Genomic DNA, 282,579 nt, shown 5'->3' on the forward strand with positions numbered 1-282,579 from the left:
TTTTCCAGAGTACTTGGCAGGTCACCAAGTTCAGGCTATTCTGAACCAAATGGAATGATAGATTTTGTGAGGGAGAAGCCTGCCAAGCCCCACTCTTTTCCAGAGAGGGAATTTGGACAGATAACACATCCTGCTGATCCCAGCTGTGGCAGCATGGCAGGGGGAGCAAGAAAGACCCTCACATATGACTCATAACCAGCAAGTTAAATTTCATTCAAAGGCAGTGAGCTCTCCATGCAAATCCCCAGGTACTCATGTTATGCAGCCCCAGAAAATGCCCTTGCTTGCTGAGCTGCCTCTTCCTGCAAGTGCCATGTTGTCAAAAACCCAGTCTAGTATGGACCCAGTACTTTGCCACATGGAGCTCACCATACTTTAAATTTGTTAAAAAAAATCCAAGACCATTACAGGCTAAGGGACTGCTTACAATTACCATTACTTTGTAGTTGAGAGTACAGTTTGCAGGTTCCAGAGGTATTATTCAGTATAGATAAGGATTTTTATACACATATATGTGCAGATATATGTATTTATTTTATACATAGATATAAAAAAAAGTGAGGCAAAAAACTTCCAAAGCAGACACTGAGAGGCAAAATAGAAACTGTTATCTCCATTGTGAAAGAAACAAAACCACCCTATCCCTATCAGGGGGGTGTTATATGAATACCTAGCATTCCACTGCTGATTTATGTGCTCTCGTTTTATTTTGTATTTATTTTTTAAAAGAGTGAAGACTTCAAGCCAAAACTATCTGGAAGAATCAGGAACATAACTGGATTTATTTCCTAATATTGTTCTGAGGACCGTGAAGCTTTTACCTGTGTTTTACCTCCCAGAGTTTAGGCAGCAGGGGTAATTCTCCAGGCTTCTGCTGTGAGTTTACAGGCGGGAGGAGAAGTGCCTTGGCTTTACTGTACCACAGGGGTGGGTTTTTTTTTTGCTTTCTCAACTGCCACTAGAATTTTTGGAACCTGAAGTTCTTCCTGTGTTAAAGGGCCAGTAAATGACACGTGTCTCTTCTCTTTTCTTCCCTCTTAACCGAAAGTAGACTGCAATGTGCTCTGTCAAGTGTTGGGTTGTGGCTCAAAGAAAAAAAACACCCACCTCACTGCTCTCCAGAAAGTACTCTGACACAAGCTTAGCTTTACATAGGCTGCTTGGCCTTGAGGAATCAGTTAAACCTCCAAGTCAGGGCCTGGGTATGGCAGTAAGCTGAAAATCGCCTAAGATATAGTCACCCAGGCAAATATTATGGCGTTAAACGGCTCTACGTCAGCCTCACACATCACTGGCATTACTGTTTTTGTGAGGTTTTGGGGGTTTTGTTTGCAGTTTTTATCTGCCCTGTGCTTCCAACCGGGCTGGCCCGTGTACTTCAACCCGCCGACACCCAGCCCGGCTGCTGCCAGCTTGGGCGGCTTTGGAGCGACCGCCCCACGGGGAAGCAGCGCCCTGCCCGCCTGTGAGGTGGCCATGAACCTCACCGCCGGTGCCACCGTGATCGGTGCTATAGAGGGGAACGTCAGGCAGGGCCGAGCGCGGCCCTCATGAGACCCGCGCTGGGCCGGGCAGGCAAACTGCTCCTCAGAGAGCCCGCCCAGCTCTGGGGCCTTATCCGCTGCGGCGGCGGGGAGGTACGGCAGGCAGCTCGGAGCCTCCTCCCCGCCAACCGCTGCCACCCAGCCCGGGAAAGCGAAAGAAAAGAAGGCGGGAGAAAGGCCGGGGCGAAGGCGGTGCCCGTCTCTGTGCGGAGCCGCCCGCGCGATCACTGCTTTTTGGCTCTCGGGCCGCTCCGTAGCGTTCCCGGGAGAGAGCGGCATTGTGCAGCCTTTGGCCCCCACCGCGCATGCGCCGTTCTCACATTCTTCTTCTTCTCTCTCTCTCCCCCCACCTCCCTCTCCCCCCCCCCCCGCCCCAAGCCTGGCGGCCCCGGAGCTGCTGCTGCCGCGTTCCCCTCCCCTTCCGCGGCCGCACTCCTCCTTGCCGCGGAGGAGGCGGAGCTGCCGCCGCTGGCGGCCCCCCCTTCCCTCCCCCTGCCTTACGGTAAGTCACGGAGAGGCGCGGGGGGGCGGGCTGCTTCCCGTCCCGTCTCCTCCGCCGCCTCCGAACCGCCGAGCCTCCCGCGCCGCTGCCGTTTCCCGCGCGCGGCGCCGCCTCCCCTCAGGCGGCGCGCGGAGCCACCTTCCCCCGCTTCCCTCCCCTCGCGAGGGGCGCGCGCGGCTGTACCGGCCCTGCCTCGCGCCGCCGCCCTCCCGCCTTCACCTTCCACGCGGGCGGCTCGGCGGGGCGGCCGGGGGGGCTGCCGGCCCGCGCCCCTTGAGGGCGGGCTCCCCGCCCCCCCCCCCACGCCGCCGCTAACCGAGCGGGGAAGGGGCGTTTGTAGCCGCTGGCCGTGGCGCTGGGTGGGGGGCCGGTGGGTGTGTCGGTACCGCGTGCCCGGCGGCCGGGCCGGTGTCTGTACCGTACTGGTGCCAGGCTGGGGCTGCGGCCGCGCCGCGCCCGTGTTGTACCGGGCCGGTGCTAGGCCGGTGCCATGCCGGTACCATGGCCGGTGCCGTGCGTTTGCCGGGAACCCTCCGAGAGCCCCTCGAGCTGGCGCTTCGGCTTCATGCGGGAGGCTGCCGCGCTGCGGGCGGAGCTGAGCGCTGGCAGCAGCCTCCCTGCCTGCCCAAGTTCCCAGATTAGTTCCAGATGAAACGAATCCCATCTGCGTCTAAACCCCCCACCCCCCAAAACCCAGCAAAAAACCCCCCTCAAACTTCTAATTTCTCATCGCTGCGCCCGGCGGTTTGCCCACGCTGAGGAGAGGGCTTGGTAAAGCCGCCAGGCGACTGGGAGCGCTTTGCTCTGCCCCCCCCTTCCCTTTCCCTCCCTAGAAGGAGATGCTTAAAATGCCAGTAGTGGCTGGAAGAGCAAACGCTGTTGTTCCCAAATCTGCTGCCACCAGCAGAAAGGGAATGTAGCACTGGTGGGATATTGCGAGCGTACTTCTGAGGGCAAATCCTTAACTGAGCGAGCTGGAGGTGGTTCTGTTACTAAGGTGAAATGGAGCTGAGCTGCAGTGGGGATTTGCTCCCTCCGCAGCGTCGGCCCCGGTTACCGAATACCAGCACAGCGCTTTACCCGGGTTTTGTTCTGGAAAGCAAGTCTGGTGAGGCTAACATAGGGCTGGCTTTCAGGCAGGAGAAGGTCTGGGGTATAGAGAAGAGCCTGGTTTGATGTCCAGAGTGTTTAGGAGGGAAATACAAGACAAATCCTTGCATTCGAGGTGAAGGGGATGTAGCAGGGCCCTAAGCCTTGGAAACGCCTGGTGGGTTCTGTGTTTATTGCAATCTCGGATTCGGTACCTTAGTAAATCTGAAGGGGGGAAAAAATAAAGCCCTTGGACTGTACCTTGTATCTTTTTCCTGCAAGCTGTTGGATTTCTTGTGTGCTACACGCTGCTTGGGAGTGTTCTGGGGAAAATCTGATGGGAAAACCCTGCCGCACCTCAAAGCTGTTCTGCTTTATTTCTCTTTGGAATGGAGTGGAGTGGGAAAACGCTTTCCAAGAGGCGATCAAAGGCCATGGCTTGGGTTCTGAGTCTTGCACGTTAGCAGGTCTGAAGGCCTAAAATACTGCCGTGTTGCTAAACAGATAGAGAATATGGGTTTTCATACTGGTTTCTGGCAACCCGCAGTTAGACTAATCTCATTCTTCCAGCCACTGAGAATCTTTTTGACAGCTAATGAGAATATTTTGTTTTCCTTCCAGGTTTTCATTTCAGCGCGGTTCTCCTCTCTGTGGCAAGGGCTGCCTTTTGAAGCAGCGCATTCATTCTCCCCCTTCAAGCACCATAAGTCTCACTTGCCAGCTTCACAACCATGGCAACAGAAGAAAAGAAGCCAGATGCAGAATCCACCAAAACACAATCTACTCCTTCCTCCTCGACCAATCAGAGCAAGGTGTGTGTGGGGCTCCGAACAATATCCGTGTAAATACACATGGCCACTACCTGCATATTCAACAGGCAAACCAGAATTAAGAGGTTTAAAATCTTACATAAATCAAGAGCTTCTCCAGACCTCTCCTTCTGCTGTTATCTCGAGCTGAAAGCGTGCTGAGGATCTTATGGGAAAAGCGGATGGAGCACAGCCTCTTCTGTAGGGGGAGGGGGAGGTTGTTTGGTTTGTGGAAGTCCTTGCTAATGAATTACTTTTGTCTCTTTGAGCGTTAAAAAGAAAGGCTGTTTGTATCCCCGGGATGCCTTGAGGTGACTGGAGAATTGGCTGGCGAATCTGCAGTCCTAGCTGCAAAGTGGGGAAGCAGTAGTTATTCAGATCCTTTGACGCCTGCAGATGCTCAAAGATGTTCTAGTCTAACCATAAAGTCTTCATATAGGGTGAAAAGAGGAAAGAAAAGGGGTTTTAGGGGTATGGAGGAGTCTGCTCTTGATTTAGTTCACGATAAGGATGAAAACTGCAGACACTTAAAAGCACTGCACAGATCAATACCAATATTTTGATCTGGCAAACACTTTATGGATAGACTGTTGCATTTTTCCCACCTGTTTGTTGGTTTGGATGAAATTTATGTCAAGGATGAGTTGGTGTTGAGCCTGTAACAGTGAGGCGCTGATGGTCATGGGCAGCAACGGTGTTTGCTTTGGCTTTATGTATCTGGAGAGGGGGAAGAGAGGGAAATGCTGGAATCTCTCTATTAAGCTGAACATCCTTGCAGTCCATGACTCTGCACGGGCCCAGTCCGATACAGAGCTTGACACCAAGGTACTAAATTGGGAGTTTATGTAGCTCATTCATATGTATTTTTCTTACAGCCTGCACCAGTAAAACCAAACTACGCTCTAAAGTTCACGTTAGCAGGACACACGAAGGCAGTCTCGTCAGTAAAGTTTAGTCCTAATGGAGAGTGGCTAGCCAGCTCCTGTAAGTATTGTGTTCTTTTTCTCTCATCTAAAACATGCAGATGTGGGTCTAGAAGAACTGTCTTTAACGTTGCCTCCTTTGGATGGAGGAAGGATGTAGTGTCATGTTGTTTCTGAAAAGGAGCCGTACCAAAGCTGTCAGTCTTTGAGATAATCTGCTTTAAGCTTTTTAAGTTCTGTTACTTTGACCGCTGGATCTTCCTTGTGCAGCCAAGTTGGGGAGTCTCCTCTCTCACCTGTTCAGCTTTCTTTACTGAGCAAACAGGCAAAAAAGCATGCGCAGGATCCTTTTTCTTGTGCAGAGGAAACCCTGGTGCTTTTCTGTACAACCAAAGACATAGTTTAGGCTTTTAAATTAGGCTTTGGTTTAGTATCTGCAGGCAAAAGCTTTGCTGTGGGAAATAAGGAAGGTAGCTGTGCGCTACCAGAGTGGACTGTAGAGTGCAGTATGGAGGACTGGCCACGTGTCTCTGTAGGTGTACCTGTGGTGTTTAACACATCAGAGCCTTGGGCTGCCTATGTGGAATGGGTGGAAGGTCATTAGAAATAGCATTTCACTACTTGCTGCCTTCAGAGGCAGATGAAGGCCTGTCAGCCTTGGTGTTTCCTAAAAATGTTTGGTGGTCAACACTGTGTGACAGGTTTCCTTTGGAAGTGCATTTGTGTGACCCTCAGTGATGCAGAGAGGAGCTTTATGTAAGGGAAATTAAAAAGAATGTTGTTCAATATGATGGTGAGAGCCACTCAAGCATCTTCCAGACATGGGTATGGTGTAGGTCTCTTACTAACTGCAAACAGCCCTACGACCAGTGCAGTGCTCCTTATATAAATGCTTTTTTTCTTCAAGTGTCCTCATGAAAGTCTGTTGTCTACCCCCCACACAGGTTTTCCAACCTCTCCCCCTGGCAAATATCAACCTTTTTCTCTGGCATGTTTGACAAGTTAACACGGATAATATGCTTGGGGTTTTGCTTTCATTAAATTCAGCCTGGCTTATGCAATTTTTGTTCTTTTTGGGCAAAAACCTTTCATGGAACAGCATTACTTTTACCACTGGCAGTGCGAAACAAAAGCAGAAACCCAAGTTGTCATCAGAGAAACCAAAGCGGTCAGAGACTCTCTGCATTCCAGGCAGTTTATGTAATCTCAGCTGCTGCAGCTTGGCATGCATGAAGCTGTTCTTTACCAATTACATCTTACTTTATACATTTGGGTCTGCCTGTGGAGGGAGAACTAGCCAGTGTTCACAGAGATGTAGTTAACATATTTCTTTCCACCCAGAAGGGACAGCTGTATCTGTTGGTGCTGTTACTGTCCTAACTGGTACATTCTTTTCCAGCTGCTGACAAACTCATTAAAATTTGGGGAGCGTATGATGGCAAGTTTGAAAAAACAGTGTCTGGTCATAAACTGGTAAGTATGAGGAGATTACTGTGTGCTTGAACGTGAATTTACTTGTAAAGCCCTTTGCTTTCTTTTCCTCATGCAGAAATGTCTGTTCTTGGCTAGTTTGAGGTGATTTCTATAGAAGCCTTGTTCTTTGGTCTGGTTTTGTGCTTTGTTTATACAGTCCCACACAGCGGCGTGGGACTGGAATTGCTGAAGTAATACCAGGTCAGGCTGGAATCATGGCTGAGGGGCAGGCTGATAACGGAGTACCTGCGTGCACGCTGCTTGGCTGGTTTCTTGAGTCCCTCTGTTTCAGGAACACCAGCCTCGGCCACGTGGCAGGGTGTTCTTGGGTGAAAATCCCTGTAAACTGAAACACTCTGTGCTGTTCCATCTTTCCTTTGTATATGGAGCAGAATGGCTGGCCTTTTAAGGAGACTTAATTTTTCTCATGGGTTTGCCTCTGTAAACACACCACTTACTCATTCTGCAAGGTTCTAAAGGAATCACAAACCCCAAAATCCTTTGGTTTTATTTTCTGAAGTTTTTTACATGCTGAAGTTTTGTAAGCAGAGATGGAGATTCACATTAAGAAGAACCAGTAGGTTCTTGTTCTCCAGCCTTTAGGGACTCGGGCCATAAAGAACAAGCTTCTCATGAAGAGAAGCCACTTATTCAGATTAGTTTATGTAGTGTAGTGTTTATGAATTCCAAGAAAGGGTGTTGGTGGCCACAATAAGAGCTACATGAACAATTAGGAGTATATGGCTTAAAATGAAAAGTGTCAGAGGAGCTTTTAACCTAGTTAAATCAATGAATTCCTGACTCTCTGTGCTGATTTTTCTTTCAAGGTTCAGCTGTGACTATAATATGCAGTCTGTGTTTTCCATTTCCCTGTGTTTATGAACAAACAGAGCTGAGAATTGTTTTCCTTTGTTTTAGGGAATCTCTGATGTTGCTTGGTCATCAGACTCCAACCTTCTTGTCTCTGCCTCCGATGATAAAACTCTCAAAATATGGGATGTAAGCTCGGTAAGGGCAGACACTATTATTTACCTTCCTCCTCCCCAGTGCTGGCATCTTCACTCGTGTTCTTACAGATGGCCTTAATGTGCTGTGATGAGATAAGGTAGTTTGATGCACTGTCTCCTCTTTTGGGTCATGCTCACTCTTTCCAGCTTATAACAAGCTGATGTTTGAGTGGGCTGTGAGGTTGATTGAATTATGCAGCAAATGGAAAGAGGGGGGGATACCTGTGGGTACTGTGAGGAGTCTGGTGATCTTCTGAGAGTGCTTAAGCCTTATAACAACAGTGCAACTGCAGGCTTTATTTCCAAAAGCAGCATCTTGTATTAAACTTTTTTTATAACTTATCAGAGCTTTGCTTGGCTTGTCTCCTCTCCCCCTTCCTTTTCTGCAGTGACAATGAGAATTGGGTAATATAGTTGATTTTTGAGGTATGTTAAACTGCCTTGTTCCCCTGAGTTGCCCAAAGGGTTTACAGCTTGGCTGCAGTCATTAAAAATGTGTCTTTTTAAAAAATTCCTCTAGTTTTGCTGTAGCTGGTCCTCTGCCCATCTAAATCTAGGGCTAGAGATGGTTTCTGTGCTGTGCAGTGATTAACCTTAACACAGCTTACCTGAGTGCATTTATGGCTGAGAAGGATGCTGCATATTTAACTCTGCTGAATTTTATTTCAGGGTAAGTGCTTAAAGACGTTGAAAGGGCACAGTAACTATGTTTTCTGCTGCAACTTCAACCCTCAGTCAAACCTCATCGTTTCTGGATCAGTAAGTTATTAATTTTTTTTTTTTTAATTATTTGTGCAAAGCAAATGCTGTACACTGCTGTCACCTGATGTTGAGGGGACAGACAGGTTCTTTTTGGGATCCCTAACAGAATGATAATGGCACTAAATAGTAGTTACAATTAAAGCTTTATTTTCATACCAGGATATTGTGATTAATATAGCACAGAATTTAAGTTTCTGTGGGCAGAATCAGCGTAGTACAATTTATAGGGTAGTGTAATACAAAATTTAGCATACAACTTAGAATTCCTCATCACCTAGTTCCTAACTTAAAAGTATGATGTCTCATCACCTGGACCCTCCTCAGATTGGGTCAGATCTTCATGCGTGGTTTGCTGTATCAACATAGAAATCATAATCTAAACTCTAAAAATCACGGAAAAGAATAAGAGTTGCTCAATCCTTGGAGGAAGCAGGTGATGGTGGGGTCATCCCTGGCTACTGGGGTGTCACAGTTACTGTCCAGCAGCAGTTCTGGTCCAGGTTCCATGCTTAGGACTTGTAACGGCTTGGTTTTTTAGACGGTGCTGTGTGTGCAGTTACACTTCCCTGTTTGGGGACGGGGCGATCCCCACCATCACGCTGGCCAGGTGCCCACGACCTTCAAGGCTGTCGAGGAAGGGAGTCTGCCTGGCGCCCAGGAACCTTGAGCCTGGTAGGGAGGGGAAAAAGCAATCTGTTTGGTTTGTCTACTTGGTTCACAGGATCTTCAGGGTCTGGTAAAGAGGGAGAGGGAAGAAATACGTCACCCAGTCCCAGAGAATGGCTGCTTGCCTTATAAAATGGTGTTAGTTACAACAACCATGTTACCAGGGGTCGGGAGCAAGTCACAACCCCTTACCATTGAAATTCTCTTCCTCTGCAAGCACAGCTTGTAGTCAGGTGAACTATGCTGTGCCACTGCTGTCTGTGCTTGGGGACATAGTGAAGCCCTTAACCCACCCTCAACATGGAGGTGTCCTGCCTGGAGAGGAAGAGTTTGGGGAGCTGTAGTCCCAGTCTCTGTGCTCTGTAGTGCTGGTGTCCTAGGCTTTCTAGCTGGAGGAAGGCTACAACACCTTTCATGCCTGGATTAGGTGCATCATTAAACTACCTTGTGCATTTCTTCCATCTTCAGTTTGACGAAAGTGTGAGGATATGGGATGTGAAAACGGGGAAGTGCCTCAAGACGTTACCTGCTCATTCCGACCCAGTTTCAGCTGTAAGTCTCTCCATCCTTATTTTGCTTAGCAGAGCTCCTCTCCTACCTCTGCAGAGAGGTGGATTTGTGCTCTAACTCTTATTATCAAGTCCTTACGCAGTGTAGTGGTGGATTTGCTGGTGGTCATTGCTCAATGGGAATGAAATGAACTGTCTTCTCTGTGTGATTGGTGTGGATTTTGGTCTTGGGTGTTCCTGTGGGGAGCAGTGGTGTGCCAGCTATGCCTGAGTGTAGCAGTCTGTTGCTGGGGCACAGATTTGTGATCAATTGAGGATCAGAGAACAGCCTGTATGTCTGCTGCGTTTGTGTTGTCCCAAGCTGTTACTGCAGTTTGGAGCAGGATAGTTCCATAATATGCTGTGTTTCAAACCCCATTCATTTAATAAGTAAAAGGAGCTTGGAATACAGCAGTGGCCATTCAGTGCAGGGAAGGTGTTCGGCTCTTAATATTTTTGAAGTTAAGGAAACTGGAAAAAACTTGAGCATCAAACATGCTAAACTATTGCTGTCATAATACAGTTGTTTTGCCTTGTCTATGAGATATTTCATACTTGGGAATAAATGTTAGTAATAACAATTCTTTAAAATAGCAGTGTTTTGAGGTGTGGGGTTGTCGTGGTTTTGGCTAGGAGGGAGTTAATTTCTGTTCTAGCACTGGATGGAATGCTGTGTTTGGGAGTTAGGATGGGAGCAGTGCTGATAACACCCCGATGTTTCTAGTTGTTGCCAAGTAATCAAGGACTTTTTCAGTTCTTCATATTTCCCTACTAATGAGAAAGGAGGGGATGCAGCCAGGACAGGTGACCCGAACTGGCCAAAGGGGGGGGGGGTATTCCATGCCAATTATATCATGCTCAGTATAAAGGGGGGGCTGGTGGGAGGAGGAGCAGGTGGCTCCAGGACATACATTTTTTGGGGACAGTCTGGTTCTAGGATGGCTCTGGGTGGCACGGCCTGAGCTGTGTGTAGTTTGGTGAGAAGCTGCATTGTGTATCACCAGTTGCATATATTTTGTGCTCTAAAGTCCTGTTGTTAAATCTATCCTTCTGCTAGTCTAGTAAACTATCCTTATCCCAACCCATGGGGTTTTGGTTTCTTGGTTTTGGGGTTTTTTTCCTTTCCCTTCCCTCCCCCCTAATTCCTCCCCACTTCCTTTTAAAAAACAAGCGACTGTGTGGTGCTCAGCTCTCAGCTGGGGCAAAATCATGACAGGGGAGTAAATTGACCTTAAAACATATATATAACTACATATGAAGTTAAATCCCATGTCCTTAAAATGATACGGTACTGTGCCCTGGTTTGATACTGCTGTTACTGGAGCTGCCAGAACAGAGCTCCTGAAGAGTATTCTGGTCCCTGATGCTTAATTAAACAGCTGTAGTTAAAATCCTTCCCTCTTTATAATTATGCCAGACAGACTGGGAGAGCGGGGAGGGGAGGGAAGGAAGGGAAGAATCTTGGTTTTAATGGTGTTACCCATCTAAACCAGTACCTATTCTTTGTATGTCATGTTGACTTTCTGCTTCCATCCACGTGAATTGCAGTGTCAGGAATGGAAGATTAACACTTTCAGTGGGGCTTAAAAAGTCCATCTTTCTGAACATCAGTAGTTATTTTTCCCCTTCTATAATATTACAGGTGCATTTTAATCGTGATGGATCCCTTATAGTGTCAAGTAGCTATGATGGACTCTGGTAAGTGGTTATTTCTTGTCTGCAGCACTGTTCAAACCTTTTACTTTTTTTTAAAAAGCAATTTTAAAAAATGGACTTTTAAAAAAATATCTTGTATTTGTAGTGTTAAAATCAGAACAGAGACTTCAAGACCAATAGTAATGACTCTTGTTTGGTTTTAATAGTCGAATCTGGGATACAGCATCAGGGCAGTGCTTGAAAACGCTGATTGGTGAGTAGGAATGCTGCTTGTTGTGCTCCATTCTTCGCTGTTAAGTTGTGATGCAGATATTCTGTGGGTGGTGGCTGTCTTAATCTCTGTCTTGCTGTCTCCCTGCCATTCTGTTAGGACACTTTTACCCTCCCATCTGCAATAAGAGGAACTATCTTCTCACATGAAGGGATATTCACTTTATATTGCATAACACTCAAAGCTTGATGGACAAATGAGGGTTTTCCAGTTTTTGGCTCTGTAGCACTTGCTGTGCAGCAGCTGAGAGCTGTAAGGACAGAGTTGGTTGTGCTGCTGGATGTGATGAAAACGTGTTGTCTGACTACACAACCTGCCTGTTTTTATTGCAAGATGCATCTTGTGAACATGGCTAATAAAAGGAAGCCACTTGTGGGGCATAGGTTCCATGTCCTCTGTGTTGTAAAACATTATATGGCACTGCAAATACATAGATACAATGATTTTTAAAAGGTATAGATGTCATCTTGCTCTGATATGTATTGATTTAAGGAAGGAAGGAAAATTTGCTTACAATGGGTTATTTAAAATGTTTATAAGAAAAATGCTTAATATTCTTTTCTTAAGTGACTGAAAACAGTCACCTTTCCTATGCTTCTCTACACTGAGCTCGTGTTTTAGTGAAACAATTAACAATTTATTGTCAAAAGAAATTCCTTGTCAGTGAGGCAATACCTGTGCACTGTTTCACACTGCTCTTATCTTCACTGTAGATGATGATAACCCTCCTGTGTCTTTCGTGAAATTCTCCCCAAATGGCAAATACATACTAGCTGCAACTTTGGACAAGTAGGTATTATGAAAAAAAACCCCAAACCAAACTGTGAAATGTCTATGAGTATCAGATAAATGTTTCTTTTGCTGTTCTTTAGTATGTATGAACTTTACTATGAGAGCTATGCATCTTCAGAAGCATGGGAGGTGGTGTGCTTTGTGAAAGACAAAGGCAGGGCTTGGCTCTTTTTAGTGCTGTTTAGGGATTGCAACACCCACTCATTCCTTCTTGTACCTTTCAAAACCTCAGCATTCCCTTATATTAATTGTGTGATTCCTTTGTGACGTCAAGAGACAGGAAATCCAGCCTGTAAAAGGCTGCAGCATATAAATAATTCTGTGTGTAAGGCATAAAAGCTGTGCAGGTAGGCTGATGGTGTTGAGTATTATTTGCCTGCAGAACTTCCATGCAGCTATTGAGAAGGGAGTAGCTGGTTTGTCATCTCCATCCACAGACAGTAATGATGCTGTTGCTTTTTTGAGACCTTCCTCTCCTAGGTCATGAGGTTGATGCTCTCCCTGTCTGAGCATCTTCGTTCAAAAGATGCCACGAGCTGCTGCCAGCCTCTTTCAACTAGTTGCTGTTAAGCAGAGAAACCCCCGATTGTGGTTCCCCAGGAAGAGAAAGGGGGCTGTTCTGCAGGCTCTGGCAGCAGTGTGGGTGTCCATACAGGTGGTCTGCGCCTGGAGATGCACAGGGCTTGCTTAGTCTGTGTAAGAGCTTAGTGCTTACCTAAAGCAAGTGATTCCCTTCAAGTCTGCCAAAACACCTCTGCCTCTCACTGGAATTTGTCTCTTCTCCTGCTCCTTGTTTCCCTAGCTGTCAGGTCACTATTTATCAATAAGCTTGCAGGTGTGAGGAAATACCTAAAGCCACCCTTTCTATATAGGAGAATATGGATGGCATGGCAGTAAAATTGGTACAGCTTTAGTTAACCCCAAAGTACTTCAAAGCCAGGCTGAAGTGATTCATGTAGACTTGAAGAACTCTGCTATGGAGGAAATTTTTCCTTTTCCCACCGCTAGGAGATTGTCAGGTGAAACAAACCAAACACTGAGAACTAAAATATTTGTTTTTTCTGTTGTTTTATAGTACTCTGAAACTTTGGGACTACAGCAAAGGAAAGGTAAAACCAATCCTGTCTCACTGTGTAGGCTTAATGAAGTTTCTAAGAAAATCTGGGTTTCATGGGTGTCTTTTTAAGATGGCTTGACATAATACTCATAACATGAGTATTGTAGGAAAAAAAAAAGCAGTAGTATCCCTTTGTTGGAGGGCACTGAAGATGACTATGGGGAAAAAAAAAGAAGTGATTTGGCTCCTGCATAGCCCTGAGACATTAAGTAAAGCTATATTTCAGTATTTTTCTCTTTATGAACAGTAAGTTCCTCTTGCCTTTTTTTCTCTGTGGTAATGTGACAAATTTAGAGCTTCCCCCCACAAATTGTTTAGTGCTGTAGGGCAGAGATGCCCTCTGCATCCTCTAGATAAGTTGGCGGGGTGGGAGACACAGGCAGACATGTTTAGTCTATTCTGCCATGGGAGTTTGTCCTTGGCTGATAAAACTATCTCAGAGCTGTGCTTAACATCTTGTGGCTCTTCTCTTTCAGTGCCTGAAGACGTACACAGGACACAAAAATGAGAAGTACTGCATATTTGCAAATTTCTCTGTTACTGGTGGAAAGGTTAGTGCTTGCTGAGACCCTTTTTACCCCTGTGTGGTGTTTACTGCTTTTGCTCTGTAGAAGAAATGATAGTTTGGGGCTGGAAACCTCCCTTGGTGGGTGCTGCCTCCCAGGTGCCATAGTGCAGGGAGGGAAGGGAGTGTCTTAGGAAGGTCACCCTGAGCCTCTCTGGTGTCTGTGTCTCTAGGTGGGCATGCTGTCTCATGACAGGCTCTGCCACTGCAGCAGCAGCAAAGGGTTCTTCCCGCAGCAGGAGAGCGGTTGTTTGTGTATCAGTTGGCCATAGCACAGAGCCATCAGCCATTGGATGATAAGTTGGTGTGTTCTGGTTCAGATAACAGAACAAGTCAGCAGATACTAAGTCCTAACACACCTCAGAATCACTTTAGCACCTTTTGCTCTCTTAATTTTCTTCCTCTGGCATACGTGGAGTGGAACAAAGCTTCTTGCTGCTTATATGTGCTGAGAGAATGAGCCGCATCAAGCCGTTGTATAATACTGCAAGCTCCCTTTCAGCAGTGAAGTGTTCACTGAACACTTGCAGATAATACAGATGAAGAGAAAGGTTAAAATAACTGCTTTTTTTCTCTGCCCCTCCAGTGGATCGTGTCGGGTTCAGAAGACAACCTGGTTTATATTTGGAATCTTCAGACAAAAGAGATTGTACAGAAATTACAAGGACACACAGGTGTGGAGGAGGAGTTTGGGTTTATTGGTGGGAGTATTTTCTCTCTGATGTTTAGTTTTGACTGTCAGACCAATAAATACTTGGCTGGCTGAAGTTTAATTGAACTTCAGGAGTTCACTCCTTTTTATGAAGGTTCTTCTATAGGCATTTCAAGTGTTTAGTCTTTCACTGGGAGCTCTTTGACATCAGCTCATAAAAGAGGCTTCCTTGAGTTCAGAACTGGTTGTGATATTGAAGTGACTCATAACATTTGGTGACCCATTAATGCCTTCCAAAGCTGCAGCTCTTGGAAGGATGAGTGAGGCAGTCCTGCTGTCTGCAAATGTCCAGGAGCATGCCTGGTCCTGAAGGCAGAGCTGAGCGTGTGTCAAGATGTCACCTGGAGGGTACAGTCAGTCCCATCAGCGAGGGCTTTCCTGCCCTGGCTCTCAGGGAATTGTGCTGTGAAATCCAAGCGCGTTTACTCCTTTGCAGGACCATTTATTCCTTTGCAGGACCATTGGTTTGGACTGTAGGTTGGGGCAGTAGCAGCAGGTTTTCATTTTCAGGCAAGGCCCTGAAGGTGCAGCACTGCCTCAGCCTTGAACAGCATGTTGAAAATACTTTACGTGGAAGGAAAAAAACTGAGCTGGGTTTTTACTAGCTGTGTCTGACACCATATGCCAAGAGTTTTGCCTGTGAAGTAAGCAAGAACTAGAATCTAGACAGTTCATAAGTTCTGAAACCCACCACACACTTTCCAACTACTACTCTCAATTCTCTCCTGCGAGTATCTCCTTTCACAGAGAAGCATTAGTTGGAAAAAATGTGGATGAATAACGCGTTAGTAATTCTGCTACAAGGAAATAGTGACTTGGCTGTGCTGTTTTAAAATGCAGTAGCAATACACATTCATCTTCAGAAATGCTGCTATAAACCGGATTTCCTTGCTGTAAATAATATTTATATATCTTTTCTTCTTTGCTTTAGATGTCGTCATCTCCACGGCTTGTCACCCCACAGAAAACATCATCGCGTCAGCGGCACTAGAAAACGACAAAACAATTAAACTGTGGAAGAGTGACTGTTAAACGTTCCAGCATCACTTCAGAGACTGTCAGGAAACGATGTTTTTCAAGTATTAAAAAAAACCCACGTGAGAATAATAAATCCAGTTTGGCAGGAAACCTGAAGAATATTTGATAAAAGTGGTTTCTCTTAGTCTTGGCCCAAAGAAAACGTCTTAGCTCTTGGCTAGAACTGGGCAGTGTGGTGTTGGTGGTGGGGGGAAAAAAGGTCAAAAAGGTCGTCTTTTAATTGCCTAATCTTTTGGCTGGCAAATGGATTGTTGTGGCATGGCGTAACAAGTGTCAGCCTTGTACTGGACACCCCAAAGATACTGTACTTTACGGTGGCATTACTGCTGGGCACTGTTGCTGCTTAAGGAAGAGCCACCGGTCTACTTTGTAACAGTAAATTAAGTCACAAGCCTAGAAATGTGTGGAAATTTTTTTTTTTTAAATGTCTAATTTTGTATTTGTTTTTTTTTTTTCTTCACAAATGTAGATTTTAGTCTTTGGGAAGTTTCTGTATTGTTTTCAATAGGAGTACTGCATCTTTTAAGGGTGCTTCATTTTAAACACTCAGCTCAAACTTTGTGACCAAATAAACCCGTGCAGTTCCAGATTGCCCTCTTCCCACCCCTGACTTGACTCCTGTGGTGAAATCTCCTCTTACCTTCTGTATAGTTGCTTACCTCTTGTTATGTGTGTTTAATAGATGCTGTTCTAGAGCAAAGTTACAGTTCTTCTGTTAACCATTAAAATGAATCCTGCTTGTAGTTGTTCTCAGCATATTTTAATATTTTTTTTTTCCTTTTCTGGTTATAAAGGAAACTCACAGGACACTGTAAAGTTCTTGCAATGTAAAAAAGGAAGCGACAGACTTTTGTATCTTGAAAAATCGTATGAAGCTGTATTGATAATGGCATGACTCTGTATTTCAGCGTTGGTATTTCTTTCCCTTTTTGTCATACCCCTGTGGTATTTACACATCATCAAAAAAGAAAAAAAAAAAAAAGGAAAAAAAAATGCCATAATAAAAAGGTGGGATTTTATGTGTATGTTTGTGGTAAGAGTTTACTACTGTGACATGTCGGTGTCCAAAGAAGCCTCCCTTAAAAAAGCGCCTTTGGGAGGAAGTATTTCTGTTGCCAACTCCTTTAAGGAGGAAGAAAGGAGGAGGAGCAGCAGCAGCGTGGTGCTTTACATCTCTTGTGGAGAAAGAAGAGAGGAGCGTAACTCAAGTTGGAATCTGCTTAAAGAAAGGAAGAAGATTAAACTGAAGGTGGCTTCAGCAGAGGTGATGAGAACAAACCCACGTTGAAACCTCTGGCTAAGGGGAAAGGCATCCTGCTGCCCTTGGGCCTGCTGAACGATGAGTGAGTTGTGAGTTTTACTGCGCTCCAGAGGTTCTGCTCTCAGGAGACGTTTGGTCCTGGGGAAGGAAAAATCCATTCTTATTTTTTTTACCTACATGATGTGTTTGATAATAAAATCAATTGCAGTTGCAAACCTCTCCTCTAGTGCCTGCTCGCAAACTGCTCTGCTTCCCCCTTGGTGAAGATGATGGCTGCAGGGCGTGAGGTACAGCTTTGCTTTTGAAAATAGAAAAACAGCTGTGGTGAGCTGGTGCTGGATCAGCCATTGATGAGATTGCTGTCTTCTGAGGCTTTTTCTGAAGGATGATGTGTCTGGGCTTCGTGTCACTGCTGAAATAACCCATTTCTTAGCTTGATGGTTTTGTTTTGGTCTTTTTTTTTTCTCACAAGCAGAGGAAGCTTTCACTTATGAGATGAGGCTGTGCTGCTTTAATGCTGTTCATCCCTGCAGCAAAGTGTTTTCACCCAGATCCCCTAATGTTCTGTAGCATGGTGCTTCCTCTGTAACTGTGTGTGTGTGGCTCTGCTTGCCGGGCTGTGCTATGGCACTCCCTGCCCTCTGAGCTGCAGGGAGATGGCTTCCCAGCTCTCAGGAGGAAATCTCTTGGGCAGGGATCTGCTCTTCACACATTCACAGAGCTGTAGGGGTTGGAAGGGACCTTCAGGATTACATGGAGTCCAACCCCCCAGAGAATAAAACTCCAAAACTGAAGAGCTGTGACATACAGGATCTGCTCACCCAGCTGCCTGTAATGGTTAAGTTCCTAGGGTAGATAATAGCTCTGCTTAGCTGTGCAGCTACCCAGCCTGGCATGTTAGGGGTAGTTCTGTGGTCAGGACTAGCTAATCCTGGCAGCCTGGCTCGCCTGGCTGCTTGTGTTAGGTACAGGCTGGAGCATGTTGCAGTGTGTTGAGAGAGCTCTGCTCTTCCGGTTGGGGCAAAAGGAGACTCTGGGTGCAGACAAGAGCCGGCGGGACCTGGTTTTGTGGGGTTTGACCCTTCGAGGAGGGAGTTAAGGGGAAAAAAAAACATGGTTAGATGCCACGAAGTAGGTGGCAGTGCCTTAACCGTATGCGTGTTGTACAGGCCACAAGGGCCTCTTCCATCCTTATCAAGGGGAGTGCTAACCTTCTCTCCTTTCATACAACACACTAAACACGCTCGGTCTCCTGCTATTTAAACCTCCCCTGATATGCAGCTATTCTGGTTAGGGTGAGACAACGTCCGCCCTTTATTTCTTCTCAATTTGACAGGTACGTTTTATCCACATATTAAACGTTTAATCTAATTCCTCGTAGAGTCACGAGAGCCCTGAAAATCTCCTTAAAATAGCATCGATACGCACTTTCTGTCCCTATTTTAATATATTCATCACTCTCAGCCAATCAGAGCGCAGAAACCTCTTCGACCGCCCCCTGGCGTTGGCGCCGGGCTCTTTTCCGCCGCGCACCCCGCCCTGACGAGCGGGCGCGTTAACAGGGGGCGGCACCGCTGCTTCCGCCTGGCTAAATGGCGGCAGGGAGCCCTGAAGATCCCGGTTCGAGTCCCACTTCGGGCAGGTGCGGGCCTGGGGTTGGAACAGAACCCGGGGCTGCGGCGGCCGCCGCTGCCGGTGGGTGGCGGGGGTGGGACGGTGGGGGCCGTGCGCTGAGCCGGGCCTCCCGTGGGGATGAGCTCTAAAGCAGGATTTGCAGGCGAGCCCGTCTAATCCGCGCGGGGTTTAGCGTGTTTCTGGGTATCCCGCAGGTTTACGGGGGAACAGGAGCGTTCCGGGGGATTTGCTAATCAAATGTCTCTCAGTCAGGGGAGGAAGGCTGTGTCCTAGTGCCGTTTCCTAACGCGATTCCTGGGCTGATGAATCAGGGTTCAGAGGAACGTATGCTGGTCCCAGATCTGGAAGAGGTTGGCTGGTTTGGGGAGGGGGGTGTGTGTGTGTGTGTGTTCCCTTTCCTAAAGGTCTTTGCCCTCTGCATCCCAAGGGGATAAGGGCAAACATCTGGCTAAATCATCACCAACAGTGCCTTGAACAATCCTCAGGAGCTGGTTCGGATCTGGGGTGATGTTCCCCACTTGGTGGGTCCTGCCCCAGTATCCTCATGCTGGTCCCACTGATGCTCTATCTCATGCGCTGTGTTGTATCTCAGCCACCCCCACTCACCCAGGGTTTCCAGCTCCGTTCCCCGTGGGAAGGGGCAGCTGGTGCTGCAGAGCTGCTTTGCTGGCTGAAGCCACAGAGCCAGGTGCTGTGCCCAGAGGTGTGCATGACCCTGGACTCACCAGCTGCATCGCTGCAGCAGAGCTCTGGCTGCTCCTGGCCGCCCCTTCCAGACACTGATTAGTTTATTAAAGGATTAAAAGTTGGTTTCCCCTCCTTATTGAATGCTCTGATTTATGCGTGCGTTTAAATCAATCCCATTTCCTGCATTTTATCCCTTCTCCCTGAGGCTTTCAGGCTTTGCCGTGTTCGACATTTGTTATAATCACGTTGTTTTGAGGCAAGCGAGACACCGTGGGTGGTTTAAGTGATTTGAATGAATGAGCTGCACCACTTAGGCACTTGTCCCAGGTGCTAATTGCCCCTCCTGAGCTGTGGATACGTTTGCTCTGCCTCCCAGTGAAATATTAACAAGCTTGTTTGATAACGAAGCTGCTGTGTGCAGATGAGGTCCAAGCCCCTGCCTGGCCCGGGACTGTGTCTGGCAGAGGATGCAGGTGGCTGTGGTCTGCCCAGTGGGCTGGGATGCCCTGGGTGGGGGATATCAGGTGCTGCTAGCAGGCGGTTGCTGGATGGGCTACATAAGCAGCTTATTTTGTCATTTTAATTTTTTAATCCCATGCATTCGGTCGCGCTCTCTTATTAGTAAGCATTAGCTCTCTAAGTCCCATTAGATCCACTGAGAGCTTGGGCTTTGCTTGTGGGGACAGCAGTGGAGGAGCCAAAGTGGGTCTGGGGGCCTGATCCTGCAGCCGGTGATGTCTGTGTTGACCCCCGTTGCTGTGGGGCCAATCTTGGTCCTGTGGGACCAGATCCAAGGTTGATGGGTGCTTTTCTCCACTGTGCCCCTGGGCCCCTTCCCAATCCCTGAGCAGCCCCAGCCGGGCTCCCTCCACAACCAATCCAAGCCTGGATCAGGGGCTGGCCCCATTCAGCCCCTCGCTGCTTTATTAAGGCAACTATTTTCTTCTATGCAAATGAATACACTGCACCTCAAACCTGCTTCTGTCTCCTTCAGTTCTTCCCTTGAACCCCACGGCCGTCCCTGGGGCTGTACTTTGCTCGAGAATCTCGCGCCTTGGATTTAAAATTAGTTGACTGCTTCTCTTTAATAAAATTATTTCTGCCCTCTTTAAATAGCACAATATGTCACAGAAAGCCGGTGGGTCTGTTTGGGAAGATGAGGCAGCTCAGAGAGGGGAAAAAAAAAAAGGAGGGGAAAAAAAGAAAGAAAGGAAAATAATAATAAAAAAAAAAGTAAAACCACACATCTCCCCAAACCCCTTCTGCCTAATCCAACTGAATTAGAGGATTTCGAAGTGGATTTAAAACTAAATCTTGATTAGGGAGAATTTCTCTCCAAGAGCTGCTGCACGGTCGTATTAATGGGAAGTGATCGTGGTCAGAGGAAATAGGACAGAAATAACCGAGGGTAGCACATCGGCGCTCACGTCTGTGCAGGAGCTGAGAGGGTCAGAGAATTTCTCAAGAGGGAAAGGGAGAAATTAAGCATCGACATAACGAGACTGGGTGCCACGGGACCGGCTGGAGACACGGGGAGCAGCCAGGCTTCCACTGCACCAACGGCATCTCCCTTTATTTTGGTGGAGGCTTTCTTTCGCGAGGGGAAGAGCGAGCGGCGTGCAGGGCTGGAAGAGCTGGGAGGAGAGGTGGTCTCTGCCCGCACCCCTAGACACTGGTGTGCACCCCTGGAGGCACGGGCAGGCTCTGGGTGCTGACCCCCATGCTCTCGGGACACATGCCTGGAGGTGCCCATGGGATCCTCTCTCTGCTGACTGTGGTGTTCGTCCTGCCAGAGGGTAAGTGCTGCTGTCCCTGTGCCCTGCCCATGCTTTTAGAGCCACAGTCCTTCACATCCTCCCTGACCCCTGGTTGTTATTTATCCTCAGGATGTGATTTATCCTCAGGATGGATTTGGGGCATCCCCCCCCAAGCAACATAGCTGCGTGTTGTCTGTGTTGGGGTTTTGGAAGGAGCTTGTGTTACCATGTTTTATGTGGGCAAGGAGTGTGGGCCAGGAGCTGGGATCCCCTGGGCTTCCCTTCCCCTGGGGTTGGGGCAGGGACTCCCCTTGCCGTGCTCACCCAGCTCCCAAAAACCCTTCAGGAGATGAGGCTGGGCTCGGGGAGGGCTCTGGGTCCACCTTCAGAGACAGGGAAAGGTAATGGCAACAACAAGTGCAATGTGATTTGGGTTAATCATCCCAGAGATCAGGTGCCTTCAGCTCTGTGGATGATGGCAGTGAACACCCTTTGAAGGCTGATTTGGGTGGGTTTTTTTAAACAAACCTGAGAAATGCTGTAATTCCCATTCTGGTCTAGGGTAAGCAATTCCCAGACACAGTTGCTGCCACGGGCACATCTCTGGGGACTCCCCAACACTGCTGTCCCGGGGTCACAGGCTTGTTGGCTCACGGTTACTCTGAAGGAAGGTTTCCCTTCTGCTTCTGAGCTCTTCGCCTCCCTGATCAGCCCGGTGATAAAAGCAGCACCGCGTTCAGTAAGCCGAACCAATGAACCCACCCCTCCTGTGTGAATGCCTCCCACACCAGCACTGCTGAAACCAGAGGGATTTTGGGGAAACAGGCAGAAGGTGTTTCTAAGGAGCAGCTGAGCCCTGGCTCAGCGATGCCTGTGGTTGGAAGGTTTCACCTACTCTTTACGGACCCTGTTTCAAAGCTCCCTTGTTCCCAGTGTTTGATCCCAGCTCCAATCTCCGACTAATCTCTGATTTCGCACTGACCTCTAGCGGGAATTGCTTTTATATTTTTGGGGGGCCCAGTGGGTAAACAAGTGGCAGACAGCTCCGGGCTCTGGCTCGGTGCTTAATTTGACTTGGCAAGGCAGAGAGAGCTGCGAAGCCATCGTTAGGGAGCAGCTAGGAGGGAGTTGAAGTATTTCCCCCCTGGAAAAACAAAATATCTAGTTGTGTTTCATATGGTTCTTGTTTAGTGTCCGGACTCCAGTGTTATGGCTGCAACATTGTTGTTGGAACCAAAAACGTGGACATGGGGTGCTCGAACCCCGAGGTGATCACCTGCTCCCACTCGCACCAGGGCTTCAAACACCGGTTCTGCATTAAGACAGAGAGTGGTGAGTCTGCCCGAGGGGGGCTGGAGTTGCAGGGGGGCCCTGCTCAGCCCAGTGATGCTCAATCCCCAAAGCAAACCCTGCAGCCTTCAAACGGGGCCTGCCCAGCATGTAAGGTGGCAGGGTGTCACCCCCCCACCCAGGATGTCACCCCCCTGATGTCCCTCCTGTGCTTTCTTTGCAGTGGTCCTGGGCATCCTGCTGACCAGTGGCTGTGCCACCTCCCGTCACTGCCAGCAGCAGGAGCTGCCGGGGGTCCGCATCCACTGCTGTGACACAGACCTCTGCAACAGCTCCCCCCGAGCCCCCCAGCCACTCCCTGGCCTCCTGCTGCCCTGTGTCCTTGCTGCCCTGCTCCTCTCCTGAGACCCCGGGGCTGGGGCTGCTGTGGGACCCTCGTGAGGTGGTGGTGGTGGAGGGGAGCAGGAATGTCCCTATCCCTGCTCTCACAGGTGTGGAGGAAGCCCTCCTCTTCCTCCTCCTCAATAAAAAGTGCCGAATGCTTTGTCCTGTATATTTCCAGGGCAATACCTCGGTGATACCCCGGCGGCAGGGGCTGCATCCTGAAGAGGATGGTGGGGATGATGCTCGGGGGGCGTTGGTGGGGTCTCGCCCAGGGCCAGGGGCACCCTCAGCCACCCGTGGGGGCTTTGCGCTGCTCTTCCCACGAGAGGGCATCCTCGGCCCTCGCTCCGCCGCCGGCCCGGGTGGGATTCAGGATGCAGGGGTGGATGGAGCAGCCACGCAGGGCGGCACCTCCCGTGGGGTCCCGAGGGGTGGGGAACGGGGTGCCTGCGGGAAATGAACCCCGTTTGGTTTGTTGGGGTGTTTTTTTTTTTCCCAGACGTTATCCCAACCGCAGAGGCCAAACAGGAGCTTTGACAGAAAAATTCTCATCCCACACGGATCGGAGCCCAAGTGGCTCGTCAAGGTCATCGCGGGGGTTTGCGGTGGAGCTGTGAATTAAATGCATGTGTCTCAAGATGCAGCCTTGTGCTTTTATCACCAGGGAAACAGCATAAACCTCACTGATGAGAAATGAATGAATTTTTTTTTAATTCTATTTTTTTTCCTTAGATAAAAAAAAATAATCAAAAGACCTTTTCCATGCAAAACATCAGCTTTTTGATGACATTTATCTGCTGCGTGTCAGAAAACAAGTCAAAACTCTACTAAAAATATTAGCTGAGGAACCTTCCCAGCAGAAGCACCTTGGGGTTGATGGAAAACATTTTGGGATTGTGAAGATTCAAACCAAAAGGGGATCAGAAAAAAAAAAAAAACCCTGTGAAAAATTATAAGAACGGCAACACTAACCAATTCCCTGTCTTTCCCCCTTAAAATGTTCCTTATGATTTTCAGGGGAGCAAGGAACATTTCCTTGGCAGCTGGAGTTATTCTCACTACTGGTTATTTATCTGCCTGGCTGAGTGCTGTGCTGAGCGCTCCCACCAAAACCTCTGCAGCATCAGCCCCATCTGATCCCAGTTCCCATTAATCGGCTGAAGCTGGGATCAGGCTCCCAGCAGAGGGGATAGAGATGGTGGCTGGGGGTCCTGATGTGGTGTGGGCCACCTTGGTATCCATGGGAAGAAGCAAGGGGTGAGGAGATGCCAGCATCCCCTCCATCACCATCCCCTCTGCTGCGGTCCCCAGCCGCCCGCCCTCCAGCCGGTGATGCTCCTGGCCCCTCGCTGCCCCCCTTGCCCGGCTGAGTCATCCATCTTGCACTGTGTAAGAGGCCTGTTGCAATTAAGTAGGCTGAAGTGCTCCTGAACTCTTTAACCTTTGCCCTGGGATTGCTCTTTTTGCCCCGGGGCTGTGGATCAGCTCCATTGCACTCTCCAAACAGCGCCTGCTACTTAGCTGACATTTCTTTCTCCTGCTGGATCCTATTAGCACCCTGAGGTTGAAAATGCTACTTTGGAGTGTTGTAAGGAATGTGATTTATACTGGAAAGTAGCGGCAATCTATCTTTCCCTATACACACACTACACATGAGGCTGGAGAGCTAAATCCACATCGCCTGAACAAACAGCGACTGGGGTAATTGTCGAGGAGGCTGCAGGCCTTGTAATGGGGAGAGGAGGCTTGGCTGGATGGTACAAGTGGGGCAGGCACTGGGTTGGGGCTGTTGGGCTCGGGGCAGGCAGCCGGCAGTGGGGCTGCGCAGGAAACCTGCTCCCCATTGGGATCCCATCCCCATACCAGTGCAAACTGGTGGTGGGCTCTGCTGCTTTCCTGTCAGTGCTGAAGGTCTCACTAGGAGCTGTTTGTGAGGGGTCTGGTTGTGGGGTCCATCATGTGCTTCTTAATGCTCCTCCTTGCCTCTTGGTCTCATGTCAGATGGGAGCTGAGCAGGATCTGCATGTGAGTAGATATCATAGATAAGGCAATATGCATGGGAGGCAGATGAAAACAAGAATTGAATGGTGCCTGAAGGAGGGCTGATTAGCCTTTATCAGATATGACACACTAACCACTGAGGCTCCTTGCTGGAATACCAGGGTTAAAATCTTTGCAGCATCAAATTTCATCCTCCTAAGCAAAGAGACACTTTCCATAGTGTTTGTGTGAATCTTCTGGATAAGCCCTGGAGACTGAAACTGTCTCAGCTTCATCTGGGCATTAAAAGTCCCACCCACGTGTTTAAAAAAAAAAACCCAAAAAGCCCCAAACCCAGAAACACACAAGCTGACATTTACTCTGAAAGATCTTCCCCCTGCATCGCCACATGGCACCCCGTGTGAGCAGCACGTCCTCCCTCCTCACCGGAGCCCGGCTGCATTTGAGCAGAGCCGTGGGCATCCTCCGGGGCATCCACACAACCGGCCCAGCTGAGAGCCAAGAGCTTGTTTTGCAGAGGTGAAAGCATGTGCACGGACACACAGATGAGGTGTTGGCACAATACTTTCTGGGAGAAAAAAACAACTGCAAAAAAAAAACCCCTCCACCCCAACCCCAACCCTAAGCAGCCTCTGTGTCAAAAGCCCTTTCATAAAAGCCTCGGTAGCTGAAGAATTGCCATTGTTTCAGTCTCCAGTGAGTGCTAGTCTTAAAATATTTCCAACTCGGAGCAGGCTTTGACATTCTGCCCAGACCCAGGAGAGGGAACAAACATGAATTGAGAGATGTTTCTACAAGGCACAGATCCTTCTTCTTTCTGGAGAACCACGTTCAGCATCTTGCATCCCGCAGCAATGTTGTGTGTGTCCCCCACACAGAGCGGGAGAAACACCCCAAAGCACCCCTGAAAGCAGGGAGGTGGGGACTTCTTGGGGGCTCCCAGTGAGGCGAGGGGAGCTGGCCCAGCCTTCATGCTGTGGTGCTGGGCTTTGCTTTTCCTGGCTACTCAGCCTTTCCCTCACGGAGAGCAAAACCATTCCCTCCTCCCCAGCTGTGGCACTCTGGGCTGCTCTTGCTTGAGTGCTGATGGCTGCGCAGACCCAAACACCCCACCCCACTGGATGCCGTGGCTTTTATCCCCTGGAAATCGAAGCAGCAGTGGTATTAACCCCCCTCGGCCTTGTTCCAAGTGACTCTGGGTGCAGCGGGGTGCAGATTTGTGAGGAGGAAGTTCTCTCTTCACTCCATCACTGCCTGCAGGAAGGGCAGGTGGGGGATGGACCACGGCCTATGTGCCCACTGCATCACTTGCTCGGTGTGGTGATGGGAGCTGGGGCAGGAGAACCTCAGACCAAGGCTGGGACTTGACTTGTCGAGGAGTCACAGCACGCAGCTCTTTGGCCAGTGTGCACCTTTTCTCACACTCTCCTTCCCCCATAATGTAAAATAAGGAGGATGGGAGCTGGGATGTACATGGTCGGCTCAGCTCACGGCCGGCTCAGCTCAACCCCTCCAGGCTGAGGTCATCCCCACCTTCTCACAAATGACTTTTTTGGCAGAAAGATGCAGAAAACTGCCGGAGCTCCACAGGCAATCGGGAACGAGCTGGCTGCCCTGGGATGTGCAGGCTCTGAGCACAGTGCTGATGCTCAGGATCACTACTGAGAGTCCGTGTGTGCTCCGGAGACCACGAACGATCCTGGGCTTATCTTGGCTGTGGGCATTCATCACGTTGGATAAAAGGGAGTGTTTACCCAGGAACGATGTGGGGTTAGAATTTAGTAAGTCCTTGTGCAACTCTTTATGGAGAGGCAGTGAGGACAAATAAACATCTCTTAAAACACAGTCAGCACTCAGGCTCGCTGTTTAATTCATCCTCCGGAAATGCATGTTGTTTATAGCCATTCATCGCGGGAGCTCGGAACAGCAGGGGTTTGATCCTCTCCAAATTTCAGGCAAAATATGGGCCTCATTCTTCTTTGTTTGTTCCTAGGAGAGAACACAAGGTCAAATCTTCAGCGAGCGCAAAGTTTGCTCTAAACTACTGAATAGGTTTTATTTGGGAAAGTTTTTTTCCCTCCTTGCTCTCTGACTTGTACTGTGCCCCCTCCCTGCCGCCCCACCCCCCCACCTAGCAAACCCAGGAGGAAGCCAAGTTCCCAGAGGATTTGGGTTTCCTCCTTGACTGATAAAGGTTTCTGGGAGGAATCAAAGCTGGGTGGCCAAAACCAGAAGCTCCCAAGGTTGAAAGCGAGGATGTCTCTTATCTGCTCCCTTTCATGAAGAGGCAACCAGGGGAGGAACCACATGTGGGACATCTAGCTCCCTCCTCCCTTGGGGATGCTGCAGTGGACCCTGGTAGAGAAATCCCCTTTCTCTGGGCACTGATTCAGCCCCATCCATTTTGCACAGCCAAGAGGGAGCGATGCCCGCTGTATCGACAGAAAAACCATCAACTGGGTCATGTTGCCCATTCCCCTCCTGGTGCAGAGCTCTCTTCGCACACAGGCAAAGGGGGAACTCATTGCTCAGGGGGATGTACAGGGCACAATGTCCTTACTGGGCCGGGAACTGCAAACCTTCTGGCTTTACTCAAACGAGCTCAAAGCCTCAAAAAAATGCTCTTCTTCTCTAGGACAAGAGCCAAAGCTGCCCTCTGCCAAGGGCTGGGCTTTGGGGGTGGGGGGTGTTGAATAGAGGGAGAAGGGGGAGATCCTTGTTCATGTCAGTAACCTCATGGCTGTGCTGGAGCCAGCAATGTGCCTGACCTACATACAGCCCAGAGATCTCGGAGCATGATCGATCCATTGCCAAGCGAGCGAATGCAGCAGTGTGGGGAGGACCTGTCCCCCAGTACCCAACTGGCATCTCCCCCTGGTCAGCTGGGACTCCGTGGCCGTGTTGGAGTGTCTGATCACTGGGATGAAGCTACACGGCAGCAGTTTGTCCTCCATCCTGTGTGCATCCCACAGCCCCAGCATCTTGGCCTGTTACCCTCCAAACACATCAGCCCCAGCACAGAGCAACCTGGACCCATGGAGAGGTACTTTGAGGCTTTCCTTCTGCGTAGCTGGCTTCTGGGATGGAATGGCATAGGCTTGTACGTGCCCCTGGGACATCTCTAAGTAATGCACAGAGAGTTTTGGCTGCTAATAAGTCAAAAGGTGTGCTCTTTGGCTCAGAAGCTAGATTCACATCTCCTTCTGGAGGCTGCTAATGGATCATCAGCGGGTTTGAGCGTCCTCCCTCCCCAGCTGCCTGGTTTATCTGGCTTGGCAACACACCCGTAAACCTTTTCCTTTGACTCTGTTGCTGTAGCATCTTACACCCCTTGGCCACTCTCGCTGACCTCGCAGGTTCTGCTGCAAAGGACAGGTGCTTCTGTCTCAGTTTGGTCTTTCCTGTCCTTTGGCAGGGATGGGTGGGAGGGTGGCAGGAATATAATGTCTAACAAGGGGAGGAAAGGGAAGACACTAAGGTGCCAGTGATTTACCCCTGCTCCAAGTCCCCAAATTCTTCCTAATTAAGAGCTAAGGGGAATCAAAATGCCATCTGGAGACACAGTGGGCCTCATCCTGCACTCTGGCTCTCCCCAGGCATGTGGACACGAGCTCACTCACCTGACTGCTGCTGGCATTAGCCAGTGAGCATTGATCCCAAGGGGAGGGATGGACAAACACTCAGAGCAAGAGACCACCACGGTGTGGGTGGCAGCAGAGGAGAGGGGTGGGCAATGGACACGTGTCCTCTTTTGGGACAAAAGCCAGGTCTTCACCCCTTGGGTGAGACCTGCAGCAGGGCTCCTTCCACGGAGCAGCAGACTTTATTTCTGACAGCAATTACAGAGCTCGTTAAACACAGAAAACCAAACCCTGGTGTGTGGAGTAAGGGAAAATAAGGCAAGTTAAAAGGTGGGCAGAGCCTGGCATTGCCTCCTCCCGGCGGCATCGCTTTGCTCCCGGGGAAAGCACCGTGGTGCCAAGTTTCAGTTCCACACGGCAGGAATGAATCACAGCAAATCGCTGACGGAGCCGCCGCCGCCGTCAAACACCAACTGCTCGGGTATAAAGGGAAAGCACTGCTGGCCCCCGCTCCTGCCATCTGAGCTCAAGGCTGCTAATTAGTAAATAAGGGATAATCCGATCAATTAAGTGCTCAGCCCGGAGGCTGGAGAGGAGGGCACACCTCTGCCAGTGGAGAAGGAGGAAGGGAAGGGAAGGGATGGCTGTGTGGGGTCGGCGTGCGGCTGGCGGCATCTCTGGGGGGCTGGTGGAGGCTGCTGGGGGTCTCTGCCATGGGAGTCTCCTTGAAACTCGAGCAAGTGATACCCTTCTCACTGAACAGTTCTCCTACTCCATGATTAATTGGGTTGCCCTGGATTTGGCTGGTGGGATGGATGTGTGGTGTGTCTTATGCCCCCCCAAGGTGTACTGGGCTCCCCTCCCACAGGCAGATGTGATGCTGGTGGTGGTGACTGCAGGGCAGGGAGGTTTTTTTGCCCTGAGCCCATGGGCAGACTTCATGCCTTCTCCGGCCATCCCTCCAGGGATGCAGGGGCTGGAGCCTGTCCAGGTGTTGTCCTGTCCTCACTCCAGGCCACCCCCAAAATTATCCCAGCATCATCACAGCGGGTAAATACTGGTTTCCCGTGCCCAGGGGTCTGGCACCTCAAGGGCGAGCGAGGCAAAGGCAAGCTGCAGGGATGGCTGAAGAGTTCCAGACTTGCAAATTCAACCTCGGGAGAGCAGCAAAAGGAAATTAAATGCTCACTCGATGATGGTGAGTAGGGCTCTCTGGGGGCTTCACAGCAGCCATCCAGCTCACCTGCAGAGCCCAGGCCACAGGACATGGCCGTGGGTCCCACTCCCTTATGCCATCCCTGCCCCAACAGCCCCGTGCCCCCAGGGCTCAGCACATCCCCTGCCCGAGCATCCCTTGCTGCACCCCCTCAGCCAGCTTTGGCACTCCTCAAACGTTTTCCACCAGCACCGATTTCAATTACGTGTTTGAAAAAAGCCATTAAAGAGAATTCCCCAGGAAACTATTTTTATTTCCCGCCTCTCCTCCCTGCCTTCCCCACCCCTCTGTCTCCTTCCAAACTAACGAGACTAATTGAAAACTGCAAACATCTTCCAAGGGCCCAAGGCAAACACAATGTCAAGCAAATGGAACTCTTCCTAAACTGTGCAGGATCACATCGACCCTCCCTCCTGCTCGCCTGCTCCGAGCATCCCTCCTGACGAGGGGCTGCGTTTTGCAGTCTCAGAAGGTGCTTGGGTTTTGAAACCTTTGATATTTTTTTCCCTCCCTCCTTTGAGGAAGGAAAAAGAAAATGCCTGAGGAATGAGAGCTGTCAAATGCAATAATGTGAAATCTTACTTTTGCCTGGCAGGCGGAGAGGGGAGGGGGGGGAATCTCTCTGGTGTGCAGTGTTAAGGGGGGGAAGTTGAAATGGGGAAGCAGGGAGGGATATTAGAAAAGTTACCCTGCTTTCTGCCAGCCCTGCAGGTAGGAAAAGAAAAATAAACACCCCCCCTCCCAAACCCAATAACCTGCAAACCCAACCTGACAATAGCCCTATTCACCTCCCAGGCTTTTATCCACTCCTGGTGTTTGATTCCTCCCATCCGGGCACTGGGTTAATCAATAGAACAAATCTCCATCGTCGCGGCACCTCTCCCGGCCCCCACGGCTCCTCCAGGATTGATTAAAGCAAAAAGCCATTGCAGGGCCGTGCCTCTCAACAGCTTTTCCAGGCTGCCTCGCTACCCCCAGCTCAGGATAAATAGAAAGGGAACACTATGGGAGATCTGTTTCTGGGCCAAGCGACTGCTCAGCATCACCTCCCCTCCAGCATTGCTTCAAGCAGGGCGAAGGAAGGCCTCAAAGACAGGCCCAAGCCTCAAAGAAAGGCCCAAACCCAGCTGAATTTTGTGGGATCATACATTTATACACATATATACACGTGCAGCGGCGAGGAAGATGGCAACAATAGCTTTGGAATTGGAGAAAGCCAATTGATTTGCATGGACACCTCCCCAAAGTCCTGTGTGTGCAGATGTGTGGGCACTGGTGATGGGAGGGAGAACTGAGGCTGCAGAACGGACTCGCCCTGTTGCCACGATGACTTCAGCCTCTATTACACCTCCCACGTGCTGCCAGCCCCTCTCTTCTCAGGGCTGTGGATGGATCTCACAGCAGGGAAGATGCTGTGAGATGCCCATGAACGGTCTGGAGAGTCACCCCCTTCGAAGAGTGCGGGGTGCCTGGGACTGGGGCGTATGAGCATCGCACTGTCCCGGTGCAGCCACATGCAGGGGACCAGAGCTGCTCTGGGACAGCCATTGGACAGCCCACCCTGCTGAAGATGTGACAGCCAGGCCAAAACCAATCCAGTCCCCGGCGCCCTCTGACAAGTTTAAAACCTCCAGTTTATTAAAGATACATTCCAAGGCTAATAAAAGACGCGTTGTCTGGTGGTGGAGAGGCTGCAGGATGTTATGGTTGGAATGTTCCTCGGCCCTTGTGCAATTAAAAGCCCCACCAGCTGTGGATCTGCGAGAAGCTATTTTCTTCCCCCCCCCAGACAGACAGACTTGATGTTTTCTGTGATCTCTGTGATGTCACCAGCTCCCCTTTGATGTGTGCAACTGAGGAACCACCGAGGCTCACGACTCCGGGGGGATTATTTGTCTGCGTATTGCTCATTAGATGACCCAGTAGGATGGAGGCAAGATTAATTGCAGAAGGGAAGAGGCCGATCCCTGTGTCCATATTCATCAGCGTGTCGGGGTTCGGTGGCTTGTTATGGTGAGCCACATGCAAAAATAACGGGACAAAGTCACTTCCCTGAAGGTTTCGATAATGGGACAAAAGGATGGATTGTTTTTCCCCATTTCAAGTGGGGAGGATGAAGATGCAGAGCAAATAAAGGCCTCTCAACGTAACAACACTGACTGTCCCACCAAAGGTGTGCAGTGGGGCCAGACCTGGAGCAGATCCCTCCCGATCCCACCTTGTCCTTTCACATTTGTGTAACACAACGCAACCATGAATCTGCAGCAGTTCCCCCTTGTGAGTTCTCTTCTTGGGCTGGCTGGGGGCAAATGATGCTGAGGGGCAGCGGGCGAGCTGGGCTTCGAGTGCTGAATGCTGCCCGGGTAGAAGCGATGGACCAGCCCCAGGGTTTGTGGGGCAAGGATGAACTGAGCAAAAGGCCTCCAGAATTCAGCCCTCCCCAGGCTCTGGGTGTCGTGACAAACCATACAAAGTGGAAAGCACTTTGTTCCTATTCCCTTTCCGACCCCCCTCGCTCCCATCGCCACATCAGATGCTGGGGATGAAAGGCTCTCCCGTGGCACAGCTCGGATGCTCCCTGGGCACTCCTGGCCCTGCTCCAGCCACCAGGATTTTCCAGAGACAGAAAAAGCTGGAGGCAAAATCCCTCTGCCCATCCTAATAACAGAAAGGAACATATTTCATACAACCCCTCTTTGGGTTTTGGGGGTCCACAGAGGACAGCTGGAGCCCATCCTTCTGCCCAGGCTTCACACACCATTACCACTGGCGGCATCGGAGTTGTTGTCATGGGTTAGATGAACAAACCCAGCCCCATGACAGCAGGGAGGGCACAGCAGGGCTTGCAGGAACAGTCCGTCCCCTCCGCTCCCACCCTGGCTGCTTGCTGGGGCAAATACCGGTCCCGAGCTCTGGAGTGAACATTTCTGCAGGTATTTACCCTCCAAGCAGCCCAGAACTGGCTGGAGATAAGGTGAGCGCCGGGACAATGTGGAAATGCCTGTCAGGCCTATGAGCCCGCAGGGTGAATTAAGCAATCGTGTTCCCAGGACATACATAAAAATAAGTAAAAAAACACTATTAATCCATAGCAACAAAAGGAGAGAGCATGGCAACAGCAGCAACTGCTGCAAAACAAAACAGTGACAAGAAGAGGGGAGGGAGAAAATAAAGCCCTGCTCTGTCCTGCTGGGGTTTTTAAGGTGAAGTGGGGATGTGGTGTTCCAGGTCGGTGGGAATTGGTGCATGGGCTGGGTGCTAATGTGGGGGGCTGGATGCCTGGGCTGGCAGCAAGCTGTGCATGGGTCTGCTTGGCTGATGGGGTTCTGGAGGATCCTGGGATGCTTGGAGGGTCCTGGTCTGGTCTCTGGATCTGGGAAGGGGCTGCAGTGAGGCAGCGGCTGTGGCATGGGGGGAGTGGTGGTGTTATTTCCCAGGCTGTGCTTAGGGCAGGCCTGGCCCTGGGGGTCCTGAGCCTGTGCTCTGCTTAAGAAAGGTCCCAGCTCCTGATGATCATGGGTCTAGGACCTGAGGAGGATACCAAACCCATTGTGTTTCCTTCTTCCTATTGAAAAAATTAAAGCAAAAAATGGCCAGCGCAGGAGTAGAGTCCCCAGGAGCAGCTCACAATCACTTCACAGAGATGAGCTGCCCGAGGCCCCTGGCACTGCAGAGGAAAAAGAGCCATTTACCCCATAGGACACACATGCTGTGGACTTGCTGGGTTAAATAACTGAGCCCAGGAGCGGAGCTGCTCCTCAGAGGCAGCCCTGCCGTGCTCCCTCAACCCCCTCCAAAATGATGCTCTCAGCTCCGATGAGGGCAAACCCCCCCCACAAGAAACAAAACTGGGATAAACAAGGCTTAAACCCTGTGTTGAACCCAGGTAATTCTCTGCTGTGGGTGCGTGGGAGGAGCGTGATGGAAATAAGCCCTAATGGGTGTTAATTTGAAGTGGCAAGTTTGTGAGTCAGGCGGGGAAGGGGGGGTGGGAGCTGCAAGGGGAGGAGTGGGCAGGCAGCACGATGCAGCAATGAGAAGTGCTGCTGCTTCTGCTGCCTGCTAAAAGGGGTTACACACTCTGAGAGCACCACAGTGATGCTAGGTGGGCTTGGGATTTGGTAGGAGAAGGGGAGCTGCATGGGGAGGAGGGGGGAGTTGCAGAGAGCTGAGTTACGGGCAATTTGGCTTTATCAGAACCCACATTCAGTGTATGGTTGGTAAGAGGAGATTTTTTCCCTGCTGTGAGAGCCAAAGCAAACATGGCCAAACTTAATTAAATGCTTGCCTGCTAAAATAATAATTTTCTTGTGAATTGAGGAAGGTGAAGCACAGTGAGAGATGGACCTGATAAAGGAGCAGCGACTCTCCAGCCTGCCTGGCAGAACTGCACAGATAAAGAGCACAGTAAAACAGAGGTGGTGGGGTTTTTTTGTGGGGAGGGCTGTCTGCTTTTTGTTTTATCCATGTTGATGTGTAGGATGCTCTCCGTGGCTGCGCTGGCTGCTGAAGCCCTCGTGTGCTGCCTGTCTCCATCACAGGACATGAACACTCTGAGCAGTCAGTTCAAAGGATGGTATTGTCTGAATGATCAGCAGCAAGGGGAAATACCAACGCTTGTCTGGAGGAAAGAGTAGGAAGGGTGGAGGTGATTGTGCCCCTGTACTCGGCACCTTGAGTGCTGTGTCCAGTTCTGAGCTCCTCACCATCAGAAGGACATTGAGGTCCTGGGGCGAGTCCAGAGACGGGCAGCCAGGCTGGGGAAGGGGCTGGAGGGCAAATCCTATGAGGAGCAGCTGAGGGAGCTGGGGATGTTCAGCCTGGAGAAGAGGAGGCTGAGGGGAGACCTTATCATCACCTACAACTACCTGAAGGGAAATTGTAGAGAGGTGGGCAATGGCCTCTTCAGCCAAGTAACAGGAGATGGGACAAGGGGAAATGGCCTCAAGCTGTGCCAGGGCAGAGTCAGATCAGATGTTAGGAAAAAATTCTTCACTGAAAGGGTTGTCAAGGCCTGGAACAGGCTGCCTAGGGAGGGCGTTGAGTCACCTTTCCTGGATGTGTTATAAAAAAGGGTAGATCAGGTGCTCAGGGATACGGGTTAGCACAGGACAGGAACGGTTGGACTTGATGATCTTAAAGGGCTTCTCCAACCTTGTGATTCTGTAGAAAAGAAAAAAAAAGAAGTCTGTGAACAACTGCATTTTTAATTCTGCTCTTGTTCACTGGGGTTGGGGAGAGGGGATGCACCTCATCTGCTGGGCATGGGGCCACTTCTGCTCTCTGAGAATTCATTCTCTGGGGCTCTGGACAGAAAAAAACCCCATGTCATCTGGAAGAAAGTCCTTCCGAGTAAGATGCGAATGGTAATGTCATCATCATACCAAGAACCTGGGAGAATCGTTTCAAGAGGCAAAGCTAGGGGAAAAAAAAAGAAGAAAGAAGGGAAATAAAGAGGTCTTGAACCCTGCACCTGCAGGACCTGCTGCCCACGAGCGTGCGGAGCATCCTTGCACACGCATGTGCTCCTGCGGCACAGCCGGAGCGCTTGCTCCCAGGTCAGCAGAAATGGCAGGCTTGGAGCCCAGGCAGAGATTTCTTTTGAAAGCCTCTCTCTAAATGTTATTTCTATCTAAATAAAATCAGGACGGATAGATGGGTTTCACCTTTAAAGGGCTCCTCCTCAGCAGCACCCCGCTGGCAGGACTGCTCCCCCCGGCTACCCGAAGCGCATGGGCATCAGCATCTCTTAGCACCTCCTTGGAAAGGAAGGACTTTCCAGGGCTGTGGTAGGAATCAGGGAATCAATGTCCTGTAGCAAAATGGAGAGGATAAGAAGCGATTTGGAGCTTTTCTCCCTCTTTTTTCCCAGCAGTTGGCTTCATCTTGCCACTGCCAGCTCCAGCCAGTGCATTTGACTTGTTGGACTTGACACAGGGCTCATGGGTTCAGTGCTTTGATCTCCAGGTAGAAGGGTTAAGTTAAAACCTTGTTTTTATCACTATTTTAATAAATATAATGATTTTTAAAAGTCTGCTTTCCTAGTCTCCCCAAATGCAGATATTCTTTCTCCTCTTCTCTCGAACCCAACCCCCTCCTCCCAACCCAACCCAAGTTAGACCCTATATTATCTGGCACTGACTCTTTTTGATACATTGAACATTACTTCATGGCTGAAACTGCAGAAATAAACCCCCTAATAAAAGAGAAACCAATAACTTTTCCCCTCTTTGTCTTTGGGAGTCAGGAGAGGCTTAGTCTGTACAATAATTACACTGTATGCACAGCAAAAAACAGTCCTTGACTCCTGCCATTCCCAGCCCGTCCCCACCAAAAGGGGGGAAAAAAAGTTGGCAATAAATTTAAAACAGTTTTATTTACCTTGAACTACTCAGCCAAGAATGCACATTATTTAGGGACTGGAATAAAAAGCCATTCACTCTAGTTCAATTGGCCATTTAGTTCAATTTGTGTGTGTTACTGCAGGTAATTACTATGGTAATAATGTACTGTAATCTGCGCTGATTTGGAACTTGTCCTGTTTCTGTATTAATAATAAGTGCCATATATGTACTAATTACCAGTTTGTTACCATGGTTATTTGCGTCGATGCTATGTTAATGATACCCTGGAAACATAAAGCAATCACATTTCTGAATTAAATCTTTGTGGTCTCTTTAGTGCTAAAAGCCCAATTCACATAAAATAATGATGAAGAAAATGAGATCATCGGCGCTGACTCGCCAGCGAGCTGATTAGCCGCGCTGCATAAATATACCATTTTTACCATACTGAAAAATTAGAGCCTCCAAAACATTTTCCATGGTTGCTAAGTAACTTCCCAAAGATTACATCACTTACAGGAATACGCAGTGCCAAATCTGTCATGCACACGTATTTATAGAGCGTACAGTGAGGGGAATGTGTGCTTGATGGGGACTGGCTCCGGTGCTGCCATAGGTGTAAGATGCTGGCTCCCTGCCAGTGGAGAGGGGTAAATAAACAGGCATCCCTCCCCTTTCCCCACAAATGCACCCCTCACTCCTTGGAAGGAGCCAGGAGGCAATCCAGAGACATATTTTTATTTAAGGATTGTTTAAAACCAGAAGGGACCTCTGCTATCCCTCCCCGACAATAATTTCACTCTGTAAGCCCTGTGCTGGCTTGCATCTCTTTTTGTTTTCCCCCCTTTAAATTGAACTGAGCAGCACACTTTTGGGGATGATTTGTTGGGAATGTGGACGGGAAGGGACAGGCCTGGCTACTGCTGCCTCCCGGCCCGAGCGAGCGCTGCTGAGCATCACTGCACGCTGCGTCCCAGGCAGACATCCCGAGGTTTTGTCCCTGCAAAGCTTCTCCCTGCAGTCTGCTGTCCAACTTTTTCTGTGAACAACCTGTTATTCCCATGCAGCAGCTGCCTTTCTGGCCATACTGGATCTACATTACAATTAAAAATAGTTTATTGGCCACAGAACCATTCCCTTTTCCCTGATCGCGCAGTAAACAATGGGTCCTTCCTACCCTACGGTCAATGGCAATTCTTTCACCAGATGTAGGGGCTGGGGACAAGCAATGCTGGATTGGTGACACTGTGTGTCCCTGCAGATGGCAGTGATGAAGGCACAGAAGCCTATAGGCACTGACCCCATAGGAAAGTTTGATCCCTACAGCTGTGGGTGAGGCCCCATGGATCTGGAGCCCTTAAAGCTCTGTTGGGAGTGGCAGACCAGAGGATGGAGCTGGGGCTCTCCCTGTCTTGCAGGCAGAGTTTGTCCAGGAGATGAGCAAGGAGATGGAAAAGAGCATCTTGGTGAGTCTGCACAAGGGAAAACAGTGTCCTGACGTGCATGTACCTGGGATGACCAAGAACCACTGCAACACCAGCCAAAAGCCCCAGGAAAATCACGTCAGTTTGACAAGTAAAATTGCCTGATGCTCAGCGTGCCACAGAAGTGGACCGGTGCCCCAGGCTTTCATCTGGTGAGATGCTGCTGGACCACGGCCACAGCGGGAGCAGTTTCTCTCCGTTATCCTCCCTCTGCTTTGGCCCAAGGCCATCACAGCGTCTCCCCCCCCCCCACCAGCCCAGCTCCTGCAAAACCCAGTCCCATGCAGCGGATGCCATGTAATTTGAAAAGCTACTTAGTGCTCTTTATTATCTGGTCATTATTTTTCCACTGAAGCCTGAGATAAGCAAAGCATAAATCAAACCAGAACAGGAGCCACTTGGAGCAGGTAAAGGATGGAAAAGATTTTAATCAGTGAATCTGGGCAAGAAAAGCTGAAAGGGGAAGGGGGGGGGGCAGAAAGGGGGGTGAGAAACAAAGAAAGGGAGAGAAACACCACTTGTTGTTTGTGGGATGAAGACAAATGTTTCCAAAGCCACATTTTCCACATGACTCCCAGTAAAAGCTCTTGGTTTGATTATTAATCACAGGGCGGCCTCCATCCATCACTCCATCCCTCCATGCCTCCCGTGTTGTTTGATGTGCTACCATCCTCCCTCCTGTTCCGCATTCCCCACCATCGGGCCGCTCTGACAGGGGAAAGCCCAGGAAGTTATTCCAATAAAGAAAATGCAATCAAATAAATAGAGGAGGAAATAAATAAGACTATCAGGAAAGCTGCTGCACTGGTTGGATCCCTGCCTCTCGAGGCTTCTGGAGAGCTGCTGACACTGGGAGCGTCTTCTGAAATGGATGGACTTTGCCTCTTGCCTCATACATCTGTTTAATGACCTCTCCTTGCAGGCACTTGACATGTGATTTATGGGATATAAATTTTACCTCTTCGTTTCGGTGTTGCAATGGCTACATTCTGCAAGGTGAGAGCACCTTACCTCGCCGGGATGCTGTGCTGGCTCCCTCGCCCTCCCGCTCACTGAACTTTCTTCCTTTGGCTCTTCCTTTAAAAAAAAAAACCAAAACATAAAAATACCCCAACAAGAACAACAACAAAAACCCCAACCCAACAGACCTTTAAAAATGTGTTTTTTCCTCTTTAAAAGAGATCTGCTGCTGACGCAGCCTTCGCAGCGTTCAAGGCTGACGGCGCTTTTCAGAAAAAGAAAACAGCAGCATCCCAGCTGATTTCCTGCAAATAACAATAATATATAGATATATATAAATAAATAGGTCCTTAATTCTCTTACTGGCATCTGTAGCCTCTAATTCATAAATTCATCAGGACTTTCCCAGGATGTCAGTTTTGGCAAATGAGCCCTGAGTTGCTTCATGCTAATGGAGCGGTGGGCTGCCTGACCTCAGGAAATAGAGAGGCCAAACATGAAAAAACAGAGCCGGGTTCAAGGCTGGGGCTGTGAACCCCAGATTTGAGGGTGAGGTCGGGAAAGGGTCAGGGAAGCATTGTGTGCATGCGAGGGAGAAACGCTGGTTTCTATTTAAAACCTTTCATGCCGCTGCCAGAGACCTCTCGCCATTGTGTGCGGGAGCAGCCCCGGCTCTTGAGAAATGTGCCTTGAAGATCCTGACTGCAGGAATGGGGAAAGATTGGAAACAGTCACACTTACGTGTTACAAGCCAAACCCTCCCCTTACCTTGGGAAGAAAGGGAGGGCGAGATCTGCCTGGCTGCTTTCAGCGGCTAAGGCGGATGGATTTGCTTTGGCATTTAGGGGTGATGGATGTGCCTGGTGCTATTCATTAGGAAGGATTTGTTGGGGCCAGCGTAGCTCCCCTGCCCATTAGGACGCATTTACTTCGCAGGTTAGTAATGATGGGTGCGCTTAATAGTTTCTAAGTATCAGACGGCATTAAAAAGCCCTGGAAGAGAAGGATATCAATATTTACAGCTTCAATTTGTTGGGGGAGGAAACCAATGCATGTGCCTGGAAGGGATGTCCGCCCTGAGTCCCTGTGTTGGCACAGGGGAGGAGGGAGTGGAGCAAGGGGGGATGGCTGGGAAGCTGGTTTGTGCATCCAAGGCATGTGGCAGCAGTGGCTTGTTTGGCTCTGGTGGGGAGAAACTGAAACCCATCACCAAACCTGGGTGTATGCCGAAAGCAGAGCCAGCAGCAGAGCCCAGCAGTCCCATGTCCAGCCCCGGGTGGTGGCAGTCCTGTTAGGGCTGGATCTCCACCAGCATCATGGACCATGATCAGAGGAGGCAGAAGGTCATTCACTGAGGGATGATTATGGCTATTACATCCCAATTCCCTTCTCCAGCCCACCCCCCCTCCCTGGCCTGGGCTTTGCTCGGAGCGAGATCCTGTTAACAGCCCTCTGCCGATGGGTGGCCATTTACTTAAGTCCCAATTTTTCATTAAAATAGCACATATGGCTATCAAGCATTGCAAGGTCACAGGGCTGCATTGTCTCAGCTTAATATGATGCTATTAAGGCTGGACTATAATGTCCCAGATACAGCAAGTTCAGCAGCATAAGATCAAGCATTGGGCAAGACTGCAATTTCCTCCTGTCCTCCTGCTATGATCTTATCAAAGCCTGACTGATCTCTATATACGAAATCGCACTAGGGAGCATTAAGTATCATGAAAGGCTCTGCTCCCACTGGCCCATGGGAGGTGGGGTTCACAGCCCATCTCCCTTTGTGTCGCTGCCTCCCTTCTCCGTCAGGGACCGGGGCAGCATCGGCTGGGTGCATCAGTCAGCTGGGCTCAAAAATGGGTGCGAGTTCATCCTTTATCTTTGCCACTGTTCTTTCCTTTCTGCTGACCTCCATCCAAGCCCACATGGGTTTGAGTCTAATTCGTTGCCCAGCTTGGCCTGGGACCCTCGGCGCGGTGTCCATCACTGCTCCCTGCAACCTTCAGCATCCCTTTTATTTCTCCCTCAACTGAACTAGACAAAAAGAATTCCTTTCTTTCAGCCTTAATCTTCCTATCTGAGCTACAAGTGCTTGCATGCAGTCCCTTTATCTTACCACGCACTCGTACGGCTCCCAGCGCAGCAGGGCCCTGCTCTCTGTACTTGATGAAGTGCAGGAAGGCTGGCTAACAATTATGGAGCAGAGGCAGAGCTAGGAAAAGTACAGGCTGGAAACTGCCTGGTGGCTTTATTAAATCACGTCGCGATACGCCACTTATTGACTCATTGGCACTGATATAACATGGCATGTGTGCTCCTGGCCAGGAGGTTTTATAGTGAGAAGGCAGCACGTAAATAAAGGTAAGCTTGTGTGTGCACCAATCCTGCGAAGCAGGAAGCATCTCTTGCAATATCTCCGTGAGAAGGGCTTGCAGAGCAAACAGAAGTGTTGTTTCATCTCAGTAGCACAGAGATGTGGTGACCCCCCCTCCCATTGCAGCCTGCCCTGGGGTGTGTGGGGAGCCCCTGAGCAGGGAGCAGGGGGGACCAGGATGGTGGTAGCTGCTCGCAGCAGATGCTTGCATGGGATTTGCTTGCAAAACAGACAGACCAACTCGCCGAAGAGGAAAATAGATGCAAAAAGCCAAGCTCCTCCACCATTATTTCCCATTTGAGTCAGAACAGCTTAAAAGATAATTAGTTAATTGAGCAATGGAAGCCATCTCCCTATAGCTATGTGTCAGCTCCTATTAGCTGCTCCGTAACGTTGGCTGAGAATACACAGATACTCTCTGGAGATATCGATCATTTATTTACCCAGCCCCTGTGCTTCCCCTTCCCCTCGGGTGGGCAGGGATCGCTGCGGTGGGCAGCCGCTCCATCACGCCACGCCAGGCTCCGCAGACAGCCGTCAGCTGCAATTGTTTTCTAGTGAAAATAGATGTTCAGTATTGATCTCCTTCCTCCAGTGGAGTCCGGGGGCCTTCTCTTTAGTTACTCTAATAAAACACAACTAATTAAATTTGTGCCTTGCTTTTTCAATATTGCATTATCCTAATTACTAATTAAGGGGACCACATGTAAGGGATAGGCATTATTCCCTGCAAAAGATCCCCTAATGGCCTAAATGACATCTCATGGAAGGAGGAAATCTTTCAGCAGAGGCCAAGACTGAAGCTTGGGAAGGGATCCTTGGGGGCAACTTAACGAGAGGCTCTTTAACTCCTCAGCCACTGCCCTGGTGTTTGCTGAATCGGGGGGCTGGGGTGGGGGAAAGCACCCGTGGAAAGGTGCCCAGCAGCTCACAGGCAGGTTCTGTGCAAGGAGAAGCTGAGGAGGAGTTAAAAGGAATGGGGACATCTGCACATGCCACCATCTGTCTGCCTGGGAAACCACAGTCAGTGGACAGTGGAGGAATTGACTCTTGGAGGTGAGTGGGTCACCCACTTGTGTCCTCCCATCACTTGGTGTCCAGCCTGTACAGTGACATACCAGAGCTGGGACTTGCCAGGGAGGGACGAGCCCTTTCAAGCCTGTACACAACGTCCTGCTCTCGTCAGGTCTGTGCTAAAACAGTCTCCTTGTGTTCCATGTGGCAATTAACACAGAAAATGATAGAGAAGGCTCTTTGGGGAGCTGCTGTTAGCAGGGGGAAAGCTTGCCACTCTGCACTTCAGGAGCACCCAGTTGTTACCAGTGACTCTGGGTAATGAAGCACTGGGTGATGCGCTGAGCAAGGGATACCAAATAAGAGCCAGGCTTAAATCAGACCTCCAGGGTCTCAGCTCCCCTAATCTGGCTCTCGGTATGAGTTAAACTGACTTCTACATGAGGACCTTTGAATAAATCCCAAACTTCCTTTAACATGTCTCAGGGACCAAAGACCAGTGGTGCAGGAGCCTGTGCTGGGCTGTGCTGACCCTCTCCTCGCTGGAGCACCCTGTGCTGGACTCCACTAACATTGTCACTTCATTTTCCATGTCAGTCGCTGCTCAGGCTCTGGCTGTTCCAGCTCCATAAGTCGCCGGTTCATTTCTCATATGGCTCTTTTAGAAACATATTTTTTCCCCTTAAATATGTGGCCTGGAAGTGTGAACTGAGATTTATGCTGAAAAGAACTTGGAAAGAATAGCAAAGAGGTACTTGCTGGGGGATAAAAGAAATTACTTTGGGCATTATAGAGAATATCCCAGAGCTGGGACTCCTGAAGAATATGTTCTGCTGAAGGTCTATGGATTTACCAGGGCCAGCTTTATCACCCAGGGCAGGAGTGATGGAGTGATGTTTAACCCTCAGGATGAGCCTTTCAGCTGCAGGTCTCTGCTTGGGAGGAGAAGAATCACCAGCATTTGACTGCTGGGGAAACAGAGGCACAGCAGCACCTTGTACCAAGATGGGGACTGTTAGAGGCCAAACACCCTCCAAATCCTCCCCATTTGCCTTGTTCAGGGCAATTTGTATGTTGTGTTACATAGTACTCTTACAGACAAAATTTGGCCAAGGAGCCACATCATTAATTGAAACTTAAAAAGACTCCAGACAATATTGATGCCCATGATTTAGCGTCCCTTTGGTTTCTATTCTGCTCACAGGTTAAATTGATCATGGGCCCATTTTGGATTATTTCCTCTCTCCTTCCTCCAAGTGATTGAAGCCTTAATAATCAAGGATAATATCGACGCCAAAGTTTTAAGCAATAAACATATAAACAGAACGAAGAGCAGCAGAATGCTCCCATCTCTCAACAGTGAGAATCGCTCCGGTTTATTTTGCAGCAGCAGATGTTAAGTTTCCAATAATAAAATAAAATAAAAAATCTAAGGGAGACATTTAGCAAAGTATAGCTTTACACTCCAGAGTTATCACTCCAATTTCAACTGGGACCATAAAGTTTTATGAGCTATTAAATTGTCCTAAACCTCCTTTAACACACTAGCTCTAATGGTGGAGATTAACCATTTAGAAAAAAAGGAGGTTACCTTAGCAGAGATCGGGCCATTTTCCTGCACTCTCTGTTCAGTCAATAAGGCTTTTCTGTGGCAGAGCCATTTGCTGGAGTGTGTGGCTGGTAATTAGCCTGCATGCCCTGCAGGTAATGCTCTCGCAGGAGATGCAATCCCTCCCACGGTGAGCAGCAGCAGCAGCACGGGGATGGATGCTCAGGAGAGCAGAGCTCTGGGCTGAGACTCTGCAGAGCAGAGGTAAAAATCTCAGCTTCTTGTCTGGCTGCAGTTTCAGTTCCCCCATGCCCTCATCTCGTTTAATAGGGATGCTCATGATTTCTTCTTTCCCCATTTCCTTTTGGTTTTGGGGGAGAAATCCATCTGAACATGGTCTTTGACTGTGTTTTATTGCCTTGCAGAAGAGATCCTTGGTCTTACCTTGAATCCTCCGGATGCTGGAGTGAAACTGGTCTGTACAAGACCCAGGAAAAGGTTAACAGCGATTTCAATTTGCACTTGCAGAGCTCTTTCCAGAGGAGGAAGTTAAAAACGCTCCAGACACATCCATGGAGTGTCACAACACCCTCCAGAAGCCCAGTATTATTTTATTGATTTTTAAACAGGCGTAAACTCAGGAGCAGAGATGGCCTGGATCCACAAAAAGCTCTTCAGCCTGTTAGAGGGGACTCGTGGGACTTTGCCACTTGTAAGCTGCCAAATCACTGCCCTTCATCTCCCTGCTGAAGGGATGTGTAACCCTCTGGGCACCAAACCTCTGAAAGTGTCATTGTTTTGTAGCCCAGCTGCCTGATGGTCTTGCTGGCCACACCTGGAAACATCTGTCTTGAGCGAGCTGAGCAGCACAGGGTTGTCTTGTGCTGACAACTTGCAGGGATCTGGCATTTCTCCTAAAATTTCTGCTGTAGCTCCTCTTCCACCAAAAGCTCTGGATGGTTTCTTGGCTGGATTACAGCCCTGTTGGGCTGGACCACAGTGGAGCATCCTGTTCCCAAGCTAGATGGTCACATCCTCACATTTCCCTGCTGTTACCTGGAACTTTTGGGGGCCATAACAGAGGCCACTAGCAGGAGAAGTGTGACCTGCCCTCCAGAAGTGCCTGGTGAATGCTTCCAGAGCACCTGATGCCCTGGGAAGAGCCAGGCTGGACCCTCCAGCAGAACGAGCCCGGGGTTAACATGCACAGAGCAACTTGACGAGGAGGCGCCGGGGGAGAGGGCGGTTCTTCCCGGGAGGAGTTTTGAAAGAAAGGGTAACCCCTGCTCTATTTGTGAAAGAAATGTTGCAGAGGCCTTCTCCTGCAGCCCTGCAGATCACCACTGCCAGGGCTCTGCTGCACCACGGGGTGGTTTGGCAGCCCTTGGGGTGGGAAATGTCTCCTCCCAAAAACCTGATTCCAACTTCCCTTCTGAAAAGATTGGCAAAGACCAGTTTTTCCATCGAGTTTTTTTTTAAGGCAATGCCTATTTTTTTTGAGTCTTTATGGGTTGTTTCCCCCCAGCCAAGGGCTTTGGGTGAACACCTCCCAAAGCCAGGGTGGGATGTCTTCCCCACGCACACACTCTCATAAAGATGCATTGAGAAGTGTTTCAGAAATGCTCTGACTAAGCTGGTACTTCACTGGTACTGACCTGTCCTGTGTCCTGTGCCACCTGAAAACAAGGTTTAATTGATGCAAACTTGAAGACCAATAGGATGGCCCATCTACAGCTGGCTGAGAGTTTTAACTTTTGGAGCTGTTTTAACTTCTGCAGCTCAGGTAGAGCTCAGAGGGAGAGACCCCTCAGATGCAGTACGCTACGTGCACTGGACGTTTTGATTGAGCGAGTTTTAAGACTGAGTCAGAGAGATTCCCTAACACCTCTTTCCTCCTCGCTCTCCCTGGATTACAAACATCAGCTCTGAAAGACAGAAAAACCCTGTTCTGTTTCTTGCTCACACTGACTGGAGACAGCTGCCCTGGCATCAGGTGGGGATTCAGTGGCTTCCTGCCCAAAAGCTTTGAGTTTTTCCTCTGCAATCTCTATTTGCCCTCAGCTAAAACTGAGATTAGAGGCACCCTAAAAATGCTAATAGAGCTTCAGCTAGGAGTTTTCTTCTTCCAGATGCCCCTCTCATGAATTAAAGTAGCCCTGACAGAGCAATCCCATTCTCTGATGGTCCCTACAAGACACCCCCCAACCCCCCCCAGCATCTTCCCAGGAAACAAGCCCCAGTGGGAGCAGGGCATGGTCATATCAGCAGCCTCAATGTCCCAGCTCACGCTGCTGGGCTCCTGGCCCCACAGAGGTGTGTTGTCCTCAACCCCAAGGGGCTCTTGGTCAGAGGGAGTAAAAGACCCATCACCCCAGGAGGTTCTTTGTGGCTCAGCTTTAATAGTTAAAGGGATGAAGATAAAGGCAAGGCCCTATTCAGCCCAGAAACCTGTCAGTGCTTCCGAGCCATCCATCTGCCGCTTTCAGTTCTTTTGCTTTCCTTCTGATGTATGTAGATGGAGAATGCAAATACCATCGTGAGAAAACTGACCTTTTGGCTGAATGTCACCAAGTTCTGCAGCTGTGGGAGTGTTTGCATTCAGCCGTTAGCTTTAGCCTGTACAATTATTTATATATATATATCCCTGTAACACTCGATGGGGGGACTCAAAAATGGTTTTGACCTTGGTTGTTCTGGTGCTTTGATGGGCTGCAGTCCTTAAAGGTTGTGTTGCTAGCACCAGGGCCAGCCTTTCAAATTAGCAGCCTGTAATGTGTACCTGGGTCTACTCCCTGTCCTAGAAAAGCCATCGTTCGATAGCTGGGAAAACCAGCAGTCTGAGATTACACCTCTGGGAATGGGGTCACCTAACCTCCATTACTAACATGATGCTTAACGTTGGAAACCTAAGATATAAGGCATTGAGCTTGAAATTCCTAAGAGACTTCGTTTCTGGAGCTTCTAATAGATGGTGTCAACTTCAAAGGCACCCCAGAGCATCCTGCTTTGGCCATGATGGGCTGTGTATGACCACATGGCCTGCTGCTGGTGCTGCTCTGCAGTGATGGACATCTTTTCATAGAAATTAAGCCTAAAATGCAGCTTTTGTGCCACTTCCAAACACCTTGGCCCATGCCTGCAGGAATCTTACAGTGCTTCCTCAGCCCTCACCTCCTTAGGAGGGGGTCCAAAGGCTGAGCTGGCGTGGTCTCAAACTTTTCTCCCATACAGATTTCACACTGGCTGAAGGGAAAAAGCCTTCTCAGTACCACATTACCACGAGCAGCCTGCCTGGTGCTGGGCTCCCTGGCTCTGAATACTAACGTTGGGCTTTTGTGCTCACTCGCCTCCCATTGAAGCTCTGCTGAATTTCAGACAGTCTTAGATCCAACACTCCCTTTATAGGATGTTAAAATTCGTCTCTGCTGTTCCTGAGGTGGTCAGCTGAGCGTGCTGGGCTGAGCCATGTGCTGGGAGGGCAGCTCACAGCAGTAAAACCCAGGAGAGGGTTTGGGGTGAGCTGCGGAGGACCGGAGATGGAGCTGGGAGTCATTTGAGTAGAGATCCAGCAGCTTGGCCCTGGGGCTCGCCCTCCATCCTGCCTGACTCCAGCCTGCTTGCTGTCATCCAGCACCTCCAAACCCTTTCCTCGTCCTTTTCAAGCCCCTATTTTACATGCCACAGCCATCCTGTCGCCTGTGTCTCTATGATGTCGCTCGGAGAAATTAGGGCAACTGCTGCACGGGGTTCTTATTAGTATTGCCAAACTCTTTCAGCATTTTTAGAAAGGGCTTGAAAAGAAGCCAAGCCATTTCTCCTTCTCCTGTTCCTTTTCCTCCACCTCCTCCCTCCCTCCCTCCCCACCCCCTCTCCCTCCCCTTTGCTGTCTGCGGATACTTTGGGATGAATTAATTTAGACGTGTGGTTTTGAATGTTTTTGGCTCCTGGTTATCGAGCCATTCAGCAGTTCTGGGAGCCTCCCCCATCGGCTGCTATTGAACCAGACAGGGAGAGGCGGAGGAGATGGCAGCGCCCTGATTTGTTGGCTTGTTAGTTCTGCTCCTGCGAACCGTCCATCGTCTCATGTTTCTGCGGGCTGACAAGGAGAGACGGCGGCCAAAACGCTCCTCGGGCTGGCTGCGGAGCTGTGTCCCTGCACGGGATCACTGCTGGCATCTGGGTGGAGGTGAAAATGGGTCGTTTCTCTCTCTTTTCCCTTTGTCTCCCCCTCCCCAAGCTCCCCCCCATCCCCGGGTAGGCTGTCACCCCAGCTCTGCTCTGGGATCCCCAGTGGTGTCTTGGCGAGGTATGTTTAGCCCCAAAGGGAGGCAGAGCCAACTGAGTTACAGCAATATGCACGAGGAGAAGACCTTCTCTCTGGTCCTTGATTGCATCATGGCCTGACTGATTTCTCCTTCTTGGAGGTGCTCAGGCTCTGTTCTGAAGCCCTGTGGCTCTGTCTAGCTGCAGGAGCCCAGGGACAAGGGCAGCCCTGCCCACTCCCCTAGCCCCACAGGGACCTCAGTGCCAGGACAGGGCTCAGTGGGCACCAGTGCAACCAGCAGAGCCAGGCTCACAGCTGGTGAATGAAGGACTGGCGAGCTCCAGGCACCACATGTGCTCCTGGAGCCTCCTGTAACATCAGCAGAAGCAAAGATAACCACTAAACCCTTCTGAAAAGCACTTCCTACCGGTGCTGCTCTGGGGGGGGGAGCACTGAGACCCTTTAATCATAGGGAGGATTGTTAGAATTCATCATTTTCTCAGATTTCTAGTTAAACTTTAAAAGCCCACCTGAAATTCTCATTAGTACCTGTCAAGACTTTCTTTGAGTATACTTCTGCTCTGATTTCATACCAGGCTAATATCTAAGAAAAATATTATCTCTCTGCTTGGCTTTCTGCCATCCCAGCCATGTTTGCATTTCAGTGGTGGATGAAGCCGCTTTGCTTTATTTATGTAGCTTGTAAAGCCGCCCCTCCAGACGAGGGAGGCAGCAGGACTCCCCTTGCTCTGAACTCAGAGCTCAAGTACAGCAGGATCTGGTTGGAAATCCCACATGGCTTCAAACCATCCCCGCTCTGCACCGGGCAGAGCTCTCCTCTGGAGCTCTACTTAGATGTCTGTGCTTTAAACAGCAAAGAAAAAGCGCAGAGCTCTATCTCACACCATTCCTGGGATGGTATCTGGAACTGGTAAGTCTTTGGGTGCAAAAGTTCCTATTTTTTTCATCTGTTTCATCTCTTACTCATTAGATAACTGGATCAAAACATCAGAGGTGCAAATGGAGACATTTTGCTGGACTTTGGAGCCTTTGCTTTTGACTCAGCAGGCTGTGGCTCAGATCTGGAAAGGATTTGAAGTTTCTAACTCCCACCGGCCTGAATTAAATCCTCCTGAGATTTACCAGCAGCGCCCTGATGGGAAGAGGGCTGGTGGCCTCTCCACACCAACACCCCCAGCAAGGGTTTTTCAATGGATCTCTTTGGGAGAGGGTTAACACACCCCAGAAAAGGGGACTTTTGGCCCCAAAGCCTGTACCAAAGCATGGCTTGCGTGCATGGGACCACTCTTCTCCCCATCACTACATGTTGATCCCCTTGGGGGTTGTGCCCAACCTTTCCTGCGAGCTCAAATCACTGCAGGCAGTGGAAAACAGCACAGCACCACTCTGGTTTGGGCTTTTATCACCAGCATCGCTGCCCAGGCTGCCTGTTCCCAAGCTGAGCTGGGCAGGCATGGCCATGGCTGTTTCTAGCAGAGCTCTGGCCGCTGTCCCAGGAGACACAGCCATGTGAGAAAGTTAACACGGGGTAACCTGAGGTGTGAATTTATGGCACAGCAGCTGCTCCCTTGACCATGCCCTAAGTGCGTGTTTACCCTGTGATCGGCTGGGACGGGGATGAGCGGCTCGTGGGGAAGGAGCAGGGATGCAGACACCCCTGAGGAAGCCTCGCAGACCTGCTCCCTGCTCATGTGGCCAGACAGGGGGGGAGCCTGAGCAGGGACTTAGCCCAAAATACTTTCCAGCAGGAAAAGACTGCGCAAAGAGCTCTGCTGGTAAATTCTCTCCGCTCCACAAGACCGCAGGAGCCGGGGCCGGAGGATGCTTTAATGCACTCATCTCGCACAGAGCACTTGATGCATCTCCTCCATGTGAGAGGAGGAAGAATAGAGAAGAATGTGTGAGGGCAGAGGAGAGCAGCGCTGGCACCGCTGAGTGTCTGAGGTGGAAGGCGGCGAGGCACTTTGTGAGCAGCCTTTCTCCAGCTGGGTTCCTCTTTTGCAATTCCACCGTCTTGTTTCTCAGTAATTTATATTGACAGAGTCTTTCAAAACACTTTAGGGTTGTTTACAACGTTGAGCAAGAACATTTTGTCTCATGTCCTCTTCATTCTTAAAGACGATCCTCTCCTTCGTCCATCCCCCCGCTCCCCTCCGCTGGCTCGTGGGAGAAGCCTCCCCCTTGCTCTCTACAAACCCGGTGGGCTGGAAAAGAACCCACAAGTCTACTTGATGTGATGCTCCTTCCTCTCTAATTACTAATTAGCTTTTCCAATCAGGGAAAAAGCGCCTTTTCAATGGCAGAAGCCTCCCTGTGCCAGAAGCAGTCGCTCGTGTGTGCACGCTCTTCTTGCACATGGTTGTGAAGTGCTGGGACCCAACATGACTCGAATGCTGCAGCGAGAAATGGATGTTTGGTTTGGGTTCTGCTCCAGCATCCCTACACCATCACCTGAGATGATGTCCCAGGTTACCTTGCAGGGCCAGCCCCCATGTCACTGCAGCCCAGTGAGAGCTCAGCCTGCAGCATCCTTCTCCTATCCATCCCTCTTGGTTTCTGCAGCCTTTTACAGTGCTCTGGCCCATCTGGATGTCATGGCATGTTCCCTCGTTCCCTGGCATGTTGTTCTAAGGCCCTTGGAAGATGATTCTTTTATGAAGTCTAGGTCCAGTCCTGCCCCCACCCCATCAGCAATGACCATTTAAAAAACCCTTTAAAACTCTTCTTCAGCCTTGCAGGCAGAGCTGAAGCCCCTCTGTGCAACCAGCGACTCCTGGAGCTTGGAGGCAAAGTACCAGCCAAACCTGCAGCCCTGCCCCAGGCAGAATCGGTGCAGCCAGCACAGGGGGTAGAGCAGAGAGCATCAGGGTCCCCAGGCAGGTGAGACACCTTAGTACTTTCTGACAAGTCCTGTGTGGTGGGTCCTCAAACCTGCATGGTGATGCCCTATCCCAGTTAGATTAAAGCTTATACACGTTTGACTGCCCATGCCACAATAATCCTCCCATTCGCACTTACCTAAGGAGGCTGGAGTGCCCAATTATTTTAGAGTCTGCTGTTTTACATGCTCTTGGCTTTGATTAAGACTTTTCATCTTTCAAACAGACATCAAAGTGAAACCTTGAGTGTTTCAGCACTGCATCGTGGGCTTGAGGTGTTCTCCCTGCTTCCTTGTGATTAGCAGATGAGCTGCCCGGATGGCAAACCAGCAGGGAGGGAGCGCTGTGCCCCAGCAGGCACAGCATCATGAACAAGGACTTCTCACCAAAGTATCCCTCCTTCTGCCCCACTTCTTTCTACCCTTCCTGCCTCCTTCCTTCCTACCCTAAGCCCATCCACTGAACCTTGTCATTAAGCACTGCTCTGAGGAGGGGACAGATTAAGTAAGCTCAGGTAAAAAAAACCCATGGAACTGTGCTTTGGCGTTTTAATCCCAGTCTTTGGCAGGGTGTTGAGCTGCTTCGTGCAATCAGCAGCCTTATGCCAAAATCAGTAAAGCCATGGAGGTCTTGGCAAGGTGTAGGTCTCACCCATGCACGAAGGCATGGTCCAGCGGTCCTCCTTCCTCTCCCCGTTCGTTAGGACAACAGTCACAACAGCATCCACCCAAATTAAGTCCTCTCCTACCTCCATACTTGCTCCCATGCAGAGATGTACTCACCTGGAGGGACAGGGAAGAAGTACTTCCAGGCCTATTTGTTGCTGTGTCCCCTCATAAATTGCTCTGCAGGACTAATCAACTGTGACACTGCTGGGAAACTCATTTAAATACATTAAGAGGGAAAATGGGGGCGTGCGTCTCAAGGAGGCTCCCCGACACATGGCATCTGGCTGATGAGAGAGCCTGTCAGGAGCAGCCTGCGTGGTGGATGCTCCCTGCGATGATAACTGTTCAAAGTGGATGAGCTTTCTGTCAACAGCTTAATAATCTGCGTCTGCCACGATCCCCGTGTCAGCCAACACTCCTGTAACAAATGGCTGATAAGGAGGAGGTTAGACTGGGGAAAATGGGCTGTTTTGTCAGCACGATGTTCTTGTCAACAAAAAAAGACTCTGGAAAAGCTTGCTGGCTCTGTTGTAGCTTGTCCGGGCTGATTCACCAGTCCCTCAGCCCAGTCAGTCCCCAAACCTCTCTCCACCAACAGCAACTGGAGTGGCAGCAGTGTCAAAACCCCCCTGCACTAAGAAGATGTGGTTGAGCCTCCTCCCATCCCAAGCAGCTGGCCTGGTTTTCATCCTGAAGCTTTCCTATCTCTTCCCTGCATCTTTATGTTTTGTTAACTACTGGCTCCTGTACATACACCATTTCTTACTGCCCCCCTGAATTCATTTCAGGATAAACCTCTGCTGCATCTGTGCTTCAGGGCGAGGAGTCCTGCATCTGAGTGCAGAGAAACCATCCCTTTTGTCCTCAAAATCCATGGGAATAATAGGAGTGAGAACCTGAGACTTGGCAAGTTTCCCCCAGGTCAGGTCCCAATTCTCTCTCTGGATGAACTGGGACAAACTGCGGTGTGGAAAGGATGGGGGAGGCTGCTACCCTCCTGCAGCACCCAATCCTGCATCCTTTCTTCACTCTGGGCTCATCCCAGTGCCACTGCGGCTGGGGAATGATGGTCCCATCACTCAGCTTACACTGTGGAGGTGGATGCACTGGTTGGGGGGTGGAGGGAGAGCAAGCCCTCATGTCCAGAGCTTGGCAGATCACCATCCTCATTGCACAACAGGAGCTGTCCCATGGGCTGCTTCTGGGGAAAGAGAAGGAATTAGCACTCAGGGAGCAAATTCCTTCAGCTGCTTGAGGCCAGGGCTCCTGGCTCTGGAATGCCAGAGCGATAAGGCTGCACAAGAGCGGGTGGTTAAAGGGGCTGCGGATGCAAACAGCAGTGACTTGTCCCAGGCTGCAGCCCAAAACTCACAGCTTTAAGCCACTGTTGCAGCTGAGCCTTGGTTGGAAGGACTGACAGACATCCTGGGGGCTCAGTTCCTGGGCTGGTGTAAGCCCACAGAGTGGCTTCACCTTTCATGGCTCCTACAGCAGAGGATCTGGCCCACTGTGTGTGTGCAAAATGAGCCGCTCGTTAGCGTTGCCTGCGATCCCCCAGCGCAGGGGGAAATGAAAGCAGATGCCAAATTGCCACCTGGAGCAAATTTTTTACAATTGAATTACAATTGGCTGGAGACAACAGGAGTTTAACTGTGTAACACAGCACCAGGAGCCCGCTGCATTTCATCCCTCCGTCCAGCACAGCGCCCCGCACCTCGCAGCATCTTCAGAAGCATCTTCCCCAGCCCTTGGCAGTGTGAGCCTCTGGCTGCAGGTTGCAGTGCCACAGGACTGGCTCTGCAGGCTCCTGCCTTGCCAATAACCTGCTTCAGCAGTGCCCCCAAGGTGAAACTTCCCCCTCTTCCATCACAGATTGATTGACAGGCCACATTATGTTATGACATGTTTGTTAGCAAGGATGCTTCTATTATGCACTACAATTTCTGACATGCTATCAAATAAGGCAAAAAGTACTGGATTGACACTTCTTTAAGATAAAATAAAATAAAATGCTTTCAATTTTTTTATTTAGGAAGACTTTCCAGATTTAATTTAAAAAAAAATTCTTTTCACTTTTGAAAAGAAATGTGGAGTATTTTCCCAACTGATATTTTAATGTTTGGGGAACTGAATGAACTTTCCCTGAAGCACATGGAAATGTTCAAGGTGACTTCAGCGTGACCTTCCAGGAAACCCCAGTCTCCTTTGCATGGACCTCCCCACCATGAAGCTGCTGTCTTTTACAGCCTTGCTCAAGCAATGCTCCTATTGGGATTGGAGCTAATCAGCTCCAAGCTAGCCTGGATATGCCTACGTATGATGCAATCCCATTTCTGACTGCAGAGAGATAGGCTCTGTCACTTTTTGCTGGGAAGTTTGTGATGTGTTTAAGACAGAAAACATTTGTGGGTAGATGTTGAAATTTAGGCAACAAAACGCCCACGAAATCCAATGTCTATGAAACTTTCTCTTTGTAGGAAACATAGTGATGTTAACAATTCTTCATGTATAACTTCTTGGTTTCTGTGAAGAACAGCCATGGGATATGCACTGGAATCAGGAATTTGATATATATCCATCCATCCATCCATCCATCCATCCATCCATCCATCCATCCATCCATCCCACTCTCTAGCTCCCAACTCATTTGGTAAATTCCCCAATAGCCATATCCACTCGTGCACTCAGGCAGAAACGTCTGCTAGAACAGCATGGAAAAAGAAAGTCACTTTTGCCTGGCTCAGAAAGATGAATCTCATGAGCTGCCAACATCTGCTTTCATCCTGCTGCTTCTGGGAGTGCTGAGGGGAGTGGGGAAGAGGCCGGGTGTGTGATGTGGGAGCCATTAGGCTGATGGACCCCATGGAAAAAAGCAATAATCTTCTTTCAAAGTAAATCAACCTGAGTTCATCCTCAGTGCTTAGGTGAGATGAGTCATCTTCCCAGTGCAATACCCAGAGCGGACCCTGGGGTGGACAGTGGCACCATGGGTCAGTCTGCTCCAAGCTGTCAGACTATGAGTGGGGTCAGGTAATCCCAGTGATAACATTAGCACGTTTTTGAAGGTGCTGCCCCCTTTCCTGAGACAAGTAGTGGGTGAAGGAGGGCAGTAATATGAAGCATGGAGTCTCAATCACTCGATATCATCTGGCTTCACCCCTGGGCATGTCCTAGTTCTGGGGTTCAGCTGAATTTCTGCACTGAGTCCAAGCCCTCTTGTCTCCCCTTCTGTCTCCCCATCACAATGTCTTGCCTGCCTGATTTCGTGCTCAGAAGCAGCACTGCTGGTTTCAATGCTGGCAGCTGGCAATATTTTCCCTCGGAGCCAAACAGCAAAGCGTCTGGTCTCCCAAGCCAGCCTGGGAAAGGTTGGCTTTGCTGGTCCAAGCACAACTATTTCTGGCAGGGCAGGCTCGCTGTGAGAGTTTGCAGTTGATCTCACTCATTTCCTCAGCGCTAAGGAAAGGCAAAAGGGATTTTCAGTGGATTCTCCATAACCTCATTTTCTTGCTTAAGCAGAACAGGGCTCAAGTTCTCGAATGCTCTGCAAAATCATGAGGCACTTCTGGTGTCACCGTGGGATGATCAGGAGCCGCTCCCACCATTGCCAGGGACACCCCACTGCCACAAAACTACTGGCACCACTGGGCTCACGTCCACGTTTGCTCAGTTTCAACATTTATGAAGGCTCAGAGGCAGTAATTTCCTGAGTGAGTCCCTTGAATGGAAAACATGATGTTTTGGGAAAGACACGGGGCCAAGCTGGGCGTGAAACTCTTCACGCCATTCAGGCAGGTGAAGCAATGTTATCTTCACATCCTGTTTTCGGAAGAGGTTTGGGGATTCAGGCAGGTGCCCACATCCTATTTCATTGGGAGATGAATGTTTAACTCAATTAGCCTCCCTTGGAAAGCCTGGTTTAACCCCACACTCCAGATGCGTCCTTTGGTCTCACAGAAGCCAACGAGACTTCTGGACATCTCTTAAAGTTTAACTGATGGATGCATGAGTGGCTGAATCAACATCCAAACATTCACCAGCAGCAGTTCTTGGGCCAAAAGCTGCTTTTATTAGCATCTGCACTTGGGAGCTTGTAGAATTCAAAGACCTTGGTGTCAATGTTGACTTCGCATAGGTGGGAAAAATGAGTTGCAAAGGTCCATCAATGTGGTGGGAAAAGCCCCCCCCATGTCCTAGCCCAGGTCTCTGGCTGCTGTGGGCACTTCTCCTCGCTTCTGATGGGGTTGGGGTATGTGTGGTGGGACTGGCAGCAGATTTGCTCTGTCTGATTAGATTTCTCATCCAGGCAACAGGAGTGTGATGGCAGCTTCCACGCAGGCAGCCTTGGAGCTGTGGAAGGAAGGGCCAGCAGAAGGAAGTCTCTGAAATGAATGTGTTCACGTGTCAGGGTAATTCTGCCCCTACTCTACTGCCCTGAGGACTGAGATGGGATCCCTTCTGCTGATTCTGGGGCAAGGAGAAGGACTGAGCCTGAAATATGTGTTCCACCTGAGCTCAGCACAGCTCTTTCCTTTCAGACTGCTTTAAAAATAATATTTTCCTCTTTTTTTTATATCCTTTTCTTTGCCTTGGGAAAGCTGCCAGAGGAGGACTGAGCAGTTTCTGTGTGCATGGATCCAGCTCATTTCCAGGCAGGAGCCAGGCAGTGAACAGGGAATAAGCCCCATGCACAAGTCATGTGTGTATTTCCCAACCAAATCTCAGCCCCACTTCCCACCCTCAGCCCCAGGTTGGCACTTTGCCTCTGGAAAGACTGGAGTTTGTCCCTGCCAGAGGACCCAATCCATGTAAGTACCTGGAAGAACTTCTCCACATCCATTTCCAAGGGGAAGGCTATCTCTGCAATGGTGTAAATCAGGAGTATGACTCTATTGAACGAGGAGCAGAAGAGGTAGGGCTTAAAATAAAGCCCTAATTTGCTACATCTTTTTCTTTTCTCTGCTGAGAATGGAGGCGGCACACACAGAAGCCTGAGTTACTTGTACTGAGGATCAGCAACAGTTCCTCAGTTTCCAAAGAAATAACTTTAAATCTTTCCCCATTTTGGCACTTTCTCCCTTTTGTGTGGCCACGTGGGCAAATTCCACATGCCCTGAGCAGTGGGTTCCCATGGTGGCATGTTCCATTTCCTGAATATATTCCTCTTGAAATCTGCCTCTTTAACACAAACCCTCCTTGCTGCTCTGAAATGAAACAGGGCCATGGCTTCCCTGGCTTGGGCTGCCTTGGGCCTGGCTTTACAGATGAGATTATTGCTCTCTTGGCAGCAGTCAGGCAGAATTGGGTTTTGCAGATTTGGGAGTGAAGCTAGTTCTTGGCACTGCTGGGATGTTGCTTGTGTCCAAGTATCTCCAAGTCCTTCATGACCATTTAGGTCAGTTGTTGGGTTGTAGATCTGAACATGGGATTGTGGAAGAGCCACAAAACCCCTTGGGACTCAGTGCTGGAGCAAAGTCCTGCCACAGTTCTAGGCTGTGAGTGGGTTAGGAACAGCAAACAGATATCCCAGTTCCCTGATTTATACTCAGGCTCACCCCAGAACCAGATACATTACAGGCAGGTGGGAAGGGGACTCAGAAACTTGTTTACAGGTATCGACGTGGGTGTTTGACTGATCAAAATTTGGGGACTGATGCTGAAACGGGTGGGCGTGTTTTGGAAATAGCCTGCTTTGGATTCCCACCAAGGGATGCCACACTTTGGAGGCTGTTCATGCTCTTGGAACCTGAGCAAGCCTGTGACATGGCTGTGTGTGTCCTCCTGCTCCATCTCTGGTGCACACAGGTGGATGTGGAAGCCTCCTGCACCGCAGACGTAGGCAGCAGAGCTGCGAAGTGCCTCAGACACAGGCATCTGTTGAAGAGCCTGCGTGACAGAATCCTGTACCAATACAAACTGGTCTGCAAAGACACAGAAAATAGAAACAGCAAGCCATCCTGTGACTCAGGACGTGTGTGTGTTAGCTAAAGCTGCTGAGCTGCAGTGACTGGACTCAGCCTCTGAGGCCACAGTGTTGTTCTTCCAGGAGAAAAAGCCTTTGACAGTGGCAGTTGGGAGATGTTCCTCCATTCACCACCATTTGTTTTGATGGTCCTGCACAGCCTCCCTGTGGGAGCTCTGGTTTGAAATTATGGTCATAAGCATGATGCAGAATAGCACAGACAACGGCTCTCCAAACACATGTGCCAGATCTCCTCGTTTCCTCAAGGGTCCTGAGGCATTTGGTGATTGTCTTTAGTGTCTACTTTCTGGACCCCGACTCGATGGACATTTCAGTTATAATTATGACAGTAGTAAAAGCCCTTCTGGCAACCTTGGTTATGAATAAACCTGGCCCCTCTGGGAAGACTTCATCCAGAATTTCAGAAGGAAGTTCTTGAGGACAAGGGCTTGGAAAAGAGAGGAAAAGATTCCTGTCCCATAATAAAAGGCTGACCCAGGGCAGTCTCCTTCATCCCAAGCTGGGCTGAAAAATCACTGACCTGGGAATTCTTTTCCTGAAGGGAAAATTCAACATTTCCTTTGCTTCAGCCGTATCGAAATGTTTTGCCTTGACATTGCACGACAGCCTAGGACCAGGACAGTCAAATCAATATGCTTCCAAGCCATCTAAAGGAGTGTGATCTTTTCCAGCTCCAAATTAAGCAGAGATTAGTCCTTCCCTATGATACATTTTTATGTTGTAGGAAGCTGGAAAGCTGTGCTGGCGGGACTTTTGATCCACAGATCTGCCACCAGCAGCATCCCCAGGAGCTCCCTCATTTTTACCTGTGTCCTCACCAGTGACCCTCTCTCCACATCCAAATTAGGGGGGGCTAGAGGGAGCTGGGGATTTTCTTACACTCACGTCCCCTGATAATTGCTCCTGGGAGGATTTTAGTCTTTGCTCAGCCTGGAAGCCAAACCTGTTCTGCTTCCTGGGGCTTGTGGCTTCCTCCAAGCCCCTTACAAAGAGCCATTGTAGGTCCTGCCCGTGGCGTGCCTCGCGCTCCCGGCAGCGAGCACAGTCATCGTCGGAAGAGGCACCTCTTGCCCACTTAGCTGGGAGATAAAGGCTGATTTGTCTTGAGTGGGAGGGAAGCATCGGGTGTGCTGCTGCCAGGTTTCGTGGCTGCTGCTGGTGGGCTGGGCAGGCAGCTTTGCAGAGCTCCCCAGAACAGAGGGGGCTGCGGAGTGGGGAAGCCCTGCTCCCTCCTCCCCACCTCCCTGCTTCTCTCCCTCCAAAGCTGCTGTATTTTGAGCTGCTTGCTGAGTGGGGATCAGTGCGATGTGCCACGGATGCTGAGCTGGATGGGATGGTGCAAGTCTGTGCTCTCAGGGGGTGAAGGCAGCCTCCCCCTGCCCTGGGTCTTGGGGTGGGTGCATCCATGGCTTGGGGCCTGGTGGATCCAGAGGAAAGCATTCCTCCTCCCACCTTGCCTCATGTGGGGATGAAAAACAAAGACACTCCCCCCTCCCTCGGAGCTCTGTTTCTGTTTTGGTTCTCTTGCCTCCCTCAGTCCTCTCCATCCCAACCCTTCTTGGCTGGTTTTCCCACAGCACGATGCTGTGAGTGGGTTCAGAAACACCCCTTCCAGCTGGGCAAGCCCCAGCAGCTCCAAACTCACTGGGTTTGTCTGTGGGCCTCGGCTGTGGGATGGGAATGGGCATCACAGAGCCAGAAAAATGCAGCGGGGGTTGTTCCAGGTGGGTCCTTTTCTATCAGTCCTGGGTTCAACAAGAAGCAAAACCTCAGTCTGAATCCAGCAGGGAAGAGCTGGTGACAGCTGGCTGCAAATAATGCTTTTATGTCCTTTGTAGCATGGATTTTTGCTACCCATACTCAACCAAGTGTGAGCATCCCAGCATCACCTGTCCACTTGGCCAGTTACCCCAGTCCCTCTGGCCCTGGTGGGAATCGGCTGCTGGATCCAGGTCCATTTTCTGCCTCAGTGGTTCAGGTTTTGTGCCTTTCTCCTTCCACTGGAGAAGGATGCTTGTGGGTGGCTGGATACCAAACCTCGCCAGGTGCCACAGGGCTGGGGTGGAGGGGGTCAGGGTGAATCAGTCAGGGGACGCAGGACTCAGGTGTTGGGGGACAGCAGGTTTCACCCCCAGCATCCCAGCCACCTCTTTCATCCCCACTATCATCTTGGCTAGGCTGAGGGCACTGGGATGGAAGGAAACCCAAGAAAACTTCAGCAAAGGCACTTAGGCATCACTGGACAAGCCGTATCTGGCTCATGGTTCTGAGAGTGGGGACAGCATGATGTCCCAGCCTCTCCTGGGTGATCCAAGGCCACTTCAACGCAGAACTGACCCATTCCTCACCTTCTGCTCTGGTTGTAGGGTAGATACTAGTCAAAAATATGTGCAGAAAAAAAATAGATGGCAGATGTTGCACTCATGACAGATCATTGCATGCCTTGAGTACTGCTGTAACACAGGGTGGTTGGAGCCTCAGTGACTGTAACCAGCTGAGCAGACTAATAACCCTGCAGAAATGTGCTGCCTGCAGCCTTGTTCTCTTGCCTTACGAATGCAAAACTCAGAGTAAAGATGCAAGGAGGAATGGTAGGGAGGACCTTCTTCCCCAGGACCCCAAATCCCACTTAGAGATAGCTGTCTTCTGACTTGTGGTCCCTGCCAGACTGTCTGCCCTATCGATGTTCAGCAAGACCTGGGCAAATGTGGAGGGTGAGAGAAAGAGCTAGGGGGTGGGTGTGGTGCCCTGCGTGTTGGACAGAGCTGCTGGGAGCTGTGTGGGGGCAGATGCTCAGCAGGCTGGGTTTGTTAGTGGTGCCCTGGCTCAGCACCGCACTGACCACAGCCACAGGTCCCGGCATGAAGCCAGGGCTGGCTCTAGCCAGCAAAGAGAATCTGCTTGCAAAACACCCAAGAGGGAAGCTAGACCAGCCTCACAACAAGCCCTGCACACCTCTGTGGAGCTTTTCAGGGAGCTTCCCCCATCCAGCACATGCAAACCCTTTCTCTGTGCTCACCACGTGAGTCTGTCCTCCCTGGATGTCTGTCCCTGGTCGATCCTCTGGCATCTTACAGCACTCTCAGTGCCCCTGCCCTTTGCTCGCTGACAGCGTAGCACCGAACTTCACCCTGAGGACACTGCTGCCAGCCAGACGATGCAAACTTGGGTTTGTGCAAACAGCCAGAGGCATGAACCTTGGCATGTCCCTTCCCAGGCTGCCCACTAACCAGGCTGTCCCCAGGCAAGGGAACGGCTGGTCGCCTCCAACCCGCCCAGTGCCACAGACAGCATCTCCTCATGGTCCAGGAAGGGGCGCGGGGAGGCATCGTCAGGCTCTGGCTAATAATTGGATTGCAGCTAATGTGGAACAGTCCCTTGAATAGTTTCCTGATGTTGAGTTGCTCCTAGCAGGGTTCAGAGGGAGACAAAGCTCCAGGGCTGGTGAGGGATCTGGAGTTCATTTCAGAAGGGCACCGTTGAGTCCTTTGGGTCAAACAATGGAAGGTAGCTTTCATGCCATCAGTGCTTGGGGGAGAGAAACCCCGTGTTACAACAGAGAGCTGGAGCAAACCCCCTTCAGTCCTGGTGGGTTGGAGCAGAAAAAGGAAGACAATGAGGGTCCTCCAATAAGCAGTGCACATGTGCTGCCATACAGAGCATGTGTCTCTGATTTGCATGCAGTCTGGGAAGTGCCACATCCGCCTTATGTTTGGAATATCTCAGCTCTCCGAGGCCTGAATTTAACCCCTGCCCTCTCCTCCCTCCTGCCTCTTCCAGCAGAGCCTGCAGCATCCCTGCTCTTGCTCTTAGCGTCTGTTCCTGAGAAGAGCTCGACGCCGGAGGAAGCACAAGGAGGTCTGATGGAGCAGGAGGACTCCCAGGTTGGGCAGGTGTGTGTTACCTTGCTCAGGCATGTCATGACAAAGACTGGAGAGAAAGGAAGCTACAGGCAAGGCTTTCAAACCTTCACTTCCTGAGTCAGCTGACTTCTTAAGGAGTGTGCCAGCACACCGGGAGACATTGCTCTTGGTTGAGTAAACCCAGAGGATGGTGATGAGTAGAGATGGTTTAAGAGAGCTGTTTCTTCTTTCAGTGTGGAGTCCAGCAAGTGTAAACCCCTGGTCCGTGGGACATGGAAGGATGTGGCACAGGAGGGGGAAGCGAAGGCAGATATTTCTAGTGATTGTTCTATGCTTTTCCTCTGTGTGCTTCCAGAAAGGACTTCAGCCTGAAAAAGGATGTCAGGACAGGAAGGATATCGAGCTGTCTTTGGCTCTGTCATACAAATAGCTTAAGTGACCTTTCCCCAGCAAAACACCAACTACCATGGTATGGATTTGTTCTAAATATTTGTCAGCTCTGGAAGAGGGCAGCTGTTTCACAAGCAGGAAATGCAAAGATAGATGGTAGATGGATAGGTAGGTAGATAGATAGATAGATAGATAGATAGATAGACAGACAGACAGATAAACATAGATAGAGTGGGATAGAGAGAGAAATAGAGACAGACAAATACAGACTTCACAAAGCCTTGGTTTAACTGCCCTTGTTTGTAACGTAGGTCTTGATGCCTTTGGATGGGGACCTCATGTATCTTCGCACCATTCCTGAGTGTGGCAGTGTTTGCACAGTGTTAATGTCTCGGGCCTGATCCTGAACGCCTTCATGCATAGCTCCCATCCAGATGGGGAAACTGAGGCACGTAGCATCAAAGTAACTTCTAAAGCTCCCATGACATGCAGGAAGCAAAGCCAGGCATGGCAGACCCAAGAGCCCAGTTCTCTATCCTCTCTTGTAACCATTGCCCTTCACTGTGCTGCACATTATGATCCCTGTCACATGTCTAAGAGGATGTCACCTCCTTTAAAGGATGGTAAACACCCACCTTCAGGAGTCTGTCTGCACACATGAGTCATGCAGGAAGAGCTGAGAGCGTGAGGTGGGAGCTGGGCACTTTCCAGGAAAAGCTGGGCTGAAACCACAGAAGCCATTTCCTTGCAGTCTTGAGCCATTATCCCCCCACCAGAAATGACTGCTTTGCACATGCTGAGCCCTCCTGAGGTTGAGATTTGCTCCCACACATCCTCACCACAGAACTGCTGCTTGTCCAGCCTCTGGGCTGCTCCCAGCAGTGCATCTGGCATGAGGACGAACATGGGGCCATTGTTGCTTCATTACTCTTTTCACCCTTTCAGCTTCCTTGGATTAACAACCCCTCTCTGCATTGCTGTCCTATGTTTCTTGGTCAGTTTTAACCCAAACCAGACACCACCCACTAAGGAAAATAACTGTGTCCCATTTGGAGAGGTCTAGAACTTTCTGGAGGGCTGAAACCCGTCTAGCTTCCAGGCATAAAACACCCCATGGCTCCAGGCTCTCTCGACTCCCCGTGCAAATCTTAGGATGTTATTCTCTCTTCTGGAGTGAATTAGTCCCCAGAACATTGCAGGATGAGGAGGAAAATGGTATTTGAAGGCGATGTTTTGAGGCTGCTGCTGAGGGAGGTGGTTGTGTTTCCTGGTAGCTGAGGCTGAAGGCTGCAGATGTTCACTGGGTGATTCACCCGTTCCTCATATCCAGGGGAGGTGAACCAAAGGAAAACAAACCTCACTCCAAGTCATGGCACACGGCTCCGTTGAGTTGTGTTTCCTCAGTGGGACCAAGGCTCAACCCCACCACAGAAGAACTGAACCCAAGAAATAGGTATATTAACTCTGAGCTTGGCTACTGATGGGTAACAAAGATTATCAGAAGCACCCTGAGGACAACAAAACTCAAGGGATGTTTCCTAACTGCATCTCCCTGCCCCATCCTCGCTCTCAGTGAGCTCCTCTTTGTTCACAGGCCGACCGGCAGCGGTCACGTGCTCTCCATAAACATCAGATGCAAGAGACACTTTTAATGTAATTATAATTTAAGCATAAAATATGTCACTTCTCCAGGATTTTGTTGTCTGGTGCGTAATTACTTTATGGCACTATAAAAATATATTACATTATGATGCCTCACTGTGCTTTGCTCAAATAATTTATAGCCCAATAATAGCACGGAACAATATTTGAGCCCATTGTATCCAATCTAGCATATAAATAAAAATTGTGAAAAATAATGATCTCAGTTAAATGCTCATTTAATTATTTTGCAGTCATGGCTAAGGTTTTTGGTTTTTTTCTTAAATCCCAGTTTCATTCCCAGATCCTCACCAGTTTATATTTAAAATATCAAGAGGGAGACTTTTAAAAAGCTCAAATAAAATAGAATTCATATGGATTTATATTTTATATATATATATATATGCTGCCATTTCCTAACAGCTGGGAAGAAGTGGTGTTTGCTGCAGGTTAACTGGAACTGAAAAAATTTCTTCAAAACTTCTTCCCAAGCAAAGTGTTGAAAACTCTTTGCATTTCGAGCTCACCGCAACATTTTTGCTGGTTAAAAAACAATACCAACCCTCTTCCTTCTGCTTTTGAGGTTCTTAACATTTATATCCTTGAAACAAAACTTCAGTGACTTTTGAAGCAAGGTGTTGATTCAGAACCCAACCTCCCCCCCCACCCCATTTTTTGACTTGTAAACAGGGAAATGAAACCTTGCTGTCTTTTCCTCACAGCATCCCTCCCCTGGGCGTCTGCTTCCACCACAAGTGGAAAAATGCTTTCCACCTGCCTGTCCACATCCTTTCCCCAAGCTCCCCCCTCCCCAAAATGCCCTCCAGTACCCCACAGACTCCCCTCCCACACCAGAAAGCTGTTTGGGGGTGTTGGCACAGGTTTGCTCAGTGGAGGGATGGATGCTGTGCAACCTCCGTGGGATGAGCCTCCCTGAGATGAGCAGGTCACCAGCATTAAGACCATTTTATTTACATTTTAGTGTGGTATTTGGGAAGTAAACTATGGGCAGGAGATGTCAGGCAGGGAAACTCCAGGCAAAGGAAGCTTCATTAAGGAGGTTAAAGCTGACCTTACAGCTCAGAAAGTATTGGGCAGACTCACTGGTATCGTAGGGACTCACTGGCAGAAAGCAACAGTACTTTTCCTTTTAACCTCCATGTTTTGCTCTGTGTGTGCATGTGCACACGTGGGGGATGCTGTTGTGGTTTTGGGGAGAAGGGTAACTTGTGCCTCTGTTCTCATGTGGATGCTGCTGTGCCCAGTGCAGAGTTAGGATGGGCTCAGCCAAAGTCCTGAGATACCACCGTGCCTGCAGAGGGGCTTTGAAGACAAGGATGGAGGGGCTTGGACCTCTGAGGTGCTTCATCCTTGCTCCCCAGATGAGCCTGCAACAGTGATGCTGTGAATGATGGTCACCGAGACACCAGACAGCTCTGGACAGCTCAGGGTGCTGCTGCAGATGGTGATGTGGAGGGATGGGGGGCAGTTTGGGGCTGAATCCCTGGGTGAAGGCACCCAAACCGGGCAGGTGTGCAGGCAGCTGCCCAAAGCTGCTCCAGAGGGTGACCAGCTGGAACTAAGGCAGTGTCCTGGGATGATGGGCAACCCTGGTGAGGGAGAGGGGTGAAGGCATGTGGAGCTGCCCTCTCTCACCTGGCAGGATCTCCCCCACGAGGTCCCTCCTCTGCCTCCCCCATCCTCTTCCTCCTGGGTCTGCAGCAGGAGCTGGGGCAAAGATCTAAAAATAGTGGTGGGCCCTGTATATGCATCTTCAGCAAAGAGACTCATAAATGCAGCCGGGACTGAAAATCAATTCTTTAAAGCTGAAATCAATAACAATAACTAATATTAATAGTGATTATCCTTTCTTTATTGCACTTTGCAGTTGGAAATGAATTGTTTTTAAGGATTAGCGGCAGCTGAACTCTGTAATGCAATGTAAGGCTGAAGATTTACTATGAAAACACAGCTTATGAGGAAAGACCCATTACTGCTGATGGAATACACTTTGGAAACAGCCCCGGCAACGGCTGCTGCTGCTGCTGAGCACACGGAGCCTCAGCCCCTGAAGTCGGCAGTGGGTTTAGGTTTCTGGCAGGAGACAGGGATTTTTGGTCTCTAACCCTGTCTGGTTTTCTTGCAGTCTGCCTTTTTTAGTTTCCAGACATCCCAAATGCATTTTCATTTTTGGTATCTTTTATCTGAAACAGCTTCAGACATGCAAAACTTGGAGGGGGAGGGGAGGGGGGAGGAAGAAAGGGAAGTGTGTAAAGCCAGTCATATATATATCTATCTGAGTCAGCCATACGTATATGAGACAGCAGTGTCTAGAGCTATCTGCTCTGTGTGTCAGAGTTTCCAAAAAGCAGAGTGTATTAGGTGTGTGCTGAGCACTTGAGGAAAGTCTGGTCTCGAGCATCCCCGTGGGAGTACCCCCCCAGCCTGAAGCACTTCTGCAAACAGCCCTCTCTGACAATCTGGTTTCTAGTCTGTGTGAAACTGCTCTCTTAGAGGAGACAACACACCTGGAGGCACGGGGCTCGATTCTCATGTCTCTGCTGCTCTGCTCATGGGCCACCCCTAACCCTGCTCCTTATGTCTCTCTGCCATCTCCAGAAAGTGGCAGCTACTTCAGATGTTGAGAATAGATTTTGATTTATTTGAATTTCTTTGGAGTTATTCTAGCTCTCTGGGGAGATTCTCCTCCAGGAGCTAGCCAGGGACCAGGAGCGGTGAGATGGGACACAGGAACCACCCAGCAGAGCAGAAGGGGGATCACAACCAGGGATTATGGTGGGTATCTCCATTGCCAAAAGCCTGTTGGATGTCCCTAGAGGGATGTTGCTTTTGAGAAAACAGTGATTGCCTATTCCTATTCTGATCCTTGTATAGGGGTATCTTCCCCTTGTACCTGAAGGCCAGGAGCCCTTCTCATGCATAAAGACAGAGCGGCCATCTGGTAGGCATGGGGCTGCTCACGGCGTTCAGGCTGCATTTGACTTGAGTTGCTCCTTGGAGAAGGTAGCCAGGTTGTGCTGCCAAGGGCACAGTGGCCGTGGGACAGCTGGAGCTTCATGGGGAGAGTGGGATGTGCCAGGGTTCATTGCTGAACACCCCTGCCTCTATGGAATTTCCCAGCACGGTAACCCACCAACACCATACCCATGGTCCCAGCCTGCATAAGGTCTCAAAGGCGGAGGATTCCATTGATCTCATTGACATGTGTCTATATTTTCCAGAAGTGATATTTGTGCTTATTAAAGGTAGACCCTGAGAGTTTCCTGGAACTACTTTGCTCCGGGCGTGGCATTTTCTCAACCACAAAATTCAGTGGGAAGGGGCTGAGGCTGGTGTGGAAATCAAGAAAAACATCTGAATTTCAGAAAGTATGATGTGGCCAGGAGCATCTTAGCAAGCTGCTCCCCAGCAGATGCTGTGCTGGAAGGGGACGGGCCATGAATCTGCACTCAGTGCATCCTAACTCCATTCATACCTCCCCTGAGTGGGGCTGTCTCCTCTCCTAGCCAGATTCTCATCTCCATCAAGAATGATGCGTCTCCAGCCTTGCTGCTGGAAGAAATTCTGAATTTTCAGGTAAAATCCTGTTAAGAGTTGGTGGCAAATCTCCCATGGAGCTCAGGTGAGGTGAGGTTTTACCACTCCAGCTGGCATTTCTTCATCCAGCGTGCAGGATCCTGAGGCCAGTCAGGTGCAGAGCTCCTGGACCTTGGATTCTGGGTCATTTACTCACTTTTCTTTTAAACATTATGAAGTTTTTTTTTACTATTAGCTAAATTGTAAAGACAGGCAGAATGAAAGCCTTTTACAAACAGCAATAGATCAGCGGCAGCTGGCAGAGCGGCCTGATTGCACGTTATTGATCTCTGTTAAAGGGGATTGACATTTTTCACCTGGGAAGGTTCTTTTATTTTATTGGAAAAATGGCCTTTTCTCTCGAAATAAAATTGGGCTCTCACCTCCATCTTTCTATGCCATTTTAATTCGGAGTTGCCTTCCAATTTTACAAAGGTTTTGATCGTATTTGTCCTCACAATTCTGGGTTTGAATCAGAAAACTCACTTTCCCATGGACACCACACTCTGGTAACTAGAGCAACAGCCACCTCCAAAATGAAGATAACGTGGATGGTTCAACATTTTACTCAAAGCTGTTTTTCATCCTGCATTTGTGGCTTAACTCTCCTTTCCACCAAGACCCTTCAGCCACCTCAGAAACAGAAGCACTGGGAGCTTTCCCAGTTGGGTTGAGCAGCGCTCGAGCTTCCTGACATCAGTGCCAGCCTGGAAGGGTTTATTAGTGTTTCACTGAGCCTGGCATGTGGTGTGCAGATGTCTCCAGCCTGGCTCAGCTTTGAACTTGCTTGAACAATTCAATTTTTTCAGTTGTGCATCATTGCTAATTTCCTCCGACTCATCTTCCGAGGGCGGGGGTCTGGAAAACAGCTTCTTCTTTCCCAGCTCAGAGAAAACAGCCCTCCCTGGACTTTGGGAAAGGAAGATGGTGAGTGTATATATTGACCACCATGGAGAAGACTTAAAAAACCCCATGGCTTACATATTGGGTTGACAGCAGCAGCAAGGCTGGAGATGCATTCTCTCATTCTTGAGGGAGCTGAGACTCTGGGAGACTCAGGGTGGGTATGAACAGTGCTACGATGCACCAAGTGCAGATTCATAGACTGTCTCCTTCCAGCACAGCATCTGCTGGGTAGCAGCTCGCTAAGATGCTCCTGGCCACATCATATTTGCCCAATGAGTATGTTTCACAGTAGCAAATGAGTCATAGTGAGGGCAGGAAGACACGATCAACTCCCTTCCAGCACACACCAGGACCGGGCATCATCCAGATCTCAACTCCCAGCCTATGGGGCTGTTTCATTCCCCACCAGCAGAGTGGGAAATGCAGGTAGAGATGGGCAGAAGCCACAGCCAGGGCTTTCTTACCCAGGACTTCCAAACACATGCAGGCTGGGGGCTATCTTCCTGAAGAGACAGGACCTTGCAAGATGTGGGCTGCACAGCCCACCACAAAGCTCATCCCTACACATGCACACATGAACTGAGATTTCAGAAAGGAAGTGGTTAGTGATTTTTTTGTCTTCTTTTTACAGAGCTGGCTCTCCTGCTCAGGCTTCCAGCTACCTGCTTCCTATGTTTGCCTTGCTGTCAGCCTGCCCGATGCAAACCAACAGCTCAGGGGGGAGAAGGAGGGAACAAGACATGGGGAATGGAGAGAGACAATGAGATAACATGGGGATTGATCTGTCCAAAGGTTAAGAAGCTGAACTTATTTAACTCCTGTTAGTTTATTTATTGTCCCTGAGTTATATTTGTAACTGCAACTGAGCAGATTAGCGCAGGATTGCTGGGCAGGTTTAGAAAGCTTCAGTATTTTTCTAGCTCCATATGCATGTGTGCCTTATTCTCACTTTTCACTGGGCAGCCCCTTTCCTCACGGGTGGATGTAAGCACTCATCCATACAATTAGGGCCAGAGAAGGGAAAAAAATTCCTTGCTCATCAGATCAGAAGCTAAATTTATGCAGGGTACAACACATGCTCTTTATTATACCATGAAAGCAGTGGGTAATAATTCCTCTGTCCCCAGAAACAGGGACACTCACTGCAGTAAAATATATATATATACATATATATATATATATAAAAATCCTCCCACTGGTGGTAAACATATGCGTCATGCAAGATTGATAGGAGCTGGAGCTGCTGAGTACTGGATGTGGATGAGTAATGTTTGTTACAGCCGTGCTGGCTACCGGGCACTCGGTAGCAGAAGCTGTGGAGAGCAAGAGCAGCAGTGGGAAGGACCGTCTGGTGGGCAAAGGGCCCAGGAGGGACACAAGGTCCCTTCCAAGCCAAGCTGCAGGGTGGATGAGTTTGAGAGGGGATGGTGGGGTGACCTTGCCAGGGCTCCCCACCTTCCTCGGAGCCCCAGTTTCCCCTGGGAGCAGCTGGGGTGGGATCAGCAGCTGTTGCAGGGGCTGATGTCCTTGTGTTTCTTGCAGACCCTGTTGCTGCCTGGGTCAGGCTGGGGCTGGCTGGGGAAATCAGAGAGGGAGGGCTGGATGTCACAGATCAGGAGTGAGGTGCATTAGTCAGATGGCTTGGCTAATATCGCCTATTACATCAGTTTCTTTTCTTTCTCTGACTCTGTAAAAGAGCCACAAAAAACAATGAGTAATTTCTCTGCAGAATATTCATCGTTAAAAAGCCAGGCCCAGTGCTTCAGCACTTGCAGCACAGTATTTTTCTCCCATTGGCTTTGAGAGTGTGTCTGGTGTGTAAAGCCAACCGGAAAAAGCTCTAACTGGGGCAAGACAAGAGCATGGGAGAGGGTGTCCCAGGCAGGGATGAGGGGGTTCCCCAAAAGTACCAAGGCTGGATGCAGCCTGGGAGCTGGTGGGTTAATGCACAGTACACACCAGGACATGAGCTGCTGTTTACTATGGATACAAACCCTTCCATACTGAATGAGCAACTGCAGTTTTCCAGTTACCTCCTTTGTCTCTTTAGAAAGGAGAGTTAAGCATCCCTACTGCCTTGTGCTCTATCCTCCCCACTCCCCCTCCTCATCACTCTGCACTGGTGGTTTATCCCTGCGTTGGAGGTAGGGGCATCCTTTCCAATGGAGAAAATACAGACACTGAAGGGAGAACCAGGTCCATCAGTCACATCCTGGTTGGTGCGTGGTGTTGTTCTTTTAATCTGTAGCTCACATCCTGGTATCTATTTACATCCCTCAGGGAAATCAAGGGCCACCAGACATTGTTTTGGGAAGTTTAGCAGGCACTGGGCATCCCTCTGCTTCCACCAGCTGTGGCCCGGGTACCCGAGTTGGTTGTGGCCAGCAGTGTTCGAGAGGGGATGGTGATACTGCCCATGGGTGTGTGTCCCACTGCTGTATGGAGAGAGGAGACTAGTGTGGGTCTGGTTTTGGAGCTCCTTGTAGGAACTTGGAGGTGTTGGGTCCAGAGTTTGGAGTTGAGCTATGCTGGGAGTAAGAGAGTTGGTGTCCAGAACATGCTGAAGCCAGCATTATGCCATGCTGGGGACAGCACGTTGCTTGGAGGGGACCACTCTTCTCGTTCATCTAGCAACCCTGATGGGTTTCCTCCATCACACAGGGCAGCAGACACTGTCCCAGCAACAGCCCCAAAACTCTGCCTGTTTACAGCAGGAATGGAAACATGCCTCAGAGTGGCTCTGGCCAGCATAAAGGCAGCAGTGTGAAGGGATAGCTGAATTTCAACTCAAAAGAAAGTCCAAACCACAGCGTTGGAGCCGGGTAGGAAGCTCCTTGGAAAAATCTCTTTGCTTCCTCCTAACCTGGTGCCACCAGCTTTCCTGCAGCCACAGAGGAGAACTACTTTTTAGAGGTATAAAAGAAAAAAAAAGTCACCAGCCGTTTATTTTATTTATGGAGGAGACAGGTAATTGACAGGTGGCTGTCTAAAAGAGATGAAGCCCTCCAGCTAAACACCACAGCTCCAGCCAAGGGTACGAGCGGCAGAGAAATGGCTCCAGAGGTGATAGACTTGTTACTTTTAACACTGTGAGATATATAAGAGAACAGGGTTGAATCGCAGTTCAGAACAATCATACCTAACCACTGAACTAAATAAAACCCATGATTTCATACCGGTGTCTACAGCAGCCTTCGACTGAGCTTGAATTAATGAACCTGTTGTTGCCTCTCCAAGGGTCTTGCAAGCCTGAGGACTTCAGGTCCCTTTTTTAGGGACTGAACGCATCCCACCCTGGACCAGGAGCGGGGAGGATGATCACTGTTGTGCCAGCCAGTGATGCTGAGCAGTGGTGACGTTTGCCTTCCAGCAAAGCAAACTTTGCCCCGTGCTGGGGAGGCACGCAGAGAGCAGGACAGAGTTACTGGGGCCAGCGTGCTGCACTGGCTGCTTCTTTCGTGCCCCACAAGTTGCAAATATCAATATTTTCTTGCTCATCTGTTTTTAAAATTACTTTTTTCTTCTTTTTTTTTTTTCTCATGAACCAGCCTGCCTGGGACTTTGAAGCCGATAAATCTGTTCCAGGCCTGGACCTCATGCCCCATGGATGGATCTGTGCCTACTTCTAGGATATTCAGTATTATCTGCTCCGGACTACTATAAACAAAACCAGAAGTTTAAATATTAACCCCCAACCATCACACCACCACAACATTCTGCTGCCTTCTCGTATGAGAGAGTTCCTTGTGTTCCTTAATCAACCTCAAACCTCTTTTTTTGGGGTTTTTTTTCCCTTTCTTTTTTTAATGTTTACTCGAGTTTCCCCCCCCTGTGGGGCAGAGTAGCATTTACGATGTAAAATTACAGAGCCTATTACTCTGCAGTGCCGCACACCGCGGTGATTCAGTGTCAGGCTGGGATCGAGGGAACAACTAGAGCCTGTTAGCTGGATCCCTCCGCTTTCCCACCTCCTCACGGCTTTGCAGCAAATCAAAGTGCAACAAATGGCTTTGCATCATTTCTTCGAGGAGTCCTGGGCCTTGTACGTTATCTCCAGGGCAGGGTATATGCTATAATAAAAGACGGCTTTATTGCCAGCTGCAACAAAGCCAAGGATTCAGACACGTATCGCCTTGTGGGTTCATTGTAAACTGGCTTTTATGGCCCTTCCAGTTTATTGCTAATAGAGATTTACAGTGGGAAGAAGGGGCCGTGTGCTGTAATTAATACTGTTATTAGCCTGGGTGGGTTCGATGGGAGAAGGAGCAGAGCAGCAGCCCCATCGCCAACCTTGGTATTTTGCCCTTCGTCACCCCAGCCCTGGAAATGACATGGGGATGGGCTGGTTTTGGCACGGCAGGGCTGACGTTACCGGCGCCTTGCTGGGAGGTGACTGGGAATTGTGGGATCAAAGTCCTTCCCTGTTCAGAAGGACCCACTGTGGGACTGGCCATCTCGGAGAGGGACATCACAAGGCACCGCATCAGTTTTCCTTGTGAGGCTGAGGAGGGTCATTTCTGCTCTGTCTGGTTGCTTCCTTCAGGTGGGAGGGAAGTAGAAGGAGATGGTTTATTTTCCAGGTGTTCCTGGACACAGCAATAATTTAAAAGCTGGACACATAGAAGTCACACATTGTTCCCTGTGGTCCCCTTTTAATAGAGCCCGGTTTAGTGCCCAAGCACAGGGGCCAACCGTCACAGATCCAGGCAGAACTCTAGATAGGGCAGTGGAGACTGTGCCAAAAATATCCCATCCTGCCCGCTCGGATGCTTTCTGCTGAGTTGAGGCCAATAATGAAAAGCAATTGCTGCTCCTTGTCCATCTCCAGACTCTGGAAGACTTCTGAGCCAAACTCCAGCGCTGTCACCAGTGGAAACACTGGAAGGGGCTCTGTTAATATCAACCTGGTTTCCATCACCCACTGCTCTGCTGGAACGAAACCTCAAATGAAGTGAATTTCATGTGGTTGCAGCTTTTTTTTTTGCTCTGAATGTTCCATTTCTCTCTGCTTGGCAATTAAAAAGTGAAGAACCAGGGTGAGAACACTCCTGCTAATGATTTGCAGTCCGCTTCTCAGAGCCAAGTTGTCTTTGCAGAGCCAAAATTATATCATATCAATCTCCAGAAGCTACCACAGAAGTTAAACATTAAGTTGTTGAAGTTGCTGGAAACTTCCGTGGTTTCCAACCGATCACAGGTCAAGGCTAAAGTCATCGAGAGCGTCCTTCATCTCAAGCAACCGCCATGAAAATGGCCAAGGCCAGAGGGTGGCTGGCAGCAAACCGGCACCATAAACCCAACCACATGTGACTGTTACTCGGGGCAGGCCCTGCCCTGACTTCATAGAAATGGGGAGAATGTTGCTACTGATGCTCGTAAATACGGGAGGGATTTTGGGGGGGGTTGACTGTAGGGTCAGCTGGAAGGGAACATCCAACTTCTGATGCTAAAGAGCCGCCCATTGGTTTTAAAAACCTCTCCCAGCCCTCCAGGCAGTGCCAGCTATTCCAGTCCCAAGCACGAGGGTAATACTTTGTGATCATCTGCCCCAGTTTCACTCCAGGAAAGGGTTGAGGATCACAAAGGTTTTGGGGGAGGTGACCAGGGACTGGGCACGCAACCTGCCTTTGAGGGTCTGAGCAAGAGCAGGACCTGCTGGCGGTCACGGCGAGGTTCCTGATAGGGATTGGGATTCACTGTGCTTTTAGAGAAGGAGCTAAAACATACCAGGCTCCTTCTCACCAATTTTATTAATATTCAAGCTAATTAACTTCACTGAGGGCTGGAGGAAATTGAATCTCAAGAAGAACCTAAGCTCTGCTTTAGATTTTAAGCTGTTTGGAGCTTTTGATTCGAAGCCGGTGCTTTTATTATTATTATTTTTAAATCTCTCTCCCTTATTTTTTTTTCCCCCTGCAAACACCTGGCCCACTTTCCAGGCTAATAACAGTAATAAATGATTCTTATTAATTTGCCGTCAGCTGACAGGGAACAGCAGGCTCCCAGCTGAACACAACACATTTATGGGGGAATCAGAGTCGGGTTTGGGGGTGCCAGGAGGGTGAACCCAGCCAGCATCCCTGCACAGGGGGGTCCCAGCAACGGGAGGGGGTTGTCCTGGCTGGGCACTGAGGATGGGGTCAGCCCGAAGTGGCTGAAGTGGGAGAGCTTTTGGGAGGTTAAATAAAAAACAGCTTTTAAAAAAAAAAGGAAAAAGAAGAAAGGAAGCTTTTACAAGCCAGAGCTTAAAGACGTGCCCTCCCTTTTTGCCCATTTATTAAGTAATAATGAAACACTTTTGTCAAAGCTTAGGCACCAAATTTCTGACACCAGATGAGCTCTAAAGCTAATCAGGGGCTGGAAAAATGGGAATATAATTAAGGCTGCTGACAGCCCTGTGTCATTAACCTCGGAGCTCTCAGGTGCCACACTGAACCGCAGCTCAGACGTACTGTATTGCGGGTAGCTGGGTTCAGCCCGGGAAATGAATTTGGCTTTTAATGGCTCTGTAATGTCTCTGGAGCTGCTTGCTCTGGGGCTGAGGCAATGGTGGAGGGGAAGGGAGCGATGATCTGCACTGGGTCTGGCTTGTCTCTACCCCTTGCTCCTCAGTGGTAAACAACTGAGGCTCTTCTCACCCTGAGAAAATGAGGTTCTTCTGGGTAAGGGTTCAGGCTGGGGCAGTTCTGCTCTGTCCTATCTCCCTCCCCCATAATTGTTATCGTTATTAGGAGTGTGGGTGTCTGCTTTGCCCCAGCAGACGGGATTCCTCCCTGCACCCCTCTGCGCTGTGGATCTCCTCCTCTGACGTAACCCTGCAAGCCACGGGGCTGATATCCAAACCACCCACCTGCTCCGTGACTCAGTTTCCCATCACACAGAGCAGGTAATAATAATAGCAGGGCCTCTGGGAGGATGTCCAGACGTTTGCCAATGTGTCTGTGTCCATTCCTCATGGGATTATGTTACCCAAGGAGGCAGAGATGGGCTCTGCCAGCTCAGGGAACCCCCCCACCTTTGAAGCTGGGGTACAGCTATGCAATGGGCAAGGCTTTGCTTAATTGTTTTTAGTGATTATCTTTTTTCTTCTTCTTCTTCTTTTGGATTTTACTGCTCTGAAGGTGAGAAGAAGGAAAGCAGCAGTTCCTGTGCTGCACAGGCCCCTCCACCTTGGGTAAACCTCTTTAAGGCATCGGTGGGACAGCCAGGGCGTGTCCTGCAGTTAGGGAGCTCCTGGGCTGCTGCCAAAGCTGCGACAGCAGCAACCCTGGAACGGAGCCTCTTATCTGGGGAATCTCAGGGCATGTTTCAACCGTTTCGCAAGGTGTGTTTCCCAGACAGGTACCCTGGGACACGGAAAGGGTAAAAGCATGTGCCTGGGAAGGAAGATGGCTGCGTCACTGCCAGAAATAGCAGCCCCGCGCCCCGTGACACGGGCTCTCCTGCGAAAAAAATACCCCACGAGATAACGTTTCCAGCGACAGCCTTGGGAAAGCACCACCAAGCCCCCTGCACACGCTGCCTCTTAGGATCATTGGATCACAGAATCACAGACTGGTCTGGGTTGGAAGGGACCCCAAGGAACAAGAGTTCCAACCCCCCCCTGCCACAGGCAGGGCCACCAACCTCCAGGCCTGGAGCTACACAAGATTGACCAGGTCCCCATCCAACCTGGCCTTGAACACCCCCATGGATGGGGCACCCACCCCCTCTCTGGGCAGCCCGTTCCAGCCCCTCACCACTCTGTCTGTAAAAAACTTCCCCTAATATCTCATCTAACCCTTCCCTCCTTCAGCTTCACTCCATCCCCCTTGTCCTGCCATTATCTACCCCTTTAAAAAGCTGACTCCCCTCCTGTTTCTCTGCTCCCTTCAGGGACTGGAAGGCTGCAATGAGGTCCCCCCACAGCCTTCTCTTCTCCAGGCTGATCAAGCCCAGCTCCTTGCATGATCAACGTGCTCTAGTCACTCACAAGCACACGCTGCCCTGTTTGAGCGAAGACTCTCAGATCTCCCCTGACGTGAGGAACACCTATTAGGAGCTAATGAGCAGAGTAACACTGGACCTGCTTGTGCTCAGCTGCTATTTGCCATTCATCCTCCTCTGTCACCGCGGTGGCATCTGTTGCCCCAGACTTCCTAAGCGTGTCTCGCACTTTCTCCACAGCCTTCCTGGTTTCAAGACTCCAGCTTTGGACAACAGTAAAACCAGTCAATTATATTTTCACCCTGTCTGCTTTGAAAGCCCTGGAGTGTGCCTGGTGCAGCCACAGCCATAGGAACACAGGAGTTCACGATAAACTAAAAACAAAAGCCCCATTATCCATATGGGACCTCGTGAGTGGCTCACAGAGCAGAGCAATTCCAAGCACTCCGTGTACGGTTCTTACTTGGTTTTAACTCAATTTCTTTGAGATGCAAATCAGAGGGATTATATTCAGAGGCTGCATCAGAAAGTCTTTAATCCAAATGGGCTATAAGATTTATTTAGAAGAGCCAAATGTCTTGTCTGGGACAGAAGCAACTGAGCTGAACTGAAACAGATGGACATAAAGGAAATTAAGCAACTCTAATGGTCTTATCCAGAGTTTCAAAGTATTTGGTCCTCTGAAAGCTCTAGCTCCTGGAAGCACGTGATGAGACGGGAAGCTCAGGTTTCACTTAAAAACAGGCTTTGCAGTTCACTGAGAAAAACAATAATAATATTTTTATTCCTCCCGTGTACAGAGGGAGGGCTGCCTTCCAAATTCTGACTCCTCAGCTAGGCTCACATCACTGGCTGAAAATATATCGCAGGGAGTTTTGGGATTCCTCATTTTTATGACAGTGTCATCGTTTCAGCAGGCTGGGATTCAGTGTTTGGGGAAGCCTGACACTAGCAATAGGGATCACAGATAGTTTGTTTACTAATACAGGAACAAAACAAAATCCCTTGGGTCTGTTGAGGTTTTGTTCCCTGAAGCATGCTGCTGTTTCTGATGGAGACTTACCTTAGGGCTCTTCTAAGTCTGGGGTTTTAACGAGGACGTCAGCAATGCAGGGCCAAGGTCACCTCTAGCTCTGCTGGATGCAGCAGACCCAGAGCACACGCTTTGGATGCTGATAAACCGCTGGGCTGGAAACCTCAGTGGATCAGGCAGTCCCCCGACACCCCACACGTCTCCACTTCTTCTGAGGTCAGAAGATTTGCAGCTGGCAGAAGAACCTTCCCTGGGTTATTCACATGTGTTTGGTCCCAGATTGACTAAGCAGCAGCAAAACAAGGGTGAGGACAAAATCCCTACCATCCTGCTGGAGACAAAATCCCTACCATCCTGCTGGAGCATTTCTGAACATAGCATTGGGGAGAAGAGTTTCAGTTTGAGTTGGTTCTACCACCTCCAGCTTTTAGGCTATAAATAACGACAAGGCTTGTTTAACAAGAGCAAAAACCAAGTGCATTTCCCAGGTTCTCCAAGGACTGCTCGGTGGTCAAGGAGACCCCAGAGGCAGATGATGGATGAAGCCTCAGGGCTTCAGAGGCTGAGTGGGGAGGAGAGCCCTCCACATGCAGCTCCAGGCCACTGCCTTCCTCCCCGAGGCTGAGGAGGGCCTCAGGGTGCCCAAACCCAGCGTGGTGCTTGATATCATCTCCACAAGCAGGGAAATACTTTTGCAGTGGAGGCTCTTGATGAAAAGCTGTCAGAAGCCTTTCTACCTGTGTCTAAACACAGCTCTGCTGAAGCCATCCCCTGCTTGGCTCATCGAGTTAAGTATCCAGAGCAGAGAAACCTCACGTGTTTGTGCATTTGCCATCCTTCACCCCAGTGCATTTGGAAGTGGATTAAATAAAAGGTGAGAGAAGTGGGGAGAAGGGGGAGGGAGGGCGAGGGAGTGAGCGTGAGAAGGAGCTCATCCATTACTATGCTGCGCACAAGGCAGGAGGTCTTGGCCTTCTGGTTTGAGTGCTTATTCCCCATAAAATACATCTGAGAGAAATCAATACAAGAAGCATGCAAGAACTTAAATCAAAGCACAAGGAAGCGGCGCTTGGTGAATGGAGCGACCTTGCAGAGAGCTGTCAAAACCAGGGCTCCAGCCCTGCAAATGCAAACCCTGCCTGAAAAAAAACCCCAACCCCTGGGAGGCTGGTGTGCAGGCTTTGGGCTGGTGTGAGGTTTGCACTGGGAAATGCTCCAATCTCTGCCGTGGAAGGTGTGTGGACAGGGCAGGCTGGCCAGGGGCTGGGTGAACGGCACGCTGCCAGGTTGCTCCCAGGGCAACACTCTGTGGTGCCTATCTAGACTCCTCAAGATAATGAGGCAAGGGTGGCATCCAGCTTTGAGATACAGGACACGCTCCCTCCAGCCTTGGCCGTGCAGGACCTTGGCTGCTGACAACACATGCAGACCTAAAGCAGAGGTCCACCTCCATCAGGTCCATGTCTCACCAAGCCTCTGAGGATTGAGGGCTGTGTCCAGCAGCCACGTCCCCTCCTTCGAGATAGCTGTGTCCCTTTGGGAAGGGCCACCTTTACGTGCAGGTGCTGGCTGCCTGACCTTGGTGGCAGGTCACAGCACCATGCTACAGACATCATAAATCTGCAAAGGTTTTCTCCAGCCAAGCTCCACCTCTGCAGACCGCGGGGCACATGTTCCCATGCTGGGAAATCTGACCCCTTGGTAGCCTGAGAGACAGGAGAAGCCTGGGTTTGGTGTTTTGAATAAGTGGCTTTTTATCTGAAATCCCTTTGGGAGCATGAGCTCAGTAACCAATGAAATTATATCTGTTGTTTCAAGCAGTGAGGAAAACTTGGCCTGATGTTTATTGAGATTTATGGCTTCCCTTGAGCTTAATTGTCTTTGGGAGCCCTGGATCTTTTTAACGGTTCAGCTAAGTGGTACTAAGAAGGATGGTAATGGTTTGAGCAGTCTGCCCCCTTAGCATATCTCTTTCTCTCACACAATTTGCTGATATTTGGGAAATACAGCTGATACACTCCCCTCTTGAGGTCACAGTTATTCATTGGTGTGAAACTTCAAGAGACAAAACCAGGTGTGAAAAGCTCCCAGCGAGTGTTTCCTTGGCAAGGCGTTGACTTCCATCCATGAGGGCTGTGCATCAGGGAAAGAGGAGGTGCAGGAGGACATGTCCCTGCTCTCGCTGGGAGGGGACACCCAGTTCCCTGCAGAAGCACTACAGCCCCCCTGCTTCATGACCCCCTCCTGGATGCTGTGCTTCAGCTTCCTTAGCCTTCCTGGTCACTGCCAGCCAGGTGTAGACTCCTCCCTGGTCTTCTGCCATGGTGGCTTTTCCAATCCCCTTGCTATGGGCTGTCATTCTCATGCAGCTTCAGCTCCTCATGCCCCAGCACAGCCCGGCATTGCTTCCTGAGCATGCCAGAGCTCGGCTGGGGGTGGCTGGTGGGGTGGTTGTTGGGATCAACCTATGGAGATGCGATGGGGTGGTTCCTGGAGGAGGGCACCCCTCCTCTCTGCTCCTCACACTGCTCTGAACTGGGAAGGGACTGTACGGGCTGCAGGGAAGGAGCCTCCTGCCCGGTCCTTACCCCACAGAGGATACAGCTGGGTGCAGCCTGGGCATGGCTGGTCCCTCGGTGGAACATCCTTAGCTCTGGAGGGCTCTGATGAAGAGCTTGTCATTGGGAGGAAAACATTGCCCTTCACATGTAATTATTCCTCGCCCCCGGAGCCTTTTCATCTCTTATCGATGCTGACCCCTGTTGGTTTGTTATCTCTCCCCAGACATCCAGCGGAGCCGTAGACCTGTCATCGTGGGGAATGACCTTAACCTATTTACTCACCTCCACAAGATGCCGTGTCCGCTCGGCCGGGCGCTCGCAGCAGGGCTGCGGCGGCAGGACCCGGCCGCCCTCCGCCAGCAGCCGGGGATGCTGCAGTGGAGGTAATTACAACAGCCCGTTACGGTTCAGCGGGCTCCTTCATTAATAAACCTCAGGTTTCAGAGGTGCCTAACTCGGCCATTGGAAACCACATCTGGCCGTAACTCGGCGGCTTGTCTAAGCTTCCAGCTCATCTCCCACCGCCTAAGCGGTTTACAGGACGAGCAGTAAACAAAGTCTGTTTTGTTGGGCTTTTGCGTGCTTTAAGGCAAAGAAAGCAAACACACACTCACTGGGCTAATCTCCTCAGCGCAGAGCTGGAGGCTGACAGCTCCTTCCTGGGTCAGGCCAGTGGGATTTGTGTCTCTGATACGGCTCGAACAGGGAGCATGGAGACGTCCTCCTGCGCACGTGCACACCTGGCTCGTGGCAGTGGTCGGGGTACTGTTACCCTTGTGTGGTACCTCCAAATCAAAGGAAGCTCAGACTGTCACACCAGGTGTGTGTGGGTGTCTCGGATTGTGTTCTCCCTGATAACTTTTGGAGCCATGGGCCAGTTGCAGCCTCAATTAGTATGAAGCCCCCAAAGAAATGATGTTCTGACATTTTCCATGGCTGCAGGCAGCCAGGAGCTGAAGAGCCTTGGTGAGCTTCTCACCAGAGCAGTGGTGTCAGCCTGGTTGTGATGGATGCAGGATTTGGGCAGGAGATGCACAGGAACCCCTCTTGCCTCTGATACCCAGGTACTAATCTGCCCATATATTTTTAAATCTCATCTCAGGAGCAGGGTCCATCTTGGGACCAGCTCCAGAGTGGCTGCTGGGTGGGAGCTCCTTCCCTGCAGCTGGGTCGGTCAGTCAGTCAATCAATCAATCAATCATCACCTCTGAGGGTTTAAATACCTTCCTTAGCACAAGCCCAGCTTACAGGAGGTTGAGATGCCATGTTGGAGGAGAGGATGGAGTTAAATTCCACAGAGGTGCAAGGAGAGGAGATGGGGTAAGGAGATGAGTGGGGGATCAAAGGGAGTGTGTAGAGTAACCTTCAAATGTGATCAGCCCCACCCATCAGCAAACCAGCCCTCTAATAAGCTGCATCCCACGAGAGCTGAAAGGCAAGTGATTGCAAGCCTGGGGCTCCTCTGTGGGAGAGCTCTGGGGCAGACAGTGTGGTGTGTGTGAGGGGTGTTCAGGCTTCCTGGCTGTGGAGGGATGGGGGGAGGTAGGGCTTGAGCTGCTAGTGTGTGATGTGCAGCCAGACTCTGGGCAAGCTGACCCTGTTTGGTAGCCTCAAACCACCCAGAGCCCTCCTGGAGTTTGGGGTGTGGGGAGCCTGCCTGGGGAGATGCCAGTAGCCAGGCCTTCATGCTGGGGGCTTCCAAGTGAGTGGGACAGATGCACAGCCCTTGGCATTGCACCCCTTTTCCCACAGCCACCTTGGCAAGCTGTCAGGGATGCGATGGGCTTGGTGTGGAGTTGCCACTCAGCCATCTGAGGTGTCATCTTTGTCCTTGACCAACCTGCTGAGAGAGAGCCAGGGTGCTGTGGTTGAGTGAGAGACCCCCTCCTCAGCATCCTCATCCCCTGCATCCCCTGTGCAGGCTGAGCAGAGGCCACCTGTGTGTTTCCCAGGTGCTAGGGGTGCTTTCCCACCCTGGGGAGCTGAAGAGGAGGTGGCAGCTTTGGCTGTGGGTTGCTGTCGAGCTCGCTGGTGGATTGCTAATGATGTTTGTGAAAACCCTGAACCAAGACCACACGCAGGAGGCTCAGGTGAGCGGTGTAGCTTAGACCTTGAGGGTATGAGGCAAAAATGCTTTTGTGCCTGACTCACCCATTCTGTGCTAACACTGACTCATAATTACTGATTTCGACTCAGACAAAAGATTTATCTGCATCCAAACATATGGAAAAGGCTCCTGTCACCTGGCAGTGACAAGGGGAGGCAGCGCTGCTCAGTCATCCGGGGCCCTCTGTAAGGCTTGGGGAATGCACAGCAGGCTGGCACCAGTTCCCTGATCCTGACTGGTACTGGGATAAGCCCCTGAGGTTGGGGAGGGTCTGGTCACCCTCATCCCTGCACAGAACTGGCCGTGCCCGAGGGAAATGTGCTTGCAAAAGGTGAATTTTGCAACAATAGCTATTTTTGTGCAGAGCTGCCCAAACCGGCTGGGCCTCAGCTCTTTCTGTTTCGCTCTGCTCTGGAGATACCACACTGTGCCCAGAAATGTGCCTGGTCCCTTCTCCCATGGTCCCCATGTAGGAAGACAGCTCCCGGGGCCATGGGAGAAGGGACCAGGCACAGATGAAGATGTCTTGTGAGCTGCATGCAGGACCTGCAGGCGTGTTTGCACGGTTCCTCTGCTCCAGCACAATAGACAGCGGGCTGGTCACGCCGAGCGAACAAGAAAAGCCTGCTGAAGAAAGGCACAAGCAAGTACAAACCTCGTTAGTGGGGTAGATTAAACCCAGAGCTGAGCCTGTACTGTGTGCAGAGCAGCCCTGGGCTGTAAGCTCCTTGTATGGCTGCAGAGGCTACAAACATCTCCATCCCCTGCACCATCCCATCCCCAGCAGCGCTGTGCAAGGCGGGATGCCCAGCCATCCCTGGGACCGTGCTGCCTGCTGCCCTGCCTGTGCCCTCTCCGAATGCCCTGCCTGTGCCACCTTCCCCCCCTCCCCTGCTGCTCAGATGCTAAGTGGAAATTTCCCCCCCGTGCCAAGTGTTAAATACTTATCAAGCTCGTACAGCGTCTTCGCGGAGGTGCGTACATGAGGCAACATGTTACCGTAATTAACAAGCAGCTGGAGTTGGCACCGGTCTCTGCTGCAGCTGCTCCCGGCAGCTTCCAGCGCCGTTCCCAGGGCTGCGGCCTCGCCTCCTCCGTGTGATAGAGGGGGGAGATGCCGGGATGTGTGTGTGGGGGTGATTCCTTGCAGGGTCCTTTCTCACTTCAGAAGGGATGGTTCTGGTTCCCAGCCTGTGGTCTGCAGACTCCTGGAAGCCTGTGGGGGCTTTTTCTGGTCTGTATTAGATGACTTTGATTAGGTCCATCCTCAGCAGGCAGGTGCTTATATGGGGGGGTGAGGAGCTGCTCTGAAAAGTTTTGGGGGTGCACCAATTTGGAGAGACATAGGGACTTGTTTCCCTCCAGCAGTGGGTTTCCCTGGGACTTGGTGGTTTGAGTGTTTTGTTTATGTGGCCTCAGCAGCTCCCTTGCCCAGCTTTGCTGTGGGACTGGTACTTGTGTAGGGTCCCTGCCCTGGGCTGAGGTGGCCCAGTGCCACTGAGGTCAGGGACTATGACACTTCTGGTGGTACCAATGCTGGAAAGAGATTGGGACAGGAACAGAGAGAGGTGCTGGGCTGGGTTTGCAAACTCAGGCTTAGGGAGGAAGGCTGCAGGGCAGGCTTTGCATGGTGGGAGCTGTTTGCATAGCTCATCTAGCTGACTCTACCTTCACAGTGCCCAGCCCCTCTTATCTGGACCAGTATGGATTAGTTCACTCACCCATCAACCCCCTCAGCCCTGAGCAGAGCTGCTGCACAAAACCTCCCCATCTTTTAAATTGCCTTGAGCTCCCTACCTTTCCAACCCTGGAGAAGTCATCTCAGCAGCAGATGTTTGTATCATGACCTACATTGCTATTGGGTTTTAAATACATTTTTTTTTACTGTGCTATATACTTGCTTCCCACATGCAAATTGCTCTGAGTGAACCATTTATCTGGAAAATAAAGGTTATGTTCTCAAAAGGCATTTAGTTCCCTTTCTGAATGATTGAGCGAGTTTTCCACTGAGAAAACAAAGGTCTTTCACACAGTCCAAGCCAATGACAGGGGAAAAAGGTTCAGGTAAAACCCCTCCATTTATTTAACAGCTCCCCCTTCCTCATTCATATTTACAAGATAAAAGGGGCTCCATCAACCCATTAAAGTTGAAATACATGTCCTGTCTTTAAGGAAAGCAAATCCCATCTGGCATCCCTGGAGGAATATAACCTTAACTTCAGCTTAATGCCACATTAGGGTATCTTACAGATTCTGCCTGAGATTTACCTGCCTTGAAGGGAGATTTATTTCAGAAGTAAACAGGCTCATGTGACAAATCTCCTTCCCCAAGTAACTTCGGTGAGGAGGTGCAGATACTTTGTGACTTCCTGGTCTCTGCTGTAGGGTGAGCAGGGCCAGGGGGCTGGGGGCTGTGATGCAGGGCTCCATCCTGCACCTTGGGAGCTGTGGGACCCAGGCTTGGGTCCCATCTGCAAAGATCACAGCCATGACGCTCAGGACAGCAGGATGAGGGCCCCATCCCACCCCCAGCTGCAGATCAAAGTAGCTGCAGGCTGGTGTGGGAAGATCAGAGCCCATAGCAGGCTCGCTTTCCCTATCTTGCAGCCCATCTTGGGGGGGTGGGAAGCCAGCATGGCTCCCAAAGCAAAGGTGTTCCCGTCCGCCCCCGCGGCCACAGGCCCCTGCCTGGGCTCCAGACCTCCAGGGCATCGCATCAAGGGAGATGTTTTTAAGGAAAGGCAGGTTTGGCATCTGCTGACATCAACGAGGTGCTTGTGCTTTCCTGGGAAATTGGGGAGTTTTCCATGGCTTAATGCTGCTGCTGCCTTCCAGTAGCCCCATCCCAATGCTGCCCATTTCCCTCATCCTTCTCTGCTGCCTCAATGCCAACAACGAGCATCTCTCACATGTAATGCAGCCTTGGGGACATCACTGTTATGGTAGAGATTGTCCTAAAAATGCTGTCAGTGGCCAAGGACCAGGTGTCTGGGCAGTGCCCCGGGCTCTGTGCAGCAGCATTGGGGTTTGCATGGCCAGCAGCAGCCATGTGCTGGTGGTCCAGCCCTTGCCCGGCCAGTGCTTCACCTGTGGCTCCAGGAATGTGTGGATTATATTGCTGTACACTCTGTACCTCATGCTGGACATACCTGGGTGACTCCCTCCCAAATAATACCCCACACATGCCATGCTCTGGACCAGCAAAAGGAATGATGGGTGGGGGTAGATGTCACAGCTTCTCCTGGTCTGCTAAAAGACTTTTGAGGCTGTGGGGTCATTGGATCCAAAGTGTTGTATTGATCTTCTGAAGGGAAAGTGTGTTTCTGTACAGAGCTACTGCTTGGTTTGATCGGCTTGTCATTGCTGGTTTTACTGGTATTCAAAAAGGATGAGGGGTTTGTAGTTACTGAATTGACCCCAAACCCATTTAAATGCACATGATGATCCTCGTAGGTCCCTTCCAATGCAAAATATTCTGTGCTTCTGTACAGGGCTGTTTTTAAATGCCACAAGACTAAAGCACCTGAAGCCTGCATGGGGTTACCCACCTGCCTGTGCCTTGGGTTGTAGCCATAGCCCTTCCCTCGGACCTTGCTCAGCCCCCTGGTTAAAAGCCACCAGGGGATTTTGAATGGGTGCTGTGGCTGCAGAGGGGCTTTGGGGCCAGGGAAGGGCATGGCCAGACTGCTGTCCTCTGTTACCAGCCCGCAGCTCGCCGGGCTGTTGATGTACACACTGTTCAGCCTGAGAACGAGAGGGCAAGGCAGCTGCAGGTGGGTGAAACCCATGTCCTCTCTACTTAACTGGCCTGCCTGACTGGTTTTTTTATGATTATTTTTTATTCTGTCTCCAGTTAGGCAATACACTTGCCTGTTAGAAATATCGCCCTGGGCTGCCAGCTCAGCGAAGGAGAAAAGCGGGTGTGCGTTACCGAGGGAGGATGGGGCATCACCTCCCTCCCTGGGGTGGGCACCTCTCCCCTTCCCTTCCCCTCCCTGTGGCTGCCGACCCTCCCTTTGCTCTGCTGCATCGCTGCCACTCAAGACAAGCATCCTCGGGGATGGTGGGGGTGTTTTCTTCAGGTTCACTCCTGACATCCCCTTCCATGGTGCTCTTGCACCCTGAGGATCACTGGAACAGGTTTGCTGGACTGGAATTGGGTGAATTTAAGCCCAGGTTGTAGTTTGGGATCATTAACCAGCAAGGTGCCCCTGGGAAGAAGTTAAAGGTATTTGGGAAAATTTGCTAACAGACTCTAATAACTTAATAATCCCTGCCAGAGAGAGCGCAGCAGGTTATGTGAATGTCAAGTTTGTTTGCTTTGCCGAGAGCTGGCTGCGGGTTATGTCATCGGAGGGTGTGACCTCCTTCGCAGGGGAAAAAGGGAAGGGGAAGGAAAGCAGGCATGTGCTTCCACACCGGGATGCGAGTGAACGGGACACAGGGAGAGGTGTTAGCCAGGAGCCTTGGCAGCACTGAGGGGGCACAGCCCTGCTCGACATCCCGCCCCACTGAGCTGGGGGAACCTAGGGTGGCTTTCCGTGCTCAGCCCTTGGGGAGGGGGTGAGCAGCAGGGTTGGGAGCTTGTGGTGTGGCCAGGGATGGATCAGGGTCCACTCAGAGCAGTGGGTACCAGGGCAGGGTTGCTCAAAGTGCTACTGCCTGCAAAAAGAAACCGAGACCACAGGTAGCATGAGAGATGGATGTTCCACGTGTGCTTGCTGTGCTGGTAGGAAAGGGGGACACACAGAACAGACACATGTCCTGAGCAAGCTGTGACACTGCACAAGTCCTTATCCCTCTGCTAGTCAAAGTCTCTGATTTCCCTGGCTCATCCCAGGTCATCATTCCTGATGCAGTTCCTGACTGTGGGAGGCAGGGATCTGCTTGGTGGTTCTCAGAGGTGATGGTTGAGGTAGCTCTGGGCTCATGGGCTGATGAGCACAAGCTCCAGCCTCAGCTCACAGCAAGGGCCGGAAAGGGGATGGGTGTCTTAAAAGCTTTGGTTCCGCTTGGCCAAGGCTGCCCAGAGGGGAAAAGCTGTCCCATTTGTGGGGGGGGGGGCACTGGGAATGCCTCTGCTTCATCTGGCCAGGGGTGTCCAGGGCTGAGAGAGGTTTGTGGTTTGCTGAACACTGGGAGCGTTCCTTGAAGACAAAGGAAAGTCAGGGCTGTTAAGCAGTGGCATGGTTTTAATCATGCTTTACACTGCCTGGCATGACCCACGGCACTGCTGTGGCCTGACCTGCTCCTGTTGGGGTCTGCCATCTTGCTTGGAAGCTGAAACAAGCCAGGCGGGTGCTGGACCCCTCTCCACGTGCTGATCTGGGATACACCACGTCTTTCCCTATGAAAGCAAGTGCCTGGGCTCCTGGGGTGCAGGCTGCCTCCTCGCAGCCCCAGCGCTGCTCCTCAAGCTCCGACTTGCCTGCCATCAATACTGTTTAAACAAGCACGTTCGCAGACATAGCTCTAGGCCAAGTTGTGGGGCAGGTGGGAAGGAGCTGCCGCAGCCTGGCTCCAGACCCTTCTGCGGGAGGTCTGGGTTGCGGGCGCGTGGGTGCCGATGGCACCGTGTGCCAGCCATGGCTCTGCCCCAGGGCTTTCCTCCGCACCCGTGGCCACTTTGAACCCCAGCCATGGCCAAAAGGTGCCAGCGGGGTGGGTAGAAAATGTGGGAGGGCTGGGGCTCAGCAGGCATGCCCTTGCTTTTGGGGCAGGCTGCACATTATAGGCTGCCCAAGGGGGTTGTGGAGTCTCCATCTCTGGAGAGATTCAAGACCTGTCTGGATGCCAACCTGTGCAACCTGTCCTAGAGACTCTGCTTTGGCAGGAGGCTTGGACCCGATGATCTCTCAAGGTCCCTTCCAACCCCTACAAGCCTGTCAATCTGTGATCCCAGCAGATGTGTGTCCTTGCAGTGGGGGCATCCTGGGGTCCTCCAAGTGAAACATGGCTGCGATACCAGGCTGGTGGTTCTACCACCTTCATCCCTCCTGCTTTCTGTCTGGTTTCCCAGGCTGATGGACTGCAAGAAATTCAGTGTGGGGTGGGATGCAGAGGGAGATGGCCCTGGGCAGGGTGCTTCCCAGGGAGAAGCTGCTCCAGAGGCACCTATGCACCCATTTTACAGCTGGGAGTGAGAGCAGGCGGCTCTGGGAGAGCATGAAATGCATCCTCCAAAAAGAAAAAAAAGAGACAGACAGGAAAAAAAAAAAGAGAAAAAAGGAAAAGGCTTCTGAAGCTCAGAGCTGGATATTTATACACTTGACATAAAGGATATTTCTGCATTGAAGTAATAAGCGTGACTCAGTAAACCAATGGGGAAAGGGTGTTCCCTTTGCAGCAAAACCTCAAAAGATCAAAGAACTTCTTGAGCGGTTTAACATTTCGAATGTTAAATGAATCGGGTTCCCCTCCCTCTTCTCTTCACCCCTGCCTTCCAGTTTTGAAAAAATAAATGGGTTTGATTTTTAGCTTGGAAGGGAGTGTTCCAGCAGCTGTGGGGTAACGTGGTGCTGGGTATTTTGGGGTGTGAAGGTCAAGGGTACGTGTGTTCTTGGGTGTGCAGGACCCGTCTGCCCGCTCCGGAGACATGGGGCCTGCCACAGGCCCAGCGTGTCCCTGCTTGGGAGGAGACGTGGAGATCCCACAGCCTCAGGGCTTCCTGCTTGTGCTGGTGTATGGAGAGTGGTGTTTTCCTCGCCGTCACCTTCCAGACTCACTCACATTACAACCCATCCTACCTGTTGGGGCTGGGGACCTTTCCAAGCCCTCACTGAGCAGGCGGACGGTCTCATTTTGGGACCATGGTCCTGCAGATGATATTCCTGAGTGCTGGCAGACCCCGTGGCCTTGCAAGGGGCTGTAGGCAAAGCTGAATGTCAAAAGATCTCAGCGAGTTCTTCCTCGGGAGAAGCAAATCCTGACAGTTCTGTGTGCACAGCCATCAGTGGGGAGATATTAGTGCTGGTCCCTGTGCCCTGCCCAGGTCTCGGGGCTGCTGTGCCAGTGGGAATGCCATGTTGGGTATTCATGGGAGGGACGGAGCCTTGTCAGAGGTTCTTGGACACATGTGTGTTTCTGGGATCGATAGGCTGGAGTAATATATTGCACCCAGATAACAAATCACTTAGCTTATTGGGTCTTAATTAAACCCCTTTTATCTCCATGACAGCCACACACCTGGGCTATCGCCCAGGCAAACTGTAGCTGCGGCCGAGCCGTGGGGACGCCGCGCCGGAGCCGGGGGATTGATGAGGCTCTGCTGGGTGGAATTACCTCATTGTGTTCGCAGCGCTCGGGGCCATCGATCTCCCTGCTCCCCCATCCCTCTGTCCTGGCACCCAGGCCACCAGCCGCTGCCCCCTCCTCCCAGAGCCTTGTGGGGAGGGGGAAGGAGATGGAACCCCCCCCACACACAGCCCCCTAGCTGTGTTAGCTGGGGTGCAGGGGTAAAGCTGCCCTGTTCGGCCTCCTGGGTAATAGATACAGTTGTTATAGTCCCTGACAGCGCGAAATGAAGACCTACATCACCATAATGTATTGTCAGCCTGCAAGCACGCTGCGGCCCCCGAGATGAATGAATGCAATATCTCTCTGTGTACGAGGGGGAAGGATTGGAAGGGAAGGGGGTTTTGCCACTGCCACTGGCCTCTAGGCTAGAAGGGAGAGCCCCTGCTTTGTGCAGCTGGGGAAGAAAGGGCATTTTTAATCTGTGAGGCAGAGGTTGAGGGTGTCCGATCCCTGCGGAGCCCGTGACAGATACGCTCTGTGAAGGGGAGGGCTTAGCAAACAGCTGAAGCGCTCCTGTGATGAGTTCATCCAGGGATGAAGTAATCTTGCCCCCGTGTTACTGCCAGCTGAGGCGGTGGGGCAATTCACTGCTCCGGGGCTGGGCAGAGTGACCCCGATTTCAGGATGTGGAACCCAAGAATAGAGGGAAGCTGTTCAAACCAGGGAGGCCCATTCAGCTGGAAATGTGTGCACGCGACAATAGGGACCCAAAGCGCATCTTGCATTCGGTTATTTGAAACTAGGACAGTTTTTACTCTGAAGTATGACTGCTGGTGGCCTGACTTGGAGTGAAATAATGAGAGCTGGGACTTGGAAGTGACTTAGAACTGAGCAGCCAAGTCCTGCAGGACCCCTCTGTTTCTATAGCAGTCTCCCGCCTTTAGGTTGATGCTTAAATCCTTTTCCATCTTGAGCTGCTGCTGGGACTCATCCTGCCTGGCAGGCACAGCACAGCGAGAGGCAGCCCCTTCATCTCTGCTTCACTACCTGGCACCTCCGGCAGGCTGGCAGCAGTGCTTCCCACACCAGAAATGATGGGAAGCTAGATAGATATTCCTGAGTTCGGGTCCCAGCATGGCCATAGGCTGCTTTTGTGACTGCAGGCAAAAATTTCTTACAATTTCTCCCTTTTCCAGGGAAAGGCGATGGCCACATTCCTTCTCAATGCTTTGCCAAGGCAGTTGCAAGGTGCTGAGTGGGGAGCGCGCTGATACCACATGTGTGCAAATAAGTCATCAGAAAGAACAAAATAAGGGTCTGTGCAGCCCGACATTCATCTTAGTGTTAAACAGAGTCCAAAATACTCACGTTACATGAAATCCAACTGAAGGGCAACACCCTTCTACTGTTCCTGAGTTTTCATGACTATTTACAGTTTTTTTGGATAACACATGAGAAAGTTGATATAGGAATGGCATCCCATAAGCTGTGGGTAAATCCATCCTCTGCAGACTCACTAGGCTGATATTCTTAAAGCCATCCTCAATGGGACTCCTATGTGATGGACCCCTTCTCAGCTCCTCGTGATCTTTTGTATCTGCTAGGAGCCTGTTCCCTTCTGTGCTGCGGTGGTTTGATTTTTGGGCTGCACTTGTCCTGTGGCTTCCCCTTCACAAAACCTTCAGACAAAGCCCCAGACTACATGGGTTGCTTTGGGCGGGGGGGGGGGGGGGGTAGCAGTGTGGCAGGACAAAGCCTGGCCAAGCTCCAACAGCAGGATTAGCCCTCGATGCCCAAAGCAATGTCGTTTTGACCAGGAGGAACAATCCTGACCAGCCTTCACATCACAGCACGGGTGTCTGTTAGGTCCTCCTGTCAATACTTCCTAGCCTTGTATCACAGCCAGCGAGCAACACTTTCTGCTATTGCACTTTGCCACCACCTGACTTTTGGCATCTCCCTCTCTTTGCTACCAAACTCCCTGAGCACAGGCAGCTGCCAGAGGGACACAGCTCTGCCTTTTCCACCCCCTTCTTTTTCTTGGCCGTTATTGTTGCTCTGAGATTTTCCCCTGAAAGGTTAGGCCAGCCCCTGCGCTGGCGTTGGGAGCCCGTCTCCATCCCTGATAGATGATGCCCTTGTAATCTCTGGTGACATAAATTCTGCTCCTGTTTGTCTCCCCGTGTCATATCCTTCTTGTGCTGTGGCTGTTATTGTGTCTAGCGTTGCGGTTGTGTTTCAGCGTTTTCCGTTGTTTGTCTTCTTCACCTGAGGATGTCCATTATGGGATGTAACAGCTTTAATAGCTTATAAATGGGAGACTGGAGTTTTTATGCTTTGGGGAGTACCGCTCGCAGCAGCCACTGTTCAAGAGTGACATTTGCCAGTACTTAGTAGCTCAACTGACTCCGTCCCTCCAAACTTTCTATAAAGCCCAGCTTGTGTAAAGCTGTCAGCCCTCACCAGTTTGTACTTACTGGGATTTGGAGCTGGTGTGGGTCAGCTGGTAGCTGGGAAAGAGCTTGGCGCTGGGAGTGGATGGCAGCTCCTCTCTGCTCTCAGTGCCCATGTTGAGTTTGTCCCTGTCCCCTTGAACAGGGACAGCAGCCTTGGACCAAAGCTCCAGCTGCACCTCCAGTGCCCTGCACATCGCTCTGGGGTGGCCAGAGGCAGCTAGAGCCCCGGCTTTGCCTCTGGAAGCAATTGTTCCACTCTCCCTCATCAGCACCTCTTCCCGAGCAGAGCGCTGTGCAACCAGGATCTAATTAAGCGGGCTAATCTGAAGGAGGTACTACATCTCCATGGAAAACTGCTTCAGTTTGGCTTCTCTGAATAATAAACAAAGCACTTGGGCAGATGATAGGGCATTTAAGTGTTTACTCTTCAGAGCATTAAGTGCTAAATTTGTTTTTAGCTCCCTTATGAAAAGCCCTCGCAGAGTAAAAGCACACAAGGGTCTCAGTCATCCCTTGCAGCTCTCCTGCAAGCCTGCTGCGTCCAGCGGAGAGCTTGGCTGTGCAGCTGCCCCGGGGGGACAGCGAGAAGCACCGATCATTAGGATCACAAGGAAACCACTGAGGTTTAATCTGCTGGCGAGGAGCAGGGGGATAAACCAGAGCCAAGCCCCAGCTGCACCCATGGGGATGCTGAGCGTGGAGCCAGCACGGGCAGGGGGCTGTCTTCAGCTCATCCAAACTAAGATGGGCATCCACTTCTTGGTTTTTTGATCCAGTCTGTCAATCACTTCGTGTAATAAACACGAAAAACACAAAAACCTTCTAGTGAGACGGAGCACAGAGCTCGTGTCTCCTGCCTCCTCTGCTTTGCTGCACCACGATGTTTCGGTGGCTGGAGCTCAGGCTTGGGATGCAGGACTTGAGCAGGATTTGGCCAGGGCAGTGTGGGGAGGGAGGAAAAAAAGGACGCTGGGATAGCTGCTTTGCAATTGCAGGCGTGTAGAGGTTGCGTGTCCCCCCCCTCCCCGCCCTCATGCAAGGCTGTGATGGGGTGAACTGCTGACATCTGGCCACCGCTGTCCGCTCAGCCCAAAGACCACGCAGGGAGGGCTCCAGGGCCGGACTCACAGCTGGAGCCATAGAAATGGAGCACAAAACCGACAAAACAACTTTCCATTTCTAAAGCTTAAAGGAGTTTGCACCCCACCATGCCCCAACAAAGGAGGAATTAGCAGCCAGCAAAGAGAAAACAACACAAAGCCACCATCACAGGGTGGAGAAGCCAAAAAGCCTTTTTCCCCTTCTTAATGCGCGGGTACAGCTCAAAGGACTCGTGTTCTGGGTGCGGAGCCCGATGCGGTTCAGCTCTGCAGCACTCTGTGTTCAGCCCCGTCCTCCTGAGCTGAGCTCTCCTTGCTGCTGCTTCAGCTGTGATTTTTTTTTTTTAAACAGATTTTGACACATCAAACCCGATGCGGAATGACTCAGAAGTTTTCAGACAGAGCTTTCTTCTTGCAGAAGGGGAAGGAGGGGGGGTGTGGGGGGTGCGTGTGCATATTTAGCAGCATCCTCCTTTAAATCAACGTGGGGTTTTGGGGTTTTTTTTTAATCCAGAAGAATACTCCAGGTTAGGCAAATTTGGGTCGTGCCTGAACACGCTCTCCCATCCACGCCACCGATTCAATTACAAAACAAGACTTTTTTTGCAGGTTTCTGTTAAATTTTAACTCGTTTCACATGGGTTGCATGAACTTTGCCTGACATTTGGAAGCAGGCAACTTGTGTCATCGGGTTACGCTCACACTTATCTCTGCAAACATATCCTTGTACCCAGACCAGCACCGGCGCAGCCGCCTCTGCCGCGGATAGCATTAATTGAACCTGAAATGTGCTTTCCTCCGGCGTTATGCTCCTGCCTGCTTGTGGAGTGATGTGGGTGACCCTGTCCCCAGCTTGGCAAGCTCAGCAGCAGGAGTAAAGGGGGTGGCTGGGTGTTGTGGGCATCTGCGTTGGGGTGGTTGGTGTCTGAGCACGCAGGGGATGGGGCCAGGGGCGGCGGGGTGGGTGAGGGATGATGGGCGATGGGTGTGTGCGGTCTTGCTGGGAGTTTTTGGTGAGGGGCAATGCTGGTGCCAGGAGAAGGGAAAGACTTTGGAGATGAGTCATTTTGCCCACCTCCAACCTCTAAATTGCAGGGATGCGTCTGCAGCAAAGGCAGGTGCGTGCTGCTGGTGGCCCCAGACAACATCTCCTGGGGCATCCTGCAGGTCTACAGCAGCAGAGGTAGAGAAGGGCCTCTCCCCTCACCCAAAGCCTTGCAGGACCAGTTAGACATACTGGTCGTGCCCTGGTCTCCTCCATCACACTGAGCCACAAAAACCCAGTGCTGAACATCTCCTTTAAGCAGCAGGTCCGTGAGATGGCTAAAAAGTCAGGTCTGATCAAAGCCCAGCTTCTCTCCTGGTGCTGGGGGTCAGCAGGGGGAAGGGGGAAATATTAAAATCCCAAGATCAGTCAGTGGCTGGGTCTTACTTCAGCTGCAAGAAGTGACCGGCTCTGCTGATCAAAGGCCTCTCCACTGTTGTTTTAAAGGTGACATTAACATTTAAGGAGCTTTTGAAAGCCCTGGCTTGCAATAAAAAGCCAGACACCCGATCACAGAGCAACTCAAACGCAAGTTTAATGACAATGAAACAGCCTTTTGTTCTTCAACTCAAAGAAGAACCACAAACCTACTTATAGGGTTTATAATAAAGACTCTGAAGCCTTTTACACCAAACCCAGCAAACTGATACCTGTGAGCTGTGGTGTTACCCAATGATCCCCAGAGTGTGCAGAGCAGGCTTCTGTGCATGCTCCTTACCCTGGCTTGCAGGTACAACTGCCACCTTTCCTTCTGATGACATCAGGCTTCGGCCAGTGCTGTCAGCACCGCATGGATCCTTCCGCTGGGTTGTGAGCCTGTGTTGAGCTGTGCCACCACTCCTGGCATGGAATGACATGCAGTGGTACCGCCTGACATGGCACGGCTCAGCATGGCATGGCGTGGCTCAGCATGGCTTGGTGCAGCTCAGCATGGTATGGCACAGCTCAGCATGGCACAGCATGGTTCAGCATGGCTTAGCGTGGCTCATCATAGCACAGCATGACACACTGTGGCTCAGCATGGTACAGTATTGCTCTTCATGGCACAGCACAGCCCTGCCAGTCATCCCATTCAGGATTTGCACCAGCTCCAAGCCTCCCGATCCAGGACAGCTGTATTTTAGGGCCCAGCTCACGTGCTGGGAGCACAGCAAGCACCAAACCTCCGTTTTATGGCAGCTGAAATCACCACTTTTCCTCCTTCCTCACTTCGGACTTATCCCTGCTGCAGACACGGACCTGGAAGGTCAGGGCTGCTGCTCCCTTCCCCTCTCAGGGCTGGATCTCCAAAGAGCCACGGTGCACAGAGCCCTGCACGCAGTGCTGGGGGACTCACTGCACACGACAACGAGCCTTCTCCTGGCACTTCGTTTATAAATAGCCTGGAAACGAGAGCCGGGTAGATAGGAGCCACGGCCGGGTAAGAAAATCCCCCTCTCCACACACTGGTTCGGGCTGTATTGTCTCTCACTGTAAAGCTCTTTGCTTTATGGCTCCCGGCCCTGTGCTGTCTGCTGTATTTTACCTTACAGCTCCAATAAAGGCAACTGCAGGCACGTTCCTTAACACGCAATAGGAAATATCAAGCAAATTCCCTCGTTCTGCAAAGTCCTGGAGAGCCTCTGCTCTGCTGTACAAACATGTTTTTATGACAGTGTGTTACATCAAAGATCTCTTTTTTTTTTTTTTTTTACTACTCCTCCCCACCCTCCTGAATGTGGTAAATAGCACTGGGTCCGGATCACATGCGTTCCCCAAGCACGGGAAGAGCCAGGGAGCTGAGCAGGAGCAGAAAAGGGTGGTTTGTTCATCTGGTTTCTTAAGGGCTTGGGCCTGGCAGGTCAGAGGTCCCAGCAGAAGAAGATGCAGAGGATCAATATCCGGCAATGCTGCTCCAAATCCCTCCCGCCCGTGGCAAACGTGAATTCCCTCTCCTGCTTCTTGCAGCAGCGACCCAGGATTATTATTTCTCTTTTCCAGAGGGATGCGCAGGCGTCCCACTCACAGCCCCTGCGCTGGCCACTGCACTCTGCCTCCCACAGCCCGCCCGGATCCCGGATGCTCTCTGAGCCGAGATGCTCTCCGAGCCAGGATGCTCAGCACGGCGGTCATTGTCTTGGAGCCGGAGCGGGGAGTGCGGATCTCCCCTTTGATTTCTGAGGGCACGATATCCAAATAAATTAGCAACGGGAATGTGCGGGGGTGGGGGAGGCAGGCAACGGGAGAGCTGGCGGGCTGGAAGTGACCCAGACCCAGGGAACAGATGCAACTCATAACGTTAATGAGGGTTTTTTTTTTCCTTTTCCCTCCCCAGAGGCACTGCACTCTTGAGAATGGGGGGGGGGGGGGGGCTTTCTATCCCATGGCAACACCAAGTGGGGAAAAAATGGGCCTGGCTTTTATTTCATTTTTTTTGTCCTTTACAGGAATCACAGGCAAACAAAAGCCCTGAACAGATTTATCATTTTTCTTTCTCCCCCACCCCCTCCTTTTCTTTCCTTTTATATTTTTTTAAAATAGGGTTAGAGCAAGATGGATGGTTCCCCAGGCCCAGGGAATGAGCAGATCGAGGCAACCCTGTCATCTCTGGCATCCCATTAAGCCAAGCCCTGGGAGGAGGCCGCTGTAAGACTTATTAAATTTGCCCCAGCCCAGACCCCAAATGTGCAGGGCTGCCCTGGCTTTGCCACCTGAGTCCCACCTCACCGTCCTCCCCGGCATCACCTCCAGCACCTCTTCATCACCCCTCTCCCAGTGCCCCGATCCATCCCTGCTTTCGCCCCCCACATCAGCTTGGGAAGTACCTCCATCCGTTCTTGTCAACTGAGGCCGATTCGTCACCGTCGGGGTGACAAGCAGTTGTATGGCTCTGTCAGCCCATGTTTGGCGTGGGCTCGGCCCCCCATGGCAAAACCAAGAATCCCCCCCCACCAAGGAGTGGCCTGGGGACAGAAGAGGGGGGACATGGCCAGCCCCCGACCTGCCCCTGACCCAGGGGCTCCTGTGGCTGGAGAAATGGCAGTGGAGAGGGAACAGAATGGGGAAAAAAGAGGGGAAAAAAGAGGAAAAAAAGGGGATAAAAGGGACCATCAGGTCCACTGCAGGGGGGTATGGGGGCAGGCTCAGCCGCGGGTGTGCAGGGAGGATGCTGCCCCATCCCTGCCGCCTGCCAGCACCACGTTAGCACCGTTATTTCCACTTTAATACTTAACAAGGATTTAAAACCCTTCCGTAGTCAGAGTTTGTTCTCAGCGATAAATTTTGAATAGCTTATAAATTATGGACACAACTCGGTGTCTCTGTCTGGGAGGAAGGGCCGGACCCCGCTTGCTGTTACGGTGGTGTAAAGCCGGCACGGCACCGCTGGCAGCAAGTCTGGCAGGTCGGTGCTCCCAGGAGCAGGATCCAGCCCGCTGTGCTGGGATATAACATTACTGTGACGATAGGATCATATCGCATAGCAAAGCACAGTCACGTCTGCTTCACACCTCCCGATGATAATCACTCAGGATGCAAAAATCACAGGGCAGAATTACAGACCAAGAGAGAAATGTGCATAGTCTCTCCCTCCCTGTATGTACGGGTATATATATAGAGGTAGATATAGAGATATATATAGCCACAAGCACATGCACTTGTCTGCACGGAGAATATGCTCATGCTTGGGATGAGAGGGGTCGGGTTGCCCATCTCCCATCCCTCTCCTGTGCCCCAGCTCCCTGCCATAACACCCAGGCATTGCACAGGGGGACTGCAAACTCTGGCTGCAATCCCTACAAAAGAGGAGCTCTGGCAGAAACACCTTGCAGCATCCTGCTCCGCTCCCAACTCTGTGGCCAGGAGGGGATCCATGCTGAGAAAAAGTCCGTCTGGAAGAGATGATTTCTTCTCCCCAGTGAAAGAAACAGTGAGTGTTCCTAAAAGTCACAGGGGTCTGTACCATAAGCCTTCCCTACTTTTCCCCTGGCAAGTTGGTAATGAGGTTACAGCATCGCTCCGGCGTTATTTCAGCACACTGACATCCAATAAATGCATATGGAGTTGGTATGTGTGGCTGTAGTGTATAAAGGCTGTAGGAAAATGGCCAGTTCTCACTACATTAATTCATAAAGCAGGTCATGTTGGTCTGGCCCTTTACCTCACTTGTTATTTCTATTTATTAGTAATATTGATGTTTCAACCAGGGATCAGGACCCATATCGAGCCAGCTTTAATATCAGAAAAGATTTAGCGGGAGGGAGAGCTCTGTAATGAAGCAACAAGCCCAATGCTGAGCTCTTACGTGGGGCGGCTCACAAACACTGTTATTATTTGTAATAACACTTGATTTTGCCTTTTCACATCCGTGGCAAAGCCAGCGTCTCCGATGGCTGCACATGAGCACAGCCACACGCTCGTTGGTGGCTTATTAAAGAGCCTCGCTGGGACTGAAAATTAAATGAGCCCAAGTTCACTTTGCAGAGCTGTGGCATGAAGGGGCCAAGTACTCGCCTGGTGTAATTAAGTGCTGCTGAGCTCTGCCAATTGCCCCCCATGGGAGGCCTGGCTGGGCTGCGGGATGATGCTGGCAGCTGAGTGGGCAGCGTGGCAGGAGCAAGGGCCGGCACAGCTCACTTGGCACTTGGGGCTTGCTCTGTATGTGAGGTGGTTTCCTCAAATTTCTCCCCATTTTTATATAATCCCAGAATCTCCCAAGCTGGAAGGGACCTGTCAGGGTCATGGAGCCCAACTCCTGGCTCCACACAGGGACAGCATGGGACTGAGCACATCGTCCAGACGCTTCTTGCCCTCAGCTCAAAGCTGTGACCTCTTCCCTGGGGAGCCTGTGCCAGCACCCAACCCCATTCTCAGTACAGAACCTCTTCCTAACATCCAAACTGAACCTCCCCTGGCACAGCTTCACACCATTCCCTCGGGTTCTATCCCTGGTCCCCAAAGAGAGGAGATCGGTGCCTGGCCCTTCACTCCCCCTCATCAGGAAGCCACAGACCACAGTGAGGTCTCCCCTCAGCCTCCTCTTCTCCAGGCTGAACAACCCCAGGGCCTTCAATCTCTCCTCAGGAGCCTTCTCCTCCAGACCCTTAACCATCCTCATTGCCCTCCTCTGAACATTCTCTGATAGTTTTGTGTCCCTCATGTACTGTTACACCCAAATCTGCCTCCAGGACTTGAGGCCACCCCAGCACGGTACAGAGCAGGACAATCCCCTCCCTGGACTGGCCATGCCATGAGTGATGCACCCCAGGATGCGGTTGGCTGTCCCAGGTGCCTGGACACGCTGCTGGCTCATGGGTAAGTCGTTGTTGACCAAGACCCCCAAATCCCTCTCAGCATTTCTGCCATCTCCCTGCTGATGCTGTGGCACATGATGGAGAAACTTGAGCGCCAGAAATATGCTGGATAAAACCACACAATAGGTGCAGATCTGCGTGTCATTTGGGGGTGCAGCATGGCCAGCAGCTGTGTCAGCCAGCGAGCACATCTGACTGTTGGAGGATGGAGCCCTGCCTGGAGTGGGGTGCAGGCAACATCCCCAGTACCAGCACCCTGCTGTGTCTTGCTTTCTGGGCAGTGAAGGCATTTAGGCTGCATCAGGGAACGACCACATACTGCGAATGCCAAAACTGATTTTTAAATCAAACCCACTTGGGAGCTATACAAAGCCCAGGACCACATCTAAACCAGCTTCAAATTCATCGCCTGCTGAGTCACTAAGTGGGAGCCAGACCTGAGCAATCTGTGTAAAGCCAAGATGTCCTTAACTGGGGTTTGTCTGGCAAAAAAATAACCCTGGAACTATTGGTCCTTGAGAAAAAGTGTTCAAGGGAAATAAAACCACCCTGGTTATTGCCTTACCTTGTTCTCTGTCATCCCAACTGCAAAGCTTTAGGAGCAGCAGAAGCATGGACAGGTCAGCCACTCTCACCTCGAGCAGCTCTCCCTTGGTGGTGGTTTGTTGGGGTCCTCAAAGTAGGGGACTCCTGTTCCTCCAGGCAAGCAGGACCTGTATGCACAGTGTTACTTCTGGGGTGATGTCTTTAGGACGGTAACATTTCCTAGAGCGTGGAGGACCAGAAACTGTGCAGCAGCAGGATTGAGAATTGCTTCGTGCAGCATCAAAACCAGATGTTCCCAAAAAGCCAAGGGAAGATGTTACCTGCCTCGCCTGTCAGCCCGTGGCTGCGACATCTCAGCACTAAAGGCCTTGAGGTTGAGCCTGAGCTTGGATCTAGTGCATTCACGGAGCAGAGCTGTGCTGGGGGGGTACAAACCCCCACAGGTCCCCTGGGAAGCAGGGTTAGCACAGGAGGCTGGGTGAGGAAACTGAGAAGTTTTAGGAAAAGACTCTTTTGGCATTCCAACCTTGCTTGCTGAGGCCTCAGGGGTCGGATCCTGCTCTCAGTGATGCTGCTGCAAAAGCTGAGTAAAACAGGGGGGGAACAAGCCAAGGTCACTTCGGGCTGGGAAGTGACCTCTGATTTCCCATCGTGTGTATGGCAGCAGGATCTGCCTCCCCCCGCCCCAGTGCTACACTTCATCCCCCCTCCTGCCATCTCTCTGGAAGTGTTTATGTTGGATTGTCTCACGATTTACACTGGAGATCCGCGCAATGCATCTCTCTTGTGGAAACGTGCAGTGTCAGCAGCTGGGGGCTGAAATCCTGGCTGCATCCTGGAAACTCCGGTCCTGAGACAGGGAGGCATGACTGCTGCCAAGGGGCTGAGCATCGCTCTTCCAAAGCAAAACACAGCACCTTCACAGAGCGTTACAGGACCAGGGCTGTACAGGCAGGATGAGAGTGAGCAATGGCAGTGGGGCTGATGCTGCTGGACCGGCTCACAGCATCCTTGGCCATACGTGGGCTCTGCGACTGCAGCCCCCCCATGTCTGCACCTTTTGCATGTGCAACAGGGCCAGAGCCAAGTGGGAATTTTCTGGTGGAGTTTCTTTTCTGCAGGGAAATTCCAGTGAGCTGAAATCGAAGCTTTAGCAGAGAAACCCTCCTGGGTTCCAAAGGAGGCGGGGAAGGGGAATTGCATGTTGGAGTGGTCAGGGCTCTGGGGAGCAGGAGAGAGCCAAGTTCAATCCCTCGTGCTGAGCCAGGCAGGACAAGACCTCAGTTTGAGTGTGACTCTGGGATTTCCCACCTCTTCATGACAAATTCTGGTCTTTTTACCAACACAACTGGAAAAAATTAGCAGTGACCCCCAGCCTTTCCCTTTGGCTGATATGAAGTGTGGCGGGTGCTGCAGCACTGTCCCTGAGCTGAGCAGGGCTCATCACCATCATCAAGGGGTGAATTACTTAATGCCTTGTGTCAGTGATGGTGCTTTTCCTGGGAAAAAGCAGGGGAGGCTTTGCAAAGGCAGCTCCCCTGCCTGCTTGTGGGGATGCATGAGTGTACCTTGAGAGCCTCAGCGGGAGTGGAAGCAGGGATGCACCAGAGCAGCCTCCAAAATGTCCATCACCAAGATGTGGGCTAGATCAGTAACTGGGACACCACAAGCAGGAGCCCTGGGACACCTCTGCACCACATCTCCACAGCCATTTCCACACCAGGTCCCCTCTGCTGAGCCTGGCAGGGGGATGGAGCCTTTGTCCCCGGCGGTGTGCTATTTACTGCTTGCTCTGCATCCTCACCGCAGGGCACAGAGACTGCAAGGCCATATGAGACCGTGGCGATGAACATCTAGCCTGACCTACTTACAGCCCGGGCCCTGGGACTTTCTGGAATTCATCCTCTTGGAAACACAACGTATAATTTTAGGGCAGTAGAATCCGCACTGGATGGGGATGTTGTCCCAGGCTCTGCTGGGTCTGTGACGCCAGAATCGCTTTGGCTGCCTCTGAGCGTGCTTGCCACCGCATATCAATGCACAGGCTCCATTAACAACTCAAATTGCCACTGATATGCTTCTCATTACACTTCAGGCCTTACACATCATTATTTCATTTAAAAGACAGTATTTGTTTTCCCTTCCCTTAATTCACATCCCCCCAAAAAAATCCCATTAGAACATCCTCGCTCGCTCCAATTGGGAGCAAATCGCAGCTTAATCCAACCTGCCAGGGAAGCCAATTGCCCTGTAAAAATCTCCTTGAAGTCTCCGTGCAGGGGCAGGCAGAGAGGGGAGAAGAATAAAAAGACACAGAATTAGGAGGTGCCAAGGCTTGTTTGAGAGGAGAGGAAGGGACTGTGCATGCTGATGGGATGGTGATGCAAATCCCCTTCGGAGCACCCAAAGAAAGGAAGGAAATTACTTTAGTTGTTTCCCTAATTTGATTCAATTTAATTTTTTACGGCATCTTCATACAGAGCATCTCACAGCCGCTTCGCCCAGAAGAGAAATAATACAGAAACACCATTCTGGCAGCAGTGATCACCAGTACAGGCATCTCAGCAGGAGGAAGGAATATGAGTGCTGGCCTTGAGGATTTGATTTTCCAAATCATCAGGAAATCACATGTCAGGGGATTTTTTCCTCTTTTTTTTTTTTTCTTCCCAATTTCAATATTACTAATTTCCCCTGGCTTTCCTCAAACCACCTCCAGAACATACTGAGGCTGAGTCTAATCTCACACTGCTTTTATGGCACTGTAACTCTGATCTCACACTGGTTTTACACTGGTGAGGTTCCACTTATTTCAACCGAGGAAACCCTTGATTTATGTTCATGTAAACGACAGCAGGAACAGGCCCATGGTTTTCCCTGGAGCAATGCCTGGCTCATGCTGGGGTGAGGAAGAAGAAGACCAGGTCCCTTGCAAGTGATGTGGAAAACTTCCATTAAATGACACCTTGATACATATCTAGACACTTTCAAATATACTTTTGCTTTCTTTAATAACATATACTGTACTGTCAAAGCTATGAAAGCACAGGAGGAGGTCAGCCAGGACAGGTGGCTACTGCTCCAGCACTGACATGGGTTGAAGTCCCTGATCCCCTCTACTTTTTGGGTAAAAATTAGTCAGCACCCCTTCCTTGCTTTGGTTTCTTTTCCCTGTTTGTGTGGAAACAGCTTTTCTCTTCCTTGGGCCCAGTTCTGCCCACTGAGAGTCTTGTGCTTTGGATTAAATGGCAATGTGTGTGTCCTGTTTGCTTTAAAATATTAAAATGTAATCCTGGGGAATGAAATCCCCTAAGACAGCGGTGTGACGGGGCAGCCAGCAGCACAGCCCCTCCCACTCGTTAGCACCAGAGCAAGGAGGGTCCTCAGCAGAGCCAGAGATGAGAGCACAAGCAGGTTCCTCTGCAAAGCCCCACTGATGTAATGCTAATTAATTTATTTTTTAAGGCTAGACACAAGGGAGCTGATCAATGCTTTGCCCCGCAGTCTGGTTTGTTTGGAGCACATATCATTTCCTTGATTTATTCCCTGTGCTGTGAAAGGATGCAGCTAGCATCTCAGCACCTGCCTCTGAGGCTGCTCCCTTCCCCTTGACACAGGCAGGCACAACATCAGGAGTTAACTCCCGGGCCCTTTATGCAACACCTGATCCCAGTTAGGTGCTGCCATTAAAAGCAGCTCCTGGGGCTGCAGGCTGGTGATGCTGGGTTGATGTCAGGTATCAGTGCTTCTCCTGCAGACCCCATGAGCTGGGACCAGGGATGCTGTGGCTGAGGGATCCTGTTGAGCTGGACTCTCCACCCAGGCAAGTCTCATCCTCACTTGTCTCTGCTAATGGAGGAAATATCAATGACTGTTGCAGTTAATGACAGTGGCAGCTGCTGATTTATAATGGGTTGGGGTTTTTCCCCTCTTGTTTGCTCTTGGAAGCAGTTGGGACAGGGATGGGAGGTGGTGGAGGAAGGCTAGCAGCCAGGAGGGCAGGGACCTTTGCTTTTTTGCTAGTGATGGAAGGATGTTGTCTCTGTTCAGATGCCTGGTTTCATGGGTAGGGATGCTTCAGTTCCTACCAGCCTCTGAGCAGTGCCTGGAGGAGTCTTCTGCTGCTGTGCAAAGCCACCAGCCTTTTGTGGAGGTGTGTGATGGTCAAATAGCAACTAAGTCAAGGTTGATGGTGTCACTCACAGCTCTCTTGTGCTCTATCCCAGGTAGGTCCTTGCTGGTGCGCATGGAGGAATCAAAGATGCCTCTGCCTCCACCTGCCTTCCCGCTGCTGTGAAGGGGTGCTGGGGCAGGCTTTGGGCACAGCAGACCAGTAGAAGGAACCCCCCAACTCCCACTGGGTGCCAAAGCCCCACTTGGGAAGTCTAGCAAGCATGAATCAGTGTAGCAGTATTGTTTTTGTAGGGCTGTGCTGATTTATGCTGGCCGAGACCCTGTGCCATCACCCAGCCTGCTGGGTAAACATCTCGCCCTCACACCCAGCATGGCATCAGCTTCTCCTTCTGACCCCTCTCCTGCTGCTCCCTGCCCTCCTGCTCTGCTCTGTCAGCGGCAGCACGACCCCCCCCCCCCCCCCCAACACACACAACAACCCCCAGGCAGCCTCACTGACAGCCCTGGGGCTCCGCAGGGACCCCCTCATGCTCCCCAGCCTCCCAGACAGACCCAGGAGGATGGGATGCCACAACCTGACATCAGCAGAATAAAATATGGCCCTGGCAGTAATCCGATAGAACTCGCTGGTAATTTAGGGTGGGGGAGGAGAGGAGGAGGCACTGAAAAAAGGAGGCATTGAAAGTACACTTCCTTTCAGTGCATTGCTGGGAAGACCATTAGGAAAACCACTAGATTATTTTTCACATTCTTCAGTGCAAAACTACTGGGTTTTATGACCGCTATCAATAACAGCTATCATATTACTAATGCTACAGTTGCCACATATATAATATTTAAATCACATTTGCGGCTGACAGAGACCTATGGATATTCTCGATCCCAACAGGCTATTACAGTTCATATCATGTCTGTCATATAAATATTATGAATCATTTCCCGCTATCTTTATGGGGGCTACATTGACATCGTCAAAAAGGCTCTGGGTACTGCCGGATACTGCATATTTATGTACACCTTATGTATATGTATGTGAATGGAGGGAGATTTATACAACAATCATCAGTAATAAATGCCTATGATAAAACATATTATCTTCACACTTCATTTGCAAAGTGTTTTGTATGCGGGGACGGGGAGAAGGCTAGCAGGGAAGGCTCTGCTAGGTGACTGGGACACAGGCACCGGCCCTGGTGTGAATTGGGTGGCTTCTCTGTGGCAGTTGAGGTACAAACCCCTTTGAGCAGTGCAGGGTGAGCTGCAGCTGGTGCCCAGGCTCTGGCTCAGTCAGAGTGCTGCTGGTTCCTATCAGGTGAGGATTTGGCTCGTGTCCCACTTGCTGGACGGGTGATGCTCCGTGTGCTCTCCCCAAAGAGCTGTAAATCTCATAGTTCACATACTGCATTTCATCTTCCAGCCACTAATACTTTCTTTACTGGCTTCCTTGGCAGCCAGACCCTGGTCTGGGTGATGAAATTAAATAAAGTGATCTCCAGGTGTTATAAAAGGCAGAACTAGACTTTCTATTCACAGAGTCTCTTTTTTTTTTCTTTTTTTTTTTTTGCAAAACAGTTAATTAAACTACTGTCCCTGCAAAACCAGGTGAGACATGTTAAACCCAACCCACCACCAAAGCACAAGAGGAAGAACCCTCCCCAGCATTATTCCAGACGGGAGCCTGGGTGACCTCTTCCCCAAACCTGTTTTAACTTTGTTAAGCCTTGCTCTGTATGCAGACACAGCTGAGAACAAATGCAACTTTACAGCTTGGAAGTTTGGAGGTCTCTAATAAGCATTTAATGCCTGGTTCTGAGGCACAGCACTTCTGACCATGCAATGTGTTCTTTTATCTGAGCGGCTTCCAAAAGAGGGGAGGATGCAGTGTCTCTGCCTGTCCTTGGCGTGGGAATGTGGCTCTCCAGCAGATCAAATAAATCATGTGCATTTCTCTTCATAAACAAACATCATCAGCCTGTTAAATGCTGCTGGGGGAAAAAACCCGAAGAGGTTTGAATCTCCAGGGCTCAGAGAAATGTCTCTTCCTGCTGAGTTTTTGCTGCTTTGCGTGCATAGTGCCTTCTCCAGAGCAGGGACCCGCTGTCTGCAGCCGTTTGGGGTTTGCAAGGATGGTTTGGATGTGTCTGACATGGTGACAGGGCCTGGCAAGATGCTGCTGGCTTGGGGACTATCTCTACTTTCAGCTCCCTGAGTGAGCTGCTCCGGCTCCCAGGAACAAGATGTAGGTCCTGTCCCAAAGACCCACAGTCCAGATACCCCAGGAAGAGTGTTCCACAGTGCGGGGACCTTTGGGAAGCCTTTAAGTCTCCTGAGGGACACAGGTAAGACAGATCCTGGTCCTCCAGCATCTGAAGGGCTCAAGGTCCTGAAGCCCTCAGTGACTTCGGGGGAGCTGGTTGCTGGAGTTGAGGATGAGCCTGGGAAAATCCCACAACCGGGAGGTTGCTTTCCCCACCTGTGTTTGGTTTCCAGCTCAAGTGTGCAATCAGACTGCCTGAGTCATGTACAGTCGTCTTGGGGAGGGACCGTGGCCACGAGCCCCAGCCTGGTGACTGCCACCACCCATCCCCTACATCGGGGTAGCTCTGGCTGCCCGTTGCTGCCTTCCCCTTTGCTGTGCTGGGGGAGATGGAGCCCAGGCACAGCCCATGAGCTTCTCCTGTTCTTTCTCACTTAGGTTTTGTATTTATTCTTTCTTTAATCTGTAAATAAAATGCAGCAGCCAAGGAGGGGAATAGATGGTTTGAGGCTTTTTCCTCCCCCAACTGTGCGGGAGGGCATGAAATGATAGGGAAAGCATGGCAGGTTTTGCTTTTGTCCCATCAGATAAATCTGGGTTAGGGACAAGATAAGCTGGAATCACTTAGAAGAAATGATTTCCAAATCTCTTTGCTGGGCCCAGGTGCCCAGTTCTGAATGCAGCCTCAGGTTTCAGGCCCCCCCCTCTCCTCCCTGCCCCCCAAAGCAACTCAGCGGCTACCTCCTGTGATACCCACGTGCTCCTAGATCCCTTGGCCCCAAATGCCTTGAGCACACAGGGAGGCCACAGCATGGGGATGGAGGGAGAAGCCTTTGCCTATCCAACTCTGGCTGATGAACGAACACAGTATGTATCTCTCAAATTCAGCCAGGACTGAGTGATGGGGTTGAAAGCTGTTCAGCTGAAGACAGGCAGACCCCAAACCATCCCATCAGCCTGCCTTCCTCAGAACCCCAGGCCAAAGGGTATTCATTTGTCTTACCCAAGGGCAGGGAGAACAAGAGCCACTCAAGAGTTTCACAAGACAGCTCTCCCAGACCGTGCAGGACCTTCAAGCGTCCCTGCATCAAGCAGAAGTACGAGCCAATGACCTGCAAAAATTATCTTAACATCCTCCCCGTCACCCCCCCACGATGATTTAGTCCTTAGCTGGGAAGTGCAAAGCTGAAGTTGAGCACTGCATTAGGCAGCCTGGTAGAGCTTATTAAATTAATAGCGCATTAAAGAATTGAGGGGAGGTGGATGGGGGGGGGGGGGGGGGGGGAAGGGGAAAGAGGTTTGTAACATCACAGAAATCTCCTTACTACCTCTTGGCATCTTCAAGAGACTGGAAATGTGGGACTGTATCCAGCTGTCTTCTCTGGGGCAAAATTCCTTTGGCTTCTGTGGGAGGTTTTACCCAAATAAGGACTGCAGGATCAGACCTGTTATTGTCACTGCAATTAACATTTAGGTCCACATCTAACACAAACTGTTACAGGCTGGTTAGGGAGAAATTTAATTTGCTCTAAACAGCTTGATGGGAGAGGAGCGTGAAATGTCCTAGTTATGGTAATTTCATGTGTTAGAGTCTACAAAGGTGATTTTCAGCCATGGGACTAATAACTCTGATACCTGCTGCAGCCATCGAGCTAAGCATGTGTTGGGATCCTGCAGTTTGGGGCTGGATCCCCCCCCTCCCCTGTGCTTGGTGATGGGGTGTAAGCCATTTACACCGGCTGGCTGGCTCTTTGATCCCCATGGATGTGCTCAAAGCCGTGAAGGCCCACGCTTATCTTGATCTGTTACCACACCAGTGACTCCAGTGGCATTGGTGTGGTACGGGTGGGCAAGAGAAACGGGGAGACGTTGCTCCCAGATGTGGTTTTCCATGTCAGACAGGACAATGAGCTTTGGTGTATCAGGAACCCAATTTCTACCTTCTTGCTCTTGGGGTTCATACACAGGTATCCATGAGACCTATGATTTTTGCCCCAACAATCCACTCATGGCTTTTTCTAACAACCCCCAACTTTCTTTTTTATATATATCCTTATGTACTTCCTTTCTCCCCCCCCTTTTCTCCCAGGAGTTAATGTAACTCAGCCATAAAAACTGACTTGGAGATGAAACTTGGCATTTAAGGTCCCAGCCCGGGAGCAAATGAAGTTACCAGTTATAAACACACACCAAAATCTGTTTGGACATGCTGAAATTACAGGAGCAGAGGATAAAAAGGATCCAAGATGTTTTATTTTGGTTTAACTTCTGCAGCTCTGCATGAGTGTCAGTTTGCAGCCGCTGGCCTGACGCAAGATGAGTTCTCTTGGTGTTTTGTTGGGGTTTTTCTTTTCCCTTCTTGTTATAATTAAAACTGATTAATTGCAATGCACCTCTTGTTGTGCCGGGGAAGAGACAGGGGTCCCGAGCTGGTTCATGCTGGGATCCTGTGTGGTTGCCAGCTCTGGACCAGTCATCTACTTGCCTGGGGGTCTGTCCAGAAGGAAAGACAGGGTCTGTTGCTGTCAGGCAAGAGTTGGTGGAGAAATCAAGTGTTTGGGCCCTTCCAGGGCCTCTCCCGTGCAGCTTTAGATACTACAGTGACAGGTATGAGAGAGACCGATAAGCGCATGCAGGTGATAGACGTGGGTATGGCAATGAAAGATTGATAAGAGGCCCCGTTGTTATAGGACAAGGTGCTAGACTGCTAATATTTATGACATGGGACGCTTTGCCAATTAAAGAACAAATCTTGGCAGATAAGAGGCTCTGGAAGTGCTCTGCCACTGGATTTGCCCCATCGCATCAAGGTGATGGCTCATGGCTACAGCGCACCTATGTGTGCACATTGCAAACCAGGACAGTGATGGGTGACAGCTACCCCCCGAATCTCCCCCCCAGCTCTGCACCAGGAAATGCCCACGGAACCCCCTGGCAGTCATCCCTGGTGTTATTTCAGGCTCCCTGTGTCCCCGTGTTGCTCCCCACCGCGTGTGAGCAGCTGCAGCCGTGGATGGAGCCTGTTTGTTATGCATGTTACAGCCATCAGGAGTGAGGGTCGATGTGATGTTTAATATGCTTCATGCATAGTAGAGTTGCTTTGGTCCATCAAGTCACTAATACACATTCTTACAAGGTTGAGCATCATTTATTAAACCTGGAGGCATGCTGGGGAGGGTGGGGGCCAGGGCCCTGGCTTCTCTGGGAAGCAGCCAGTGGTGCTGGTGGGGTGGTACCCACTGTGCGGAGGAGCTGAGAGTTTGCAGAGGAGCCGCACAGGCACCCAGAGTTATTTGTTGTGCCTCATTTATGGGAAATGGAATAAATCGTGCTTCGAAGGCCGAGTCAGTGTGACACACCCCGGGGGGTAGAGACCTGGGCTGAGGGTCTCCTGAGGCTGGGGCCAGCTGTGATCACTCAGCTTTGCTCCAAGAGCCTCCCCCTCCCCTCCTGCTCTTCCACCACAGCACTCCGCACCCTTGCTAGGTATTTTTCCTTCTTTTTTCCTTCTTTTTTCTTCTTTCCTTTTTTCTTTTTTCCCCTTTCTTCTTTTTTTTTCTTTTTTCTTTTTTCCTTTCTCCCCTCTTCTTTCTTTTTTCTTTTTTCCTCTTTTTTTTTTTGGCTTTTTTTTCCTTCCCCCCCCCCCTTTTCCCCATCACTTTAAAAAAAAAAAAACAAACCCAAAAAAAACCCCCAACCCAAACCCAAAAAAAAAAAAAGACACCAAACCACCCCCAAAAAAACAAAACCCAACCCACATTGTTTTTCTTTCCCCCGACCCCGGCGGGGCCGGGCGCGGGGCGGCGCTGCGCGGCGGGGCGGGCGGTCGCTGCGGGGCGGGCGGTCGCTGCGCTCGCTCCCCCCTGCGCGGGCCCCGGCCGCGGAGCTCGATCGCGCCCAGCGGAGCCGAAGCGGCGGAGTTACATTGTTGGGAGTTTGCAACAACTCCGCGGCCTCGTCTAGCGCGACCGGCGCTGCGCGGGGCCGCCGGTGCGGGGCTGCAGCCTTCCCCGCCTCCTCCTCCTCCTCCTCCGCCCCTTGGGCTTTTTTTTTTCCTCCTTCCCCCCCCCTTCCCCCCCCCCCTCCCTTTTTCGCTTTGATTTCGCTCTCCTCCCCTCTGCGCGCCCTGTGTGTGTGTGTTTTTCGCCGCCGATCTCCACCAAGCCCCTTGGCATGAGTTAAGCACCAGCTATGGACACCAAACACTTCCTGCCGCTGGGTGAGTTTTGTTCCGAAAAAGATTCTCCGTTCCTACGGCGGGGGGGTGGTGGTGGTGGTGTCGGGGGGGGGTGGTGGTGATTAAATAAAATAAAAATAAGCGCCCGACCTGCTCCTGCTCTCTCCCCCCCACTCCCCTCCCCTCCTCCGCTTCCCCTTCCAGCTGCCCGCACCGCGCAGGGGAGGCAGCGGGTGGGGGATGCGCTGCGCCCCTTCCCCGGGGAGGGCACGGCAGCCCCGCGGGGAGAGTTGGTGTCAGCTCCGGGGCAGCGCCGGGGAAAGTGCCGGGCGGGCCTGCCCCGTGGCCCCTGCGCTGTCCGCCGCGGTTTAGTTGTTATTTTTTGGCTTTTTTTTTCTCTATTTTTTTTTTTCCTCTCCTTTCCTTGCGAGGCGCAGCCGAGGGGGCGCCGGGCCCCGGGCGGGGAGCTCAGCCGGGCCGGGCCGGGCAGCAGCAGGGCAGTGGCGGCGCAAGCGGTATTTTCAAACGGGGCAGCGGACACTCGGGCTGGGCCGGGAGAACCCCCTGCCCTCCCCTCCCGGGGCTTAGTTCTGCAGGAGGGCTTGGCAGCTCGCAGCCTTTTCTCCCCCCCTCTTGCTTTTCTGTTTCTTTTTTCTTCTTTTTTTTTTTCTTTTCTTTCCTCCCTTTTTCCCCCCTTTTCCTCCCCTTTTCTCTCTCCCCGCCGGCATCTGGGACGCGCAGTCGGGAAGGGGGAGGCGGAGCGCCCGCGGGGACCCCCAGTGCTGCGCCCGCACCGGCCCCTCCGCTCGCATCGTCCCTCGCTGGCGGTTCCCAGAAGCCGGCAGGCTTGGGACCCTCCTGCTCTTTTTTTTTCCTGTTTGTTTTTCCTTGCCTTTCCCCCACCCCTTTTCCTTTCCACTCTTCTTCTCTTCAGTTACATCTTAAACCCTCTTTCCAGCTGGAGTTTGCCATCGTTTCGGTGACTGAGTCAAGTCCTGGCTTGTAAGGGCGAATGCCTCCTTGCTCCTGGGTTTCAGGAGAAGTGATATTGCAGAGCTCAGTGTTCAGGGTGGGGGGGGAAAGAAAAGTTTTGGTGAAGTAGCCCGGTGCCAAGTCCAGGCGAGGCAGAGAGGGGGCAGAGGGACGGATCCTGCCATCTCTACCACTGCTAGATGGGCTCCCAGCCAGTCAGAACATCCACTCCGGCTTCCCTGGGCTTTAAATCTGTGCTGAAGCTCTGTTAGCTTGCAGTGCTGTGTTTTGTTTCTTTTCTGGGTTGTTTTTTTTTCTTTTTTTGTTGTTTAAGAATTGCAGTTTTAGTTGCTCTTTTCTGAGAGCTGAATATATACAAACACAAAAAATAAATAGGAACAAGGTTCCCAGCTCGCCCTGCCCCCTGCCATGGTTTCCAGGACTGCTGTGGTCTGGGGGGCTTTGGCAGGGAGAGTCTGGGCCCCACAGGGTGGTGGGTCTTGAGCTGGCATCTCCTTCCTCCCCCTCCCCTCCCCGAGTTGTGGTTTCACAGTACCCCTCCCTGATTCGGCTTTGAGGTGGGAAACGCTGCTGGGTTGACTTGCCCGGAGTTGCTGCTGGGGCTGAAAGCATCTCACCTGCCACGTCTGTTCTTCCCTCCTCCCCTGGAAGCGGGTCCTGCTTTCGGAGTCAGAGCACATCCCTTTGGGTGGGTGGGTGGAATGGAGGCGTCGGGGGTCCTCACAAACACACCCACCACAGCAGAAAGCACCCGTCTCTTGCCACACCAAAGCGGGTTCATCTTCGGGGTGGCTCTCGTGAGATTGATGTTTCCTTTGATGCTCTCGTGGAAGATGGTCTGAACCCCTGTTGATACAGGCAGGATCAGGCCCCCCACGGTCCAAACCCCCATTGATACAGGCAGGATCAGCTCCCCCCCCCCCCCCCCCGTATATACTTGCGTTTGCTTCCAGACCCGAGCTCTCCTGTTACGCTGTAGATGCTAAATAATACGTTGTGTTATTAGTCATGTTGACTTTGACGGGGGAGGAGGAGAGGGGGAGCGTGTGTCACCTTGCTGCTGGCTCGGCTAAGGATTTTCACACCGGTGCAAATGAAAAACAACTGATCTATCCGCTCGTTTATCACTGTGTGTGTGGATGGCGGGGAGAGGGTGGGTCTTTGCAACACGCTGGGAGCATCCAGGGGGGATAAACAAGGCAGGCACCCCGGGACAGTGGTGCTGGGTTTGGGTTATAACTTCTCATTGTTTCCTGAAGAGGAAATTCAGCTGCCTATGGGAGCTGTTTAGGGTGCAGGAGGTGGGTTTGCATCTGCTGTGTGCTGTGCTGCTGCAGAAGGGACTCCTAAACTTTATCCACTGGCCTTTGGTCACGGATTAGGGGGAAAAAAGAGGTGGCTTTGGTTGTGAGGTCAGAGGGTTCTTCAGTTTTTGGAGGGGGAGATGTTGGACCTGTTCTGAGCGTGGGAGACAGGCTGAGCCTGAAAGTGTGCACATGGTTTGTAAGAGTGGGGGGCAGCATCAAGGAGTTGTGAGCAGAGACCTTCCCAGTGAAACCAGAGCAGAGCTGGTGGGGCCACGGGGCCTTGGTCCTTTTTGGAGGTGGGATGGTCCAAAACTGGATGGGTCCTGACATTGCAGAGTTCCAGGGTGTTTGCCAACCCCATCCCACATCATGGGTGTTTGCACGCTGAGGGGGATTGAAATAGCCAAGCTTGTGGAGTTTGTTTCCCTGCAAACCAGTATGGGCCTGGGCTGGAGAGCAGGAGCAGCTGGGGAGCCAAACCCGGGCTCCATTACGATGTGGCCCCATCAACATCTCAGCTCAATTTGGCCTAAGAAGGATAACCCTGTAGAGGTCCCTGGCCAAGTCCTGCCCGTGGTTAGACTCAGATAACCCTGCTGATGTCATGGGTGAAGCGTGGCCAGCGCCGGGCACTTTTAATAGTAGTATCTCATTTTCCTGCTTGTCTCCGGAGCTGCTTGGCAGATGCCAGGCAGAGGCTCCCTGTGAGGACGGCACGTCCCTGGGCATCTCCCAGGCTGGACACCGTCACCCTGTGTGTTGTCCCACTCCTGGGACAACCTGCGACGGGCTCTGTGGGCAGCAGGAATGCCTGTGTGTGCCCCAGGGCTGCCTGTGTGCATCCTTCCTGCATCCTGCATGGTGTGGGTACCACCACAGCCCTGTGTGAGGGTCACAGACACCTCGGGGTGCTGCCTTAGAACCTGTCTGGGGCTCCAGATCTCCCTTTCCTAGGCTCTGAATGATGGGGGATGTCCTGCTTTTGTGACCTGGGCGGGGGGCTGTGCTGTGCCGAGTCTCCAGGAGCTGTCATACGAGTGCCTGCAAGGCTGGGGGTCCCACACCTTCAGCGTGGGGGGTCTGCGGTGCCCGGCTGGGGTCTGATGTGCAAACCAAGGAACTTGGCTCTTTGGGCAGCTGCTTGTTCCCACAGCCATGACCATTGCAGTCCTCTGACTGCTTCGTCTTCTCCTTCACCAAGAAATGTGGTAGCTCTGGGGAGCAAAGGGGTGTTGGTGGGAATGGGGAGCCCTCCCTTGAGGCACAGCGTCGTGGGGGAAGAAACAGTTAATGGGTGTCCCAGGCCAGTGTTTCCCTCCCGGAGGTCAGTTCACAGGGTTGCAACCTCTGCGAGTCCATCTTCTTGCCCGTGTGCAGCCGTGCCAGGGGCGGCTGCAGCTGCTCAGGATGTGGGGTGAGAACTGGCTGTGCACAGAGCAGGAACATCTCCGAGGAAAACAGCAAAACAACCTCCCCATTCTAGTTGCGGGGGGGGGGGGGAAATGGGGGTAACCTGGAGCATTGGGGTCACTTCGTGTGGAAGAGAGTGTGGGGGTGTGAGCATCCGTGAAACATCCTCACCCTGCATCGGGCACGTGGCTGGGATGAAGCTGGGTGCTGTGCAAATCCCAAGGCAGATCGGTGGGAACTCACGTCTGTGTTGAGACCTTGGTGTGATCCTCAGTTCCACTTGGAATTTTTAGCTGATACATAAATCCATAGGGAGGAAAAATTCCAAAAGATAAAGGAAAGTATCATGGCTTGTCCGAGCATCCCTGTGAGGGAGGAGGAATCCTCTGCCCCATGTCTGGAAGATGCCAGCTGGCTCCATGGGGCAGCCAATGCTGCTCCAGAGAGGAGACTCATAGGAGCAAGAGATGAAGTATAGTCAGTCCCAGTCCCTCGTGCTGGAGCACAGCGTAGGGCTCGACCTCTCCCGATTGACATCCTCAAAACAAGCTGGGAAGGAATTTTTGCCTTTTTCAGAATCTGGGCTGTGACACTTAAATAAATCCTCTGAGGGTCCCCGAGTTTACTCCACGTCCTCCTGCTGTGTAGGAGCAAGAGTTTGTGTTTCTTGTATTTAGGGCATTTTATTTATTTAAAGGAGAGCGGGGGAGAAAGCCACAGAATTTTAGTTATTCATGGCAAATATTATTATTGGCATTTTCCTCCCGCTGGAAAAAAAAAATTATAAGAAAAATATCAAGGGGGGGGAATCAAAACATTTCACTGGAAAATACACCCTGGCTTTGTCCCACCCACATCTCGAAGGCGAAAATAAATATTTATTAAGAAACAGGTTAAAAACCTTATTGTTGGAGTATTGTTTTCCGAGAGCAGGGGTGGATTCCCACGTGCCAGAGCCCTGCCACCCGCCTGAATTCTCTGTTTCATGTATGTATTTATTTTGTCAGGGTGGCTATGAAAACAAACAGCGGGGCCGTGTGCGCCACGGGGCAGGGGCTTGGGTTTTGGGATCTTCTTGGCTCCTGCCTCCTGCGTGGGGTGCTTGTTGATAGGAGCATCCTGGTGCTGGTTTTGGGGGGGGGATTCCCACTCGGAATGGGCTGCGTGAGCGGGGTGTTCCCCCGAGGCTGCCTGCAATCACCGAATCATCCCTGCTATAAATACCGCGTGACCCCGGCGCGGGAGGCGGTGAGACAGCGAGAGGTGGTGGCCCCTGGCAAGGGGACGGGGATGGAACAGGGATGCGGAGGGGATGCTGAGCTGCCAGTGGTCACCAAAACTAAGGACACCTCGAATCACTGCTGGCAAAGCCTTGGGTACAACAGGGACCTTCCCTGGGAGCTCGCTAACCTAACTGGGCTCTAATCAGCCCTGTTCCCTGGCTCGGATCCCCAGCGTGTCTCCCCATCATCACCTCCCTTCGTGGGGTGAGGGAGCTGGGTCTGTCATCCCTCCAGCCTGTGGTGCAAAGGGATGCTCAGCAGCACGTTGCTGGAGCAGGATGCAGCCCAGCAAATTCCGTAATTGCTTCCTAAAAGGCCCAGGTGGGCTCTCAAAAGTCAGCAGAGCTACAAAGCAATGGGGGAGGCAGCCTGGGTGGTTTTATTTTAATTGATTTTGTCAGGAGTTGCTGGATTTTATTACATTTAAAGACTAGACTCTGGAATAACTTTGAACATTTGACACACAGGCAAAAAGCAGCTTTCCTGACATTTTCTTCTTTGCTTGTCTTTTATTTCGCTTCTCCCCTCTCCTCCTCCTCCTCAAAGGGAAGCGTGTGCCTGGAGGGAGGACAGAGGAGGAGGGAGGAGTGGTTGTGTCTCTCCAAAGGCTGCTCGAACATCAAGGCAGACGAAATAATATTGCAAATAAGGGTTTTTTTCTTAAAAAAAAAGAAAAAGGATCCCTGTGCATGCCAGCCAGCTCCAACTGCTAGAGAAGGGTTTCAGACAGACGCAATTTCGCTGTGGAGAACGCTCGGTCGTCGAGATGGAAACTGGCTGTGGGAACTTGCCTCCTCTGACAATGTTTTTGCTTAGGGAAGAAAAAAAAAAAAAAGCAAAGTCGGGGAAACAACCTGACTTTTCTTTTTTTATTTAGAGGAGACGAAGCTTTTCAAAATGGAGGGTGTTATTTGCTGAGATAATCAGGGGAACAATCCCCATGGAAGAAAGGGAAGAAAGGGCTCAAATGAAGCCCAAACACGGCTCCCCTCCTTTGAAATGTTGTTTAACGTGGAGTTAAAAAATAATCCTGTTCAAACAGACCACTTGCAGGCGTAAAATGGAGGTTGGTTTGCCCTGGGTTTTTTTTTTGGTGATCGGCAATAAAAGTTTCAAGGTTGCACCTCGGGGCTTGGGATTCTGATCCCAGCCCTGCTTGTGCCTCTGTGCATCGAGAGGGGATGGGTTTTGCCTTGAAAACTCGTGGTCTGACTGAATGAGAGAGATACAGGGTGGGAAACTGAGGCACACGGGTGCGTCTGAGTGCTGGAGAAGCTGGGAACGGGGCCCGGAGCGAGGGCGTTGGGGTGGTTGTGAAACCTCAGCTGGGACGGCGGCTTCCAGCCCCACAGAGCAGATCTGTCTGGGATCGGAGCTCCTGGGGGCTTTTGAGGGTCCCGGCTCCTGGTAGCCAAAAAAAAAACCCCAACCCCAAGCTGCTTTTTGGCCTGGGAGCAAATTGAAGCTCTCAGGTGAGGTCTGTCTGTAAGCCAGGTGCTCCCGAACCAGAGGGCAAGGAAGGAACACCCTAAATACTGATTGTATCAAGCGGCAGGAGTGGGGCAGCATCCCCCTTCTGCTCTCGTGGCATTGCTCCTCCACTCAAACCCCAGGAGACTTGGGATTTTTGGGTTAATCTGTCAGTTTTGGTGCGCCCTGGGTGGGGGTCGTGGGTGTATTTGGGTTTGGGTCTTGTCTGAGCCGTAACCCTTTCCTCCGATTGCATCAGAAGCGGGATCACCGCAGAGCACAGAGATGAAAGGTGCAATACTGGGATTTGTGACCAATAAAATGGTAATGGGATTCCCATCTGGCTGTTATTTTTCCTGGTCTTCTCTTTTGTGGAGTTTGGGCTTTCTTCAGCTTTTACAGACTTTAGGAAAAAACCCAAAAAATAATAAAAATGAGGGGAGAGGGTGCTGAGGGCAGCCCTGGAGCTCCCCAAGGTTTACAGCCCCCTCAGCTCATGGAGCAAATCCTTTGTCTTGGGGGTGCCAGGAGCAGGTTAGGGAGGGATGCCCTGTCTGGTTTCAGCTGGCTGGGTGCAAAGGCAGAAACGTTTGATTACTGGTTTTCCATTTTTGGCTGACAAGTGAGTGCTGGAAAGTTTTGGTTTGGTTTTTTTTTTCCTCTTTCTTTTTCTTTTTTACTTGTTTTTTTTTTTTTTTTTCCTTCCTCCTGTGAACTCTGTGGGCTGCTGTGAGACTATTTGGTTGTGGGCAGCGTGTCTCCTACATGCCCATTATAGAGTCGAAATGTGGCAATGGAGTGGTGAGGCAAGAGCAGAAGGAGAACCATGGGAGAGGTGGGGGACACACTTCCAGCTGAGATCCAGATGGACATGCCGAGGTGACAGAGTGGGGAGATGGGGTTGGGATGGGATGGAATGGGGGATGCTTGGTGAGGTGGTGAGGGATGGCAGAGGCACGAAGGGATGGAGAGTGGAGCAGCGTCAGGGCGGCAGGGGAAGACCTGTGGGCTTTGTATAGAGCTGGGGAAGCTGTTTTGGCTGCCTCTGAGGGGGCAAGGGATGGGTGACAGCAGCTTGCCAGCATTACGGCTCACTGCTGTACCCCAGGGAGCAGCAGCTCCCTGAGGATCCATGTGCAGGTGGGAGCTCTTGCAAAAGTGAGGAAAAAAGAGAGACCCCCGTTCCTCACTGGTCAGCCTTGCCAGACCGTGCTGGACTGCCCTTATGCCTCCAACTCCATGTTTTCCGGCCCCGTTTTTGAAGGAAAGCGGCTCTCAGGCCTGGGAAGCTGCCGGCTCTGCCTGGTGCAGAGGACCTGTGGCCTCTAAGACCGACAGGCAGAGTCCAGCCAGCAGTGGGTAAGGGTCTATGAGCTGTGGGTTGTGCTGCAGATGCTGGCTCATGCTATGGTGAGGAGTGTGTGGCATGTGGCTTTGCATCAGGAGACTCCCTTGCACCCTGAAGGTTCCCTGCCCCACAGATGTGGGGCTGCTGCATCCCTTGGAAGAGCGGATGCTATAGATGAGGTATAGATGGGGTCTGGGGTAAAATCAGGGGTCCCTGCAAGGGACCAGGCAACTTCAGCGAGTTGGAAACCACTCTGGGAGCTTTGTACCTGCATGGCCCTTTTGACCTGCACTTGTTCAAGTGTGACTTCCAATTGATCATAAAAATCCAGCATGATTCACCGGGGCTTCTGCCCTGCAGCCTGCCGGGCTCCGTCTCTGCGCATTCACTTAGCGTGAGAGAGCAAATTGCCCTCCGGTTCATCCTCCTCCTCCTTAATGGGGAGCCGATGCTTTCTGGGTCTGCACCCCCCTCCCCTCTTCCCCCTACGTGTGCTCCTTGAATTATAATACATCTGAGACGGTGGCTTAGCATTTTAATTTAATTTCCTCTCTCTTTTATTTATTAAGAAAACCTATTCCAGTGCAAGCCCCCAAACGTCGGGGCGGTGAGGGAGGGGATGTGCAGCTCCCCGCTCCATCCCAGCATCCCGGCACAGACCCTGTGCGTGTGCGTGTGGCTCGCAGACAGTGAAATTGCACCCTAGAGTTATAAAGCAATTGTCTAGCTCAGCAGCAGAATGAGCATGAAATGGTGCAGAAAGCAACTAAATAAAATTGGGTAAGGCAGATGCATGGAAAATAATGACATCTCTATCCCGGCGTCAGGCGCGCTCGCTCTTTCCTGCGCACGCAGATAAACTTTTATAACAGACTTTGCATTTATTTTCCCAGGGAACTCTTGGGAAATGGTGATGTGTGAGCCCCCTGTGCCCCCCATCCCATGTTTCTGGGGCCACCGTGCCTCATTGTCCCCTCTCCCCCTCCCTTTGCCCCTCTGCTTTAACTCTTCCCGTCCCCCTTGTCCCTGTGTTTTTGTGTTTTCAGAGCAGGATTTTTATGCTCAGTCAGACACTGAAGCAGTAACCTTTGCAACTTCATTTCGTTGGCTGTGGCAGCAGTGCCAGGCTGGAGGAGCGCTGCGAGAGCGAGTGGCACTTGGGGGGTGACCTGCCATGTCCCGTGTAAATTGGACAGTGAGGTGCTTTTCTTGGCTCGCTCTTGCTTTGGGGTTTTCTGGGGGATTTCTTCCCTTCCTGGATGGAGGTGGCTGTAAGGATGGGACTGTGTGGGCTGTTGCGTGGAGCTCGGGATGTGAGAGTGGGGATAGAAGATGCTGGCTGTGTCCCTGTATCCCTCCTCCTGGATGATGGCCAGTGGCACCAGGGACACCTGCTTCCACTCTCTGTATTTATCCCGCTGCACAGGTTAAAAATGCTTTGAACTGGGGGTTAAAAACACCCCAAACAGGGCCCTGGAGAGGTGACATTCACTGCAATTCCTACACCAACACCTGCCTGGTCCTTCCCCTGGGCTCTGCTGCTCCTGCTCCAGGGGAGCCTCAGCAGAGACACATTCCCCCTGTCAGTTCCTGGGAAGCCGATGTCTCTCCTGGCAGTTGGACGTTTCACTCCTCGTGCACTGGGATCCCTGTGAGCCTGAGAACAAGCTGCCAGTCTTCCCACACAAGAGGCCTTTTAGGTGACACCAAGGGTGTGTCCTCGCCGCCCTCATGCCCTCCTGACTCCACAGGCATTACCGGGCACCGCTCTGCATGCTTGTGGTGTTCGGGATGCCCATCTCAATAGGGTGCTGGCTGCTGCATCCCAGCTGCCGGGGCTTATCCCGGGGATGGGGAGCAGGTAGCAGCAGTTGGGGTCCCCAGCCCCGTGCCACCTCATTCCACTGCCCACCCTTCTTCCCCTCTTGTTTGAGGGCTCCAGGCTGTGCTGGTCATGGATCCTTTCCCTCTCTGTGAGGAAACTTGGGTCCATCCTTTGGGCTGCTGGTTTTGCTGCACTGGAGCTCGGGGCTCGTTGCCCAGTGCCTTTGCAGCAAAACCTCCATCTCTGCTTTTCCTTTGCTGGGATGTCTCCCTGGGGTCCCAGATTAGCTGCTCCAGTGCTTTGCCTGCTGCCTCCCCGTCATGCAAGACCAGCATGGATCCCACGGGTGGCTGGGAGCTGTGTGTTGGCTGCGTAGCCCTGAAGCACAGCATGGTGGTGAGCCCATCAGCACGGGACGTGTGCGTCTTCCCCTTCTCAGTGCCTGCAGAAATCCAGCTCCTCTGGAGAGAGGCAGAGGAGGAGACTTCCCTGCAGAGATTGCCCTGGCTCTGGGCAGACGATGCCGAGGCCGTGCCAGTGTTTTTGCTGGTGTGGAGCCACAGCACGGGAGTGGAGAGCAGGGAAGTGCATGCATGCAAAAATCAGTGTGAAGGCATAAATCAGGCTGAGAGTGAAAGGTTAAAGAAATCCAGAGGAAGTGGAGTGATGTGCGTGATAGAAAGGGGTTTCCTGTACCTACAGAGGCCACCCAGGCTCCCTTCCTGTCAGGGCAAACCTGCTGAAGCTGAAACTTTCTGCACCCCTAAGCAGATTGTGGTCTGCTGGATGGGCATGCTGTGAGCAGGCTGTGCCAACTGCAGCATTAATACTTTGTGCTTTACTGTAGGCTCTCCCCAAGCCTCCATGGTGGTGGTTACAGGATGGCCAGGCAGCTCTGGGGGAGCACCACAGCCCTTCAGCCCCACAGTGGAGCACAGCTTGGGAAGGGGAGGATGCAGTGACCCACTTTGGAAGCTGTGCTGCTGGGGTGCAGCCCTAAATCTCCCATCCCCTCCACTGCCATCCTTGAAGGGTTGGTTTTCTGCAGGCAATGTGTCTGCCCTGTGCCACGCATCAGGGACCAGACATCAGAGGTGGCTCCGGGAAGAGTTAATACTCCTGGGACAATTACCTGCAGCCCCCCATTTAAGCACTTAGGAAGGCTTAGCCATGATCCCAGCTGGAGATAGCTTGGCCCCTGGCCAGCTGATACCTATTGTTTGCAAATGTCAGAGACTTTGTCTAAACAGTGGTGCAGGGAGCAGGGATCCCAGATGGGGTGGGGGATGCTCTGCTGCAGGGCTGTGGGGGTTGATGCTGTGCGGACACTTGCACCTGAGATACATAGCAAGGCAGTACCCTGAGCTACGCCCTGCCATTAGGTTTCTGCACTGCTTATGAGGTTTGGGACACACAGATTTAGTTGGTTTGGCTTTTTTTCCTGTGTTTTGAGTTGTATTTTGGTAGCAGAGTTGCCATGCCCTGCAGCTCAGGGGCTCTGCCTTGGAGCTTCACCCTCCTCTCTGAGGAAGGTGGTGGTAGTTAGTTCCCTTCTGACAAGCTGCTGCGTCTTCGTGCCTCACCTGAGGGGCAGGTTTAGGCTGTGGAAAGCAGAGGCCGTCGGTCACTGTGGGGGTTTGTTCAGCTTGGGCTCTGGGTTTTCTCATCCCTTGTTGTTTTTCCGCCTGCGCTGCTATCGCCAAGGGGTGTTCGGCACCGCTCCCCGCAGGCACCCAGGCACTCTGGTCGGCCGGGTGTTATGCCATGGGAGCTGGGCGGGCACGGAAAACCACGTCTGGCTTCTCCAGCAAGGTTCCACAGCCTCTAGGTGTGTGCAGGAAATGTCGCAGGGCAGGGATTTCTTGCAGCAAGCCCTGGGTGGCAGATAACAGCGCGGAGCCCATCTGAAACCCCCACCTACGCAAACGGGGAGGCTCCACCTGTCCCTGCGCCTTCCCAAAACCCTGCGGCGGCAGCAGTGCAGGGGATGCGGGGTTGATCCCGGCATCCTTCCAGATCCCTTGTTTGGAGCTGTGGAATTTGCCCATGGGCACTTCCCTGGCTGCTCAGGTGTTGGGGGAGCCCAGAAGCTCTGCTTGAGGAATCATGAGCGGGCAAGCCCCAGGATACAGCCTGGGCAACAGTGGTGCGGAGGGAAGAGTTCATCCTGGCTCATCACTGGGAGCAGGGGGATGCTCCCAGCCAGCCCTTTAGAGGGAGCAGACCACGTGTCAGGGTGCAAAAGTGCCTGCGCTGGGTCAGGGTGTGGGTTGGGGTCCTGGCTGTCTGTGTTGGATGGGAAGGGGATGAACACGGGGCCAGCAGTGCATGCAGGGTGCAGGGAGGTGCTGGCAGGGCGGGAGGTGCCGGTCTTGCCTGTTCTCCCCCGCTGGGGCCGGGCGCTGGGAAGTCCCCCAGGGTGCAGTTGAGGTTGGGGTGAGGGCTGGTCCTGGGGCCCATTCTGCCACCGGTTCCCTGGGTGGCCTGCTGGAAGTCATCCCATCTGGGCATCCCTCTGCATCCGTGGCTAGTCCCGGTGGCTTGATTGCAAATCTTTGTGAGGAGATGCCATGCCAGGGAAAGCACCTGGAGAGCCTGGCCTGGCTGGGAATGAAAGCTTGCTTTGCATGGGGAGGGAAGGAGAAGCCACGTGCTCCCTAATTGAATGCACTTTTACAAATTAATAAGGTAGAAGTGACTCTACCAAAAAGATCTCCTACCCCAACCCAGTACATTGGCCTGCCCCTGGGATCGTCAGTGTGGAAATTGTGGGCACACAAGGACTTCCAAGCGAATGATTAAACCCCTCAGCCTTGTTTAAAAAGCAGAGGAAATGAGCCTCCTGATGCTCCCTGGCCTGGTGCTGGGGGTCGTGGGTGACCCTTCAGCACAGGAGCCTTTCCCAGGGCGGTTCAGCCAGCACGGACCCCACCAGCATCGTCGGGATCAGCAGCTCGGCATTGATTTCATCGAGTGGGTTCAAGATCACGTCAGCTTAACTAAGGACTGAGATTGACCCGTGGTGGTTTGCTGACTTTGTTATTAAGGTGGTGATGTAGCTGGGCTGGGGGAGAGGGAGCTTGTCCTCCGTTCTCTGCGTTGTGTGATGGCTTGGTGCAGGACTAACGCCTCTGCTGAATTTTCATTGTATCTTTGCTGTGAAGAGGTAAAATCCTGAATGTTAACTTGAAGGAGCATCAGGAGAAGGACTTTCCATCCCGGCTCTTGGCCCTGTCAGTAGCTGCAGAAGAGGAATGTTATAAGGAGCTATTCATCATGGCAATTATTTTATTAAGAGTACACAGTGTGCTTGGGAGCTGGAAGAGATGGAGCTTTGGGATGTTTTCAGCATTATAAATACTGGTTGGTTACATCACCCAGCTTTTAAAAAATGGTATGTGTAGTCCTGGTGAAAGAGGGTTTGCAGACAACCTCGGGGAGGAGAGCTGGGGGGTCTGTTCCCAGAAGAGAAGCCAGCTCAGCTCCTGCCCTTGCATGTCCCTTGGGATCAATGGAGAGAGAAATCTCTGGGCTCTGCCCTGTGGGATGATGCCTGGGTGCCCACTGCAGGCTGGAGATGGGCAAAGTGGGTTCCTTGGGCACAGCCAAGTCATGATCAGAGGAGGTGTATTAGCTCCTTGGGCAGAAACACAGAGCCTGGTAGCTCACCCACTGCCTCCCGCTCTGCAAACACTCCATATAACCTCATGGTTCCAAACCCCAAACTGCTGCTCCGAGGCTCGTTGGGCAGTTTTCTGTCCTGCGTGGGACCTGGCGTGTTGTGCAGGCGTTATCCACCTCGGTGGCACCCCGTCCTGCTGCGGCGGTGCCGGGTCCCACGGTGAGCTGGCACCTCGTGTGCGTTATCGCGGCCGCGCTCCGGGGCTAAAGTCCACGATGGGAAAATGCCCGGTGGACTTTTAACCGGAGTCCTCAGGAGAGCCCAGCTTGGAAACATTTAACTGTTTCGTGGCAATCCCTGCTGGAAAACAAAGAGAGAATCCAGGAGAGGGTGGGCTGCCCGCCCAGGGTCCGGTCCCTGCAGTGGGGGCTGGCTTATGGCTGTGCCGAGGGGGTGATGGGCATTGTGCTGGCTGGTGCTGGGGTCATCACTGTGTGCGGCCACCCCTTCCGCTGCCTTTGATGGTGTACCCTCTGCTCTTGGCCCCCCAAAATCCATCTTGGGGCACGTAGAAGCTGCACTGGTGTCACTGGGACTGTCCTTTTTGGGACACATCTCGGCATGGGTCCCTGCCCTCCCTTCTCCCTTTGCTCCCTCCTCCCGCTGTGTGACCTGAAAAGATAGGCCCCTTTTGCTGGGGAGGGGGTGGGCATTGCTCTGCAGCATCCATATCAATGGGAAGCTGCATCTCAAGGTGGAAAGGAGACTTGGCTGCTGCTTTTTTTTACTCTTAGATATGCTGGCTTTGCCTTCTGCTTCAGGCACCCCGTTTACCTGAGGGGGAGGTGTGGTGGTGGATTATTCCAGCGTCTTCATCCCTATTCCTCTTCCCCTTTCCCTTGCTCTAGTTTTGCATATTTTATTTAAGGTGGGTTTTTTTTCTCTGCAAGTTGTGGGGCTTGTTTGCTCTGGGTGGGTCTGTGGGCCCTGAGCAGGTCCTTGCTGAAGGCTCCAGCGGGTGAAGAGTAGGGTTTTGCTGTGACTCCGGAACACAACCAGGCAGCCACCCTCCCTGCGTCACGGGGCGATCGATCCGTCTGTGGCTGGGATGGGGACAGCGTGTGCTCCCCAAAAGGGCCAGGGCTTTGATGAAGTGTGGGGGGGTGGGGAAATCCATGCAAGCAGGATTTGTGCCTGCTGAGACCGACTCAGTGTGGGACGGCATCGCTGGCAGTGTCCCCGGAGGCACGGCTTTGCTGGGAAGCAGGGAAGCTCCCTGTGTGCCACGAGCCGTGCCCTGGGTGGAAGTGATTCCCGGGTGAGAAATTCCCACCGTGGAAGCCTTTATTACCAGGCAGAGCTAGGTTTGTTTTGTTTATCATCCATTTACTTGGCTTTGGAGGCATGCCCAGATTTCTCCAATTTTGTGTGTGTGGATGTGTGATTTATTAGGATTCAGGGCTTTTTTTTTTTTTTTTCTTTCTGGTTTAATTTCACTTCCTCAAACTGACAGGCCGTTTGAACAAACTTCTTTTGGATGATTTCCTCTATAGTTTTAAAGGGACAACTAAAAATAAAGAGAGAATGTTGCAGCACGCTTGAAAAAATAACCCCAAACCCACCCGGTGTGACAAACCTCAGCCCCGATTTTGGTCACGCAGAGAGCTCAGAGGGTGACAAACCAAGATGATTTCATTTTTTTGGGGGGCCACTTAGGGCTTTTGACAGCCCTTCAGGGATTGCTGGCTTGGTTTGTTTGATTTTAGAGCTGATGGTGCTGCGATCCCGTGCGCAGCTTACGCGTGTTCCCAGCTTTCCGCATGCGAGCTGCCCATTAAAATAGCCCTGCGTGTGTAAAGCTTTGCCAGCTCCAAGCTTCAGTTTCCTCTCTTTGGCTTGATCTGTTCCACAGCAGTCAGGAAGGAGGATGGGGGTTGGAGAGAGAAAAAAAAAAAAAAGAAAAGAAATTAAAAAAAAAAATCAAATATCCACTTAAGGAACACTGGAAAATGTAATTCCAGAGGATGGGGAGCAGGTAGGCAAGGGCAGAGCACCTGTAGCTGCCTTGAGCTGGGTTTGCTGCTTTTCCTTCTGCTGGGGTTTTTACGAGCTGGGGTTTCGCAACGGCGACGTGGCTTTCGAAATAATAAGACAGGGTTTTTGCTTGGGCGTTTTCCGGGGCTTGGCGCCGGGAGAGTTGCTGGCAATGGCGGCCCCGTGGCGCCGGGAGGTGGTGGGGTGCCCCAGCGATGGCGGGGTGATGCTCAGGGGTACCCGGGTGCAGGCAGGGACCTGGGGAGCTGCTCTGCCCGTTGCGCTCGTGGTGCTTGTCAGCAGAGAGATTGAGATGAAGGGAAACTTCCTTTCCCTCTGTCCGAGCTATAAAAGCATGAGAGAGAGAGATTTCCCCCAGGGATCAGCAGGGATAAAAAGCCTCTCTTTTGAAAGCAGTGAGAGGAAAGAAGTGTGTCTAATCCTCCCAGAGAAGAAAGGGAGAACATCCCTCTGCCGCGAGCCGTGTAGGGACTGGAGGGACTCCGATGTGGACGCAGTGACCCTGTGCTCCTGCCTGGCCAGATCCTGCCTGATGCTGGCTGATGCAGAGGAAGGGCCGTATCGTCTGTGCAGGATCAGAGATGCTTTTTTTATTGTGCGGGATCTGTGTGGTTGGGCTTGGAGGGGCTCCTGGGAGCCAGTCCGTGGGTCCCTGCGGGGCTGAGGGCTGGCTGTGCCGCGATGCAGGGTGCAGGCAGCGGCGTAAGCACTGGTGCGGGGGCTTGTGGGGGCTGGGGAGATGCTGCCGGCTCTGTTGCCATCCTCATGTTGCTCAATCTTCGCAGAAGAGCTGTGCTGGCACCCTGCTGCGGAGAGGCATGCACAGATTTTTGTTTCCCTTTTTACCCTTGGTCCTGGGGCTGGGGAAGGGGAGATGCAGTCCTGAGCATGGAGGGATGCTTGTCCCCGGGGTGGGTATTTGAGGGACTTCCACAGCCCCTGGTCATTTTTTCCTGGTGGCATGGGGGTGTATCTACAGCCTTTCCTGGTACAACCATGTCACCTTTTCCTCTGTCCTAAGGAGCCTGCTTTGGTGTGGGGGGGGGCTTGGACCCGAGGATCTCTTGAGGTCCCTTCCAACCCCTATGGTGATTCTGTGATCCTGTGACAGCCCACAGTGTCCAGACATGGCACAAGAGCTGCCCCGTCAGCGGTGGGGCGGTGGCAGCTCGGCTGCTGGTCCCGTGCTTGCAAAGTGTGAACCCAGGCTGCCCGGTTGTCTTTATTGCCGTTGTGGTTGATGATTTATTTTGAGCAGCATCCGCCCCGTCTTGTGACTTGATTACAGAAAATAAAGCAAACAACAGCCTGGCGTGGCTGCTGTGAGCTGGGGGGGAGAGCTGGGGTCCCTTCCCTGAGCCCCCCGGGGTTCCCAGCCTGTATGCGAGCCCTGCAGCAGGAAAATGTGCTGGGGATGGCAGAGTAATGGCAAGTGGCATGAGCTGGGAGAGCAGTTTGTCTGGGGAAGGAGCGGTGGGCATGCCAGGAGCCCCCTTCACGCTGGGTCATGGATGCCTGAGCGAGGCAAGGGATGGCTGCCCCTCTTCTGGAGACCCACCACCTCTCCTACCAGTGGGGCTGAGGATCCTTTCGTAAACTGTATGGAGTCTCCTGCTCCTCAACAGTTGTGTGCCTCTCCTCGGGATGCTTCACTGCGCTTCTGGGTAAGGATTTTGGAGAGATCATTAGTGTTTTGTTGTGGGAGAAGTGTACTGCACTGTCCTGTGTGCAAGCACAGAGCATCCTTGTGCAAGGGGAGCCTTAGAGGCATTGGGCAGCGCATGTCATGTCTTGGTGTCACCTACTGCCTGCCTTGGTAATAGCAGGAAAATGGGGTTAAAATTTGGAACATCACTCTGGGGAGGTTACAGCAGGTTTGGGGAAGGCTTTGACAGAGCCCACCGCCCTGCACAGAGGGAGCGAGTGACTCATGAACCCATCGTAGAGAAAGGGGAGCAGGAAATTAACTCACAGCTCTTGTGAAAGAGAGAAGCCAACTCGATACCTATAATTAAAGCGGGTGTCAAGGAATGAAGTGCAAATTCCTCAGTGGGCATCTCACCAGGAGGGAAAGCAAGCGCCTGCCAGCTGACCCGAAAGTGGCAGCTCCTTCCTGGTAAGGGTCTGTGGAGGGGCTGGGGTCAAGTCCACAAGGGCTAGGTGTGAGCCCCCTGCTCTCGTCCCTGCTGACAGTAATGGGGTGATGCAGGTGGTATGGCCACTTTTCCTGTCCCCATTCTGGTGCTCTGGCCAGAATCGAGTAACTGGCTGAGGGAACGTGCAGGGATCTGCCCAAGGGAAAAAGCTCCTGGGAGCACGAGGGGCTCAGCAGGGAGGTGAGGGGTCTGGGGGGAGGCAGCAGCAGAAAGCGCAGCAGAGGGGGATTTGGGGTGCTCACTTTGTGAATTGCAGGTGGATGAGGACAGATGTGGGTTGCAGAGGTGGCGTCTGTATTGGTGGGGTGGCCTCAGCAGGGAGACCCTGGTCCTCACTGGAGTCAGAGGAGATGCTTGGGGACCCGTCGATGGCCTTGTTCCCCTAAAGTGCTTGTGTTGGGGAAGGGAAACTGAGGCACAGGGATAACCTTGCATAGATATTTTGCATGAGCACTGAGCACACGCATGGTGGCTCCAGGCTCTTGGCCTGTTCCCTTCTTTTCCAGCCGCTCCTACCTGCAGTCCCTGGGCTGATGCCTGGAGCACGCAGCCAGCAGTGGGGTCCCCCAGTCCGGTCCCAGCTGCAGCACCCCAGTTTGGTCCCTGTGGCTGCGAGCGCCTTCCCAGCAAATGTCAAATCTGCTGAGCAGATGGAAAAAAGAAAGAAAGAAAAAAAATAAGGAGGGGGGGGGGAAAAACCACCCAACCCAATAATATGAGGAAGAAATGCTGGTGTGTCCTGGGTGGATTAGTCGAGACTCCTCGCTGGATTCCTCCGAAGGGAGGTGCTCGTGCTGGAAGCCGGCCACCAGCCGGGCCTGCTGCATTTTTCCTGGATTCTCTTACCATTTGGGGACTGAACTTTTGTCTGAAAAATATGTATTTTTAACTTGGTTGTGTCTGAAGCTTGTCTCGGCTTGGGGCTGCTCGGTTTTCTCCTGGCCCATCCCGTGTTGAGGTGGATGCGCTGGGAGTGAGGGTTGGATCCTCCATCCTGGACTGACCCAGGAGGAGGAAGTGAGACAAGGAAAGGTTCATTCTGACGCAAAAAGTGATTTCAGAAGGTGCCTCCTGCTTGGCCCCGTCACCTGAGGTACATGGCAGGAGCATGACGCAGTGGCACTGTGGTAACAGGATGACACGATGGGGGGACATCAGCCAGAAAATGGGGTGTGAAAGATGGGATAAAAAAGGAAAAGGGATAAATATCTTGGGCAGGCTCGTAGCCTGGGGACTGGTGGAGTGACAGACCCAGGTACGCAATTACCTTGGAAACAGCCATCAAAGTGCACGATGTTCCTGTCTCCAGGTGCTTGTTTCCCAGGCACAGGGCACTGGCACCACTGGCCTCATGTGCCACCTGGGCTGGCTGATCGTCTGCCGGCACCGTGCTCAGCTCTGGGAGCCTTGGCTGCTCCTGCGCCTAACTAAGCCCAGCTCAACCTAGCAGGGAGGTAACCTGGCTGCTGAGGATTACAGCAATCTCACCAGCTCCTTCAGGGTAGGGATGAAGCCAGCAAGGTGCAATGGGTCTGTTGTTTATTGTAGGGTTGCCGGACACAGCGTGGCTCTGCGGGGCAGCGAGTTCACTTCCCCTGCTCAAGGCCGGAGCTTGCCCAAGCCAGCGGGACAATCCGGGCTATGTTTTTATAATTAAAACAAATAAAACAAACCCATGTGCAGCGTTATTTACAATACAAGCTTGGGAAGAGCTGAGCTGAATATTGTTTCCTTGCTGAGTTTTTTTCCCCTTTGTCACTCACACACGAGTTTGTTGTTGTTGGCTGCTCTGGATGCTGTGATCTTGTGTGCTGGGCTGCTGCTGGACCGCAAGTGGGCTGCCCGGGGAGCTGGTGTGGGGTGGCTGGTGCTGGGCTCTGCCCTCCTGGAAAGCTGGTCAAGGAGGGCGGCAGTGGTGGGGTGCTTCTGCGAGGAGATGCTGGTGGGCCTCGCTGCTGGCATGGCTGGGTTTTCCTGCAGAAGGCTGGCAGGTGATTTTCCAGCAGAGACCAGCATGGCTTGATGGTTGTTGTCAGCTGCATCTGTCCCCCAGGGTCTGGCAGCATCACTCCTGTGCGGGGTCTGGCAGGATGGGCTGGGATTGTGGTTTCTGGGAGGGAGCAGCTCTGGCTCCCAGCTTCCACCTGGTGTTTGAGCAAACGTTTCCCTGCAGATGGAGTGTTGAGGTCTGGGATGTGGTGCTGGCTGCAGGGATGCAGCTGCAGTGGTTGGATGCTGCATCAACCAGGCAGAGTAGTCTCAGGTGGTGCTGGCTGCTCCCCCCATCCCGGGAGGGACACCGCTTATTTCGGAGGGGGGATGACTGCCAGTCTGCACACAGGGACAGGACGTGGCTGTCTGTGCTCACTGTGCTGGCAGCTTTTCACCTTGCTGCTTTCCCACAGCGCCAGCCTGGCTGGGGATGCTGCGGGGAGGGATGCATTCTGGATGTGGGACGTCATGGGGCGCGGGGGGAACGTGCACTCCTCCCCTCACTGACACATTCATATGGGGAGCATATGGCAGGTAATCCAGTGCCAGATGGGTATTTGCTTCCATTTCCCCAGCCCCCCGTGGACCCGTGCAGCTCCTGCGCGTGCAGCCGGGCAGCGCTCCACAGCGTGGCTGGACCCCCGTGGGGACAGCCCCAAGACCTCCCTGGGGAGCAGGGTGCGGGAGGTGCTGGTGACACGACTCACCAGCCTTGTGCAGCCGTGCAGAAACTCCCTGCAGCGTGCGGGCAGCGCCGCTCGGGCACCGGTGCAGCGAGCTGTGCGAGGGCTCTGCACGCACGGAGCTGGCTGAGCACACCAGCCCCTGTCTAGCCAGGCAAGGCTTAAAGCCGGGCTTAGGAGGTCAAAATCTAGCTAATGAGTTAACGGCACTTAATTAACTCTAGGACATTTTACAAATATGAAGTGATTGCTTTGCTGGGAGCGAGGTCCCTACAGTTACCCCACCTTGCACGCTGAGGTGTGGAGGAGCCGTGCAACCGCAGTCGAGGTGCATTAGCATCAGGGCTGTGACTGAAGCCAGGGGCTAATTCTGCTCCTGTTGATGTGGTGAATGGTCACCCGGGATTTCAGGCATGGCAGGGTCAGATCCCATGGAGGCTCCTGTCCACTGGACCCCATGGACTTCAGAGTCGGTGCATCTCTCTGCCAGCTCCGTCCTTGCGTGCATCATGGGGGGGAGGCAGCTGTAGTCATGATGATCTGGGTAACCACCGCCCACACAGGCAATCTTGCACCCACTGGCTTTTTACTGTGGTCCCCAGGAGCAGCAGCAGCTGAGCAGCATCCATGGTGTGCTCATCTCAGTGGTGGTTTGTGCAGGGGGACAGAGAGGGTCCTTCTGAGGGCTTGGGCTTCACTCTGGCTGTGAGGAGGTGGGCAGCAGGATTTGTACAGTTACAGCTGGTTTAAAATCCCTTTGGGTGGAATGGTTTGGCCTTTAGGACCTTAATGTTTGTTTGCTTTTTTTTGGTGGCCTGAGAAGTTCACAGAAATGCTGTGAACGGCAACTTATTTTGTTGGCTGCTTGGGGAGGGAAGGGATTAAATCTCAGAGGCCCATTGTGCGAGCAGAGCTAATTTTAGGCCTCTGTTCTTAAAATAGAAGAAAGGAAAGGGAAAAAAAAAATAATTAATTAGGCATTTTTTCCCCCTGGGCTGAGGGAAAACAGTCTGCCGGCATTGGCTGACCACCTGCGAGGTGGCCCCAAGGAAGAGACGTGGCTGCTGCTGGCCAAAGTCAACATGGGAGGTGGCCAGGGCTGTTCCTGGCTGGCACTGGCCGCCTCCGGGAAGGGGAACAGTGGAGAGTGGTGTGGGGACGAGGCAAGGCTAAACCTCCCAGGTCTGAGGGCAGCCAGTGGTGCTGTGGGGACAGGGGGAGGTTGTGGTGCTTGGCTGTGCTGGGGATGCACTGAGCAAGTGGCTAGTTGCAGGAACCCACCGCGATGGCTCGGGGCTGGTCTGGCTCTTGCTGTGGCACGGATCCCAGCCAGGTTAGGTGGGTCTTGTGTCTGTGGACCCCTGTGGCCGTGACACCATGCACAGGAGGAGACCTGGGCTCTGCCTTGGCATCCTTACCCCCCGCCCCGCCTCCTCACCCCGGTATTAAAAGGCAACAGAAAAGCATCCCTGTAATGGGCTGGCTCTGCGGAGGCTGGATCCCATTTTGTGGCAGGGCTAGTCATCCTGTGAGCAAATATTCTGGCTATATTAAAATGCTTGGGATTTTCTAGTGAGTTGGAGCTCTCCAAGCGGTGCCAAGAACAATTCAGCAGCCTCCAAAAACAGCTTTCCCTGAGGATTATTTGTTCCTCTTGCCAGAAGGATTGATGAGAACTAGTAGATTCAGGTGACTCAGCCCAGCGTGACCTGATGGTCTCATCCCAGGCGGGCTGGCCGCTCGCTCCCGCTGCTGAGCGGGAACCGTGCCGTGCCCTGGGCTCTCCGCTCCCCGTGCAGCCTCAGGAGGAAGCTCGGAGGATGCTGGAAGCTTGCAGGACATCTCAAAAGCATCCCACAACCTTGTCAACACTTTGTAATCTCCTTTCTCCCTTCTCCCCAAGAAAGATACTGCAAAGGTGTTGACAAACTCAGAGGATGCTGCGGCTGAGCTGGTGTGTGAGGTCACTGTGAGCCGTGCATGGGAGCTGTGCACAGCTGGCTTGGTCCGTGTGTTGTGTGTTGTCCCTCTCCACAACCCTGAGCACCCACCAAACCTTCCTGCTGTTGCCAGAGCATCTCCTGACCCGCAGGAGCCTGACTGGCTTGGAGGGGGTGCAGACCTGCTCCAAAGGACAGAGCAGGGATAATTCTGGCTGTCACCTCAATAACAAAACCTGGGAACACTGTGAGGTGCCTTTTAAACTTCCAGGAGTCACAGAAACACCAGGCAGGCGTATAGGCAGTGAGAACTTCAGTCTCTGGGAGCTCTTGGATGAAAAAAATACATGCACGAGGCTGTTTTCTTTTTGGTTGAAGCCTCTTTTGTGATCCCCCCGTTTTGGGTAGCTCTCCAGCTTTGAGTGGCTCATGCAGTAGGTGGATGTTTGTGCTTGGAGATGTTTCTCCATATGCTTCCCATAGCTCCGCTCACAGGTTTTTCACATGGGATGGAAGAGAGGTAGGCTGCTTTAATATCATATGATAATATGAAATTAGCTTCACTTTACATAAACTGAAGACACCCGAGCACTCTTAGGTCTTAGTAGGGTGTGTTGGGGGTGGGGGGGGGAAGTCTCTGTCCTTCTCCCCCTCTGCTCAGGGTAGGAGAGTAGAGACCCCAGGGCTGGGTGGGAGCAGGAGCACACGTCTCCCTGGGCATGCCTGGCTCTTTTCTCCTGTAATCCTTTGCCTGGAGAGGGTGAATTCCAACTCGTGGTGGGAATTTAGGTCAAAGGTGCTTTTAGTTCAGAGGAATATGATCAAATTAGGGCATTTAGTGTTTGCGTGGGTTTTGGCTTTGTTTTTTAAAGGGACTTGTGTAGGCAGGGCTGCAAGAAGAACTGGGTAGATAGATGGTCAGATTCTGACCGTCCTTAAAACAGGACAGCGTAGCCTCTGCCTGTGGCAGGGCTGGGATTTCAGCTGGAAAGGTCAGAATTGGTCTTCAGCTGGGAATGACGTGTTTCTGATCCTGCAGGGAAAGGAGAAGTGTGAGCACAGCCCCGGAGCCCCCCCAGCCTGTGGCATCCCCACCCTAGGGGTGTTGGCTCCAGGACTTCCCTGGCCTGGGGGTTGGATGGATTAAAATCTTGGGAAAAGGGACACCATCCTGCTGGTTCTGAGCTGGGACGTTTCCTCTTATGTCCCTGTGGGCCTGGGAAGTGGGGAGGTTGTTTCTGTTCCTCCATTGCCCCAGCTCTGCTATGAAGACCTGGCAGGGTGCTCCCCCACCCTCTGTCACCCATGCTCAGGGTGGGATCCCGTAGGATGTTCCTCTGGTCCCTCTTGTGCCCTGGCTGCCCTTGGGTCGGTGGGCAGACACGACGAGGTGGTGGGTGCTGAGCCCTTCGCAGGGTGGATGCTCCAGCCCAGAGGCTCCTGGAGCGGAGGGCAGGGATGGATGTGTGATTCGAAAACGAGCTGCTGCGCGCTCCTCCGTACCTCTCTTAGCGGGGCTCGTTTCGTGACACCCCCTTGCTTTTACACTGCTCCAGTGAACCAGCCACGACTGGAATTTCCAGCCAGCGTGGGCTTCTGGCCCCTTCTGCAGCTGCTCCATCGCCGCGCTTGAGGCAGCATCGCGCTGGTTGCGCGCTCGGCCGGCAGAAGCAGCCGCAGCGAAGAGGAGGCGCAGGGAAATCCGGCTTTCCGCTAGCGGCAGGCTTGAGGAGCGGGGAGGAGAGCAGTAATTAGGTTTGTGGTTAAGCGCCTCATCCGCTGGGACCTCTTCACTGAGAGTAGATCACCGGAGTTGTGCCAAAAAATCAGCTATCACCCTGCCGCAGCGTTAATCTGCTCCGGTCCATCTCTGCAGGAGGGGAGCATCCCAGCAGCCGCGGTCCTTCCCGTAGTGGGGATGTGGGGAATACTCCAGGGCAGCTGGTGGCTCTGCTCGGTGTCACCCCTTTGAAAGCATCGGAGCTTTGTGGAGCGGAGAGGAAAACATCCCTCTGCTACTCAGAGCTCCGGCCTGGCTAATAATAACCTTCCCCCGGGCTGCCGGGAGCGTTCATTCATGAATGTTTGCAAAGTGCCTTGAGGTCGTGGAGGCAGGCGCTGAGCGTGGGCTCGCACCCCGGGAGCCCCGACTACTGCTTGTTCAGGGAGCGTGTCCCATGGGGATGGCACCCACTGGGTCACAAGGGGACTGAAATCTTCCCACCACCCATCATGCTGGATCCCATCGCCGTCCTGTGTGAAACCAGCTCGCTGGTGGGCGAGAGTGGGGGAAGAAGGGGCAGGTGCGTGGCAGGTTTCTTTTTGCTGGAAATAGCCTAAAATAAAGCATCTTTTTATGAAGAAATACGTTAGATGTCATCTGCTGTCTTAGCCGAGCTAGTGCAGCCTCCTAAAAACTGTTTTCATCCCTGACATTAATGCAAGGTCTAGAATAAGAGCTGCAATTTCCAGATACGTTTGCTATTAGTGATAGGCAGGAGTTAACCATTCAGGCTGAAATTAATTGTGCTGCGCTGTGGTGTTTTTTTGTGGGTTTGTTTTTTTTTTTTTTTCTTTTTTATTATTGATGCATAATGTATTATGAGAAAAAGTGAAAAAATAATTAAAGTCTGAAGAGCGCTGCACGGATTCATTCATTATGAAATCTGGGTCAGCAGCCGGCGAAGGAAAACAAGGGGGGGGGTGCTGCTGCTGGAGTGGAAAAACAGGACTTCAGAAGCGCTGCAGGCATCGGAGGAATTCGCAAAAGGCCCTTTTCAGGCAGCCTGGGAAATCATAGAATCATGGAAGACTGGTCTGGGTTGGGAGGGACCCCAGGGATCACAGAGTTCCACCCCCCTGCCACAGGCAGGGCTGCCAACCTCCCGGCCTGGATCTACATAAGGTTGTCCAGAGCCCCATCCAACCTGGCCCTGAACACCACCAGGGATGGGGCATCCACCACCTCTCTGGGCATCTGAAGTTGCATTGCAGCCACCCCCTGAGGAGGAGCGTGGCTCGGTGGGATGATGTGCAGGGACGTGGCGGGACAAATGAGGCTCTGCACCTCATCTGCGAGTGGGTTCCCTGTCCCATCTCCTCTGGAGGGGCAGGCACTGCTGTCCCCAGCCAGCAGATCTGCACCAAGGTGATGGTGGGCAGAGCCTGGAGAGGTTGAGAGTGCTGTGCTGGGTGTTTTGGAAGCTTAGGCACAACAGTGGCCTGTTTCCTGAAAGCTCCAATGCCATGAGCATCCCCATGCCACAGGGTGATGCTCCAGGCACGCTGAGCCTGGCAGAGGGGCTGGCTGCAGGGCCGGGTGTTGGGGACCAGCAGAAATGAGGTGGTGGCTGTTCCCGGCTTGCTGCCCACTTTGCCATGGCAAGGGGCCAGCAGCTCACAGGCACCTGCCCACACACACCGGCCATGTGTGCACCCCATAAACCCCCATTTTTCTGTGGCAGGGTGTAGGTCTCCAAGCAGTGGAGTTTGGAGAGTTCTGGCAATGGGTTTGGGAGTGGCAGTGGGGATGAGAGCTTGGGTGCCGTGGAGGTACAGGCTCCGCTCGCCCTCCTGCACAGCCATGGGCAAGGCGCTCAGATTTTGGTCCTTGTCTAGGATGCAGCTAATTGAATTGCAAAGAGTACAGCTGAAACTTGGAGTCTTCCCTGTTGGCAGGAAGTGCAGAGGTTTCAAACCGTGCTTTTGTCCTGATTCAGGACAAAAAAAAACACAGCACTTTTGGAATTTAATCGCAAAGTGGAAATTCCCCTCTTTTCCTCTTTCTCCATCCACAGGAAATATGGTCCAAATTGATCGGACTCGGCAAACAATCAGCATTCATCCTTGGGAAATACTTCCACTGCAGGAGCGTTCATCCTTGAGAAATAACTTTCTATCCCAGTCAGATAGAGAGCTTTTCAGAGCAAGGACTCTCCATCCCAGTCCCCAGCAGAATGGAGACGGTGATCCCAGTGGGAGCTTTTGGGCTTTCCCTTCAAGCAAACACCACTTCCAGCAGTGATGGCAGAACCTTCCTCCTGCTTTACCCCACTAAATAGCCCCATAAGCATCCGTGCGTGCACTGCAAACCCGCATTGGCTGTGGTCTCGCTCGTGTGCACGCAGGTTTTTTTATCCTTCTCCAGAGATAGGTTTCCTGCTCTCTGGCGGATCTACTTGTATCATGTGGAGGCCATAAATAAATTGATGTTGAATTTAGATGCTTGTGTTGTAGCAGCGAGGATGATACAATCTTGCGTGCAGCGGACGTGGCAGAATGAGATGTGTTTAAGGATGGATATAAATGTGTATTGATTGCCCGGCTGCTGCTGCGGTTGCATAGGGATCTGCCTTTCCCTCCCAATGAACTTCCCAGGGCAGATCCAGCTTCACGCAAGGGCTGTTGTATGAGCGGGGAGGATCTCTCCCTGCGGAGAAAAGAGGGGAAGGGTGGGTCCCTCCAGGGTCTGGATCAGTGGGGCTGCCTGTGGCACGCATTAGTGTGTCCAAGGATGCTCTGTGCCAGGGCTCTGCTGCTGTTCGCCTTTGTGGTCCTCCTTCCCCAGGTAGTGGCATCGCCGCCGGCTGTTGCGCTTTCTCTCGAGGTATCTGGTTTCTCTCCTGCAAAGACAGGCCTGATTTATTTCCAGGCTCTGCAAAAGGGATGCTTTGGCGTGGGGAGCGCTGGGAAGAAACGGTTAAACCGGAGATGCCGGGATGTTTTCCCACACGGTGAATGGTGGGGGAACACAGAACATGTATTGAATCGGAGGGAAGTAATAACGCTTCTAATTTTCCTGTGTGATTTAATAAAAATGTAAATTGACTTCGGGTGGATGACTCACTATGGAGGGTGGTGTCGATCAAGATTAATTGGTGGCTGCGCGAAACCAGTTGGGCTTTGTTCCTTCCCCTCAAAGGCAACCGGAATGGCTCCGTGGAGATGGTGAGGCGGTGGCCTGGCCCCGGATACCCCTGCCAGATACCCGCTGAGCCCCTCGGCCTGTTTAGCTTCAGCTTTTTGGGGCAGGGCAAGGGGTGGTGTCAGGTGGGCAGTACCTTGTGGTTTTATCCAGTGTCGGTGTCTGTCTCCCAGTGGGACCCCAACCCCAGAGCATGGCTCCTGGTCCTGGTGGGGAGGCACTTCTCATGTCTCTGCCCAGGGATCATGGCTGTGAGAGCTCAGGGCAGGATTTGGCCCCATAGCAGGGGGGTCTTTCATCTGCCTGCTGCTGCTGGGGTGAGTGAAAGCGTGCCAGGACGCTGCACTCTGACCCGGGTTCAGCTCTGGACACTAATGGATTACAAATAACAATAATAAATTACAGGAGATGGGATAATCTACCTACTGTAATGTTGTATTACCATGACTGTTAGTTATATATTAATGTATAATTGTATTACATTAGCTACATATGCATAAACCTCATGCTTCAGGGCCTCAGCCAGCCTTTAACTCTCTGTGGTTCACAAAGAAACTTCAGCCAGGGCTGGTTATCGCACGCACCACCGCTGGCATTGGGGATACCCTCTGCCAAGGCATCTCCTGGGTTCTTGCAGCCCGGTGCCACTGATGAGATGAAAGCATCATGCTGTGCTGCCCAGCCCTCCTGGGGTGCTTACATCCCCACCTTCCCAAAACGTGGATGGAGAGATATGGTCCTGAGAGCGGGAGCAGGGATGCAAAGGGCACTGGGTGGAAGGGATCTGGGTATTTTGCAATGGCAGGTCAGGGGGGAGAGGGGAATAAAGCCCCTTTAGCCCCCTTTCATCCCTTCAGCTTCACACCTGAGCAGCACGATGTGGGGGCTGTGGCGTGCAGTGCTGTGATTGCTCCCCAGCAGATACTTGGCGTGACCAAGACCCAATTCTGTCGGAAGTAATGAAGTTGGAGCCGATCCCTTCAGTTATTTTTAATGTGCTGAACCCTGCCATGGTTCTGCACCGACTCGGGTGAATCTGAGTGAGCTGCCTTTGATTTGCAGAGCCTCCCCCTGCACCACCAGATTGTCTCAGGGTAAAGGACTTGTTAGGTTGTGAGGCTCTATGGACTCTGCTGGGGTTGGTTTTGAGCTCTCTCAGGTCTGGTGGGGGTGGGCACAGATGCTTTCTCTAGTGCTGTAGGTGGGATTGAGGGTCTAGGGATCTGTATTGGTGCCAGATCTGGGCTGATGCATGGGATGCCTGGGGACAAGGAGCTTTGCCCCGCTGGTGGGGGATTTAAAGCTGAGAAGGATGGTGTAGGGGCTCTGTCCTTGCCCTGCCAGGGGAGAGCCCGGCTTCGGGGTGTTCTTCACTGGCCCCATCCTCTGCTGAGCAGTGCCTGTGAGCTGCCAGCTTGTGGGGCAGGCGATGTGGCGTTGGGAAGGATGGGAGATGGGAATTTCTGCCCTGCTCCCCTCCCCATCCGGGTACAGCTCTTCTCACCATCCTGCCTTCATTTTTTGATGCCGCTCTCCCCTCTTCTGAGAGCAGGAGAAGCAGAGGCAGGAAACGCAGCCCGCTGCCAGATGGTTAGAAATGTAGCATCTGTAATACTTTATCAGAAGAAATTACAGCTGAATCGCTCTCCCTGATTAAACAGCCTGTCCAGATCCTCTGTGAGCCAGCTGGACAGTCTCACGCTCTCGCGACAGGAGGGGAGGGAACGGGAGCTGGGGACGTGGGGTGGAGAGTGGCGGAGGGATGCTCGGATGGGGAAGGGGTCAGACTGAACCCTCCCACAGTGGGGTGTGCATCCCTTGGGCATGCCCTCAGCTCTCTGGGCACAGCCTGCTTGGTGCCCTTTGCTTTCCTGTGGGTAGGCATGGGGTATGGAGGTGAGCACCCCTCCCTTGGAGAGCAAGGGAGAAGGAGAAGCAGAGGAGTTGATGTTTCTCTTCTCCTGTTATTTCTCTAAATCTTTCCCCCTGTAAAAAAACCAAACCAGAGATGCCGAGTCACCCTGCGGGCTGATGACATTTTGCTGTTGTTGTGAAAAGGAAGAGTGTGAGGGACACAGCAGACACCCGTGATGGAGGTGTGGGAGGGGTACCATCACCCCCAGCCTCCCAGCTCACCCTGACCCACTGAGCCCTAAAAGTGCTTACAAAAAACCTGGAGGCAAGCAGCGATGTGTGGCAAGAAGGGAAACTGAGGCAGGGTGGTGGTGGATTGTCTCTTAAGATCTGAAAAGCCATCTGGAAAGTTAACAGAGAGGCAGATCCAGAGTTTAAGCCTCTAAGCAACCTGTCCTCTGGCTCACCCTGCCCTCGTGCTTGTACTGAGCGTGGTGGCCAAAGCACGGTGCTACCGGTTTCAATGGACTTGGCGTACGGACGGCTTTTCGATGAGTTCACTCTGGCTGGTGAGACGCAGGCGTGGACTAGTGCCACTAATGCTGGTGGAAAAATCTCTTGCTGGCATGAGCAGGGACCGGCTTCCCGGGCTGCAGCGTGCTGTGGGGCGAGCGGCTGTGCAGGGCAGGGGCACAAGGGACACACTCCCTTCCAGAGGATTTGGCATTTAGGTGGATTAAGCCATTTTCTTCTCTTGATTTTCTGCCCTGGTAGTTGAAGGGGTGGCCAGATTTTTTTTTTGTTTCCTAAATGGAAAACGGGAGGAATCTGTGCTCTTAAATGCGTGGAATTAGCTGTAGGCTGTAGGAGGTTTGTGTATGAAACACCTCAAATAGCAGGAGAGAGGTGTTGAGCATCCGCATGGGAGAGGGGGAGATCTGGAGTCTGAGCATGGCCTGACATGGATGCTTTTTCATCCCTGTGCCGCATCCCTGTGCTGCATCCCTGTGCCTCCTCATGGAGCCTTATAGGGACCATCCAGCTGGCACTGCCACCCGCCATAGGCACAGAGTGCTCAGCCCCGGGCATCCCTAGACCCTGGTAGGGAAGAAATGCCTGGCCCAAGGAAGGGACCAAAAAGCACATTTTCCCACTCAAACCCTGTGTGAGCTGGCCATAAGGATGCAGTCAGAGCAGTGACTTGAGTGCAGCTCAGGGTCTCCCGGGGCTCAGGGCAGCTCCCAGGTCTTGGGAAGGGTTGTGGCCGGGTATCCTGCATGAAGGAGGATGGAGAAGCAGCTTCCCTGGGTGGTGAAGCCTTCCTCCCGCAGCAGCCTCACGGGGGGACTGGGCTGGAGGAGGGGAACCGTACACCTGGAGAAACATTATCCCTTTCCCTGCCCGTAAATATTTCATGAGGGGATTAAAAATTTAAGCCAAAATGAGCCCTGCCATCAGAAGAAACCGGCTCGGTTTCAAGTTCTGTTTAAGTATTTTTCTTTATAATGTAGCTGTGTCAATTAGAAAATGACATTGCTATTTAAAATGCTGTTCCGTAGCCCTCTTTAATTAAGGCAGCGATATAATACCAATCTGCTCTCATTAATGAATTTTTAACAATCAAAATGAGAGCTGAATGACGCACGGTTGGATTTGCAGCGCGGGTGTTTTCTCCCGGTGCCTCCGACGGCGGAGTTAAAGGAGCAGCGGCTGCTGCGGGAGGAAGGCTGCTCTTCCTCAGGCGGGCTTGGTACGGGGCTGAGCGCCAGGAGAAGCATCTCAGATGCTGTATGGTGGGAATTGAGGGGCTTCAGCCCTCCACCAGCATCTCGGAGCCATCCCAGGGGGCAGAGGTCCTTCTGAGGCTGACGGGCGGCTTTGTGCAGCTTGCGTGGGAGCACCATGGAAAAGCAAAGACACGCGCCGATGTCTTGCAGAGAGCAGGAGCCTGATCCTGCTTTATGCCTCATCCTGCTCTGCCAACCAATCCGGCTGAAAGAAGGGATGCAAGTGGGCTTGGGAGACACTTCAGGGTTGTGTCCTGCCTGTTGCAGCGTGTCCCCACTGCTCGGACTCGCCTGCCGTCCTTGGAGCATCCCCTGGCCCTGTTTGCCCCCGAGATCCCACAATGCTGCCATTCCACTGCAGCACCAAAGTGCAGGATGCAGTGCTGGGGTGCGTGGCTTTCCAACCCAAAATACAACCCAAACTGCAGCCCTCTGTCCCACAGAGCATTTCTTTCTCTGTTTTGACAAGGCAGGGCCGATTCAAAGATGCTCCCGCACCAGGGTTCGTGCTAATTGTCTTCCATTGTTTGAGCAGGAAGCATTTTTTTTCCGCGGTGGTTATTATCTGCGATTGCTGGAGGAGCTCTCTCCCCTCTGGTTCTTCCTTCGAGGAGGCAAAACAAAAACAGGAATTTCTCTGAATAATAAAAAAATTAGCCAGGCGTGAAAAGCCTAAGTGCAATCATTTCCGAGGCCTGTTTTGATTCGAGTTGATATGAATTGTCTGCGCCCTTATCCTTCCTCCCCCTTTCCTCTGCCAGCACCCACTCCTTGCTCTGCCCTTTCCCTGATGAACCAATTTGGTGTTTCACGAGGGCTGCATCGTGCAGCATCCCTGGTGTCCCTGCTCTCAGAGCAGGGCAGCTGTGGTCTAGAGAGCAGCATCTATCCTGTACACCCAAGCGGATTCAGCCCCAGTGATGGGGTGCAGGTGGAATACGGGGCAGGGGGGGGCTGCACATCCCTTCCTTTTCTTGGTGTCCCCCTGTTTTCTGGGAGCGGGGATGATGGCAGCGCTGTCCCTGGGGTCCAGCGATGCTGGTGGGGAGGACCTGGCTCCTGGCTGAGCCACGCGTGTAGCAAAGTGCAATAATGGCACAAGTTCGTCTTTGAAGCAGTTTTGTGTCAAGCTGAAGCTCCCAGACCAGGGGGGGGAGGGTGGGAATCCCCCCACCTCCCTTCCCTGCAAGAGGGTCTGGCGAAGTGGGTTGAGGTTTCCTGGCTGGGATTTTGTTGCCATAGGGAAGAGAATTGAAACCTGGAAACCATCTTGTGGGTGAAAGGGGGAGAAGTGTTAATGTCTAGGAAAACAGAGAGAAAATAGCAGTGGCAGCAGCGTGCTGCCGTCCAAACCCCGGTGTGAGTCGGTGCAAATCCTCCCAGCAGATGGGAAAGGGCGACGTGGTCATGTTTGCCCTTCCTGGCATACGTGTGCGCCGGCACCGCCGGCACCCTGGGCTGCTGGCCAGCACGGGCAGCAGAGAGTGGGGCGGCTGTCCTGAGAGCTCCTCTGCTCCGTTCCCTTCTTTCAGGGCTGGGAGGGAGAAGGATGTATTCATAGTAAAAACAAAACAACCCCCCCAGATGAAAAATAAAGAAAAGAATGTATCCTCTGATGATATGGAGAGGAGGAGAGAGAGAAGCAAAGGCAGCTTTGAGCTTTTGCCCAGGAATAGCCGGAGATCTGCTCGGAGGCTTACAGCCCACTGGCGATAATTTTGGAGCTGAATCATCTGCATTTTTGCCGCTCTTGAGACAGCGTCAGGAATAAGCATCCCCAGGGTGTCACAGGCACATTTGTGAGTGTTGACAGTGGACCTGATTAAGAAAAACATCCCAAATGACATCCAATGCCGACATCCTTGAAGTCTGGACTCTTGTTGCTCATCTCTGATTCAGGCAGCTCATCGGGAAGCGTGTGGCCGTGGTTGTTTTTGCAGACAGAGGGAGGGTTAAGGCAGGTGAGCGTGTTCTTCACCTGTGATCTCTGTGGCTGGCTGCAGCGGGCAGCAGCATCGTGTGCTCTGTGCGGGGATGTGTCTGTGAGCTGTGTTTAGATGTGGGATGGGGATGACCCCTTTTTCAGCATTTGCAACTGCCCTGGCTCCTCTGGCAGGCACAGCTGAGCTTGTGCTGCTGGGCATGGTGAGGGGCACTGGCTGCTCCCGGGGCCACGTGTGCTGTGAGCCCAGGGCTTGGCTTGGCATCATCCTTCCTCACCCCAAGTGGCAGGACATACTCCACCGTGCACCTCCCAGCACAGGGTCCTGTGGGAGGCAGGGGGAGCAGGGGGTGGGGGGGATGCGCACCTGCCTCTGCTGATGGAGAAGCCAGAGCCAGCCCTGGACCGCGGGATGATTAACCCCAGTCGGGATGATTAACACTGATGTGCAAATGGCCAAGGGAGGGAGATGGAGGAGTGTGGTGGTGCGGTCTGGAGAGGCTCTGCTTCAGCCTGTAAGTGGGGTATCCCTGATCATGATGGTGCTGTCAGGGGCTGGGAGGAGGGGAGAGGGCTTGTGTGGGTGCTGCTCTATGTCCAGAACAGCTCAGGGAGCAGGTGGAGCGTGCGGCCGGCTGCATCACCAGCCCCTCTGGCCACCATCAGCCCTGCTCAGGTGTTTGGTCAGTTTGACCCCAAGCCAGCGCAGGGTGGGGTCAGGCAGCGGTCACCTGAACCACGTCCGGTACCCCCACGGCCCCCCGCTGCCACCACAGCAGTGAGGGGCAGGTGTGCCCAGCCAGGGCTTTCCCTGCGGCGGCTGTTTGGAAGCAGCCATCAGAGCCAGTTAACGTAAGCTTGCACATAAGAGCCAGCGCTGGGGTGGGATGCAGGGGTCCGACCTGCCCAGTGGCACCCATGGCTGCCCGGCTGAGCACCTGCCTGGAGATGGGGCAGCACAGGGCCAGTTTAACCCATCCTTCCCCAGGCAGTGACGGCTGGCACTGCGGCTGCCGCATGCGTGCTTTGGGGGCGGCGCAGCCCTGCCAGCGCTTCCTGACTCATTGCTTGCATAAAAGACAAGCAGGAGGAGAGGAGGGGGATAGGATAGCTGTGCCTCTCCTCGGGGAGCTGAGCGGCTGCAAGGCCGCAACGGCAGAGCCCTGGCTGCTCCCCAACAGGCGCGGGGACCAGATTTCTCTGAGGACAGAAATGCCTTTTGTCACCCAGCCCAGTGCCAGACGTTGGCTGTAGGGCCTCCTCTGTCACATCGGGTACTTCCCAAGTGCCTCCGCTGCCTGTAATTGCTCCTGACCTGCAGTGAGGGGCTGCATGTGCGTGGCTGCGGGGCTGGGAGCCTCGGACCATGCCGCTCCTGGATGTGGGGATGTGGGTGAAAAATCAGTTGGGAGGGACCTAGGGGAGTGCAGATTGCTTCTTAAGGGGATTTTGGATGTCAGCTTCTGGGGCTCCCCTGCATCGCAAGGACTCTGCAGTGCATGGTCCCGTGGCAGTGAAATGGGACTGGTGTCCCCAAGGTGCCACCACCAAGCCTCCTGGGCGGACAGGAAGCCTGCTGTTGTGTGTAACCCCAGTGCCAGGTCATTTCCTGTGTCGTGGGACATACCAGCTCATCGCAGGGGGCTGTGGGAACTTCCCTGTGCTGGGGATTTCAGGTGGCTGCAGAGATGGAGGTACAACCCCTGCCCGATTTCTGTGCCTCACACAGACCTGTTTTCTCCTTCTCTCCCCATCACGGGAAGACAACTTCCCAATCTGGAGAGCCCCTTTCTCCCCTCTCAGGCTTCTTTACTGTCACCACAGCTCTCATCCTGCGAGTGACAGTGGCACTTGGGTATCTTGGGAAGACCTTGCTTGGCTGGAGGAGCAAAGAGGAGCTGTACCTTGCATGGCTGGGCTCTCCTGCTGCTCTCCATCCTCCTACCCTGCCTCTGAGCCAGGCAGTCACGCATCCCTTAGTGCATTACAGCTCTGTCTGCCGTTGTCCTGCTCCAACACCCCAGCTCTCCCTCCATCCTCTCACACCTGCTCTCTGCCTGGTCAGTGAGTTTCATTAACGTACTAATTAGGGGTGTCTTCGCCACGTCCTTGAGTGGGTGGCTTGGCTCCTCCATGCTAATGGAGCTGCTGTCACAACAAACACCACTGCACATGTGCTGCCGAGCCCAGGCACTGAAAGGTCTAGGCTGAGCAGGACCAGTGTCCCTGGCACTCTCCCCAGCCCCCACGGCATCCTCTGTACCCTACATCCCTGGGGGGGGCTGGAGCAGGGCCAGCACTTCATTGCCACATGGTCCTTACCACAACCTACCCAGCGGGACAGACAACACACTCCTGCCTTCACCCCTTAATCATGGGTAGAGCTGAGGCAAAGGATGGATTTTGGTATATTTTATATTATTTAATATATTTTACTAGTAAATTTTCTGGTAAGTGGTGCTTTGGAAGGTCAGGCACAGTTTGTGAAGTCTGGCTGGAGTCAGTGAATAGTTTGGTCTCCCAAAAGAGAACTTGCAATATTTTTAATACTTCTTCCTTTTCTGATCAACCTTCCCCTTCAAAATACCATTTTCCTTGTAAAAATAGACCGGTGCTGGCCAAACAGCCCCCAGATGAGAGACTGCCGCTTGCTTTGAGCTCGCAAGAAGCTTTGCAGCTGGGCAACAAAAGCAGTTTTCCTGCTTCTTTGGGCTCTTGAAAAACCTGTAGCTCAGGGCTTTGCTTTAACCCCATCCTTGCTGCATGCTAGCCATTCCCAGCCCTCTTGGCCACCTCCAGGCAGCGCTGGGCAGAGATGCCGATGCTGTAGATGATGCCGTTTGCCGGCACGGCACTTTCTCTGGCTGAGCAGCACGTTCCTGTGTTGTCACGAAGCAGAAGCCAGGATAATTAAATTGCCCTTTTCCCAGCAAAATGTTACTGTCTGTGTGCCGTGGCGGGCCTGGCAGTGGCCCGATGCCAGTCGCACATGCCTCGCTGCTGATGGAAGGTGTGAAAAGTGCTGGGGAGGAGACCAGGGTGGCAATTAAGGGGGTATATATGGATCTTTGTCATCCCTTGGGAGGAGAGGCACAGTGGGCTACAGGAGCCGGAGGCGGGCGATGCCATGGAGGGGTTTTGGGTGCCCCCGCCGATAATTCCCATCCTTTAAGTTGCTCGGGAGCAGCAGGGGCTGCACAAGGGCTCTGCGTCCAGATAATCAAGATACTCTTCTTGTTAAGCCTCTCAAATGTTGCAGATCTTAAAAAGAGCTCCGGCTGTCGAGTCTGCCTGCTGCCGGGGCGAATGGGGCTGGGGCTGTCGGGGTGTTATTTGGGCTGTTGGGGTGTTATCATTGGGGCTGTTGGGGTGTTATCATTGGGGCTGTTGGGGCGTTATCATTGGGGCTGTCGGGGTGTTATCATCGGGGCTGGGGGCAGTGCTGCTGGCTGAACTGCAGTTCCCCCCAGCAGCAGTATGTGGCTCAGGAGATGTGGGTGGCTGTGTGGGATGGATGTGTGCGGCTTTGGCAGCTGCTGGCACCCTCTGTCAGTGGAGAGGCTGGCAGGGAAACGCTCCCTGTCAGGGAAACGGATTCAGCCCGGCATGGTGGGTACCATTCCCAGGTCCCTTGGGAGCAGCAGGGCCCATCACCTCATCCCATCGCTGCCCGGCTTTCCTGCCAGCCCCGGTCCCCTTCCAGGGTGATGTGACGCTCTGTCCCTGGTACAGGATAGGGCTGGTGAATGAAACGGCTGCAGCAAGCTCAGGGCAACCTCACATAAAGGCAGAACGTTTGCTGTTTGTCACCCTTCCTCATCTGCTTTTTTCTCTCCTTCCCTCCTGCTCCAGCCTCTGCCACCCCAGGTCCTCAGATCCATCAGTGTTATTGCTTTGCCTCCAGCTATAACCCTGCTAGCTGACTTCCAAGAGCTGCCTCTCCCCGGCCGTTGTCACCCCTTTCCTCCCCTCCCCTGAAATATTAACGCCACAAATCACAAGCGACAGCCGCTCGGCTGGAGCACACCCCCCCCAGCATGGCTTGTGCTGCAGCCGGGAGGAGGTGTTGGAGGAGGGATGGACATGCTACTCCTCAGGGGCTCTGTTCTGCTCCCAGGTGAGAGCATGAACCCCCTCTGTTTAAAGATGGGGAGGTGGAAGGGCACAGCATCAAGGCTGGGGCTTGGAGATGGGCTGGGAAGGAGTCATGTCCTCCATGAAAGGGCAGTGCTGTAACATGGGTCCTCCTTTAGCAAGTGTTTGACTCTGTTAGGGTCCCCCCCTGTGCCTCAGTTTCCCCAGCAGTGAAAGAGGAGTGGAATGGATGGCTGTGGCTGGTTGGAAGGGGCACTGCCTGTATTGGGTGCATCCCCATGTACTGAATCATCCTGAATCACACCCTGCTGTGGCAGACAGCATCCCTGTGCCTCCTGCTGCACTAGGAGATTGCCAGAGCCCAAACTTTCCCCGGAGAGAGATGGGAGAGCAAGAGCCAACCGACCTCTTTGGCTTTCATGGTGGAAATGACAGTAGGGAAGGGGAGCGGTGGTACTGGAGATACTGGCAGTGCTGTTCAGGGTAAATACTGATGTGGGTTTGCTTTTCTCTCATGTTCTGCCAGCGATGCGTTCACAGGGTTTATCTGAGCTCTGCTCAAACAGTTCCCCAGGGCAGACTTTGGGACAGGGGGATGCCCCGGTGCAGGGAGGCCGGGGCACAGGCATGTGGCGGTTGATGCTGCCCTGAGGGCGGCCAGTGCCGCCGCTGGAGACGACCTTCCCTCTCCGCTGACCTTCATGCCCATCAGCATCAGCTCTGCTGCCTTTCCACATCTCGGGATGCCGGCGGTGGCGGCGGCTGGGGTGTGAGGCTGGGCTGGTGATCCCGCGGGAGGCTGCTGGGGCACGGGGGGCTCGGCCAGCGCGAGGGGTTTATGGGGCAGAGCCAGGGGGGAGGTGGGTGCACTCGGCTGTATAATTCAAGGACTTTGGCTCACTAACAGAGGTTAAAAGGGGAGTGGTGTGATCTGTTGGGAAAATCATTAGTGGTAACCTTTGCTGGTGGCACAGCTTGTTAGCCTCCCCCGTGCCCCGCTGTCCTTCCCCAAACAGGGATAAGATCTCCCTGAGGAGGGTGGGAAGTGATGGGGGGCAGTCACCTACCAGAGTCTACCAAGGAGCAGGCTGTTCCCGGTGTTCTACCCCTTATGGAGTTGAAGATGTGGCTGAGGAGGGTGGGAACACCCATGGGAGCAGCTGGGTGTTCTTGGTGGCGGGTGCTGCTTGCCCTGGGGGAGGCTGCCGCTGTGCCTCCCTGGTGATGGGGAGTGGGGTGCTGGGTCCGTGCATGGGGCAGACTGTAGGTGTCTTGGGGCACGTGGGGTGGGATGGGCAGGGGTGACTGGCAGGAGCTCGTCCCCCCCCCCCCTCCCAGACTGCTCCCTTGGGGCTCCACGCTGGCTCAGCTCCCGAGGGCTCCTGGGAGATGTTTTGGTGGGACTGACTGCAGTGAAAGCTTCAGCCCATGGTCACCAAGGGACTATTTTGGGAGACAACAGGGGGTGGGGAAGGATTTACCTTCTTTACCCTATTCCATCTTGACTTTGTGCCATGATGGGGAACAGGCTGCGCACGCCCCGGGGGGAGAGCGCTGCAGAAATTCCCCCTCCCTTGGGAACACAGAGCCCTCAGCCATCACCCAGGTGTCAATGGAGGGGTTTTGTACCAGCACACCAACAGCTGCTGATCTAGAAGGACCCCGATGCATCCCTTGAGCTGAAGTGTGACCCAGCCTCTTCATGGTTCCTCCATCCATCCCGCTCCCACAGAGCATTAGCAATGCCTTAAGGAATCCAGCTGCAATCCAGCCACACCGAGATCAGCCCCGGCTGCACCCAAGGCGTGTGGCTCATTTGTGCCTCCCTGCACCCTGCCAGAAGTGACATCCCCTTTCTTTTTGGGAAACAGTATACCAAGCTGCTGGACTGATGGATATCTGAACTCCCCACCATCCGGATTACAAATGGGAATAGCTGTCAGCCCATTTGGGGTACCCCAATTCCCACGGGCTGTAAGCATGGAGGTGTTTGCAGGGCTCCGAGATGACTGATGTGCTGAACCCCAGGGTGATGCTGCCAGAAACCCTCCTGGTTCCCTGTGGTTGTTCTGCTGCTGCCCCAAAGCCCATCGGCAGCCCTGGAAGCTGCTGTCAGATGGCTCTGTCTGAGAAAAGAAAGTGTTGGAATACTCCAGGAAATGCTGTTTTTCCCAAACTGCCCCGATTTTGGATGAGAGGACAGTTTTCTCATCCTGGGCTTCAGCTCTCTGAGGTTTGTTTCACCCAGGAACCAGATGAAGTTTGGGCACCAAATGGGTGCAGATGGCCTTGAGGGAGCAGCTCAGCATAGCCACGAGTACAACCGTGCCCATGCCCTGGCACTGGCACCCTCCTGGGATGCAGGGGCAAAATGGGCTGAGTTTTGTTCTGCCAGCTGAACCTGGGGCTTGGGCACTGATGTGCCAGCTGCTGCAAACTGGGCAGGTGCCCAGGGGTGCAGAGAGGTGAATTTTGGCTTGTGGGGACCTAGTGGGTAGCGTGTGTGGTGATGGGTGTCCTGGTGAACACAGCATCCAGCTCGAGGTACCCAAGGGACCCCCTCACTTGTCCCCTGCAGCCATCCCAGGGCTTCCTTTTGCAAAACCGACTGTGATTATGGGCTGGGGTGGAGGGGGGTTGGCACGCAAGCGCTGTTATCCCAGGGCATGGCTGTCTTGGAGGCAAATTACCCTGACTTTGGCCTCGTCCCTGGCTTTGGGTCCTTTTTTCCTCTCACAGCAAACATCCGTTTTGACCCGCTGCGAGTCCATTATTGCCAGCTTAACCCGGCTCCCGTCAGCACCGGCTGTGCAAATACACAGCAGCAGCCCCACGCTGCACAGCCCTGCGGGAGCACCGGCTGCGCGGGTGCCTCGTGCTCCTGTCCGGCAGCTTCCCAGGTTTGCTGCAGCTGGGCCAGCTCGGTGTGGTGGGGGGTGTTACCCCCCTCTCCCTCCTCCCCTTGCACAGGGCATCCCAAATAGCTCAGATGTTATGTTATGTTATGTCATGTCATGTGAGGCACTGTGCGTGCAGAGGCACAACGGGTGTTTACACCCACCGCAGAATGACAGAGTTTTTGGTGCTGGGGGGCTCTCTGGGTGGTGTGTACCCCAGCTGGATGGCAGTGTGGTGGAGAGCAAAGTTGCTTGATGTGGATACAGGGTGGGCTGCTGACCCAGCACTGGTCTGGGCCATGTGGTGAGGTTTGGCAGAGTGGTGGGCTGGAGTGGGCTCGCTTGAGGGACCGGGTGCATTGTCCTGGGTTTGCCTGGCAGATATGGGATGTTTGTCTGGAGGTTGGGGCTTTGCTCAAGCTGCATACCCCCTCGCCCTCTGCTCCCCACCCGCCCTCTATGGATGGTGTACAGGAGTTTCTGTGGTGACACACCCTCCCCATTGCTCCCACCCTCCTTTGTGGAAGCAGCACCCTTTCCCAAACCTTTCCATAGTACCTTCAGCTCCTTGCTGACAGAGGAGCATGCAGGGGATCCCACCTACGGTTCCCTATGCCACATGCCTCCTGTAAAGCATCCTAATCAGGAAGCTGCAGTGGAATGGGAGCAGATGAGTGCCCATCTATACTCAGTGCAGGGGCTTCTCCTAGCTCCTTTTGACCTTGCCTCCTAGGAGGATTCAGTGCTGCTTGGGGACGAAGAGCTCACAAGGGAAGACAGGCAGCACAGGCAGAGACCAGGGCCTGCCCCACTCGCTGCTCTGCTCGCCTGCCCGGTGCTGCACAGAGTACCTGGCAAGGGGTCCGAGGCCTCCCCCCTTCAACAAGGAGGAAAAAATAATAATCCCCAAGCCAAGAAACTGGGAGCTGCTGGGAGGGTATTTATCACAGCGAAGAAAAAGGCTCTGTTCCCTGCCTCTGCGCAGCGGCTGTTTATCACACGCACAAGGGTATGGAGAAAATGTTCCATTTGTTGGGTACAGCCGTCAACCCACACAGCGTATAAATTAAGGGCTTTTACATGCAGAGTTCCCGAAATAAAACACACACACACACACACACACACACACACACACAAAAGAGAGAGGAGTTTTGTATCGGCCCCGGCGTGCTGCCTCTCCCTGGCCGTCCCTGCGCCCCGGCCCCGGCCGGCGCTGGCTCCCGTTCAGGAATTCCACATTATCTCCGACCGTTTCCAGCTTCCTCAGCAGGGAACAGCTCTGCTTCTGTCTTCCTGCAGCCACATCTGGAAAGTGTTACGCCAGGGTGTCAGCCGTCAGAGCTGGGCGGCTGGCATGCTTTCCCCCCCCTCCCCACCATTCCCTGGCGTGCTCGCTCCTGCTGCCCTGCTGCCCTGCCTGCTTGCTGCCTTGCCTCCTTTCCAAACTGCTTTCCCAATTGTTTTCCAATTGCCTTCCTTGGAGGGGCTGAGTTTTATCTGCCTTTCATTTTTGGGATGGTTTGGGGAGGGCTTTTGTAGCTGCCATAGGGATGGCAGGTGGAGGTGGCTCTGGGGACCACCGTGGGTTGGTGACAGGGATGCTGTGCTGTGGTCCTCTGCCTCTGCTGGGTGGCAGCAGGGGGAGATGTGATGTAAATCCTCCTCTTTGCTGGTTTTATGGGGACTTCCCGACAGCTCAGGGGAGGTTTTGGCTCCTAGCCCTGACTCTGGACTGGCAAAACCTGCATCCCCTGGTGTGCAGTGCAGTAGGGATGTAGCACCGTGTCTGATACAGATGGGTTAAAGGAGGGAGTTTGGGAGGGGGTGAAAGGTGTGTGATTCCCCGAGTGCTGCTGGGAGGTGTGTGGAGATGTGCTCCAAGAGCTGTGCTTGTGCTTCCTTGTCATGACCATGGGCTTATCTCACTGGGGTTTCTCCATACGTAAGGGGGGGACCTGGAGCATAAAGGCATTTGGCTGGCAGCGTCTTAGCCCCCAGGAGAAATCCCCACTGCATGTGGAGACACGTGGAGATGCTCAGCCAGATGATTGCAGCAGGGAAGATGATAAATGAAAGGACTCCCCGCAGCAGTATTTTTAGGTTCCCTCCTTGATGCAGCAGGTTCCTTGCATTAGCTTGGTCCTTCAGAGGGAAGGAAGGAGCTCTGCATCCAGCCAGTGGTTCAGGGACTGATGTGCCCTTCAGAGTGAAGGAGAAGGCTGGTGCCTTGTTCTTAAAACAGGGGTAATGACAGTGACCTGGGAGGCGGTTTGCGTGCGTAGCGATCGGCGTGTGCGGTACACACGAGGGTCTTTAGCAGGGACCGAGGGTGGAAGTGGTTAAATGTGCCCTAACTTATCATCAGTGGGAATCAGAGAGGGTTCCCTGCAGTTGATTTCTGGCTTTTTTTTTTTCCTTTCTTTTTTTGGGGTTTGTTTTTGGTTTCGCTTTTAAACTGGTAGTAGGCCTGCTGTTATGGGGCTTTAAAATTAAAGAAGAGGGGAAAAAAAGACAAGGAAAACAGGCCTTGGTTTTATAGACCCTACAGATGCATCCGGCACCAAACTGATCCCAGATGCAGCTCCACTGTCAATAGCCTTACACGAGGGATCAATCCCCTTCATTGTTTTATGTGGCCTCTACAGCATCATCAGCTAATTAAAGCTAATGGGTCCCAGAGCAGCACTGACAGCATCTGATCCTATCAGCCCATGAAGCTGTTTTAGCTTGACGGGCTGCTCCGGAGCTGGATCCTGCACTCCAGACCCTGGCGAAAGCCTGTATTGACTTGGGGGATCAGGCTGCAGATCAATGGGAGCTGTTGTTAAACAAACATTGCAGGATTAATGTCAGCTCTGCAGGGGGAGGAGGTTGATGGCTGCTAATTCGAAGAGGGTGGGAGGGAGGAAGGGGACGCGGTGACAGTGGTGAGGAGGGATGGAGAGGAGGGATGGAGAGGAGGGATGGAGAGGGAGAGGCCAAGCTGTCAAAATGCTCCCCATGTCTGTGGCAGTGTCTGAACATTTTCCAGTCTTGGATTTATCATCACAGTGAGGGGATGGGGCTGTGCAGCATCCTCAGGGGCACCTGAGGTGTCTAAAACCCTTTGCCTGTGACACAGGGGAGGTGAGGTGACCTTGGGCTGTCCCCAGAGAGGACAACAACCCCTGCAACCCTTCTGCATGCTGACCTTGGTCTGAGCATCTCCCCCATTGTGGCAGAACACTTAATCTCTGGTTTGTGCTTTCCCTTTTGTTGTGGCTCCCTTGTGTCAGCTGGGGCTTGGGGATGCCCAGGATGCAGGTTGGGAAGGTTTCCATTCCCAGAGACCAACTGACCTGCACTGCAGCTAGCTTGGTTTGGACTTCTTCCCTCCTTTCACCCCTCCCATTTCAGTGTTGCCACAGAGGGTGAGATGGGATGGGGAGGGTGAGATGGGATGGAGAGGCTGGCAGACAAACCCATTACTTGGTCCTATACCAAACCAAGGAAACTCTCTTTTCAGTAGTATTTTTTAGCTCTATCCCACTTTTACTGCAGGATGATCTGTCCCAGAAGGTGGCTTTTACTTCTGTTTGCTTGCAGAATTTGGTGGTGCATTGCTGGGCAGGTGAAGGCCTTCTTCCCCATCTTCTCTGCAGCGTGGGCTGAGCTGCTGCCTGTCCATAGGTCTGTGCTCCCTGCGCTGGGGGTGCACAGTCCCCACAAAATTGGGCAGGAAACCTGGGTCAGAAGCAGAAAGAGGACCCCCAGAGTCCCAGCCTTCCTGCTGAATGAGGGTCCTGGTACTTAGTTGGCAAACTAATGGGCAGATAGAGACTGGGTGGGTGAATACAGCCCCATTGGTTTAACAAGGACCTTGGGCTCTGCCCAGAGACTCAGTAAAATAAAAACGCCCTAAAATTAACTCTTTTCCTCCTGTCCTGGTGAGGCAGAGTCCAGCTGGGGGAATCCTCAGGGTGTTGCAACCTCTGGCTCCCTTTGCAGCCTCAAACCCAGCTGGCAGCACTGGGAGGCAATGTCCAGCCTGGTGAAAGAACTGGGGAGGAGGGACAGGCTCCAGGCACATCCCTGCCCTGTACAGCGAGTTGGTAATTAAATCCTGCAGCTTTTATATGAATTCTAGGGCATTTTCCTTGGGCTGGAGCCATCCGTGGTGTGCATCCTGCCCTCGCTCACCTCTCCCCTTGGCTCTCTGCAGCTTAAGTTTTCCTTGCTTTGGTGTTGGGTGAACGTGGTGCTTCAAGAAGCAAAGAGCTGTGGTGGCTTGGTGCAGGGGTGCAGCCCTGCTCCATGCAGGTCTCCAGGACCTCATCCAGCACCAGCATCACCCTACAGCCCACCTCCAGGCTGCTTTCCCATAGCACAGAGCCTGCACGTGTTTGGATGGCTCCGCACCACCCCAGCCACCACTGCTAGCCTGGGCTCGTCAGCTGGAAGTACTGGCTAGACGTGCCAACTGCCTGTCTGCTCTGGTGAGGCTCTTCCCTCCTGCAGCAGCGTGGGATGAGCTCAGCTGGTAGGTTCCCTCTCACCAGGACTGCAGGCTGGCCTCACAGGTCACTGCTGGGGGAACTGGTGCCATTTGCAGCTATTTCTGGCTTTCCTTTCCCAGTTCTTACAGAATTGGGGGTGTGTTGGGGCACAGAACTCCCCCCACTCCCCCACCCCAAATTTAAGCCACAGGTGGTTTTGCAGGTCCTGGGGCTTTAGGAAGGTGTTGGCTGCACCTCCCCTTGCGCCTCTTGCTGCCCCATCTTCTATGTCTCCCTCCATGAGGTGCACGGGAGTGTGGCAGAGGTCTGCCCTGGTCTGGATTTCCTGGATTGAAGTTCTTTTAGAGATGGATGCCCCTGGATTTGCATGAGGGGTTGGGTGTCCCCCTGTGCAGCTCTGGAGCCTGGGACCTGGGGTTGCGTTTTCCAAAGCCAAGAAGTCCCATCTGCTAATGGGTTGTAGGTATCTCTTCAAGGCCCTGAGCTGGTGGAGGATGCTCCGGTACTGGGAGCCTTTCCCTCCAAGGAGCTTTGCCCAGGGGATGCCGAGGACACCAAGAATCCCAGGATTCAGCACAGAGGAGGTGATCTTGCCCACGAGGTCTTTATTCCCTGCTTGCAGTAGGTGGGCTGGGGAAGGTCTGTTCTTCGGGACTGGCCCTGGGTTTTGGACTTTGCCTTCCCCTCCATCTGTCCAAGACTTCACAGAGGGGAAAAAAACCTCTGTGCTCAAAGCTCCCTGCCATCGCTTCCCTTTCATCCCCTTGCACCTGCCAGGGCTGAGACATCTCTTAACCAGGCTGTTGCCGCTGAGGCTGGGGGAAGGTTTCCCAAGTTATGTGAACACCAGGCTCAAAGGAGGAGGCAGGAACGCTCCCAGAGCTGTTACCAGCTGACATCTGGGTGCTCAGCAGAGCTCTGGTGTCAGCACAGCTGAAAGCGGAGGAGGCAGGAAGCCCCAGACACCTGCAATTTGGTTAATAAATATTTATTTAGAGGTGACAAATACTCTTCTGGATAAAACCAGAGTTAGCAGAAGAAGGATTGCGAGGGAGTGACAGGGTGTGCTTTTTTTTTTTTGGAGGGTTTACCGTGCGGATGTTGAAACGAGCAGCTGATGAACCAAAGGATGTCGAAATCCTCATTCATTTCCTGACACAGGCTGTGTGATGTCAGAGGACGCAGGCAAATGTCCCCCCCCCTTGGCATGCTAGTGCCTGGCACAAGGCATCCCTCATCCTGCGGGGTCTGTGGTAATCTAGCTGGGGGTTACCCCCCCTCTCATGGGTAAGATGCAGCGGGAGGGGTTAGGAGCCAGGGAGGATGCAATGACCCCGTGGTTGGTGTCTGGTATGCGTGAGAAAAGTGCCCAAGTATGATTGTTCTTGTAAAAAGGAGAAGCGAAGAGGGATGGGAAGTGTAACGATGACGGGTCCCATCACCTCACTGTGTCTCAGGGCTCCCGTGGACAATTGCATGGTTCTTGGAGTGGGGACACGGCAGATGCTCAAGGCACTAGCCCTGTCTGCCCTCTGCAAAGCTGTCCTGCTCCTCTTGGGGAAGTGGGAAAAGGGGTTTCAGTTTCTCCCCTTTTCCCTTGGTGTGTGGTCTGGGGAGGGGAACCTGTCTATATTGGGACTCTGGGGACTTTTCGGGACTTTATATAAGATCAGCATCCATCAGGGCTCGACTGAGCACTGGGGCTGCTGTGTGCCCATCTCCTGGGGATCTGCTGACCCCTCCCTGCCCCATGGCAGGCTTTGCTCACCTTGGCCAGCCCCGGTGCTCTGCCCTTCCACCGCTCTCTCCTTCCTCAGAGCAAGCTGACATCTAACCACAGCGCCCATCATTGCGATTAAAGCCCACTAGAGACAAGGCACCACAACCCTGTATTTACCCCAGGGTGGGCTGGGGTCTGGTGGCTGCCACATCTGTCCCTGTCTCAAAGCTTCTGCTACTGCTTCTGCTTCTGATGGGCCCTGTAACTGCAAACATGCCCGTGGTGGCTGCGGAGAGCGAGAGGATGAGCCAGGCAGCACCATGCTGGTGACTCAGTATCTTCTGGCTTTGGAGGAAGCGGCTGCTGGCGATGCTGATGTGCGTGGGCACATCCTGCAGCAGCTCAGCCCCATGCCACGCGGGAGCTGGAGCCCAGGATACTGTACAGCAGGGTGTGGGAGTCAAACCTGCCTGGTTTGTTGGAAGGCACGCTGGCCCAGCAGCCTCCCTGCAGCACCTTGGGAAGCTGGGGACAGCGTGCTGCTCCTGAGCAGTAATAGCTCGGGGTGGCCACCAGCACCAAGAACTTTTGGTCTCTGTTTTATTTATTCAGGGAGGGTTTTTTTGCAGGGTCCTTGCTGGGGGTGGTGGCCATCCCTTAGTGGGGTGCAGGCACCAGCCTTTTGGAGCTGAAGGCTTGATGCGAGCCCTCCCAGATTCTCTTGGCTCTGCAGATCCTTATGCTGCTGTGGAGGGAGGAGCTGCCTCTGCCCCACTGCTGCTTGCTTGTCCTTTCTGTGACTGCCCTGGGAATGGGTTCAGCAGAGTCAAACCCGAGGAAATGCCTGGCCATGGTGTGGGGGGAGGCTTTACCTCCCCAGGAGCAGCATCGCACAGCCAGGGAGCAAAGCTGCTGGGCCACATGCGAGGAAGCGCAGAGGGGCTGTCCCAGGGGGACAGGGTGGCAGTGGCAGAGCTGGCAGTGGCAGAGGGGGGGAGGGAGCCTTGCAACCTGGGAGATTAATAATAGAAACGCTGGCATCCGTTTTAGATTAGCGAGAGAAAGCTCAGTACCCATCTCGCCCAGCATGTAACTTTAATGCCGAGATAATGAGCAATGATATTTATTTGTAAAAGATCTGGAGATATCGCTGCCCAGGGAGCAGCCAGGAGCTGTCAGAGCCTGCTCTGTCCCTGTGGTGGCTGCTCTGAGCTGTAACCCAAGCGCTCTCCTCGGACCGGCTCACTTTTCACGCTCCAGCTCCGTTAACTGAGCAGGGCACATGGTCCGACTCAGAGCCCTGGCTAAGATTTGCTGAAGCTGCTCGTGATTTGGGCCATCACAGTGAGGGGATGGCTGGCTTGTCTTGTAGGATGGGCTAAGAAACATCCCCTGGCACCTGCAGGTTAAGCTGCTGGGATGGCATTTAAAGCCATCTCCCATCTCAGAGCTTTTCTTTGCTGCCAGGTATCTTGGTTGGAGCATCGGGCTGTGCTGGCAGGAAGGATGCGGGGTGCAGGGGGGAGGTGGCAGGGCATTTGCTGAGCTGGTGAGGGGAGAGCAGTGTGGAGAGCCTGCACGTGGGTGCTCCCCTCAGCCCAGCCACTGCACCAGCTGAGATTTTTGGGGCCATTTCAGGGAGTTTGAGGTTTTTCCTGGTGGCTGGAGTTGCATTCTCCCAGCCAGGTCCAGGTGGATGTTTGGAGCAGTGACAGTTCCTGGTCTGGAGAAGCAGTTGGGACTTGTGGGCTCCTTCAAACCCCACAGTTTGGGGACAGGGCAGCTCCTGCCTCCCTTTTCCCACCTGTGTTGGTCCAAGAGGGGTGAAGGATGCACGCACCACCGTGCCCAGCCTTGTATAATTGGGTAGGAGGCAGGCTTAGTCTGTATTTGGCAGGTGGGTGTCCCTTCCTTCATAAGCCATCCCCTGGGTAATTACTGGGTTAAGGCCTGATGAGATAATGCTTCATTATTTTTGTGCTGTTGGGGGATTAGGAGCAGTGGGATTTCTCAAAGGCTTTGTCTCTGCTCAGGTCCTTGTGCTGCGAGGCACGTTTGCAGGCGGGTAAGAGGGACGGAGACTGGGGGTGCTGGGTGCAGCGGCTGTGGGTGAGGGGGAGCATGGCATGGGGAGGGGGCTGCTTGTGCCCAGCCCTGGCAGAGGCTGGCGGGGCTCTGCTGTGAGGGATCTCCTCCTAATGCTCTTGCAGCCCCATTCATCATGGTGTTCCTGCGGTGGGCTGCGCGCCAGCGGGAGGGAGGAGGTGACACTTACAAATAAACAGGGAGGTGGGTGGTGCGCGCCGGAGCAGGGAGCGGAGGGCATCCCGGGGGCTTCTCCTGTGATTTATGGCTGAGGCGATGCGGAGCTATCAGCGTGGTCTTGGGAAGCTGTTTACTAACGGTGTTGTCTCCTGGCTGGTTATGCCAGTGTGGGCTGCTCGTGGGGGTCATGAAGGTGAGCATCCCCCATGCATTGCTCCAGTGACACGAGCTGCTCGTGTCCTTCCTGGCTAGGGACAGCCTCAGGGTGCTGATGGGACCCTCCCCTTTGAGATTCTTTTACAGAGGACTTCGGGTGGCTGGAAGCAGAAGAGTAAAACGTGCTTAATGAAAGAGCCCTGGCTCAGCGGGGGCTCCCCTCCTCCCTGCCACCCCGGCACGGCCAGCCCTGGAGCCGGAGGGATGGAGCTGGCACGGGAGCGGGGAAGCAGGCAGGCTGGACGCGGGCCAGGCTGCGCACTTGATCCAAACACAGCTGGAGCTGATCTGATGAAGTGAGAGGTTAAGAAGAGAGCATCTGTTATCTAAAGGGGACACACAGTGGGAAACTGTAAGCTCTTTATTCCCCCCACCCCACCCCCTCTGTTCAGTGCATCATCCCTGACTTTATTTCTTTGATTTATTAAGGAAGCCTGCGCTTCCGGGGCTGTAATTAAGTGCCACTGTGTGAGCTTTTGATAGCGAGTGAATGATATAATGGCTTGCACATTCGCCGGCTGCTCAAGTGCTTTAGGATCTAGATAACAAGCAGAGGCTCCCGGGCAGGGGTGGCATTTCTAGGCAGATGTGCAGGGCGGTGTGCTAATGCCAAGGGAAAGGTCTTCTACTGGCTCTCTACAACCTTGGGTGAGCGGTCTGGTTGGCATTCCCACTGGGCATCTCCAATGTGCCATGCTGCAGGCTGCCGGGCACTGGGGGTCTCTGATGCTGTTGGCAGCCTTGTCCCTGTCTGTGTCCCCATCTGTGGGGTGTCCCAGGCCATGCTGGGACTCAGTGTCGCTGTTGATGTCTCTGGCTCTTCCCCAGGGCTCAATCCTGCCCTCGGTTCCCAGGGTGGCTGCTGGGGCTCTCTCTGTGCTGATCCGACACCCCATTCACCCATGCCTGGGTTTTTAGGAAGAAATTAATTTCTCTGTACTGTAAGGACCAATTTTGACACATAAGCAGGGTTATTTAGTGCCTTGGCCACTGGCCACAGAAGGAGCCAGCTCAAGGTCTGGAGCATCACTTTGGCTGTGTGCACATAGGCTCCTGTTGCTGGCTGGGGGGAGACAGGAGGAGGATGAGGAGGAGGATGAGAAGGAGGAGGAGGAAGGGGTAAAAAAAGAAAACCCTCCATGTAAATAAACTTAAAAATAAAAAGTGACAGTGATTATTTGCTGCTTAATGAACTAAAATGTCCAACCTCCCACTGAGCAGCAACATTGTTTATAAACTAGAGAAAGGGCTTTATTTTAAGGGGCAGTAAATCTCGTTCGTGCCCAGCCCTGGCGGTCAGGAGGGTGCAGGATGAAGAGGCTGGTGCTGATCGCATCCCCCTCTCTCCTGTGCTCCCTCCAGCCAGCCTCTCTGCTGGGAAAGTTTTTTCCCCCCCTTGCCCATATTTGCTGTTTTCTTCCCTTCCTCCTCTGCTTCCTAATCCCTGACAGATAACAGGGTTATCTGGCAAGGAAGAAAGGAGGGATCTGTCCCTCTGCCTCAGCGTGTCACATCCGCTCCGTTTTGTTTATTCACTTGGAAAATGCGCCCCCCCCCGCCCTCCCCCCCCCCCCCCAAACCACCCCCACCCCTCCCTGCCCCTGGGTGGCAGCTGGAGAGAGGCCTGAGATAATCACAGTGGTATTTTTTATTTATTCCTCTTAAAGAAAGTCTCTTGTAGCCTGCAGGCAGATTGTGTCCTGCAGCCCCCATCCTGTTCATGTGGCTCCTTGCTCCGCAATCAGGGCGTGAGAGCGATGGTCATCGGAGCAGAAGCTGCAGGCAGGTCCCTGAGCATCCCTTTCACAGGGGACACGATGCCTCTATGCAGGGATGGTCCCTCCAAGCCTGGCAGGAGCAGCAGTTGAGCAATTATGGGTGCAGAATGCCCATCGATATGCAATCTTGGGCAGAGAGTCGTGGAAAATGAATGTACTGTCTGAGCATCCGTGGAAATGAGGGTGTCCGAGCCGGAAGGTGAGATGCTGCGGAGAGGTTTTGCTGCTTTTGGTTGAAAGGGGCCATGACAGGTTGTGCTGAGCTAAAACCAAGCAGTTTGGGAGTGGGTCAAGCCTCGGGTGACACACAAGGTATTAGTGGGCGAGTGCCTTGCTGAGATTGAAGCTGGTGGCTCTCCAGTTGCTAGGAAGTGTTGGGAGCTGGTACCTGCCATGGGACAGTCATGTCAAGTGGGGATTGTGGATCTGCTTGACTTTCCCCCCCGGGACAAATCAGGCATCTCAAAAACTTCTGGCCATAACTCATAGGGTGATGTACTCCTAAGGCAAGAAAGAAAATAATAAGTTATCTGTTCCCGTTTAATATCTATAATCTGCCATTAATCAAACTGGGACTATAAGAGCTTTACTTAGGCCTAATCAGTGCATAATGGATTATCTACAGGAACTAATAAAAGGTAATTATCTATGCTTTGCAAGTTCCAATTACTGTACTTATATGATCAATTAATTCTTGTAACAGTTTCACAGGTGCAATTCGTGTGACAAAAAACTAGGCTGACTCCAGGCAGCAGCTCAGCACCTGCTGAGGATACAGGCAGGGATGCGGGATGATGCAGGGGACAGTGGGTGCAGGGATGCAGGATGGTGCAGGGGACAGCGGGTGCAGGGATGCAGGATGGTGCAGGAGGCAGTTGGTGCAGGGATGCAGGATGGTGCCAGAACAGCAGGTGCAGGCAGCAGAGATGCAGCTCTGCTGGCACATCTGCCCTGGCACATCCCAAGCTCTCCCAGGTGCAGCGCTGGGAAAAACCTCCTCCACACAAGTCACTGGCTGGCAGCAAAGGCCTCGCATTCACAGGTGTTCAGCCCTGCACAGCGGTCTTGTCCTCAGCAGTAGCACTTCTGCCCTGTGCTGTTTCCCTCCCTGAAGCAGGAGACAGAGCGTGGGGTCAGCAGCCGCTCGTCCCCTACCAACACTTCATGTCCCAGGGGACGTTGTCCCCATCTCAGCATCACCCCGGGGAGCCCCACTGCTCCCTTCCCATGCCCCATCCCAGCCAGCACAGCAAGCCAGCCCCTGTGCAAAGGCAGATGTCTCCAGTCACCTCCTCCTCCCGCCTGTCCTCGCGTCCCTCTCGCTGCTTTGCGGAGTCATCGCCAGCAGAGTCATCGGAGAGTCTTAAAGGAGGAGGAAATATTCCAGCAACGTCTGTGCAGTTTTAGGGATGGCTTAAAATTACAATAAATTTGAGACACTTTACATGTCCACTCGGGGCCCAGCATTGTTACGGTAATTGGAAGCAGATTGAGCCAGCGCTGGTGGGGAATGGCAGCTCTGAGGGTTGGAGCAGGAGCTGGGGGATGGAGGAGGAGAGGTGGTGGGCAGGGGAGGAAAACACGGCTCCTGTGATGCTGGTCGGAGCTGTGGGGCTGACCCTGGACACCTCTCTGCGGTGGTGCAGCCCTGACTCACACCTCTAGAAGGTTCTTCCTTGGTGTCCCCAAGACTCTGCTGTTTTGGGTGCAGCTCTTCGCTTGGACTTGGAGTCCTAGAGCCAGGCCTTGCCCCTCAAGTGACTCTATTAGGACATGGGGTTGTGCCACCTCATCTCCACCCACGGGGTTTGGATGGTGAACCATCCTCTCCTTACAAAAGAGATGTGCAGACCTTGGGAGCCCCGGCACAAGGGTGTTTTGAGGAAAGTATTTGAATTAAGTTCTCCCAAGCTCTGCTTGGCATCAGGAGATTGGACAGAGGGTCGGTGATGGGAACCACAGTCCTTGCCTGCAAGGTTGAGCCCAGCTCTGCGTGTGTGTTGCCGGCTGGTTGGGTTGAGGAGGGAGTGGAGCTGCGGCTCTGGGGAGTTCAGGGCACATCCTTGCTCTTACCTGTCTTCTTCTCCATGCAAAATTGGGAAAGCAAAGGATAGAGAAGACTAGGTGAGGGAATAGCTTTCTTCTGGGAGATGCTGGGGCTTTGAAGAGGTCTCCAAGCCAGGAGCATCGTGCTCTGGCACAGACCAGACACCCAGAAGGGACCATTTGGAGCAGTTTGGTTTGATTTCAGCCTTTGCAGAGAGTTTCATGCCACTGCAAAGGAGCAGAAACAAGGATTTGTTTCAAGACAAAACTTGTTTGGTGGTTTTTGTGGCTGTTTTTTTTTTTTACAAAACCATCAACATCGGCTCTTTTGAGATTTCCCATTGTTATTTCTCCCCCTCCCCCCAGACATGAAGTTAATTCATCTGTTCGAGTTGTTTTTCTGGGAACAATCTCAGTTTCGTTGACATTTTTGGTTAACAAGGGAAAAAGCAGCCCCAGAAAAAAGAAAAAACAACCCCCAAGCCCTTCTGCTCAAAAAAGAAACTCCCCTCCCAGCGTTCCCAGTGACTATGATACAACCACTGCTTTGTTCCCAGCATGGTTGATGTTGTTCCCAGTTTGCTCCAAGCTGCTCCGCCAGCTCAAGAGCATCCTGTCTGGGGCTGGGTGAGGAAGGCACTGTGTCCTCTTCCCTGCTGTCACATGAGCTCTGGGACACAGTGGTGTGAGAGGGGTGTTTGCTGGAGAAGAATATCTTAGTGAGGATCCTCTGTGTGGTGGCCACAGCTGCCTGGCTCGGGGCGGGTGCTGCATTTCGGTGGGTTTGGGCAGGGCTGCAGCTTTGCTGAGCTGAGGGGTGGGGAGGTGGATGCTGCAGGTGAGGCTTCATGGCTCCACTGGCTGTGAGGGAAACTGAGGCACGCAGGCTACTGGAATATCAGACCTCGGGACATAAAAGGGTGCTCAGGACAGGGACTAGAAGGTGCAGCCCAGATGCTGCAGCGCAGCCTCATCCTCTCCCCATCACTTCATGCCAGCCTCTCCGGCAGGGCTATCCCCTGCTCCACGCTGTCCTTCTGTGCTGATCCACAGCAACAGGCGCTTCCCTCTGCACAGCAGCCCAAACTGGGCTCCTGGCCTTGTCCACATCTTCCTTCACTTTTCTTTTCCAAGTCCTGGCTGCCATGGCCAGCCATGCCAGCACACTGTGGGGAGGAAGCCCACTCCTTGTGCTGCTGAGAGACACTGCCACACACAGCCCTCGCCGCACCTGACCACAGCACCCAGCTGCTTTCTTCTTCTTTCTTTTGTTTCTCCTTTTCTTTTTCCTCCCTTTTCCCAAGCAAGCCACCACAGGCTCCTCCAAACATTCCCCTGAAGATTATTCTCCCACTTGTCTGCAACACGTTTGCAACGCTGGAACTCTCATTGCCCCATCCCAACCTTCTGTGTCTGCTCTCTTTTCTTGGCTCAGCTTCTGGATTGTAGGGACCAAGTCTGGGCATGCCAATTCCCAGTCAATACATTTTCATACCTTTGATTCTATCTTTTCCCTGGCGACCTGGGGCCGGATCCTGTGTAGGCTGTGCAGATGTGACTCACTGCCCCACAGATGTGCCAACGTGGTGCATGACTGCGAGGTTGAATGGATAGCTGGGAGTTTTGGAGCTTGACACCCACCCTCTGGCTGCCCTCGGGTGATGTACACCTCTCTGGGACAACTTGCCTTGTGCCAGACTCCTAAATTACCTCGACAGTGAGGTACCAGGGTCAGGTGGATGATGCTGGCCAGGGAACCTGTGGGTTCCTGGGTGCAGGAGGGCAGGATGCTGTGCTCTGGCCTGGCTGGCTGGCTGTGGCACTGATGGAGATGCAGGGCTGCCAAATTCAGTGCTGGGATGGTTGCAGTGAGAAGAGTTGGGTGCATTCATGTTGTCAGAGGGTAGTCAGAGTTAATCCACCCGATACTTCAGATTGCACTGGCGTTGCTCTTGTTTGATCAAAACAAGAGGCAGCCCCGTTGGATAGGATTTGTGAGGGATGGTCTCGGGGTTGGTGGAAGAGCTGCTGGCTGCGGTGGGTGTAGAAGGCGGCCTGTACAGAACACATTCAAAACCACCACCCTCAGTGACGTAGAATAGCTGCTATATAGCTGCTTGGCAAGGGGAAAAAAACCCAGTAACTGTTTGTCCGGATGATGAAGCGTGTGGTTTGGCAAAGCCGGGCTTAGCAAGGCCCGAATGCAGATAGACACACGTGACGGACCATCTTTGCCTTTGTTTGCTGGCTTTAATTTGAAACTCAAGCCTCTTCCCTGTGGTTAGACCCTCCCAGCTAAGCAAGTTTTCACAGAGAGAAGTTGCTTAAAGGAAGAGAAAGGATGCTGGACGCGGTGCAAAGTGAGAGCAACCGCTGTTACCGCAAATGCTTCCCGACCTCCGTTAACAAACCCATCGGCGCTCCGGCCGCTCCTCTCCGCTCGGCCCCATTCCCAGCACAGTTGTTTTCTAAGCCAACACTGCAGGTTTTATTACTGAAACGGTGCCAGAGGTGTGCAGAGCGCTTTGCAAACACAGGGGAAGGAAAGGTCCTTACTCAGGGGAGTTCTTGTTATAATTTAGGTGATTGTAGTAGAAGTAATTAAGGCTGGGAGAGGGCAGGCAGCGCTGCAAGGACCGGCTTTGAGCGGGGTCCTCGTGGGAGCTTTCAGCTGGGACTAAGGATGCTGAGCTTTGGCAAGGTTGGGTGATAGGGGAAGCATCAGTTCTGTCTCTCCAGATTAAGCTGTTGCTCCCTCAGGTAAAGCTTTCCCAACAACAGCAGGATCGCATGGGTTTCAAAAAGGAAAGGGAAAAACAATTAAGGACTTGTGCCACCCAGTAATACACTGACCCAATTGTGCACTGCTGTGTAAGGGGAGAGAAATTCCTTCCTGACCCTTGTACTCATCAGCCCATGCCCTGAAGCATGAGATTTGATTTTCTTTATCTGGCTTTCCATAATTGCAGATGTCACGTTTGGTACTATCTGTATCCCACCCCTCAGAAAAGCATCTGCTGCGTTTATCTCAATGGGCCTTCCCCTCTGGGAGCTCAATCCCAGCTCTTTTCTGGGAAGTGCCCGGAAGGAGGGAGGGAGCCATAGGTCTGCCAACCTCCCCAGCACTCGGGGGGTTCCCTGGTGCATGGTAGTTGCTGGTTGCTCAGCTGGGGAGGGCAAATTTCCACCACCCCACCCCATCACTGGCATTTTCTCCCCTTTTCCATGGCCAAGTTTTATCCCCACCTGCCTAAAATATTTGAAGGAGTTTTAATTCATGGGTAGAGACCTGTGAGAGTCGCTTTGAAGTGACTCAAGGCTTGGGTACCATGGAACCAGGGTACTGCTGAGCATCCCCTCTTCATGCCTGGGGCTGTGCGGACAGTGGTGGCTGGCGTGGCTTGGGTGGCCCTTGCTGCATGCTCTGGAGTCGGGGTCTGGAGGCTTGCTTGAAGATGCTGCATCGGGTGTTTCCTCTCTGTGGCATTGGTTCCTCTGGGGCTTTGCTGGCCCTGAAGGAGGATAGAGTGTGCTGTCAGCGAGGGATGGTTCAGCTGGGAGGGTCCCTGGGACCCCCGGGGCAGCAGATGGGCACAGGGCTGGCTTGGTTTGCTGACCTCCTGGGTGCACATTGGAGGCTGGGTGCTCTCCGTGCTGGCAAACCTGCCCTCCTCTGCAATTTGTGCGCTGGGCAGGCGGCGTGGGGAGGCAGCTCCCCTCTGCAGCAGGGCGGGAGATGGTTTGTTTTGGTATGAGAGTGATGGGTGGAAAGTCCATTTTATTCCTGGGATCTCTTCTGCCAGCAGCAAGAGTCACTCATCCCCCGTCTCAGCTACCAGACCATCTGCTCCAGGGACAGGAGGGTGCTGGAAAACCCGGTGCAGCCCCGATCGACTCACACTGAGCTGCGACTCGCTCCTCTGCTCAGTGCTGCCTGCTCCCTGGCCGCACACCCCGGGGTCTCCATCGGAGCCCTGCGAGCGGGGAGCAAGTTAACAGAGCCCGTCCTCAAAGAGTTAAAGGCTCTTACCCCTTCCAGCCTGGGGAAGTGGGATTAGTCATGGCCTTCAGTGGAAGTGCTGGCCAGGGTATAAAAATGACAAACGAGCGCAAATCAATAACGAAGTTAGTGTTTTCTGGGAATGCCAGGCAGGAACGGATGAGTACATCAGCATGGGTGGTGGGTGCTGTGATGTATAGGATGAGGCCATCCCACATGCACATCCCACCTATGGGCACGTGCAAAGCAGCACCGTCCCTTTCTCCTCCCCATCATGTGTGTGCCTCTTCCCTGGCACCGTCGCTGCTGCAGGAAGCTGGGGCACACTGGCACCTCACCAAGGTTTTTTGGTGTCTCTTGGAGCAGAGCTTGCACGGTGCCTGCTGCTGCGGGATGATGGGTCAGCATGCGGCACCCTCTGGGATGTGGGAGAATGGGAATTGCAAATGGTGTGCTGGGGAAGTCAAGCGTCTGATTAATCTTCGGGATGCAGGATTGTGTTTCCACAGAACTGGAGTAGCGTTGGAGGCCACGTTTCCTTTTCCAAAGGGACTTGGGCATGTCTGGAAAGGAAACAGCCTTCTAATTAGATGGCTTGAAAATCTTTACCATCGGTCATTGCAAACGCATTAATCAGCCTGTAGGGAAAGAACTGTACTGCAGAAAGGACATTACTAATATTATTATTATAGATATTAACAAGTTTAATCCCCTCCTAGCCTGGGCCATGTTCAGAAAGGAACCCAGCATCCCAGTCCTGCTTCTTGGCCCCAGTGTCACCTGATTTCTGTGCAGCAACAAACCCATTCGGGATGTCTTGCAGGTTTTCAGCAGTCCTTTAAGATGTGTAAGGGGAGAGGGAACCGCTCAGGGATGTACATAGGAGGGAATGGTGGGGCTGAAACCTGGCAGAGTTGTGATGCAGGGATGCCAGGGTGGGGGTTGCAGCAGAGACGGGCTGAGCTGGGCTGGGGGGAGCTGGGAGGGAGCAGTGGCTTGCGAGAGTGGTTCCACATTGGCACAACATTTCAGGGTTGCTGGCTTTATCGGCCCATTAGCACATTTCTGTAATTAATATAAACTACCTTAATTGGCCTTCCAAATGTCCTGGATTCCAGTTGACCTCTGAGCCTGGGCTGGGTGTCCTGCTCTCTCCTTTCAGTTGTGACTTCTCTTGGAGGCAATGCCCAGTGCCTGGAGCACTGTCAGCAGCCTGACACTGTCCCTACACCATCCTGGCTCCCCCATGGCCATGGATGCTGTGCAGAGCCTGAAGGATGGGTGTGAAAATACAGAAAACACAGATATTGATCCATCGTGGTTCTTTCCTTCCTGCAGTGGTCCAGGTGATGCCAGCAGAGCTCATGCTGTGTCTCAGTGGGAGCAGGGATGCAGACAGTTTTCCTCACTGCCATTAGTGTCTGCTTGTCTGGTTTGCCACCTTTGCATGTATGCAGACTTCAGGTGCTGTTCTCACCTTCAGAAACCTTCTTAGATGTGTCAGGCACTGTCTGTCCTGGAAAGTAACCCTCCGGTCCCTGAATGAGCTTTCAGAGAGTGGGTGTAAGGGGTTAGTGGAGGATGAGGATGATGGATACCTGGGAAGAGCTCATCAGGGACAATCATGTTCCTTCGGTACTCTGGGACACTTCTGCTCGTTTTCAATGGGTTGCCTCCATCACTTCTTCACCACTTTCTAGATGGAAATAGTGGGGCCCGTGCTTGTTCCTCACCCCCTTGGTTGACCTTGTGGTGTAGGTACAGTCTAACCAAGCTTCAGGCCAGCTCGTTACGATGCTGCAGCACCATGAATCCAGAGCACAATTCCAATCCAAAGTGGACCCAAACCAGAAGCTCCAATTCCAAACCCCTCAAAGAACTCAACAAACTTAACCCCCTGTCTCCAGCAAACCCCGGAGGTGCCCTGCCTCAACGAGACGGACCTTGGGAGTGTGACGGGTGCGATCCCTCTGCTCCCACAGGTAGCTGTCAGCAGTCTGCCCGGGGCACGTCTCGGCGTGTTGCGGCGCAGCCGGGCTGCCTCGGTGCGGAGCCGGGCGCTCGCCGTGACCGCGGCTCCGGCGCTGCCAGAGCTGTAACCGCCGAGACACGGTGCAAGGCGATTTTCCTGCTTTGGGTCCCTGCCAGTGCCGAGAGCTCTGCCCCATGTCCCCGAGCACGCGGTGGCACGGATCCAGCCCCCCTACGCTAATGAGATGGCTTCAAATAGGAGTTAATCATTTGCCAGGCGAATGCTGCCGGGGTGGATCTGAATTCCTCGTTCCTATAGGCATGCTGTTGTGTACCAGATCGTCCTGCTCTCGCCTGAAGCTGTTACACCGAACGTTTCGCAACAAAAACCCCAAACCACATGAAAGTAGTCGAGTTTCATGTTTCATTATAACCCCAAATTCAGGTTTGCCAAGAGTTTCAGTCATTTTATGAACCTTTCCCATGAACCTTCGGCGAAGGCTGTAGCTTAACCTGGTTTTGATGAGAATCCAGGTGCGACTTAGTCACTTTTGAGCATGTTTTGAGGTTTGGGCAAACCTGAAATGTGAAGGCTTTGTGAGAGGAAGGAAGAAAGGAACCCCAAAACCCATCAGAGCTGGTGATGGTGTTTGCGGGGAGCCCTGTGCGCGTCTGCGGCCAAGCTGTAATTCCTTGGGGACCCAGACACCTGTGTTGCTGGGTGATGCTCTCAGGGATGACTTGAACCCTCTTGGCAGCATCACCACCACACCAGCCCCCTACAACTGGGTAAATGATGGTACTCTGAGTGTTGCTGCTCCCAGTGTCGAGCCATGGTCCTCACGGCAGCATCTCCTGGTGTCTGCCACTGCCAGCATGCCCGCAGCATCTCCCAGCACCTGAGGCTGCTTTGCCTTGGAGCAACGGTGGCTGAGCCCAGACTTTGCTCCCCATGTTGCTTTGGGAGTAAATCTGCCAAAGTCAGAGGTGTGCTGTGACAAAGCTCTCGAGCCAAAAAAGACAAGGCAGGTACCATGTGGGGTGGGGATGGGGCTCCTGGTGAAGCACGCCTGGTGCACACCGGGTCCTGCCTCTGGATGAGATGTGTTATTCTATCCACACGCGGATTGCTTTTTCGGCAGCGCCGTCTTTCCTTTCTCCAGCAATTTCCTGAAATAACGTTAGGGAAATGTGAAAATCTTGAACTTTTGAACCTCCCTGGAGGACGGCGTGCGGGGCGGGGTGTGGGGGGGTGACGGCAGGAGGAGGGGACGCCTGCCTTCTGCCTGCCGTTTATTTTGGCTACGGGACCTGAGGATGGGGAGGAGGGGGCTCAACAGCCCTCCACCCCTCCCCTTTCCCGGACAGCAGAGGAGCCAAATCAGCGCTGCCCCTTATTAATTAATGGCTTTCTCGTCAGTGGGTCACAGAGGGGAGGGAGGCAGAGGAAGTTTTCTTTTGCTTGCAGATGCCGGGGAGAGGGGGAGTGCCTGGGCTGGGTGGCGAGGGCAGGGGGTGACATGTGGGGGTGATGGATGGGGCCTCAGTATTTCGGCCAGGCGCTGGACGTGGGCAGCTCGCGCTGGTGAGGAAGAGAGAGGGGAAGGGGGGCGGGGGGGATACGCCGTGCCTGGAAAGTACTTTTCCCTCTGATGAACTTCAGAGGTGTATAAATCACTGCCAGGCTGCAGCTGTGAAGCATGTGACGCTGGCAAATTAATGGTCCTTCGGAAAACGCTGGCCACTGCGCCCCCCTCCTCGCTTCTTAAAGGCACAGCGGGTCACCAGGCCAGCCCCAGGGTGGGAACTGGGGGGGCACGGGCAAGATTGTGGGAGCCTCGTGTACCCGCTGGGCTCTGGGTGGACTGGGGCTGCGGGCTGGCTGTACAGAGCTCTCTGTGGTGCGGAGCTTTCCACAGCACACAGTGCAGAACTCACTGTGGTTCCCAGCTCTCTGTGGCACAGAGCCTTGTGTCTGGTGAAGCTGTCCGGTGTAGAGTTCTCTGCAGTGAGCTCCTGCTCTGCTGCCCGGGGTCCCTGTACAAACAGGACCGTGCTCCTGGGGATGTTATTTTCTCCAGGGTATGTAGTGGTGCAGGTGCTTAGTGGGGGCTCCTGGGCTTTGTGTACTGGTGCCTCTGCTGTGTTGTTGCCATGTGGGTTCTTGCATGGCAGTGACCTGTGGAGGGCAGAGACACATCCAGGACACACCAGAACCTTCTGACTGGGTTGTTGAACTTGTGGTTGAGGCAGGCATCACCATGGAATCATAGAATCACAGACTGGTCTGGGTTGGGAGGAACCCCAAGGATCAGAGAGTTTCAACCCCCCTGCCACAGGCAGGGCCACCAACCTGGTGGCACACTGCTGGCTCATGTGAAGTTTCTCACTGTGCCATGAGCTGACCAAACGCCTGGTGCAGTGGGTCACCAAGCACTGTAGCAAAGGACCACAGAGCATCTTTCTCCTGGTGGCATCGAGATGCCAACATGTTCCAGGACTGGCTGCCCACACTTGTGAGACACATCCATCCTGTGCAAGCTTCACAGGTGAACTGCTGTGAGGTGGGAGGGCAGCCAGAGGCTCCCCAGCTCACTCTGGGCCAAGAGTCTCAGCCTGTTGCCTGCCCTTCACACCATCTTGCTCCTCTTCCTCTCTCTCATTGAAGAGAGGAGGGGAATCCAGCACTGCAACTTCTGCCCCATACTCCTGGTATGCTGGAGGGGGAGGGTCCTGAGCCACCAGCAGAACAGTTAAAAATTACTAAATACTTCCCTAATACAATTAAGTTTCCATGTAAGCAGTTGCCTCAATTGCCAGAGGGATGTGGGACAGCAGGGAGGGGAGCCACCCTGGGCTCTCCCTGGGCTGCCACTGTGCCTGGTGTTTCACAACCCATCACGGTGATGCTCTGCTTGGGCAGCCAGGCAGGGAGATGTCCCCAGCGAAGCCAGAGTCAGGATTTAGCCCAGGCTGGCAGGGAAATGTCTCCAGCAAAGCCAGAGTCAGGATTTAGCCCAGACTGGCCGAGAAGTAAATTAAAAGTGGTTTGCAAACTGCAGTGGGACCAGGGGTGAGTGCTGGTGAGGGACCCATCAAGACTGATGTTGCCCCCTTGGATGGGTTCGTTACGCTGGGAGATGAGCTTGGAGGCTACATGGATGTGCTGTGGTTTATTTTCTAACTGGTGCTGGAGCAGGGAAAGTTAGGCAGCCAGACAGGGAGGGAAAAAAAAGAAGCAAGAGCCCGCTGTGATTTACGTGGTAAGGGAGATAAGTGGGGATTTAAAGAGAAGGGAATATATAATTGAGACGAACGTGTAATATGAGCAGAGATCCAAACAGAGAGATCGTAATCAGAAGTGTTAGGAGAAGCTGAGGTTTATTAATGAAACGTCTCATCTATTTGTCAGCTGAAGAGGAACAGCCTTTTCCCCAGCAGCCGGAGGTGGAGGGGGTGGACGTGGGGATTTGCCGCTGCCGTCGTCTTCGCGGAGATCGAGGCTGCCATCTTCCTGCCCAGGTGGATGGTGCTTGGGCCTGAAAGCAGAGGCAGGGCAAGAGGGGAAAAAAATAGGATGTTTGTGGCTTTGAGGAAGTTGGATGTTGTCATTTTCCTCGCTGTCCTTGGCTGTGGAAGTGGGGAGCTGGCTGAGGTCTGCAGTGGGGCTGATAACCACCTGAGGGAAGGAATCCTTGGAGCCTTCCTCAGAGCCCCTCTCCTCCTCCCCACTCTTCTGCCCCTGGGTGCTCCTGGGGAGCAGCCTTGGCTGCTGGGTTTAACTGTGTGTCTGGCCATGGGTCTGTGCAGGGCTTTTCTCTGCTCCTGGGGGCAAAGTGCTCCCATCCAGCTCGTCTCACCCTGGCACTCACCATGTCTTCCTCGCCCTGAGACCGGTGCTTGGCCACCCCTCAGCTCCCCTCCATGCTCCTCACGATGCCTGGACACCTCTGGGAGCTGCTGCTGACCCTGTGCTGGCAGCTGGGTTGGCTTGTGGAGCCGTGGTGATGTTTGGACAAGCCTAGTTGTGTAGAGTCTGCAGTGTGGTGCAGACACACCTGAGCCAGCTTTGGAGAAGGTGTTGGTAGCTGTGTGGAGAGCCTGGAGCACAGGGAGCACCATGTCTCATTGGTCTTTCAGTAGCCCCACAACAGGTAACTTAGCTGTTCTGCTCTTTCTGTATGGCTTGGTGGGTCTGCTACCCGGGTGATGTGTGTCATGTGGCATGTCTCACTGAGCATCTCTTCGCAGGGTGATGTTGTGAGAGATCCCCACCAGAGCATGGTGGACCGTCTCCCTGTTTCATCCTCCACTTGCTCATTTCTTCTAGCTCTGCCCAGGGTTGCTGTTGGGGCATCTTTATCCCTTGGGGTTCCTCAGGCACAGGGATGATGGTGGTGTCTGAGGGGTTAACCTGGGGCCGTATGCAGCTCTGGTGGGGAAAAGCTCTGGCTGTACATGAAATGAACATTTTTTTGAGGGTCCTTCCCCTTCCTGGGCCCTGGCAGTTATCTGTGGGCTGACAAAACGTGGAGACATGCTGGACATTGACCCGGCTGTGCCAAGCTCAATTAGCCGAGGCTATCTGATTGGACTTGGTGCAGCCTAATTAGCTTTGGACTCAAACCAGGAACTCAAACCCAAAGGCAGCTTGCAGGCAGACCATCCTTTGCTGCTGCTTGCTCTGGGGGGAAAAGGCATTCCCAAGGCTCTTCCCTTCCCTGGGAAGGGGGAGCAGCCCACTGACCCTGCCTGCCCATCCCTGTGGCCATGCAGCTGGTGTTGAGGGGGCTTAAACCTTCCCTTCTGCCCAGCATGTGTTTCTGAACCTGGGGAGGGTCACGTAAGACAGGAGACAGCTTCTTTCTCTTCAAACACTGTCTAGTTTCCAGAGGGAACTTGCTCTTACTGAAGGAGACCTGGCTCTGGCAACTGCCTTCCCTGTCTTGTCAGGTGCCTTCCTGCAGCATGTCAGTACCCAGTTCTCAGGCTTCTTCTCCTGGACCTCCCTCTGCATCATACAAAGTGGGTGGTTTGTCCCTGAGGCAAGTGGCTTGCTCTGGAGCATGCTCCAGTCATCGGTGTAGATGTGGAGAAGGAGCTGAGGTGGGAAGGGATGGCTGGTTTGGGACCCCCAGGGTCCTTTGCCCATCCATGTTTCCAGATCTCTGTGATTAGAACACAAAAATGCTGGTGGGAACAGACCTCTAGGGCTCTGTTGACCAAGCTACTGCCAGGCATGGACTGGGAGGAGGGTATTTCTCCAAGGAGACCTGGAAAAGGATGTTCTCATGGGCTGCCACTGCACAGCCTCCAGCAGCAAAGCCCTCTGGACAGATGAGCATCCCACAAGGATGCTCATGAGGTGTCTCCTGACCAGATGGTACCACTGGGCTGGGTCTTGCTTGCTGGGCTTGCTGGGTTTTGGCTGAGAGATGGGAAGACCTGTGTGGCCTTGCAGTTACCTGCTGTCATCCAGCATCCCCTGAGGAAAAACACTGGCACTGTTTCTCCAGAAAACTGGCTTTCTGGAAAACCACCTCACAGCCCTGGTCATGGTGTGAACGGTGGCAGTGTGGCTTCGGTGTGTTGGGGTGTCAGCTGCACATGGGCAGCGCGCACCAGTGCCAGCCATGTTGGATCAATTAAAGCCCATTATGCCAAGTGAATGACTGTAATTATCTCAAATCTGGATTAATGCGAGCACAGCACCGTAATATAATCTGTCTGGCCGGTGGTTTGTAGGCTGTTGTTCCTGGAAGCCAGGCACAGGAGAACTCTGCAATACATGGCCATATCCTCCCCCTCTCACCTCCTGCAACTGGGAAGTGTGGAGGTGCTGTCGCTCCTGCCAGTGCCTCCAGTTAGTCCTTGTATGAGCAAACCCAGGGCAGATGGAGTGCTTGCCCCACATCCTGGAGCCCTGTGCCAGTATTACCCACTGATCAGGGGGTAGCCTGCGTTTTAGCCCATGGAGCTCAAAGCCAGAGGCAGGGAGAGCCAGTGGGCTGCTCATCCCAGGGTTTGGCTCATCCCAGATCTCCTGGAAGGAGAGGACAGCTGTAGGTAGGGCAGGGCAGCTGCACACCGAAGGGTTGACCCTGTGGGAAGCAGCAGGCACATTTCTTACCGAATCTGAGGGCTCACAGCCTGTAACCCATGAACGAGTGAGGAGCTGGGAGCTCCCGTTTACCAGAACTCTCATTCCACTCCAGTGTGTTCTTCTGGCTGCTTTGGAGAGGACTCCAAATTTCAGGGCTCAGGGTAGCAGCTCCCCACAGGAGGAAGGAGAGGAGCCTGCTTGGCTCCAGGTCTGAGACACATCTCTCCACATCCATCCTCCCAGCCTGGAGCCTGGTGTGGCGACTAGACCTGGGTGCTGGGGGGCAGCAGGTGGGACAGGCTGGGACAGTGGGGCAGCTCCAGGTTTGCCCATGGGCCTGGGATATATGGCCTGTTACCTCGAGGTCCAGGGCAGACTGCTATGTGAGATGAACCTTCTCTTTCTGCTAGAGCGAGCCTAATGCTTTCAAGCTCCCCTTGAGTCTCACCAGATCCTGCTTGGTTTTTCATAGCTCAGAGCCTAGCACCCCCTCAAGGGCAATTAGATCACTTCCAATTTGCCCGTAAGCCCATAAAACTGCAATTGAATGTAATTAAAAGGCCATAATGAGCCTCAGCTACCTGCGGGACCGCTGCGTTTTTGCTCTCACCGTGCTCCTTTCGGAGAACGGGAATGGAGCCGGGGAGGCTGCGAAGGTCAGCGTTGGCAGGGAGGATGAGGAGCTCTGAGCAGAGCTCACTGGCTTCCAGGATGGGACAGGAAGCACCCAGGTGCTACCACTGCCAGGCACTCACGCTGGTGACACCCGTCGGGGAAGGCTGAAGGGGCACCCCTTGGGCACAGCCCTCCTGTCTTTGCTAAACAGAGGGAGCATCTTTCCCTCTGCCGGCATCTTTTGCTGCTGCCTTGACCTCCCAGATGCTCTTTGGAGACTGGAAGGGTGCCAGCAGGTACAGGTCCCCTCTGACAACAGCCTGGTCTGCTCCTGGCTGTGTTTGGGGAAGTTTACTACTGGGAGGGGATGACTGCAGTGATGGGCACTCAGCCCTTGTGTTTGGCAGTGAGGTCTGGGCTCCCCAAACTTCCCTTTTAGGGGTGCGCAGCGACAACCTCCAAAGATGGAGAGATGCAACAACCCCAAGCAGGGTTTGCCCAGCGATGAGGGGGATGCTCCTAACGCCACTGCATTTGGGGCTGAGCTGGGGAGTGGGGGCACCCCCCATTCCTCCCACTGCCACGTGCCAAACAGCTCCCACACCCCAAAACCCACAGGGACAGCAAGCCCTTACTTCAGGCCCCTTCTGACTTGTGGATGGCACGAGCTCGAGGAGCTGCTGCCCAGAGTCCTTGAGCGGGGTCCCCCCGGCCCCGCTGCCAGCCCGGCAGCCCTGGCAGCCGCACTACACTGCACCTATTATTGCCGGCTCCTGCGGCGGGTTCCCAGCCAGTAAATTAGGGGCACTCGCTGAGCCGCTGACAGCAGAACAGAGCGCATTGTAAGAGCAAGGACAGCGCTGGCCCTTGAGGGATGAAATAGGAGCCTGTAATTTCTCAGGGCTGTTGTGACATCTTTGCACAAGCGTGTGATTGAGTCACATTTGCTTTATCAGCAGAATCCTTGTTTGCCTGGGTGCACCCTCCCCCCCCCACCCCCTCCACCCACTGCTGCCGGGCTGAGGCGGGGGGTGGGGGGGGGGGGGGAAGAGCCACGCTGTGCTGCCCGCTCCCCTCCCTACCCCTCCTCCCCGGGGTGGGTGGGGGGGCTTGCCTTCTCCTTTCGCCTTGCCCTTCTCTCTGAGGGGCTCCCCTATGTCATGCTGTCCCAGTTGCTTACGCTTCCTGCTTTTTGCCTTCTCCCCCCCCTGCCACCCTGCCTCCTGCTGAGGGGGGCTTGAAGGTTGCCCCATGTGCTTGGGAGATGCAGGCTGAAAAAGCATGGGGTGGGGGGGAGATGGTTTGTGGTGGGGGTCCAGGCGCAGCAGGAAGCCGGGGAATGCTGGAGGAAGAGGCGTTCACAAGCGTTTCCTCTGGTGGCTTTGTGGGGAGAGTGGCTTCTGGAAAATTCCTCTTCTTGAGTCCTTCCCCCCTCGGAGATGGGAATAGCCCCCGCGGGCTTCTGGCTCTGCTCGTGGCTCCAGGAGCAGGCTGCACTTAACGCACAGCTCCTGGGAGAGTGGGGTTGGGGGGTTTAAAGCAGGAAAAGGCAATATGAGCCCCCCTCCCCCACACACTGGAGCTGAGTGTGCTTGGCCAGCCCCGGTGTGGAGTCTGTGCCTCTCTGCACACATCCGTGGTGGGGCTGCTCCACACCTCTGTGCTGACTCTGAAGCATCAGGCAGAGGTGCTCTGTTTTTTGGGGGGGTTCACCGGGCTCTAGCAGGCGATGTGGTGGGTTAGGGGTGAGTGCCTCCTAAAGGGGACCCTCTGGTTCCTCTAAACTGGGTTACCCATATGGGTTGCCTGGGGAGAGAACCCCAAATGCCACCCAAGACTTGCCAGCCCGAGCCCACAGCTCTGGACAACATGGTCGTCCTACCCCTTGGTGCTGTGGAGGTCTAATGTTACCTGCAAAGCTGTGTCCAGAGGATGGAGGAGAAAACAAAATAGGATGAAGAGGGAGAAGAGGTGTTGGAGCTGAGGGGACAGAGGTGTCCCAGCTCTGCTCTGTGGGGTAGAGGTGCTGCCTGCTCTCAGGAGCATTGCTGTGAGGTTTGGGGTGGGTACCACTTCAGAGAACCTGCATCTGCCCCGTCTCACAGCCTGCCAGTGGGATGCTCTTGGATTTCTTCTTCCCTTTCATTTTCTGGGAGGAGTGCAGAGGTTTCTCTGAGCTGTAGTGATGGGGCACTCAGGCTGGGGAAAGGAGAAGTTGGTGTGCAGAGCGCTGTGGAAGAGCTGCTCCTGGGCTCTGTAATCTCATGCCACGGCCCATCAACCTCACCAGAAGAAATCTTGGCCGGAGGCAGCAGCTCATGGCTGTCCATTGCCTGCACGGGGCTGGGCCAGCAGTGTGTGGAGCTGGGGGATCTCCTCCAGCCAAGGAAACCCCCTGGAAGGGGACCCTGATGCTGGGCTTGAAGCCCCGAAACGCGCCTCTGCTCCTCGCGGGGTTTGGCAGCAGCCGTGCCGAGCGGTCCTGCCGTTGGGTTTTGGCTGGCTGGAGCGGGAGGGGGGAGCTGGGGGTGAGAAGCTGTGTGGCTTTGAGGTTTTAGTTTGGTCAAAGTGAAACCTGGTGGGTGGAGGAACCCACCCAGAGCAGAGCGCAGCCAAAAACCGAGTTTCTCACTGTCCTCGAGTGGCTGGAACCTCTGTGGCATCGCCCAGCACCTCTCAGGAGAAAGTGCCAAAGGTGGCTGCAGAAGCTTTCCTGGACCTCAGAGCAGGTTCCCGAAGTGAAACTGCACGTGGTGCAGTATTTAAACACCAGCACAGGGACACACTGACTGCCATGTGCTGTCTGTCCTCTGAATGGAATCTAGGGGGGGGAGGTGGTGAGAGGGACATTCCTGGGTTCATCTTTGTGCTCAAGTCCAGAAACACATGAAGATAAAAACAATTCAAGGTACTTTCTGGTGACAGCACTGCACTGCAGCCCAGTGCTCCTACACACTTCTGCCCATAGCTGTGGCAGCAGTGCTCAGAAGTGATGTATGGATAACATAGAGCTGCATCTTCTGCCATCTCAGGGTGCCTATGCCCTCTGACATGTGCTGGTGGTTTAAGGGGCTTGATCGCCTCTCCTTGCTGAGCAAAGAGCTCTCCATGCAGTTTGATGTCCATGGGATGCATGTTTCTGGGTGGTTTTCTGGGCAAACAGCACTGCTGTGCTGCCTGGGTCGTCTCCTGAGTTTACCCATGGTCGGGTCCACGGCAGCAGGCAGTGTTGGAAGGGGAAGAGGTAGTTCTTGCTCCGTCCTCACTCCCATTCTCAGCTGGGCTGGTATAAACAGGGAGCAAATTTACTCAGGATTGTAGGCCAGGGGCTGTTTAAAATCATCCAGTGTAAACACATTCCCCATTCCCTCGAGTTTCTGATCAGGGACTAAAGAGAGGACCCAACCTCCTGTAGTCACTACACTCCCATGGCAATTTTCTCATGAGATCTGGGGTCAGACCCTCGTGTCCTGCCCAGATTTGCTGCCTGCTCCTTGCTCACAGCATCACGCTTCATTAGGTAGATGTGGACTGTTTGCTGTGGTGTCTCGGTTTGCTGTGCTGGATGGAAGATGGGGGAGATGGAATCTCCTCCCCCACAGCCCTATCATTTGTGGTTCCTTGGGTGGAAAGCACGTGAGGAGATCCCTGTATAACTTTTGAGGAATGAGAGCAAATGGACAGTGCTTGTCACTGCCTGATTGATTCAGGGGAAACTCACTGCCCACAGAGGCACAGGAAGAAGTAGGAGTGCTCTCGGATCTTGGTGTGTAACGTGAAGGTTCACGCACCTTTAGGTGTCAAGAGTTTTGAACCTGATCAACACCAAAGTGACACTCTCCAGAGCAGAGGAGGGGGGCATTTCCCAAAGCCTGATGTCAGCTGCTGCTCCCTATCCCCTCCGAACGTGGCCCTGCAGTGCTTGCAAAGCCCTACGGCAGAGGGCTGACTTAAGGAAGGGAGTGGCAACCCAAATTTAGAATTTCCTGCTGTTTAATACCCAGAATTGATCTGCTTTCTGATTAAGGAGGAAGAGGTGCTGAGGGGGAAAAAAATGAAAAAAAAAAAAGAAGCGGAAGCAAGGCTGGGGGGGGGTGGGGGGGTGCAGGCAGGTTTCCAAATCTCAGCTGGCGTCAGAGCTGGGTGCTTTGGGTGCTTGCACCGTGATGGCTCCCACAGGAGCTGTGGGGTACTCGCAGACCCCTCTTTATTGGGCTGTGGGGTTGTGTCTGGGGTCTGCAGCCCTCAGAAGCATGACTGCAGGAGCCTGTTTGTGCCATGAGATGTGTTTTGGTTTGTTTTTTTTAACTTCCCCTCTCCCAGAGGCAGAGCACCGAGCCACTGAGCTGCTGAGTAAACTCCCTGGATGTGCGAGAAAAGGTTTTCCAGCACAGCTAGGTCACTGTAGTTTTACTGGCAAAGCCTCTTAAGCATAAATGAAGATTATACTGGCGAAAGCTTATGCTGGGACAGTTTATTCTGGTACAAATGAGCTATCCCAGGGGGGGAGAAATAATTAAAGGGGGGGAAAAAAAAAGCATCCTTGCACTGTTGTGATTGCTTCTGCTCTGGGACATTTTGTGGTTTAGAAATGTTTAAAATCACAGCCTGCCTTGATATTGCTGTATCAGCAAAAGCTGCTGTTAGCTGTCAGTCTGCTGCAGACGTACCCTGGCTGAGCGGTGCATGAGTCCATCCAACCACAGGCCGATAAAGCGCGACAGGAAAGTCTTGCGAGGGCTGGTGGCGTGGTCGGATGCTCTTCAGCAACCGCAGCTCCCAGGGGGTCTAATCTCCCAGTCTGGGCCGCATCCAGGCGTAGATGTTTGCTGGTCCAAACTGGAAGCTTCTGCTCTTGGCCCCTAAGAATACCAAGGAGATGGAAAATAGCTGCCCAGGGATGTTTGGTACTTGTCTGCGCTGGGCTGAGCATCTAACGCAGCCGGATGAGAACGGGGACAAATGTTTTAGGAAAATGTTTTATTCCTTTATTTGAAATTAGTTTAAAAAAAAAAGTGCTGTCATGGAGCCAGGAGGGGGAAAAAAATACGGGGAAGGTTGATTGAGCAGTCAAGTTGCTAGCTTGGGTCTTGCAATACCCAGGATCTATTCCCAGCTTTGGCTCCGATTTCCTGCCTGACCTTGGTGAAGGTCACGGAAGCCTGTGCCCTGCTTGTGCCGTGTGCGTGGCTGTTAACGGGGCTGCTACTCTCTCCATTCCTTGGGTTTCCCCACCTGCGAAGCAGGGCTGATGGCATCCCAAAGAGATCTTGCAAAGACAGGCAGCGATGAGCACCGTGCCAGAAAAACAAGGCTTGGGCTTCTTATCTTGAGGCCAGATCAAAACCCGCTGGCTCTTAAGTCTCCATGGGATGGTTAGAGCCCTAACATGTTCCTCTGCCACAGAGGAGAGCCCAAAGCACGCACATGGCTCCCTACCGCCGCGTAACTCCATCGCTTGGGATGGATCATGTGGCCCTGCCCTAAATATCTGAGTCTTTGGGAAAATTCCCACCCTGATTTTGTGGCTCGTGGGTTAAGAGAAAGAGAAGAGCTTCACTGCAAATTCTTCAGCTGCTGAAGAGCTCTCGTTTCCCGATCCCCCCCCTCCTTGACTGCCATGGGGCATCTTATAAGATATATAGAGGTCGTTGTGTTTAAACAAAGGACACACAGAGAAAGTAGCTGCAATTTATGGGTGTGGCAGGAGGGGAAATGCTTTGAGAACTTCTTTTTTTTTTTTTAGAAACAGGCACCGAGTTTATTTTGGTCAAGAGATAGTCACACACAGTGGCTTTAAATGGCAAAACTGAGCAAGGGAAATGAATAGTCTCACACTGCTTGCACTGAAAATGCATTTGGGATGATACCTCCCCGGTTTGCCCGCAGTCCAAGCAGGATCTGTAAGTTTGGAGGCTCATTTGCTTAAATGTGTTTCTGTTAGAGTTATTTCCTCCATCTAGGCTTTTTTTTCTTTCCAACTTTTTTTTTTTTTCTAGTGCTTCTTTAGGATTCAGGGTCCTAATGCTTGGATGCTTGTGATGAGGGAGGAGAGTGAACTTCTCACGTCCAGCTCCACATCCCCATCTCTCCATCTTGAGCCTTCTTTTTTCTCCCCCCAAATCCATCTCCCCACTGGGAGCATCCCCCTTTAAGCTGGGGGCTGGCAGCTTCTGCACTGAGTTGCCTTAGGTGGACTCTTGATTTGGCTAAGGAAAAATAAAACCCAAGCCCTTTTCCATATTTGCTGGCTGGTTGGAGGGAAACGTTTCCCATTGCTGCAGCTGTTGGAGCAGGGAGTGTTTGGATGAGGAGTGGAAACATCCCGGTGTCCAAGGGGTTGCTTTGAACTGGGCTTTTGAGTCATGATGCTCTGAAGGAGTTCAGGTCTGGTTCAGATTTCAGAGTGTTTGGCCAAGGTTTTGGGTGGAAACACACCCGAATGCATGTCTGTGCCTACATACACTTCTCCTCCTTCAGTGCAAGGTTACTCCTCCTCTTGCCTCCTTTCCTTTTTGTTGCTGTTCCCTGAATTATTCTCTCTGGACCAGCCCTTCCACACACTCCCAATTCCTCGCTGGGTGCTGGGGACCGTGTCTGCTGGAAGGCAAAGTGTGTAAACAGGATGGGAGAGGGGAGCCAGCTCGGAGACGTGGGACACCCAGGACAGGGAGCTCCTGAGGTACCCAGGGATAGGTATTCTGGGAGAGGTGCTGGCCCTGCACGTGCTTTCCTCTCTTGATGTGCTTGAGGAGCCACGGTCCAGCTGCCTGTGACCTTGCCTGCCTTAAGTATTCAGGATCTTTTAAAAGGAAGGACGGTGTGTTGCTGCCTGCCCTTTGCCAGCAGGTCAAGTGCCTGTTTCCCTTGGCCAGGGGATCCAGTGCATCCTTGGAATGGGATCCAGCACATCCTTGGAAGACCTCCATCCATCCCTGCGGCTAGTGGATGTTTCTGAGGGTCCTTCAGAGAAGGGCTGGTGGGCACCAGACACACGTCTGCTGCAGGAGGAGCTTTCCCTTCCCTCTGGCCCCGGGATGCCAGCAGTGGCATGGCCCGCATCACAGCTGGCTGGAGCACATTGCAGTGCCCATCCCCACTCCTCCTCCTGGCCATTTAAAGACAGGGGAAAAGAGAGAGCCAGGAAGCACAATCCTGCTGTGCTAAACCCCAGGAGCAGACCCCAAAGCCTCGAGGAATTTCCTGGGGTTCCTGTTGTGTGCTGCCTGCACATCACTTGGCCATGGGTGACATGGTGGCCAGCGGTTGTTTTGTATCAACATCCTGCAAGAGCCGATGGGAGGGCAGCCCCCCGGGGACAGGGATGCTCCCCTCCACCATAGAGAAGGCTGCCAGGACTGGTGGTGCTGGCACACGGGCTCTTTCAGTAGTGGTGGTGTCACCAGGCTGGAGCCAGTGTCTGGGCACGTGTCCCCTCTGCCTGTTCCACCCTTACAGAGGGACATCACTGTGTCCAGGCAGTGGAGCCTCATCCCCATTTTTGCACCCAAGTCTCTTCCCCTCCTCTGCCTCCCCGCCACCTCCCCAACCCGGGGATCCTGCTTCTGGCTCTCATCTGGAAGGTTAAGAAATTATCCAGGCAGGTGGAGAAGGCAAGTTGGAGGCGTGCTGGGGATGGCTGGGCTGTGCACTGGGGATGGCTGCCATGCAGGTAGTGCCTCTGTGTGGGGACACCCTTAGGAGGGGGTCTCTGAGCCCTGCCAGCACCCTCCCGGGGCAGGATGGGGCTGAATCCAGCAAGGCTGGAAGGAAGGTGCCAGGGCAGGAGGTGTGAGCACGTGAGGTGCGGCAGCCTGAGGCTAAGGGCAGCAGTGGGATGCTGGGGGCAGTGGAGGGATGCTGGGGGCAGTGGAGGGATGCTGGGGGCATGGCATTTTACAAGAGGAGCCTCGTTGCCTTGCTGGACCTTCACTTCTCTGTGCTGGGGTTTCCCCAGCGGATGCGCTGATCTCTGGGGGCTGGGGCTGGGCTCACTGTGGGTTCAGCAAGCACGTTTTCCTCTGTGTAGTGGTCATATGCTAATTGCTCCAAAATCCTGGGGGGGGGGGGTGGGGGGGGCAGCTGACCCCACGCAGGTGCCCGAAGACAATATTTGCTAGAATTTAGTTAACTTTGGGGCCTGCAGCCAAAACCTGCAGCCCCCAGACTCTCCTGTAAACAGCCCCTGGCCAAGTGGCTGTGCCAGTGCCTCCCCATTCCTAGATCCATGGCTTGCTGGTGTGAACTGGGAGGGTCCCGTTGAGTTTCGGGGTGAGCAGTGGCAATGCCGCTGCCCCTGCCCGCGCTGCCCATCCGCCCCCTCTGCCTTCCAGCAGCTCCCAGCCGCAGCCCGCCCGTGGGCCAGGAGCCAGCCCCTTCCTCGCGCGGGATTGTTTTGCAGGCGGCGTGACAGGATGAGGAGGAAATGTGCCAGGAATGGCTCCGTGTCTCCTCTCGGGAGAATCGGAGTCTATTTTTAACCCCCCCCTTCCGCCCCCCCCCACCCCTCCTCCTCCCACTCCCCTGGGACGGTGGAGCTGCTGGGGCGCAGGCAGGCACAGCCCATTCACTGCTGCTCCCCGCTACCCCCCGCAGCAGACAGGCGTGTTCCTCCTTGCTGACACACACACACACACACACATGGGCTTCCCCATCGCACACTTGTGCTCTGGATGGAGACACAAACCACACGTGTGATGCACAACACACCAAACCGCCCTCCCCGGTGCCGTGTTGGGGTTCACAGCCCCTCTGCGCTCCCCAAACACCTCCTGGCCCTGCCATGCTCTGGTAAATCCGAGTTGTTCTGTAGCATGGAGGGTGTCTGTCTGCTCTCGTGGTGGGGTGCTACCCCTGCATCAGCAGGAGCAGCAATGCTGCCTCTGCAATAGAGTTTGAAGTTGGAGAGCAGTGGGAGAGCGAGGTGGCTCTCGAGGTGGAAATGGGCTCAGCACCTGTAGTAATGCCTGTGTAGGTTCTGTGGCAGAATGTGGTTTTGAAGGATAGAGGATGCAGTGGGAATTTTGGGGATAGGCTGAGAAGCAGCCCCTTGTCTGGGTGAGGAGTGGGGGGCTGCTGCTCCAGGGCTTGCTGTGGCAGTGTGTCAGAGCCTGTCCTACACTGGAGACTGAATCCTGTTTCTCTTTCCTCTCTTACAGATTTCTCCAACCAAGTCAATTCCACATCCCTGAACTCTCCCACGAGCCGGGGGCCCATGGCCACCCCATCCCTCCACCCGTCCATCGGGCCGGGCATCGGCTCCTCGCTGGGCTCCCCAGGCCAGCTCCACTCGCCCATCAGCACCCTGAGCTCACCCATCAATGGCATGGGACCTCCGTTCTCCGTCATCAGCTCCCCCATGGGCCCACACTCAATGTCCGTCCCCTCCACCCCCAGCCTGGGATTCGGCACCAGCAGCCCACAGGTAAGGGGAAGGTGGTGGGGATGTCGCTGCTGCCTTTTAAACCTGGGTGAAGCCATCTCCATGGGTTCTCCATCCAGACCTGGCTCTGCTCTCCCTGGCTCACAGGAGGCTGCCCTGCCCAGGCAGGCATGGGGAGATAACCCCGCTGCAGGCAGCAACAGGCAGCCGCCCAAGGGTGTCAAAAAGCAGAAGCCTGAGGGGGAAACTAAGCCAGAAACATCATGCTCCTCTGACCAGAGCTGGGCGGCTGCAGCCACCTTTGGGGCTGCCCTGGGTGGGCTACGGAGGGGCAGCACAGCCAGGCTACGGCTGTCCATCATCTCCCATTGCTTGTCCCCTCCGGTCCTGCCATGTCCATCCCCTGCCTGGGAGTGAAAAGGGGGCAGCAACTATCCCTGGTGTTGGTGTAGCTCTGCCAGGAGCCAGAGCCACCCCGAGACTGTCCATACGCCATGCTCCACACCCGAGCAGCCCCTTCCCCTCTGTGGGAACTGGCACGTCCCCTCCGGGGCCAGCCCATGGTCCCCCTAGCATGTCCCAAGGGGTGTCCCCTGCCTGCTGCCCCTTTCTCCCTGGCAAAGGAAGGACTGCTGTTCGCTGGCTGAAGATTATGTAAAAACCCCTCTGACTAGGGAGAGATAAGCTCTTTTTAAAAATAGCAAGATCGGGGCGCGCTGGCCAGCCCCTGCCACCTGTTGCTGGCTGCTCGCAGGGTATATGTTTAGTAAAAGGGCAGATTAAGGAATTGGCCACCACCTGCCACTCACTGCAGGTTTATTTATTCCAGCCCCTCTCTGGGAGTCAAGCACCTGCCGGCACCTTTATTTTTAAATATTGGGCTGATTTATTTCCAGAGATAACAGGTCTTTCTATCCAGGGTGCAGGAGGGCTGTGCTGTGCTGAGTCCCCTCCCCAGGACTCAGCATCCCTGTGCCAGCCAGGGAGGAGGCAGCTTTATCTGCCTTGTGATGGGCTTCTTCCATTCAGGATCTGGCCTGTGAACCCCACATATGTGCATGGACCTTCACCCCACTGGAGGGTGTGGCTGAGTGTGGGCAGGTCTGGCTCCCTGGCATGGGATGGACATGCCACCTTCCCATCCCATGGCTGAGGGAAGGGGAACTGAAACAACGCCTGGGAACGGGCAGCCAGAGCAAAATTAGCCATGAGAGCACCAAAATGCTGGGGAAGAAGTGGGAAGGTAGAGGGGGCGGGGTGGAGGGGGGGAAAAGTGAAGCAACCCAGGGGCGAGTCGCAAGCTGGGGGAGGAAACAGGGAGTAACACAGCCCCAGTGTCGATTCTGAGGCACAGTTTGCTTTAAGGACCGACAGGCTGGAGGAACCGAAATAAAACGCAGCCACAGGGCAGAAATAAAACGCAGCCACAGGGCAGAAAGGGGAATTGAGAGCACAGTCAGATGGTGCTGGGGAGTGAGCTAGCAGCGCCGTGGCTCCAGCCCTCCGGTGCAAGCGCCCGTCCTTTGCCCAGGGACCCGTCTTAAGTGGTTTTCCTAGAGGTGACAGTTAGGAGGTCTTCAGCCTAATGGTTCCTGCCATCTGTTCCCTGTCTGGGTGCATTAGGTCCTGTCCCCATCCCTACAGCGGGTAGAGGCGCCTACCTGGCCCCGCGGAGGAGCGTGGGAGGAGGAGGAGGGTGATGCAGGCAGGCAGTGGGGGTGATGCTTGCAGGGGAGCACAGCCCCCCCCCACGCCGCTGCACCGGTCAGCAAAGCGCTGGGGGTAATGAGGCGTGCGGCCCCCGTCGCCGGGTGGGGATGGCACTGATGGAAGGTGGTTTGAATCAGATGGCAGATGCCACTTGCCATCAGGCCATGCCTCATCGCCTCTGGAAAGCCAGCGGAGCAGAAGGGCACGGGGCACGTGAGGTGTGGTGGGTCTCTTGCTTTGCGTCCCCCCCTCTGCCCTGGCTCATGCTGGCACCAGGCTGGGATGGAGCCCCAAAACCAGGGGGTGAGGCAGGGTGTCCTGCTGCAGGGTCCCAGCACCCAGAAAGTCCCCAGGTGCTGAGCTGGGCAGTGGGTGAGGTGTGTGGGGCAGGAGCTGGCTGAGAGCAGGGTTAGTCTGCAGCGGTGAGCAAGGTCCCAGGTGGATCTGGAGGGCTGGACCTAAGGATTACTGGGATTTAACACATATTTAAACCCTCTTGCCTAAAGATTCTCGAAAAACAGAGAAAAAAAAAAAACCCAGGCTTTTCAGTAAAAGCCATAAGGGAGGGATTTTACCCCCAGTTTGCAGCAGTGCACCAGCAGCAACCCCAGGCATCACTGGCAGCAGCTTGGGGTGCCTGGGGCTGAGCAGGGAGGGATCAGACGCAGGCATAGTCTCTCCCAGAGCTGCTCTCTGCCTTTGTGTACTGCTCTTTGTAAGGGTGCCTGAGGAGACCAGAGAAAAGCTCTTTGGAGACCAGAGAAAAGCTCTTTTTGTTGCTGTTGGTTTTATTTTTTTATAAAGTTCTGCTTGCCAGGAGAGACAGGATTCAGTCCTCAGCATGATGAGCTGAACAGAGAAGGGAGAGGAGCCAAGGAGTCCCGGTGTCGCTGGGGAAGCAGAGCACCAGTTCCTCCCCCATTTCCCACTTGCTTGCTGAACTGGGGTTGTCCTGCCCTAAGCAGAACTACTGTACCAAGGCTGATAGAAGGAGGGGTAGGGGGAAGGATGCTGGCTCCCCTTCTGCCTCCTCTCTGCTTGCACGTGCTGCCAGTTTCGCTTGTTGGCCGCCGTCGGGGAGGGCTGCGTGCGGGGCAGGCGCCAGGGTGGTGTGGGAACCCCGGGGTGCACGTGGTGCCGCCTGCGAGGTTCCGGGCTGGCGCTGCGAGAGGAACTGATGACTTCCCCACCCCAGCCTGGGGCTGACTCAGCTCCGACCGGGGGTGTCCTGCTGACGCAGAGGATGGTGGGACCCCACACCCTCCTGGGCTGGCGCAGGAGCTCTGCCCGTTGTCCCCTTCTGATGGTCTCAGGGCTGCTGGGTTGGAGTCTGTGGACTGCATGGGTTAGGGCAAGTGATGGCTTATCCAAGCAGGCAGCCCGTGATGGCCTCTGCCCTCCCTCCCATGTGTCAGTGGCCAGTGATGCAGCATCACATGAGCTGCAGCCACCAGCCACACCTGGGAAACGGCTCCAAAATCCCAAAGGTGTGTTGGAAGGAATTGCGGGAGCTGGTGACTGAGGAGGGATGTCCTGATCCAGTGTTGGCAACCCCTGCTTGCAGGGTAGAGAGAGAATCTGTGCCTAGGGACCCACAGATCCCAAAGAGAGATGCTCCTGCCAGGGGACCCGCTCATCCCTCCCCTCTGGGCCCTATCACAGCATAGCTGAGCAGCAGCCGAAGCCCAGGAGCGTGTCCCTCAGCCACAGCAGGTCCCGGCTGCCTTTCATTCATCAGCTGGCACAGGCAGACGGGGAAAGAGAGAGGCAGATCCATCACGTTTCTCCAGGGTGGGTTTACCTTCCTCTGTTCTGTGGTTATTAGTCATCTGCCTGCTAAATATTCCTCACCAGCCTGGAGACTTTAAAGCCAGAGGAACGGCTGTGCTCCTTTAATTGACAGATCACAAGCCCTGGGACTCCCCTGAATTAATTTGTGACAAGTGCAATTGCTGAGTATCTCCATCAGGGAAGAGAAACACAACAAACTGAAGCACAAATCCTGCGTATCCAACCTGGATTTAGAAGTTGGCAGGGATGGAGGCTCTGCAACAGTCCCTGGCAGGCTGCTTCTGGCCAGCACTGCATCCCAAACTGACTGAGCCTGGCTCCCCCATCCACCCCCAGAACTCCTTGAAGCCAGCCTGGGCTGGACGGGGGACTCCATCAGGGACCCTCTGGGTCCCCAAGCCCTCCCAGGGTGACCGCACAGGAGGGCATGGTGACACCAGCATGAGAAGCCTGTAAATCAGGTCTTTCTGATAATATTTTGTAATTCTGGGCAAAGAAAACCCCAAGGCCACGAGGGGATGGCTGGCTGAGGGCCTTTGCTCCATGCCTTGGTGGGTTATTTGGGGTGTGCAGCCAATGGCCAGCCCCAGCAGCATCTCCCTTCATAAGATGGGTTGGTCACACGTCTCCGTGCCTCAGTTTCTCTTTGCACACGGGGGATAGCAGCCCTGCCTCGCTGCTGGACATTGGAGTCAGCCCAGGGATCCTTCACTCCATGCCAGTGCTGCAGGACTGTGCCAGCACCCAGCTTCCACCCAGTTCTCCTCTTTCTTCATCAACTGTGGGGACCAGGCTTGCCAGAGAGGGAGCGGAGGGGTGTGTGAGGAGGCTGTGGGAAGCCTGGAACTTGCAGAGAAGCGTCCCACCCAAGCCAGCTTTGGAAAGCCAGGCCTCGTTGCATCTGGGATCTATTTATTTGCTGTGAAGCTTTCCTTTGGAGAGATAATGCTAAAAGGAGATGTATAAATTGCAGAGCTGGAGCGCCAGTGTCCTGGCCTTCATCATCCGTGCGAGCACGCGCTCCCAGCCAGCAGCTCTCCCACGAACCAGTGCTGCACATCATCTTCCCTGCTCTGCACCCCGAGGCGACGTGAAGCTGGGGCAGCTTGGGAGTGCCTGGCCATGAGGGCTGTGCCGTGGCCGTGCCGTGGCTGTGCTGTGGGCAAGGGTCTGGTGGCACAGGAGGACCTCATCTTCCCCTTAAATCATGCAGGAGCATCCTTCATGGGTGTCAGCCCTGCATGTCTCCTGGTGCATGGGAGACTGGCCATGTCCCTGCTCCTTCCACCCCAGTGCTGGCAGAGAGACCCGGTGGGTTCCTGCTGTCAGCCTTGAGCTGTGCCGGCTTTTAGACCAGGGTAGCAGATGAGTGTTGGTGCCTTTGGTCTGTGCTCGTGTACCTAAGTCCTCCTCTTGGTTCAGCATCGTTGGGTGGGTGTTTCAGGTGGTGCATGTCCCCACTTGAAGCTTGCCTCCTGCTTGAAATGCCGCCCTCCTGCCCCATGATCGAGCGCACGGGCATGCCTTGCTTTGGAGCTGGCTCCCTGCAAAACACTCTGCTTCTGTCTCAACAGCTCAACTCGCCCATGAACCCCGTCAGCAGCTCAGAGGACATCAAGCCACCCCTGGGGCTCAATGGAGTCCTCAAAGTGCCAGCACATCCCTCAGGAACGATGGCCTCCTTCACCAAGCACATATGTGCCATCTGCGGGGACAGATCTTCAGGTAAGGCTGGTGCCTGCCCCAGGGGGCTCACAGCATCATGCTGGGGCTGCAGTCATGTCGGGGTGCCCTGGGAGAGCATGAGGAGGGTTTGCAGGGCTCCCTGCAGCACAGTGGGCACAGGCGGGGACTCTCCATCGAGACAGGAGCCACTTGTGCCCTCAGAGGAGGGGATGAAAAGTCCCTTATGGACCAGCCTTGCCCAGCCCGTCTGCTCTAGGGCAGGCTCTGACCTGAGCCAGGAGCCCCCAGGTCTCTGGGGAGTAGTGGTGGTGTATCCACAGCCCTGAGCTGCACAGCCTGTCCGAAGACAAGACATTAGCAAGTGTCCCTCTCTCTGCCCATCCTTTGATCCATAGCGGTCTTGTCACATAGCACCAGATAGAGAGATGTGCTTCGCATGGAGCCTGGCCACTGGTAGGAGATAAAGATGTGCTGGCTGCCTTTATTCTCATGTGGGTTTAAAAGCTTTCTGCTCCCCAAGTGTTCCAGCTGCCTGGTTTGTGGGGTTCTTAGAGGCACCTCCTGTGCCTGTCTTCTGAGGCTGGAAGAGGAGGGTGGGCGTGTGGTGCAGAGCAGTCTGGGTCACCTGTCTGACATGGAGAGTCCGGATGGGTCATGGGGGACACAGGGAGGCACCCCCTGCTTCACTGCTGTGCTGCCTTGCACCTATCTACGGCCATGGAACAGTGAGGGTTTTCTGGGATATAAGGCAGGGGGGGCATCCTGATTTTACAGACTTCCAAGTCAGAGCAAAGCTGCTGCTCTTCCCATGCTGCTTCCAGCTCTGGGAAGCCTCTGCTCCCTCAGAACATGGCCGGGAAGAGCTGATTGTCTTTGTGGGAAGGAAGAGCAAAGCAGAGAGGTAGGGGCACTCATGGGTCCTTTTAACCCGAGTCGCATCCTCCTGCAGGTAAACATTATGGGGTTTACAGCTGCGAGGGCTGCAAAGGCTTCTTCAAGCGCACGGTGCGGAAGGACCTCACCTACACCTGCCGCGACAACAAGGACTGCTTGATCGACAAGCGCCAGCGCAACCGCTGCCAGTACTGCCGCTATCAGAAGTGTCTTGCCATGGGGATGAAGCGAGAAGGTAAGGCAGGCAGAGCCTGGCCCGAGCACCCCTGGGTGCTGCAGGGACCTCTCCTTCCTTAGGAGAGTCCCGGCTGTTGGCAGCGTGGCAGCACCACGTGCACCAGAGTCAGCGTGAGCCTCGCCGGGGGAGAAGGAGGGGGGGGACCAAAAAAATGTGCCTGTCTCCTTTGTGTTTTGCTGTTGCGCCACAGCCAGCACCCTCAGCCAGCGCCGAGTCCCAGAGCGGTGCCTGGGTGATGGATGGTTGCACATTAGTGACTGTGCACCGAGCGCAGCGCTGGGGAGCGGGGCTGGGGGGGGATGATGGAAGCAGGCAGCGCTGTGAGGTTGGTTGTTTGCCGCCCTGGAACTCGCACTCTCTGTTTCACACCGCCTGCCACGTGTTGGGAGCCGTGGTGGCTGGTTCTTCCCTTTGCCTGCTGAGCCCTGTCAGACAGAGGTGTGAAAGCCATCAGGGCTGGGTGCCTTTTTGGTGACAAGGGCCTGGCATGGCCCTTTGTTCTCTGTGCAACACGGGATGTGGCATCCCAGAGGACCGGTGTTAATTAGGGGACAGTGGCAAGATAAAGATGATGTTTAATATGCTGGTTGCTAATCACTGTGCTGCTGGGGATGTGAGAGGCTGCTGTGGGGTTCAAGCTGCATGCCTCACCCAGGATGTGCAGGGAAACTCCATGGATTATCATCCTCCTCGTCAGAGTCACTGCTCGGGCATCGCCGCCAACACCAGCTGGTCTGACTCAGTAGTGTTCTCTAGCAGTAGTGATACTGGATATTTTTTCTCACTTGGGGAGAAAAAGAAATTCAACCCCATGAAAAGATATCCTTCCCCTTCCTGGAATTTAAATTCAGGATCTGAAACTCCCTGGCAGGGCCTCTTTTAAATGCTGAGTTTAAATGCTGGCTGCGTCTGCTTTAAACTGCTGGCAGAACAGGCTTTTACCAGACGTGATGCTAAAATGCCCCCGTGGTGATGCTCAGTTCTTTGCTGCCTTCTCCCCTTACATCTTCAGAGCCACACTTGCCTCCCTGACCGGCTGATAAGCCCGTCCCTCCACCGAGTCGCTCTGCTTGCTACATCCCGGCTCGCTTTGAAGAGCACTTAGTCTTGTCTGGAGCATTGATTAAATGGGGCAGCGCCGGAGCTGCTCCCAGTGTTGAGCAGACCCTGCCACGCTCGATTTACAGGGTTACCTAAGGTCCCACGGTACTCAGTCTTTAAATGTCAAAGCTGGAGGTGTGGGGGGATTGCAGCAGGCTGGAAGGTGAGAGCACCCAAGGGACCTGCCTGGCCCTGTGGAGCTTAACTCTTTGGTGCTCAGAAACGATGCTGGAGCAAGGACGGGCTGCACAGGAGGCAGCTGCTCTGCCAGGCATGGCTGTAGGCAGAAACCTGGATGGGGAGAGCAGGTGGTGGAGGAGATTAGGCATTGCTTGAGGTGGAAGTGCAGTGTGCAGCTGGGACCTGCAAAGAATGCACTGTCAGAGCTTGGGGTGCTCACCCAAAGCTGTACATGTGTGATTGAGGGCTTCTCTATGGCAAAGAAAAGCTGCCATCAGTACCAAGTGCTGGCAGGGTCTCCCAGCTCCTCATCCTCTGCCCTTGCCTCCTGTCCTTCTTGTCCTGTTTGCATTGTTTCCATCTTGGTGGGGAAAAGAAAACCTCTAGTTTTGAACAGGTAGATTGAGACACTCAAAAAGTGCCTCTAAAGATGAGTGGGGCAATGGGTGCTCCCTATGTGAGGGGCTGGCATTGCCTTGGCTGCTTTGCAGATGGGCAGAGCCGTGGAGCATGCTGGATCCCACAGGAGATGTGTGGCAGGAGGAGGAAGTGGAGGGAGGAAAGTCTGATCTCCAGCCCCGGGAGACTTCGGTGACTAAAAAGAAGCCTCCTGTGTGTTCAGCAGCAGCACTTGCTTCTCAGGGGAGAAATGCAGGTGTGGGGAGATGGGGAGCATCCTGTTACCCCTGGAGCCTTATGCCGGCAGCTGGAGAACTGCTCTCCTTTCATACCCCTGGAACATCTCAGCCAGCATCGGTGAGGAAGCGAACATCAGCAGTGATGCTGTGACTCTGTAGCCTGCACTGACATCCTGTGACTGGGTACCTGCTTCCTGCCTACCGTTAGCAGTGATTGCATGGGCAGCACCAGGAAAATTATAGGTCCATTAATTAATTTCTAAATGGTGATGGAATTCCCCGGAGAGCTCCCGTACAGTATGAGGACTCTATTAATTCATCTTGATTAACATTATCACAGTGAATACCAAATGAATTCATAACGATCAGCCAATTATTTAAAAGTGTGACAGATGGGATCTTCGTAACTCTTGAAGTTCACTGGGGTGGTGCTGACTGATCCTCTGATGCTGGGGTTACACAAGGAGGGCTTTGGGGAAGGGCAGGAAGCTGGCAGGGTGTTGGCAGGCCGGTGCTTGGGGTATAATCCCCACATAATGAAAGCTGGAATGAGACCCCTGGTCCCCACATAAAGCTCTCTTTTGTTATTACCTTAAAACCTCATCAGTGTCTGATGGTAGGTTTGAAGATGTCCTAATGTTTTTCTAGACCTTAAAGTAAAAAGATGGACCTTGCTAAGCTTTAGTTCTGAGCAACCCAAGAGCTGCTCAAAACTAAAGCTTAGCGAGGTCCAACTTCCTGGGTTTACCCCAAGAGTTTCTCAGTGTCCACCTGATTGATTGGTCAACAAAACATCTCCATCCCATCACAGCCATCCCAGCTCACTGCTGCTGCCCATCTACTTTGCCAGCCAGGAGCTTTGTCCTTACACCAGTCCCACTGGCTCCACACCACCTTTGTTTTGGGGAACAGTTTGGGGCTACATCCTGCATTGCTAATTCCTTTTCCCTAAATACAACGTCACTGGGGTTTTATCCTCTAGTGTGAACGCATCTTTTAAGGAAGAGTTAGGGTAATGAGCCTCATTTCTCTAAAAGATACCTCGCTCTGGTAGCAGGTTCCTGCTGGGTAATCTCTCCTGTAGCCTAAAGGTATTTGTATGCCATAGTAGTACAAAATCCCCTCTAACAGAAGTGCTCTGGTGAGGGAGTAAGGCATCCTGCCTGGTGGTGAGCAGTGCTGAGACCTGCAGAGTGGTGCTTGGGAGAAAAGGTGTGAGGGCCACGTTCATACCTGTGCCAGAAGGGTAGAAGGAAAAGGCTTTCCTGAGTAGCTAAGGAGATGGCTTGAAGGAGTACAGGCAGCTGATGGATCTCTGGGAGGGTTCTCTCCCAGGTACTGGAGAGTTTCCAGGTCAATGTGCCAAGAGCAGAGCTGGACAGACCCGTGGGGATGGACCTTCTTGATCACAAGCTGCGGGAAGGGACCTGGCCAGGGCAGTGTACCCACAGAGGTGAGAGGCAGGGGGTGGCCATAGGGTACTCCTGGAAGGATGGAGGGCTTGCTTCAGGGCTACAAGGCTTTGCCTTTGCAATTGGATTTCAGGGATCTTTGTTTGAAGGGGTGAAAGCCACAGAAGTGGAAGGTTCCTTCTGGTGCACCCACCTCTTCTTGCTGCTCCCTGCCAAAAACGTTTAAGACAGATCCTGATGTTCACAGTGAATGAGCCTTATGGACTCTGAGGTATTGCAGCTACAATAAATAAGCAACTGGGAGCATTTTTCCCCCATGAATTACTGCCAGCTGTGTGAGGCTTTGGTTTTTGTCTCCCACTAAATACCGGATAGTCAACAAAATTAAGATTACCATCAGGGATCTTGACTAATGCGGGGATTATGACTGTGGGGGTGGCTGTTTGCATCCAGAAGCATAACTCTTCTCTGCTTGATCTGTTACTCATTAGGGTCTAAGGTGTCTGTATCAGAAGCCCTATATTATAAAGGGGTGAAGTGGAAACTGCCTTTGTGTTACAGAGGCAGAGCTCTGTGTGAAGGGGTGGGAGTAAACACCGAGGGTCTCGGGATAAAGGCACCGTGCACGCAGTGCCGTTAGCTGGGGTTAACCTCAGAGGTGGCGGGGGGAATCGGAGAGTACAGACTCCGCGGCCTCGCGTTGCGGCGCACGCGCTATCTCGTGTGACGAGGTTCTGGCCCCACCATTGCTGGCAACGCCGGCGGATCGCACAGCGAGCAGGAAATACCAGCGAGGAGCCCTTTCTCATGCTCCCGCCGGCCGGCCTTGGACGGCTCACAGGGAGCAGCCGTTGGGAACCGGCGCAGCCCAGCCCCGCTCCATCTCCTGCCTCTCCTTCCCCCAGCGCTGCCTCCGCACACGAGCATCTCCTGGCATGGGATGATCTCCTGGTCTCTGTTGGGCCTGCTGGGCTGCCCAGTTTTTTCACTGGGGGCTGCCAGTTCCCGTGCTGAAGCCTGCAGCCCCAGCACACTGCGGAGCATTTGGTGGCAACTGGGTGAGATGGATGGTAATGCGGCTCTGCTGGGAAGCTCGTAGTCCATCTGGAGACCAGAAGGCTGTTGTCCCCCAGCGACTGTGACTCAGGCTGCATAACTGACCCCCAAGATCGTTCCTAAATCCAGGCACAGATACCGTATCAGTGGTGGCCGGGGTATGCCGTGGCTGCAGCTTGACATGATCCAGAGTCGTGCTCTGAGGATCCACAGCGTCTTCTGCCTGGTTGCACGCCTGATCTCTGACTCCAAGACTTCATTAAACTTTGCAGCCTGAGATAGTTCTTCTGTTCCCCTCTGTTTGTGGGTTGGTTTTCCCCCTCTTGCACTGCTGTCAAGCTGAGGGATTTAATCTGGGAGGGGTTTGACTTGCAGCATCGCAAGGAGCAGCTCAGAGACCTCCACATGTGCCCAGGGAGCTGCTCTGATAAATCATTTAGTTGAGAGGGACCAAAGTTCCCCCTGTTTCAACCCAGAGTTCAGCTCCTGCCCTAACAGAGCAGTACAGAGCTGTGCCTGCCCCCCCTGCCAGGGCTGGCAGCCCCTATGCATCCCCAGAGCCAGAGCCACCCTGGCTCCCCGAGCATCTCTTGGGACTAAAAGTAGCAAGAGGACATCTGGGGAGAAAAAACAGGAATTCAGGTCTCCATCCTGCTGTCCGAGTGAATGTAAAAGCAGGCAAGTGGCCATACCCTAGTGAAGGGACAGAGTTCAAGAGTGCAGTTATTTTTAGTAGTAATTTTGGAATGGAAAATGTCTTTCAGCTTAATGAGCTTGTTTCTTACATCCTTTTAAAGTCCTGCTCTTTAAACCAACTGGTTAAATGATGCTGGGGTTGATTTTTGTGTTAAAGATACTCTTTAGATTGAACAGAAGCCTTTGGGTTATGATTTTCTCTCATTGTTTTAGCAGTATTGCTGTCTGCTTATACTTGGCAGTGTCCAGCTTTAGGAAGCAAAGTGAGCTTGCCATTTCTGCTTTCATTCTCCAGCGCCATTCCCTCTGTGGATTTGCTGCATGCAGAGGTTTCAATCCACTTTTTAACACTCCATTTCACTGAAATCACATTATTATTTCTTTGGTAACATCACAGCAGTGTTTTGCCTCTCTTAAAAGCGCAGCGTTCAGTTGAAATGTTGGTGAAAACTCCACCATTTATTTCTTGCATCTCAGCTTGTGAGGTTGCTTGTGGTAGTGGAAAGCTGAATCTTTGGGAAAGGAAAAAAAAGAAGCACATGAAAGCAGAGTGGAAGGAACACTGTCTGGGTTGGTTTCCTTGGCTATAATGGCATTTTCAATGTACACAGGTACCTGAGGCGTAAGCGCTTCAAGATGTCGATGATACAGCGCTAAGATGGAGCTGCATAAAAAGGCAGCAGACCCTAATAAATTCCACCACTGGTGAAATGGAAATCCCCAATAACCTTCCAGCCAGCACTTCATAAATGAAGCAGCCACCCACTTGTAGGCTCAGAGGAGACGGAGTGGGTTTGGGTCGAGGAGGCTCCCCAGGAGGAGGGTGGTATGCCCTGGAGATGCGGGGGTATGTCCCCAAGATGCATCCAAGGTGGAGCAATCTGGATGTTGTTTGTGCTGTGGATCCCTGCAAGGAGCAAAAGGGTGAAGGTGGGAAAAGACCAGAGGATGCTAAAAGGGAGAGCCAAGGCCAAAGCAGTCACCTTCTGTTCACTGGGCTGAGCATTGGTGCCTGCCCCCTGCAGTGCTGGGCTCCCTGTGCACCGGGACTCTGCACTGGATCCATCCTCCCAGAGAAAACCCCATTCAGTCTGGTTTTGGTGGAATTGAATTATCCTTCCCCCTCCTCTTCCACGAAAAGAAACAAACCTCAGCCAGTCGTCCCTGCTATTGTTCCCTAAAGGATGGATTTTTGTCTGAGAAACAAGCGCTCATCTGTATTAGCGCAGGGGAAGTTGTAATTAGGAGCTGCTGTAGCCTCCACGTCTCTCCCAGCAAACAAACCGCCTTGGATGGGGCTCTCAGAAAGCCTCTGCCTGCGTGGAAAACCCTGTCCCCTTTGTGGCTCTTCCTCGCCTCATTAACATTCCTCTGGCACAAAAGCAGGGTGCCTGCTGAGCCTGGCAGTGCCCATAGCCGTGGCGGTGGCAGTGCCATGGCGTGGGGGACCCGTCTGCGAGCACCCACGTTGCATCTATGAGCAGGCGTTATAAACAAAGCATGCACGTGAGGTCTGTGGGCATTCTTATTTGCTTTTAAATCTAATGAGGCTGCAGATCACAGCATCCCGTTTCTCTCCCCAAACCCAAGGCTTTAAAAAGGAAAAAGAGCTTTGTTGGAAGATTGGGATTCTGGGGTGTCCACACGCCCCAAAGAGCAGGGACTCGGTGACATTCATGGTGGTGAAGTGGCAGGAGTTTGAGATGCAATGGTGGTTTCTCCAAGCCCTCCCCAGAGCCTCAGCAAGCACCTATGTTTTTCTCTTCTCCAACAGCTAGAAAGTTCATTACTCAGCCACAGCCACCCATCCTGGTTGGTTTGGGCTCTGAGTTGGGCTGGTTGCTCGCTTTGCAGTGGATTTGAGCTGTCAGTGGCTGCACCACAGGCAGAGGCAAGATGTCCAGTGTTGATGTGCACACCAGCAGAGGATGGATCTGGCATTTTTGCACGTCAGCCCTTGGACAGGGGCAGCTGAGGCTGCTCTGCATCCACGGGACAAGACATTTTGGTTCTTCAAGAGAGAGAGGTCACCGAGAAGTGGTCTTGACACATGGGGCTCCGTATCTTGCCGTACCGTGGCCTGGGGAAGTGCAGATGGGCTGGAGAAGCTCGTGATGAAAAATGACAGCAACCAGCCTGAGGCAAGCACAGGCCAAATCAAGCAGAATAACACGAGAGCCTCTTCATCAGGTGCCATGGAAAACACAGGCTTCTGTCCTTGGCTCGGCTGAGACATAGCTGGAGGAGGTGGAGCTGCCTCTCCGAGCCCTTTGACTACAACATCTCTTTTTCTCCTCAAGTGGATCGCAAGTTTTAAATGCTTCCCTTATGTTCAGAAAATCAGACTAGAAAAACCTCTCAACCATGTGAGTCTCCTTGAGGAAAAATAAAAGCCTTGGCACAGCCATCGACACAGAGAAGGAGGGGGTGTGGAGGCTCATCCCTGAAAGCACGGCGCAGCAGGCAGGGCTGGTGTAACGGCAGCTTGGGACTGCGTTGCCTCCATGGAGAGGGCTCTCTGGCTTGCAGCAAGATTCCTGCCTCACCTCTTGAATTTGAGATGAACTGATCAAATGCTGACCTCCTGACCAGAAGAATCATCACTGTTGGGTACAGCACGGTCCTAAGAGTGGGTCTCATCGAATAACTGCAGCCTCAGCGATGGAGTAGAAGGACAAGGACATGGGATCATCTTGGTGGCTTTCCTGCATCTGCCCCAGACAACTTTGTCCAGCCAAACCCGTCTGCTGAGGGACTAATGGAGTATGATGTGAGGCAGGAGGGTTGCAGTGGTCCTGCAGAGCCCTTGCCAACCCTTCCCTCCTTCCTGGAGAGTGGCAGCAGTGGGGATGTGTTCTCCAGCCCTTCACCTATTGTCATCATCTTACTGCAGTAAGAGCAAGACAGCCCAACTGAGATTTGGAAAGGTCCTCATGGGTGATGCTGTGAAGTGCCTTATTATCACTTGGTGGTTTCATCCTCTTCCCAAGGTCCTCTTGAAGAGATGCTGGATGTCTCCTTGCCCATCCAGCTCAATGGAAAGGCACGGCCTGGAGGGGGGCATCAGTGATCGGCCAGAGAAGGGACCCAGCAGCAGACCCAGCTCCCCTGACTTGCCATGCTGTGTCCTGTCCTTCCTAATCCTGTGAAGCATCACTTGTGAGACAGGAGGGAGGAGCATTTGGTGCCCTCTCCAGAGTTGGGGATATTTATTATTTTCTTAAATACACTTTGATCATGCCACAGGGGAGAATTTGGGTTGGAGTAGCTGGTCACACACCCCCTCTGGTTTTTTGTCTTCAGCCTGTGAGTTTGCAACTTACATGAAAGGAAGAGAAAAATCCAGCAGAACCAACAAGAATCAAATGATATAATGATCACTGTTTCTAAATTTTACTGTGTTACAGGGATGGAGCACCATCCATCCCGGCCCACAAGACTTCTGGGAAGCCAAGAAGAACAAGGTATTCCCATTTCAATATTACCAGACAAGCTGCCATGCAGCTACCACGTTTGTATTTCTGTTTTTTTAAAAAGATAAATAAAAGACAAAGCCAGAAAGAAACCCAGCTCCCAACCCAAATCCATTTGAAAAAGAGATTTTTGTCATCTCCACTGTGGTTTATTTGACTAATCACCAGTGGGAATGGAGAATGGACTCTGGATATAAGGTCCTAGGTCTTTATGGTGAGGGGTCTCCACACTCCTGAGGATTTGCCTTCACACAAACATCCCATATTGTGTGATTTTAAAAAAAAGCAAACCAAAAAACCACAAAAATCTGATTTTCTTGAATCCTTCTGCACCCTTCCTTCCCTCTACCCCATCTGGCATTTTTTCCTACACCTCAGAAACAGTGTCCCTGTTCTTTTCTGACATGGGCATGTGACTCAGCATCTTTGGAGGGATCAAGGAGCACTGACTTGCCAGGTCCTTAGCAGCTCTGGGGAAATACCAATCACAGTGACTTGGAGACATCTGCATGGAGGACTCTGCTCAGAAACTGTGTGGCTGGTGGCTGTTAGACACTTTGGCCTCCTCCTTGCACCTTGGGTGTCCTCTCAGTTCTGCTGAGCTGAAGCACAGGCTGCAAGGGTGGCCACATCTGCAGGGATGTCCATGTCTTGGAACCCACAGATCACAAGAGTCTTGAACGCCGTCTGCAGAGCCCTGCGCCTTTCAGGACGATGTGTTGGGCTTCCCACCCTGGAGCTGTATGATGCTTCAGGAGGAATCTGGAACTAGGAAAGCAGAGACACGAGATTTGAAATGGATTCAAGCTCTGAAGAGGGGCACACCTAGAAGAATGAGGTGACACTAAGATGCTACAGGAGGGGAGTTAATGTGTGTGCTGACATTGGTACCCCAAAGCCAGGCACGGAGCTGTCGCAGGACCAAACTTGTTGCTCACATGAAGGATGGAGCTGTTCCCACTTCATTCCTCAAGGTGCCTGCAGGGACAGAAAGTATCATCTATGCCCAAGTCAACATCTAGAGGAGTCACTGTCTTGCAGGCATCCCCAAAAGCAACATCCAGCAGCTGGGAGTGGGCAGGTCTTCTGTGTCACTGAAGTGAGGAACAGATTGGGTTCATAAACACCTGGTACCCCGAGTTCTGCAGCGACTGGACTCCATGTGATGCAGTCACCTCATCCTGCAGATGCTCACCTTGGTGAAGACCCGTGCATGAAGCTGCTTCTGAGCAGGAAGGGAGGGTAACGGCATGTCTGAGCTCAGTGTTGGGAAACAGGTGCTGCTTTCCAGCAGCCCAGAGAGCCAGGGATAGGGGATGATGAAGGTCATCCAGACTGCGGGGAGGGGGAGGGGAGGATCGCAGAGGGATGCCAGGCTTGCCTTGGCTTTGGAGAACGCTGTCTTGGTCTTGGAAGCACAGTGATAGCAAAGCAGGTAACACTGTCCCTGGCAGTGGCTCAGTTTATCTTTGGACCTGACATCCTCAATGCGAATACGCCATCTGCTCTGCCTGGTGTGTCATTGCTGCTGGCAGCCAGCTGGGCAGGGGCGAGTGTCCGGGCTTTGCAGTGAGTCAGCTTTCTTCTCAGCAGCAGCACCAACTTTCTGGTGAAGCAGCTCGAAGCACGGATCAATAGAAAGACCTACTTAGAGGTATAATCTCTTTCCATCTGTCTCTTCCATCTATGGTTTATATCAGCTAGATTCAGCCTAATCACTAGCAAGCTGTCATGGTGACCTGTAAGATTTACTTGCCTGTAACCCTTCAGGTCTGTCTGATTCTTCTCCAAGAATATGACTGTTGTTCTTGATGAGGTTGAGACTTGCAGATTTAAGGCTTTAAGTAGCCACTGCCTCCCACCAGACCTCTGGAACGCCGTCCTGCAAATCCCAGCATCCATCCCATGTTTTAGGGGGAAGTTCTTTACAGAGAGGGTGGTGAGGTGCTGGAAGGGGCTGCCCGGAGAGGGGGTGGGTGCCCCATCCATGGGGGTGTTCAAGGCCAGGTTGGATGGGGCACTGGGCAACCTCGTGTAGATCCAGGCCTGGAGGTTGGTGGCCCTGCCTGTGGCGGGGGTTGGAGCTCTGTGATCCTTGGGGTCCCTTCCAACCCAGACCAGTCTGTGATTCTATGATTCTATGATTCTATGATCCAGTGAAGTTGCTGGAGGCTGAACAAGAGGATGTATTTTTTGGCTTGACACCCCTCGGAGTGGCCCCAGCGGTGAAGGTGGTTGAGGAACCACACTTTGTACCTTTATGCTTTAGACCTACTGCGATTGTGCATCAGGTCTTTGGCATTTAGAGTAGTTTTATAAAATCCCACTTGCCAAGGGTTTGCCTTTCTCTTTGTCTTTTCTGTTATTTAGTAGGTGTTTTATCTCTTCTAATGCGCCCAAAGGAGTTTTGGTGCATCTGTGCTGTTGAGGAAGGGTTGGCATTAAGCAAAAATTTCTAGCCTTTTGATGATTGAGAAAACAGGAATAGGGGAGAGGGGAGGAAATTTAAGCAGGATTTTATGTTGGCCTGGAAGTGAAGAGAAGAACCCATGCCAGACAAGAGCCAGATGGACAAAAGCCACGATGCAAATCAGAGCCCTGACTGCAGCAGCCTACCTGCCTCTGGTAAACCAGGCAGAAAATGTTGCAGGAGCCTTGGGAGCCTCTGCAGCCCATAAACTTAAGAGCAGTTTGCAAAAAAAGCAACCCCAGCCTCTCACTTTTTGCATCACAGCTTTCCCATGGAAGGAGCCTGACCGCTGCTGACGTGCAGCAAACTGCTAGAGGAGGGGAGGGTGAGCAGTGGAAATCAGCCCCGGGCCTTCTCGTGCTGGGGTGGAGCTGGGTTAATGGGATCAATGTCCACATTGCACTCTTTTAGGACGTGTCTTAGTTTCGTGTGGTTTTTAGAAATAAGTTTTATATTCTGGCACAGAGCTGGTCTCACTAATTGCCTAAAACACCTTATTGTGCAGCGGTCAGCTCTGGTTTCCCTAGAACAATACCTGTGCCCCTGCTGATTTCTCTTAACATCCCATCAACCAGCTTCAAATTCAGCAGAGAAGTCAAGTCCCAGGATAACTGTCAATAATTAGCAGGCCTTTTATGTTATGGAATGCCTCCTTGAGTCCTCAGTAAAGAGCTGGTTCAGGGAGTTGCCTCTCATGACCGGTGATGGAAACTCCTGTGGGAAACAACAGTGTGTGGCAAAGTGTGGGATTTAGAGGATGTGACCTCATGTTTGAGGAGGTAGTTGCCGGTGTGACTGTCTGGATAAAGCCACTTTCCAGGTTTAGGGAAAGTCTGTGTGCTGGTTTCAAAGTGAGATCATTAGTAATAATGCTATTAGCATCTAATGTGCGTTTTTCATCTGTGTACCGCTCAGACATTAACTCATCAGCATGTGACATGCTTCTGGCTAGATGAGTCCTACCATGCAGGATTTGGGACAGGTCTCTCCTGTCTGTTTAGAAACTGCCCAGAGACAAAGGCAGGCTGGTGGTTTGCATGGAGCACCTGCCAGCACATCCCCGCTCCCGGCTCCTGTCCCGTGGTGGCACCGTCCTGCCACAGAGCCATCAGCATCACAGCTGGACCTGTGAACTAGATGTGTGATGTGAGCTCTGTGGACATTCAGCACCAACAGGGTCAGAAGACGGGTGAACTCCGGGCTTAAGCTTTAAACTGACTCATTTCTGTTTCCTTTAGGATTCCCTTATGCTGTCACTTCACCTCCTTGTTTCCGTCCCCTGCAGCAGCACCCACCTATGCCCCGCTCCCACCGTGACTCACCGTGCTGCTTCCTTTGCTTCCCATCACATGTCTTTAACTTTTTTGCTTCCAGGACTTTTCCCTCTGCAGAAGGGGGAATTTCCCAGCAGAAGCCAGACCCTCCCTTGCCATGGAAGGGTTACTCCCTCCCAGGGGAGCACACAGTGAGCAACTCTCCCAGGCCAGGGCTGCTCAGTGACTTCCCCAAACTTCACACCCCCTTGGACTGTCCAGAGCCCCACTGACCACACTGGTGGCAAGGTCAGGTGGGAGAACAAGGCATCAGATGCTCCTGCAGGTCACAGGGACTGAGGATGCTTTAGGTTTTCATGGCTAAGTAATGCCTGTAGCTCTGTGAAGCGTCGGGGTCCCAGCTTAGCCTGTGGCACCATGGCCGGGAGCCTGAGGGTGACACTGTCCCTTCTCTGTCCACTTCCAGCTGTCCAGGAGGAGAGGCAGCGGGGGAAGGACCGCAATGAGAACGAGGTGGAGTCAACAAGTAGCGCCAACGAGGACATGCCCGTGGAAAAGATCTTGGAAGCTGAACTCGCGGTGGAGCCAAAGACAGAGACGTACATCGAAGCCAATGTGGGCTTGACGCCGAGCTCGGTAAGGCACCTCTCCCCTTGGCCTACCCCCATCCCAGGCACATGGGGCAGAAGGGATGGCTTTGTGGGGTTTCAGGATGAATACAGCAGCGAGCCTGGGCCAGAGAGGGGGGTGTCCAGTGGGAAAAGACATAAGTAGATGCCGTGTGTGAGCTCAGGTGAAAGCAGAGGGAAAGCAAACCCCTCTGCCCCCACGCACTGGTCTTTGCGTGTCTTACTGCCATAGAGAAGGAGCAGGTACTGTGAGGTGTCATTAGAAGGGCTCACAGAGAAGATTTTATTTTACTTAACAGCCCTTAGTGCTAAAAGGCAAGAAGACACCCCGTGCTCTGAAGAGCTCAGAGTCCAGTTGAGCCAATAAACAGAGCTGTGTGGCTGAAGTGCAAAGTGATAAAGCGCTGTGAAATGGGGGTGTGACTTTTCAGAGGCAGGATTACATGCTTCCGTGGCTCCAAGAAGGGAAAACCTGGAGAAGGTCGTTTGCAGGTTCCTTTCCCAAGCTTGCACTGTAACTGGACCTGCTCGAACCAACCAGGCTCCGGCAGGACCTTGTGGAAAGGAGAGGTAGCTGACAGGGAAATAGGAAAAGAGTGAGGAAGCTGCCATGAGGGAAACTGTCTTGGTCCCTTTCCTAAGAGATCCCTTATCAGCAGGTTATGGCCTTGCTTAGAGAAGGCCTCCCTACAAAAGCAGCTACCTCCCAAGTCTGAGAGCCAGCCTGTCCTCTGAAGTTCTGTTTGTAGAACAGACTCTCTGCAGAGCCCTCGGAAAGAGCCCTGTTGCAGAGAAGGTGCTTGCTGCCCAGTCTAGGCAGCATTTAGGACGCAGCCCCCATTCCTCAACAGCCCTTGTTCCCCTGAAAGTGATGGGAGCAGAGGAACGCCTCAGAAAGGCAGGACTGTGGTGGGGGCTAGTTACCCCCACCCTGGGTACACTGGGGGAGCCCTGGGGTACTGAGGGAGCAGGAAGTCTCAAAGCAAAGAGATGGAGAGGGAGAAGCAGCAAATAAATCCCGATGTAACATTGTGGTCCTGACACTGTGAAGCTTGCAGGGGGCTTTTTTGGAGGAGCCGGCTCAGCCGTGGTTAGTGTGGGGCTTGGAGAGGCTCTGACGGATATCAGGATTAAAAATACTTCAGGGGAGTTGTAGCCAGTGTTGTGCTGACTTGAAAACAAACCCCCGAGAGTGAGCTGAAATAAATGGCTTCGTCTGGCGCTGCGTCTCCTCAGCCTCTTGTAGCAAATTGAAAGCTGGTTGCTGCATAATTCAACACGCATTACTGTGAACAAGGATGTGTGTTGCATCTAAATAGAAGCAGGAGGCTTGTTGAAATGCCCTATTATTGTCAAGCGGCTTCTGTCGATGAGGTGACATTTGTAGCAGGTTTAGCAGATGTATGAGATCAGCAGCTCGCAGTGATGAGGCCACCGGATGAGGCGAGGGAAGACGGAGGAGCTGCCCTCCTCCCAGCCTTCCCCAGAGAGCTCATGTGATGGAAAGGCAGACAAATTCAGTCCCTAATAGACACGGGGTGAAACACAAGCTGCTTCCTATTAACCTGGTGTGTTGGGTCCTTTTATTTGTGTCCCTGCACCTTATTCCATCTGCATTCAACACCGATGGGGAGCTGGAGAGCTCTGGTGCTTGCAAGGTTGTGTCCATCTGGCAGTGCCAGGCTGGGACAGAGGTGGTAGGGTGCTGTAGGAGTTAACACCCTTGTCACCTGGATGCATTCATACCTGTGACTGTTGCCTTGTGCTGTGATGCTCTGGCTGCTCTGAGAGCAGGGAGCCCAGCCCTGGTTGAAGGAGGTCCCCTGCTCTGCCAGGCTGACACTGGCACCACCAAGGCCAGTGTGTGACCCAAATGGGGGGCTCCAGCACAGTCCTCAGGGCTGGTAAAGGGGAGAGCAGAGGGGCAGCAGCCCGTGAGCTGTTCCAGCAGCCCTGGTATCTAAACATATTGCTGACAAATTGTGCTACTGACTGTGGACAAGGGAGGGGACATCTATCCAAACACCTTGATTGACACCAGAGAGGATGGGGTACGTTCGTGATTGATGGGGAAAGGGGAGTACAGTGGGATGTGATGCTTGTGGGTGGCACAGACAGGACAGGGAAGGATGCTGAGCCAGGTAGAAAGCAGCTAAGACACAGGGATCAGCCCCTGGAAATCTCCTGTCCTTCTGCCTTGGGTGGTAGGAGAGTGCCAAGACTAGCGTTTTGATGACCATCTTGATGGCCATTGCTGCAATGCTCACTTGAAGTAATTGCACCTGTGAGCCCCCGATAACAGCTCTTCAGCTGCTGTTAGTAGCTGCTAACTGTGATGGCTGTCAGGCTTCTGACTGTGGCAAAGGGGATAAAGCCTTTAGGAAGTTCCCAGGAGCTGTTAATGAGCGTGGCTGCAGGATTCCTTCACCCTGTGTATCCCAGACAGCCCCCAGACCCTACGTGATCCCTGCTCCCTGGAAGCTGGGCACTGGCCGTACCGCTCAGCGTACCAGTCCCTGGGCAGAGGATGGGTTTGCCTCTACCCCGTCTCCCCGACAGCCACGAATCTGGGCTCCTGCAGCGTAAGCACCACTTTGGATGGGCTCCTGGCCACTGAAAGGCAAAGCCTGTAACTGAGAGGTGTTATCCCCATTAGCTCTTAATTGGCCTTTGAGCGCCTGGTTTCAAGTCACCATTTTCTGGAAGATGTCTCCAAGCCCCGTTTTTTTCCAGAAGGATCAGGTGCCTGTGTGTCCTTTCATTCTGTCACACTCCGGCACCGTGCCCTTGCTATTTACTGCAGGAGGGGATTTGCTTACCATGCACGGGGCGGGTGTCTAGCACCCCTCTGCAGGTCCCCTCCTGGAGACAGGCAGGGCCCTTGCAGCCTGCTGGGACGACACTTTTAGCTGCCTCTCAAGCCACAGTGATTAAGTTCTGCCAGGAAGCACGGTGGTGGTTCCAGGAACGGCCATCTGAGGTGGAATTAAAGGCTGGGCTTTGTACAAAGCACTGGGTACAGCTCGTGCTGCCTGCAGAGCAGCCCTGCTACAGCCTGGGCTGAGGGACTTGAAGCCTGGCTTGCTGCATCAGGGCAAAGCCTAGAGATGGTGACAGACTGCCCAGAAGCAACCCCTTTTGTTCCTTAAGTACCCCTGTCACAGAATCATAGGGGTTGGAAGGGACCTCCAGAGCTCATAGGGTCCAACCCCCCTGCAAAGCAGGGTCCCTAGGACAGGTCACACAGGTTGGAGTCCATATGGGGCTTGAATCTCTCCCAAGAAAGAGACTCCACACCCCCTGGGCAGCCTATTCCATGGAGCTCTGCAGGCACTTGTCTCTGTGAGTCAGGTTCTGCTGGAGCACAGGGTCTCCTCTAAGTCATGCCCTGCTCCGGGGTATTCAGGGCTCCATCCCCATCCCACCTGCAGAGAACCTGGGTTTTTCACCTGGCTGCTCCAGCTTGCTGCCTAAGCTGGGATGAGTTGAGGTCAGTGATGTTCCTGTAGCCTTCTCACCCTTTCTGCAAGTGCCTCTGAGCGTGTTTCCAGTGAAACACTTAACCTTGCAAAGCTCCTCCTCACACCCACTTTAGGGTTTTCCGGTAGTCCAGGTGAAATCCTGTCTTCTCTCCCACTTCCTGGGAAGAGTCCAGTCTCTACTCACATCTCCTCCCCAGATCCCTCAGGACAAGACTCCCCTTGCACCCCTCAGGGGGCTGCTGGAGATGGGCAGAGCAAGGAGGGGAAATCCCCGTAACGATGCTCTCCGCTCCTCAGCTGCACTGCTGAACATGAGCCCGTTCCCATCCATCTCTGCATGCAACAGGTGAAAATACTTCGAAGGCGGATGCCCCTCAGCTTGCCAGATGCTGGTTATTTTAAGCCTGGAGAATGGGAGACATTGGCCACTGAGGCACAGAGTTTGTGTTTGCTGCCAGGGGACAGCAGAGGGGACTGGGCAGGGGCCTGAGGCATGGCTCCAGAGCTCAGGAGTGAGACTTCATAGTGTGCTCCTCATCTGCCCAGCTTGGGAGGGGGTTTTGCCATAGCATGGCTCATGGTGAGGAATGGGCTTATCCCACTGAAACCGAGACTTGCAGAAGGGAGAGGTTATACCAGTGTTTATGTCTGCTCTGAATTCATGCCCCTTCCCCCTGCAATCTAGGGGTGAAGTAAGCACTCCTCCTATTTGGGATATTCAAGACCCATCTGGACGCTGACCTGTACGACCTGTCCTAAGGAACCTGCTTTGGCAGGGGGGTTGGACATGATGATCTCTCAAGGTCCCTTCCAACCCCTACAACTCTGTGATTCTGTGATTTGGAACCTCCTCTTTTAAGGACATGGAAGAAAAGTAATCAAACCCACTAGATACCTGCAGGGATTGCAGTGGGATATGTGGAGGGGCTCATACATCCCTGTCCAGAGAGGTAAACCCTACGTACACACTTCACTAGGGTGAGACAGGCTCTTCCAGCTCCTACTCACAAGCCCACTTGAGCTGTTAGCAGTTCCTTTAAACAGGGATTTGGTGTGTTTAGGCTGACTGTCCTCCTCGAGGGCAGATGGTTTTTGTTAATGGGTAATATTTCAAAGGAGAAGGTTTTTCACTTTCTCCTGTAATGCCCCCTCCGGTGCTGGTGGAGCGAGCTGGGCGATGCTGGTGTGGGGGAACATGCATGCTGCACGGCTGTGGGAGCCTGCCCTTCCCTGGGCTGGAGCTCATTTGGTTCATCACTCAGTATGATGGATGTTGGGTCTCAACCCTCCTGGTTCCTGTTTTGGAGCTTGCTAAAAACTACTTAAAAACATGTGGAGGTGCCCAGTCACCTACCTCCTTTCCCGGTGACTGCTGATGTCCACTTCTGGGGGCCCACTTCTGACTTTGGGAGCCTTCCCCGTAGCAGAGAGGCAGCAGTCCCCTTCAGCTGCTTCTCCAGCCTTTCTTCTTCTCTTTGCCTTGCCTTCTCTGAGCCTTTCAATCTCCTTTTCTTGGCAGCCCAATGACCCGGTGACGAACATATGCCAGGCAGCAGACAAACAGCTCTTCACCTTGGTGGAGTGGGCCAAGAGGATCCCCCATTTCTCCGAGCTGCCCTTGGACGACCAGGTCATCTTGCTCAGAGCAGGTGAGTGGGAACCATCCCCGTATGGGCTCTGCCATGGGCCTATAGGAGTGAGTGCTCCATCTCACTGGTGACAGGTATTATGGTGAGATTTAGGTCCCAGCAACTTGAAAGCCATTAACCGTTTCTGAGCAATAACCTGTGATAATTCAACTGCTAAATAGGATTTTAAAAGCCCCAAGGGACGTGTTGCTGAATGTGATCCAAAATGTTGCACCAGCTGCCAATCAGCTGAAAAATGACCCAGCTTCATCTCTGATAAGCGAGGCGCTTGGAGATGTGTGCTGGGGTATTTAAGCCTAGGGAGCTGTGTGCTGCCTTCCTCCCAAGATGAGACTTGAAAGACCAAGTGGGCTTAGAACTCCATGAAATTTCATCAAACTAAAATGTTTGATCATAATTAAAACCAGAAAGGGGAGAAAAAAAATACATATATTGCCATCCCTTTCCCACCCAGCAAGATGAAAATAAAATTCTTTGGGATTATTTAAAGTTTCCTTGTGCTGCAGGGGGTCTGCAGGAACAGAGGCTTTGGGAGGTAGAAAGCAGTTAGCTGTGAAAAGGATCTTCCTCCATCGAGTAAATTCAAGCCCCTGCTGCTGGCAGGTTATGCACAAAGAACCAGGGAGGGCAAGAAATCAAGAGCAGAGCTCAGCGAGGGTGCATTTGAGGCATGAAGCTCTTTGCATAGCTCCAGTCATCAGATAAGTGATTAAAAAGGCTTTGGCTGACATAGTGGAGAGTTTTGCTCCCTTAAACAAAGAGGAAAGCAAGTAGTCCATGGCTTCCAGCAAATGATGAACTCTATGTGAAGGGTGAGACTGGGAGAGGAAATGAGGAGACCTTGATGGCTGGCGAAGGCACCCAGCTCTCTGCTTGGCAGTGAGGGACACTGACCTTGGCTGCTTGAAGTAGTCCAGGGAATGCAAAAGAGAATGATGGAGAAGTTTGGTGCAACCTCAGAGCAGGGCTTGCTCCTGAGCTACCTGAAGTAAACCAGCCTGGCAGCCAAACTCAAGCGAGCTGGGGACTCAGAAGTGTGTGGTAGTTTTAAAAGTTCCTCTTGTTTCCCCAGAATGCCCTTTTTATTAGGGAATTCAGGAGGGGGAAACACTGCAGGGTGTGTGGTCCTCTCTCTCTGCTGCCTTCTGGCCTCAAGTTAATGGCCCCTGTAGACAAGACACTGCTGATCCACCTCGATGGCAGCCATCTTGATTTCTCACTGTGGGAAGTGCATGCCCCAAAACAAATCCCCATGAAATTGGGCAGGAAAATGCTTTAAGAACCAAGTGTAAAGGATTCATTTCAACACAAAATGTGGGAACTGCCAGAATTCCTCCAGTCCAAGGTTTATCTGTGTTGCTTCAGGAGAAGACATAAGGGCTCCAGTGTAGAGAGATGATGGGATCGGTGTTTCCCTCTTCCCACCACACAAACAGTAGCTGTCATTCTGTTTAATAAGCCTGACTGCAGCCCAAACACACAAATATTAATACTTCTCTTCAGGTTGTTTTGTTGATGGTGAACCAGTATAACTGCAAACCTTGGCCCTATGTAGAAGCACCCAGTCCCTCTTGCAACCTCTCCAAAATCCTTGACCTCAATGGTTTCTGGGCGATTAAGTCACACCATTTACTGGTGTAGGTTTTCCACTCTTCTTACGTTACTGAAGGGAGAGGTTTATAATCACATTTCATCTAGTGATTACAGCAATAGTCTGGGAATGGAGAATTTCGGGGTTTTATTCTTGCTGCAGACTTGGCCAAGTCCCATGCCCTCCCTGGACAGCTCCTGCCAGCTCCTTGGTGAAGGTCTCCTCTCATTTTTTCCGTGGGTGTGAGTATTGCCAGAGCTGGTTCAGGGCCCTCTGGAAAACACAAGAAGTGTGTTTTTGAAGAAGGTCTCTAGAGCCATTTGTGAGAGTGGATGAGCAGGGGGAGCATCTCTATAGAAATCTTCGAGGGCTTTCTGCAGCTATCACAGGGGAGGCTGGGATTCAGGCAGAAAGCTGCCTTTTTCCTCTGTGGAGTGGAAACAAAACCCACAACAACAGTTCAAGGTTTTCCTTTCTCTTTAGAAGAAAGCTAATGAAAGCTGAACTGGAGACTTCCCGACCTGACGTTATCTCCTTTGTGCTGGTGCTTGTTACGACCAGCTCTGACCCTGCACTCCATGGAGCAAGGAGGGGGGGCTGCAGGCCCCATCACATCCCAGATTTCAGTGGCTCTAACCCTGTGGCCGTGAGGTGGGATGAGCACCTGGAACGACTCCGACAGGGACCCTGCTCCAAGTGTCTCTGGCAGGGCCTCAGATAACCTCCCCCAAGTCTTTTAACCAGTGGCTCTATCTATTATTGAGTGGGGAGAGCGGCCTGCAGAGAACAGCTGCCCATGAAATATTTAAGTATTAAAATTTAGCTAAGAGCGTCCATCAGGTTCAGTCATGCATCCTTGGAGGCAAAATTCAGCAGAGCACGCATCTTGGAGGGAGCAGTGCTGGGTGGGCCGGCAGTAGCTTTCCTCTAACCCTGAATCTTTTAAAAATCTTCCCCCTCAGAGCTTTGTGGAGAAGGAAACCCAACTTTTTAAGCTTCTTTTCCCTAGGTTTCCTTGTTGCCAAGCTCGCTGTGGCTGAGATGATGTTTTTCCCGCGTGTGATGCTGAGTGCTGCACCTCTGTAGCTCTGGTTTTATAGGGGTGGTGGGGAGGTGTGGTAGTGAGATGGATTCGTGGGATGGGCACTGAGCTGCCAGGTGCCTTCCCTGCCCCAGGGGATCCAAAGCATCCCTGGAGGCTGCAGATGAGAAATGATGATGAGAAAGGACTCACAGAAGTCAGATCTGCCCCACTTCTCCAGAGCTTGGGCTGAAATGCAGAACTCCTCAGGCAGATCTGTTTGATCTCTAGCTCAGATTTTTCCTGCCCATGGTCATACTTAATTTTTCCCTGCTTGTCTCTTTATCTCATCAACTCTTTGGGGATTCTCTGTCAAAAGCACCGGGTAGAAATAGGTTCCTTATTTCAGCTGAAACATCCCAGCCCTGAGTGGGAGTAATTCAGTTGAAGGATGCTGATTAATCCAGTGCTCCCTTAGTTGGAATAAGCCCCTGGCACAGATGCTGGTGGCACCCCACAGCCTCCCCACTGTCATGTAGCCTTGGCAAGTGGGAGGCTGGATTTGGCACTGCTCGGGGCTGTGCAGAGCTGTGGCTGAGGGGTGTTGGGTGATGGCAGAGTTGGGGAAGCTGGAGCCATGGAGGGACATGGTGAACCAGCTCTGGTTCCTGGTTTATGGAGCTGCTGTGGGGCTGGTGAGAGGCACCCACCAGCACTTTTCTGTGGATCTGGGAGGTCCTCTGCAGTTCCTGCAGGTTCCTGGTGCACTGGCATGCCTTCTCCTCCTTCCTCCTTGGGTTTCAGTGTTGCAATCCCTCTGCAAGTGCCAGGCCTCGCCCAGTAAATAGCCAAATAAATGTTCCCGTGACTGGGCGGAAACATCCTGTGGCCACTTAGGAAAGAGTGAACTTTATTCCTTGTCAACATTTCTGGTGGCACAGCCCATCTCTGCCGCAGTAGGTAAATAGGGCATGTGTGGACCTTGCATTATTCCAGTCAGTGAGAAAAGACATGTTTCTGGGGCAGGAGAAGAGGTGAAGGATCTTCTTGCATTGCTGTTCCAGCCTGGGGGAAAAAAAATAACCCCAAATATCCTGGTGTTTCTGGACCCTGTGTTCCAGCCCTCTGTTCTGGACACCAGAACATTTTCAGGCTCTTGTGAAGAGCGTGAGACTCCCCAGGGTTGCAGAAGACTCATTTTGGCTAAGTGAAGATGCCTCTCCTCATGCCAAGTCACCAAACTTTGCAGGCTTCAGACTTGGCATGGTTTCTTCTTGTTACAGGTTTATTTCAGGAATTCTTGACCTCAGCTGGTAGCACATTCAAGAATTAGAAGGCACATTAAATCAGGAAAGGGAGCTAGAAGGCAGAGAGGGAGGCTGCATCTTCCTTTCCCCATTTGTGACCAGCCCAAACTGTGCCTGGGGTGTTACAGCTCCCAGGATGAGTTTCACCAGCTCCTGATGTAGCATGTCCAGTGACTAAGACAGAAGCTGATTCCCAAGTAGCTCTGGAAAGCTGTCAGTGGAGCAGCCATGGACGTGGGACCAGCAGTGGGTGGGAGGAGAGATGAACCATTCCAGTGTTTCTGTGACAGAAGCAACAAGCCTTCAAGGGAGAGTTTTCATCTCCAGGTTTACACAGCTGAATAATAGTGAATGAACTTCTGTGCCCTGTTACGGCCTGAAAATGAGCCCAATTAGCTGATATAAAGCGTTAATAGCTCTTTAGCTGCTCAGAGGCACAGAGTGTAAGGTCATGGGGGATTGAGGGCTCTGCACCCTCCGTGGGGTTGCGGGGAGAGGAGCGGGGCAGAGCTGTTTGCTCTGGTGCCTGCGAGGGTTTTATAGAGGAAACTGCTTCCCTTCTCAGCGATATATTTTTAGTGCATTTGTTCCTTAACGGGTTTTTTCCTTCCCTGACATCCAAGAAAGGGTTGGCTGCCCCCTCCCTTCCCACAGCCAGCCTCATTCCTCTAGCAAAGGCAGTTCTTGAGCGGTTTCCTCCTCTCTTTTTAGCGCCGGGGAGGTGACGTTGCTGATTCCCGAACCCGCTGAGGACCCCGTGGCTCTAACCTGCGGCCTTGGTTGTTTTCTCCTCCCCAGGGTGGAATGAGCTCCTAATCGCCTCCTTCTCCCACCGCTCCATAGCCGTGAAAGACGGGATCCTCTTAGCCACCGGGCTCCACGTGCATCGGAACAGCGCGCACAGTGCTGGTGTCGGGGCCATCTTCGACAGGTGGGCAGAGGGAGGGATGGACAGATGGATGGATGGATGGTGGGCAACACGACTCGGGGCACCTTACCTAGGCATCCCCATCTCTTGGCTCTGCACCCATCTGCCTCCCTTCCCTGCGTTGTAACCAGGGGATGGAGATGTAGCCAGTTGGATGGAGATGCGTTGGCACGTGGGCTTGTGGTTGGAGGAGCCCAAGCTGAGGTGTGTCCATCCCACGGCGTGTGTGGACATGCCCTGATCCATTCTGCTGGCAACAGCATGAAATCGCTCCCCTTAAACCTGCAGGAACCCAACAGTCGAGGAGAAGGCTGCCCGGTGCAAATCAAAGCCTCTCTCATGGGGTCCAGATGCCTTCTAATGTTACGAGGAGGCCACTCCTTTGTTCCTTTTCATCTTTAATTGGAGCAAGACGTGATTTTATTTTCATAATGGAAAAGCACCAGAAACACGCAGCAGGTTCCACATGCGTGTCCCGAGGGCTCTTTAATCTCGTGCTTTGGGAAAGCCAGACTGGGGTGTCAGGCCCAAGCGTGGCTCCAGACGCTGCTTAAACGGTGGCTCATTTCTCTGCTCGAGACTCATCTTAGAGACGGTTTAGTTGAAACCAAACCACCTTTGCTGCTTTGCTTTGCAAGGAAATTGTTCTTTGGACCAGGGTGACATCATTTGTTTCCTGTGAGGTCATAAGTGCAAGATCATGACTTCACTGCAGGATCTAATAGGAAAAACTGGGCAATCACTTGAAAATATTTCAAGACCAGCACCTGCATCAGGAGCAAAGGGAGTAATAAAAATTACCGGCAGAGGAAATTGCTTTTAGATACCTATTGGGGTTTTTTTTTATTATTATTATTTTTTATTTTTAGGCAGCTTTCTCAGGTGCCAAAGCCTCTCAGTGAACGCATGAAGCCAGTTTTTATGGTCCCTGTTGTATCTCACAGGAACTATTGATATTCCTAATGAGCTATTTTTGATACAGGAGGAAAATGAGGGCATATCCTCAGCTGGTAGAAGCAAGCCCTGCCCCATGACTTCATTAACGATGCACTGGAGGACCCCACTCTGGATCTGACAGCCGGGTGTTTTTTAATTTCTTTTTAACGCTGACGCCTGTGATTTCTGTGTCCTTTGCAGAGTACTGACAGAACTCGTGTCAAAAATGCGAGACATGCAGATGGACAAGACAGAGCTCGGCTGCCTGCGAGCCATTGTCCTCTTCAACCCTGGTACATGCCGTTACCTTCTCTCCAGTCCTCTCTTGGCTGATGCTCTGTCCTTTTGGCTTCTTTTCTTACCTATAAAGCTCCATCGCAGATAACCAAGGGCACCCAACTCCTGAGGACAGGGCAAGAAGGAAGAGAGGCAAGAACGAAAGTCAAATTAAGTGCTGCACATGCGTCTGCCACCTTACAAGCATGTCCTTTGCAGGTCAGGGATGGATCAGGATGACCAGGGTTGCTCTCCAGACCTTCCCTTTCCAAGGGATGTTTTCCCCTTTGTAGAGAGCAGCATGGTTTCACTTGCCAAAATATTCTCCACGCAGGACCCAGCCTCCTTGGTTAGGACTTGGCTGTGATCATCCCGAGGAGATGGTGAACTTGCTTTTGGAGCTGACTCATAGTGATGGGCTGAGTTGTCCGATGGGCTCGAGGGGCTTTGGCTTGATCAACACACATGGTCTTCCTACTTTTCAGACCTTTTGTATAAAGGAAGTTCTGGTGCTTTAGGGAGTTGTCCCTGAGTAGGAGCAAAAATGAATCTAGATGTTGTTCTGACAGAAGTGTGGATTGGAGTGAAGTTGGAGCATGGACCTCATCCTCTGTTTCCATGTCTCAACATCCAAGGGCTTTTATTAACTGTAGCTCTGGAAAAGCCTTTTGCAGACCTAGAGAGGGTGAAAGCCATGAAACATGCTCCTAATATACACCAGAGCTTCATTTTTTTGTCTGCAGCTTGCTTGGTTTGACTCCAGGAGGCTTCGCTCTGGTCGCTTTTTCCCCTCGGCCCCAGCTGCCCAAGGGCTGAAGGTGGCTCGGTGCTGGGAGTTGTCTCCAGTGCTAGAGAGCGAAGCCACGGAGAAGCAGAGCATCGACAGCCAGCCTGTGGATGCCTGTGTGGCTCTGTTGAGGGGTTCTCTGTATTTTAGAGTGCAAAAGCAGATGGCAGATGAGGACAGACCTCCACATCTGCGGCCACCCCCTTCCCCTCCCTGCCCTCGTGAGACCGTAGTTTGTACCCAAGCTCAGCTGGGCACAAACCTGCCCTTTCCCACCACGCTGAGGCCTTTCAGCAGGGTTTATTGCTGTTCTTTTGAGTTTGTTTTCCTGCTTGACTTTCCCCCCTCCTACACCCTCCTACTTGTAATCACCAGTAATTTATTGTCTAATTTAGGATTAGCCGTATACGGTAAAAGAAGGGGAATCTGGAGAGGTTCCCGTGGCTCATGTTCTTGGGGATATCGATTGCTTGCCTGTCCCTCTCACCCTACTAAAAACAGATCCTTGCCATGTCCCGGGGGACCAGCCAGAGCAGGGGCTTCTTGTTTAGCCCTGTCTTCGTGCTTCGTGCTGGAATTAGAAATCCCACAAGCCCTGGACTTCTGGGGGGCTTAAACCCTTTTCATGAGGGTCTGTGAATGCTGGAATGAGCCAAACCAGCTGGTGTTGGGGTAAAACAGATCTGTGGTTGCAGGGCAAAGCTTTTAGGGCTTGACTGCTTCCAGATTCCTGGGGTTCAGACCCCACATCCATGCTGTGCCCCAGTCTGGCGGTGCCAAGGTGGGGTTGAGGGGTCTTGGAGAGGGGCATGGGGGAGGCCTCACCTGTCTGGAAAGCCTGGAGGTTTCTGGCTGATGGTCCTTTTGTTGCCTTGCAGACTCGAAAGGTCTCTCCAACCCGGCTGAAGTGGAGGCGTTACGGGAGAAGGTGTACGCGTCACTAGAGGCATACTGCAAACACAAATACCCCGACCAGCCCGGGAGGTGAGTCCCTGTGTCCCTGCAGCCTCCTGTCCCTGCAAAGCCCCTCCTGTCCCTGCAAAGCCCCTCCTGTCCCTGCAGAGCCCCATGTGACGGGTGCTGCAGCCCTAGCAGGAGCCAAGTGGCACCCTTAGGGTTGCTGCACCTGTGTGGGGGTGCTGGTCCCTGCTGTTCCAGGCTCTCTGTTTACATGGTCTTCTTGGAGCGAGCAGTTGTCTGCAGAGAAACCCACTCGTTTCTACCTGCTTCAGCAGTGAACGTCCTTGAAAAATCCCCTGGTGAAGTACAGAGAGGACTTTATTCCCGTGCCAGTAACTGTCCCGCAGCCAGGACGAGGTCGGGCAGTAACAGTGGTGCTGAGACCTGAGGAGCCCCATCTCCTGTGGCCACAGCAGTGGGATGAGCACATGGGGGAAGGGGTATCATTTCCCTTTTGGCAACCACGGAGAGCAAACCACAGTGAAAATAAGATGCACACGGAGTTAATTTTCGGTGGCAGATGAGCATCATTGCTGGGAAGTGAAAGCCTCAATTGATGCTCTTTTCTCCCCTCCCCGCCTCCCCCAACCCAGCTGGGAATGGGAGGGGGAATTAGGAATGCTTTCCTGGACTGCTCTGGAGCTGAGTGGGCGCATTTTCCCAGTTACAACCTGAAGCTGGCAACTGCCAGTTAAGTCGCTGACAGTCATTTGAGAAAGCAAGCAAAGCAGTGGAAACTGCTGCTGGTCTGTATCACTGCTGGGGCTTGAAGACTGGGAAAAGATAACCCAGGCAACTGGGATTGTGTCTCACCTGCATTCCTGGGCTAGTGTGTCTGGATGGAATAAAAAAAAAAAGAAGGATGCTCTTACAGCAGTGGGCAGGTCAGAAGTAATACTGGACTCTTTCCCCCTCCCCAGCTTTGGGTACCAGGGAGAGTTAGGATGAAGGTACCGCTGGGTGTGTTTGGCTTTGTGCTGAGGAGGGACGTGAGGGATGAGCACAGTGCGTGGAGCAGGGCTGATTACCTCGCTTTCTCTGGGAGGTTTGCATGGACCCCAGGCCAACTCACAAGCCAGCTCCTCTTCCAAAAAGCTTTATTAAATTGCAGTTCCTAAGTGAATCCAGACCCAGAACCTTGGCTGTTCTGGGGTCTCAGCAGTGCTCTGCTCCCCTTGATGGTCACAGCGAGCAGCCAGCTGCACCTGGCACAAGGAGAGCTGCTGCCAGCACTGTGGCCAGCAGTTCTCCTGGGTTCTTTCCCTCGGATCTTTCTTTACTTTGCATGGGCATCCAGTGCCAGCAGCTGAGCTGTGCTGCCCTCGCAGGCCTCCGCTCACTGCTGCAGGCTGGGGTGGGAGGCTGATGGGGACAGCCCCACTCATCAGCAGCCAACCACCGTGAAAGCACTGTGCAGGGCCAAGCAAAGTTGCTGAGCTACCAGTCAATGCCAGTTCCCCAGGACTCTACCTCAGTGCTCAGTGGTGTGTAAGGGACCATTTTAGGTCCATTTTGATCTCTCACTGGCTTTGAATGACCAACGGCCTGGGGACCTCCTTGTGTGATTGTCACACCCTTCCTTGATGACCTCATGCTTAGGGCTCTCCTGAGAGCCATGACTGGGCATTGCAGACTTTACCCCACCTCTTGCCATCCCCTTTTAATGCATGCAGGATTGTAGGTATCTCCTACAGTGTGGGGGATGGGCTCAGACAGGGTGGCTCAGTGGCTTGGGGAGGGGGTTAACTCATGGGCTGGGAGTCAGGGGTTGCACAAGAGCTAAACAAAGCTCTCAGGAACTCTCTCCATCTTCCTGGTCTCATGGCACAATGTGATCATCATCTTTTCCGTGGTTGAGCAAACGCCTGGTCGAGCCTGTGACGGGTGCCCTCCCCTGCTCCGTGCCATGGCGAGGGCTTGGCTTCCCCACTGTTTCGGATGCCCTTTGAGATGGGACTTCAGCCTGGTCCCTGGCTGTGGAGAGCTTGAGAGCACCATGTAAACACTAAAAGGGAACTTGTCAACAGCAGTGAGACAGAGAGAGGCATTCCTAGGAAAATCCCAGCCATGTTTCCCCCCCTCTCCAGCCCAGTGAGGGCATGGTGTGTACGTGATGGCAGTCGGGGCTATTTTCTCCCCTCCCAGCTGCAACCCTGGCACAGTTGTGCTGCGAGTTGGTTATCTCACAGTTAAATGTATCCGAGGGTTGGAGCCATCATCTGGTTTGGTTTAAAGTGAAACTTCCTGAATGGGATGGTAGGACTGATTTGTTTTTCCTGGCTCTGCTCCCACCGTTCTCGCCAGCTCAGCAAAAAAATAGAAAAAGGGAAAAAAAAAAAGAAGGGGAGAGAGAAGTGTGAGTGCATGTAGAATATCTGTGTGTCCGTGCATGTCTGTGTGTCTGTTTTCTGGAGAGTCCCCTTCTCCCTGGGCTGGTTCTGGCCTTTGCTGATGTTCAAGCCCTGATTGTGCAGCAGTAAAAACAAATAAAGGTGCTCCCGCCATTGAAGGGCCTTTTCCACCCTTTGGGAGTGGGGAGCTGACTTCCCACAGCCCCAGGGTGCTGGCAAGGCAGGGTGGGAGCACCCTGGGGTGGCACTGTGGGGGGCTCTGGAGCATCCTTGCAGATGCTGGGGGCTTTTTCCCAGCCTCGCGCCGCCCTTGGAGCCCAACACACGGCAGCCTTTCCCCAGCACAGCTGGCCCTTGGGCACTCATCTCCTTCACCCCATCCCACTACCACAGCCCCATCCGGCCCCCGCAGCGCTGTCGGCTCTCCCCAGCCCCCCTGGCTCTCCCCTGCCCGGCTGTGCAGCCCGACTGCCTGTCGGCTCTTGCCAGCATCCAGGGTGCGACCTGACAAGCGTCTCCGCTGGGCAGGCTGGGGAGAAAGGGCTTTTGTTCAGCTGGGGCTCGATGGAGCCCCATGCCAGGCAGGGAGAAGGGGAGCAACCCCCATCCCAGCTGGTTTGCAGCGCTGCTTCCAGCTTTTGCATCAAAGCCCCTGCCTGCTTCCTGCCATTGGCTTCACCCCCGGGGTGTCTCCAGCCTGGCTGTCAGCCGGGTTTGTGCCCCAGCAGCAGCCCCCTGGGCTCAGCAGTGAGCTGCTGGGGCAATGGCTGGTGGAGCTGCCTGTGGGAGAGGGGCATGGCAGAGCCAAGCGCCAGCTAACCCCACTCAGCATGTCCTCCATCCCCTCCTTGGCTGCTGGCCCGTTTCCCTGGCCAAAGCTCAAGCTGCTGAAGCCGCTTGCACCACTGCCTGAGGCAGGGCTGGCTCTGCAGCACAGTGTAGGGACCCTGCCAGCATCTTGGGGTGCTCACTGTATGGTAAAGCACCTGTATGACATGGATGCATGAAGCCAGTGGTGCACCCCAAGCCAGTGATGGCTTTTCATTTCTTATTTCATTCTTCCAGTTCAGCTATCAGCAGATTTTGCTGTTAATACCCACTCATCGCTGAGGCTGGGGACGTGATTAATGGTGTCTCCCCACAGCTCTGGGTGCAGCCCCATGACTTGGCTAACAAAAGAGGTTGTGTTTCACTCCCAGCCCTTCTGAGCAGAAGCTTTGTGGGTCAGGGCAGCAGCGGGGCTGCCAGTGGGACGTCTGACCGTGTCCTGTCTCCTGCCCCTCCCCAGGTTCGCAAAGCTCTTGCTCCGTCTACCAGCCCTCCGGTCCATCGGCCTGAAATGCCTGGAGCACCTCTTCTTCTTCAAGCTAATAGGCGACACGCCGATCGACACCTTTTTGATGGAAATGCTGGAAGCTCCCCATCAAATGACTTAGAGAACTGCTGCTGGGTCAGTCCCTCGCCCGGCCGGGGTCTCGCGGGGACCCTTCCTCTGCTTTCGTCTGCCGTCACCCCAGCCCGTCCCTTCCTCCTCTCCCCAGCGCTGGAGGCACCGTCTGATCCGGGGCGACCCCCTGCCGTCCTCGCCTCCTCGTCGCCTTCACCCTTGTCCGTTTGCTGTCACTGCTGCATCTCAAGACCTGCTCGCTGGTTCCCTGCGCTAGATGTAGAGAGGTGGGAGCAGAGAGAGCTTGTCTCCCGCTGCCCCAACTCACACCCCTGCCCCAGATCCCACCATGCCATGAGTTTTGGGGCGATCCATCGGCCGGGTTTGGCATCACCCAGCGTGAGTGCTGCGACCTGTGGTGATTTCCCCGAGGCAGGAGCAGGGAGACACGGGGACAATCCCAGCCCTTGGGGCAGTGGGGCTTTGGACAAGCCGAGGGCAGTGATTGAACTCGCTGGATTGCAGCTGGCTATTTTCAGAGGATGGAGTTTTTGCAAAAGAGAAGAGGAAAAAAAAAAAAAAGGAAAAAAAAAGAGAAAAAAAATTCTATTTTTGGTTTCTAACTATTATTAGTAGTCTCAGTAGTTACTTCGCGGAGGGAGAGGCAGCCCAGCCCAAGCCCCGCAAACTGAGTCACCCATGGCTGCGCAGAGCCTCCTCCTTTCACTTCACAGCAGAGGATTTGGGATCGAGCCAAACCTCCCCCCCAAAAATGAGGTGACTGGTGGCACGGGGAGCCGGGGCACCCTCTCACCCTCAAAGGGTCCCACAAGTGACAGCACCTGAGAAACTCTCATTTGACATCCCAGAGGGCAGCCGGGCATCGCTGCTCATCACAGAGATGCCAGAGGTGTGGAGCTGCCCCTGCGGACACAGGCCGTCCGGAGCACTTGCTTTAAGGCTGCCAGGACTCAACATCGCCCTTCCCCAGCTCGCAGGGGCTTGCCAGACCCCGCCCCAGCACCGCGCCCAGCATCCCAGCACAGCCCCGCTCACGAGGTCCCAGTCCAGCCTGTCCTGCCAGGCCCACGCTTGTGTTCAGGGGCTGGTGTGCTGAAGGAGCAGGAGTTGGCATGGCAGCAGTGGCTCCTTCTTGGCTTTTTTGGTCCTGATCTGGTGTGGTGAGGTTGAAGGGGCATTTCCAGGTGGTGGGGTGGGCTCAACAACACATGTCCCCGCTGTGCCTTCCCTGTGGGTACACAGCAGCCCCAGTACCGGCAGCCGTGTCCCCCAGGCCAGCAGCTCCCAAGCCCTGGGCTCACTCAAGCCCTCACCTCGCCCTGAGGGTTTCGGTTCACCCAGGCGACTTCTCCTGTTGATTCAACAACGGGCAGTGCAAAACACTGCAAGGCAACAATTAGTGGGAGTGCTTGGCCAGGCTGGTAATTGTGGCTGTTAATTAGTGATGAAGCAAGAACAGGGCTTCCCCCTTACATGAATCTCCTCCATTGGGCAGGGATGTGGGAGCTGAGAGGTCCTGCCAGGGTGGGGGATGTGGTGGCAGCCCCTGCCTGCGTTGGCAGCATGCCTGTGCCTGACCTCTCCGGGATGCTGAGCACCTTGGCTTTTGCACAGTCTTTTCCTTGAATGTTGGGGTGACAGCAGGGAGATGGACAGGTTTTAGGGGATTAGGGACACAGTCACAGGAACGTGCCCACGCTCCATGGGATGGGATTCCCTGGGGAGTGCGTGGAGAGAGGTTGGCCAGGGAGTGTTTCCCCATTTCACCTTCACCAGGTGCCTCTGCCCCACCGACTAAATGGATTAGAGGAAACAAAAGCAGAGCGAGCGGGGAGGGATGCTGGGCGGGGGGTGATGCTGGGGAGGGCGTTTCAGCACTTGGCAGGACCCACTGTCCGGAACACACCGTGAGGTGGGTGCTCGGAGCCAAGAACGAGGTGCCAAGGGCTTCCCTCACCACTTCCACATCTTCTGTTGCTTTAAAACGACAAAAGCATTAGGTCCCCGAGGTATTTCTTTCTCTTCTTTCTCCCCATGGGCTGTAGCTGGCTCTTCAACCGGCTGTTCTGCGCCTGGAGGGGGATGGAGCAGTGCCCACCAGCTCCCACCTCTTTTAGAGGGGACACAGTTGTCACCTCCCTGTCATCATCCCGCCTGGTGGCTCCAGTCCCCGGCTCCATCCCCTGCAGTTAACCAGGCCGTCTCACTGCTAAATAAATACTTGGGATTTCAGGTCATAACTTTCCCTTAGGCTGGCCTGAAGTGGCAAATCCACAGAGGCAGGGAAAGTGTTTTGGCTCCGTTTCTCCAGCAGCCTGCATGCCGCCGAAAATATTATTAAACAGCTTCACCCTGCAAGAATTTGCCAAGAAAACTAGGCAGGAGAAATGAAATATGTAAAGGGTGCCAGTAAACATGAGCAGGCTGCTCCTTGCCAGCGTACGGCTGGCGCAGCCCCGCGGGGGGCTTGCAGGGGGGTGTCAGCTCCCAGCCAGCCCGCATGGAGCTCAGCCCGGAGCCAAGCCAGCCCCCAGGCAGCTGGCAACCCCCTGGCCCGGCTCTTGCCAGTGGAAAGGAGCCTGGAGCTTGCTTGCCTGAGAGGATGGGGGTGCTTCGTGAAGGAGTTGGTGGACATTGCACTACAATAAACCCACTGACCTTCTCTGTTGGGTGGAACCACTTTTTTTTGGTGATTGATGACTTGGAAGGGGCTGGTTGGTGCTGGGTGCTGAGCTGCAGTGGCTTGTGAGGTTGTGCTCTGGCCAGCTGCAGCCCCAGGCACTGCCGGGATGAAGAGCAGGAGCTCCTGTCCCATCCCATCCCGTCCCGTCCCGTCCCATCCCATCCCATCCCATCCCATCCCATCCCATCCCCATCCCATCCCATCCCAGTTAACATCTGACCCAACAACAAAAGGCCACGAGCGAGGGGGTGTCCTCAATAGTGTGGTGCAAAGGGGATGGCTTTGTGACCAGGATCTCCAAGTGAGGACGCGTGTGTCTGTGCCTCAGTTTCCCTTGCACATAGCTTTGATTCATGCCCCCGCCTGAGGAGAACTGTGGGGAAAGGCTTTCCATTTTTGGCACTGCCACAACACAGCATGAGCCTTGTGCTTTCAATACAGCTCCTGGAGCAACCACACCAGCCACTTCAGGTCCCAAATGTGCAACTTAAGGTCCCAAATATGCGTGATCAATCCCCACAGCCCATCCCCATATCCCGCCCCACGCTTCCCCCTCCAGCATCACCAGCCCAGCCCTCCCCATCAGAAGGAAAAGCTTTTGTGCTCCAGTAACACCAGCCACAGCAGCCTTAAAGCAACGAGCTTTTTGCATGAGTTTGAGTCTTTTCATTTGTATCTTTTTCAACTTTGGGCTATTTTTATTTGTCCTCATCCTGATGATACCTATACTGCAGCTTGTTGGAAGCGGTGATACGTGGGTAAAAGGAAAAAAAAAAAGGCACATTATTCACTAGAGAGGTAGGACTTTCATTTAACCAGATCTTAGTACTCTTGCTACAATCCAGTTTGATTAGGGTGATCTATTTTTTTAATTATTTTTTTTTTTAAATCCTCTTTGTTGGTGGGACAATCTTTAATTTTCTAAAGATAGCACAAACATCAGCTTTTCAGCCACCCGCCTGCCACGCTGGATGCTCCTTGCTGCTGCCTTAACATGTGCAACCAAGCCCCCTACCCTGAATCCAGCACCACCATGGACCACCCTGTGAGGATGCTGATGCGGGTATTCCTGAGCATCCATCCCTGCGCCGGGTGGGACCCAAGGTGTGGAGTTATGGGGCAAAGAACCCCCAGCACCCATGAGTGTGAAAAGCCCATTGTGACCCACACACCCTGCACTTTGCACCCTGAGGTCACCCCCATCCTCAGTGCCTAGCTGGCTCCTGGGGGTGGACACCCACTGTGCCCCTGGTCATACAAAGGGTTGAAGGTGGCTCCCCAGGGGAGGACACCCACCGTGCCCCTGGTCACACAAAGGGTTGCAGGTGGCAGGACTGTGGCTCAAGAGCTGATGCTGTCCCCATCAGTGCCGAGCGTGCATGATCTGGTTTAAGTTGATACATATGTGCGTGTGTATACATGTATGTACTGTAGATATATACACTGTATAAATACCCTCACTCACATATACATATATTATAACCGTAGCAATTACAGACATTTTGTGGGTTGGTTTTTTGTTTTTTGAGTCAATGCTTTTTTTTTCCTCTTTTTTTTTCTTGCTTTTTTGGGTTTTTTGGGTTGTTTTTTTTTTTGCTTCATGTAAGCGAGTACTTTGTATCTGAAGCCCTTTCTGAATTGGCAGATGCCAAATCTAGATCTTTTATTCCTCGAGACAAAGGAGATGCATCTATTTTAAGATGCCTTTTTTGGGTTTTTTGTTTTGTTTTGTTTTGTTTTGGGTTTCATTTTGTTCTGTTTTTTGGGGTTTTTTTTCTTTCGAGCAGCAGGTGGTTTGGAGTAAAGATAAAAAATAGCTTTAGCAATTCCCAGTACTTAGTGACGGATGCCTTGGCTATGGGAGCATAGCTAAAATAAAAAATAAATAAAGTACATTAAAATTTAGAATGAGAAAAAAAAAAGACATAAGGAAAATTATCTAAAGCATCAATAAAGTTAAAAAAAAAATCTATTTTTGTACAAATGTAATTTTATCCCATACCTATTCCTGGATATTTTCTTTCTGGATTGTTTTGTTGCTTCTCCAGAGATTGTTATAAACTGTCTCTATTTTTTTTCTCTCTTTCGCTCTGTTAAGCTCAGCCACAGGAACAGGGATCTGGGAAGAGGGAGAAACTTTCTTATAAAGGCTTTATAAGAAATCTCTTTGGAACTAAGTTTTTTTGGAATGAGCTTTTTATGTTTGTTTTTTTTTCCCCCCCCACTTCCAAAATCTTTTTTCGGGGGTGGGAGGGTGGGGGACACACAGGGAGGGTGGGATGGATGGATGGGGCGGGCTTTTGTCACGTATATCTGGCGTTCCCGCAGGTCTGTTTTACTGTGAAATCACTACCCTATGTTATTATTCACTTTAAAAAAAAAAGAAAATGGAAAAAAAAAAAAAGAAAAGGAAAAATAAAAGAATTGCTGCTGGAAACACCAGTGTTTTGATGAACAATTGTATTGGAATTGTGAAAAAAAAAAAAGGAAAAAAAAAGAAAAAGAAAAAAGGATTAAAAAAAAAGAAAGAAAATATATGAGCATTTTAAAATATAACCCGGTCCAAGTCCTCTTTTGTTCTTCACTGGTGTGTCTTGAGTTACTCCTTTAGGTCCCCTCATGGGACCCCCCCAGAGGGTCCCCGTCCTTGGAGGAGCCATCCGTCCTGCTCGCTGTGAGGAGCACCATCAGACAGCGAGGGGACACCCCAACACTCATGAAGGAGACATTTCCTTTCCCTTCAGGATCGTCTGTGAATGAATTTCACATCCCTTGAACACCCCCAGCTGCACCCTGCCCAGGACACCATCACTCCCCCCGTGTGTACCCCTCCTCCATCCCTCACCTTGGACCAAAGAAGTGGCCAGCACGGCTACTGGGATGCCCAGTGTGGCCAGACCACTGGGGAGGGGGGAACTGCCGGTAGGCAGCACTCCCATCCTGATGCCAGAGGGTGGTGGATGAGCTCCAGCAGACACTTGGGGAGCCGTGGGCTCCATCCCTCCTGGAATCACATCAGTGCCTGCGGAGGAGGTGTGTGAACAGGGGCTGTGAGCGCTGGCCTGAGCTTAACCTGGATTTGTTGCCAGGTACAAACAAGATTGAACTTGCGCCTGGGTTTACAGCGGAGATAAATCCTCCCCCGGCGGGCGCAGAGCTGGTCGGATGGAGCAGGAAAATCAGGGTTTCAATCTGGTTAGTGACGATCCGTGGGGTTCAGACTTGGTCGCAATATTTTTTCATTTGGGAAGCGCTGGGAGGCAGCTCACAGAGGGCAGGGGAAAGGGGCAAGCAGGGCATTGTCCACCTTGCTGCTCCTCAGTACTGGACCACCCCCTCTTGCCACCCCCTTGCCCCACTTTAGGAGACTGGGGAGCACCCGGCCAGCCACACTCTCCATCCGATGGCTCCCTTTGCAGAGGGTGGTTATGTGTCTTGTTAACCTCCAAGCAGCAGTTTGTGTTTAGAGAGTAAATATTTACCTCCCTTCCCGAGGGTTCCCCCCCTCCCCTCCATCTCCAGGGGTGGAGCAAGCCCTGCTGCTCTCCCTTGCACCCCAGGCTGGCCGGGTTGCTGCTGCCCACTTTGTTTTGAACATCCAGTGTGCTTCTGTAGTTGAAGATTCTAATATCAGAAAGAAAAGCAAAACCAAGCTGACCACTAATTAGTTACTCTTTTTCTTGTGGTTGATTGTTGCTGTCGGCTGCTGCCCCATGGGGGAAGGCAGGGGGCTTTCCCAAACCCCCAAACCCAGCTCTAGGGAAGGGTCCATGCTCCCCCTCCTCTGCTGCTGGGGTGGGAGAAGGTTTGCACCTTGGCAAAGTCACTGCTTTTTTTTTTTTCCCCAGCTTCTGCAGGGATCAAAGTGCCTGTTTTGTCTCCCCTCCCTATTCCTTGATAACAGAAGATGGCTGCAGTGCAATTAAACGTTTGACACATGCAAGGACTTGGGGCTTTTGTTGTGTCTCAGGGCTGGGTGTGCGCAGGAGTTGCCCTTGCCCTGTGAGCAGCGTGGAGATGTGGAGCTCAGGGATGGCACACACAAAGAGCTCCAGAGCTCTCTGGTTTGGAAGGAGCCTCCTAGTCCCAGATTTCCTTAAAAACCTGAACTCTTGGAGGTGTGGGATCAAGGGGGGAGGATGAGACTTCACCTTCCCCTGCAAAGCACCACCCTGGTCCTCCAAGTATACGAGGGGACGCAGAGTGGAAGATGCTGTGGTGGGGGGGTGCAGAGCACGCTCAGGGTGCTCACATCTTGCTTGGTGGCACCATGCTGGCCACTTAATTTCTGAGCATCCCCAGTGCTGACAGAGATGGAGTGAGGCGTCAGCAGACTGTTTTGAAACCCTTAAGAGAAGGGCTCTGATCCGGCTCCTCTCTCGCCCTTAGCTTTGCGGTGAGGAGAGGCTCTACAAATAAATACAGACAGATGAGGTCTTTCACTGGTAATTTGTCACTTCATAATTGCCCAAGAAAAGCAGGTTAGTTTTCTCCTCCTGACCTCTCTCAAGTAGCCTTTTCACCCCAGCTGGCCCTGGGGCCAGGGTCGGGGTCCCACCGTGCCCCCGTGGGTCAGCTTCCCCCCCCTCTGGCCCCCGCACTGGGGCAGCAAAGGGCACCTTGGCCTTCTGCATCACATTTTCCAAGTGGCCTTTCCATGGCTTTCCCCATGGCATCACCCAGCCGGACAGACACCCATCCCCAGGCGTGCTCCTGGGTGCCTCCATCACCTAGTGTGGGTGGAAATGGGACCAGATGGGAGCGCAGGGACATGGGTGCACAGCCAGCTCTGAGGACCTGCATTGCAGGGTCAGTCCCCCAGGAGTTGGGGCTCCAAGCAGTGGGGATACAGAGGGGGACCTAGCTGGCCACCCTCCCCCCTCCATCTCCCGCTCCCCAGGGCTGCACAGGGCCTGTGTTCCAGGCATTTCCCGGGTGGGAATTTGGGCTGGAGAGCTCAGCGTGGTTCATCTGTTGGGAGTGAGCGTGGGTGAGCGTGGCAGGAGGCAGGATGCTGCCCGGAGCGGGGCGAGGGGTGAGGGGGTGGGGGGGCGCAATGCTTCGTGCAGCCCCTGGGGTCTGGCGTGGCCCGTCCGAGCAAAGAGCAAAGTGCTGCTGCCACCTCCCGACCGGAGCGAGCCCTGCCCGCCGGGAGGGGCGGAGCGGCTGCCCGGGATGCCCCCTGTCCCTGCCCGGGATGTCCTCAGCCCCTGCCTGGGTCCTGCGCCCGCTGCCCAGGATGCCTGATGTCCTTACTCAGGATCCCCAGTGTCCCTGCCCGGGATGCCTAGTGCCCTTACGCGGATTTCCTGCTGTCCCTACCTGAGATTCCTGCTGTCCCTGCTCAGGATGCCCAGTGTCCCTGACAAGGATACCTGCTGTCCCTGCCCAGGATGCTCACTCCCTCTGCCCAGAGCACCCTCAGGATTGGAACCAAACAGCCCATGGAAAACTCCTGGTGTTTTGGTGTGTCACCCACTTTTGACAGTGAAAAGCTGCAGAGCTCTGCCTCCTTCTCACACTCCCTGGTGCCATGCATGGACCTCAAACCTTTCTGAGCAGCTTTCTGTTCCCCAGAGCCGCTTTGCTGTCAGTTCCCTCCATTCCCTTCTCTCCTCTTGCCTTGATTCCAAAACTTCTGCCCTCACTGAATCATCTTGCTGCGGTGAGTTGCACAGATCAACACCCTCAAACACTATACCTTAAGTATTTCAACTCCTTTTTTTTTCCCTTCAAGGAACACAAGCTCCTGCTTTGTCCGTGCAGTGTGACAAAGGGTTAACAAAATGCTTAAAATAAATCCTTGCCTAAAAACGAGTCTCTTCCATTTCCAGAGAGCTTGAGATCCCAAGGCACAGGCGAGAAATACTAGCCACAAAAATCTTGCATCTCTCTCCCTTACAACACTGGCAGTGAAACCTTGTTTTGGCTTTATATGCAAGATTTTCCATACCCTGCTCCAACGCAACCCAATTCCACTAAGCCCACATCTTGTTTTTCTACTGACAAAGTGAGGTATGATTCTTGGCTCGGTGATTTTTCTGCTGTGGAAGACTAAATGAAAAGATGCTTTTAAAGCTCATTCACTCAACACTCAACCCAAAACCCAGGGGGAGGGTCAAATGGAAATTCGCTCAAGTTATCAGACGGGCTTTCTGCTGTGTTTCTTTTATGGTGGGTATTAGGCTGGAGAAAATTAAATGAAGACACAAGTGGTTGCGAGGATACTGTGAAAGGTAGAACAGCCCAATGAGTAAAACACCCAAGTCATTTAATTTATTTTCTTATGAAAAGCTTGTGTTTGAGTCATTGTGATTCCTGAGGGCACAGCTCTTGGTGTTCCTTTTGTCTGGACCTTTTAATTTATAACGTAAAAGCACTTTGCCTTGCAATAAGCTCAGCCATGGCCTCTGCCGTGTTAGGGGCTACCTTGTACGAGCTCACCACAGAGCTGGAAGGAGCTGGGGAGGGAGGTGAGAGGAGGAGGGGGAATCACCTGGCTCAAGGTCAACCAGCAGCAAGGAGCTGAGCAGAGAGGGTGCTCCCACCCAGCCCTGTCCCTCTGCTGCAGCCTCCCACCACCCTCCTGCTTTGCTGCTTGTGAACTTTGCAGCCTGGAGCTCATTCTTGGGGCTTTCTCCCCACTTTCCACTTGTCCTGGTTGTGTTGGGAAAGGAGCAGGTGTATGCCATCACCACTGTCGTAGGAGGGTGGTGGGGCCCTAAGGACACTGTGTCACCAGGAGGGGTGGGAGGAGCTGGGGGCTTCATCTTGATGGCAGGGAAGGTGGTCTCCGATGTTCTGGTAGATCCTGGAAGGGGGGTTAAACTATATGCTGCAGATGCAGAGGTTTCCTCTGTCTCCCAGAGTGAAGGAAAAGCCCTTCCTCATCCCTGGACTGGCAATCAAATGGACACTGACCATGATGTGCCACAGGACAAGCAGCAAGTGGGGTGGCACTGCCTCTCTGGGTATCTTGCCCACTACCTCTCACTGTCAAGAGCCCATCAACCCTGCTCCATGCCTGTTTCATCCCTCCTCCATCCCTGCTCCATCCCTTCTCCATTCCCTCCCCATCCCTGCCTACGTGCTGCAGACAAGCAAGGAGCCTGTGTGGGGCCAGGGTGGGAGGGCTGCTCCTATGTGTCCATGACCATCAACATCTGCCTCCCCTCCCAGCTCAGTGCCTGAGCAGACACACCAGGCCCTGGGTTCCTGGGCGATCCGAAGACATTACCTAATCCTCTGAAACCGGATCCTCCCGTCAGACTCCGGTTGGATGAGAAAAGCTTGCTCTGGCCTGTCTGTTCCTGCTCCAAAAATGTTTCCCTCCTTATAGCAAAGAACGTGCTGTGCACAAGTTTCCTGCTGTCTGGAGGGTGGAGGTGGGTCCCCAAAGACCCCACGGATTAACCCCTGCCTGGAAAGAGCTGGTCTGCATGTGCTGATGCCTCTTCTTGTTTCTTTTCAGGGGACCACTGTCTCTGCCACCTTTCTCTGCTGGGAATTCCCACCTCTCCTTGGCCTTGGAAGAGGCTCACTGACTGACAAGAGGTTCCTCCAAGCACACCAAAAGTGCTCACCAGGAGTTTCGGGGTCTGCATCACAAAGCCAACACAGCTCACTCCAGGTAGTTTGTAGCTCTGACCTTCCACAGAACCATGTCCCCAAGTACAAACCAGGCTGTTCTGGTGGCAGCAGAGGGAGCAGGGTGGGTCTCAGGGGCTGATGTCCAGCAGTGAACGAGGGATGAGCCGCAAAAACTGTTCCCCACATGTAGAGCCATTTGTACCATCCAGCTGGCTGTGGATTCACTGTTGTCTAACATGGGGTACTCCCCCCACAATAAAAAATAGGTGATAAAAGGCCAACTGTCTATTGCTTCCTCTGGTGTGTGACCCTCCTATGTCACTCAGTCCTTGGAGGGACTGTGCCAAGCCTGGATGGGATTTAGGAACCCCCCATCCCTGCCCCAATAGCTTGTTGGGGTGCTCACAGCTCACTTCAGCATCCTTGCAGTGTACAGAGGCCTTTCTGAGCATCTCAGCCTCTTGACAAGCGAGGAGGAAGGCCGGCAGGAGAGAGACAATTTGTGGCTAGCTATTTGCTGTTGTCACTCCAACCATTTTACCTTAAGAGGCAATAAAGATGAAAGCCAATAATAAGCAGCCAGCCATCATTTGGGGTGGGGGGAAAGGCTATAATTTACTCTGCCAGGGCTGCAGGGAGTCCATCTGAGGCTGGTGTTATTGACAGGAAGTCTATATGGTTTGTTTCTTACAGTACTTACGTGTGCTCAGAGCAGTCGAGGGTGACATTTTTAAAATCTAAAAATATACAGCCGGTAGCAAACTTCCAGCAGCATGGAAAGGAGGAGAAGGATTTATGCCCAGAACGTTTTGAACTTTAAGAAAAGGATGTTTGTAGAAAAAAAAAAGGCTTTAAAGGGCTCGCAGGAGGGGAGCAGTTCTTCCCCCCTTCCCAGGGCTGCTGTTAGGTGGGGGTATTGCTGGACCAGTTGGGTTTTTACTGATGGTCTTTGTTGAGGGACTGCTGGGTCTTCATGGGGATGTAAATCAGGAGCAGCACTGTGAATTCCCAGGACCAGGTCGGTGTGCAGCCAAGGGAGGACCCAGCTCTGGTGGGAGCAGATGCCTTTGATCTGGTCCAGAGGACAGAGCTACCATACAGTTGCTGTGTCATCCCAGTAAACAGAGTAGAAATGAGGTTTTTAACCTCAGAGGAAGGAGATTTGGATTCTCATTTTATTCTGCTCAAAATGAGCAGTAACCTTGCTGATGGCAACACTTCCCCTGGGGATAGGAGGGCTTGATCCCACCGATCTGGGGAACTCAATGATTAAGACTCATCACAGCCTTTTTCACAAGGAGCTTCAACTCCTTCTTTCCCTTCAAGACATTGTCTTGTGGGGGAGGGAGGAGGTGGTTTCAGGAAACACAAGGAATGACTAATCCCTCTCCTGCTTCTGCCAAGGGAAAACAACCAGCCACACGAGCATCCCTGCTGCTTGCAAGAGCTCCAGGATGTCAGCAGGGTTATGATTTATGGCAATCAATCCATCATCCTTATTTATAGCAGCAGCTCTATGTGAGATTTCACACATGAAGATTGGCTTGTTCTATGGCCTTGCTCCTGCCAAAAATTGTCTCTGGGCCTCCCGACCTTCCTGGGGGCCCTTGCCATGCCTCTGCCATGTGGGGAGGTGCCATTCCTACCCCATTCTTACACAAGTTTTCCCTCCTTATTGCCTCTATCTTTAGAGCACTTTCTCAGAGCCAAAGCTTTCCAGGCCACTAGAAAGCGGACAAGGAGACGGGAGATGGTCACTTCTGCCCTGCTCCACTGGGCAGAAACAGAGGGCTCTCCTTCCTCTCAGGAGTCTGTTGTACAAGTCTTCACCAAAAATGTCACCTTTACTTCTGTGAAATACCCATTTTGACTATTCAGACTGCTTTCCTGCTGCTAACTGTTCCACTTCGGGCCCTTTTTCACGCTCCTGGTATTTTGCTCTGGTGCTCCTGGGTGTTTGTGTCTGCTGGTCCTCACAGGCTGTTGCTGGTTTCCAGGACCTCAAGATCTCCCAAGTCATTTCAGAAACCCTGTTTTCCTCTGGAAAGCAATGGGGGCTTCTAATCAATTTTGCAGTCCAGGGCTTGAGAGCCAAGATCCAGATACAGTCCTGAAGTGTCAGAAAACATATGGCAAATAAAAGGAATGGGTGTACAGGAATGAGCCTGTCGCCCCCTGATCCTGCGACAGCAGAAGGGGTCTTGCAGCCACCTAGGGATCACGATTACACTTTGCCTCTGATTAGCTGGGAACGGGCACCCAGGAAATCCTGTTTCCCATGGTAATATGCAGTGATGGTGAGTGAAAGCGTTGCAGCCTCTGTGTAAACCTGAACCTGCTCCCAATGGTCCGCTCAGCCCTGTTTCTGCCCCGTGATGGATGGAGCTGTGGGACGTGGTGCCTGTAGCAGCCAAATCACTTACCTTGAAAATGCAAACCTTATGGAAAGCCAATCAATAATTTCTGGAGCCTGGTTTTTTTGCTGACACGTGGCCCGAGCCCTCAAGGAAATAAACCCTTTGTTAATCTTTCTCGAGAGGCACGCAGCCTCCTATAAAAAGCTTCTGAAGTAAGTAACTAATTACAGCCTGCACGAGGCTCCAGTCTGTTACCTCTGACAGCTCCGTGGGAGAAGGGGCTGCGGTGCTGCTGGCCGGGATGATGGACGAGCCTGAGCGAGCTCTTGGCTTTGCTCTGAAAGAGGAAGAATTAATGGGCAAATAAATTACAAATCAATTATTAAACCTTAGTGGCGTGCGGGGCCCTGTTCAGACTGGGTATCAAATATACATTTCTAATTAACTCAACAACTCTTGCCTAATGTGCTCTGGGTGCTGCCTACTGCTAGAAATATGAATTTTTGTCACGCGCTCTAAATAGAGCCTTTTATTTCTCCCCTCCTGCCTACTGAGACAGTTCAGGCCACGGGTCTGGAAGGAGCACTTTTTATGCACTGAGAGCACCGAGCATCCCCCCCTCCCTCCTTCCACCAGCTCCATGCTGAGACTGAGGACGGCCCCAGGCAAGCTGCCTGAGCTGCAACACAGTGGGGAACGGATCCGACACGTACTAAGTGCTCAATGTGCCGTGGGGTCTTGTTCGCTTTCCCTGAGCCCCAAATCCCTCATTAAGAGGGAAGCCACGGTGCTTTCCTCCCCTCCCTGCTTGCTTGGGACTGTCTGTCGGCACCCGGAGCTGTTGCCACGAGAATAAGTGCTGCTTGATACCTGCCTGTGATGTCTAGACAGATCCCAGGCCAGGAGTTCTTCCTGGAGCACTAAGAAAATGAAAGGGCTTGGCAGATGGATGGCTGCACTGACATGCCTACTACCTCTGCTGTCCTTGGGTGAGTCGTGTCCTCGAGTGATCGGCGTGTTTCCAGATTCAGCACCCGCTGCTCACAGGGAGAAGAAACCCCTCAGGGAACTGGCTGCCACCGGGGTGTGGATGGAGGGTGATTTTACAGGGGTCAGGATAGAATGAAGGCTGGAGTCACTGTATCATAGAATCACAGGCTGGTCTGGGTTGGAAGGGACCCCAAGGATCACAGAGCTCCAACCCCCTGCCACAGGCAGGGCCACCAACCTCCAGATCTGCACCTACACAAGGTTGCCCAGGGCCCCATCCAACCTGGCCTTGAACACCCTCAGGGATGGGGCACCCACTCCCTCTCTGGGCAGCCCATTCCAGCCCCTCACCACTCTCTGTAAAGAACTTCCCCCTAATATCTAATAGCACCAGGCCCCTTGAAGGCACCGAGCCTCTGAGGTATGCACGCTCCGTACCATGGCAATATTTCTGCTGCTCACTAATCAATTATAATTCTTAGACAAGCTCCCATATGGTGCCTTTATAAATCACTCTCTCCAGTTACTGAGCCTATCTTATTTGCCTGACATGAGCTATAAGGAGGGTGGTTTTTAGGCTAATGTTGACTCAAGCGCACAGAATGTGATTTATTTATAGAGTTTTATAAAAGTGTCTTAAAAGCCAAAATCCGGGTCCTAAGGAGCTAAACAAAAGGCTGGAGACCCACCTGCAGCCTCTGCCTGAGCATCACCATAATAAACCCTGGTTCAGAGAGCTGGCCCATACCTACATGTCCTCTGTCACAGCACAGAGAGGTCTGTGGGGCTCAGGGACAGACCCTGCTCAAGGGGCTTTGGTGGCACCTGCTAGGTCTGCCCCACTGGAGCAGCTCTGTCGCACAGCAGACAGACCCTGGGGACAGGCAGGGCACCTGGGCAGTGACTTGAAGGTCGAGGACTTGAAGATTTAAATAGAATAAGAGTAGAAATTGCCTCCCCAGCTGAGTAGAAAAACTCACAAGGCCTTCGGAGCACTGATCCTGAGCACAGAGGAGAAAGCCAGGGGTGTGGCAAAGCCATGTGCCCTTGTCACTGGCAAGACAGCAAACGACAGTTCAGGGCGGATCTGGGAGCCTAGTTTATATGTCAGCAAGTCCTGGGCTTTCCCCTGACTCGTCTCCCTCACACTGACTCACTTGCTCCCCCCAGTGCTCCTGAGCATCCCACGCGTTTGGCTCCCTCATCTCCAGGATCTTCCCCAGTCTCAGAATGTTTCCTGCAGCCATGAGGAAATACCTTCTTTCCAGGCCCCCTACTTCCCTCCAAACCCACTTCTTCAGTACAGGACCTCTTCTTTCTGCTCTCATCATCTTTCCAGACATCTAAGTCCCCATTTTTCCCGATCCAAATAGTGCATGTGCAGGAGCACAAAGGGTTCTCAACCTCCTAATCCGAGATAGAACCTCCTAATAGTGGTTCTGTCTCTTGACTCTTTATTAGTTGGTGCATCCAGGTTATTCCATTTTATCAAAATTGACATCCAGCCTGCCCTGGTTGCAGATTGTGTGTAGCAGGTTACTGGTTGAGAGCTCAAAAGTTCAGTTTTACCATTCCCCTCCCCACCCTACAACAGCTCTGAACTGCACTAATAGTCTCTACTCTGTGGAGATGCCAAACATTTCGGTGCCTGGTGCTGCAGAGTTTAGCCCCTCTCCCATAGAGGTTTTGTTCTAGCAGTTGTAATGCCAGGATTGGAGGGGTGAGGGGTAGGTCCTGTGTATGTGTGTGTGTGCTAGCTCTTTCCACTCACAGAATCACAGAATTGCAGGGGTTGGAAGGAACCTCAAGAGACCATCGAGTCCAACCCCCCTGCCAGAGCAGGGTCCCTAGGACAAGTCACATAGGTCGGCGTCCAGACGGGGCTGGAATCTCTCCAGAGAAGGAGACTCCACACACCCTGGCCAGCCTGTCCAAGGGCTCCCTCACCCTCACCACGAAGAAGTTCTTCCATATATTGGTGTGGAACTCCCTGTGCTCCAATTTGAGGCCATCGCCCCTTGTCCTGTCCTCACAGACACTGAGAAGAGGCTGCCCATTTCCCCTTGTGTCCCACACTTCAGATATTGATAACCATTGATCAGATCCCCTCTCAGGCTGAACAGTCCCAGCTCTCTCACCCTTTCCTCATAGGGGAGATGTTCCAGGCCTTTAATCACCTTTGTACCCCTCCGCTGGACTCTCTCCAGGAGATCCCTGGCTTTTTTATCCCAGGGAGCCCAGAACTGGACACAATACTCCAGGTGGGGCCTGACTACAGCAGAGCAGAGGGGGAGGATCACCTCCTTTGACCTGCTGGCCATGCTCCTTTCGATGCCCCCCAGGATCCCATTGGCAAACAATATGTTTCTTTTTCCCATGGGAAAAATTCAACCTGCAAGGAAAATCCAGCACATCAGCTTGGTGCCATAAGGGAAGGGAACCTCCCTGAACCTGCTGTCATTACATGATTTGCATGATTTGAAGAGGATAAGAGCATGGAAAGCAGTGTTAGGAAGCAGAATAAGAACCTGGTGCTATGGACAGGTTTCTCTGGAAGTCTCTTGGGAAACGTTGACCAGCTTTGTTTCCTAGAGCAGACAGGTTAGAGCTTGCACCCCTTGCAAAGCAGTTTTGGGAAGGACCAGAGGAAGCCTGGGGCTTGCTAACGTGACAGCAAGGTCATGTGAGGAAGCATAAACTTCTCACCCTGGGCCCTTCGGTTTGAGCAGGGTGAGAGAAGAGAAAAGATGCTGAGCTCTTGCGCCCTCTGCTCTGCTGCCATGAAACTGCAGCTTGCACCCGGGGGGGGGGGGGGGGGGGGGGGCAGGGTTACCTGGGTGGGGGGTGCTTGGGGTGCTCCCGGGGGGTGATTTCCACGGGGTTTCAGTTCTGGGAGTGGGGTCGGGGCCGGGGTCGGGCGGTGCCCGGGTCCATCCCGCGGGCGGTGCCGGTGCTGAGCCCCGTTGTACCCACCAGGTGGCGCCCTAGCACCGTGCATCCCCCTCCTTCGCGCCCTCCCATTGGTTGGGCCGGCGCGTCGCCCTGGCAACGCTCTGGCAAGTGGTCCTGACCACCACCCCCCCCGCCGTATCCCTCCGGCCCCCCTCTCCATCGCTCGGGTGTCCCACGGTATCCCTCCCTTTCCTCTTCTCTGCCACCTCCGGTCTCTGCCGCTGGGGATCAGGGAGGCGCCCACGCGTGTCTGCGTGTAACAGCGCCCCGAGCCCAAGGGCATCGCGGGGGGGGTGCGGGGGGGAATTGAGCTGAAAGTGCTGCCAAACCCAAGTCACCGAGTAACACAGGGGGGGCTGTGCAAGGCTGAGTGCTTCACTAACGCTGCCTCTGTGACTCTGCCACTCCCAGACTTGAATACAGGACACGCTCTCTCTTTCATTCTTTCCTTCTCTCTCTGCCCCTTGTTCTTCCCTTTTTCTCTGTCTGAACCCCCAGGCTGCTGTGCTGGAGGGGGTTGTGTGCTGTCAGGACCAAGATGCCCATTTCCAGGGTCAATCCTGCTGAATTCCCCAGGAAAGAACACTGTGTCCCTGTTGCATATGGGCAGCGACACAGACAGGGCTTAGTGTGGAGCTGGGCAGTGGCCTGTGATAGTAACATCTGGTTGGCCTGGGCTGAGAAGCAAAAGTACAGACTATCTAGAAACTCAAGACAATCTTTTAGAGGCCAAATTTCCTTTTCTTACTCCAGCTTTTCCAGCCAGGTCTCATTCTTGCCCTGGGTGGAGCTAGATTTCTATTCCACTGGGAATGGTAAACTGTGTAGGGTAGAGAAGGCTCTTCAAACGCTGCCCGTGGGATGAAGCACAAGCCCTCCCAGGCCCTGGCTCTGTACAAATGAGATGTGTTCCCATGCAGATTACATTTAACCCTTTCCATGCCTGCCCTCGGGGGGCACAAACCAGCAGTCTTGAATGGCTAAACAACCCTTCAGCCTACTACCTCTTCTGAGCAGGGAGAAGGGATGCACTGCACTCTGTTGTTTCTAAAACAGCTCAGCAATAGACCTGGGGGCTGCAGCTGTGGGTCCTCCCTCGTCTCCAGCAAGGGCAGAACATCTGGGATGGGTTTGGACGAGCTGTATCTGCACTCCCAACAGGAGACTGAAAACCACCCCCTCACTCTTAGAAGTTTGGTGCTCTGCAGACACTGGATATGACTTAATTTTGAGGTCTTTAAGTCAATTCAGAGATGAGTTTGACCCAGACTCTCAACAGTTCTTGGCTGGCTGTGTTCCCTCATGCTACTAGTTCGGCGGGCTCTCTAGTCCCTAGGAATTGCTTGATTCATTTCTGTACCTGCCTCATTCCCTACCAACTGTACCTGGTCCCCTGGTCAAATGGTGTCATGGTGGCAGTCTCCTGGGGCTGCAGCACCCTGTGTATTGCAGGGAAATGATGCTGAGACTACTGCTGGATCCTTGGCTCTGTCAGCTCAAAGGGAAGGTCATTCCAGCAGCACAGAGCCACCCTTGCTTTGTTACAGCCTCTACAAAACAGCAGGGAAGCACTGCAGATGGGATTTCACTGCTGGATGGGAAGAGAAGACTGGTCTGGCTACCACAGCCAGCTCTGAGTCACCCCTCACCACCTCCTTCTGTGGGCACTGTGGCCTCCCCTCCTATTGCCAGGCAGGGAGAGACATGAGGTGGGGTCAGCACAGCCTCCCTCACTGATGGGCTTTATCCCTGCCCCCCTGGGAGCACAGCTCTCCTGAGCCCAGCACCGTGGGGGTTGTGCAGGAAGAAGGAGGCATTTTCAGCAGGGTGGGATTCCTCCTTCCCTTTCCCCAAGGAAAGGGAGCTTGGTGGAAAGGCAGCAGGGTTTCAGGCACCTCCTTTGGAGTTTGTGTTACCCTCTGCCAAGCCAGCTCAGTAAATTACAGCCCTAATTGAAACCAGGCCTGGCTGTGCTTGCCTAAATCGTGGGGCGAGCATTTCTGCTGGTGGTGAGGCTGCTTGCAAGGACAGGGGTGCTCCCCTGGTGTCAGCACAGAGCTCTGGCTCTAACAGGCCATTTCTCACAGGCAGAAACTTTTACCTCCATCATACTCGAGGGTCAGTGGAGCTGGGATGCTTCCAGTGCTTGGGGGTCTTTAAAAACTGATAGAAATGCCTCACGTGAGGCTATCCAGGTAGAAACTCATCCTTCAAGCCCAAGGTCTGTGCATGGGTGGAAGTACCTCCACAAAGGCATTAGAAACCCATAGAAAGGAATAAACTTCAGGAAGGGTTGGCGAAGGCTCTGTTGGGAGTCACCCTTCGATATGGGGTGACAGCAGGTGAGAAGCCTGATCTGAGCTGGAGAGCTGCAAGAAATCTGCCATCACTCTGGGATTTCCCAAAATGTGGAAGCTAACTCTGTCCAGAGCATGTGTTGATACTCACCACCCCTTGTTCCCAGCTCAGGACCTTTATGGGGTTCCTTCTCTGATCTGTGGGATGATGGAGAGGATGGGACAGCTCCCAGCGTGACTGGGATGGGATGGGGTGAGACAGGATGGGGATGTGGATGGGGATGTGGATAGGATGGCATGGCATAGGACAGGATGGGGTTGGGTGGGATGGGACAGGACGGGACAGGATGGCATGGAATGGGATGGGGTTGCGTGGGATGGGATGTGGATGTGGATGGGGATGTGGATGGGATGTGATGGGATAGTACGGGGTGGGATAGGATGGGACAGGATGGGGTTGTGTGGGGTTTGGTGGGACAGGACAGGATGGGACAGGATGGGATGGGGTGGGGTGGGATGACAGAGCGTGGTCCAGCCTCAGGCCCACCAGCAGTAACATCACAGTGCCCCAGCAGCTGGAGAGCTGCTGGGATGCTCTGAACAAAGGCTGTGGCTTCCACCGTACCCCTCCTTTGGCTGGGGAGCTCTTGCTGCCACGTGGCCTTTTCCACTACAGCTCCCTCCTCTCTGCCTTGCTTTGCATCTTGCTCTTTTTCTTTTTTCCTCAGGAAACATCTGGAAGCTGAGTGAGAAACATTAAAAGGGTGGGGGGGGGGCGGGGATGGAAGAAAGAAAGAAAGAAAAGAAAAGGGAAAAAAGCAAGGGGGAGGGGATCTTGGGAACACCATATGATTTCACTTTCCTTAGACAACTACAATTATGCCTTTGAGGCTTTACCAGTCACTGCAGATTCAAACCATGTTGGATGATGTAAGTGGGAAAATATGAAGAGCCTACTGGCTGCTGAAAATAAAAAAAAATAGAGTTCAGTTTCTGGCATTTTATTTAACATTATGAATCAGAAGAAGGGCACTGTCCAGATGGGGGGTTTGGGGACTTTTTATTGCTTTCCTAGCCTGGGATGTGCCTTGCTGAGCCCTCAGGAGAGGGGGAAATGCTGGCTGTATCTATGTGATGTCATAGGTCCTGCCATGAGCCCCCAAATCCCTAGGGACAGAGCTGGGGTTGGATCACTCCCCTCACTGAGACATGTCCTGAACTGGGCTCTTCTCACCGTCACGGAGAAGGGACTGTGGAAGCCCAGCTGGTGAACGGGATAAGCAGGAGCTGCTGGTCCCAGTTTAGCAACCACAAGGATTCCTGATGTTAGGCCACTTCCAGTTGTCCTTGGCTATTTGACCCCGGCTCCTGGACCAGTTTTGGATGTGGTGTCTCTGTGCAGAGCCTGGAGCCCAGCACTGGGACGGAGCCACTTGAAGGGATAAAGATGTTGCTGTCAGATTTAATGGAGTTTCCATCGGAAAAAAAGCAGGAGGCTGCAGGAGAGCTGGGCCTGCAGCTGACAGGGGTTAAACTCTCATAAAATAGGCTTGAGACTGATGAAAAGAATTTCCCCTGCCCCCAGTTCCCACGGGAAGAAATCAGGTGTGCAAACAGGGAGGGAAAATCCCATGGCAAAAGAAGGTGCCCAGAGCCACCATTACTGGTGCTGGGAGAACTGGTGACTGAGCAGACTGAAGGAAGTACAAGTCGCTCCTTGGCTGCAAATAAAGAAGCAATTTGGGTTTCTTGTGGGGTTTTTTATTGTGTTTAGGGTTTTTTTCCATGAACAGCTCCAGACTGCAGCACGTCTGATCCAGCAGCTGCCACGGGACATGTCAGCGACTCGCTTTTGGTAATGAAAGCTTGAGGGATTCGGGGTGTCCTGCAGCAGTGACTTTGGAGAGAGCCCACGCTGAGCATCTCTCACAGGGTGGTCACTCATCAGGCTTTGGGGTTGTGCTGGGCTCCCTTCTCCCCGTGGGGCAGGGAATGGTGGTGGGGACATGGCTTGGGTGAACATCTTTGTGTTTAACACTGCGGGACAAACCAGGTGCTGATGGAGCTTCCATGTAAAAGTCTCTCTTTAAAGGAGGAATCTGTGTGTTTGCTCATCAGACATGAGGGCAGAGGGATTCTCCAGGAGTTTAGGCTGTAATAAAGGTAATTTGGGCTGAAAAAAAAGGATCGTTTCTTAATCTTTTGGCTGCTGAAACTCAGAAAATGTTGGTGCTCAGCTGGGATCCCTCAGCTCACTGTTGCTAAAGACACAGACTCTAGTTATTTCAGTACAAACCCTGGCCTGTCTGAAGGAAAACATCCAATGCAAAACCTTGGGTCTCATCAGTTTGTCAGGAGAAGTAATAAAACCTTAAAATCAACTGCCAGGGAAGCCCTGCCCTGCCTGGGTGGAAACACTGACATGAGAGAACTCCTGGTCCCACGAGTGGGACAGAGCATGACCTCATGGACACAGAACAGGGCAGTGGGTGGCTGTGGTGGCCCCAGGATATGGTCCTTCTCCCCAGCTCTATCCCCCAAGATCCTGGCTATCCAACCCAGAAGCCCTCTCTTTTCCTGCCTAGATGTAGCTCTGAGCACAGGGGGGTGGCAGCCCTCCAAGGGACGGCGTGCTGCAGAGCCTGCTCCTTCCTGTGGGTCCTGAGCATCCCCAGGGACAGTGGGAGGCTGTGGGTGGGTTTATGTTGAGGCCAGGAGGGTTCATGGCAGACACCACCCTGCCCTTAGCACCAGAACAGCCACGGGTACACTCATCTGGAGTGCATGTCACCAGAGCTAATGGTGTAAGAGGGCAGGAAGAAGGAATTGTTCTTATCTTAGGATTTTTGAACGGAGAATGGAAGTGGAAGAATTAAATGACTTGTGCAAGGTCAGTCAGGGAAACTGTCGGCATTCCTGGGAAAGGGGCCAGATGCTCTCAGCTTCTCCGTGCTGGAGATGTGCCCGAGGCTGCAGGGCACATCCTGGGCGCTGGGAGCAGCAAGGCTCCACCTGCCCTCCTTGGGGACAGGAGACCCTGAGGACCCTGTGACAATGACCATGCTGTAAACCAAGTTGTCTCTCTGGCAAGTGGCACAGTGTGACTGGCACCCAGGGCAGGATGCCACCTCCATGCAGCCCAGTCTCCGACATGGATTTGGGGATCACCGCTTGTGCAGGGGCTGTGCCCATGCCCTGACCCTGTTCAGCTGTAGCAGATAAAGCAATACCTGGTGCTCCCCATTTCACCAGCGTCCCATGAGACTGGGGCCCTTTCTCCATCCTCTGCCCAGATCTTGCAGCTCTCCCAGTCACATCTCACTGCGTGCTGGGACTGGGCAGCATATGGAGTGCCTCTGGGTGCTGGGAAAGGAGGTGGTGACGGGGAGGACCCCAATGTGGGACCTGACCTCTCTTTTCTGGCATCTGTGCTTGTGAGTTGGGGGGTGGTGCCACTGTGATTCAGCCTCTGGCCTTGGCTGCCTGTGGCCAGCGCCCACGCTGGGCTGTGAGAGCTTCATCCCAGCCCGTGGGGATGGCTCCATGCCTGGGAAAGCTCCCGGCTTGATTAAGAGCTTCCTGAGCCAACACTCACCAAGCTCTTGGGTTTCTCTCTGAGAGCCATTTCATAGTAAAACTTGGAGTAGCCAACGATGGGGCAGGTCAAAGCAAAGTGAACCCAACTCTGCTGTCCTGTGCAGGGATCAGCTTTAGCTTGATTTCCCCAGTGCTTAAAGATGCTGCTTCCCCAGCTTCCCAAAGCATCATCCTCTAGAGGTTTCTCCTGGAGGAGGCTTTTTACAGCTCTCTGTTTACCAAGAAAAGATCTATTTGCAGATTAAAGCTTCCCAGGATCTGCATGAACAAGCAGCACAAGGGTACAACATGGGAGGGGTGTAGGAGGGGACATCCCTCTGGGTGACTCTGGGAAACCTTTCTGGTCGTCCTGCAGCAAAGGGGACTTTATTTCACAGTCCCAGAGTTGGGGACCACTGCCTGGAGGTGAAGAGAAGTGGAAAGCTCATCCTGTCCTCAAGCTGTGCATAAGGAGAGGGAACCAGTGTACCCACAGCAGCACCTGAGATACCCCAGTGCCTGTGTGTGCGTGCTGGTTGCTGGCAGGAAAGGAGGCTGTGGGTGATCTACAGGCATCTGGAACCCCTGGAGGGCTGGATCACTGGAGTGAAAGGGTCTTTTCCAACCTTGGATATCCCTCCTGCCTGGCAAGTGGGTGGACACCAAAACGAATCCCCGGACACGTGGTGTTTGGAGAACTGGGATTTGCTTCAGCCCCGTACGGAGACCAGAGCCAGCTGCAAACCTCGGGCTTGGGTCCCAGCCCTGGGCCCACCTGCAGCTCACAGGCAGCAGCTGAGCAGGGGGAAGTGGGGGCTTGGATGTGGGGATGGGTGTGAGATGGGTCCCAGCAGCATCCTCCCTGTCCCCAGCAAACCCCTGTGCTCAACTGCTGTGAAAGACTTTCCAGCAACACAGCTTTTCCTCAGGCAACCAAACAACAGCCTTTAATCTGCTGGCATTTAAAACAAGCAGCGTTTCATCTCGTTTGATCCTAAAGAAAGCCCAGAGAGGTTGAGTGCTCCCTGCTCAGGTCCCAGGTAATCCTCCTGTGGGAAGCACAGGCCCATGGGTGTGCAGACAGCAGTGCAGGCATGACTGGTGTCCCCTGGGAACGGGTCTGTATGTGCATCTGGTCCCTGGACCCAGAGGCAAGGTGTGCCTGGGGGAAGGCAGGGGGTCAACTCTGCTGCAGTTGTGCAGAGCTGAAGGGAAAATCCTCAGCCTGGAATGGAGGTGGAAATCTCTCACCTGGTTTCAGAAGCTGTTCCCTTTGGCTCCCAGGCATTGCAGACCCCAGCTATATGACCCCCATGGCTGCTGCCCACCTCAAGGAGCTGAGAGATGCATTGTGTGGGACAGCCCCAAAACCTGCCTTGGGCTTCTGCAGGGTGCCAGCTTCAGGCTCAGCTGCTGCCTGTGACCTTTTTCTGTTTTTAACTTGGCAAAATGTGGCACTTGGGCCAAATTCTCCCTTTGAGTGCTCCTCCTGTCGAGGTGCAGCCCAAAAGGTCAAGGGGAACCTTCTAAAATTAAGCCTCATCCAGGTACCTGTGGAAACATCCACTGAGCTAAATCTTCATTAGAATAATGATTGCAGCAATGGATTTTATTTCCCTAGTTTTCTGCTATTATACTAAGATAAAGTCAAGGTCCCTCTAGGATGGACACTGAGTCTCCAGAGTCCTTGCCATCTTCTCAAGAGCAGCAACAAGTAAAGAGGAGGCATGGAAAGAAGGCAGTGACTTTTCCAGTGATGCCAAAACCCTGGTTTTCCTTTTTTTTCTCTCCTGACTTTGAGGCTGAGCCATTTGGTCCTCCACTTCTTGTCATTTAGCTAGCAAGTTCTCCAGGGCTTTCACACGGTGCATCATCCTTCTCCGACACAATCACTTGAAATGGAGCATGAACTTTCAGAGAGCTGAGCTCCTCTTCCCTGCCACTGGCTGCTCCTTGTCGCAGCACATGAGGCAAAGCAGGGCAGCCCAAAGTCCAGCCAGCCTGGCTGGAGCTGCTTTCTCTAAGCCCTGAAGTGTGCCACGGTGGCAGACGACAGCCAGGCTCACATTAGAAATACACTGAAGCCAATGCAGATGTCCTGCTCGCTCCAGCAGCTTTGGTGAGGCTTGTTTGGAGGGAGCAGGGTTTTTGCTGCTTTTATGGGTTATCAAAGCCAAAAGCTAATTTCCATGCACATTGGAAACAAGGGAACATGAATGTTCCTGGAAAGCAAACACACCAGGACTGCAAATACGGACACATTAACAGTTGTAGTTGGAATTAGAGCCTCCCAGAGGGAGGGATGCAAGGGGCATCCTTGGGATGATGAACCAAGCCTTGTGCAGGCGCTGGGACCCTCCTGCTCTGGGAGCAACAGCATCCACAGAGGGTCAGGATGAGCGCAGCAGCTGGGACTGGCCGAGTTTAAACCTGCTGAGACTCATTCTGCAGAGCCCTCAGCAGAAGGAGAAGAAATCATATCCACAGGGTCTTGGGACGTGACCCCTCCTTGCAGCACAACGTGGCTCTTGTCTCTGCGCGGTGCTCTCGGGGTGGCTGCGTTCGGTGAACACCCACCCCCCTTACCCATGCAACCCACACAGGCGATTTACACCTCCCCTGGCCTGTGAATATGTGTTTTCACCAGCCTGACCTTTCCAAGGTATTAACGCTGTCCGTGGGATGACGTCTGGGATGCTTTACGAGGTTCCTCAGCAGTGGCAGTAAATACCACCTCCTGACACGTGTGCCAGGATGCAGGCTGGGCCTTTTGATACAACACACCCCCAACACCCTGTGCTCAATGCTCTCAGCATCCTTAAAGGGTCTGCTGGCTTTCTGCAAATCCTTCAGAGGAGGCAGGAGTGCAAATAGGAATTCAAGTGTTTACAGCTTGTGGGGCCTCTTTGCAAGGGATTGTCCTCTCCAAACATCCTTTGTGTCACAGAGTCAGCCCTGGAGAGATATTTAGGACCTGAGTCACACTCGTTCCTATCAGCTGAGTGTTGAACAGGACATACCAGACCCTCTCGAACCCTCTCCCAACACCCACCTTCGCTTTCCTAGTCACCATATGAAGAAAATATTATTCCTTTGCTGCTATTCTTTACACAGGCTATTACCCTGTGCTGCTTGAACTCATGTTACAGCTCTAGCCTCACTGTTTGAAGCCAAGACTAATCCTAAATCATGAATGGATATTAGGCAGGTAGGGTGAAGGCGAGGGCACCGCACAACATGCCTCCTGAGTACATGGAGGAGCCGTGGCAGGGCTGGGAGCCAGAGCCACTGGTCCCCATCAGCTACATCCCCACTGCTACCTCTGTGCAGCTACTACCTCCTCCTCCTCCTCCCTCTCTTCCTCCTCCTCCATCCACTCCCACCAGCATCTTCTCTCTGGACAGTCCCTCAGGGCTGCAGCCCCAGTAGAACACCCACAGGTGCCTTGTAGCTCAGGGCATTTGGCTTGAAAAGTGCTTCACAGCACTGAATTCCCCCTTTTTTAACCCAATTAAAACACTCATTCAAGGACTTCAGGACTCAGGTTGCAGTAATTAATTAATTTCCATGTCCCCAGGCACATCTTGCTCACTTGCTCAGGCAAAATCAGGAAAAGTATTTCAGTTTCTATCTAACCCCACGACTTCAGCTGTCCCTTTGGTGGCTGGGAACTGAGCCTGGATGTGAAATAATGAACTAAACCACTTCGATGCATTGACCAAAGAAAACAAGCTGTCAAATAGAAGTATTCCCTAGCTCCTTTTCAAGGCATACCAAATCTCCTTCCCATCTGTAGGTATCGTTATGTTGGGAAGGCAGCATAAGTAACTCAGCATGAAATTGTCAGCGACAGCATGTGATACTGTTTGTAGAGCATAAATCAGTCTAGGAAATGAAAAGCACTATCTTCTTTTTTCCAGGTTTGCTCAGCATTTTATACCTCTGTGGGGATGTTATGAAGGAGAATTTTATTTTATTTTTTTTTTTGGCAGATTAAACCCAAGCCCAAGGTTTGTGATTAGGGCCTTAATTATCTTCAGTCGTCTTTGTGCCGTGTTCAGCCTTTGCATCGGGCCATAATATCTCCCTCTCCTGAGCTCCAGCGAACCCCAGCAGAGTCCGTGACTCCACTTAAGCATGACAATGCTGGTGGAGGGGTTGAAGCTCCCCAGGTTTGCTGGCATTCAGCTCTTGGCTCAGGCTGGAGAATGAAAGAAGCCAGAGCAATTTCAGTGCCTCTTTCGCATGGCTTTCCCACCATGGCCCTGCTGAAGCCCCTGCTTCCACAGCCACGATGGTAATACAAATGTGAGGATGTGAGTAAATGTGAGGATAATGTAGCAAATTGGGCAGAGGTTTCTGGGTGTTGAAGACTGAAGGCTGGCTTTGAAAGGGCAGCTTTGTGCAGAGCCTCCCTGCAGATGCAGGGGGGTTGCTGCTCTCCGCATCTGAAGTCTTCAGGAGTAGCCCGAGCTCAGCCACATCGGTGCTGCAGGGCTCACAGCCCCATGCAGTCGATATTCTCTCTGAAGCAGAGAGAAGCTTCGCAATTACCCTCTAATCCTGTTTAAAGATGACCCAAACCACTAAGCCCTGTGCTGAACACTTCTCTAAGCTAAATGAAAAGGGGCTGTCTCCGGTCTCCATCTGCAGTGATGCAGGAGAGGAAATGTTTGAAGTTCCCCATATCTGCCAGAAAATGTGTGGTTCCAAGTATCATCAGAACAAAATGGGTCAAATCTTCCCCCCCAAGTGACATCTGGGCACGGCAGTAATGATGCTGTCAGGTTATGGATGCTGTTCTGCATGCCTGGGTCTCTAAAGGCTCGCTCTGCCTCCTGGTACTACAGCATAAGTCTTAGGGCTTAGATCTCTACGCAGCTTTAGTCCCAGCCTTCCTGCCTCTCTTCCTTTCCCAAAAGCAAACCAGAGCTGATCACCGTGTTTCTGGGAGCCTGCACAGTGCCCGTGCTTCAGCAGCACTTCAGACTGCACAGGACGAGGCTGCGAATTCTCTGGCAAAACAACAATTAGCACAATTTTTCCTAGACAGCTGCTCCCATCTGCTCCGTGGGCTATTTGTATTTGCTTAGTGCAGATAGCAGAGGGATTTTTTTCCAAACTCACGTGGTTTCCTGCAGTTGAGTTTGACAGTGAGACAGGCCATTTAAGCCAGTTCTTTCTACTCCTCTTTTTTTTTAGCTTCTTCTCAAAGATCCGAGAGTTTTGGGTTTGACTGATGCTAATGCTGCATAGACCAGGCCCTCTGAGGAGTCAGGCACATTAGAAATGCCTTGGTTGCCTGGCTGATGAGCTGTAGGAATGGAATGAGCCTTTCACACCTCTCTGCTTTCAGTGCAATCATCACATTCTTGTGTGGTTTCCCTCAACAGTGCAGGTTTCACTCAGCCGCGCCGCCGGGAACAAACTCCTCCTTTCTTCCCCACTCTCTCCTGCTCAGATTGCAAATTCGGTTGTGGCTCGTGGCCCTGGAGACCTACCCTGATGATACATCACGACTGCAGATCCTGGGCTGTAACTGGAGCTGCGAAGCCAGAGGGAAATGCCATTTCTGGGCTGGTTTGTGTTTGTGGGGAAGAGGGTGCTTGTAGAAGGTGGTCTCTGGGGGACCCCCTGCAGAAGCAGTCCAGGGCTTTGCCAGGGCTAAAGGAGCACTGTCTGGAAGCAGATGACACAGTGAAGGCAGGACTTGCTCATAGGTGTAGTTAGGGCCATTCATACAGCCTGGAGATGGGCCCTGCTCTTTGCAGAAGGTGGGTGAGGAAATCTCTGCTCTGTGGGAACAATAGTTCACTGCTCCCTGAAGAGCATCATTTACTGCAGGGGACCAAAGGCATGGGAAAGTCTCAGGACTTGTTAGGGAGTCATCAGGAATTCTACAACAAGGGATAGATCCAGCTGCATCTTCTGTGCCCTGGTCCTGCTGAACTTCTTTGCAGAGAGGCTGAACTGCAAGAGGGGAACTTGAGTGCGAAGTGTCACCCTCCTCCAGGAGGAAAGCTCAGGTCCTGCCTCATCTCACCACTTCCCAGGGATGCTCCTTCCCTGGAAGCACTGCTGATATGGGGAGCCTCAAAGCCCTTTGGGACAGGCTGAGAGGGAAGAAGTGACAGGGGGCATTTAGGGAAAGAGTGCCAGGACCATAAACCTCCAAGCTGCAGCACCGAGTGCGTTAGAAAGTGAGAAGGGAGGTGGACATTGACTTATTTTCTTTTTTATTAATAAGGATCTTTATTAATAAGGGTCTTTTGGGGCCTCCCAGATCCTTCTAATTCGGACTCTCAGAGCTGGTTCAGGTGCTGTCTCAGCTGACATTGCCAAGCTGACTCCTGCTTAGCTGCAGCCCCAGTCCTGGCGCGTTGTCAGCTCTGAGTTCCTTTCTTTCAGCTGGCAGGTGGGGAAAAGAAATCCCTGCCCTGATCTGGCAGAGCATCAGGAAACCTGGAGAGCCCCACGGGTGCAGACACCACCTTCACTGGAATTTTCTGTTCAGCTTGATGCCTGATGAATTTTCAGCCATGATCAAGACTTCTGGTGATTCCTGTAATCTGTGTGATAACATCCAGACTGTCTAACCCTTTGGGAAGCATCATTGCACCTTCCCAATGATCAGGATTAATGGAATACATTGGTAGGGAGGCCTCCAGCAGGCCCCATGATCAGAAAGCATCTGGTTCCAAATAGAAACCTCCCCTAAATTCAAATGTTTCACACCAGAGAAGAGTTATCGGGAGGTGTTGCCTCAACGGCCTTGCAAAGCTGGACCCTGCTGCACGCTGTTCCTCTATCATCTGGAATGTATTTGGGATAGCGTGTGGCTCAGCCCTGCATCTTGAGCCCAGCCGGGCTCTCAGTTAGCTGCACAGAAAGGCTGCGCCACGTCCTGATGCTGTGCGGCCTGGAGGTACTGATGCAATGGGTGGGAAGAGCCAGGCAAAGGCTTACATCAAACCTGCTGGCCCCTGGAGGGAGTTTTTATGGGGAGCCATGGAAAGTTGAAGAGTGAACTGGAGATAATAGGCAAATAAGCTCAGTATTTTTATATTCTATCAATGCTCTTTGGGCTGGTTATGCCAGGTCCTGAGCACAGGCAAAGGAGGAGAAGGGAGACAACATCAGTGCTTGAACTGAGCTCACCAGGCTGCTGCCCTGAGCATTGCCTCTAGGACAGGGTGTCCTCCCTGGGTCTGTGTCATGTCCCACAGCCTGCCTCAGAGCTTCCCAGTGTGTTTTCCTATGGGCTTTTCAGGAGTGCAGCACCTTTCAAGAGGCTGCTTTCCATTTGGGTTTGATTTCTATCTCCTGCCAAGCTGCTATTCCTCCTTCCCAACCTGCCTGCCATCTGTTTCTCAAGGGAGAGCACAGTGACAAGGGCATGTTGTCCGCAGAGGAGCAAAGCACTGCTTGCTGCCATGCTGAAAACGGGGCTTGGCATGGAACACCCCTTCTCCATCTCCAGCACATGGCTGGCTGGGCTGCACTCCCTCTGCCTGTGTGCTGTAGATGTTCATCCTCCCTGTCCCCTCACGGTCTTGTCCTTGTTGTTCCAAAACCCCAGGACACCCCAGTGTTCTTCTCCATGCCTTTTTCTTCTGAGTTCTGCCTTTGTATCATGGTTATTGACCAGAGAGACATGTCCTGCTGCATGTTCACGTTATAGAGCATTTGGAGCTGTACAAGCAGCTGCCATGCCATTTGTGTCCCCAACCAGCCAGCTGGCCCCATGCACAGGGTGCAGCACACAGGGTTGCACAGCTCTGGTCCCAGGTGGCAGTGTGGATCCTACAAGCATCCAACAGACAAAACTTTGTCCCAGGATGGAGGGCACGGGCAAAAGCATCACATCCCAAGACACTTTGTGCCAGCATCACCTGTGAGCTTCCAAATCCATCCTCCCCCTGTAACCAGTGGCTGCCAGACACCAGCCTCTGTGCCTATGCAAACAGTGGCCATGGGAGGGGGATTCTGGGAGGGTTTTGAGGTGATGGGGCAGGGGAATGAATAGTGCTTCTGTTCAGTGCAAAGGGCTTGGATTTCAGCTCGGGGAGGGAGTGTGCACTAGAGCAGCAGGAGAGCACCTGGTTTACAAAACAAATAAACCACTGTGGCTTGTAAGCACCGGTAATCTGTTATGTTGAAGGTCCAAGGATGATTTGTGGCCTGAAAAGGAAGTTAACAAATGGAAGCTGAGACAGAGACAGGCTGTTTTCCCAGACCTGCTTTGCTTTTTAAGTCCCTTCACCCAGGCTGTCTAATCCCAGCACATTACTCTGCCTCTGAGGATGAGGGGAAGGTGGTCACAGGGCACCCCTGGGACCAGGCAGCATGCCTGAAGAAGGGCTGGGAGTGCCACCATCCCAGCACCGCCCACCCCATCCTGTGGGTTGAGGATTCTGTGGCACCGCTCACCCCAATACCTCCCAGGCACCTTTCTCCCAGCCTCAGCAGCAGTGCCAGCAGGGACCCCGATGCGAGGACACCACGCTGCATCCCCCCAGATGTCCACCTGCATCTGCTTTGGGGACAAACCCTGAAACCCTCAAGGGGAGAAATAACTCCATGATTTTCTCTGGCAGCTCCATCTGACCCCTGACAATAACTGTGGCCACCCCTCCCCTGTTTACATGACATCATTCCAGCACAATCTGCCGTGGTTAGAGGGGGCCTTTCTGTTTGGACTAATTTAATCTTTCCATTTTCAAAACTGCTGATTTTTATAAACAATTTTAAGCCAGAGGCTGAGCTGGATGCTCTGTTTCCACAGAGTATGGAGCTTGCCCAGCAGTGCGATGTGAAAATCCGATCTGGACAATTCTGTAACCATAAGCAATTTGTGTCTGAGATTCCTGGGAAGAGAGCGTAACGAAAAAGGCTGATACCCTGAGTGACAAATTTGTAAGCCATCACTGTGACTTAAGAGCCAGGACTTTTCTCCTGGCAGCAGGGGGAAAGTGTGCCAGAGGCTTTCCTAGGAATTTTCCTGCTCTGTGTGTGGTAGAAACATCAGTTCAACACTCAACCAGGAACAGCAGCAAGCTCTGGGGGGTGTTCTAACCTCCAGTGCCCAGACCCATTAAGCTTCATGGATCAGCTCTGAGTTCTGCCATTTCCTGGCTCATCCCATCAGAATTTGGCGTGAGCAGGATGTCTCCATATGGGCTCGGTGGAACCAGAGTCACCAGGGACAGGTGACAGCCTTGTCTGCAGTGGGTGGTGACTCTCTGAGATGTCCCTGTCACACCAGGGATCCCATCACGCTGCTGGTTTTTGGAGCTGCAGATGGCAGATGGCAGTGGAGAGCTGTGAGGCGTGGGGCTGTAACCCACAGAGAGGGTCAGGCTCTCCTGGCTGATAAAGATGAGCCCTGCTCTGGGAAAAAAAGAGCTTTGGAAAGAGGGAGGAAACAAAGAAGAGCAAAAACTCCTTGCAGCCTCGAAACACACTTGATCTCCCTGCTGACCCTACACTCCACTGCTGGCAAACCAGAGCAGCAGCCCGGGAAGGAGGAGCGTGTCGATGTGTGTCCTGCTGCCGGAGAGGCAGCGGCCAGATGCTGGGGTGAGGTCAGCTGGGGACTCGGCCCCGCCGGTGGGAGCTGCCCAGGGAGCAGCTGGCCGGTGGGACAGTGCCCTGTGTGTGTTTTGCAAACGCCAGGACAGACACATGCTTACCTCCCTCACCCAGCTTGCAAATCCAGTCCTAAAGTGCTGCAGGATGCTGAGCAAATCCCGGTGCTGCCAGAGCTGGCAGGCTGTCCGCTCTGTCCAGACACGGGCTCAAGATGTTCCTGGGCTAAACTCCAGAAGCTGCAACTGTACGAGGCACGTAGGAAGCGCCCAGTGCTGGCTAGAGAGTGACTGGGAGGAGGTGGAGGCAGAGATCATCCCCCACACACATCTGGGAAGGACTCAGGGCATCCTAGGTAGCGACCCGGAGAGGACTGCAGCTCATGGGTATGAACACCCAAGGTTTTATAGGGTCTATCCCAGGGTGCTGCACCTGCCTTTGGCGATGGGAGCCAGGCAGCACCCTCCCATCCCACTGCTCTTGACGGTCCCATTGGAAGTGTCATTGTGGCTCCTCCTGCCTTGCAGCTGAACCAAACCATGGGCTGCAATTCCCTGCCTGCTTCAGGCGCTGGCAGCCGGATCCAGAAGGAAAACACTGGATGTCAGGTTGAGGCCATGTCTGAGCATCGGGCTGCCAGCCCAGCCCCAGAACAGGGCGGTGTGGGATGGCCGTGGGGCTGCGCTGGCCCTGCCCGTTGGCTCTCCAATACAGGGCGGGAGCAGGATCCTGGCTTTATCCAGCTGCACATTTTCTTGAAACTCCTTCAAAACTCTTCCCCTTGGGGCCTCTGGGCTTCTGCCAAATTTGGCAGAAGTTGGCAAGGAGGTTTGAGAGGAGGATTGACAGCTTTGCAGGCAAGGCAATGGCCTGGATGTTGAATCTGCAGAAAGCCAGGCTGAAAAGTGGAAAGAGGGATTATTTCAGTCCCACTTGGTATCCCCTGTGCCCCTTTGTGCTGCCTCTGCCCACCTTCGCAACCCCAGTCACTTCTGAGCTGCTCAAAGTCAGCTGGGGAGAGAGCCACACATGTGGGATGGGAGCAGGACCCCACATCTCCAGGGCTGAGGGCAATGTACCCCAAAAAGCAGTCCCTTCCAGATGCCATCCAGCCATCCTCACGAGACTTGTTTGCTCTCACGGAGCAGAGCATCTTCTGCAAGGTACCCCACAGAGTGGGACAAAATGATGTCTCTGTCCCAGAAAGATTTGCTATTAAAGAGTGGCTTCTGAGGAACAGTTTTTCCTTCCTTTCTCCTTTTATAAAATCTCTGCAAGCCGGTCTCCCAGATTCATTGCTATCCAGGGATCCCATAGGCAGATGAGGGGCTGATTATAGACACATCAGGACTTTGCAAGGACAAGGGTAAGAGGTAAGGCCATCCTCTAGCACGATGCTTACTGTTATCAGGCTTTTGTGTGCCTCTAACATAGTTTGTAGCCTCTTGGTGTCTGTGAGGGCTGGTAGGAGCTGCAGAAAATCAGGGAGCAAGGTGGGAAAGTGACATGCAGAGGTCTGGCTTTTAGGTATACGTTTGCCTGTAAATAGACAGAGCTGCTGGTGAGCTGCAGAGCTTTGATTTCTGGAGAAAAACATTGTTAAAACAAAGGTGATGGGAGCAGTGGGATGCTGGTTCTGGGCTGCGAGCTGAGTTTGGTGTAAAGCCCTGTCCGGAACGGGGCTGCTTGTCTCCAAGTTTGTTATCCGCTCCTGGGATTTTGACTTTAAAGGGAAGCCAATGGCTGGGACACAGTTTTCTCCAAGCCAATTTTGCAGATTGGAGACGTTTCACATCAGCCGTGCATGAACTCCTGAACTCCTCCACGCTTCCCAGAGCTGCAGCCCTGGCTCCAGGAAAAGCCGTCTCCCCTGGGACATTGAGGAACGTGGCTTCCCCGGGGGGAAATTTTCACCCACAGAGCCTCCATCCTTCTTTGCACTTACTAGTTCAAATCAGGCACTCAGAACACACCATTTCAGGTGACAAAAACTGGAGGAAATGACATCCAAATAATCAAGAAAAATGACCAAAGCATGTGGCTGGGCTTTGCATGCAAAGAGCATCTGATTCACAGGGGAGCGTGGTCTGCCCAGAGAGCAATAGTTAGTGAGAGATACCACGGGGACCTTGCTCTGAAAAGGGAAATCTGCCTGCTCTGTGATTGGTTTTTTGAGGATACCTCATCCCCCTCTTGGAAAGGGGGCTGTGATGAGAGCTTGCAGCTGGGAAAATTTGGGTGAGGAATCAAACTGCTCCAGTGCAACAGGGTCCTGCCTGCCACACCATCAGGTCCCCAGCATCCCCCGGCTTGGGTGCATAGGAGCAGGGCAGTCCCTCCAGAGCTCTTCACCCACAGACCCGGAGCCATGTGGGTGCCCAGGTCCTGAGCAGGGCTGCCCCGGGCTGGGTCCTGCCGGGGCTGCGGGCTGTCGCAGAGCCACGGTGGCTGGGGCTGTGCCTCAGCAGAAGGGAATGTTCTTCTTGAGAAATTTTAAATGCAGCCTGAAACGCTCGCTCCAGCTCTCATGAGTCACCTACCACTGCACATGTGGGCTCCGGCGCAGCCAATATCCCCCAGCGCCAACAGCAACACTGCGTAGCCTAGCAATCGGGAGCAACCCTACAATAATAAAGCAGGGGGAGAAGCTCTCAGAGCCCTGTACAGCAAACCCATATAAACTGTCCCAGTTTGATGAGCATTTTCCAATGGGCAGTGGCAGCTTTTGTGATTGTGAGGAGGGAAAGTAGAGACCAAGTGTTTGACTGGTGCAGCCTCAAGGTCAGGGCTGTGTCTGCCGGCTGCTCTCACACCCCCTCCATCCTTTTTTCCTTTCCCCATCCTCCCCCTATTTATCTCTCTCTATTAAAGCTTGTCTTCCAAATCCATTTCATGGGGTGTTGCTCACTAAACTTGCACTGCTGGTAGCCATCACAGACTGCCACGTGGAACACCCCCTCCCCTCCCCCAGACCCCCTCCCAGCTGTGCAATGTCCCCAGAGCCCAGCTGATGTCAGTCAGAGCTGCTGGCCGTGGCTGGACCGCATCAGGAGCCAGGTCCACATGCTGCCGAACGGCAGCGTGAGCATCTCCAGGGACTGCAGCAGGCTCTGAATCTGGCCTCGACCACTCTGTGCAACTCATCTTGATGGTGCTTTCACATGTGGTTGGCTTTAATTAAGCCTCCTCCTTGAAATACAAGCATACACTCAAACACAACCTTCAGCACAGGGTACATCCCTTTGCCATGGCCAAGGAAAGGGGAAGGTACTCTGATGCAGGGAAAATATTTTGTCCTGAAAAATGATGGTTTTACTGTTGGAAAAGACTGATTCTTGGAAAGAGAAACAGGGCAGCTCTCTGAAACATCCCTGTGAGGAGGAAAAGTTTGTTGCCTCCTGCTTGTTCACCCCAAAGGCGGGTCTGGCCGCAGGCACGGGAAGAGGTGCAATGAGGGAAAACAGCAGCTATTAGTTGACTCCAAGGGTTTGGTTCACTGATGAAAAGAAGCACCATGAAATGTTCTGAAATTAGGTATAAATTAACTGGCCCAGCTCTGGTCATTTATGATTTCTTTCAGGTTAAAAAACAGCCCTCATTTCTAAAGATTTAGAGTGTGTCCACCACCTTTAATGGGACTATTCTCCTTACAGCTATTGCCGTAGGTAAGACTTAAAGTCAAACAATAATTACTCCCAGGAAAGAAACACTGTTTTCCTGTCATGTTCCATTAAATAGTTCACAGCTTGAGCCAAAGAATTAATGGCCTTATTATCTGGCCTTCAAAATATATCATATTAAAGAGGAGAAGGCAGCTCGGAAGAATACAGAAGACACTGGGGATGGCACCGCCCCGGGCAATACATGGGCAAGGTTATTGGGATGTTTCATATGTTTTAACTCAGTATTGGCTTCAGCACCAACGGATGGATGTTTGGCAGTGGGAAAGGACAGCCTGGGTGACCCTGGACCAGGAGAAGTTGCTGGGCTGACTGGAGATGTGCCCTCTCCTCTGCGCCCCACAGAGATGAGGTTTATTTTCCACCCTGGGTATGTGTGGCTGGCTCCGGTCCTGCTTTGCCTGGGGTGGGTTAGTTGTGGTAGGTAATGCTGCTGCTATACAAGGGCTGGCATCCACACATCTTTGCATGATGGCAGATGTCAGCTTGGGAAGTGAATGTGCCACAGCCACGTGCTGGCAGCAGGAACCTGAAATTCATTTGATTAATGTGCGTCGTTGTTTCCCCTTGAGCTGGAGAACCTGGCAGCTTCCAAATGGTTTGGAAGTACATCAAATCCCCCAAGGAAGAAAGGCAGAGTTTCCAGCCCTCCCCCACGACTTCAGGGCTCTTGGTGGAGAGGATTCAGAGCGGTTCATCTCCCAGACACCTGCAGACACACTCAGGCGTGTGCACATAGGTACAGTGCTTGTGGCTGAATTCCTCATGTTCCATATTCCACCTTTCTGCCTCTCTGGGTCTGAGGATTAAGAAATTTGCTCAGTTTTGATGAAGTCTGAGCAGTTCTAAGGTACCTCTGACAATCCTCAGCTGCTCAGCTTGGCCATTCATGACAGCAGAGGAAGATGTGGAAGGGGGTTGCCCTTCTCCCTGTACACCCCCTCTACAGAAGTCACTGCAGGGAGATCTCAAAGTTCCAATGGCACAGACATTGGACCCAAGATCCCACGTGGATGCACAGCTGGATAGATGCAGATGCAGCTCCCCCCCCCTCCAGCACCTCCAGAAATACACAGTGTGACTGGGGCTGGCTTGATCCTCCAAACCTCTCCTGCTGCCTTTTCTTCCTACTTAGCCTTCAAATCAGAGGTGATAAGGGCTTTTTTGGGCCTTTCATGAATATTAAATTGCAGAGTTAAAATGTGGGGAAAATCACTCACGGCTGCCATGGGCCTGTGCTCCTGCTGCCCCATCCATCAATCCGTAATTAGCCGAAGCAGATTTGCCAGTATTTTCATCCCCTCGTTTTATGGGGTCAGTGGAGAGAATGAGATCTCTCTGGTTGTGTCTTGGTTTCCTTTTTCCCTTGCTCAGTGGCTGCTGAACGCTGGCAGGGCTCTGGCATTGCAGGGCCATAGCACCCCAAGGGATGCTTATGCCACCCCCCCAGGTTTTGTTCAATGGATGCAAGACCCCTGCACCATCCCAGGATGCTGCAGAGCCAGAGATGAGAAGCAAAGGGAAGGAAACCACCAGATAGATCCTGAGCATCATGCTCAGGCAGAGTGCTGCCATCAGGAGGGGAGGGTGTCTGCTGCTCCCTGGCACGAGCCCTGACCGCCCCAGAAACACACACAGCAGCATCCTAGACAAGACCTCATGCAGCCTGTGTGAAGTCTGGAAAGGCAGGAAAGAAAGGGCTGGTTGTTTTTTGTTCTCCTTCTTCAACTCTCTTCTCCTTTTCTCTCATGAGCTGGCAGAGCCCAGTGATGCTTTAATCTAATTTGGCACATAGTGAGAAGAAGAGAAGGAAGTCAGGGAATCAGAGGATGCCAAGAGCCTGTCTGAGAACCTGTTGTTCCCCTTCTTATCCCTTTTCTTGCAGTCCCGGTCCACTGCTGTGTCCCTTCACCCCTCTTCCCACAGCTGTGCTGGCTGTTCTTACCTCCAGATGATGCCTCCTATACAGAGTGGATGCATTTTTGCCCAAGCCCTGGTTCCAGCTGAAGATGCGTTGCTTGAACTCAGCGCTATCCTGTGTTTGGACTCAACGATCTTGAAGGTCTCTTCCAACCCAAGTGAGTCCATGATTCTATGTGAAATGCCAACCTGCTGCCCCACACTGATGTGTCCCATTTTGGGTGGGGGGAAACATCCTCACTGCAGCCTGGAAGGGATGTGCTTGGCTGCAGAGCCCCGAGCGGGTGTGGGGAGCAGGGTGACAGTGACAGGACCTGGGTGTGCTGTCGTCTTGCAGCCATCTCCACTGAGGATTTCCCATCACACTGCTCCAGCCCTGACACCACCTGTCAACAAGGGCACAGTGCTGCCTGTGCTGGGAAAGCATAAACTGGGCTGACTCCATCTGCATTTACCTGGCTGTGCATCCCAGAAAGCAGCTCTCTGGCCTGGGCGTCTCTCTGGACTCTCCTCCAAATGTGCCAGGCAGCCCAGGAGAACACAGACCAAACCAGGAAAGAAAATTGTCATAAAACTACCTCAAGTTTTTACTTTTTCTTTTTTTTTTAAACTTTTTTTTAGGTTCTCCACACCAGTCCTTACAGACCAAACCTTATCCATCACATCTGGGTAGAGAGAGCAACTGTAATATTTTAATAGCAACTTGAAAACAGGAGTCTATATTGATTTCCATAGAAATCAATACAGTCTATATTGATGGTCTGTATTGATTTCTTTACCTATTTCTGTTTCAATATTGATCTTGCTGAAAAACTTCAATTTCTTTGAAGATGAGGGAGCGCTCTGCCTGCTGGTTTGTTTTCAGCTTCAGCCTGATGGCATTCATCTGGTTTGCAGGATCTTTTCATTAAGAGAACTAGGCCTATTGGCACTTTATGGTTGAAAGCCATCCCTGTGTGCTCATATTTCCAGCCCTAATCCAGCAGGAGCAATTATACCCGAGGCAGTGAACTCCACTAAGGGCAGTGGGATGCCTTGGAGTGACACCAGGCACGCATGAGCACAGATGCTGTTGGAGAAGGAGATATCTCCTTCAAAATCAAGCTCAGAAGGAAGCACTGGATGCCAGCAGGCAGGCTGAACTTCCCTAAAAGAAATTGTTGACACATGAGGTGTAATCAGTGTGGTGTTCTGCAACATTTTCACAAACACTGCTTTTAATTCAGACTCGTTTTCTTCAGGCACTGGCAGTGTTGTGGTTTGGGTTCATTTGATAGTGGGTTTTTTAACTCTCAGACTGTTCTTCTTTCCCCACACAGAGGGGACACTCTCCACCTTCCTCTTCCTTTAAGGCAAATGAAAAAAGCCAAACTGCAAGAATGAAAAGGAAGTTGGGCTCCCCATTATTATTAGCTAACCTGTGTTCTTATGGCTTCAGGATTCACGGGTGAATAATCCCACAGTTCCACTTGGACATAGGAAAATGGAACATTACCCAGAAATTGCCTTGGATTTCTCTGGATAAGGAAAAATACAAAGCTCGTGCCCTCTTGTGGCTCCTTGCAGCAAAGCCTTTGGCTGCAGGGTGGTAGCAGAGTTGTCTCCTGTTATCGGGTAGGAAAGATAATAGGGTTGTGCGTCCCCCTCCTTCATTTCAACATCGTTTTTAAGATCCGTAGGTGCGCGGTGGTGTCCGGCTCATGCCTGTGATACAGCCCAGGGCATCCTCTGCCCTTTGAGCTGGGCTGTGGTGAGGCTGTGGTGGGGGATGCCTTGCTGTATCGGCTGGCTTGCGGGCAGCAGACCTCATCTCTAAGGCAGCATCCCAGCTCCTGGCCTTGGCAGGCTGGTTTTTTCGCCAGAAAGCGGTGGTTTAAGAAATATTTAAGTCAGTTTTGCAGCTTTGGAGGCAGTCCAAAAAGCATGGTGTTTTTATCCCCAGGAAAAACAGGCTCAGGGAACCAGGGATGGAGTGGAGGAGCACACTGCACATCTCCCAGCTGCCCATCCACGACATCCAACCAATCCAGCAGACTTTGCAGGAATATTTAGCCTAAATAAATCAAATTATTTGGGGGTTTTCATCAATGCCAAGTTCTCATTCGGTTTTGAACTGCTCTGAAATGCTTAGTCGTTGCCTGTCGTTGGTGTGCAGCACCCAGTGACACATCCAAGCTCAGCTGAAATACTGTTTAAAACAAGGGCAGTTACACAGAGTAACAATAAGAAAAATCCTCTGTATTTTAAAGTCCATGTGCCTGCCACCACACCAGCCTTCCAGGAAAGACCTCCATCAGCATCTGCTTCCGATTAAACATCATTGGGTCCCAGCCCAAAATAAATTCAAAGATTTATTGACTTCCATGATTTCTAAATAACTCCCAAAGAGCAGCAGAGAGCCCAGAGCTGACTCTGCTAACCCAGTGGGATGAGACGATGCTCCGTGCTCCTTATCCCCCAGATTACCAGAAAGTGGAGCCAATCGTTCCCTCTTTGAATGGCAACCTAAAAATATTGGGACCATGAAATTTTAGGAATTTAGGACTAGTGCAATTGCTGAGCAGACCAGAGATCAAACCAATGGTCCATGTTACCCAATATCCTACTGCAGCTGTGACCTCCCACTGCCTGTGAGAAGTTCCCAACCCTTTAGAGGTTATATCCAAAACCAGGAGGACTGTAGCTTGTTTCAATCCTTCCTGTAAGTGGAGATTCTCTCTCCAAATAAATGCTGAGCTCCCCTGGAATATCTGTTGGTTGAGAGTGCCACATACTCCAGGATCAGCATCACTACTGAGACAGTTCTTTAATGACTTTTTTTTCCATTAAAAAATTCCACAAAATTAGGTTTTCTGTCAAGATGCTACTTTAGAATTTTTTTAGTCATATTTTCAATCTGGAGTTTTGCTCTATAAAACTTCTCAACACCAAAAATAGTGAAGACTTTCACTTTAAAAGATAAGTTTTTTTCACTTTTGGCTTTTTGGGCAAAGACCCAAACTTATTTTCTTAGGAAAAATGTGAGCTGAGAAAGGGCAAAGTACCACACACCATCAGGATGATGCTTACAAAAATAACAGTGAAAGAGCTCAGACATCTTAGCCAAACTGCAGATGCTGTATCTGTTTGTCCCCAGCAGGGCAGGGGCACGCTGCTGGGCCAGGAGCCAGGAGCATCCATCATCCAGCTCTTTGCTCTGCAAACATCCCCTGGAGAGAGCATCTGCAGGGGTCCTGCCTGCTGGGATGAGCCTTGCCTGCTGCTTACCCTCTGCCCAAGCAAATCCTTCCCTCCTAGGCATCCTTCTTGGGGCTTGGCAGCTTGTTGTCGGGTATAGAAATGAGTCCTGTATGGATGCAGGCAGCTGTGATGAGATTGGGCTGCAATACTCTGCCATGAGCTGGGCACCAGCTCCCAAAGCTAGGAGGAAATGCCCCACAAGGCAGCAGGGAAATTGCCAAATGAGTCCTTGTTAGGCAAAGAGCAGCCCCAGCACCAATTCTCCTGGGGTAGATCGGGTCTTATAAGGCACCACGTGATGGCTCAGGATCCCCAGTGTGGGACTGACTAAGCAGAGCCCATGCTTTTCCTGGGGTCTTCAGCACCCTTGTAAGGAAAAACTATAAAGTGGGACAGACTCAGGCCTTGAGGAGCCGCTGGAAGTGTCCACCCAAGAAGGTGACATCAGAAGATGCGACTGGGGAGTTTGTCAGAGAGGTGTTGGACATCTGTCCCTGTGAGCCTGTGTGTGCAGTCCCAGTGCTCTGCTCATCTCTCAGGTTTTCCTCTTTAAATACCTACTTAAGGCAGAGAGAAAAAGAGGGAGCGATGGGGATTCTTTTGGTCCCAGGCCTGGGCAGTGTCTGGCTGAGTGATGGTGATGCCGGCAGGGATGAGCCCAGTGGCAGTGGGTGCTGCAGGCAGCCCTCCCAGTGTGTCTTCTGTCACGGCTCATGTTTGAAAGGAGGGCTGTGGGAGTGGGAGGTGAGCAGATGGACAACGTGTTTGACAGCCACTGGTGGGACTGAGGGCTGAGATGCCGTGACAAGGGGAAGGGTAGGGGAAGCAGAAGGGAATTTGCAGCCCCTCAGGATGTTTCTGGTAGGATTTCCCTCCTGACTTCCAAGCTCTGTTCAAACCACGGTGCCGCTTTCTTACAGAGGCTCCTTAGAGGGACTTTTCTTCCTCTCAACCACATATAAATCCACTAAAAGCATGGCTCTGGCCTCTGCCAAGAGCTCCATTTCCATCAGGATTTCAGGGACTACTTAACATCTCCATTTCCTGGGAATCAATTTCCAACAGCTTTGTGCTGGTCCTTCCTCCCTTCATTCCAGGTCTGTGAGGCAAGCACCAAGAACCCCTGGACCAAGGACAGGGGGATGTTCTGCTGCTGGGCACCACATCCAAGCTGCACCTCATGCACTATGAAACACTCCCAGCCCTGCCACTGTTTTCAAACCAAAACAATGCCCAGAGAGCACTTGGAACTGAGTTTGCTTTCCCCTGACCCAAACTGGGCTGCACTGGAGAAGTCCACTCTCATTTCCAGTGAGATAATGTCACTAAGCCACTCCAATGGGTTTGCACCAGAGCAGGAGGTCTGGGGGAAGTACCACTCTTCCCACATGCTACTGCTCCCTGCCTGCCTGCAGAGAGGGGACCCAACTCTTTGCCAGCTGCTGCTGCTCTCAGACACATAAAAAAGAGATGGAAAAGCCTTGGTCCTCACCCCTCTTTTGTGGCCTGGACAATATGAGTCCTGCTGAGTGCCTGGGGCATTCGAGGCTGCTACCTCCTGTCTGCCCCTTCCCCCAGCACCATGGTTGCCTCTTTGCCCTGCCAACGTGGCACTGTCAATGTGTCTGCCTCAGGTTCAAGGGGGGAAGGCAGAGGGATGTATGAGAGAGGATGGAAGGACAGACTCCAACAGGGAATGAGAAGGAGAACAAGCTCCTGCACGGCTCGGAGCAGAGCAGAAGAGCTGGCGCGTGGCAGAGGGCTGCAGCAGGAGCGTTCCCAAGGCTTCAGATCAGCAGTGGGACAGAGGAGTAAATTCGACACATATTTTCCATCCTCAGCTATCCACATTGCCCCTAACCTGATCCCAATTAGATATACAGAGGCAGCTGCCAAGGAACTTTTATGACTCATTTGAAAGGGAGCCTGCACAAGAGCCGCGCATTCGAATCCAGCTGTCTCCTCTCTGTTGTTGTTTAGGGAGGACATTTGTGCTTGCTGAGCTCACCTAGGAAAGGGCCAGTGGGGCCCTGGACACAGGGGAAACTGGTTGTCATCCCAGCTGGGGAACATGATGTGTACTTAAAAAAATGGGAGAGATGGAGTTGAGCTGGGAGGAAGCACAGCTCAGGCTCTGGAGGTGTGGGGCAGCAGCCCCCTGCTCTGGGGGAGTCCTCCTCCTGCATTGCCTTCTGCCTTTGTGGGCTCAGCTGCAAACAGAGCTCGTTCCCACCCAGCACTGCACCTCCACAGACCCCAAAACAGCCCAAGGAATGGAAGTCGCTGTCCCTCTTGATCACAGGGACAAAGTCCTCACCTCTTGCAGAGGCATGAGCAAAAGTGAGATGCAGAAAACATTGGATGCAACCTAAAATTGGGCCGATGCTCATTGAAGTGGCACGGTCAAACCAGGGAGGACATAGGAAAACCCAGGTTAAATGAGACCTGGAGCCCATCTGCATCTCCTGGAGCATCCAGATACTGCTGTGCTGGAGGCAGGTAGCAGACTCTCACAGCACCGGGTGTGCCTGCCCCTATTAAATCTCATCCTGGTCTTTAATAACAACAGATCAAGCTCAACCCTGAAGAGTGACATTGAAAATCCCTTCCCAAATTCTTGCTGTTATAATAACTGCAGCGATCCGTGTTGTTGCCATGCTGCACAAATTGCCTGCCTGTCCCCTGTTGTGCTTTAGGTATCAGCTGTTCTGGGACAAGGTGCTTGGGATGTTTTCAGTTGGAATTGGGCAAAGAGCTAGAATACGATGAATATTTTTGGCTAGGAGCTCAGAGGCTGTCAAGCTTTGTTAGCAAAAGGCATCATTTCTGATTCCAGTCTGGTACCAGAAACCAAGAGGTTTATCTTGAAAGCTGTGACTTCAAAACAACCCCCACCTTGTGAGGGAGCAGACCAGACTTTTGGTGGCACTTCATCAATCAAAATGCAGTTCTACAAAACTGCCCTGGAAATGCCCCCATCTCAGATGTGTCTGTCCTGGGCAGGATTGGTTTTCTGGGCAAACCCCCTGACTTTATAACATTTTGCTTTCAGCATGGAACAGGCTGTGTTTTCCCTCGATATCTTGAATATTTTCCCTAAGTGAAAAATGTCCTTTTACCACCCATCTCTAAAATTCAGTATCTGGGATACATCTTTCACTTGGCTTTTTAAGTTTCTGAAGCTCTGCCACTCTCTGAGCTCATATTTTCCTAGCATTTCAAACAGGTACTATTAAAGGAAAGCTGAGACTTATAAATTCCCCTGATTCTGGGAAACGGACCTTTAAGAAGAATACCTGCTACCCTCAGAGCCTTCCTAGCAAATGCCACCATGTCTCACAAGCCTGGGCAGGATCCTGCTGACATCTGCATCCTCTGCACATTCAGGGCAGGGACTTACACACCCTGAAGCTGGAGCAGCATCCCACAGAGCTAACCACCCCTGTGCTGCACCAAGGATGGCACAAGCCCTGTAACATGTCCCTGGGCAGGGCTGTGCTGAAGGCTGATGTGGAAGAATGGGCATGCTCCACAACAGATGGACCAAGTGCTGCAGCAGTCTGGAGGGTTGGCACCACGCAGGATCTACCCCTGGGATGGGATTGCCTAATTTCCCTGCCTCTGACACTCCCTCCCTTGGGCAGGAATGCCCCGCACAGCACCCACCCCAGCACATCAGCATCCCGCCTGGCTACCGCGGGGTGTTTGGGGCAGGTTGGCTCAGGGCCTGCCCGGGCAAACCTGCACCGAGAGGACCGCAGCCGGCATCACTAGATGGTGCTAACGCTTGAGTTTTCCCGAGCTGCCGGAGCACCGGAGCAGCGCCCGGGCAGCGGGCACCGGGAGAGCCAGCGCCGCGGGGATGCTCGGGGTGGGGCTGGGGTGGTGGCTTCTGGTGGACCTCGGGGCCTTGGGGAGGTAACGGTCTTGCCGTTAAATAAGAGTGGCGATGAGGAAGATGCTTCCATTCGGGTCCCTAGAACGGGACCAGGCTCAGCACGTTTCCCTGCAGGATGCATCCCTGGGGTGTTCATGGGGTGTCCTAGAATGGGACCAGGCTCAGCACGTTTCCCTGCAGGATGCATCCCTGGGGTGTTCATGGGGACCTGCCCTTCCTGCTGCTGCTCCCTTCCGGGCAGTAGTTGTGAGCCTGATGGGGCACAGGGATCCCCATTCCCCCTCTGCATCAGCTTGTGCTGACTTGAACCCTGACCAGATGAAGGTTTATTGAGGCCATGGAGGCAAAGCTGCAGCGTGGGTAGGGGCTGCAGTTCCCAGTTGGTGCTCCCAATGCTGGTGATGAGCTGGGAACACACACACATGTGCCTCCCATCCCGCAAGCCCCCACCAGCTTGTGCGGGTTCTATCCTCCCGCCACGCGTGGAGTTAGGCATTCAAATGGGAGCTGGTAGGATGGGGACTTTCTCTCTTGTGGAAGGATCACTGGCTTTTGGGAACCCCTCTCCAAATGCCTGCCTGAAAAGGCACAGCCTGAGCTCCAGCTGGCTCATCCTGTCCCCAGTCGCCGGGTGAACAGCCCTGGGGAGGTGCAGGGGCACAAGGAGGAGGGAGAAGGGCTCACCCACACAGCTGACTCAGTGCTGATAAGCTGCCACAGCCAGACACTAAACAAATGTGTCTGGGAATGTCATGTTTCTGCTCATCAGGAACTTCTCACATCTCATGGGGTTGAGCTCAGTGGACAGAGCTGCCCCTCGTCCCTTGGAGGAAATCAGTGCTTGGAAAATGGGGCTGACTCAGCTAGAGGGTGCCAAGATGCTCATGGTAATGGGATGGCTTCCCAGTGGGCAAGGAACACATGGTCAGCAGTGTCCTAAGACAGCATCAGCTAAGCCTGTGGTTACTCCCAGGTGGGGTGGTCAGCTCCAGGCCCAGGATGTGGCCCCAGGTGCAGAAAGCAGCAGGGATGTTCAGGAAAGAGCATGGAATCTTTCACAGGGAGTGAGCACAGACACACTTCTGTGTGTGAGGCTTCCAGCTTCTGCAGGGAAAGGTATCTATTATCCTTCTTACAGGAAAAGGTATCTAAATGTATTTCTTCTTGTGGAGCTGGACGAGATATAGATATTTCAAGCCTTCAGAGAGCCCTGTTGGGAAGGGCAGGGACAGCAGAGCATCCACAGCAAAATCAAAGCAAGGTTTCGGTTTGCTGCTTTTCAGCTTTTTTCTCACACTTCCTCCCACCCTTCTCTGTGAACAAACCCTGCAGAGCATTGTCAGCTCAGCCGTGTGAGTGATGTATCTGAGGTGAGCCCAGAGGACCGTGTGAGAGCTCACAAGGGGACCCAGAGCTCTGTCCTGCTTGTGAGAAACCCCAGATTTCCAGGTCACAGCTTCAGCTGGTCCTCCCACCACTCACAGCACAGATGCCAGTGCTACCACCCCAGTTGCTCTTGCTAACTGGAGCCAGAAACACAGAAATATGAAGAAAACCACATAGAAAGACCAAAGGAAAGCCAGGCCCAAATGCCAGCGGTGACACCAACCTTGCTGACCTTGTAGTGCCACTAATGGATCTCATCCAGGATGGAGAAACACTTTGACTGATGGAAGAGGGCCATCCTCCACCTTCGGCAGCTGACACCACTTTGCTGCAGAAGGTTACTTTTGCAAGGTGAGAAGCTTTGGCTGTTTGATCAGACACACAGGAGTCATTAACATCCTGATTTTAGGATCTGATCGCATCAGGCTGAGCAAACAATTCCCTGGTATTTTTAATCAAAAATCCTTCTCCTCACAATGTATTGAAAGGCAGAGAGGAGGCAGGGAGGAAGAGGAGGAGGAGGAGGAGGGCTGAGTGGCTGCTTGCTCTGTGATGAGGGCTATACAGTGTCAGACCTGCTGCCATGTGCCAGCCATGCTGCACCAGGCTCTTCTCCATGGGCTCCTCTGCCTCCTGTGGGGCTCACGGAGCCGTGAGTCATCCCTGCACCACATCCTTCGAGACAAAACCCACACAGGAGCAAGAGAAGCTCAGGGCATTCTCTGAAGAAATTGCTTTCTCATGACTAAATGTCTACGTAGAGAAAAACTGAACCACGACCACAAATTTACTTAAAAGCCATCAGTGACTCCCTAGCCCAGAGGAAAGTCTGGTGTGGATGTCACAGTGTGAAGCAGATGCAGGGAGAGGGGTTGCTTGTGTTGGTGAGGGCTGCTCAAACGCATCTCCTTTCAAAGAGCTTCCTGTGGCAAGCTAATGACCTGGGCGGTGGGGACCTCCGCTGGGGTGGCCTCCCAAAAAAAGGACAGCTTCTTGGCTTTATTGTGATAAATAAGGATTTCTTTATTTGCAGCTCCTTGTGGCACCCAGGAGAGGAGCAGCTGGGATCGCACTGACACACAAACTGGTGGGGAAGCTTCAAATCAGCTCTTGTCTTCTGTGGAGTCCCCTTCCCCAGGCTGGTTGGGACATGAGAGGCTGTGGCCAGCGACAGGGTCACCAGCAACTTGTTAAAAATCCTCTCCAGCCTGTCAGCAGGGACCCTCATCTTTTGTCTTATCATCCACCTTCTCCTTGAGTTTGAGGGTGGTTAGAAAAGTGCCGGCACCAAGGGAGACAGAAAGTTATTGTAGGCATGGCTGGGTGCCAGCCACCCTTGTAATTTTGTTAATAGACTAATAGAAGACCAAATGAAGCCACTGTAGGTAAGTCCCATCATGGTCAGAATTGTTGCAGGCCACATCATTAATAAATTTTCTTCTGCAGGATCTTATTTGCCCTTGGTTATATCAGAACTGGCCTGGTGTTGGTAGTGCTTCCAATTCTACAGGAAACTTTGATTTTTCTTTTATATACATGGGCATTAATGGACTGTTTAAGTTCATATTTTAATGATCTGATGTAATGTAAAGGAACAAGCACATAGTCTGGGTGAGGCTTAGTCTGAGTGCCCAAGTTACGCACTCAAGGTGACGGTGTTAACCCACGTGTGAGCTGTCTATAGCAGTGGCAGACAGCCTTGGGGCTCCCACAGAAACCTGCCCTGCACGAGCGCCAGGTCCCTGGGATGTCCCAGCACTAAGAGAGTGGAAAATCCATCCAGCAGGCCAGAAATGCAAATACACTGCTGAGTTGGGAAACAGCTTTAGCAGAGGAGCTCTCCTGTGATGTAAACCCTGAGCATGAGAACAGCCAGGCTGCATGGGAGAAAGGTACCAGCTTCCTGCAGTTCCCCATCGCTTGTGCTAGCTGGGATTACTTTGCCATCTTTCCCTGATCTCAGGCAGTGTCGGGCAGCTGATGCCAGGACAGGGATGGAAAGAGTTGCACACTGAGGGTGGAAGGAATTGTCCCATGCACAGAGCAGCTTGCTTCAGTCTGGGACATCACCTACGTGCTACTTCACCAGGTTGCAAGAGCGTGAAAGCACTGCCTTGAGACAAAAGTGCTCTGTGGCTGCAATACCTCTTGTGAAAAGCATTTCCCTTCTCCTGGTCCTGTGTGGCATTTGGGAGGGAAATGCTGGAAATCAGGATGTCTGGTCTGGGGAGGAGGCGGCTAGGTGGTGCTGACAGGCTGGTGCCCGTTTTCCTGAGCTGTGTCATTGAAGCAGAGCCACCGTGTGTGGGGAAGTGACCTCCTCTGTGATGGAAACTGTCATGCTCAGACTGGGCAGGGGAAGAGCAGCTGGGTACCGGGCAGACCCATATGGAGACTGGTTATGGGGTCATACCAGGATCTGGACCAAAGCTGTGAGTTCACAAATGTGATGCTCTGCTGTAGCGGCTCGTGGATTGCTTTGACTTCCACCACCAAAAGCTTTTCTTGCCAGATTCCAGGAACCACCAGCATAGCCAAGGGACATGTGTTTCCTACCACGCAGGACCAGGCCATCACTAATTTTAGCCACCTATTGTAGAAAGACTCTTCCCAGTGAATGACACGGTGGTAACTCACCTATTCCCAACGCCAGGTACCCTGAGTGCTGAGAACATCGCTTCCTGCCCCCCAGGCTGCAACGTGAAAGTCAGGACAGTGTTAATTGTAAATGAAAACCCTGTGTTTGACTTTTCCAGCTCAGAAAAGGGAGGAGGAGATGCAAAAAACCCTTTCTGAACTTGCCTCCCCTTGAGTTATTTTACAAAACAATTTAATGTTGGATACTTGGAGAAACAAACAGTTCTTTATGACCATCTAGCCCCTATTTTTCTCCTCCTGCTCTGGATAATGAGGACCAGGGTGATGGACCATGCTAGATACAGGCATTTCCTCACTGATGCTAACTGGGGACGAACATACCATCTGATTCCTGGAGAAATGGCAGAAAAAACCTAAAAAATTCTGCCTGGGCAAAGCAGACCCCGTACTCCAGAGCAGAAAATAAAGTAGTGGGAAGGGCAGAGAGAGGACAGTGATGACCATGGTGTCATGCTGGCTTGGAGCCAGCAGGGAGGGGAAGGAGAAATTTGAGGGAAAATGTAAGGAGGCAGAGGGACTGCTCCCTGCTGCAGTCAGCCAGGGCGAGCAGAATACCCAGGTTCTCATGGGTTTGCCCAGCACCAGGGCAGAGGTGATTTGGACACGTTGCAGGAGGATTTGGGGATGATTTGTGGGAGCCTGGTGCCCGTGGGATGCGATCTCCCAGGGAGCTCAATGCCCCAGCGTGGGGCCCTGAGCTGCGTGGGCGCCGAGAGCCGCCTGACCTCATGTTCTGCGCCCATGAAACCGGGGAGTGAGCGAGAAGGAGTCCGAGCAACAGGACTGAACGCAAATGTGTTTCCACTTAGCTGGTCCTCCGAGGCCAAATGATGTAACTCCTGCGAAGCCCTGCAATATGTTGGCAGGAGGAGCCTAGTGACAACTCCAACTGTAAGTTCCTGAGCTAATGAGCAGGAAAGTTGAATAAAATAAAATAAAAAAAAATTAAAAAAGGCTTTTACTTTGGCTTAACATAGCGATCCTCCCCGGGACTGTTTTCTGAGCAGAGAAACAGCCCACTGAAGGGAAAAAAAATCCAGTCCCTGGCTCCTCTTCTCTGGGTCTAATGGGGCAAAGACAAGGGGTCAACACCCGCCAGGAGAAGCACTTCAAACCGGCAGAGCTGGGGGTCTGCTCAGCCAGCCTAGATGCTGGACCAGATCCCTGCTCCAGAAGCAGCTCACTGCCATCCTGGTCTCCAGCCTTTACAGAGTTAACCACAATTATTATTACTAAGGGTGGGTTTTTCTGCCTAAGTGTGTGTTACCAGGGAAGAATGTTTTACTACAGCTCTCCACACAGCCACCAGCCTCCAAATGGACCATGTTACAGTAGAGCTAAATATTGTGTCAGAGACCATGTGTTTCTTGTAAGATGGGCTTGAGCTACGACTGTGTAGGAAATTGTTTATCTCTCTCCCCCCTCTCCCTCTTTCTGCCTTTATCCTCCCATGGGCCACGTGAACAGCCGGGGCGCTGGCGATGGGAACTTTCCCGGGGATGCTGGCTGATTTTTTTTTCTCAGGGAGGAGTGAGCTGTGGCTGGGACAGCGCAGCAGGGTGGCTGCGGGTCATGGTGTCTCCCCATGTGCCGGGTGACGTGCCAGTCCTGATGTCCCAAGGGGCACAGGCGGCTCTCTCACCAGGCTCGGGTACCACGAGGCATTGCCCCAGCACGGGGCAGGGGCCAGCACCACTGACACAGGCTGGTTCGGCACCGCAGATGCCTGGGGAGCCCTCGCTGAGAGGGTTTGGGTGGAGTGAACGAGAGCACAATGTTGACATAATGTGTGTGTGTGTTTCAGGGTGAAATTTGGGCAGAGAGGTATTGCTCAAGGTGGAGATCCCACTGCTGGGAATCCCACTGTCTGCTGGGTGGGCTATAGGGCCAGATCATTAAAGGAGAAGTAGAGCAACCTCTGAAAATTATTTCCTTGCTGCTGCAGCCACCGCAGCACAGGGCAGCCCCTTTGGGTGATGGATGGAGCTGAGCAGGGGCTGCTGCCCGTGCCATGGGCAGGGTGCCACTGTCACCACCGACAGGTTACAGGCTTGGCTGCTCATCCCGATGCTTCACATCCACCCCTGGCTTGGTGCTAGGCAGGGACATCGTGAGTGGGGCAAGCCCCTGGGACTTGTTCCTCCCCTGCACTGCTCTGAGCGGGCGATCAGGGAAACATGAGCCCCTCATGCTGTCCTCTCATTATCCATCCATCTCGACGCCATCCCCAAACGCATAAAGGTACTTTTCCTTTCTCCTGTCTCTGCTCTCTCCCAGCCACTGATCTGCACAATAGCATAATTGTATATAAACATCTGATTTCTTTTACTTTGCCTCAGTAATAGCTTGTAACAACCCTTTCCAACATCTATTAATACTGTGCTATGTATTAGATCCAGACTTCAGATCCCCAAATGTGACTATTTTCAGAATAAAGTGGGGAAAGGCTGAACACAGATCAAACGGTTGCCCCCAGGTCAGTTTTAAATATAGTATAAACTGCATCTCCATATAAACTTAGCAAGGGCTCTTGCCTCTAAACACCTTGGACTTTTCCCTCTGTGAGATATTATAGATGAGGCCAGTCTGGATCAGACTAATGATCTCTGAACATCGGTATCCAGCTGAACCTGGCAGCACGGTCCTCCTCCCGCCGCCTCTTATGTAGAGCAGAGCTATCAAGATCCTTTAACTTTATACAAAGAGATGAATTGATTAATCCAAAGTCACCCAGGAGCCAGGTGGGAGGCAGAAGCCACCAGAGCTGGATGGTGGTTGCTCCCTCCAGCAACCCAGGACTTGGGGTGGGTTTCTGAAGGGAATGATGCTGAGATGCTGTTTCATCGCTTTACGTTTGCACCTTGCAACACAGAGGGAGATTTCCAGAGATTTCTATGTTGCTTCCTTAGTCATAAAGCATTTTCTCTTTGGAACAGAAGGGGGTTTATTTATATAGAAACAAAGATTTTCTAGACTTAAGGGGTTTTTTTTGTATTATTTTTATTTTAGACAGATTTGGGTGGAGGGTTCGTCAGATGTGGGTTGCCCTATTTCTTACCCACCCACTTGCAGAGGCAAAAGCAAATAAAACATCAAAAATATAACTAAAAACAAAAGCCTAATTCCTGTTTCTTCCTGCCAGAAGGTGAGATAACTTTTGAGCCATCCTACAAACCCCAGCTCGTGCTTTGGCAGAGCTGCAGAGCCTGGCTCTGCACCAGTCAAGAACTGCACCATGCTTGACCAAAGGGCAGAGCTAGGGAAAGAGGCAGCACTTTCCATTGGGAAATTACCCTTTTCTGCCCAAAAAGAAAAATCCACGCAGGTTATAACAAATAAAAGGCATGTTAGCCCTGATTGTATTTCTGGGAATGAGAAAACCAGCCAGAGTTAAACCTTCCAGCTGGTTATAGTCCCTGGGAAATGCCCCTTGCCCTTCCTTGCTAGGACATTGTCAGGATAGAGTTCCAAAATTTAAAAAGATCATGTTTTTACCAAAAAAAAGCCTGTAAACCTGTGTCCTCAGCTGTATTTTTCTTCCACTGGCATGTTCCATGGCATGCACACACTAGAGTTAGTGGCTGGCTGTGCTGGGGCTGCTGTGCGAGGATGGCGACTGCTTTGTACATCACATTGCTCCTGCAGAGTGATCCAGCAGAAGGTACTTAATGAAAAAAGGGCACGAGGAATTTGGCTGGGAGAGAAAAACTGTGTGTAGAGATCTGCTGGGGCTTCCTGGTAGGTTTTCAGGCTTACTAGGGCTCTAAAAGAGACCAGACTCTTCTTCCTTCACCAGAAATACCCACTTAGGGATTTCCCTGGTTCTGCTTTGCTCTGGCTACTGGCCACTGGTGAAAATTTGGTTGATTGAAGGAGAGGGGTTGTACATTTTTCTTCTCCTGATGACAGGGATTGTTAAAAAGCCTGAGCTGTACTGTGGACTGGACTGGCCCTTCAGATGATAACCTGCTTATCCACTGGCCTGTGCCCCAAATTTATTGGGCTGCAGCTAGGAGTCTTTCTCTTTGATCCATCTCTGCTATTAAACAGCTTCAGATAAAGCCACAAATCTCATTTCTAGGAAAGGAAGCCAGACAATCTACATCTTGGAGCTGAGCAGCAGTGGGGAGCCGATCTTCAAACTGCATCTCCTCACCAGCTTCAAAAGTAGAGCAGCTCATTTTAACACACTACCTGGCACTTCAGCAATGATTAAAGTACCTTAAACATGCACCTTCTTCATCACAGACCTGTCTGCTGACAGGGTGCCAAGTACAACAAACCCAATCAAAAGCATCATCCCCATCACGGGTCTAATTGTCATTGTCTTGTTTCCTGAACAAGAAGAGCTGTAGAAAAATAGAGCCTGGAGAAACATGCACATCCTTGCACAGAAATAACCCCCTAAAAGCAAACTGAAAAGCCGTGGAGGAGCCAACCTACAAGCTACAGACATGAAGTGCTGAGCGAAGGAGATAAGTGGCTGGTGAACGCAGGGATATAATACCCTAAAATCCTTCTGAGCTCATTCATCACCCCAGCTTCAGTGATCATCTCAGCAATAAACTCCCTTATCAACCTATTGGAATTTGACATTAATGACCTGCCTGTTATTTCAGAGGGAGCTGAACTGTAACCGGTGGGTAATTGGTAGGAAAAATTGCTGGGTATAGCAAAGATCTGATACCATCGGAGTAGTTACACCACAAGAGGGGGAGATTAGGGAGCTCTGTTTACTACAAGGGGCTTATTCATCCTGAATAAGTGCATTAGCTGCCCAGAGCTGTCCTCTTACACCCTCATTCCCCTTCAGTGGCACATTTACACCCACACTAATGCAGACTTTCCCCAGTGATTCCAGTATGGAGAACAGCAAAGACACCACACAGCAGAAGCTGTTGCTGTTGCAGAGATGATCACAGTAATGATGAAACGATTTGCTCCCAAATCCCCTTAGTTTATGCATTTATTTCTTAGCTGTCTCAGAAAAGGCCATAATTACTGCAGTCTCTTGATCATTCAAGTTACTCGGGATGCAGACACCTCTGGCCTGTGACTTTCCATGTGAGGAACCACCCAAACTGCTCCTGGTTTAGCTTTTGTTTCTGTTTCTCTGCTGGGGACACAGTCAGTTTATTAGCGTTTCTCCTTGAGCCTAGACAGGTCAACTGCCAGTGCTCTACCTAAATTATAGAGCCTGTGTCCACAGGAGAGCCTGCAGTCTGAACCAAAAATAGGATAACTGACTTCTCCAGAGTGTGTCGGGGGAGAGCTAGAAGCAAGTCCAGAGGTAAAAATCCTGGCTCTACTGTACTGAAAGGTAGCCTTGCCCTGACGTGATGGGTCTGTGCTTTTCTCAAAGGTTTCCTGGTCCTGCCTTCCACTCCTTCCCAGATAATGGGACCAGCAAAGGAGCCAGAACGTCTTTATTTTTCCTTTTTTTTCCTTTTTTTGGTGAGCACACCTGCTTTTTAAATTAGCTCCCTGGAGAATTCACAAAAACAAAGCTGCAAGGCACGGCCACAGGAGGACTGGGTTTGCTACAGGAGTCCCTGTGTGTATTCATAATAAAACATCTGCACTATTTGCCCAGCTCTGACTGCAACTTCCCTTTCTGGAAAGAAAGAACTGGTGATGGTGATGGGAAAATTGCTTCACAAGAGCCAAAGGGGCTTTCACAATCACTTTCACTGGAGCTGGGGCTGCTTTTAACCCTACACATTCCCCATCCCTCTGTACCACCACTGTAAGCAGTGGAGGAGAAGAGATTCTCTTTGTCCATGCAAATACTCACTGGAGGGCCTGGAGGTGGCAGGGATGTCCTCAACGCCTTCCTCAGAAGGAGACTGGATTTCCTTGCAGGGAGCCTGACAAAATTCACCCTCCAGGATCTGCTCCTGAGCTCTCAGATGTGCCAGCCTGGGTGTGAGGGCAGAAGGGCCAACCCTGTGTCCTCTGCACATGGCAGGGAAATGATTGGCTCCCTGTCTTGGGCCTCACCACAGGATGCTGTGATTTGGGGATGAGGCATATGGCAGCAACATCCTTCCAAACCAGCAAAACTGCCCAGAGAGGAGGACAGACCAGAGTTCTTCTCAACTACAGTTTGAGGCCAGGCTCTGGGCAGAGATGGAGCATCAGCCCCTTAAAGAGGGAGCAGAGCTTGGACAGACAGATGGAAATTCTGAGCTTTGCACTGGTAGCGTTCGAGACAGGAGGCTGCAACAGCCCTGGAGCCGCAGCATGCTGCCCCAGCACTGACCCATCCACACCGATGGCTTTAACAGTGACTGGGAGCTGAATCCCACATCCCTGGTGCCTGAGAGGGGAAGGCACAGGTAACGAGCTATGGCTGTGCCTCTCCTGGAGCTGACTGGCCTGGAAACCCTGAGGTTGGATTTCTTCCCTCCAGCCACGTAAAAAGCTGTTAACTGCCGTGGCAGGACTGGAGGCTGTGAGTCCAGCACTCCTTTTCCTGGGAGGCTCTTCACACAAAAAGCATCAGCAGCATGAATTAAATGCCGTTGTAATGGCCACACTCCCACATGCTCCTCGTCTTCTTCCACTTGACTCACCAATAAGGAAGCCAAGATATTTTGTTGATGTTGTTTTGAAAACACTCTAATCGATTTAATTCATAGCCAGAGCCCTTCCAGGAACGTGTTTAAACCCTGGTTGCCCTGGGTCGATGGAGATGGTGTCCCCCAGCCTGTTCCCTCTCGGCTGTGGCACCATGCCTGGAGAATGGGTGTTTGATGTTGGTCTTTGAGGCCATGCACAGGAATGAAAACATTTGTGACAGCCTGAAACAAGCTTGGGTTTCTTCTTGCCTTGTTGAAAGGCATGTTGTTTACTGCAGGCAAATTGGAGCTGAACACGCCACGAGAGTCCAGTGAGTTCACAACGTAACCCCCTGAATAATCACAATACAATACTCCTGCACGAAAGGTTTTCTTATCTTGATTCCCCCCCCCCTTTCTTTCTCTCTCTCCTCCCTCTCCCCATCTTGGATTAATCACTACCAGACCAGGAACCTTCAAACAGATTTGTTTGGAGACTTGGCATGAGCTCATGGTAGCTGAACCCTTCTTGCTTCCCCTACAAAAAACAGAGCCCATTTGGAGGGAAGGAGAGCTCCAGCACTGGAGTCAGAACCTAAACACCACACGTTGTGAACAAGATGAGAAGTAGAAAGCTCTGGCCTCTTCCCTGCATGTCTACAGCAGAACTGTTCTCCCTTCAGCTTGCAAATACAAGGATGAACCCGGCAGCCTCCCCTGGTTTGTGCTTTATATGACTGTGAGGCGGCTTCCAAAATAACTCTGAAGGCTGTCAGTCCTGTCTCAAACAGCCACAGGCAATCATGTGTCAGTCTGTGGGAAGGCCTGGGGGTTCATCTGCACTGAACCACTGCTTTAGGAGCTCTTCCTCACCGCCCTGCCTGGCTTCTTGCCCGCAGTGATGTACCCCTGATGGAAAAAGGGGGATCATGGGGTGGGATTCTTGGGATCTATAGCAGAAATTGGTTGAGGGGCTCGTGAAAGGTGGTAAGAGAGGTCCTCCAAGGGCTGCTGTGGAATGGAGCCTCCCCAGCCCTGGGGAAATGCTCTCTGGTGCCCAGAGCTGAAGTGTGGCTGGGACTGTGCTTTGGGGTGGGGGTCACCCGGCCGTGCCCTGGGGAGCAAAACCCTGACAAGACACAGAAACCTGTGGTGCAGGGGCTGCTTTCTGAGGGTAGGAAGGGCCTTTCTGCTCAGCCTGAAGGGGAGAGCAGTGGGAATTGGGGATTTAATGTCTCCCTCAGGTAGAAATTTCAGCCAATGGCAAAACCAATACAAAGCCCCCCTCAAAATGTGAGACACCCATCTTGAGGGTCTGAGCCCCTAACCAGAGGTAGGAACAATGCCTGAGCAGGATGTATGTCAGCCATATGAGCTTGGGAGCCATTCCACTTGTGAACAGCACACTAGTCAAGAACTGGCAAACATGTGCATGAGGATGTAACCACATATCTGTTCTTCTTCTGAATCTTTCCCTTCACCTTTCTTGTCTCAGAAAACATCCAATCTGCTAATGCTCTGAGGAGGATGACGCAGCAAAAATAAATGTTTTAGCAAGAAACAGAGAAATGAGATTCACATATGTTTTTCTGGGAAAAATATCAAGTTAGAAAATGAATATTTTGGAAACCTCAAACTTGTAAAACTTGAAGCCTGACTCAAGCACTGATTTGCCACGGGACTGTCACTGATGCTTATTGTTCATGAAGACTCCTCTGCCCTCTGTCCACAAGGAAAGGTTGCTGTTGGTATTTTATTGATGGATTTGTGGAGGAGCAAACCCTGCTCAGCAAAGTGGCTGGAGAAGCTTTCGCTGGATTCAGCAGCAGGTGAGGAAAGTTTGTGGAATACAGAATTATCCGCTGCGTGCTGCAGAGCTGCTCCTGAGGAGATTGGGAGCACGGTGATAAATGAATTTCAGAAAGCCTGGGGGTTCAGCTTGGCTGAGGGGAAAAACGCTGGTGTGTCTCTGAACACCGCAAACCTGATTTTCCGCTCACACGCCTGATTATAAATCAGCAGTAAATGTGCTCATGTTGACACGCCAAGTTTCCCCTTGGATGTAGTTCTGTAGGCACAGGCTCCTTCCACCACAGGTGATCAGATTTGATGAAGAAACCACCGAGCGAGATGCTTTGAGAGGGACCGGCGGGACATCCTGTTCGATGAGCTGCAGACACCCCGACTGCCCTGCCGAGGCAGGAGATGCCAACAGAGACTGCGACCCAGCAGAGACCCAGCCAGTGGGAATCCTCTGCTTGCAAACCTCCTTGAGCCTGTAAAATCTGGCTTGGAAATCTCTTAAGAGGTTCTTGATTAATGTAAATTGCTTTTTTTTTTTCCCCTTTTTTTTTGTGTGCAGCAAAGTAAAGCTTTGGTTTATATTCACATCCCCTTGAGGTATATTTGGTCTGAGGTTTCCTTGCTAAGAAGTATGAGCAGCTCTTCTTTTTGCTTTCTTTTAAGCAGGATGGAAAGCATCCCAATGCCTGTATTTCCAAAGAAGCCAAGGCCTGAGCAAACCAGAGCCACCAAAACACAACCTAAGCTGGGATCAGGACAAGGCAAGGACTCCAGGCAGGCTCCTGCAAACTGCAGGAAAGGAGTCACTGGAAAACTGGGGCAAAAGTTGAAACAGGATTTCATTTTTATCTGCATCAATTCATCTGGCCCTAATTAGTAATAGCTTCCCAGTGCATGACGTAAGAATATGCAGAGGGTTTTTTTAAATTAATAACTCCCAGTTAAGATAAAATATAGCCATTCCCAGAGAGTTCTTTTACACGCCAATAGAGATTTGTGAAGTCAAAGATGAAAAATAGATGAGATCCTCCAGTCACACATGTTAAAGACTAAAATCTTTCAGAGTATGGATCCTGTATTCTTAGAAATTTATTGTGGAAAACCCAGTAACTTTTGCATATCCCTTGGTTTAATATCTATATTTACTTTTACTGGGAGAGGACCATTAAGGTCCCAAAACTGCACAATGCACAATGCCGTGCAGAGGGGTAACGTGCAAAAGCTGTCTATGATTGTTCTGGAAATTCTAAAACCAGCTGGCAAAAATAATGGTCATGTTTAATGATACTTCAACAAAATAAATGAAGCAATTAATTTAAAATCTATATTTCCCAGTTTTTCATTGCAGCAATGTAAAACTGGGTGGTGGAGTGATCATGCTCACCTCCTTCCCTCTTCCATGTCATTCCTTTACTCCTAGTCATACCTCCGTGTACCATCCCACAAATTTTATCTCAGAACTTTGTGCTCACACCCATGAAATCTTTCCAGGCTGCTATCGTGTCCACTTCTCAAACTCACTTTTCCCAGCCAAGCTATACATCCAGGCTTTAATTCTCCCCATAAACCAATCCCTCCACACCCCTGACCACTTTCTGATATTTCCATGAGCTGTGCAACAACTTGTGGGTCCACTTCTCCTCTTCTAAGCATCAATAAAACTCCAGAAACTTTCAGGGAAAGTTCAGAGAATAGAATCAGGTTTCTGGGTTCATTTTATAACCAGAGTGAAAGACGAAGCTGGGGGATGCTGTACACAGTCCTCACCGAGTGGTGAAGAACCAGGGCAGGACACGTTGAGCAGATGGTGATTCTGGACTGCAGATGAGGACTAAATTACTGTGTTCAAGTCATATCTTTGATACACTTCCAGCTTTTATCAGATGGTTCCACTCAATGTTTGGCACAGCTGATGTGAGGGGAAGGCCAGGAGAGCAATCAAACAGCATAAGGAGCTGAAGCAGCCCAGTGCAGGAGAAGGGCCCCATCCCCGGGGTGCCCTGGCTGTCACGGTCCTTCTCCACCTCCCGGGCAGCAGCACGCTGAAGTGGGGACTTCCCTCACTGCTCCCACTCTTCCAGCACCTGCAGAGCTTTAATATTTACCCCTATGTGCAAAAAACATCCAGCACCCCACGGGCTTCACAGCCTCTGCTCCCTCCCGCCCCATCACTTCGCATCGCAAGCAGCTCACCCAGGCAATGTGACTGCGAGTTAAAATATCTGGGAGGATTGATAGTGTGTGAGCAGTTTTTCAGAGTTAAAAGCCTCTCTTCCTCGGGTTTTGGCTTTGGATGACCCACTCTCCTAATGCACTCTTCACTTAATTCACCCCTGCCCGTGCAAACGCTCTTATTTATGAGGTCGGTAATCGCTTTCTATCAACACGCTCTGGAAATCTGCTCCTTCCACAAAACATTCCTTCAAGTCAATGCTTCCCCATGAATATTCTCAGTACAAGCTGAGTCCAGGGCCTGCTCAGGGCATAGGAGAGGACTTTCAAAGGACTCCCACTGAGTTCAATTGGCTCAGACCCCAAGTGAACACACATCCACACCCACAAAGCTCTGTTATAAATGGCCTCATAGAAGCTCACAAGAAGGAAACCAAACCTTTCCCAAAGTCCTTAGGAGAGTCCGTGGGTATTTCACCATCTTTTTACTGGAGGCAGTAAAACCACAGGGTTTTACCTCTCAGGAGGAATCCGAGGCAGCACCACACAGCTGAAGGGCTGTGCTACGATGAAATCCCTCCAGAACACTGACTTTGGTGTCTTTTTGCTTCCTTAGCTTAAAAGCCAGAAAAATATCTAGAGACGTATGCAGGAGAATCAATCACATATAAAGGAACCTTCTGGGTCCCATGAAAGAGCCCATGTTTTCAGCCTTGGCAGTTTATTCTTCCTCCTTTTGGGAAGAGGCACATATATGTTTTCCATTTGAAACATCCCAGGGGTCTTGCAGCTCATGCTGAGCTCTCAGAAGTAAATGAGCCACTTTTTCCTAGCAGCAATCCCAGCTACAATTAAGAAATGCATTGGGGTTGGGTTTTTTTCAGCATACCCAGACTGGCAGTTGGTTCAAGCCATGGGAAAGCCCAGAGCCCACTTCAGAGCAGTACCAAGGACTACAGAATATACAAACATCTTTAGCTCAGAGCTTGCTGCTCAGTATCTCTCAGATGGCCAATGAGAGCTCTTCATCGGTGTCATTTGCTCAGCTGTCAAGTGGGGTTTTCTTATCCTAAAGCTCCACAGTGGGGAAATAGGAACCGGCAATGAACTTGCCTCAAATTGAAACACATATTTAACCAGAATAAACCAGTGGCTGGATTGAATAAACACTTCAGGCGCTTTAGAAAGAACGTTAAGTTGACATAAGATCTGTTGGGTGAGTTCAAGAAATGGGAGGATTTATGCTGAAGTCATAAATCTTCTAGGTTAAAAGGGGGATAGTAGGATAGTGCTGAGCTCTGCACCGTGGTGCTTGGCTGGGAGGGACCAGCGCAGGAGGCTTGATGTCCCAGAGGTGTTGATCTGCAGAGCTGTTGGCATGGGCAGGTAGACTTCTTCCCCATCACAGCTGCCAAGAAATGTGGTCTTCATCCCCATTGCTGTCTTCTGCAACTGCTGCAGGTTGTTGAAGCCTCTGGCAGAAGGTCCTGTCCCCTGGCTGAGTGAACCTGGGCATCTCACGGCGAGCTACACCTTCGCTGCTAAGCCCTGATACACGAATGTCTTGAAGGATAGTGAAGCCCAGGGTCTCTAGGCCAATGATATTTGTTCCAGCTGGGACAGCCCCAAATGCAGTTGAGGGCCAAGACAGCGATGAAGCCCAGCAGCTTTTCTGGTGGGGTTGTCACAGGGCAGCGAAGCAGCTACAGCTCTCGCCGTGTTTGGAAACCACAGTGCCCTCATATGACCCCGACACGCTCTCGCCTGTCTCTGCTCTACTTTTCCTCTGAAAACACAAGGATAGATGAAAGGGTGGATCTGGATCTTGGCTCCTGATCTCCTGTGAGCAGCCCTGTTGATCTGAGGGGCAAATCAGAGCACGTTTCCTCCCAGCTTGCAGATGCCGGCAGCTGCAGGAGGTGTGAATTGCCTGCGGGCTGAGCTCTGCCTGGGACACCCCACTAGTTCCCTGCACCTCAGAGAGCAGGCTTGAAATGCTGATAGCCCCAGGTAATGCTTGGCCCCGTGCTGAGCAGAGCAAAACCTTCAGCAGTACTGAAACCCAATTTAATGTCACGGGGCAGTGGGCTTGTCACAACAGTCTGCTGTGACACGGTGGTTGTTGTCACTGTTCAACAGCAGCTGGTCACAGAAAACATACTGGCTGGGGAGGAGCTGGTTGGTTTTGTGGGTTTTTTAAAAAAGAAAACTGCAGTTATTAAAGATATGCTTTCAAAAACTGGATAGCACAGGAGATTGTGACACTCGTTTACCCATGGTGATTGGCCTGGGCTGGCAGGACCTGTGCCCTCTGCCTGGCCAGACCTGACAGCTGAGAGCCTTGGGAAGGTTTGGGCACGGCAGCAGTTCTGCTTCCATCTGCAAGCCCCATGTTCTTGAGAAAGGAGATCACGTTTCCTGGAGAGTGGGCTGATCTCAGCATAATGCATGCCACGTCCCTCCGTGGTACCTGCGGGGTAGGCTGAGCAGTGGCCCATGGGGTGAGATCTCAGCCCGGTAAGGCAGCCTGCACTAAACAATCACAGATGTTTAATATTTCTGGTCCCTGCTCCGAAGAGAGGGAGAGAGGAGCTGCAGAGAGTACAGCAATATTTTTTCAATACATTCCATATGTTTCCTCCATAAGTCAAGATTAAGCAGCGGTGCTGGTCGGAATAGAAATCAGCCTGCCGGCTGTTCTGCTGGCTTTGGAGGAAGAACGAGCCCTAGCATAGGCTCTGACCTGACTCAAGAACACATTTCCATGGGGACAAGTGTCAATGTCGTTCACAATGCCACCCCCAGCTGCCTGGTGCAAAACCCTCTCAATTTTGGTGCACCAGCAGCATGGACACCTCGTGTTGTCTTCATGCTGCAGCAAGTGTTGCATGCCCAGGCAAAACGTGATGTCCATCAGGTCCCCCAATGCAAAGGTGGCCTCAGCACCCTCTACCTTGACCCTCAGCTATCATCCCTCCCATGAGCACACACACACAAAGTCTTTTTTTGTTTTGTTTTCGGTTTTTTGGGGGGGGCTGTTGTTTGTTTTGTTGTTGTTTTTTGGTGGTCTTCTCACTCCAGCAGCAGCATTTCAGTCTTGCTCCCATCATCACTTGGGTTGCTTAGCTCTGGCCACTGCAAAGACCATCGTTGAAGATGGCAGGTCCCCAGGGAGGGGGAAAACCCAGCAACCAGGAGGGGAAGGCATTTGCTCTCTCCTGAAGGGTACACTCAGTATAATTACACCAGCCAAATGTGCACAGAAGTCCTCAGTAATTGCTATGGTAATCATTTCACATGTGTGGGATTTTTTAGGCTAAAGTATAATTACAGCTAATTGCTGTTTGATTTTGTTCCTGTTTATACACCCATTAAAGGAATTGTTGAAATATCTTTTGCTAAAATACTTTCTTCTTTCCTTCTTTTTTTTTTTCTTCTCTTTTTCTTAAATCATCCTGGAATATAAAAGGTATCATGTTGCAACACCAGAATTGATGAATGGCCATCAACTCTCCAGTGATCTTACAACGAAGAGCCATGTTAAGCCCACCAGAGCTTAATGTTTTCCCAGTGTTGGGAATTGAAAGGTCTTGGATTTGCAGAACTAAGGAGAATTTGCAAAGACCTTGGCTCTTTGTTAATGAAACCCTTCTGGGCAAGAGGCTGGGTCTGAATTCACGTGGGGAGATGGGAGGATCTGAGCTGTTGGCTGCAAAGAGGGGAAAAGGTGCTCTCAACCAGCTATTTTAGTGATGGAAATAAGGTACGTTACTGCTGCAAGATTTGGGAAAGGGAACATAAAGAGGCAGTTTTCTTGTCCCTCATCCCTATTTGGAATGAAAAACTGGACCTGGGAATGATACTAAGAGGGAAAATATTTTTTACTATGTCCTTGGAAATGTTTTAGGTTCATTCAGCATTTGTCAAACAAAAATCACACAAAACACACACACACAAAAAAATCCCTTTCTTACTGGGCTCTACTATTCCAGTAGTCATTTTTCCAGGAGCCTCTCCCTTGTTG

The 282,579-nt window shown here is 52.3% G+C and overlaps 3 protein-coding genes across 4 annotated transcripts; all 3 read left to right on the plus strand.

Moving 5' to 3' along the window:
• The first annotated feature begins 3,683 nt into the window (after positions 1-3,683).
• WDR5 (WD repeat domain 5) lies at positions 3,684-16,944 on the plus strand. The gene is made up of 13 exons (XM_084272375.1): positions 3,684-3,947; positions 4,820-4,928; positions 6,267-6,340; positions 7,259-7,348; positions 8,017-8,106; positions 9,244-9,327; positions 10,966-11,021; positions 11,186-11,232; positions 11,964-12,039; positions 13,118-13,151; positions 13,636-13,710; positions 14,311-14,398; positions 15,368-16,944. The coding sequence occupies exons 1-13, from the start codon at positions 3,867-3,869 to the stop codon at positions 15,466-15,468; spliced, it is 1,005 nt and encodes a 334-aa protein (XP_084128501.1). The 5' UTR covers positions 3,684-3,866; the 3' UTR covers positions 15,469-16,944.
• A 3,793-nt stretch (positions 16,945-20,737) lies between these two features.
• On the plus strand, positions 20,738-22,509 carry LOC311198643 (uncharacterized protein; the record flags this gene model as incomplete). Its single annotated transcript, XM_084272629.1, has 3 exons — positions 20,738-20,853; positions 22,006-22,146; positions 22,328-22,509. The coding sequence occupies exons 1-3, from the start codon at positions 20,778-20,780 to the stop codon at positions 22,507-22,509; spliced, it is 399 nt and encodes a 132-aa protein (XP_084128755.1). The 5' UTR covers positions 20,738-20,777.
• An 86,538-nt stretch (positions 22,510-109,047) lies between these two features.
• RXRA (retinoid X receptor alpha) lies at positions 109,048-229,485 on the plus strand. Of its 2 annotated transcripts, none has more exons than XM_084272567.1 (10): positions 109,048-109,128; positions 183,038-183,303; positions 188,337-188,487; positions 189,398-189,577; positions 202,347-202,516; positions 207,511-207,640; positions 212,358-212,490; positions 213,625-213,716; positions 215,365-215,470; positions 229,360-229,485. In XM_084272567.1, exons 1-10 carry the CDS (start codon positions 109,101-109,103, stop codon positions 229,430-229,432), a joined length of 1,329 nt encoding a protein of 442 aa, XP_084128693.1. In that variant the 5' UTR covers positions 109,048-109,100; the 3' UTR covers positions 229,433-229,485. The 2 variants fall into 2 exon arrangements, with proteins under 2 accessions (XP_084128693.1, XP_084128692.1); XM_084272566.1 differs by lacking the exon at positions 229,360-229,485 and adding an exon at positions 219,086-221,023.
• Positions 229,486-282,579: the final 53,094 nt, after the last annotated feature.

This window comes from Gallinula chloropus (assembly GCF_964237585.1).
Source record: "Gallinula chloropus genome assembly, chromosome: 18".
Taxonomy (NCBI): Eukaryota; Metazoa; Chordata; class Aves; order Gruiformes; family Rallidae; genus Gallinula; species Gallinula chloropus.

Coding starts and splice junctions, on each gene's coding strand:
- RXRA (XM_084272566.1), top strand. CDS start 109,101: ATGGACACCAAACACTTCCTGCCGCTGG. Junction 183,304..188,336: donor TCGGCACCAGCAGCCCACAG/GTAAGGGGAAGG, acceptor CTGTCTCAACAG/CTCAACTCGCCCATGAACCC. Junction 212,491..213,624: donor GTCGGGGCCATCTTCGACAG/GTGGGCAGAGGG, acceptor TGTCCTTTGCAG/AGTACTGACAGAACTCGTGT.
- WDR5 (XM_084272375.1), top strand. CDS start 3,867: ATGGCAACAGAAGAAAAGAAGCCAGATGCAGAATCCACCAAAACACAA. Junction 7,349..8,016: donor AAATATGGGATGTAAGCTCG/GTAAGGGCAGAC, acceptor ATTTTATTTCAG/GGTAAGTGCTTAAAGACGTT. Junction 8,107..9,243: donor ACCTCATCGTTTCTGGATCA/GTAAGTTATTAA, acceptor TTCCATCTTCAG/TTTGACGAAAGTGTGAGGAT.